The sequence below is a fragment of the Podarcis liolepis genome (assembly GCF_965112155.1).
Source record: "Podarcis liolepis genome assembly, chromosome: 2".
Lineage (NCBI taxonomy): Eukaryota > Metazoa > Chordata > Lepidosauria > Squamata > Lacertidae > Podarcis > Podarcis liolepis.
This window is the reverse complement of record NC_139555.1, coordinates 24,506,521-24,725,221: the sequence shown is the minus strand read 5'-3', so window position 1 is coordinate 24,725,221 and position 218,701 is coordinate 24,506,521. Positions and strand designations below refer to the sequence as shown.

The window sequence follows — 218,701 nt, the reverse complement described above, 5'->3', positions numbered from 1 at the left end:
AAAGACCTCTGCTTTCCCCTCTGCTTGCCTGGAGGGGAGGGGATTTGCCTGCTCTTTGTTCCGTTTGAGCAAACACAGTAACGAAACAGAGGAGGGTGGGCAGTAAGACCCTGAGGCAGAATGCAGGAAAGCTGCAACTTCCTCTTTTCAGGTTTCCCTCTCGGACACAACGCACGATTGATTTTTGCTGATTTTTGTTCCTGCGCTCCCCTAATCGGCTCCAGGGACCCCCCACATTCGCTCCATAACACGCACAGACATTTCCCCTTCCTTTTTAGAAGAAAAAATCTGCGTGTAATAGAGAGAAAAATACGGTAAAATGCATCTCTGGGTTATTTGTGGGGCATAGGAATTCGTTCATATATTTTTTCCAAAATATAGTCCGGCCCACCACATGATCTGAGGGACGGTGGACCAGCCCATGGCTGAAAAAGGTTGCTGACCCCTGTGCTTGAGCAACAGCTTAGTCGAATCCGGCCACAGGGCTTCAGATAATCCTCAAGATCACAGCATGCAGGATAGTGGCAGTACTGACATGCAAGATATAAGGGCAAAATGCACATTACAGCAGCGACATGAAGGAGCCACTACATGAGTATGCATATAAATTCTGCCATCCAGTCTGGGCAGGTACAGTCTAAGAACTGAGCAGATATATTGAAAAGTATCAACCCCTAGCCATGCTAACTTCTCCACACACCCCAACTGCATCAGAGCAGGGAAAGTACCTATATTTTACAGTGGGAGACTTCTAAGCAGCTATAAAACAATAGTGGCTTCCAAAACAAGTATAAAGATAGTCGAGATGCAGTGAACTCAACCTACAGCAATTTGAAATAGAAATGGCACCAATGAGACCTGCAACTGGAATTCCTACTAGCCACTGGGGGAATGTGTTCTCCGTGTTGATGGGCTCCAATTCCCATCAGCCTCAGTCAGCATGGTCATGGATAATGGGAGTTGTAGTCCAGCAAATACCTGGCTGGCCAGTTTCCCCACCCTTCTCTGTTGCCTCGCTCCCCAATCCAATCATCATGCTCAGTTCTCATTGGGCTATTAAGGTTTTTTTAAAAAAAAATTCCCTTGCCCACCCCACCTCCAGAGATTTCAGGGCAGAATGAAGGCGCATGTAGGGAGAGGACGACCCGTTGCACAGGTGGAAACCCTTGTACTATGATGACAGCTTCACTGGATACAACCCAATAGCTTCGACATTTAGGATTTCCAAAGTTCAGCTGCTAACTGATTTCCAACACCATGAATGCTAATACATTGAAGTAAACCTTATCTGTGCATTATGTAACTCCCAAAGTTACAGGGCAACACTTGCAGTCTGTAATGGTGCCTGTCTTAAGTATTTACACCTGGGTGAAAGGGCACAATTCAGCCCTATCAGCTGCTTTGGCCAAGTCGCAGGAAGACCTTTTATCAGCCACCCTGGAAAACAGCCCAACACAATTGTTAATCTTTCATTTGAATTTTGCCTGGTCAGTGTTTTCCATTAAACATGTGATCTTATTTTCCATTTCCATTTGACCTTTAGAATCGGAATGCCTTTTCTCTTACACGGACTATGAAGTGGTATTAAATGGGTTATATTTTGTTACTTACTTTGAAAATCTTGTTGTCGAGCTCCCTCTGCTGATAGCTTCCATGTATTAACAGTTTAAGGCAAAGATTTTCCCATTCCTGAGGATCCAAGGAAGAAGGGCACTAATGCAGTCACTTTGTGGCTGAGACAGTAGAAAAGACTAGTTTAATCAATGTACCTGATGTAGTCTCTATATCTTAACTAGGCTGGCATTTGGTCAGCCATTCTACTTTTCAGTTTTGGCCCCAAAGCCCAGTTTTTATGGTTGCTTACCAGCTGATCAGCGAGATGTGTGTATATTTTTCATACAATAAGAGAAACTGCAACACAAACTTACAGTTAGAAATTCCACTAACATGGATTCTATGTTGACATGGCTGCCACTTACAACAGGAGGCGACACTATTATTATTTATCTAATAATCTGCCCTTACATTGGGCTCCTATTTAACTCACGAGCCAGATAAGCGTGGGCTGAGCCTCAGTAACACTGTGACATCAGGCACTCCCAGACCATTCTCACCTGAGACTAAAGTCCACTGTTTGCTGAACAAGTTGGAAAGATGTCGAGTACAGGGACATTCTGGAATAAACTGCAGCAGAACTATTCAGAGTAAATTGCTGCATTTCTCTTTTGTCATGTACACATGGAGATACCTGCCAACACTGGCTAGTTGAGTAGAAAAGTAGAAAACGCGACCTAAGAGTTGATGCTGCTCACAGAGCCACAGCAAAGAATTCTACATAAACACCCACAAGTCTGGCACTTCGGAAAATAGCTCACACCTGTAGCCACCCATTAAGAAGACTGCATCCCATATCACATCTATTTAACCCACAAGTCATTCACATGAAAGGAAGGCATCTCATGTAGGAAGCAGTCTATGAAACTCACTTTCTGCCAAAGAAAGGCCTAGAGCTATTATGCAGCCCGTCCCTGCCTAGTCCGCACCAGCTTAGAAACTGCAGACCAGTATAATAAAAACGCTGATTACATTTAAGAATTTAAATCATTTTATTGCTTTACCTGCCATTAGGACAATCTATAACAAAAGGAATATATTAGCACATACAGTAAGTCAGACTTATAGTCAGGTAACGATACAAAAATGGTCCTCTGGTTGACTATAGCACTCTAGGGCAGTAGATTTTTTTGATTTTTTTATTTGCTAAGGTGTCCTAGCAAAAAAGATTACCTCTAAAGCCCTGAATGTTAGCTAAGGCAAACTATACCAACTGTGGATTCAAACATGTTTAAATTGCACACAAAGGTAAAGCTTTAACTGTGATTAATATTTAACTCAGACGTAGCTGGTTCATCTTAAAATCTTGTTGGTAAAACTACAAAAGGGAGTAAACAGCAAGCTAAAAAGACGCAGTAGTGAAACTTGATTAGAAAGCCTTATATAAAAAAATGTGCATTTTTGTGGCGCTCTAACTAGCTTACATAAGATTTAAAATCTTTTTGGTGCTTTAACAAGGATCAAATCAAGCTTCAAAAGTAAGAAAGGTATTGGGGGGGGGAGCAATCCCTGGATAGATTCAAACTGAATGAAGTTTTGGAGGAAAATAGCATTAATGGACTCCCGAAGAGAACACAGGTGGAAATTCCCAAAGGCATATCCTCATCAAAGTCTTCAGCACGGACAGAAAGAATTCACAATGTAGATTTTACATTTTATATGCATCTAGAAATGAGGACATGTCAATACCCCCTCCCCCTTTTATATATATATACTAAGGCTCCTATTCCCCAGACATTGCCAATCATATTTAATTAAGCATTCTTTCCAGCAGCCAACAAGTCAGAATGGTGCATACCAGGTCCAGTTTCTGGGGGGAAAGTAAGGAGGGAATGGCAGGGAGCTGGACTGGTAAGAAATAGTTGCACAACTAATGCAAAAAACTTGCTGTCACTCCCAAATAAAACCCTAGACTAGTTTTAGATAATTTACATGTTATAAGGAAACCAAATTGCCTACATTATCCACCTGCAACATTCCATATAGTAGGCAGCACAGGGTGCACACAAAATATTGTAACACAAACCTGGTAAATACTGAAACACATTTCAGACTTGACAACAGGGTCAACTTTCCCAAAAGCTATTCTGTCAGATCGGTATGAGAATCTGGGACAAACCAAAGAGAACAAAACTCGAGACTGAACATCTGCTCAGATTGAATATCTGAGAAAGGTTAGAAGTTACTAAAACTTCTGATTGGACAAAAGAGATTCAGTAACAAGAGTTTTACAGGACACTAATTTTCTGTTTCCACTCTTCCACATGAGCCAGATTCTTGTCATCTAACAAGGAGTGTGTAGTCCAGTCCTGCATTGAATGCCGACAGAACCATTCAATATCTGGTGCTGAAGTTAAGAGGGAAGGCAAAGCTTGAAAGGGTCAGACAGAAGACTGAACGCACAGGATGCACCCTTCAGTTTCCTGGTCTACATACACTGCATGTGGGGTATACTATTTGGCACTAGCTAAGGAGCAGTGCAATTGTTTTGCCAACACCACCACCAATATATAGGTGTCTAATCCATTGGCTGGGTATTGAGAAATTGCACAGGGGAAAAATAGAAGGGGCAAATATGAATATTCACAACTGAGAACAGGCAAAGGGGAAGGGTAACTGTGGCAAGAATATCAGCAACACTGGCAGCAGGTGCCAGAACAAAAGCTTGTACACAAAAACCTGACAAACGATAACCAAGCCCGTCGTGAACCAACTGAAATGGAAACTGATGCATCAAACTATCAAACTTCTAACTGTGGTTTTACTAAGGAGCTGATCTCAGTAAACCAAACCAAAGATAACCATATCCAGAACATTTATGCCAAGAAGTTGAGCTTAGAGGGTAAGTTCCTCTGCTAAGAGAAGTACTTACAGCAGAAAGTGACCACGCCCTGAAATAAATGTAGGAACTCACCAGTTGAGAAATGTGTGCCTCTTAATAATTTTCCACTGTTACATCCTTAACTCTATGGCAATAACCTTGGTACTAGGAAATTTTCCCAGCGAAAGGAATGGCAGTCACTGCCCGAGTTGGACACTGTACATTGCACAGAGAAAAGCAGTAACAGCAAAAAGACTCCATATAATTTTCTATTTATTTTAAATTGTATTGGGAGCACCAAAATAAATGCTCTAAAAATTAAAATGGTGCCATGAAAAGCAACTGATTTCTTTTTTTGTTTGTTTGTTTTCTTTTCCCCTCCCTCAGACAGACAGGAAGCTGCAATAGCCAGTGGCCATGTGGCTCTGCACAAGAGTAATGAAGCAGTCTGCATTTGTGAAGCATGTATTTGAAGAAGAAGGGAGACTTCAGACAGACAGAGACACAAAGCTGTTGTACTGCTGGATGTTCCGCTTGAGAATATCTGAGCATGGACCCAAGACACGCTCAAATCGGGGCCGGTCGAGCTTTACACATTTCAATGGGCCACGAGCAACGACCGTGGCAGCACGAGGACGGTTCATCAACAGGGCTATTTCACCTAAAAAACAAAATATTCATTTCAAATAGAACAGGGTAAGGGGAGGGGGGAGGTGATTTGAAACAGATCAACAGACTTCACCAAAATAGAGGACTGCTCTAAAATTATCCCAAAATATTGCATAGTGTAAGAGTGTTAAGAATTATAGACAGAGATGTGAAGGGCCAGAAAGATTGTGGGAGAAGTGTGCTTAGAGGGCTTATCCACACTTACACTTTGTCCTGCTCTTTCTGCCCTTTAAAGCTCCATATCTGAGCATGGTTTTGTTTTTTTGTCCTGGGGCTTTCCCTGTGAAAGCTTGCTCTTCAGTGCTCAATTGGAGCAAACATTAATTCAGAGTTTCTGTGGATTGTTGTTTGCTTCAATTGAGTGCTAAAGAGCTGTTCTCATGGAGAAACTCTGGAATAAAAAAGTGGGGGTGCTTGGACACAGAGCTTTAAAGCGCAGAGTGTGCTTGGAAAGAGCAGAGGAAAGGGAAGTGTCAAAGTCATTTGCTCAGTGCTTCCCAAGCAATCAGTAGCCAGCTGGTTGTCAAGACACTTGGAAATTACTGCGCAAGGGGCTTTTGCCAGCCCTATGCTTGGAAAAGCTGTTTTCTGCAGGGATTGGCTGTGCAATCTGATTCCAGTTCTAACACTAGGTATCCTTGCAATTATTGTTTAAATAATACTCAGGCATTTATACTTCTAATATTTCAAATAGTACAATTCTATGTGCTGAGTTATTCTTCATGTACTACATGATCTTCAAGAAGGAAGTAACATTTCCATAAATGTTACACTTAAAAGTATCTCCATAATTTGATGTAAGAGTCATGACAAGGTTCAATGTTCCTATGTCAGGTCTTTGGTAGTATTTTCTGTTCAGAGTAGTACTATACTTAATCTTACAGCAAGTAATAAAAATAAATCCCCAGCTTATTTAATTAATAGACGACGATAATGTTTCTATCATCCCAAACTCAAGTTTTCCATTACAGAAGTTGAATCCAAAGTTTTAGAAGCATGTTAAAGATGCAAAACTACTAAATGGCCCAATACATATGATCATATCCTCGACTGATGAGACAAGTTTTTGCATGAGCTTAATACACTCACGTGCAGCCTCTCTTCATGTAAATAGGGAAACAAACCAGGAAGCAGTCATAAACCACAGCTTCTGGTACATACGAACCAGGAGCTATAGTTCAACATCTCCAAACAAGCTAGGATGCAGATGCCAACCGTGGTTTAAAAACAGCTTCTGATCCCTAACCCATTGGTCTGGAAGCAATTAACAGTTGTTCCCAGATTGCATGACATGGGAACCTATGGTACGTATTTGCAACTTGTTTCTCTGGTCTCATGAAGGGAGGAACAAAGGATACAACTGTGGGTGTATGAAGTTCATGTATATCCTGGCTTATTAAGCCAGAATCTGATCGTGCAAGTACAGTCTATGTCCAAAAAAACAATTAAGCAACTGCAGAAGCCAGCATCCAACTTGAAAAATTTCCTCGAAGTTTGCTTTACTTGTTACTAAATTACAAACTATTTTTTCTTCTGTAGCTTCCCATGGGTTAAAATCATATCAAGCCGATTTCAATGTTTTCTTACTTTACAATATGATCTCGTGGCTTATTCTCCATTCCAGGAAGGGTGGTATTATAGGAGTCTACGTGTTTTTGTGAGCCTCATGAGATTGAAAGGAGCAAAGGGGAGGAGAGAAGCCAAGTCTCAGGGGACCAGGAAGGGGGCTGCTTTAAAAATATATACCATTATGTCATTTGCATTGGTCTTATGCCTTAAGTATTTAAACGACACTGTCAACTTAAAACAGCAAGAAAACTCACCAAAATAATCAGATGGTGCAAGCCTGCCCACTTCAACAAATTCTTCATGCTCTGACCTGCGCTGTAACACAGCAGCTGTACCCTTTAAATGAATTAAAGAGTTAATGACCAGATTTGTTTTAGTAATCCTATGCAAAAAGCAACAACTTCATGACTTAAAGCAGAAACATCCCCATTAAATTACTTGTCTTAACCTATCCCATTTAATCCTAATATCCTCAAAAGGGGAGTATGATAAAATATATTCAGAAGCACATTTCACAATTGAACTAAGCAATCCTACATGTATAATTCTGCCACCACAGGATTTGTTAAAGGGATTTATTGTCATCTATGATCAAATCTGTTATCACAGAAAATAATTTGCAAATACGCTTTATGTCCAAAGAACCAGTATTGATGCAAGCAGTCTGCAAATGACTTTTTAAAAACACAGAACCACCTTTCATCATATCCAGAAGAATTCCCCAAACAGGTGTCCTCCAGATGTTGAACCACAACCCTAGCCAGCATAGCCAACGGTCAGAGATGGTAAGAGCTGTCGCTCAAAACATCTGGAAAGCGCCTGGCTGGGGAAGGTTAATATAACCCAAGTAACTGAAATGTATCAGACAAATACAGCTGCTAGTAGCTAATTCCAAAACAACATTGTTATTAATACTCACCTCCAAAATAATGAAGAACTCGTCTCCTGGTTCTCCCTGCACCACAATCTTTTGTCCATCCTCAAATTGTACTGGCTCTAAAGCATCAGCTACTGTGAGACGCTCCCATTTGTCAAGGGATTCTAAATAAAAATAAAACAAGATGGTTTGCTGTATCCCAAAGATTTAGAATTAGATCCCCAGTTCATCTCACATAAGGATACGCTCCTCCAGTTTTTCTACAGCAAACCCTTCTACCACACTTCTTCCTACTGCCATAAACAAATTAATCATCCATTCACAATTTGTGATTTAGCAGCTGTAGCTTCAAGCACAGCACCTCAACATTATATGCTCCCTCTGCGATGTTCAGAGTAGGGCAAAACTCAAATATTCTATTAGCGATGCTAAGAAACTATTCACACTCACCCAGTATTGACACTTTACTAAGAAATTCTTCATACATCTTTCTCTTTCTCAATGTGCTACCCTGGAGGAGAAAAACACACACAAATGGATCTGAAAATTACTCGTTTAACAATTTAGAATACCAGGAAAAATGGAACAGGTCATAGAAATGTTTACAATGCAATCCTATTCATTTCTACTTATAAGTAAGTCCTCCTCAGTTAAGTGAAACTTACTCCCAGATAAGTGCATATAGGAGAGGTTTTCAACCTTTTTTAGTCCATGGCTCCCAAGACCAACTACATTCTTTTTGCCATGCTCAGAAGCCTAGTTATGTCACTCCTTTTTTGAAAACCATCCCTTGTGGAGTCTTCCCTCAGCCTCCTCTCCTCTCCTTGAGAGTCCTCTGGGCAGCTACTGCTGCCCCTGGTCTCTGAGCTGACCCCCACCCCACCCCAAACAGAGGTGCCTCCTCACACTGCCCCACAGAGGTCTGGGAAACACCGCCTAGCCAGCCCCAGAGGCACCATTCGCCTGGGGAGCTTGTACCCAGGGCTGCTGCAACAAACAGCAACGCAAGCCTTTGGGAGGAAGGGATGCAAGAAGGCATCAGAGGGAGGGAAAAAAAGAAAGAAAGAAAGAAAGAAAGAAAGAAAGAAAGAAAGAAAGAAAGAAAGAAAGAAAGAGGAACAAAGGCCAGTGTTGCCCGTGGCATTCCTGACTTTCATTCAAGGCACCCCAGGGTGCCACAGCACACTGGTTGAAAACCACTGGATATATGACGGCAAACTTAAATGGTTCAAGTCTTGTGTACACCATTCTAATATAAGCCCTAAGCTGCCTGTAAGCCCAGTTTTCCACCATAATTAGCTAATGATCATGAACCCTTAAATTAACTAATGATCATATCCCCTTAAAATTTACACTAAGGCTGGGTGGCTGGAGCAACCCAGTCAGATGTGCGGGGTATAAATTATTTTTTATCATCATCATCTTTATTATACACTCACTTATCTGAGAGTAAGCCACTTCTGAAGTGACTGAACTTAGGTCAAAGAATGGACCTATAGGCTTGCACTGTAAATAGTCAAATGGTGGACTGTATCCAATACTGTCAATGCACAAAGACAGGCACAGGCAAACTCAGCCCTGCAGATGTTTTGGGACTACAATTCCCATCATCCCTGACCGCTGGTCCTGTTAGCTAGGGATGATGGGAATTGCAATCCTAAAACATCTGGAGGGCCGTGTTTGCATATGCCTGCACAAAGAGAATGAACTTGGGCTCAAGAAATGGGATTTCCTTTCATGGTAGCAGCTTCGATGCCGTCGAAGTATCTCAGACAGTCCATAAATCCCACTCAGGTCTCTTTTGGCCTTTACAACAGAGTAAGCAGGAATATTCACTCTTACTGAAGTGTCCGTTTGCTCAACTTAATAGGCAAGACCTTTTGTCCATTAAAAGTTATTTAGTAAAAAAGAAAAGAAAAGCTTGGCTGGGATATAGTAAACTAGAAATCCACAGGTCCCATTATCAGTGTGTGAAGAAAAGATGTGTCTCACCTTCCCGTATTTAATACTCAATACAAACTCTCTGGCAGTAGTCTTCAGGAATCTAAGCCTTGGATATAAATATAGTTCTCTTGCGCTAATTTTAAATTCCAACACCCTTTCTCTGTCCTGAGTGTGTAAAAACCTCTTAGTAACCCCAGCAGAAGACTGGCTTTGTCTGGAAAAACAGCAGGTGTGGGTGTGGGTGTTAAAAAAAGAAGAATGCAAATAAGCTCAACTGAAAGCCCAGATTTACTGCTATTGAAAGTCTCAAGCTTCAAAATGCAATTGCATCCTGAAAATTGCATGCATGTAATTGCAAAATGCGTAACTACTTTTTGCTTCATTGCAAACACAAGTCTGCCGAGACATCCTCTCCTCTGCATGAAGATCAAGGCGGAGGAAGGAAATAAAACGGTACACTTTACATGAAAAGCCCCTCCCCCCCCAGCAGAGGATCAGATGAGTGGGTGCACCTAGAATCACAGAATTGTAGAGTTGGGATCGAACCCCCAACCCTGAGATTACTAAAAGTCTCATGCTCTACTGACTGTGCTATATTCAGGAGTTCTCCATCACTGCCGTACAACTTTCCTATATGCTCATGTTGATTTATACAAACTCAAGTCAGAATACCTCAACACCAAAAAAGCCACACTCTCTTTCAAATTCATTTATTTAAAAACATAAAAAATTACTTACCATAAGGATTCTTCTATAGCTGTCTCTATCAATGCCCCACAGTTTCACATTAGTTTTTGCTTTGACAGTTGCTGCTCGGGGTGTTCCATATATCAGTGCGAGTTCACCAAAGCTGCCCCCTTCTCCAACACTAGTGGCCCATTCATTGTTAACATATACCTAAGGATGCAACACACAAAGTTGGAGGAGGACAGGAATTTTGCTGCAAATGTATCCCCTGAAACAATATGGTTCAAAAAATATGATACGGAACATTTCAAAAGTGCTTAAATGTTCCAATTTGGATAATATTCTAATTCCTTTTCACAGTAATATTCCACAAAATACATGTGCCAAGAGGTTTTCTGTTTTTGTTTTGAGAAAAGCTTATCACTGGGCACCATTTGTTCGACCCTTGCATAATAATCAAATAAGAAGTGATTTCATTCTAGGAAGGAGTATTAGCTGAAATAAGTAATATTACAAATCACAATGTACTGTGTAATCCAAGTTTGGGTTTATTAACAATTTTTATGGTAGATCAACGAGCTTTATTATATAAGGATCTTAGTAGTTTCTTAATGCTGTGATTACTTACTTATGGCACAGAATTGGAAAGGGCTTGAACATTTGCATATGATGGAGACAGAATGCATGGACTACTGCCTTATCTGAAAAACTAGCCCAAAGGGTTCATGTATTGATGCAGACTATTTTATTGAAGTTTGGTACCCATTTGCAAACTATTCAAATGAATACCCTGATGATTGGCATCCACCAACCTTGCACATGGACTTATGGCATAATTTTGTACATTAATCTTCTGTTCCAGGGTGGGGAAAATTTCTTGTATTGCTATTACATTGTTGAAAAGTAAATTGTAAATAAGTGATTTATTTAACAGGATGTACTACCTAATATTAGGGACGCGGGTGGCGCTGTGGGTAAAACCTCAGTGCCTAGGACTTGCCGATCGCATGGTCGGCGGTTCGAATCCCCGCGGCGGGATGGCCTCCCATCGTTCAGTCCCAGCTCCTGCCCACCTAGCAGTTCGAAAGCACCCCTAAGTGCAAGTAGATAAATAGGGACCGCTTACCAGCGGGAAGGTAAACGGTGTTCCGTGTGCTGCGCTGGCTCGCCAGATGCAGCTTGTCACGCTGGCCACGTGACCCGGAAGTGTCTGCAGGCAGCGCTGGCTCCTGGCCTATTGAGTGAGATGAGCGCACAACCCTAGAGTCTGTCAAGACTGGCCCGTACGGGCAGGGGTACCTTTACCTTTACTACCTAATGTGCCAGCTACTTACAGCTTGATTTGTTATCATAAGGCATAATTTTTATACCCATTTACCTGGGAGTAAGCTTGACTGAAGGAATGCTGGTGGTGCTGTGGTCTAAACCACAGAGCCTAGGGCTTGCCGATCAGGTCGGCAGTTCGACCCCTGCGACGGGGTGAGCTCCCATTGTTCAGTCCCAGCTCCTGCCTACCTAGCAGTTTGAAAGCCCGTCAAAGTGCAAGTAGATAAATAGGTGGGAAGGTAAACAGCGTTTCCGTGCGCTGCTCTGGTTTGCCAGAAGCGGCTTAGTCATGCTGGCCCAATGACCCGGAAGCTGTCTACGGACAAACGCCGGCTCCCTTGGCCTATAGAGTGAGATGAGCGCCGCAACCCCAGAGTCGTCCGCAACTGGACCTCACGGTCAGGGGTATCTTTACCTTTTTAAGCTTGACTGAACTCTGAATAAACATGTATAGACTTACAATGTTTTTAATTGCTTCTCCACCACTTTGAGAATTAGAAAAGCAGGTTAAAAACTGTAAATAAAAATGCAACCTAAAAACTAGGGCTTTTCAGTTTAGTAGTTCTAAGACAGGCATCCCCAACCTGTGGCCCTCCAGATGTTTTGGCCTGCAACTCCCATGATCCCTAGCTAACAGGACCAGTGGTCAGAGATTATGGGAATTGTAGTACAAAAAATCTGGAGGTCCGAAGGTTGGGGGTGCCTGTTCTAAGACATTATATTTCAGAGTCTCGGTTTAGCCTGATTACTGGTACATTTTTGTTATTGAATGTTATTGTAATTGACTTATTTTTAAATGGCTGTTGCATTATGATTTATACTGTATGTTTTTTCTGTTAACAAAATTGTGTATCTGTTTTTAATATAAGCCATCTTGGGAAAACTAATAATAATAATAATAAATTTTATTTATATTCCGCCCTCCCCAGCCAAAACCGGGCTCAGAGCGGCTAACAACAGTAAAGTCTTGAAAGGCAGAAAAGAAATATATGACATGATGGGCTGCCACTCCTGCTTACCAACCCCTCCTCCTGTTACACCTAACCAAGCTGGTCTCTGAAGTACCTCCACCTGCTCCTTTAAATGCCCCTCTGGTGGTATTTAATTGGGGAGGCGCTTCAGAAAGCACCTCTCTGCCTCCTTTAAATAGCTTGGCTGGTCTGCCTGCCACCCATGCTGCTTGCTTGCTGGTCTGCCTGCTGTTCTGTCATCACACAAACGGCAGTAAGAAATAAGCTTCAGACAAGGCTAGAGGAAAGGGAAACTGTGGTGAGGGAAAGATGGACGTCCCTGATATTTATTTGTCTGAAATGCAAAAGCACGGACATAGACATGTTCCCATTATTGCCCATGTGATGCATTGTATGTGCTTAAAATATTCTGGAGCGCTGCAGTAATATATAGTTTAGAAAAGACTTACATCCATTTCTCCTTGATCAACAACATAGAAGTTATCCCCTTCATCACCTACAGAAAAAAATTGAAATATAAGTTTGAGAAACAATTATAAGTTTAGAAGAGGCAGTTATCAACCTCTTCCATTCTAGAACCATCCAGCACAAAATGACATCCATACAAAAGCTCACATATGCTTTTTTTTGCATTTGGAACAGCCATGCTTTCCTTTAGGCTTCACAGTCAAATATATTCATTATATTTATAATTCCCACTTCACCCCTACATGTAATTAAAATGAAGGAAGCTATTTGCCCAGCTATCAGTATGACAGGGTAGATAAGACTAGTAACTAGTCTAGGTAAAGTGCTCTTTGATCAATGCCCTATTGCAAAAGCCATTGCTGGCAGAGGATTTTCACCTGACCACAAAATTCAAATATAACACTGAAATGGTTACAATGTGGGAAAACAAGTCTAAGCTCAGTGACGGGGAACCTCTTTGCCTGCTGACCCTCCTCAGGCTATGCCCCCGCCTCAAAGGTATTTCCCTTATTAACCTGGGTGGGGAGATTTTAACCTCACCACCCAACACTGTGATGGGGATGAAAATGGCCCTTCCTGGCTTATCAACTGATTTGTTGGGAGGGTGCAGTTTTCATCCCCATTACAGTGTTCAGGGTTGTTCTTGCTTTGTTGGCATCCGTCTGTCTTGAGAGACAATGGAATGCGTGCCTGGGGGCGAAGTCAAACTGCTCCGTTAGCAGCACTGAAGTGACCTTCCTGGGATGCAAGCCTGGGCAGTGTGTATGGAGCTCCTGGGATATCCCAGACGATAAGACCCAGCCCCCACTCCTCTCATGGCCTTGCTGGTGTGGTCCAGCTTGGCTGTCAGCCAGAGTTGCCAGAAGGAGGTGTACAAGACGTCATCCAGCTGCCATTCCGCATTTCTGCAGGGTTTACTCCTTAGCTTTTTCTTCTCCTGAAAATATCCCGCAAGGCAGCAGAGGTGTAGGATCAGTTTTCCTTCTCATAGATGGACTACCTTCCCAGGTTGACAAGTCCCATCTGCCCCTCCACATGCAGAAACTGCCTTCTAGACCATTTAATGCACTATTGGTCTCATCCGCTCAATCTGCCAGAGCCCCTCTTTGCGTACAGAGGAAGTCCCTAACTCACTGAGGGTTTTGACCCATTGGTTGCCCTCGCCTGGTTTAGTCGGCCAGTAAAAGTCGTTTCCTGGGGTGTGGCTGTTGTTGCATGCAGACAGCTTCTAGGAGCCACAGGTGAGAGCTGAGTGCAGGGTGGGGACCAAAGGTGGACAAACTACCCCAGAACGAGCATAACATGTCCCCCAGCAAAGGTACTACCCCTCTCCTAACATCCCATAGACATGTTTAATCCTCCTCGCAGTGCATGCTACAGTGGGAATGAAAATGCCCCCTTCTCAGCTGATCTACATGGATCATATGAGAGGGGGAGTTGAGAAAGTGAAGAATATGTGCATGCCTGTGTTAAGAAGTGTGTGACTGTGTGCACATCTGGCGAGGCCCACCACTGGAATGCAAACCCAAACAGCTACCACTGGGGCCAGAACATAGGAAGCTGCCTGATAACCAGTTGGGACCATTGGTGCATCTAGTTCAGTACTGTTGACACTGACTGGCACCAGCTCTCAAGTGTTTCAGGGGACACTTCCAGCTCTAGCGAGAATTGAAAACACATGCCCTACCATTTAGCCTTGGTCCCTTCTGAAAGGTAAGTGACCAAAGTGTTTGCCCACCCACCTCTGAAAAACTAGCTGGAATTCTATACTTGGGATCTTTTTAGCAAACCTTGTGAATGAGATGAACAGAAAGCAATTGAACATCTTCAAAGGCTAAGTAATTTTTCCACCAACATCACAATCAACCACTTGCCTTGCTGTATCACAGTCTCGCCAGCAATATAGGTGACAGGGAACATGGCATCAAAAATATCACTGAAAAAGATTTCAGAATTACTCAACAAAAGATCTAACATATTGCATGTGTGTGCTAATACAGACAAGCTTAGCATGCAGTTATTAGGGAGACTGCATCTCTCAAAAGTCTAGACTAGAGTTGCTCAATGTGTTCTGGAGAGGGGACAAAACAGCAGTGCTCACACAAGCTTTGGTTAGTTAGTCAGTTAGTATACTGCCCTATACCCATAGATCTCAGGGCGGTTCACAGCATAAACATTAGGATTGGTGAATTAAACTTCAGGTTATTCTTATCTCTTCCCATATTGACAGACACAGGGGCAACATAAATAGGCTGACATCAGCATGAACATTCCCCTCTTCTCCTTGCCCCAAACCAGGGGTCTGCAACCTTTAAGACAAAAAGAGCCACTTGCACCCGTTTCCGCAGGAAAAAAAACTGGGAGCCGCAAAACTTGTCATTATAAAAATAACTTTTTTGTCACTTTTTTATTATTTCTTTGTTTGACCCCTCAGAATTACTCCTCCTCATAGAAATAAACGTTAAATTAACAAGTTACCTTGTGTGTGTGTGTGTGTGTGTGTGTGTGTGTGTGTTGTTCACTCCCCTTCAAAACAGTGACCAGCGTACATGCCCCTTACAATGTAGCAGGCAGGCGGGAAGGTGACGTCAGGACGGTGCGTGACTAACGCATGCACCGCCCCTATGCGATGTCACAGCCAGTACAGCGCCCGCCACAGTGGGGAGTGTTGGGGCGCACAATGCGCCTCCGCCCCGGAGCCACGGCAAAGGTGTAAAAGAGCCACATGCGGCTCCGGAGCCGCGGTTGCAGACCCCTGCCCCAAACTAATCCAAATAATTATATGAATGTAGAGCCCATTATATGGCATTTTGGCAATCTAAGCCACAACAATGTCTGAAAGTGGGGGCCCAAAAACCATTCGGTACAACTTAACTGGCCTGGCTAGGCAACTTATACTGCATTATTTTTATCTGTTAGCTAGCTGTTTTTTTGCCACCGTTCAAAGCAATTTACAATATTTTAAGCAAACACACACACAAACACATTAAAACCAGTATTTTTTTAAAAAAATCCAAAAGACAATCCTATTTTTTTAAAAAAAAACAAGATTAAAACAACCCTTCTATGCAAAAAGGACATAGGCATTTAAAAGCCAACGGTCTGACCGGAAACAAAAAAAGAATAGCTTTGCCTTGTTGTCTAAAGATATGTAGTGATGACGCCAGGCAAACATCCCTGGGGAGAGCATTGCAGAAGCAGGGATCCAACATTGAAACGGACCTCCCGTGGAGGGAGCACACAAAGAAGGGCTTCAGATGGCAAGTGGAGGATCTGGTGCAGTTCATATGGGGAGAGGTGGTCCTTGAGGTATTGTATTTATCGTTAACATTATGCATGGTTTCAAAACTTGGTTCACAGTCAGCCTATTTATTCTTTCTACATGTTGCTCAATTCTGTTTATTTAACTATCCGTGTTCACAGATTTCCTACCTTCTTTCATTGTCATCAAGATGAGCAAAAAGCACATTCTTCTCTATGGCTTTTGCCAAAGCAGCCATAGTCTTGTAATCTTTTGGAATAACCTGTGGAATGGAAACACACAAACAATACCAATTAAAGACCTCAGAGCAAATGTTCTTTAAGCAAACCCATTACCAACAATATTTGAGGAGTTCCTTTCTTGGAAGGGAGCTCTGTGCATCCTATGTGAAGAAGTCATTCAAGTGGTAAGGAAAGCTTCTCAAGACTTCTTTAAGAAGCATGTTCATGAAATTATGCCTACATTCTAGATGCCCAGAAAAGGGAAAGTGTCCAGAATGAGATGTATCTTTCCTGGGTAAGTGCTGATTCAATGGCCGATCTACAAGTGTCTTTTCAGATAAGACACAACTATCAGGAGCCTCAATATGTAGAAAATTATTTGTCCACTGCCTCTGATAAGTCTATAGACCAAATTGCTAGACACACCAGTACCTCAAATGGTCATTCAGAACTCAAAATAATCTTACTTGAAACTGATGCAGGTTTTAGGAGTCACATAACCTAATGGTGCTCTTACACAATGATTGGGAATCTTTAATAACTACCATCCTAGGATACTTCCCTCTTACTAACATCACACCTCTGAGGAGCTGTAATTGTGCTTACAGGTCCCCCAAGGGTCAACTCCCTAGTATCAGGCTTCCTGGAAACTACATAGAAGTCACAAGGATCACAAGAATGTCCTAGGAGACCTGGTTGCTCCTCTGGGAAAGTTATAGTCGATATTAATTGAGCAGACATTGCAGAGTCAGGTAGAAATGGTTTGTTTCCTCCAGCCAAGATTTTTCTAATAATTATTTCCTCCATATCTGTCAACTCAACTTATGTCAACCCAACCAAGCAGAAATCCAGGTTTATGTTAGAGAAATATAAAGTCAAGTTAGGAAGGCATTAGCACAACTTGTCTAGGGAAAGGCCTGATACAACCTTATTTGGGATAGGATAAGAAGGAAATTGTGCATACAAGACATAAAATATGCCTTGCAGGAAATAAGAACTGGATGCAGCACCTTTCTGACATAAGAGGCAGCATCTTCTTCTGTGTAAACCTCTGCACTGATGGCACCACGCCTTCTGCGGCCCTTTACCACCGGATTCATGGGTGGAGGGGGAGAAATCTCATCTTCACGCGAGTCTGAACGGGAGCTGGCTTTCTGCTGGCACATGATCTGTTTTGTTTCTTCCTGCAGTGAAATAAAACAGTTCAATGTTAATAATCCACAAGGGTAGAAAGTTCACATCCATGCATATGCTCCTGGGAGAACTTGTTTCCTCCCTTGCACTTATCCTCATTTAAACACTGGCCATCAAGTTGCACCGTGCAATTTCAGATTATAACTTCCAATCTAAAATGTTTGTGGCCTCCATAAGCTCGTGAAAGGTAACACAGGGGTAAGGAAAGGGGAGAAAGCCCCACTGTACAAGCAGAAGCCTGAAAGGTGTCTATTAGGAGACCTCTTTCGGGCTAAGGTTCCAATGGCTTTTGAGCAGATTTCAGAAATGGGAGAGGCTAAAGACAAAGACTCAAGCTAAAGGTCTCAAACACCCTTTATCTGTCCTGACTGTGCAGAAAGCAAAGAGAACTCAGTAATCCCAGAAGAATGCAAATAATGTCAATACAGAACTGAATGGCAAGTCCTGCCTTAAAGCTTTGCATAGTTTTAAACTTCGAAATACAATGGGAATTGCATGTATACAATTGCAAAAATGCATGGATTTTGCAAGGAACACACGTCTCCCTCTTTGCTGAGATTTTCACCTCTGCTGTGGTGTTGGAGAAAGGAGCTGCAATTATACACTTTGCACAACAGACCCCTTTCTCCCTCACCTGCTCCTCATTGAACAGCTGATGGATATGAAGGGACCCAGGGAGCTAGATGAAATCTGCATGTGGGCATATGGCTTATAAACCAGGGATTCCCTATCCCTGTCCTAAGGAGTTATAAGCAAGGAGGCAGAAAATATAGGCTTTATGCTTTAACATTTCACTAATTTTAATCCCATCTGGCTGGCCTTGTGTTGGGGAAGAGGAATTTGATGTATTTCAAACATTTGTAATTAACAGAATATATTTTTTAAATTGACACACTTTTAACAGCTACTTATACCTAGTACAAAAATCTGGATGAAGTTTCTAAACACTTCTGATGCTTTAGCTGTCATGTATTATACTAGTGTTGAGTCCAATACATGAAATTGAGGCCATTTGCTGGATATTTTGAATGTTAAATTATTGCATTCAAAGAAATGCACCAGGCATGAAATATATTTTTGTTGAGTCAGATGTTGCTCTGGCACATTGCTTTGCGGAGTGGTCTGTTATCATTAAGATGTTTATAAAATATGAGTCTTCAATGAAACTCAAAAAAGGATCCTATACCTCTAGTTTCTCATATAGATAGATAGATAGATAGATAGATAGATAGATGTTGTTTATATATAGAGAGAGAGACATAGTTCTTTACCATGTCAACTTTTGAATTTAATAGTTCATCTTTGCAATACAGCTCAGATACTGTTTACATAAATGATGACATTACAGCTGCTCTTTGAATTAAAAAACAGCGAGTTCCTTTACTCATAATGCCCTTGTATTTCATTCATTAATAAAAGGCATGAACATCTTTAAATTATATTTTAATATTTTAAACTATACACACTTTTTGCCCGCATTTCTACAACTCATCATTTTGTCAAGGTAACAAAATAAAATATAAAACACTTCTTTTTTTTTGAAAGCCAGGCAGCGCCCACGGGTTTCAAACTGCTGTGGGCGATTGCAGGATCTAAGCTACGTGTTGGTTGATGGAACCGCTGGGCTGAGCTGGCTCTATAAAACACATTTTGTCAAAAACCTGGTTTGTAAACAGTGGAGTCTTTTTTTCATATCCCAGAATGCAGACACAAAACAGTTAATAAAACTATATCCAGGAGAAAAATGTGAACTATTTTCAGCAGTCTAAAAACAAAAGGCAGTATGGATCCTGCCCCTTTCCTTCCTGCCCATGCCCTCTGCTATCCTAGATCTGTTCTAGATGGCTGGGGGAACTGCCAGAACAGATTTAGAGGGTATGGGGAGTGCATTCCAGTGAGCAAGGAGAAACCCTTGCATTAACAGAACGTTCACCTTAGCACTACACTGCATACAGCCAATTGTATTTTTTTCCAGATTAACACAGCAGAACATTGTTTTGTCTTTTTTATTCCTTCATACAGTTTACCTTACAGTTTTAAAGTACTGTGAGCTCCACAGAGCACTGAAGTTACACTGAAAGTGTGCAATATCAACTATCTTAAACAAAGCTCTTAAGCTTTGTTAGCCAACTTTCAATTAAATCAATAAAAGCTACCACTCATTATTCAAAGGAAATCATATTTAATATACATACTCAATAAAAGATGACCAAAATAGTCTTAAAGGTTACCATGCATGACCCTAACCTTTCTGCCCCTATTATTCAATAGACCTGCACTGGTCAACTAAAACAAAACTAGACTAAAACTGTAGCATTCTATCTAAAGGTGCAGTGGCGTAGATCCAGCTTTTCTTGCTCCTCTTCCCACTATAGTTCCCTACACTTTCCCTCCCCCAAAAAACTACCCCTAAGTGTCAAGGGACCCTCTAAATGGTGTGGGACTGGGCATTGGGAATTGCAGCAGAACAGTGGAATTGTCAGAATACATGGAAGCTTCTTTTCTGCTGGTGAAAAACACTTTTGGATCCAAGCCAATAACGTATAAACTCAGAAAAATCACTTGCCTAGTTTTAGGGATCTGTATAACTTGGCATTTAGATCAAGCCAAAATGCAAGTTGGACAGAACACTTGAATCTCTGTGCATTCTTATGAATTAAAAGTACTAGTGCATAATATACAAAAACTGGGGAGTTGAACAAAATTACTCTTCTATACAAAACAAAGTATGTTATTATCCCGACATTGTGCCTTAGGGAAAATATATGAATTAATTTGTAACAATTAGCAATGACTGCAGGAATCACTAAATATTGGTCTTATGATTTGCCTTTAAGTCGTCAGCTGCTATGGGATGAATGCTGCTGACCTTCTCTCTTTCCACAGAATGTTGACACAGTGATGGGAGAAGCTGTTAGTGACACAGCAGTCAAAGAACAAGAGGGGGAAATTGTTGGGTAGCTTTGCTGCACAGCCATCTAAATTTACTGGGTAGTCACATAGCTTGTAAAAAGTGCAAGACAATTAGTGGGCTACTCAGCTAAGGACTGGTTTGTGATTAGATTAATAAGAGTTTTATACAAAGTGTACTGAAAGCAAAATCAGATCTGGGATGATCCAACTAAGGGCACAATCCAAACCTTCTGCCATTGCAGCTCAAATCGGGGGAGTCCTGCGCCCTGTGTCAGCTCCAGGCTGGCGCAGCATTCAGATCCAGATCAGGCCTGATGGCAGCTGGCAGTAATTGGGAATCTGACTTGGGATCCAGTCCCATCACCTCCCTCAGAACACACAGTTTCAACTCTTCCTGCTCGGCTCCACCACTGGGGAGCCTACCAGTGGGCCATCTACCCACCAACAAGTGACATCTATATTACTCCACTGGCAGCAGCCCAGCAGGCAAAGTGGAGGGACATAATTGCTCCATCAACCTCCACTCCCAGCCATGCTCTAGTGTAAAGGCAGGTTGCACTGCTCTGCCAGTCACCGCAAAAGCAGAGCAAGTTCTGCTCAAACAACAGAGCCATCTTTCCTTGCCATCTCTTAACCCTCCTGAGTAAATCTGGGGCCAGTGCAGGGAGCAAAAACGGAGAATACCCGTTCACTATGTGACTGGAAGTTCTTCTGCTTGTGCAATGACTTATATGGGATGCTATGGGTTGAATCCAGCTAAGAAGACCACCATATTTAAATGGTAAAGTTTCATAAGAATGCCCAAGAGTTTATTTCTTGCAAAATATGTTCTATTCTAAAACCCTTTTTTTTTCCTTCCTAAAAGCAGAATTATCAGGTGTCTCTGTCTAGCTTCTGGATTTGCTGCTGCTTCCACTTCGACCAGAGAATTTTTTATGCCCAATTTGCATAACAGTGGCATTGTTTATCAGAGGGTTGTCCCATTTTATTGATATGAAATTCTACTTTGATTATATGTAAAACCTCTCAAAGATGCACAAGGGCAAAATTTGACCATTCATGAGTCAAGAGTCCAGTATCTCACAAAGTAACACAATCTGACCTTGTACCCCTCATGAGACCTATTTATTTTTCAAATAATTTTATGAAAGCATTGCACAGGTGCTTTTCTAGAAATCACATGGCAATAAACTCAAAAACACTGCTGCACTTTCCCCTTGGAACATTTAAACTGTTGATGTACTCTCGGCCAATATTCTAGAGAAGTTGCAAATGGTTTTCCTACTTGCACCCATTCCTGGAGTTTATTCTTACCTTCTCCAGTCTTTCAAAATATTCCCGGAGGAATGCCATGGGTCTCTCAGGTCGCACTGTACATAGCTGGACGATGCAATCCTTCAGGAGTTGTTGGATATTGTGTTTTTGGACATAGTGTTCACATTCACGGAGGCTGCGCTCCTCTTCACTGTTAGTGCTGCCAGTGGCCATTGCTGCTATCTGAAATTAAAACGTATTTTAAAAACCCCAAGAGATAGATGCCCTGCTATCACCATATTACATTAATGATATTCAATGATCATAGCTGCCAGCCACTCTTAATTGCAGAGATAGCTAATTAGCAGAAATCAAAACATTATATGCTTCTAAACTGAAATGGTGCTCAGTGTATTTGTCTGCATTCTGGATGAACAGAATGTTAACAACGGAATAAAACAGAGGTCTATGCTACCTCAGGAGTTATGTCAAGCTAAGTTGCTCCCAATAAAGTAAAAATAAAATACTGCAATTAATGCCAGCTCCCAGGCAAAATCTTACTGGATGCAAGATTTCCACAACTGGCAAACCAACATATCCAGAACTGTGTCTGTAATAGCATGTAAAAATAAAGTTTTGTGGAAATAAAATACATTATTTTCCAACTGCCCAACACTTACTTGAGATGCAGCTAGCTGCAACCACTACAGGTATGCACAGAATTTACAGGAAGGGGTCTGATCCCAGTATAGCCTTTCAAAAAGGAAGGAAGAAGAAAGTGAATAACTCCCAAGTGTTACTGTTCTATTAATACATACTTTTCTAGGTGAGATATTTAGATACATGACACAGATGGCAATATACTTGAGATAAACATATATAACCCTTCCCAACAGGAAACAGAGGCATGACAACAAAATATAATGTTGTGAAGTGCCCACACTACAAACACATGGCATCTGTGTCATCTGCAATGCTTGTAAAGAATCTAAAGATTACAATACACCTGTTCCATTTCAAAAAACATACACATACTTATCTGGCATTTACATTAAGCTGCCTTGAAGTTCTACAGTTACTTCTTTTGTTTTGACAACTTGCATAATGAAGGTCAGTAATAAATGCCTTAATTAACTGTCCAAGAGTTAATGCCATGGCTCTGTGACAGCCTGCAAATAAGCCTGTGGAAAAAGCATTCACACTGCTGATAGACAGCATCAGACACCAGTGCTCAAACACAACTGCAAAAGAAGTAGCAGACATGAAGCTTCTATTTCAAATAAATATTCTTAATTGTCTGAAGCATGTTAAAGTCTTCATCATACAGAGCTTTGAAGAGCATTCATTTTAATAGAAAGAAGACCAAACTAATTCTGTAGCTAGATACTCTCACCAACTGGCAATTAACAGCTGATAAAGGACTTTTATTTGCTATGGGTATTTGCAAAGTAGATATGTAGTAGCTTCAAGTAGCTTCCAGGTAAAATGCTTGGAATTTTAAGATCACTGCAGTAATTTTCAGGGGCTCCTTTTCTGGCCAAGAAAACTCACAGAGTGTTTAGAATTCCTCATATAACTATTTAACAGTCATCTTTAAACAGTGAATGGAAAACAGCAACCTGAAGATGGTAACCCAGGACATCAAAACAGCTCGTCAAAATTCTAAGTGGGGGTAGGGGTCCTCACATTTTATTGAAATATCGGGTGCAATTGATAGCACACATTTTCTAATCACAAAGAAGAGCCTGTCTATCACAAAAGGGCGTTTGTAATTTATAGCAGCCTTGAATAACCTACCCTGATCATCTTTCAAGTTATCTCCCTGTGGCTTCCATAAATAAAAGCAACAGGAAAGCCCTAAGATGCTTCCTTCCTGTGAGAAGGGAGCACAGTTCACTGGGAGCTCATTTCCCCAGGATAGGAATACCCAGAAATTCAAGTACTGTACACAGCAAATATGGGCTACTTCAAAGGCAGCACTTGCTTGTTTTGTTCCTTGACTATGGGGGAAATGACACTCTCCCTATCCTGCAAAAGGTTATTCACTACACTGTAATGACTACAAAGCCAAGAGAATGATATGGGTCCCTTTCCTCCCTCCCCTCCATACATAAGAAACTGCTTGTAAGATAAGCAGACCCAGCTAAACTCTGGCTTAGGCACTTTTCAGCAGTAACCTTTCCACTTCTTTAAAACAGATGCCCCACCCACCCCAAACCTATTATTCCCCCTTTAATCCTAACCTCCCCCCCAGGTCTAAAAGTTCTCCCCCAAGATCACAAATCTGGTTTCTTTGTAAAAGGATCCTCCCTCCAAAAATCTACAGGCCTCTCTCTCTTAAATCGTCTACCAGAAGTAACCCCACAAAAAAACCCATTTTCCTCATGGGCTTCTCCTTAAATAATAAAAAAAAACAAAGGCGGCTTTATTCTGCGCTCCTTCTCTGTGTCTACATGGCGTCATCTTCCACGGTGCACATTCCTCCTAATCTTAGCCCATCTACTTGCGTCTGGCCCCCTGGACCCTCTTCTGCCTCCCCCCCCCCCGGGATATAAACCTTGGAGCGTAAGCGCCCCCTTCCTGAAAAAAATAAAATAAAGCCACGCATGTGCTCCCCCCCCCCCAAGCTGTGCCCGTGGGCCCCGTCCAAGGCCCCCTTCGGGCAACCCGTCTCTCCCGCCAGGCTAAGGCTCTTCTCAGCAGGGCCGCCCTCACAACTCGGCGGAGGTTTATCCTCCTCCTCCTCTCCCATCCTCCGCCTCACCTGAGGAGAAGGAAGAGGCCTCTGCCGCCGCCGCCGCCTTCCGCAGCGCGCCTCAGGTAAGCGCGCCGCCCCTCGCTCTCCCGCCTCGCCGCCCCCGCGTCACTCCGCCGCCGCAGCTCCCGCTCTCGCCCCACCCGCCGGCGAGCGCCTTAGGCCCACCGGTTCCGACTTACCACAGGGTCCTCCTCCTCCTCCCTGCCTGGGCCTCTCCTCGCGAGCGGGCCCCCCTCCTCCTCCCGCTGTCCCGAGTTGCGGCGGCCTCCTCCACCTCCCTTCTTCTCCTCCTCCTCCTCTTTCGCCTCAGCGATCGCTCCCACCGGAAACCCAACTCCCTCCGCCAATCGCCGCCCGGCGTGACGTCAATGGGCCTCGCTCTCACTCGCCGAGCCGTCACCCGGGCAACCTTAAAGGGGACGACGCGCTTACTTTCCCGTCGACGCCCTCTCCTCCGAGGGGAGAGAACACGCGCGCGCGGGCGAGGGAGAAGACAAGGAGGGAGGGGGAAGGGGGAGAAGAGCAGGCGCGCGCCAATACGGAGCCTTCCCTCTACAGTACTTAAAACGTCCCCTGACGTCAGGACGCTCGTTGAGAAGGAGACGTGCCCTCCTCCTCCTCCCCCTCTTCTTTCTCTCTCTCTCTCTCTCCTATGCGCGAAGTCGGAGGGAGGGAGAGAGTGTAATAGATGAAACAGAGAAAGAAGAAGAGGTAGAGGTGCATAGCCTCCAATGTTTCCCGGATGAAAATCAGGACATCCTATTCCATCATCATCATAGAATCTTATAGAGTTGGAAGGGACCACGAGGGTCATCTAGCCCAACCCCCTGCAATGCAGAAATCTCAACTAAAGCATACGTGACAGAGGGCCATCCAACCTCTGCTTAAAAACCTCCAAGGAAGGGAGAGCCCACCGCCTCTCGTGGGAGTCTGTTACTGTTTTGTTTTGTTCCAGATGTAGGCCGCAGGCCGGGTCGTTCCCCACATCTGCTTACTTACATTCAGTAACTTGGGCTGGAATGTTATATAGACAGTGCTGGCATCCTACAAAGCAATAACCGAATGTACATATAAGACTCCAGCAAGCAAAATAAAAACCTTGTTCCACTCACCCACACGTTCGTATTCACACAGGGTTAGTGTTTACGACTGAGGAGCCAAGATCTCACCCTAGCCGTCAACAACCAGTTCCCAGCTCCCGCTTGTGAAGTGGTCAGACTCCCAACATGGGACGAGTGTTTGCTCCAGGCCCCAGGAATTGCTGCTACCAGGTATGCCTTCAGGAGCAGACCACATAGATTTTTGTAAGTGCAGACATGCAATATTTGTTCAGGTAAGGGAGTGCAGGGGTGGGGAACCTGTGGCCCTCCAGAAGCTGCTGAACTACAACTCCCACCAGCCCCAGCAAGCATGATCAATGGCTAGGGTTGATGGGAGTTGTAGTTCAGCAACCGCTGGCAGGCCACAAGTTCCCCTCACCTGCTGTATGGTATGACTAGACATTGCAAGAAGGGCTGTCTACACCTTTCTAAAGCCTTTATTTGTGGATAGAAGACTAAACTATGGATAGTGTTGGTAATCAATTTTGAAGAGTAACTGTGCGCTGTAAACATGAACTGCACAGAAGTGATGCATGGTAACTTTGGGATGAGGAGGGAAGCAAGCATTAATACAGAATTTACGACTATTGCTGTGTAAGCCTCTAAGCAATGACTTGTACCTCTCTGTTTTGTGTTTCTTTTTATGTTGTTTCCATTACTTCATGATACTGAAGAAAAAAAGAAACTATTAAAAAGTGGCATATTAAAACTGTTTTGGATCATGCTTTAAATAGAAAGCGTGGGAACTGTGAGGAAAATACCACAGTGATTCCCAGGAGGGATAGCGAGGAGGTATTTAAAGAACTCAGGATCTTTAAATTCTTCTTACTTCCACCGTGCCTATCTTTGCTGCTGAAACATCCAACATAGCAGTTGATTATACCAAGAACAAACTTAGTTGGTCTCTAAGATACTACTGGACATTTTTAATTTTTTAATATATATTTCGACTGCGTCAGACCAACACGGCTACCTACCTGAATCTAGAACCACAGTGTTGGACCGCATGTGACTCGGATACTTCTGGAGCACGGACTGGACACACATGCGGTCCAACAACAGCAGTTGATTGTTTGTCTCCACAAAGCCCATCTTTTCTGTGAAGCCTTAAGCTCTTACCTAGATGCAGGGTCAACCCAATACATTTTGGCACCTGAGGTGAATCCCCAAATTATGACCCCTCTCCCTGCCAGGGAAGAAAGGGTGAGTGAAGATCCACATCAGGAACAAGGGGGAAAGAAAGATCAACATCATGATCTGCTGCCCCTGGGGATCCTAACTGGACAACATGGCTGGGCTGGCTCTGCCTAGACTGATCCTAAACATGTTTACTGCATTCTTAGGCCTTTAAGCAACTATCAGTTCTAAGCACACTTCAGTATACATGCTTATGATTGCACTGCAAATATCTTTCAAATGTTTTATCTCAAAATATACAATATATCTTCAGACATACTTAAACAGACTATGTAATAGGGCACAGTTTCACAGCACCCCATGGAATGGCTTTCTCATTTCATTTGCCCAGTATAAAATGACTGAAACAAACGACAGCTATAAAGGGCTGTGGTAACCTTATGTATGGATCATTTCCCTAATTCTCAGTTTGTCCTAGTATGTCTCATATGATTTGAGTGAATATTATGAATCCCACCCTCTGTATATAGCTTTGATCTTATATTAGTACATTTTAAACATTGTCTTTCCTTACTAGCTTAGGCAATAGGTTCCCGAATGGTGGTCTTCAGCCATTAGTGCCTCACAAACACAATTCAGGTAGTCAGCATAAAGGTTATGGAACAGTTGGCAATAATCCACTTGATTTATTATTTCTGACAAATATTTTGACAAGGGATAGATTTACTCACAAATACCCATGGATCTCAAGTTTCTGGACTTGGAGCAAAACACACACACTCACACACATATAAACATAGCTGATGTTTTGTGTAAATCTGGTAGATTGAGAAACTTGTATTTAAAAAGCCCAGAAGGTGTAACAGGAAAGCCTGTGTCCCGGCAAGGCCTGCGTCCTTGCCAGGCCATAGCTCTCCTGACAAATGATTTGGTCTGGAGCCACAGTGTGGAAATAAAGGGTGAGATTGCCCGCCAGATACCAAGCACTCTACTATTAGACCCCAGTGTTTTTCTTACAATCCCCTTGGACACAGGCCTGGCCAGGACTGTCTTCCTGTTATATACTCTGGACTTTACAAGGCATCTCTGACCCTTACCTGAGCCTATTCCAGCTGAGGCATCACACACCTGCTTCCCAAGCTAACCAGCCCCACCTGGGCTATTTTGGGAGAGAGGAGACTGCCCACTGGGGAGTGGGTGGGTTGGCGAGGCCCCCTAGATTTAGAGGTCCTAGGCTTCAGCCTACTTAGCCTATACATAAGTCTGGCACTGATTTCCCCTTTTTAAAAGGGAAATTCCCTTATTCCGAATAGGATCCCTCGCAAGAAAAGGGAAAAGTTGACAGATATGCACTGACTGTTGCTGTGGCTGCTACAAACAGAGGGAAAGGGCAGATCCACACCATACATTTAAAGGACATACAGTGCACATTTACAGGCACGCGTCTTCCCCAATCATGAGAGCTGAAGTTTCTCTGTGACAGAGCTATACAGTAATTCTCAGCACCCTTAATAAACTGCAGTTCCCAAGATTCTTTGGGAGAAGCCACGTGGTTTGAACGTGTGTGATCTTCATTTTCAGAGACGATGGTTGTGAGGCCACGTTGTCACTAGATGGCAGCATTAATTACTTATTTTTAATGTAGCAACAGCTCTTTCTGATGGATCCACTGACAATTTATGATGCAAACTCAGATGAAATTTTCCACATTACACGTCTTTAGGTTTACCCCTAAGATTTTTAAGTATACAATGAAAAATATGAAGTGAGAATGTTACAAATGTGTAGAGCAGAGATTTTCAACCTTTTTGGGTCCACGGCTCCCTTGACCAACTACATTCTTTCTGCGGCACCCCTGTGGGGCTCAGGAGCCCAGTTACTTCACCCCTTGCCTGCAGAACTGGCAGCCTCTCACCCTTTTTCGAACACCCTCCTTTTGTGGAGTGTTCCTCAGTGTCCTCTCCTCTTCCCTCCCCTCTCCTCTCCTTGGAAGTCCTCTAGGCAGCCACTGCTGCCACCCGGTCTCTGAGCTGCCCACCCTGCCCCACAGAGAGGTGCCTCCTCACACAGCCCTACAAGGGCTTGGGAAGCACCCCCTGGCCAGTCCCAGAGGCACCATTTGCCTGGGAAGCTTGTAGCCAGGGTTGCTGCAGCAAACAACTGTGCAAGCCTTTGGGAGGCAGAGATGGGAGAGGACATCAGATGAAGGGAGGAAAGGAAAGAAGGAAAGAGGCCAGTGTTGCACCCCGGACTATAATTCAAGGCACCCTAGGGTGCCATGGAACACTAGTTGAAAACCACTGGTGTATTTGCTAGTGTTGGGATTGGTTTTAGCTCTCGAAGAAGTGTATGATTGGTGGAAAATCTGGATTTCCTGGCATTTTGGGTAGTATTCAACCAAGGTTTACTCATAGTAGACCCATTTCAATCCATGAACATGAGTAAGTTAAGGCCATTCACTTTGGTAGTGCAGCACCCTGCTTGTGGTTAACGCTTAGCTGGAATGAAATATTCAACGCAGCAATAGAGAAATTAAAATAATAATTTATTTGTCAGACAAATAAATGATAGGCACAGTGGTATATGGTTACCAAAGCTCTGCCCCCTCCAACCCTGATGGCCAGCACTTATATTTCCTCAGCCCAGCCCCCTTGCTCCTCCTTTGGCTGCCTCTGTCCAATCAGCCTGGTTGAAATTCCTATCGGCTGTTTGCTAGAACCAATCATAAAAGATACACCCATTTCCTATTACCTTTTATGGGAGACAAAGAGCTATATTTCCTTCTATCCATAAATGGCAGACAAGTAGCCATATATCTTACATTTGCCTCGACAAGGCACCTTAATTACCAGATCACCTTTTGCCCCTGTTGCCCCTGCATTCCAAAACAAATGGCTAAAACAAATGGCTCATGGTATTAAATTCTATCTAAACAGAGATCTTGGGTTCACATTCTCACACATCATCAATGAAATAAGAATCTAACATAAGAATCTGACATTTCTTACTTTCTAAATCCTTTGCATAATTACATTAAGCCAACAAATCTCATACATAACATAGATAGAAGAAAAGGCCTTTGCAAAGTAAAAAAGGAACTCAGTAAAAACAGCTTCAAAAGAAGCCTCTTCAGTTTACACCCCCCTTTCCCAGCCAGCTGCTTTTCCCATTAGCTCTTCCCAAAATTTATTGCCCTTTAACTCTCTCAGTATACCTTAAACCTTAGGAAAATATGGCTAGAGTCTGATGGGAGGCACATGGTATTATTTTCTGTTAAACAATAAATCTTACTATTTACCAACTCTTAATTAGTGTTTTTGCAGCTTGATCATATTCTGTAATATGTAGGGTCAGTGTAACATTTGCTCCCAGCCTGTAATTCCCTTTTACAACTTTGAGAAACTTGTTTCCTGCTACTGCTATAAATCAGGGAGGCCCTTGTTCGGGAGAGCAGGAAGATAAACAACTGCCAAAGTACTTATCCAGCTGGTTTCTGCCTGGCATGAAACATACAAACATTTGCAAATATATCTTTAAGCTCATTTTAAAATACAGGCCTTGATCAGATGCCTCATTAGGTCTATCTATTCCAAGTCAAACTTAGTTGAATACCACCTATAATGTACCCGAAGTTCATATCACAGAATGGACGTTGTGCTGGATCTTTGGTCAGAGGTTCCATAAATTAAACACAAAGATACTTTGGGAATCCAGAATCTTGCTTCAACAGTGGGTAGTGGTGTGAATCTGGGGTCACTCCGTAGTAGCCCCTCAAACCTGGTTGCAGCAAGAATGAGGCTTGACATTTGTTATGTCTGTTCAGGACTATACTACACCCCCATGTGGCAGCTGAGCGAATAAAATAAAAAACGACAACTCCTGTTTATTTTACAAATTCATGCTGCAGGAAGCTAAAATCAGGAGCAGGAAAGCAGGGGTGGTGATCCTGGGGAAACTCAGCCAGATGGATGGGCGGGGTATAAATAATATATTATTATTATTATTATTATTATTATTATTATTATTATTATTATTATTATATTAATATTATTATTATTATTATTATTATTATTATTATTATTATTAGCTCCTGATTTCATCCCTACCTGCTGCTTTCAGTTAAATTTAAAATATATGGAGGAGTGATGGAATACAGTATAACGAATTGGCAGTCTTAACCATGAAAATTAGAGGTCAAGGAGAGGCGGTTTTTAAGCAGGATTGGAAATCTTTTGTAGAATATATCTAAAGAGTTATTGTAAAACATGTAAAAATGCAAGTAGGATTTGAATGAATAACAGCAGCAAAGTATGTATCTGGGAACAAACAGAATAGATAGGGTATACTTATAATATGCAGCAATACTAGAAAATATGGGGAAACCATAGGGGGATGGAAGTCAAATGATAAATGAATCATAATTGGAAAATATATATTGTGTATTAAATCTGTAAACTTTTGAAATTATATATATATATATAGAGAGAGAGAGAGTGGTACCTCTGGTTACAAACCTAATTCGTTCCGGAGGTCCATTCTTAACCTGAAGTACCACTTTAGCTAATGGGGCCTCCCGCTGCCACCCCCGCGCAATTTCTGTTCTCATCCTGAGGTAAAGTTCTTAACCCAAATACTACTTCCGGGTTAGCGGCGTCCATAACCCAAAGTGTTTGTACCCCGAAGTGTTTGTAACCTGAGGTACCACTGTATATGGGGAGGAAAGCCACAATTGCCCATGGGGTGAGCACAAGACGATCTCCTCTAGGTCACTGCTTGCCAGCTCAGAGATGGCAAATGAACAATTTTCAACCGCAAGGTGGAGGAAGAGCCCAGCCCAGAGCCCAGTGGGGGATAAGCAGGTAGACCTCAGCAGGTGCCCAAGGATGCTACGCACTGGCACTGACCTTGAAACTGCACATCACATGTAGCATGGCCCCGGAGGTTGGCACAAAGGGCCTTATTTAGTTATTATGTAGAAGAAGGAATTTCTGCAGGTGTAGTTTGCATGGCTCCTTTGCAACCCATTGCCTCCTGAATCTAACACCAAGTTCTCACAGGCAGCAGATGAAGTGATGAAACCTGTCGTTTGTGCCACTCTAGTCTACAAATGAGGACACAGGAAGTTGCCTTATATGGAGCCAGGTGACCGGTCCATTGAGTTATAGGATATGAAAAAACATTCCCACATTTTGAAAATTAGCACATCAGGAATAAGGCTGGGCAACACCCCTTCTCCTTGATACTAGTTTTCTGTGTGCAGGGATATATTTTTTATGGAATAAAATACGAATACCTGCTTGCTACCTGAGATGGTAAAGCCCAGGCATAAATTTACCATCTGATCAGCTGCTTTTCAGAACTTGGCCCCAGTCTACCCTTGGTCTTTGCCAAGTTTATGGCCAAAGAACAATTAGGAAATGGATTTCAAATTTTCCTTCCTCTTCTGCTTCCCCACACATTCACTCTGCAAATTTTTGTAGTTAAGGCATAGTAAACACATTAAACATTATGCCAGTTTGCATAATTTATTCAGAATTATTTAAACAGCAGAGTTTGGTAGTTCACATTTCTTCGTCTTTACATGCTTCTACCTCTGATGTGGTCCGATTATGATAGCTAGATAGATGGATCTGTGGTCCTCTAGTTGTTGTTGAAGTCCATCTCCCTTCAGCCCCAGACAGGATTCACTGTGAATCACTTAACTTCACTCATAAACATAACTCATAGGGGGGGATCCCTGTTGCCAAAGCCAGGCTTTCAACCTCTGCTTTAATTCTCATTTACTATGTTTAGGTAGTGTGCAGTCTAAATTGATGCATGCTGGCTTAGAAGTTCTGCCAAGTTCAGTTGCTCTCAGATAAACACACACAAAATTGCAGCTGCAACCATGTTCACATTACCTGGAAGTAATCCCATCCTATGCACATTTGCCCTATGACTGCTCATTGGATGAACACAGACTCACTTTTTGTGAAGGTTAACAATGCAGTTCCATGTGTGTGTGTACTTGGAATCCATGTTCATTCCATGAGTGGGCCAGTCCACTTGAATCTCTGGCCACTGTTACTAAATAGCTGCTCTGAGCCTGGCTTTAGATGGGGAGGGCGGGATATAAATAAAATTTTGTTATTATTATTAAATTCATCTATGTGTGCTGTGAAGCAGTGTTCCCACCTATTTTGGCACCTGCTGAACAATGACTGTTGTTTCTGTAGACAGTAAAATGAATGTCCTTTTTCGTAATACTACATAGTACATAACTTTACCCCCAGATCAAGGCTGCAGTCTTAACAATAGCTGTGCCAGTGCAGTGCAATCACTCCAGCTGGAGTAGCAAATGTGCAGCAAGGCTTGGAGGAGTCGCTATATGTAAGCCTGACATGGGTGGCCCTGTGGTCTAAAACCACTGAGCCTCTTGGGCTTGCCGATCAGAAGGCCAGCAGTTCGAATCCGGAGTCGAGATGCAGGAAGATTACAATTTGTGCATCTTGATATCAATGAAAGCTTATGCCACTGTTGATGTATCTAAGGAGCCACAGGACTCTTTGCTTCACCATAACAGACCATTAATGCTAGCACCATTCTGTAATTTATCTATAGTGGTTTTATTTATGCCCACAACAGTAAGTAAGTAAAGGTAAAAGGTAAATGACCCCTGGACAGTTAAGTCCTGTCAAAGGAGACAATGAGGTGTGGCGCTCATCTTGCTTTTCAGGCCAAGGAAGCCTGCATTTGTCCACAGACAGCCTTCCGGGTCATGTGGCCAGCATGACTAAACCGCTTCTGGCGCAACGGAACACCGTGACGAGTGCCAGAGCATACGGAAACACCATTTACCTTTCAGTTGCAGCTTGCACTGGTATGCTTTCGAACTGCTAGGTTGGCAGAAGCTGGGACAAAGCAACGAGAGCTCACCCCATCACGCAGATTTGAACTGCCAACCTTCGGATCAGCAAAAGCCCAAGAGGCTCAGTGGCTTAGACCACAGTGCCACTACTGTAAGGAACACAGAGTTGAACTGGATGCACTCCTAGGTAAGGAGGTACTGGATTATAGCCTTTGGTTGCAATTAATTGTTTTTAATTGGTTTATTGACAACAACATAAGTTTTTAAAGTTTGTTGTCTCACTGTGTTTTGACTTGTTGGAAGCCGCCCAGAGCAACCGGATTAACCCAGTTAGTGGGCTGGCATATAAATAATAAATTATTTTTATTAATAATAAAAGTGCAAACGAAAGGAAGTGGGAGGAGAAAAAAGTAGAGAAACTAAAGCATAAAGCGTCATTAGGTTGTATAGTAATGGTTAAATGGTTTATTCTACAGTAGTCATTCCGCCCAAATCAAGGAGGTAACGGGCTGCCCGTTTACAAAAACCCAGAGCCGTAATTAGAAATAATCCCTTTAAAGCAGAAACAAAAGAATGCAGCGTGGAGAGCTGAAGCGGGCCCCAGGAAAAGGGCGGCGCCCCGGGGAGCCTGCAGCTGCAGCCGCCGCCAGCTCATCGCTCGGCGGATCACCTGCCGCCCACTTCTGACACCCTTCCAGGCTGATGCAACCACCACAACACAACCACGTGGCTACCGTCAGCTGTTTCCACCTCGCCGGCCAATCGCTGCCGGCCCTGTTGGCGTCATGGGCGGGGCCTCGGCTTGCGACCGAGGGCTTCCCAACCCGTCCGACTCGGGGGGCGGAGCTAAAGGCGGCCCTTCCGAACCTTCGCAGCCCAATAGGAAAGCTCGGCCTGGAAGATGGCGCCGCCCTCAGGCCGGCGGTCACTGCGAGGCTTGTTGTTGCTGCTGTCGCTTCTGCCGTGGAGCTGTGACTGCGGAGTGGGGGGCGGGAAGACTTAAGTCCGGCAGGGGAGATAGACGCCGAACCCCGGCGAGGGGCAGAAATCGAGGCCGGGGCTTCGGCGCGACCTCCGTCCATGGAGGCCGCCGGCGGAGAAGGGGAGCCGGAGGCGCTCAGCTGCTTCTCCTACAACCAGGATTGCACGTACGTGAGTGGGGAGAGGGCAGAGTGGGTCAGGCTCCCCTTCCCTGCCCGTCCCCTCGCTTCCACCCCGGGGAAAGAGGGAGCCCAGCCCAGGGAGCGAAGCCATCCTCTCCTCCAGGCTGCCCAAGGCGGGGAAGGGACGGCGGCCTTTGGGGAATGCGGGGACGCGGATAATAATAATAACAACAACAGAAGAAAGGAAGGGAAGAAGGGGCGGGGTCGTGGAAACGGTGCCTACAGAATTAATGGATACCCGGTTTAGTTTGGAGATCTTGTTAACAGCATCTTTGGATTATTCCCGCTCTCTGAGGTGCGCTAAAATTAGGGTAACGTGGGCAAAAAGTTAAGTCTGGTGTGTGATGGATAAGCTTTTCCCTATCGCCACACTTCCCCACGAGCTGTGTGGATCCCGACCTTTTTTAAAAGTCCCAACAAGTCGAAATTTACTGCGCATAGTGACCAGTTGATTTATTACTGCGTAAATTTTGGACTTTAGGTCTTCAGTACCCATCATTTTCATACGTGTTTAACTGCATGTTTGCCTGTGTTATAACCATGACTTGAGGCATCAAGCAAATATTAATGTGGAATTTGTGTGTGTGAGAGATACACAGACACACGCATACACACACAATACATACATATACATACATATATGTGTGTGTGTGTGTGTATTTATGCATATATATATATATATATATGTATATAAGTATATATATACCCCACATTTTCTATTATTTACAAAGTTATTAAGGTGTTTTTTTACTGGAGATGTAAGAACACCAATCATCTGATTGCAGGATATTGCTTCATAAGCTATTGCAAATTATTCTAAGAACATAGGGTTACACAAGCAGTGTTTAGATATAATCAGCTGTGAATTGCTTGAATCGTTTTGTTCATGTTATAGTGTATCAGTGGGATGGCTGAGCTTGCAGGTCATTGTGGAGTTTGATGGCTGTCAAATATGGTCTCAGGTCACTATTGACCTGATACAACTGTATTTCATCTTCATAGGCATAACTGCTGAAAAGCCTGTCTCGCAAAATTATGTACCATGAAATGGCATCAGCACTTGTATTGCTTCACCAGCAAGCTCAGGATACTTGGTAATAACAGAGTAATTTTGGTAGCATGAATCCAAAATTCAGATAACCTCACTTCCAAATATTTTTCCTTTGAGGTTCTTATCGCATGATAATTCAATGACGACTTTGTGATATCAGCTGCAAATGGGTTCCACACCCACTCAAACTTTTGTGTTTCTTCAGCAGAAAAGTAGTGGGAAAAGTTTAACTAAGCAAACTTAGTTATCCTTGGCTAAAAGATTAAGTCTCGTGACAGATTCTGTGACAGCTCTCCACAAGTGCCTCTCCATCAGAACTGAGCTGTAACACTCAGAATAACTCCCTATATAAGCATCTCTTGGCAAACTGTCACTGAATTTGCCACCAGAGAGTGGTTACCAAGTTCTAAAATGTATGGATTGAGCCTTTCTGACATTCGGTTACAAATGTAAACACAGCATTATAATATGCCAACAAAAGAAAAAGTTGTAATAGGTATCATCATACCAGTTTACAGGATTAAAAGCAATAATTATATTGGGTTTAGGTTTAAATCCACTTGCACAAGCTTTGTGACCCGCTTGCAGATCACAGTCTACAAGTTAGGAAACACTGCTCTGGGGTATGAAGTTGAATGTGGTTAGACTTTGGGTTGCTCAGCATTGTGAATCTATATAAGCTAGCTTTCCACCAGCTCAAGAATAGCTTAGTAATTCCAAAAGAACTGAAGCCAAGCCCCAAAGCCTGGCTTTCTCCTTTTATCACTCTCCAGCTCTTTGTGCAGTGGCTGTGATGATGCCTTTTCATTTTCTCCTCTTCTGTCCTGTACTTGCCTTTTGTAGCTTATCCCGTGGACCAAATGAAAAGGAAAGGCAATCTTGTTTAGCAGGAAGGGCAACAGGAAATGCCACAATGGTGTGTTCACAGTTTAAATCCCAAGTATGGTTTCAGTTGTCACACTTCTTAAAAATCTAACTGAAACGATGTGCACTGATGACAGACAGTAACGGACTCCTCCTTGATGAAGGATGCTTTAAACTGGAGATGGGGAAGCTGTGGCCCTCCTATAACTTCCTGAACTGCAACTACCATTGTACCTGACCATTGATGATACCGGCTGGGGCTGTTCGGCCCAATCGCCGTCTAAATCCGGCCTACCTTAGGTACGGGAATCAGCGTGTTTTTACATGAGTAGGATGTGCCCTTTTATTTAAAACGCATCTCTGGGTTATTTGTGGGGCATAGGAATTCGTTCATCCCCCCCCCCCAAAAAAAATATAGTCTGGCCCCCCACAAGGTCTGAGGGACAATGGACTGGCCCCCAGCTGAAAAAGTTTGCTGACCCCTGATATAGAGAGCCACAGGTCGTTCCCCCCCCCCCCCGGTTTTAAAGGAAAACTATTACAGTGGTACCTCGGGTTAAGTACTTAATTCGTTCCGGAGGTCCGTACTTAACCTGAAACTGTTCTTAACCTGAAGCACCACTTTAGCTAATGGGGCCTCCTGCTGCTGCCGCGCCGCTGGAGCACGATTTCTGTTCTCATCCTGAAGCAAAGTTCTTAACCTGAAGCACTATTTCCGGGTTAGCGGAGTCTGTAACCTGAAGCATATGTAACCTGAGGTACCACTGTATCCCTTTGGCAGGGCTTAAACTCTTGTGCCTGTTACTATTGGGGTATATAATCCTGTAGGACCACATATTGCAATGCATTAAACGTTTAGCATATCTTTCTTTTTACTCTAGAATGTGTGAGGCACTTGTCCATCTTTTTACTGCTTGTATGCTTTGGAAACAAGATGTAGGGAGCCATGGTTGGCCCAGATTTCTGAAGTGTGCATTGTGGAAGCTGGACGCTAACGAGTTAAGCTTTTCCCATAATGCCTCAGCATTCTGACGTCACTTTTAGAAGCTCGGGAGGAGCTTCGGCAAAATCTGCCAGTCCCACCTTTGTACTCTGTGGGGAAAAGACGCAGTCTTGGCATGGCTGAAAAAAGTCCTGGGAAATCCTGAGAAATGTCGGAATAAATGCTGTAAATAGACAAATCCTGGACTCTCTATGTGTTTTGTCTGGAACGTGACAGTTTACACCGCTGTGTGAAGCTCTGTTGAGCCGTGACTGAGTGGCACAGCTGATGGAAGCGCGCCGGACCGGTCAGTAATAAAACGCTAATCGAGGTTCGTAAATCAATTAGCGGGGGTCACGGCTAATGACCACAAGTCACAGGTTATGGACCCATAAATTATCGCTTGTAAATCTGTCACGGAAGCTTTGATCTGCGGTGTCGAGCAGGAAGCACGGTCGGAGGCAGAAGCAAACAGGCAGGCTGCAAGACGCAAAGAGTGCCTGTGTTGCTGGGAACTGCGAAAGAGCTGAGGGCAGCTGAAATATCGTTTCTCCACGAAGCTGAGGAGCCAGAGGAGCTGGTGTGTTTTTGTAAGTACAGCTTGGGGCCCCCTTGGGAGAACGGAAGGAGATGGCAGACGGCCATGAATCATTCTCCGTGCCTTTCAAAAAGTTAAACGGCCAAAATTGGGGAGAATGGAGCAGAAAGCTGAAGGCCTGGCTGGTAGCCAAGGGTCTGTGGGACGCGGTCTTAACGCCTCCACTGCCTCAGCCAGCTGCCGGAGCTGCAGCAGCAGCAATTGCAGAGGCGCATGCTTCGCAGAGGAAAAATCAGAAAGCCCTGGGAGCTATAGTGCTCAGTCTGGAGGGTTCACAGTTGCCCCATGTGGAGGGTTTGGACACTGCGCGTGAAGCTTATGCTGCTCTTGAAAGAGTGCACCACAGGACCACGGCTGGTGCTAAAATCCACACCACCAGGCGTTTGTTTGAAATGAAGCTGCGTCCAGGTGGGGACATAAGACAGCATGTTACAGAGATGCTCTCTGTGTTTAATGAACTGCGGCTGTTGCAGGTGAACTTTACTGATGAATTAAAAGTTTATATTTTGCTAAGCTCTCTGGACAAAAGTTATGACAATTTATGTCTAACTTTGGAATCTATGAGTCCGCAAGATCTGACTTTGGCTTACGTCACAGGGCGTTTGGCCGACGAACAGGAGAGACGGCTCAGGGAGAGCAAGTCTGGCGCAGCAAACTCCACCGGGAAAAAGGGGGGGGCGAGGCAAGATGAGAGCTTTGTTCAGGCTTTTGCAGCTCGTCGGTGTTACGTGTGTGGTTCTCACAGTCATTTGAAAAGAGACTGCCCACAGAAAGGGAGGGCAGCTGGACAGGAAAGCTTCAAGGACACATACCATGGAAATCAGTCGGGTTTCCATGGGAACCAGTCTGGGAGAACAGGCCAGCCTGGGAATGCAAGAGGAGGACGAGCAAAACAACGTGAGGAGTCGTATCAGATAGCAGCGAGCATGGCTTTGTTCGAAGACGGCTGTGTGGAAAATTCCGAGTTTCATTTTCTTATAGACTCAGCAGCTAATCGCAATTTGATTCCAGAGACACCTGCTGTCGAGAGGTGGAACTGCACGGCAATACCTGCCGGGAAATCTGTACTGTTTGCAAATGGACAGAAAGCAAATCTGACTAATATTGTAAATCTGCATTTTCGTATTTTGCAGGAAACGCTGGAGTGTTGTACCGTTCCTGGGATGCACCACTGTCTTTTATCTGTGCCGTATTTACTGAAAAAGGGATTCACGGTTTGTTTTCAGGGTGATGTGTGCACAATCTCCAAAGGAGGGAGGATGCTTGCCAAGGTTAAAAAGGGGCAGAATGATCTTTTCATTCTTAAAACGTCTCTGGAGGGTGATGGGAAGGTTGAGAAAGCACAAGCACTGTGTACTGAAATTCCCACTCATGTGCAATGTGCCCATATTTGGCATGCTAGGACGGCTCATAGTTCAGTAGAAGAACTACAGGTCCTGCCAGAAGTTTCAAAAGGGTGTAAGATTTTAGAATGTGGACATGATGTAAGTTGTGAAACGTGCAAGCTGGCAAAGATAAAAGGATGCGGTTATCCAAAGATTGAGAGGATAACCACTAGGCCTTTTGAGCAAATTCACATAGATTTGTGGGGTCCTGTAAAGGAACCAAGTCTGGGAGGGTCAAGGTTTCTGCTCTTGATGCAGGATAATTTTACCCAGAATTCCTGGACGCATGGTCTTAAATCCAAGGATGATGCAGCACAGCTGATCAAACGTTGGATTGAGGAGGTGGAAGGAATGTTTTCCACCAAAGTGCAAGCTGTCACAAGTGACAGGGGAGCTGAGTTTGCAGGTTCTGCTTTGCAGAAGTACTTTCGCAAGAAAGGAATACGTCACACAGTGACTGCACCCAATCAGGGGGGGAAGGCAGAGCAGATGAGTCAGGCTCTGGTTAAAACTGCACAGGTGTTGCTGAAAGATTCTGGGTTACCTCCAAGGTTTTGGTTGGAGGCAATCAAGTATGTGAGCTTCACCTGGAACCGCACCTACAATTCCATGGTAGGGGACACACCGTTTGGGCTGTTGCATGGCAGGAAACCCCAGATTCATTTTTTGCGCAGGTTTGGATCGCTTGCATCTGTGTCACTACCTGCTGGTTTGCAGGGGCCAGATGGATCCAGGTTCCGAAAAATGATCTTCTGTGGGTATGAGCCAACAGCGAATGCGTGGAAGTTTGCATTTCCATCAGGTGATCAGAGTAAGTTACTGATCAGCAAGCACGCTGAGTTCTATGAGCAGGATGAAAAGTCAAAAGCTGCTCACAAGCGTGATGTTCTTTCAGAATGTCTTTCTGATTCAGAACAGGAAGATTCTGAGGAAGAAAGGGAGGTAGAAGAAACTGAGTCTGATGATGACGATCAGGGAACTGACCAAAGTCAGGAACAGGAGGAGGTATCTGTAGTTTCTCCACAGGTTAAGAGAACACCCAAAAGCGAGCCCAGTTCTCCGGTAAGTGTAATGGAGAAGGTCCGAAAACGTTTTAAGTCTGAAGGGGAATCCCGTGAGAGTGAGGACACAGGTTCTGGTGGCAGTGAGTCAGAGGTAACATCTGAGTTTGTGCCCAGAAGATCTAGTCGCTCAACGAAGGGAATTCCGCCGGAAAGGTACCAGGCAACAAGTGCATGGGCCTGGTTCGCACAGTGTGATTCTGGGAGTGTTGAAGGGGTTCAACAGGTGCCTGGGAAAGATGCTGGGAAGGAGCACAAGGCAAAGAGGAAGGTGTTGAACTCAAAAGGGTCTCGTCAGAATGTGCTGATGCAAGGGGGGGTGTGGAAGCTGGACGCTAACGAGTTAAGCTTTTCCCATAATGCCTCAGCATTCTGACGTCACTTTTAGAAGCTCGGGAGGAGCTTCGGCAAAATCTGCCAGTCCCACCTTTGTACTCTGTGGGGAAAAGACGCAGTCTTGGCATGGCTGAAAAAAGTCCTGGGAAATCCTGAGAAATGTCGGAATAAATGCTGTAAATAGACAAATCCTGGACTCTCTATGTGTTTTGTCTGGAACGTGACAGTTTACACCGCTGTGTGAAGCTCTGTTGAGCCGTGACTGAGTGGCACAGCTGATGGAAGCGCGCCGGACCGGTCAGTAATAAAACGCTAATCGAGGTTCGTAAATCAATTAGCGGGGGTCACGGCTAATGACCACAAGTCACATGCATGCAGTGTAGAAGAAATGTAGCTACCTTTGTATGTTTTCAGGATAGAAAGTGGTACATCCCAAAGTACTAAGGCATGCCTGCATCTACTGTAATATATGAAGCAGTTCTTGGTGTTGTGGAAACGGGAATTGGCACAGATTGGTGTTTGTTTTTATACATTCCTCTGATGCAGGGTTTGGCATGGTACTCGCAGCAGCCTAGCTAGCCGCTCGGGCACCCGGGGCTGTGCACCCCAGACAGGGCTAGTTGCCTATGGGGGCGGGGCAAGCCACCCATTGGGCGAGGCGAGCTGGGGCAGGTGCTAGCCACCTCCCCTCTGCTGGAGGGTGGCTGTGGCCGGGAGAGAGGTGGCAACTGGGGCACCCCTGCAAGCCGCGCACCACACATATCTCATCCCGCATCCCACTGGAGGGCGCCCCACAGCCCTAGTGCTGCCCATGGACCCCCTCCGCTACTGGGTATTCCCCTTGTGGTCACAACAACCCCTGTGGTTCTATGAAAACAAGTTTCTGGTCTTCATGGTTGCAGAGAGAAGTTTGATTCTTGAATGTCAAATAGTGCTCAAGAATGCAAACGAATGAGAACAAAATATCCTCTTTCTCTTTCCCACACCAAATCCAACCCATCCATCTATCTATCTTTATATAAAAAAATTCTCTCTCTCTCCAGGGTCTTTCAAGGGTTGTAGCAGTTTCCAACTATGGAAGTTGTTGAACAGGCTCCAGCAACTGCCGTCTTGCATTAAACAAGTTACAATGTGATTTTTCCGGTCACATTAATCATGTGCAATTAAGGTGCAGGATGAGTCTCCTGTCTTCACTGTGCTTCCATTGTGGTGGTTAGTGCTGTGCAATAAATCCTGAGGAACTGGTCATTGCCTTAAACAGGATGTGGAGAAAGGTGAACTTGAGGTCTGACATCTTATCACTTTATAATTGGGGGGGGGGGAGGGGAGGGAAGCAACCTCTGAGCCAGAAATATATTACTGTGAACAGGAAATATCTTTGCTCTGAGCCAAAATGCAAGAAACAAAGGACATTGAAGGAAGTCATCAGGGAGCATGTTTCAAACAAACAAAAGGCAGAAGGCTTTCATACTGGTTGCTGCCTAATTGGTCTATGAAACACTTTGCCATAGGGCACAGTGAATGAAAGTCAAATTAGTTTAACACATGATGTGACACATTCTAGGTTCAGATGTTAGGTGGATTGGGGGTGTTTCCTGCTGTTTAGGGGATCTGGAAGTGAACACCAGTGGAGGGATCATTCCATACAATGCTAGAGATGGATTGACTATTAGTGTGAGCTGCTGTTGCAGTTATTTTGTTTTGATATTTAAACCATACTGAAAAGAATATAAACTGTGGGCAAATTAAAGGGAGCACAGATGGATTAGATTCTTAAGATGAGGAAGGGAACTCTAAGAAAAGGCATTGCCTTGTTGGATCAGATTAAAGGTCCATTAATTCAGCAGTCTGTCTTCAATACTGCCCAGATCAGTGTCTCTGGAAGTTCAAACTATGTCACAGAGAAGCTAGCTAACCCCTGTTTGTCTCCAGGCATTTGGTAATTAGAAGTTTATTTCCTGTGGTCACGGAGGGTCAGAAAAGCCAGTCATGTGACGTGGTATGTAAACCCTTTCTACAAACAAATCATAGGTTAAATAATTTTCGGGCAAAATGTGTAAAATCTTGGTGGAAGCACTGTCTTCTGAATGGGAAAGACTCCTTCTCTTTGGCATAGGGGCACCACAAATTAAAAGTCTCTTGTGTCTGCCCATCTGGCTTCCAGATGCGCCTGCTTCAGGACAAATTAAGGTTTCCAAGGTGAATTAGAGCCCAATAAACTAGGCTGGGCTTCTGCATGAGTACGCTCATCGTTAGATGGAACAACCCTCTGCAACATCTGCCACATTCGGACATCATGCTAAGCTTTCAGTCCTTCATGAGTCGGAATGTGTGCAAGTGGCTTTCACCTGCATGTTGTTGTTTAGTCATTTAGTCGTGTCCGACTCTTCGTGACCCCATGGACCAGAGCACGCCAGGCACTCCTGTCTTCCACTGCCTCCTGCAGTTTGGTCAGACGCATGTTAGTAGCTTCAAGAACACTGTCCAACCATCTTGTCCTTTGTTGTTCCCTTCTTTTTGTGCCCTCCATCTTTCCCAACATCAGGGTCTTTTCCAGGGAGTCTTCTCTTCTCATGAGGTGGCCAAAGTATTGGAGCCTCAGTTTCACGATCTGTCCTTCCAGTGAGCACTCAGGGCTGATTTCCTTAAGAATGGATACGTTTGATCTTCTTGCAGTCCATGGGACTCTCAAGTGTCTCCTCCAGCACCATAATTCAAAAGCATCAATTCTTTGGCGATCAGCCTTCTTTATGGTGCTCAGGATATACAGAGTGTTCACCTGCATGCAGCCCCTTTTTGCCACTTTACTCTTCCCCTTTGTGCGAGTAGCAAAAAAACCCCACCAGGATTCCAAACATAATAATAGATTATTGTTCAGTCTAAACCTGGAACTTATGATTAAGAGCTTCCAAATGAGCCAACTTCAAAGCCCTAGTTTAAATCTTGCTTTTAATCCTGGCTTGTATGGAAGCGCTCAACCATAGTTCCCAGTCTGGACAAATCAACAAACTATGGTTAAAAGAGTCGAATCCTGATATGTTTTGCAAAGCAGCAGGAGAGGGGCTGCATGCAGGTGTACACTCTGCATATCCTGAGCTATGACTGAAAGCTTAGTGTGATATCCAGGCATGACCAACCTTTATCTTCCTTTTGATTCAGTTTTCTGGGTTCACTATTGGAAGAGACAGCCTTAGTCCTTCATCATAGATGTGGGAATTTGTGTGCATGTGTGTAGTATAAATCCCATCTTGATTTTCATAGTGCTTCCTGTCTCAGCAGTAATATAACCTGGCTCACTTTCGTTCCCATTTTACAGATGGAGAACTGACTCTGACTTGACCAAAACCACCCAGTAAAGCCATAGCAAATGGGAGACTTAAAACCTAGACATAGCACACTCCAAAGCTATGCCACAGCATCAATGTTACTACTGCTATTTGAATCTTACTTTGCATCTGCTGAGTGCTGTATAGTAGTCGTTGTCTTCTTCTTTGGTGATCACTCCTAGCCGATTAAGATTGTCTTCCATAAACATGGTTTTAACAGTGAGTCCATAAGTGACAGTGGAGACCAATTCTGGATCCACATGTCCTTCCACAATGGGGAAATAGGTTTCCAGGCGGGAGTTGATCATAGTGAGGGTTTGCCAAATGTGCCTTAGCAAGTTTCCCCCTTTCGTCCTGGGTTCGAGTGTCTTCAAAGCCCATGATACTTTTGGTAAAGGCTGTTCTCCAACTGGAGCGCTTGCGGGCCAGTGTTTCCCAGTTGTCGGTGTTTATACTACATTTTTTTAGATTTGCCTTGAGAGAGTCTTTAAACCTCTTTTGTTGACCACCAGCATTATGCTTTTCATTTTTAAGTTCGGAATAGAATAGTTGCTTTGGAAGATGATAATCAGGCATCCATATAGTATTGGGGGAGGGGAGCAACACAACCCCTAACTAAAAGCTTTAAAGTCTACAATGGATGGAGAAGATAAAAGTATAGGAAGAAGAGGTCAGGACAGTTTACATTTTAGACGTGGGTGAGAAAGGAGAATCCGGTAACTGAAAAAGTGCATGTGAGGAAAGCCTAGAAGAGAGTCAAAAAAAGGCTTTGCTGAAGAAGTGGATTGTGAGGAGGAAATTAAAAGAAAAGAAGCAAGTGCTTCAAAAAATGTGAAGAAATTGTTCCAGGCATGAAATACCAGGGCAGAAGGTAAGAAGTTGCAAAATGAGACAGGGAGTGTCATCAGTAGCAGATGAATTTTGCTCTTGTCTAAACGTTGATGGTCCTGCTCCCATATTTGGAGCGTCAGTAAATGAACGTGAGGCATAGCTAGTCCCTACCTCCCACATAACTTTTTTAAACTAAGGACCCTTCTGTTACTGATTCCATTCTGTGCAGTACCTAAGATCTACAGCTTCTAATAATAGAAGTAAAGCTACCTCTGCAGCCCTTCATGTGAGCCGACGTTTTGGAGGAAATTTACATAAGATAAAATTATCCATCCTGGGCTGTGCCATTTTAGACTGCAAGACAAAGGCTGAATGTTTGAATGGTCCCAAACATAAAAATTCCTGTACCTAAGGGCAGTAGTATGAGGGGGATGGCTAGACTGGGTAGTTTGGGGGTCAGAAGGTTTCCCCCTGGCAGCTGGGTTTCCATGTGTAGCTTTTCTTGGATATTGGGGAAACATTCAGAAAAACAGCCCTCTCTACCTGCCTGGTGGAATGGTTGTATGAAATTAGGTTTTTTATAGGTTGTGTCTAATCTTAGTACTCTTTGCCCTAACAAATGCTAAATAACAGAATGGGGCTGATAAAGACCTGAACTCAGAATACGCTCTGACTTTCTGGGAAACAGAATGGTGGAACAACACCCCTTCCCTTCCTGCTCAGATAATTCTGAGTGATAGCTTTCACAATATACCCAATGTCATCAGTATCTGGCAGCCTCCCTTGTTATGCCATTCTAGAACTGTGTTTCTCTAGAACTACTTGAAAGGCCATTGCAGCATTTTAATTCTCTCTTGTGTCACATTTCCTGCTTTACAGGTTTGCTTCTCTTATTTATATCTGATTCATGCCTGCCAGGTTGCAAATTGCTATATAATGGTGCCATTCAGATCCCAATGGAATTGTTTGTCCGGGGTTTGGGTTGCTGGTGTGCTAAAGATCCAGTGCACATTTATTCTGAGAAGTGAAGTTGCATTTATTTTTGTGCCTACCTTTCACCCTATTGTGAGTGTAAAAAGGCTGAGGACTAGCATAGGTCAGTGGCAAGTCTTGAGTGGGGGCTTTGGGATTTGAATCTATGGCCAAGTGGGGAAATGAGGATTATGGAAAAGATCAGCAGTACCTGCGTGTCACTTTATATGCACGCACACAAAATCTCTATGTTTAGAAATGTAAAACCAGGTAGATAAAGAAGTATCAGCTAAATTATATTGGAAGTTAAATGTAGGTTATTTGGAAAGAGACAGAAAGATGTCTCTTAACTAATATACAAATGTAATGCCTGTGTTTTATAGTTTGGGGTAGGGGAAGTAACAAGGAAGCGAGCTGCCAAACATTAGAGGACAGCATTTTGCCTATTTTGCTTTCATTACCTACCTGCTTGGGTTGACTCTGAAGCCCAAATTTCGCCTTATTCCAGTAAGTATCTCTATCAGTTAAGGGAGCAATCTGACTCACACTGGCTAGCCAGCTGAGGTGCCTCAGGAAGCTAAGTCCTGCTCTGCCAGCAGAGATGGAAGTAGGCTAGCAGGTCAACATCCCACTAGATGTCCTCTGGCCCACATGTGGAAAGCTCTGCTGGAATAAGAGTTCCCATTGGTGGAGCAGGGAGAAACAGTATGCATCTGTGGTGGGAAAAGAGATGTCACATCCTAAGCCTCTTTGTTCCCTTGATATACCTCTGGAACTAAGGTGCTGGGGTAGTTAATTCCCTGCCCACAGTGAGGTGGCTGGGAGAGGATGTGGCAGTTACTCTGCCAGCAGATCTTCTCCTTTCAGCATAGTCGATGTAAGGTAGGATTTCTCTGTTCATTGGATCCCATTGCTATCACTACTGTGTATGACATCTTCAGCCCTGGGATGGGGAAAATCTTGGTGGGATTGTAACCATGTCTACTTTAAAGTAGGTGCTATTGAGTTCAGTGGGGCTTACTCCTAGTTAGGCATGCTTAGGATTGCCGTCATAGACTCTCTGTTGACAGATTAACAGTGTAATCCTATGCATGTTTAGTTGGAAGTATATCCCACTGTATTCATTGGGGTTTAGGATTGCACCTTCTTATGCATTTTGTTACGCCTCTCTTCCTCAGTCTCCTAATTGCCTACTCATTCACAACTTCAACCACTAGTCAGGAAAGGTAGGAAGATTAGCTTGCATATGTCAATATATCCGACAGGTGTGGGAGGCAAAGTAGAAAGTGTGCTAGTTAGCAAGTGTGTGTATATGTGTGAAAATTTGCTTGTTGAGCATTTGAACAAAGAGCGTTGGAAGAAAACTGATAGGGGCGCTTGTATGTTATACGCAAATGTGTCGTCTTCATTTTAGGTTATTTTAAGGTAATCACAAATGAAACATTGACATGTACAACTGCTTAGATCAAGCAAATCAGCATGACAGCAGTTAAATGTAATGCTTTGTACCTGCTGTGTGTACATTTGGCAGGGCAAGCCAACTGTTGCAGAACTGTCATCTGATAGTTTCATTGGTCACGTAACTACATAATGTGCAGGCACAGGGTTATTATGGTCTGATAGCACACAATTCTGCAAACTTTCTGAGGTTGAGCAGGCCACTGCCTTTTCAATTTCTGGATGGGATGCTGCCTATGAACGTAATATACTTGAGAGCTCTGTGTACACTTCCTTGAGCTCTGTGGAAGAAAGGTAGGATATAAATGTAATAAATACGTATATGTTGAGCAAACTAGCCTCCTTCTTCCAGTGGAGAACGGGCACAGGGGCTCACCACCTGTGGTCCTCCATTTGATGCTGCACTACATTACTGATGATTGGCCATGCTGTCTGGAACTTACGGGACCTATAACCCTACAGGTGCCACAGCTGTGCTTCAGGTTTTTAATCCACAGCTAAAGCAAAGTCTTAAGTACCATTTGCTGCATCTGGTTGCATTCAGTCTCATTATCATTGTCTCTTCCAGCTACCCACCTGCAGTTTTAATTTAGATTGTATGCTCCTTGGAGCAGGGACTTGTCGCTCCACTCTTTTACTGCTCCTTAAATTATGTATAGATGACTTACAAATCTATACAAATAATAATGGCTGTGATGTGTGTAATGTTTGCACATCTGCTTGCTACCCTGTATCATATTAAGTACAGATGTGCTTCTGCTTCCTCTCCCTAATACAAGCCCTTATTATCCCAGGTAAACTTCTAAAGTTTCTTAATTTTCAGCCTTCCAGTTGGTTCTGCATGCTCACGGGTTAGTCTCTCGTCATAGTATCCCCGCTCCCTGTTCTGAGTACTTCCACATCTGGGTCCCTGTTGGCTTCTTAGGGCTTGGGCAGTGTTGTTCCTTTCTCTAAGTCCTCCTTGGTTTTTGTGAGTAGCTTGTAACCTTTTAGCTGAGAGGTAAGATTTTTAGACTTGTAACCGTAGGCACCTTTCTGAATGAGTTCCTTAACCCATAGGTCTCTTCCCTAATCTTGCTGTCAAACCCATCAGATCCAATTTTCCTATTGCCAAACAATCCTTCTGGTTCAGAATGTGCCAAGCTTTGACGTAATCAGTGCTTATATTATCTTTTGCAGTTCCCTGGCTATTGGAACCAGAACTGGGTACAGGCTTTTTTCCTTGAGTTCTGTGGAGCAGCTGGATCAGGTCCACGAAAGCAGTAAGTCCATTCTGTTTTGATACAACAAAATATTGGCTGATGACAGGCATTATCCTGCATTACAGCACTTTAATCTGCCTCAATGGAGCAATTCCATTTTATCATTCCTGCTAGAAAACAGATGGCATATCTTGGCTGCAGCCTTGCTTGTGTTCAAACTGCACTAGATGCAGCTGCGTTAAAGGGACAGTTGCCCACAAAGACAGCATAAAACAGTGGTGGAGATTCTTCCTTGTTTTGGACACCAGTATGAATCTAAAGCAGTCTTGAGCCTATTTGCATTAGTAGTTCAGTCCCAATCATTCCGCTGTGAGTTGGAACAAATTAAATGCACAGCTGTGCAATCTTCACTGACTTGTGGGGATCGAGCAAACGTTTTCAAATATCCAGAGCTGTATCTCCAAAGTAAAAAGGCGTGATCACTACTGGGAAAACGCAGTTGTGTGTTGCAGTAAAGAGTCTGAGAATTTAGGGGGCGAAGCTTCGATGTGAAACAATGACCTTTTTATTCCTAAAGACAGTCCAGCTGGCCTGCAGTAACTTATGTGAAATCCGGATAGCTCAGTTGGTTAGACCATGGTGCTGATAATGCCAAGGTTGTGAGTTTGGTCCCCATATGGGACAGCTGCATATTCTTGCTATTGCAGGGGGTTAGAATAGATGATCCTCAGGGTCCCTTCCAACTCTACAATTCTATGATTCTATGTTACATACAGATCCAGAATGTGATCTTAGTGGGTCCCTTGAAATGCTTCCGTAGCCATGTGGGAGCTCTTCCATAAGTGATGCTGTTGAGCTGCTTTTTTAAAAAATGATCAGCTGTATGTGTGATTTGAACTAATATTTCAGTGACCAGATCAAAAGCACAGGGATCAATCACTGGGATATCCCACATGAAATATCCCCTGCTGCCGCCCCACAAGTAGAGTGCCATGGTCAGGATATCCAGGATTGACCTGCCCCTTCACCCATTTGGCTCATCATAGGCGACAGCAGAGAACTGGCTGCAAACATGCCATTGAAGCTCAAGACCTGCCTTTTGTCAGGCATCCTCTTCTTGAAAGCCTTCAAATAAAAGATGCTTGTTGTCACCTCAACTCTGCCTCCTCCCACCCAATGTTGAGCGATATAGATGGGACAGTTTCCTTCTTTTTAACCCAAGCCTATCATTCTGTAGTTTAAACCCATTGCCTTTTCTGTTGTCCTTTGGTGTATGGCTGGTTCCCCTATTGCTGATGGTAGGCATGATCAAATGGCTTTATCACTTTAATATCAATGGAAATTATATAAATGCTGAAATGAATGACTTAAACATGTTTACCCTTGGCTGGATCAGGTGTTTTCCTCCATATATTTCAAAATTGCCCACACGTTTTTGCTTAATCTCGCTGCCACACACCCCTGCCCCCCGCAACCTTCAAGCCTCCTTTGCTCACAGTTCAGTATTTCCATGAGGTCATCGCAGAGAGGAGTAAAGCTGTGTTTTCAGGCACTTGGAATATTATGTTCCCATTAACAGCCTAAAGTGGCCTTTGCTTTGTATGCCACAGAACCACATTCTTCTTGAAGAGCTCGTAGTCTCGGGCATGGTTCGGGTTGCAAACGGGGAGGGGAAATGATTTTATAAAGCGCACTTAGAAGTGCTTAAACAAGATTAGAAATTCAAAACAAAGGGGCAAAGATCAGCTTTCCATTTAAATGAAATACACATCCTGCGCTGTGGTTGCTGTCATTAGCGTTTCACTTTAAATACCTCTTTTAAAAAAGGCTTCCATTTGGCTGCATGCTGTCGTGCAACTTAGCAACACAAAGATATACATTTGTCAGCCAAGGTCTGCCCAGTTATTGCAGGTCAGTTTAAAACTATGCTGAACTGTGTCCTTGGGTAGCACTCTGTGGCCAGATTGTGACAATGTACTTCAGGGCAACCTGACCTGCCAGTTTTTTTTGTGTGTTTTTTGAGCCACAAGTAAATCATTCAGCTGCACCTTCCACAACACTGCTGAAATCCCACCTCGCCTGTCTTTTCCTGCAGTCACAAATACGGTTGATGATAATTTTTCTCTTCAGCTGTTTTTTTAAAAAAACTTTGCATATAGGAAGATCCATATTTCTACCACTTTGTTATAGCCTGACCTTTTGCATACTTAAAGGTAAAGGTAAAGGGACCCCTGACCATTAGGTCCAGTCGCGGACGACTCTGGGGTTGCGGCGCTCATCTCGCTCTATAGGCCGAGGGAGCTGGTGTTTGTCTGCAGACAGCTTCCAGGTCATGTGGCCAGCATGACTAAGCCGCTTCTGGCGAATCAGAGCAGCGCACGGAAACGCCGTATATCTTCCTGCCGGAGCGGTACCTATTTATCTACTTGCACTTTGATGTGCTTTTGAACTGCTAGGTGGGCAGGAGATGGGACTGAGCAATGGGAGCTCACCCCGTCACGGGGATTTGAACTACTGACCTTCTGATCGGCAAGTCCTAGGCCCTTATGCATACTTACACAGATGTAAATCTCACTGTGTTCAGTGGATCCTACTCTCAATTACATTATTTAGATAATTAAATGGGTATAGATTGCATACATGTATTGTATGTCTCCATAATGGCTGCCTTTGGATGCCAAAGTAAACCATGGTTTAATGTTTTGAGAAAAAGCCTGTGTGACTCTTGGGTTCATGTACAAACGCCTTCCCCTTCTCTGGTGTGACTGTAAAGTAAATTTTAGATTTACTTCAATTAAATGTGTTGTCTGTGATTAGACTGGGTAAACTTAATTACTGCTAGCAGAATCAAGCCAGCTTCATAAACTATGGTTTGACGTTGACTTGTTTCCATTAACAATAGTTAAGGTTAATCTGTTCATGTGTAGGTTTGGACCATATAGCAAGCTGCAGTTAATCTAAAATGGAAGCAAAAGGGTTGTGGCCTTGGTGGAGAAGGAGAAGGAAGCGCATGAGCCTGAAGCTCACTGCACTTCATTTTTGTAATGCTAAACCATGGTTTAGCACTATGTCCAAAGCAGCCTATTGTTATTCCAGTGGAAGTGTAGGCAGGGAGATCTACAGAAATATCTAAATTTCCTTTTAAGGCCATCCAGGCTTTAATACAATACAAAAAAATAAAGTAAACAGAATATTGTAAAAGGACAACATAAATTTCACACAAATAGAGCAGCAGCAATAAAAATCCAATTCAAAGTACCTCCCCCTTCCCCCAAAGCCTGAGCAGAGGCTACAAGTTGTGTGAAGATGTACTTTCTTTTATCTGTCCTGAATCTTCCATCATTCAGCTTCATTGCATTATCCCAAGTTCTATTATTATAAGGGATGGTGAAACCCCTCTATCTACTTCCTCCTTTCTGTCTAGTCTATCTCTGTATGGTGGGAAACTCCTGCTGCAAATACCTCAGACAACCCAAGTGGATTACATTAGGGTCCGTGGCTGGGATCCCATTGTTTAAAACTGGAGATCTTTTTGCATTCTGAAATTCTTTTATGGTGTCCTGCAACATTTCTGTTGCATTAGTTGGCAAGCAGACATTTGAACTCACACAGTCTGTCTAAGATTGTAAAAAAAACACCCTGCTTGTTTGGCTCATGCGACTAAACAGCTGTTAGCAAAGATAGCTTGGGTGCAGGTTGACTTTGGGACTGGGGCCAGGAAGAGAACTTTATAATCTGTGTCCACTGGCCTAGAAACTTCCCTTTTCTCTAGTTTCAGCCTTCCTTCAGGAAGGACGGGTCATCCCTTCCAACTGTGGCTGTCAAACAGGGAAGGGATGATATTATGCACATCTTGTCCCTTCTGTCTGGAAACCCATTTTGTTTCCTCCCACTCGACAGAGCCTTGTATCGCCAGGGAGGTTGTCTTATTTTGTCAGCTTGCCTTGGGCAATTCACCTTTCCCCTTTTTGTTGGGGTGCATGTCGCCTAAGCTAGGAGGGAGGAAAAAAAGTATTATTAGAGCTTATTATACCACACACCCCTCTCATAGCAGGAGAACTGGCTTCTCAAGTTAGCATCATACAGATACTGTAAAAGAAGCTGATTTTAAATTCCTTCTAGAGATGAGCCATTTTCCTCTGACTTCCCTATCCCTGAACGTGACCTATGCGAAGTTCCGAGAGCGGAGGCTAATCTTTGGGAAACAGTTGATGACTCAGCATTTTGCCCTTTTGCATATATGATTCTCCTCCCCTTAGCAAGAGCTTTTCCATCACTTTTCATTTCACCCCACAGATGAAATCCCGGATGTTTACATTGTAGAGCGCCTCTTCTCCAGCAGCCTGGTGGTGGTGGTGAGTCGCACAAAGCCTCGGCAGATGAACGTCTACCATTTCAAGAAAGGGACCGAAATCTGTAACTACAGTTACTCTAGTAATATCCTCTCTGTCCGGCTCAATCGGCAGGTAAGAGGTTAGGGACCTGGCTCGCTCTCAAGTCATAAAGATGCGTGATCTGAATTTTCTTGCTCATACTGTTTGTGTCTTAGTCTTGCTACATCCCTTTCAGAAGAACTATTCCTCTTGGATTGCAAGTAGTTATCCATCTCCCCCCCCAATAAAGTACTCCTTTTAACTCAGGGTCGGGGAACATTGCCGGACCCCAAGCCTCACCATCCCTTGCCATTTGCAGTCTACCCATCTTCTTTACATTGCAGCATCATTGCATGATTTAGGAAGCAGGAACTGCCTTAGCCCAGCCTGGCTCTGGTTCTTACTTTACGAAACCTTCATGAGAGCAAAGTTTGTTTCTCTGTGTGTGTGCTGTTATTTTTCTTGATTGGACTCCTTAGTGGAAAACCTTAGCTTTGAAAATGGAAGAATCGTTTTCAGTGGAGCTGCTGGGTTCCAGCACAGTTATTAGTTGCACATGTTGGCAAAACTATGCTTTGGTTTCCAAGTGGTGAGAGGTTTCAACTGGTGGGAAGAACTAACCACCCCCCACCCCTGAAATGTAAATATAGCAGATTCCTTTGGAGCAGAGGTTCTGCTACTAATCCTTGTTGGGTTGCATCTTGGCCACTGGTTGTCAGCAGTGTAGCTCCTGGCTTTTGAAAAAGTGTTCATGAGTCTGAGGGATTGAGGCTTCTCTATTGCCCTGGCTAGAAGTGCAGAGTGATTCAGCTTACACCCGTATGTGCTGACATTGCATTCAGTGGTGGTTATGCTGTAGAACATCAAGGAACTGTCTTGCTGTAAGGGACTGAAGGCCTGCTTAAAACCAGTGTTTCAACCAGTGGCTAACCAGAAGCCTCTAGGAAGTTCGCAAGCAGGGCATAAAGATGGTGGTCTTTCACTGTTTGTCCTGAACATCTGGTAACCTCAGGTATACTCTGAACATGGAGGTTCCATTTATCAATCAAGCTATTAATGGATCCAGCTTCAATGAGCTTTATCCTTTCTAAATCTAGCTTGTAGCCATCACCAAATCGGTTAATAATATGTTACATGTACTTCCTTCTGTCTGAATCTCCTGCCAAAGATGCTCACTCTGTGACTGTAAGAGGAAAATGTCTCTATTCACTCCCTCCATGCTACATTGAATTTTATGAATATTATGCCTTGCTCCCTCGGTTGTCTTCTCACCCACCCTGTCGGCCCTAAATTGAAAAGCCTCAAATTTATTTCCCTAACGGGAAAGGTACTCCACTCTGTTGATTCCTATTGTCCAAAACAAACTTAAACATGCATATGTATGTGCAGGTCACAGTTCTGAAGTAATGGCTGGTTTCTTGTGAATTTGAATCAGAGCCTTACTTGAACCTGTTAATTAGCATGCAGGTGTAAGAGCACCAGGGATCAGGGCCTCCTTCCACATCAGTGGTGTTGTGTCACCAGTAAAATAGATCCTGGGCTGGGTGTCAACACAGGAGATTTGTTTTGAACTCTTTGTGCTGTTCACAGCCCTCGGTGGTCACTGCACACTCTGTGCTGTGTACACTTGTGTGTACATGTTTGCTCAGCCCCCGCCCCCTTTAAAGATAGGTGCACTGCAATTGCAACAGGTGTGTGAAGGGTTCATGGCAGAGACAAAAAGAAAGGTTAAAGTGCTCATTCTGAAGAGGAAATGAATGTAAGATAAAGATTTGTTTTTAGGAGTTAACAGCAGGCTTTAAAAGACAAAACAGGTAGTTGAGGACTTTGCTTTTATAGGAAGTTGTGAAAGCTATGTAATTATAATTCCAAGTTAGAAAATTCAAAGCTGGCAGCTATCATTAAAGACGTCACGTTGGACTGCAGAAGAGGAAACTTTCCCAAAATGAAGGAGTTGGTGCAGAGGAAGCTGAAAGGGAAAGTCAAGAGTCAAATTTCTCCAAAACACTTGGGAGTGGTTTAAAAACTCAATGCTAGAAGCTCGACTACCATGTATGCCACAGTTCATGAAAGTCACCACCAGGTTTTCAGCTTCCATGGTCAGTAACAGTATGCACCTCTAAATAGCAGTTGTGCTCAGCTTCCGTTTGTGAGCTTTTCATGAGTATTTGGTTGGTCACTGTGAGAACAGAGTGCTGGACCGGATGGGCTTGATCCTGCAGGGCTCATCTTACAGTTGCCAGGGAATATCTTCAACTATAGGCATGGTGCAAACTCTTTTGTTTTCCTAGCATTAAGTATGAGGTGCATGGATTTTCTGTCTGGAAGGCATTACCAAAATGACTCAGTGTGACCACTTGGCAATGCTATGCTTGGGATTCTGTAGCTAGAAAGAGCAGAGCAGATTCTATATTCTCAAAAAGCAGAGAAGCCTTGGCTTCAAGTAGCAAAGGCTATTCCTCAAGTTAAAAAAAGAAAGAAATCAAAGTAAGTTTTTAATTCTAAAATCCTGGTTTCAAATAAATGATCAACACCTGTGATGAAGTTCTTATTAGAAATACCACTTTTTCAGTATCTGGGGCCTCGGAGCTTCTGGTCATACACTGGCATTATTTTGGGTGCTCAGTTTTCCCCTGTTTTTAAAATACCTTCTACATAAATAACCCCGTCAGAGCACAGGCACAGTTTTCATTGGCAAAAGCTGATTGGTCAGCAAGAGTCTAGACTCCCATCTTTAATCTTGGTTGATGCCAGATGCAGGAGCAACTTGTCAGAGATGAGGTCTTGCTCCTGTTTCCCAGGTCCAAGGCTGTTTCCTCAAAGAAACAAGACCTTTTTGTTTGCACTTTGGGAATATGTTATCATTGGCTTCTTCTCTCCTGTTCAGTGGCTGTGCGCTGCAATCTTATGCGTGGCCCATCAGATGTAGCTGCCATTGAATTCCCAAGTAAGTGTAGGATTTCAAACTTAGTATTGGTGGTCACCGCTGCAAGAGGTGTGGATGGGAGCATAACTTTCCAGCCAGTTAGATAATGGTTAATGCTGTGCACATTATCTTGACACCTGGAAGAATATGACAGCTAAAGCACTTTGTGTCTCTACAAAAGTAAACCCAATTGACTTACTCTTCGGTAAGTGAGCATAGGATTGCAGCCTGAACCATCATCATCATTGATAAATGCTAGGTGCTGTATCCGGGTTATCTCAAGCTCATGTTTTGAAATACCAAATGCTATCTTTCAGCTTGTAGGACACACACTAAAAATGTAACGTTTAAATAAGCTCTGGTACCCTTACTGAAGTTTTTTTCAAATTCCACCTTTTTGAGTGGATGTGATTTTAGGGGAATGGTATTTATTCCAGGTAGAGGGCCATTCAGGCAGATGTAATAGAGAGTTGTACCTTAGCTTCTGGAATACGCTACTGTTTTAGTGCTGGAAGATTTGGGAAAAAGAGGTGAAATGTAATCTGTTTTAAGCTGACAGATCTCCCTCTATCACTTTGCTTCTATATCTTCCTTTAGCGCAAACAGTAGTTTATCTTAGTAATTAAGATAATTTTTCTTGACCAAACCAAGTTCAGCAGAGATCATATCTCTTTCTGATTGTTGTGAACACCTGATGCCTTTTCTCCCAAGTAGATAGTCCGAGCCAGTCTGTGAACCTTCCCAGTGCAACTGCCACGTGCTGATGGAATGTTTTGAGGCCTATCTTATTCCTAAGCAACAACTTGTGCTTTTTTTTGTATTTGCAGAGACTAATTGTTTGCTTGGAGGAATCTATTTATATCCATAACATTAAGGACATGAAGCTTCTGAAAACGATCTTGGACACCCCTCCAAACACAACAGGTAAGGGAATAAGCCTGGCTTTCTGTGTAAGAGAGGGGGGTGGACTTAGCGCAGCGAGGCTTGAAGCTCATTGCAGGTATCCCTATGTCACTACTATGCTGTGTCAAAAAGCCCCGTGGGGTGCATTCATTCAATGGAAAGGCTTTCTCTCGCCAGTGTGGTGTAGTGGTTAAGAGCGGTAGTCACGTAATCTGGGAAACCGGGTTCGTGTCTCCACTCCTCCACATGCAGCTGCTGGGTGACCTTGGGCCAGTCACACTTCTGTGAAGTCTCTCAGCCCCACTCACCTCACAGAGTGTTTGTTGTGGGGGAGGAAGGGAAAGGAGAATGTTAGCCGCTTTGAGACTCCTGAAGGGGAGTGAAAGGCGGGATATCAAATCCAAACTCTTCTTCTTCTTCTTCTTCTAACACCCTAAGGAAAGTGCTTTTGTAGCTCTCTGCTTCTTGGGGGCAACTGTTGCTTCATTCAGCAGTAGTAACTGATAACCAGTTTAAATTGGGGCAAAATGACCTGTGGTTTTCCTTGTGCTGTGATGGTTGCAGGGTTAATAAAAAAACCAAGTACACATTTCTGGGCAATCTTGAAATTATCCTTTCAAGTGAATATGCCCTTCTTTAAGCAGCCAAATGGAGAGTGACACTTCCTTCACTCCTGAGGGATTATGTCGGAAGGTTGTAAGTGAGTTCTCAATTGGACTAAAACAGCCCTGGAGCCAGACCGGTGCCTGCCAGGTGATTTAGACTGCGGCTGCCATCGGTACTGGAGTTGTAGTCCAGACCTGGGCTGTGATTTTGTTGCAGCATCTGAAGGAGACTCTTGTTTACAGCATCTGGAGTTGCTGTGCATCAGGCTGCTTGGTTGACCTTGGGAAAGGAATATCTTGACAGTGTTCGGTTCTCAGTTGGAGGCATTAGTTAGATTTGCATTGATCTGAAAACATCAGGAGAGGGAGCTGGATGGGTTTAAGTGAACAAAATGTTTAGTTTGGTTTAGTCCATGCAGTGGTAAGAAGAGTGAAGTATCTCTGGCGGATGAGGTTAATGGGATTTTTCCTACTCATCTACTTGGGTGTCTTGTTAGAGAGGCATGTGACTGTTAAAAAGAAGTGGCAGAGGTTGTACATACACTGTGCCAAAAAATAAAAATAAAATCCAATTCCCCCCAATATGTTAATTTCCTGTGAAGAAAATCCAGCTACTGCAATTGGAATAAATGAAAAACAATTTGCATGGCATGCCTTTGCTTACCTTGGAGTATCTTGTTCCACTTTCAGTATGAAACTTTTCAAAGAACTTGAATTGGTTGTTTAGCAAGGGAGGGCGCTATGGAGAAGACTTGGGAAAACAGGACTGTTGGAGCAAGGGAAAAGTAACCAGTTGTAGAGAAGAAACTGCCTGATACCAGGTCAGGCTAATTGTCCCACAAGACCAGTATTGTCTACTCTGACTGGCAGCCCTGTGGTCTCGGGCAGATGTCTTTCCCATCATCTGATAAGTGTGGAAGCAAAGAGCTCTTGGGGACATTGAAACTAACTTCTAACCAGTGGAAGTCTTGCTGTTGGTTCCTCTTAATGCCACCAATTCCTGTGTAGTTGCTGAGATTTCATTATGCATTCCTCACTCGGCGTGTTTCCCCATACTCTTTCCTCACTCTCTTTGCACTGGGTAACAGAGCAGGAAACTTTGAATACTTAATTTGGCGGACATAATGCTGGTTCACACACTTGCCTAGCCATAGACTACATGAGACTCCATACAGAAAAGCTCCCTCCCCTGAGGCAATGTGTAATGCCTGCACAGTGCATATACAGTGGTACCTCAGGTTAAGAACTTTATTCGTTCTTGAGGTCCGTTCTTAACCTGAAACTGTTCTTAACCTGAAGCACTACTTTAGCTAATGGGGCCTCCCGCTGCTGCATGATTTCTGTTCTCATCCTGAGGTAAAGTTCCTAACCTGAGGTACTATTTCTGGGTTAGCGGAGTCTGTAACCTGAAGCGTCTGTAACCTGAAGCGTCTGTAACCCGAGGTACCACTGTACAGCCATATGGTACATTCCTAATTTGTGCTGTTTCACTTCACCGTTTGTGAAGTCCTGTATGAATTGGACACTGTGTGTAGTGCCACACTGCGTATTGTCTCACACCTATGGTGGTTGGTTGGGTGGGTGATGTGTACCTGCTTTTCCAGCATGTACACTGTATTTTCAGCTACCTGGCTGTGTGTGTGAACCAGGCCACGGGAAGCTGAGTTTTGCAGGAGATGGCGGCAGTATAACCGACGGCTATCACAATCACTGCTGGCCATTCTGTATTCTGTTGCGATGGTTGTAGTCATCAACAAGCTCCTGGGCCAGGGGTCTGCAACCCGCGGCTCCAGAGCCGCATGTGGCTCTTTTACACCTTTGCCGCGACTCCGGGGCGGATACTAGCGAGGGGAGGAGGCGCATTGTGCGCCCCAACACTCCCCACTGTGGCGGGCGCTGTACTGGCTGTGACATCGCATGGGGGCGGAGCGTGTGTTAGTCACGCACCGTCCCGACGTCACCTTCCCGCCCGCCCGCCCGCCCGCTACATTGTAAGGGGCATGTACGCTGGTCACTGCATTGAAAGGGGGCATGTACGCTGGTCACTGTTTTGAAGGGGAGTGAAGAACACACACACACACACACACACACACACACACAAAAAGGTAACTTGTTAATTTAACGTTTATTTCTATGAGGAGGAGTAATTCTCAGGGGTCAAACAAAGAAATAATAAAAAAGTGACAAAAAAGTTATTTTTATAATGACGAGTTTTGCGGCTCCCAGTTTTTTTTCCCTTCGGAAACGGGTCCAAGTGGCTCTTTTTGTCTTAAAGGTTGCAGACCCCTGTCCTGGGCCTTTCAAGGTTTGCCAGCCCTCAAATTGCTGCAAAGCCTTAGAGTTAGGAAATCTGCCATTTTGCTTCATCGCTTTAAGCAGCAGCCTTAGCCGGAACATTTCTGGAGAGGACTGACCACATTTTGAGCTGCAGCTGACTTTGACAAAAAGCCGCAAAGGAGAGGAAGTGGCAACATCACCGTCTCCTCCCCTCGACCTGCCACCGTGCCTTTTTGTTCCTGCTTTGCTTTTGGCAGGAAGCAGCTCTCGGGCAAGTTTGGCACTTGATCCCAGTGAATGACAATCTGTTTGACACCTTCCATGTACACAGCACACTTAAAGAACAAAAGAAGACTCTCATGGGAACTAGAATAGAAGATGGGTTATGCCCCTGCATCAAGTGCCAGCAAACTAGATTTTTTTGTATCTCCCCCCCCCCAAGGAATTCCATGGAGAATAGGTGGTTCTCTTCTGCCCCCCTCAGAATGAAGTTAGATTGCAAGAAGAGCCCTGCTATATCAAACCAAACCCTGAGACCCCTTTCCTGGTCTGTCCCTGCCAACTTTTACCCCATCAGTGTGCAGGTGAGGTTGGGGTTTTGTGCCCCAGAATAGATCCATTTGCATTTGCTTCCTATGAACCCTGTTTTCCATTTTAATGTCCATTTCCCCAGTTTGGAGGAATACTTTTTGAGCTCTGTGCTGTTCCTTGTTTTGATTTTTGATTTTGCTCCCCTAAATGTGTCATTAGCAAAGTTGACCAACTCACTGCTCACCCCTAAACTCCACATCATTTATGAACAAGTTATAAAGCACTGAAGTTGGTTAGGCTGAGGTATAGAGAAGGGGCCAAGGTCACCCAGGGGAACATCATGGATGAGAGTCCTACTGAAGAAACACTTGAGGAGGGAGTGTGCTTCCCCACTGGGCAACATTAGTAGAGGAAGGTCACGTTCTGGGTAACCCAGAATGAAGATGATGTGTTTTTTAGGGCCCTGCAAGGACAGCCAGACCAAGGTCATTTTGTTGGGCATCTGAGACGAGCTAGATAAAGTAGTGCCTTCCCCAATGCTTCCAGCCTTGACTCAGTGGGTTTCCCCACTATTTTAGGGTGGGATTCAGTTGCAAACTGGCAAATTCAGGTTGCATAATTAATTTTGATTTGGTGCTCTTGCACAGCAAGCCTGTGTCTCCAGACAGATTGGACTTCTGGTGGCCATGGGGAATTGTGGGATAACAATTTCTTGATGGAGTGTCGTATAACTTCCCTGCAGTCAAAGGGGAATGAATGTCCAGTGAATAACTGATGTTGCAGAACCTCCATCCATACATTGTGCAAACAAATCGGGATGAATGCTCAAGTGAACAGGTCCTCAGGAAGCAACCAATGATGTAGTTCACATGTAGCCAATAAATGCCTGGTTGGTTCCTTGGGAAGTCACTCTTGGACTCCAGATTGACCTCATTCTGGCTCTTAACAGATGGCCTCTCATGGAGATTAAACCCATTGAAAGCTTTGGATGTGATTATATTTTTAAAATCCTCCACTACAGCTCCCAAAGGCATAAACATCCACTGGCCTGGGGCTTTGAAACAAGACAGCAGTTCATTTAAGGTTCAAAATTATTGAAAGAAGTTAATTATGCTTGCCAAAGAGGCTCCAGCATGATCATGTCTGTTCTCATTGCTTTTTTTCTTTTACTGAAGCCTCTAACTAAAATCTATAGGCCTTACTCCCAAATGCCTCTGTATTAGTTGCCGCTGAAAGGCTCTGCAGACAGGGAGACAACTCTATTCCTTTTATCACTGATAGCGTTTTGACATTAAACCCATGGGCTGGCATTGTTGTGGATTTTTTTAAGCCTTATATAGATATGGAAGAGTGGTGAATTTAATTCACATGGGTGGAAGAATCGAAAGAGCAAAAGTGTGGGCTCCCAGAGACGATATAATGGCTCCTTTGCGACACCCTAGTGTTCTGTTGCTGCACTAACGCAAGCCTTTTTCGCTTTAGGATCTCTTCCAAACCTAGCCTTGTGCTAAATAATTTTAACAATAATTTAATAATAATAATTTTATTATTTATTATTTTATTACTTGGCTCCCTCTAGACAAATCACAAGCTGTAAACCATAGGACAAACCTTGGTTCTAGTTTATGGTTTGTTTGGAGGAAGCTAAACCACAAGCCTGGGTTTTGATTACACACTAAGCATAACCGCACCTTTGCTCAGCATAGCACAGCAGCAAAAGGATTGGGGCATAAATAGCAAAGTGGCTGCAGTTTCTCCAGGAGGCCACACATTATTGCCTTGTTCATGCCAGTCCTTGGCTTGACTTTGTGTTTCTTGCAAACCAGACCTCTATATGAGTTTTAGAAACACAATGAGGAAATTTGTTTACAGGACCTCTAACCTGTTTTTTTTGAGAGCCAGGCTGGAGGTTTTGAGATATGTGGAGGTTCACATTTGTTGTCTTTGCTCTGGAGCAAAAAAATGATAAATTCTAAGTTTCCCATCTCTTCCTGTGAGTAACTTTAATGGTGGTAAGGCTGAGTGTTTGATTCTGTTCTGCTTGTGCCCTGTTGACACACTAGCAAGCCAACTCTGCTCTTGCAAAGGCGACTCTTCCAGTGGGTCTGTTTTTGGAGTAAATTCCGGTCGCTTCCGGATGACCTGCTTAATGAGCATTCAGCCTGATTTGTTTGCGGAGAGATTAGCCAAAGTTGCGTCAAGCAAGTGTTACCCCAGTCTTATCAGTGCATTTTCTCATCCCTTTTCAGAAAAAGTCCAATATTTTGGGGAAGCGTGTTTGTTTTTGCCGGAGCTCTAAATCAGCTTACATGGTGCAGCCTGAATCTGTGGAGATGTGATTGAATTCCACCCCTAAATAGTGACCACCTGGAAGAATCTCCATGCCTTGTTGTTAGGACTTCTTTAGTTTCCTCTAACTGCGCACCTTATAAGAGCACCCTCTGGCAGTGTAGCTACTCTTTCTTGTTCTGTACAAGGCTCCATATGACAAATAATTTGCTTTCAAGCCTCCCACTAATGCCCTTTTCCAGTTTGCTGCTCCTAGGCCAACTGGGTTTGGTCCTGAAGCCTGTATCTCCCAGACTTTGGGGGCAGATTTGCAATCAGAATCTTCTGCTGTGACATGTTTGGCTGCTCCCTCTAGGGGAGAACATTCTGTATTTGTCCAAGTACATCCTTACCACTCACACATGGGGACAGGACCACTGTGACATTTATAAACATCGGCGAGGGTATGTTTGCCAATAGACCTGAAGCTCTGTTCCAGGAAGGTAAAGAATTGTGTTCTCTTTTTTTTTTTTTTAGTGGAGAAATTGTGCGGTGCTGGACTAAACAGATCCCTTTGGAAAGCCCCCCAGAGTAGTTTTAAGACAGTGTCTTTAGTGAGGAAGGATCATCAAACGGCTTCGGCCCAGTATACCTGAAGGAGCGTCTCCACCCCCATCGTTCTGCCCGGACACTGAGGTCCAGCGCCGAGGGCCTTCTGGTGGTTCCCTCATTGCGAGAAGCGAAGCTACAGGGAACCAGGCAGAGGGCCTTTTCGGTGGTGGCGCCCGCCCTGTGGAATGCCCTCCCATCGGTTGTCAAGGTGATGGACAACTACCTGACATTCAGAAAACATCTTAAGGCGGCCCTATTCAGGGAAGCTTTTAATGTATGATATTTTAGTGTTTCTTGGTTTCTTTGGAAGCCTCCCAGAGTGGCTGGGGAAACCCAGCCAGATGGGCGGGGTACAAATAATAAATTATTATTATTATTATTATTATTATCATCATGGTTCAGTGGTAGTATATCTCCTTTGTGTGCAGGAAGTTCCGGGTTCAATCCTCAACATCTCCAGATAGGACTGGGGAAATGTTCCTGTCTGAAACCCCGGAAAGCTTCTGCCAGTCCGTATAGACAATACTGTGTGACATGATACAAGGCAGTTTCCTAAGTTCCTGTGTTCTATTAATCCACCCGCTTTTGTCTACACAAAGTACAGCCCCTCCTCTGAGATCTCATGTACAGCAGGTCCTTTGTCTTAAACTGGGCTTGTTTTGCCTGGTGCAAAATCCCGCCACCCCCCATTAGCGGCTAGTGTGCAGAGATGACACCAGAATAGGCAGAGGGAGGCAACAGAAATGGGCTCCAAAATATGGAAAGTGGAAGAGCTTTAAAAAAGCAAAACAGAATGCTCATGTCTGCACCAAAAGGAAACTGAAAAACTATGCATATGCAGTGCAGGGACTTTGAGGGACGAGCCTTGAGAGCTGAGGGCAGGCTGAAGCAGTGTTCAAAACTCAAATTGTTCTAGGTGCATTTTGCGGCAGGGAATTTCATTAGTGCAAGCCGCTTCTGAGCTCCAGGCGCAGTACTGTAGTGTGCCTAATATTTCCGATTAAAACTGCAGAGTGGAAGCAAAAGAGGACCTTTTTCTGCCTCCTCACTTCCAGCTACTATCCAAAGACTGGAGAAGAGACCCTCTTAAGAATATTAGGGGGGTGGGCAGGGGAAGGACTAGACCAGGAGTAGCCAACCTAAGGCCTGGGGGCCGGATGTGGCCCAATCACCTTCTCAATCCGGCCCGCAGACAGTCCGGGAATCAGCCTGTTTTTACATGAGTAGAAGGTGCCCTTTTATTTAAAATGCATCTCTGTGTTATTTGTGGGGCCTGCCTGGTGTTTTTACATGAGTAGATTGTGTGCTTTTATTTAAAATGCATCTTTGGGATATTTGTGGGGCAGAGGAATCTGTTCATTTCCCCCCCTTCAAAATATAATCTGGTCCACCGCATGGTCTGAGGGATGGTGGACTGGCCCACGGCTGAAAAAGGTTGCTGACCCCTGGTCTAGACCATGTGGGAAACGGACACAATATTTTACCTGCAGTTCATTCATTTTCAGCTTTGTTGTATTGTTATAAAAAAGCGCCCAGACATTCCTTTGCTGTACCCACAGCCTAGGTTGAAGGTGCCATTTAGCTCCTAGCTTTCATATCTCAGCTTCTAACACTGGGCTGAAGGTGAAAAAAGAGCTGTCTGCGTTGCATGCTGGTGCCACTCTCATTTCTTCTTTCAGGCATGAGAGAGTCCTTGGCTTTTACTGTGCTGGTGTCTCCCCTTAGCAGGTCCCCTCTACAGTTTTAATCTTAAATCTTAGGCGCAGCACGTAGAGGATCACTGCTGTTGCTGCCGCCTACCCATTGCCAAATTGGCTTGGAGTGCCCATTGGATGGTGGTGGACCTGCAGTGATCCTCTACGTGTTGCTGTGGAGTGGTAGGAATAGGTGGTGCGAGTTGCAGATCAACAATATTAGAGGGCCCCACATTTGACTATCCCTGTCCCAGATGTAGCATCACTCCAGGACTGGAGCTTTGTCTGGAGCCCTGTAGGAAGTCAAGATGGCAACTGGCAGGCAGCCCATGCTCAGGCTACTAGAAAGCAATTTTTAAAAGTGGGGCAGGGCAGGTTTTCATGGTGGTGCCTGGCTTGCTTGTGGCCTCAACACACGAGTAAATCGTGTGGAAAGCTGCAGAGCATTCCTGACTCGCTTCTATGGCTGGCTAAGCAGAATCATAGAATCATAGAGTTGGAAGAGATCACAAGGGCCATCGAGTCCAACCCCCTGCCAAGCAGGAAACACCATCAGAGCACTCCTGACATATGGTTGTCAAGCCTCTGCTTAAAGACCTCCAAAGGAGGAGACTCCACCACACTCCTTGGCAGCAAATTCCACTGTCGAACAGCTCTTACTGTCAGGAAGTTCTTCCTAATGTTTAGGTGGAATCTTCTTTCTTGTAGTTTGGATCCATTGCTCCATGTCCGCTTCTCTGGAGCAGCAGAAAACAACCTTTCTCCCTCCTCTATGTGACATCCTTTTATATATTTGAACATGGCTATCATATCACGCCTTAACCTCCTCTTCTCCAGGCTAAACATGCCCAGCTCCCTTAGCTGTTCCTCATAAGGCATCGTTTCCAGGCCTTTGACCATTTTGGTTGCCCTCCTCTGGACACGTTCCAGTTTGTCAGTGTCCTTCTTGAATTGTGGTGCCCAGAACTGGACACAGTACTCCAGGTGAGGTCTGACCAGAGCAGAATACAGTGGCACTATTACTTCCCTTGATCTAGATGCTATACTCCTATTGATGCAGCCCAGAATTGCATTGGCTTTTTTAGAATGAATGCTCTGCTTGTTTCCTACGTAACCTATCCTCACACCGCCATGACTTGATATATACCGAGGCTGAGAAGAAAGTGAGCAGAGCAAGCATTCGAGCCCCAGGAATGGTAGGCTCAAAAGCCAATAGGCTTAGCAAATTAACAGGGGGGGGGTCGTTCTTACAACAGTCAACTGATTTTTTAAAAATTAATAATAATAAAAAAGTTGTAGTTGGGTGAATGAATGAAAAGGGAAGGGGAGTCAGGACTGTACATACACATATTCCCAAATATGCATAAAGGAATAAGTGAAGTTCTCAGCCCCCTACATATAAAAGTCATGGGCACAAAGAAAAACGGCAAGAAAAAGGTGGGTCAAGGGTTAACATATTGGGATAACAGTAGTAGGGTTGACAGGAGGGCAGATCTGAACACTGCCGCATAACTGAGCGCTGATGGAAAATTCAGTTAGAGGAAACAAGGGGAGATCTATATATCAGCACAGTAATGTGAAACAGATAAAAAGCAGTAGAGAAGAATTCCTTTGCCTGGTGTCAAGGGACACCCACTTTACCCTTGCAAAGCAGCCCAGCTCTTCAGAAAGACCCCATAACCTTTCTTGGTGGGGAGCAAGAGCAGGGAAGTGATCACGCGGTTGTGTGTCCTGCTCTCCACTCGCACAACCACTGACTATAACCCTCAAACTTTCAAGTTAATTTAGATTAGGGATGCACAAATACAGAATTCATGTTTGGGGTTTGCTGGCCTTTCAGGTGCTCATGGCCCGGCCAGGTGGAGGAGATGGGCAGGGTGGGGCGGGCATTCTTTCTTTAGCGTTTGGGGTGCAAGCTCATGGCCTCTTTAGGGCTGCACATGCAGTTGATGCTCCCTCTCTAGAACAGAACATCTGGCTTAGCCCTGGTTCGGGAGAAGGATGCTCATATGAGCTCGTCTCTCCTGTACTTATTCTGCACCTTTGAAATATTTTGCAAGGAAAGTCTGGAGTATTTTGTTTGTGCCTCTTGTGGAAACTAGTTCTTAGGACATCCTAGGAATAATAAAGAGGGCAGCCATTCATCTTTGAGAGAGCTTTCTTTTTTGCAGCCTTGCACTTGGTGCCTTCACGAAGTCAACTCTGTAGACCTGAGTTCTTTCCCAGGCCCTTCACAGCTTGTTTTCCTGCTCGGCTGTCCCGGACAAAACCTCTAGCTGGGCCTGCTGACTCACAGCGCTGCTGACTGAGTTTGTTTAGCTTCGGAATTCTCTCGATCCTCAGTCATCTCCAAAGGGCTTCAGGAAATAGGCTCCACTGAATGTTCTTTCTACAGACCACAAGCCCAGAGACTTCCTTTTCAAGATTTTTCCTGGCAGTTGTCTGGCTTGCATGCTACAAAAGCCAGTTTCTTTATGATGTGGCGCATCCAGCTCCCTTAAAATGCATGCCTTGCAAATGTGGCACTTATCTCAGATGTTCCTTGTTTGGTGTTGGAATTGTTCTTCGTGATCTTAGTCATATATACCGACAGATGCATTCACCTTAAGCTGCTGCAGTGAGGGATAGCCTACCTAGTGTTATCTACTCCTTGGAAACCTCTAGATTGGATTCCTGCAGTGTGTTGTACGTGGGGCTGCCCTTGAAAACCTGTTTGGAAAATGCAGAATTCTCACACTACTCTGTTGCATATAGCACCAATTTTGGCACAGCTGCACTGGCTACCAGTTAGTTTCTGGGATACAGTCATACCTCATGTTATGTGTGCTTCATGTTACGTTTTTTCAGGTTGCTTCCCGCGGCGACCTGGAAGTACCGGAAAGGGTTACCTCCGGGTTTCGCTTCTTGCACGTGCGCAGTAGCGCTAAATCACTTGGCACACCTGCGCAGATATGGCACTTCAGGTTGCGGGCTTTTCATGTTGCGAACGGGCCTCCAGAATGGATCCTGTTCGCAACCAGAGGTACCACTGTAAATTTAAAGTGCTGGTTTGGAACCTAGGAAGCCTAACGTGGCTCAGGACCCCAATACCTGTCTCTTTCTACGCGAACTAACCCAGACCCTGCATTTGTCTTCGGAGGCTCTGCTCCATGTGCCCCTGCAAGGGAGGAGTAGAGGGTGGAGGTTGTGAAACCAGGCCTTTTGCATGGTGGCTCCCCACTTGCAAAACACTGTCCCCCAGGAGACACACCTGGCATTGTCTGCTTTTAAGTGCCAGACAGAAGCTTTTTTGGAGAGTAATTAGGTGAGTTTTGAGCTTTTTTTGTGTGCTCCCCATTTTAGTGTGGGGGGGGGGATTTTTGCATCCATATTTATGGACAAGTGTTTCAGGTTCTTCTTTTACAGTGGTACCTTGGGTTACATACGCTTCAGGTTACATACGCTTCAGGTTACATACGCTTCAGGTTACAGACTCCGCTAACCCAGAAATAGTACTTCGGGTTAAGAACTTTACTTCAGGATAAGAACAGAAATCGTGCTCCGGTGGTGTGGCGGCAGCAGGAGGCCCCAATAGCTAAAGTGCTGCTTCAGGTTAAGAACAGTTTCAGGTTAAGAACGGACCTCCGGAACGAATTAAGTACTTAACCCGAGGTACCACTGTACTCTTGTTCCTCTGTTTGGTTTTAATGTTTCTCATTTCTCTTCTTTCATTAAATGCTGAGATAACTTGGTGTAAAACGCTGCAGGTAAACATAGCCTGAAATTCAGCGTTGTGTTCTTCCAGTTGTTTAATCTGCACAAGTATTCTAGCTTAGCAGACATAACGAGAATGCCTCTCCTTCTCTGTGCGCTGTTCTGAGGCTTCGTCCGAGCCAGTTTCAGCGGGAAGAGATGGGGGAGGGGGGTAGAGAAAGCTCCATTATACAAGTGGAAGTCTTTGTTCAGGCCTCCCTCTGACAGGGCTGGTTAGATGAATCCCACCCATAATAAATCATAAATATATGTCTGATGCAACTGTTACACTTTTGCTTGCTATTTCTCTGTCTGGGGAAAACATGGCAACTCTGAGTAATTCTAAACGTCAGGTAACAGCTCGGCTGCTCAACGATGCCTCCATTCCCCACTGACGAAACTCAAAACCAGGGCGGGTTAACCTTTGGCCCTCCAGATGTTTTCGGACCACAGCTTCTATCATTCCTGATCATTGGCCATGCAGCCTGGGGCATGATGGGAGTTGGAGTCTGAAAGGCTCCGGATTCCCAGTCCCTCTTCAAGATTTCCTCCGCCATTTCTTTTCTGCCTTGCATCCTTTTTCTTTCTTTTTTTGCAGCAGAAGAGAATCAGGTGGCTGGTGGATGACAAGGGCCAGATAAATATCGCTGTTAGGAGATGCTGCCAGAGCTCTCGGTGATGTCAGACAATAGCTGTGCCGAGCAGAGGCTTTGCTGCTCTTGGGGTCTTGCCAAGGCAGCCTAGCCTGGCACCAGTGTTTGTCTGAAAAACACACATGGTCCTGTTTCCTGTCCAAGAGTTGTACACACCATCTCTTTGGGATGCCTACAGCCTTTTTAATAACTCTGAAAAGGCCATCAAAGGAGGTTCCTGCCGTTTCTTGCATGTACCTGCTTACAGATCGTCTCTTCTTGTTGCTGTGATATGTCAACAGTGGCTGCAGCAGGCTTAATAAGGGGCTTCTTGGACCCAGTGATTCTCAGTGTTTTCATTACCACATAGAATCCTATTTTGGCATTGAGCTGTTTTGAATTAATAGATAATATTAGACTTCACATAACATTCATTTTAAAAAAGGAGTATTGTTCTTTGAAATGAAGAGCTGGTGGTAAGCTTACTCATGTCTCCTGACCTCATCTTTCCTTTGTTATTCCCAAAGTTTTTAGAGCACTTCGAAATCTCTGTGATGGAACAAGCAGTACATAATGTCATTGGGGCCTTGTTCTCACTGAGGTGTTAAATTGCACGTGGCCTGTACCATTGACTGCAAGATGAACTGTTTAATAACAATAATAATGACAACAACCATTTTATTTATAGGCCACCCATCCGACTGGGTTGCCCCAGCCACTCTGGGAGGCTCCCAGCAAAATATTAAAAACACAAGAAAGCATCAACCTTTAGAAACTTCCCTGAACAGGGCTGCTTTCAGATGTCTTCTGAAAGTCAAATGGTTGTTTATCTGCTCTCTGTGGGGAGGAAAAGAGACTCCTAAGAATAGCCAGCCTGAAGCACTACTCCCAGACACCCTAGCTAGTTAGATCTGTCTGCTGGGAAATTATTTTCTGTGATAGATCTTTCTATCCTGTGACACACACACACATAATACAGTTTGAAGTGGGACATTCATTCCAGATGGGGGCTTATTCACTTGAATGAGAGCCCGGCTTTTTGTCACTTGCCCTTTCCGAGGGGCTGCCCTTTCCGAATATCGTGACGTGGTGCCTGCCAAGGGGAGGAAGCGGGCTGTGCCACAAGAAAGAGGGCCAGTATTCCAAGGGGTCGCTTTCCTGACTTCCAGCTTTACATGTTGAGTTCACTCGAGGACTCCGGGAAGCAGTGCCTGTGGGCTTTTTCTCTCATCATTGTAGAGGAAATGTTTTATGCTGCGTATGCGTCTTTCTGCCCTTCTCTGAACCCATGCTTTCCCAAAGTGGAATCCCTGGCACCGCCATGGTGTGTGTGTGTGTGTGTGTCTCTGGTTTGGGATCCCTGCCCATTCCTTACAGGCATTTAAGACGGAAACTCTGTGCTGTTGGTTTTCCTCTACCAGCATAAAGTGGTTTGGATGAAAGAAAATCAGGGTCACCAATGCACATGCATGTGTCTGCAGAGGATGCAATTCCTGGTACCCTCAAAGTCACCCCCCTACTAAAAGAAGCATTCTCTTGCAGACTGTTGAATAAGGGTGTGTGTGTGTGATGGCCGCAACAGTTGATCAACCAATTTATGAAGGCACATTTGTCAGCCACTGAAGTATAATGTCTCCAGCTGGCCATTAGTGGTCAGTTTGTCTCCCCCTCTGGTTTTTCAGGGAGGGAAACCCCCAGGGGAACTTGTGAAAAGGGACTTGCATTGTGTCATCCCTAATCTGAACCCACTTTGGGTGGGAGAGAGCCAGTTTGTTTATTTGCAACCTTTCCCCAAATAATAATAATAATAAATGACTTGGCAGATTAAAAAATGCAGTGAAGATGCAATGATGATAGGAAAGACATTTTCTATTCTTCTTTAACAAGAAAATGGCAGCCCCTTGGAAAAGCTTGCTGGGGGATGACCAGGGCTGTACGGTGGTACCTCGGTTAAGAACTTAATTCATTCTGGAGGTCCGTTCTTAACCTGAAACTGTTCTTAACCTAACCTAAAGCACCACTTTAGCTAATGGGGCCTCCTGCTGCCACCACGCCACCGGCGCACGATTTCTGTTCTCATCCTGAAGCAAAGTTCTTAACCTGAGGTACTATTTCTGGGTTTGCGGAGTCTGTAACCTGAAGCGTCTGTAACCCGAGGTACCACTGTATAGAGAAGTGTCTGCCTGTCATCTCTAATGATGGGGGAGGTTTAGCATTGCTAGCCTCCATTCAGAAATCTGTGGAGGCAGGGGCAATAATGGCAAGGCTGTTCTCACTGTGTGTTAGGGGCAAGTTCTCCATGTCATTCCAGGTGCATGCAAGATGCTTAGAAGCGGCTGCCTTAGGGGTCTTGGTTATTCATTTCCACCTGCAAGAGTCAAAGGAAAACCACTTGCGTCTTCCCTGCACAGCAACAAACGTTCTCCCTGTCTTCCACATCCAAAGGAACTCATTGTTTTCCTATTTTGCACACCACACCATGAAAATCGCCCTTGCCAGCAGCTTTCCGAAGGATTCCGGGGCTATCTCTCTGGTGATCTCCAAAACAGAAAGGCTGCGCCATTTTAAAGGACATAATATGAAGCAAGGGGCTGGTTTGTGTTATAAAAAAAAAAAAGACAGGGAGCGATTGAGAATGGGCTATTTTATTGACAAAATAGTCTTTTTGTATTGTGCATGGAGCTGTGCGCTCGCTTGCCTGCAGGTGTCGCCAGAGTCAGAGAGATTTCCTGCTGCAGGTGAGGAGTCACCTCAGCCTGCATCTAGAACAGGGGTCAGCAAACCTTTTCAGCAGGGGGCCGGTGCACTGTCCCTCAGACCTTGTGGGGGGCCGGACTATATTTTTTTTTGGGGGGGGGGGAATGAACAAATTCCTATGCCCCACAAATAACCCAGAGATGAATTTTAAATAAAAGCACACATGTAACTCATCTAAAAACACGCTGATTCCTGGACCATTCGTAGGCCAGATCCAGCCCTCAGGCCTTAGTTTGCCTACCCATGTAGGCAAACTAAGGCCTGGGGGCCGGATCTGGCCCAATCGCCTTCTCAATCCGGCCCACGGACGGTCCGGGAATCAGCATGTTTTTACATGAGTAGAATGTGTCCTTTTATTTAAAATGCATCTCTGGGTTATTTGTGGGGCATAGGAATTCATTCATTTTTTTCTTCAAAATATAGTCCGGTCCCCCACAAGGTCTGAGGGACAGTGGACCAGTCACCTGCTGAAAGAGTTTGCTGACCCCTGATCTAGAAGTGCCAGCAATGGGACCAGTTGCATTTTCCCCAGCAGGAAGCTCTCTCCTTCTGCCGCTGTCCATAAAACACCCTGCCCATTCCGTGAGCTCAGCTTCTCTGCCTGACGATGCCATTTGCTTCCCTCCACCTCTAGGTTTGTGTGCACTTTCTATCAACCATTCCAATTCCTACTTGGCATACCCCGGCAGCACGACCGTCGGCGAGATTGTGCTGTACGACGGAAATAATTTGGTAGGTAGAAAGGAATCTCGCAATCTGAGCTCTGGGGGCCCATGTTCTCTGGAACTGTTTCACTTCAACAGGTCCTAAATATTCTTTTAAATCAGGCTCCTGGAGCATGGGGAACCTACCTTATACCAAGTCAGACCAAGGGTTTGTGCAGCTCAGGCTTGTCTGCAATAGCTGGCAGTGTCTTCCCTTTTTTGCCATTTTTTCCCCTTTTCAGTTTAAATTAACATCAAATTAATTCAGATTTAAAAGTTGACTTCCTGTCCCACCCTTATTTGCCACTCAATGTTACAAGTATTTCCAAATTGCATTTTAAAAAACCATATGTTTTTATTTTGAAATTCATTTGTAATTTTCACTTTTACAAATTTTTCAAATTCACCAAAAAAACTGCATTAATCATTGACTTCCCCTCCCCCTTTTCATGGTTTGTTCTAGTTATCCTCTGCTGCTGCGTATTCTAGTTACTCCGTATTATTTCTTTCCCATTTTATCTCAGCTTAATTTATACTGCTAGATTTACTCTAATCCTGCTAACGTTTTGTTTACAGTGATTCTTCAAATAGTCTACAAACAATTTCCAGTCTTCCTTAAATTCTCTTTCTTCCTGATCTCTTCTTCTGCTGGTTAGGCTTGCCGTTTCTACATATTCCATCAATTTTGTATGCCATTCCTTCTTCTTTGGTATCCTTCCCTCCCTCCATTTAAAAAATCTAACATATTGTAGCATTTACCCCCTCCTCTTCATTTCCCCATGGCTGCTCTTTTTCACTTCCTGCTAGACCTTTACTTAACTACAGCATACTCCCAAATACCAATAAGAGTTACTCTTCACTTTGTCAGCCCTCATAAATCCTTAGTTATCAATCAATAATTGCCCACTGTTTTTCATGTACAAACATCTGACTGGTTCCAAGGCAGTGCCTTCGTAGCGTTTCAGATGGGGCCCTTGGCCAGCTTTTCTTGGTGATTCTAGTGTTCAAACAATGCCCATGGTTGAACCTGCAACCTTCTGCATGCAGAGTAGATGTTCTGGTACTGAGCTCATCAGAGCTGCATGTATGTGCATAACTGAAGTAAAACAAGGGAGACTGACGTCTCGGAGGGCGCTGCCAGACTGATGCCATTCTCAGGTGGGGTTGAGTCTCATCCCAGCAAATCCAGGTCACACAGCTGTAATCGACTGGGAGTTCTTGCGCAACGAAGCCACTTCTGCCAAAGTCTGGACTTTTTGCAGTAAGGAAAGTGATGGGGAGATAGGTGTGACACTTGCTTTGATGCAACGCCATCTGACCTCCATGCAAACACATACGGATGAAAGCTCAACAAGCAGCTTGTCAGGGAGCACCCTGGTTCTCTGTGCCTTGACTATTCAAGTGCTATCATTGGGGGCATTCTGCGCCCTTAGCTGATGAAGCCTTAATTTTGCCATAGCTAAGGAAGGAGCGTGGAGCTGATGCTCATTGGGTAACCTTCCGTCAATCACCGGCTCTTAGGCTAGCCTACCTCACAGGGCTGTTGTAGGGATGAATTGAGGAGGGGGAGAACCAAATATGCAACATTGAGCTCCTTGGGAGGGAAGATGGGGATATAAATGCAATCAATTATGCAATTAATGCAATTAATAAAATACTTTTGCTTACAACACTACTAATCTGTCTACACATTTTTGAAGAAAAACTGGAAATCCTACCCTTCTCCCAGGCCTTTTTTTTTTTTTTTGGCTCACACTTAAACTGTTTACCTTCCCATTAACAGAGAGACGTCTGTTCAATTTCTGCCCACGATGGGCCCCTCGCTGCCCTGGCCTTCAACTCCACAGGGTCAAAACTAGCAAGTGCTTCTGAAAAGGTAAGTGAGCAAAATGTCTACCACTGGAGAGAATTACAATTGGCACTTGTGTTTTCCTTGAGGAGCAAAAACGAGTGTTGTGTTTACCATTTGAATCCTTTGGCAAATTAGTTACTCACCCTAGGCAAAAGTTTCTGGTATTTCACTTAGGGTTTTTTCCCCTCTTCCATTTTAAGCTTATGCCCACTTGCCTTGTCGTCAGCACAGAGAAATGTATTCAAAAGTTTGCATGTTTTATAAGTCTGTTTTGAGGAGGAGCCATTGGTGTTAAAATACTAATTTAAAGAGAAAGCTGGCAAAGGAGTAACCATCTTGCATGTGGCTACATGTACCAGAAGAACTGGCATTGAGTACTGTTCCTAGAAACTGCTGCAGACTAAGCCTGCTTGCTTTCAAGTAAGTTCCACTGAAATCATTGGGGCTTGCTTCTAGGTCATAATTGAGGTGTAAGCCCCCAAATTTAAGCAAACTTGTAAATTAATCCAAAGTATGTTTACTCGGATGTAAATCCTGCTGAGGTCAGTGGCGCTTGCTGCCAAGTCATTTGTGCTTAGAACTTCAGCCTTAGTTGTAAGTTCCAATGAAAGCAGTGGCTTCTATGTAGTCTTTCTTAGGAACACAGTACCTATCCTAATACTGTTTGTGAGTGCTAGGTAAAGGTAAAGGGACCCCTGACCATTAGGTCCAGTCGTGACCGACTCTGGTGTTGCGGCGCTCATCTCGCTTTATTGGCTGAGGGAGCGGGCGTACAGCTTCCGGGTCATGTGTCCAGCATGACTAAGCCGCTTCTGGCGAACCAGAGCAGCACACGGAAACGCCGTTTACCTTCCCGCCGGAGCGGTACTTATTTATCAGCTTGCACTTTGACGTGCTTTCGAACTGATAGGTTGGCAGGAGCTGGGACTGAGCAACGGGAGCTCACCCCGTCGCGGGGATTCAAACCGCCAACCTTCTGATCGGCAAGTCCTAGGCTCTGTGGTTTAACCCACAGCGCCACCTGCGTCCCCCGTTTGTGAGTGCTAGGAAATACTTAATTTATTCTCGTGTGTGTGTGTGTGTACATGTACTGAATGTCTATGCCGGAATAATTGTAGCATCTCTTCTGTGAAGGCAGCTGGTCCTTGCAACCTGATGGCTATGTGACTTTCATGTCTTACCTGTTTTCCTTCAGGGGACCGTCATTCGGGTGTTTTCCATCCCTGAGGGGCAAAAGGTCTATGAATTCAGAAGAGGAATGAAGAGGTCAGTGCTACACTCACCAGTGGCTCTTTTTCTTCTTCTTTTTTGACCCCATATGAAATGCACGTCCTGCTACCTAGGAGGCTTGAAGGAAATGAATTAATGGCCAAGCTGAGATTTTGAATTGAGGGCTACAGCCCATTCTCTTTTCCAGTGCTACATCACATTCGCTCATTGTTGGATCCCTAGCTGTAGGACACACAGACCAGCAGCAGGATATGATTTGATCATATCGTGTTCATTTCCTCCACCACCTCCAGCCTGCAGATCTCTCAGATCTGCTTATTTTGGCCACGGCCTAGCACGGCCTGACCTCCTTTTTGTTTTTGTGTCAGCTGCAGCAATCCTCTTTCCTTCCCTTGGGCTTAGGTACGTGAACATCAGCTCCCTGGTGTTCAGTATGGACTCGCAATTCTTGTGTGCTTCAAGCAACACCGAGACCGTGCACATCTTTAAGCTGGAACATCTCACAGACAGGTGGGTATCCAAACAGTGCCGCGTGGGCTGTGGGGAGTCTTAGCTGCAGTGAGATTCAGCACTGGCCCATCAAAGCTATGGGAAGAATGGGGAAACGTGGCTCATACATAGCCAAGCCATCACTGTCAGTTGGCCCCAGGGATTTGGGTATGTGCTTGTCGTTTCCAGCAAGTTACTGGCTGTCGTCTTTCTTTTTTAAAATGGGCCCATGTTGTTTAGACAAAGTTGTGATGCCACACAGTGGGATGAACCTGTGGCTGAGAAATGGGATTGTTAGGACAGGAGACAGGAATCAAGAGCATGCCTTGATTGTTGTGGCAGCACTCCAGGAGCCAGGAAGAGCAGAACTGAAGGAGCCTGGGACCAGAATTGAGGGTGAAGGTGGATCTGGGGTGTGCTAGACCCAGGAAACTGCTCCAGCATCCAGCCCAAGGTCCAGCTTCCAGGCCACAATATTTATTCCAGACATTTGTTGGAGAAAGGCAATGTCGTTGCAGCTCTGTGACCAGCACAAGTCTGCAAAGGGCTTGCGCCTGTTTCTGCCTTCAGTTGTTTCTGGGCCAAGTGTCTGTTTGCAAAACCAGTAACTTCAGTTCAAAAATTGCTGTTTGTAGCAGGGGCAGCTATCTTTTGCTGTATATGGACATTGTGCATCACCCAATGGTAGCCTGGGTGCAGTTTTGGTATCTGTGAAAAAGATAGCTGCCATCTTTGTCTCTGGATAACTTCAAGTCTGTTTTGAAGCAATGACTATTAGAGTAGCCATCCACAGCGCTGGTGTCTTCCACACATTTTGAACTACAGCTCCCATAATTCCTGACCATTGGCCATGCTGACTGAGGCTGATGGGAATGGAGTGCAAGGTCACCAGAGGGTGCTAGGTTGGGGGAGGCTAGGCCAAAGATTACTAGGGAGGAAAACTGGAATTGGCTTGGGTGGAACTGAGCCTCTTTAACATAATGCACATTATCCAGGATAAATGTTGAAAATAGATAATGTACGCAGAAGCCCTGAGAAATGATCGGCTGTCACTGATAACTGCTTCCCGTGGTAGATTTAAAGTTGAATCACAACCCTTTGCTTAGCACAGACTTGTTTTTAGCTATTCATTAGTGTTTGGGTAAGAAGGTACATTCATAATGGCTTTCTGTGAAATGGGGTTTAATTGTACAGGCTGTATCTTAACAGATCACTGCATTCCCTTCCCAGCATAGGAGTGTTTGGCCCAGTTATCATTGGGACACACAGTGGCTTATAGCATTGTTGCCTAAATATACTCATTCTTGTTGGAGCAGACAAGTTAGCTCAAGCAAGCACAGCTGTGCCGGCATTATATATGACGAAACTTCACACAGTTGGACAGCTGATACAATTTTAACTTGCATGTAGATTTCAGGTTTGACTTTATTGGCAATTATATCATGACACGTTGCACTTTAATAAGTTGTAGATTTGTGTATGCCCCAAGGTTCTTATACTCTTAAAATGCTGACACTGAGGGAAACTCCCAAGGGGGAAAAGAAGAATTAACAAAGGATGAATAGGAGCCAGGGAAGTTGCATGTATGTAGCCTTGAGGGGTTTAGAACCACGCTGTTGCATGGATGCTGCCTGGTCTAGATACTAGTCTAAGAATCTCAGTGCCTGCTGCTTTGTTTTTCTTAGCCGGCCGGAAGAACCCCCGTCCTGGAGCGGCTACATGGGCAAGATGTTCATGGCCGCCACCAACTACCTCCCTTCTCAAGTGTCAGGCATGATGAGCCAAGACCGGGCCTTTGCCACCGTGCGCTTGAACTTCTCTGGACAAAGGAACATCTGTGTGCTCTCCACGTACGTAAGCTGTGGCTATAGCAACCGAGCAGCAGCTCCTTCTGTGTATATATACATAGGCATCTCTCAGAGCAGCATATATATATGCGCGCGCACACACACCCCGAGTTGAGGCAAGCTGGAAGTTTGTTAGAAATGTCTTGACCGTGGCAAGATGCGACGTGTGGAAATGTTCTGTATCTTGCTTCTTCTGCACTGGACCACTGCCATCTGTATCTGCTCCAGGGAAGCTGCTGGGTGCAGAATACAGGTAGTTCAGAATTTTAATCTGTTTTGTGCCCCAGGTCTGAAAGAGAGTTGATTGCAATGGTCTCTTTAGGGGCTTTCTGCCTACCAGAATAAAGGCTGAGGATGTCTTTGGCCCAGGAGTAGTAAATGTGATGTTCTATGGACTACAACTCCCATTAGTCCTGACTGTCGGCCATGCTGGCTGGGGCTGATGGGACTTGTAGAGCATCATGTTGACTACCTCTGCTTGGCAGGAATCGGATTGATGGAAGGAATTATTATTTTTTGCCCTATTCCAAGTTGTGGTGAAGGCTCACAGTAGTGGTGGTGGTGCTCATAGTGACTGAATTTGGGAAGGTCTCATGTAGGAGAAGGTATCTCCACTGATGTGTTAAGCAGAACAAGGCATCTGTACATTTGTACCATCAGGGTGTGGTGCGTGTATCCACTTTTCCTCTACTTAATGAGAAAATAGCATAGTAATTGCACAAGAGGAGAACTTACTCATCCAGGAACAGGTAAAATTCACTGCTAAATACCACCTGATGTCCTGGCCAGCCTAGGGCAGGCAAATGGATGGAGAGACCTTTTGTGAGTTCCTTTCAACTCTCCTCTTGCACATTTTTTGTTAGAATCCAGAAGTTGCCTCGGCTCTTGGTTACAACGTCTGACGGACACCTTTACCTCTACAACCTGGACCCTCAAGATGGAGGAGAGTGTGTTCTAATCAAGAAACACAGGTAAATGATACAGCTGAGCTGTTTGAGCACTGCAAGGGGAAATGTCTGGAGGTGGTTTAGCGTATACAAAGGGAAGCCACAGGCTATAATAAAATCATGCCCTGTAGTGCTTTAATTCGTTGGTGGTTAAAATTATATGCATGACTTCCTGAACTATGTGAGGTATTCCAAAGCTGCCCCACCTTCTAGCAGAAATCCCAAATGTCTCCTGATTGATGAAGCACCCACACTCTGGCTGTATATACTAGTTTTCTGTAGGTAGGCATCTTCCCCCCCCCAAAGGGGAGCATCTCACAAAATTACACCAGATGGACAAGGACCTCTTGGGTGAAAACTATCAGACGGTTTGGCCTGAAGCACAAAATCTGAAGGCCCTTTTATCTCAGAAAGACAGAATTGTCTACACACAAAAGCCCCTACCAGATTGTGGAGACCTGGGGAGTAGGATGGATCCAGGGAGCACAACAAGGATGCATGTCACATGTGGAACTGATGTAGCAAAACGGATATGTGAGAAGAACTAAGCTCCCTTGTTGGAAGGGAAGAGTCATAAAGCAACACTTCAGAGGTTCTTGGAGGCAAGCAGACACAGAACTGGAGGGAGGTTTGCTCTGTGGCAAAGAGATGGAAGTCCTTATGGCAGTGGTAGCCAACCTGGTGCCCTCCGGATGCTGTTGGACTTCCCATCAGCCCCACCAGCCTGCTTGGGTAAGGGGAGTTGTAGTCCAACAGCATTTGAGGATGAACGCATTGGCTGCCTCTGCCATACGGTTTTCCCAAAAGGATGAGGTGATGCATGAGCAACCTGATTGCTTTTTAGAGAACTGTTTCAGGTGTTGTGGGTTGCTTGTGTACATTACCGTGGTACTTGATGTTTTGCAGTTTATAGATATTCTGGAAAGATAAGATTTGGAGGGCAAGTAACACAACCCAAGTAACTGAGGCACAAGGGAAGCATGTAGGTTTTATTCCTAGTTTGAGGTGCTTATATTTGCACTGGAAATAGCTGAAGATGACAGTGAAGGTGTTTCCCTCGTCCGGGTGTAGATAATGCCAGGCCTTTGTAGTTGGATCTAAACACCCACCTAGGTATTAATTTGGCTGTCAGCTTGTTAAGTGCTGTTCAGCTCACACACCAGCATGCTTCAGATGCAGAGGCTGTGACTAAAAGGCCCGCTACTCTGGGTCGCCCATCTCATTCAGGCATCGCCAGCACTCTCCTGCCTGTGTGTGTTCTGGGCACCTGTAAAACTTAGGTCACCTCAAGTGAGAGTTTTTTCCTTGGGTGTTGCCTGTGGCTCAGAATCATGGCTGTGTCCTCCTCCTCATCTGGACAGCTGCAGTGGAATTTCTCTACAAGCTCGTCTGTGCTGTCTAGCATAGCAAGCAGAATGACGGCCCGTCTCGTTGCAGAGAGAGAAGCGAGCACTTGTATGTAGCCTGGTGGAGTGTAACGTCTGTGCGTGCTACTGCCCAGCCCTTTGGGCTGGCAAGGGCAAGAGGACTGGGTGGCACCAGGGACTTGCAGGAGGTGCCCACAAGCAGCTGGTGGTGGGGTGGGGGGCTTGCTTGCAACTGGTCTATTCTGTGAATGAAAATCTGCAATGAGCGGGTGAACCCAGTAGCAGAGGGCCGCCATGAACTTCTGTGGTGGAGTACGATTACTGCCATAAGGGATACGCTTTAATATGATAGTTGTTGTTTAAATAGGGGTATCGCTTAATGTCTAAAGAACTGTCAGAGATACTATACTTCTGAATGCCAGTTGCTGGAAATTGCGCTCAGATCCTGCTTGTTGGCCACTGTGAGAGCAGGCTACTGGACTAGGAGGGCTGCTTATGTTAAATGAGAGCCCTTGCCGTCTTCTCTGTAAGGGAGAAGTGTGGGACGACACTGTGGTTGCTCGGTGGTGATGGAAAGGCAGTTGGGCTTGCTTTGAGGTCCTGCATAACATTGCGTTGCATGCATATGGGTATGCATATGTATGTCTACCAATTTGGATAAGTAGCTTGAGTAAAGATGGGGAAAAGGAGACCGATAGTTGAAAGGGCGGTGGTGCAAGATTAGGATAACAGTGCACGGGAGACTATTTCCCTTACCTGCTGCGCTACTGAAGAAAAGGGGTCTGAAGGATCTGGTGTGGTCCGAGGTCCCTTTCCCCACCTCCACAGCAACATTACACCTGCGTCCCAGCACTCTCCTCCCTTTCTTCCAAATGCCAACGTAGTCCTTTTTGGAGAGGTTGTGCTGTCTACATCTGCATAGAGAGGTTTTGCTGTTGTGCATTTGTGTTGGGAAACCAATGCAGAGATGGATGAGACCACGGCACAAGACCCACATGCACCAGCCGTCCAGCTTATACTTTGCTACCCATCACAGTGAAATATGGACATGCATTGTTGATGTTACTGGGTAGCTTGGGAGGTAGTAACTAATTTTATTCTCTTTTTTCCCTGCCTCAACATACAATCAGCTTGCTTGACCTGGGAAAGGCAGAAGAGAACAAAGAAAACGATCTCCGCCCCCCAGTACCTCAGACTTATGCTGCAACGGTAGCCCGGCAGAGTTCGGTGCCTTCACCTTCGATGGTGCCAGGTGAGTGTCAGGTTGTCATTTCAAGATCTTCAGGCTCTTGGTTTAGCCAGACCAGAACTGTTCATGGCTAAGTATCCCCAGATAATGACGTATCTATACACCCCCCTTGATGTTCTTAAGGAAACAAGGTTCTTTTTCTTATCTGTCACCTCTTCAGATGCCCTGTACCTGGGAGAAGGGGTCTGGCCATAGGCAGAAGGCCAGGCGTTTCCTCACGCTTTTAATTTCACATTGCCTCAGAACCAAACAAAAGAAACTGAAGCAGCTCAGCACCCTTTGCTCTTTGTCACAACATAAATCTACGTGGCCAGCGTTGCCAGGCCAAGCCACACGTGTTGTATGATATAAAACCATCAAGGCTGGGTGCATTATGTAGAAGTTTAGAAGAAGAATAAAGTCTGATAATGCGCACAGAATTCAACTTCCCAAGAATCTCAGCAACGATAAAGCAAAAAAAAAGAATAGATCACCCTGATGCAAATCTTTACCTCTCCTTTATTTTTGTAATGCAGAGAAACAGCCACAAATGTCTTCTGGACATCTTGTTTTGCTCTGTGTTGCTTATAACTGCAAAGTAAATATAATTATAGGAAACATACCCACTGTGCTGTCTAATAGACAACGCAGACTCCCTTGCTTGCATGTTGGTGATGCGCTTTGCTCATGTCATCCCAAGCAAAGCCACTAGAAATCTGAACCGACTCGCTTGACTACTCTCCTCTCCCCTAAGTAAGACTCTTTCCTCTATCCTGTCTGTGCAAACAAGTTAGAATGTGTTTCTGTCCGTCCTTTATGAAAAGCCTTGGGCGCCACTAATGCTTATTGAAGATCCCACATGAATCAAAACTCTGCATGTCTGATTCACAGTGGAAAGCCTGAGGCTTTCATTAGAATGGAAACTTCTCCCCGCCACAGTCTGGCAATTGCAGTATTGGTGCAGCTCTCACAAGTCCCTTCACTTCTCTCTGTTTTGCCAAACCTTGCAGAAGGAGGGGGGAAAGCACTCAGTAAAATCACCAAATGCCGCCCCTGTTTGCCTAGCCTTTGGGCTTTTCAGCTGTACTGATCTCCAGTATTTTGTTCCTTCTTAAATAGGTTACTCAGAAGATGGAGGAGCCCTTCGAGGAGAGGTTATACCGGAGCACGAATTCGCCACTGGGCCAGTGTGTCTGGATGATGAAAATGAGTTTCCACCTGTGAGCATTAGGAGTACTTAAGAGAGCACTATGGGCCTCATGCTGCGAAGAAAGCGTTTAACCTCTTCTTCCAGAAGGGCTGTCCCTTCCTCTCCTTTCTGTAGCCCGCGGCAACTAAATCAGTTATGCTCTTACAAAGGGGTAGATAAACTCCCACTGTGCTGGGAGAAGGGCTTGGGAACAAAATCTTATTTATAATCCTGATATCCTACTGTTGCATTGGTGTCCCGGGCCCAGGGAACTGACTGAGCAGGTCCATTCCTGCGGAGGTTCAGCAGTGCTACAGCTGCAGATGCTTCCAGACCATTTAATTGATTCCCACCCAAACCCTCTTGTCTTCCCAAGAGGAGGGCACGCTCAGAGTTCAAGTCTGGATTTCTGCATTCACAGCTTCAGCAACGCCTCCGAGATGGAAGAGGTGGGAGGAATCATTCAAATGTCAGAAAGAGGCATGTTTAAGGGCATCTGTTTGGTCCTTTGAATGTGTGTTTGGATTAAGTGACCAAAACAAAAATGATAAAACTGGCTTTGGCTTTTGTGGGTTCTGGGCAACTGCAGCCCGTGCCCCCATTCCTTCCCAACCCAGTCCTATTGCTGGTAGCTTTGCCATACCAGCAAGATGCTCAGCCCCCCAGCTTTGCTATTTGCATGTTGGGCTGGGGGGAGGAAAAGACCTGCAGGGCAGGCATCAGTATAAAATGGTGGTGCAGATAGAAGCATTACCTAAGGGGAAATGGGCAGGTGCAGTGAGCAAGTGCTGGCTGGGCAGCAGTCGTGCTAGTGATGAAGCTGCTCTTCCATCGCTGGGCTCTCGAGGTAGGACCAGCCTGTGGCGGGAGAGAAAAAAGAGAGAGCGATCAGCAGCCCAAGCCTACTGACTGCTGCATACACAGACCAAACCTGTCTTTAGCAAGGAAGGTTGGAAACTGGAAAACTTAAGGACATTTATTTGTGTTCCCGCTCTTTCTCCCCTCTCTGTAATAGAAGTCTGCTACCTTCCAGTGTCTCTTTAATCAATGCTATTTATTTTCTAAGAAGTAACAAGCGATGTTATTACGTTCCTTCTAAAGGGTCCCATCTCTCTTGCATGGTCTTGCATTCAAAAGGAGTTATGGGGAAGTGACTTCCATGCTGTGTCTTAACAGCGTCAAGTGATCCAAGCTTATTGCAGAGCTAAGCATCTACCTGCCCAACCGCTTGTCTGCCTTGCTCCTGTTGCCGCTTCTCACGCCTGATGCTTCCCCTTTCCTGCCGCTGCCAAAACTCTTGCCCCGGGCTGTTAAAGGTGAGAGGAACCGTCCCAGATAGCCTTACGCTGTTGTTTAGAGGCTGGAAGAGGACTGGCTTGGTCTAGGGCTAGGGAAGCCTTCCAGATGGTGTGGAACTACAACTCCCACAATCCCCAACTTCTGACCATGTTGCCTGGGGCTGATGGGAGTCCAGCAACACTGGAAGACTCACACGTCAGCCACCTGTTATCTATGGCACCTGCAAGCTCGCTCTCCCCTAACCTTCAAGGCTGCCTCTCATCTTCTCTTTGTGTCTGAGGGGGGATGAATGCCATGGTGGGTGTGAGAGACAGGATGGAGCTGGGGGTGTTACTTGCCATAGACAGCCAGGCAAGCGGCACAGTGCCCCTCTGACTGAGGATATAACGGGCTTAGTTTTGGCATTTGTTACTAGTTGTGTGGGCTGGTGAAAAAGCCAAGGCTGAGCAATCACAATGTTCCCTGCTTGCTAGGCCCCCGTAGGAGCTTTTGGGTTTGTTTGTTTTTGCGATAATTAAACTGTTCCCTCCACATATGGCCATGAACACTTAGGCAGTATCCAACCCACAAAGACTAGTGTTCTATTTTAAAAGTGTAAAGTGTTGGCAATTTGGATTAATGGTTGTGTTAGTTGTGCATGCATATGTACGATTATTGACCTTCTGGGGTTTGGTCACAACTCGGCTGCGCGCTGCGCTCAGCATTTAAGAGTTGTTTCTTTTTACCTTTGGCTGCCTTAATAGAGGAGGGTGGATGGCGATCTCTTAGTATTTCGTCATCTCTCTAGGATCAGAAACTTGGGATTATTTTTCTCTCTTTTGTACCAACCTCCCAGGTTGTTATGGGGGTTTCCACTTGCCATATTACTTTAGGAATCCTCCTCAGTGCTCTGTGAAACTCTTGGTGTGATGATGTGCCTTATTCATAGGGAAATTGCCTCTCCATGGATATTGTAGCAAGCATTTGGTTTCTTAACAGTGCAGGCAGGGATGGGGGCAGTTTGACTGCTGGGCTCAAGCTGGCAGGGCAGAATGTCATTTTTCCAGGGGGTCTGTGTGTAATGGACATACATATCCATCTGTTTTATCATCCCATTAGAAGCAATGGGAGGGGAGGTAGAGATTTAGTGATCTCTGTTTCAGGAGCTTGACTGAATAATTCTCTAGTATGGGGGGTGTCCAAGCCACTTCCCAGCATACCCTCTTTTTTTCTGGCCCTTCTGACAGTACTTTTAAGGTCAATTGGACCGGCCCTTTTTGGCGCTAGCAGAGGTGGGAAGGGAACCTCCAACACTGGACCTCCCTTTCTGATTTTGAAGCTGTATGTCTGACATAGAGGGTGGGTCCATTCTAGTCCATGGCTTGTAAGGGTGGCCCTCCTTGGCAAGGACGGTACCTTGAATTGCTAATATACTGGCATAAAAAGAGGTTTTTCAAAGGGTATGTCTACACTGTCTTCTGCACAGGAGGAAGTATCTACACACATCAGAAACTGCTAAATTAGCCCCGTTCCAATTTGGACAAAGTGGACTAGCTACACCAGACCCAAGTGCTAGAAGTTTTTTCCAATGTCTGGGTCATATTGCAACCTTCACATCGCTAAATTGGGCATTCCACTACCATTCCTCCATATTACTTACAGGAGGTAGAGGGGAGAGTTAGGAGGGGAAAGCTAGGAGATCTGATTTACAGCACCAAGACTACAAGCTCTCTTGTCCAGGCAAGCGTAAAAATGTAACTGCCACAATGTGAAATGAGCGTTCTGCATGCGTTGCAGGTGACGATGGTGTGCATACTTTCTCCTCCTTTAAGATGCTCTTCATGTGGAAAGCATCATTGTATGTGAAGCTGTGGATGGGTAAGCCTGTGGAATCCAAGCAGCTTGGGATCAAGTGCCACTAAAAACATGATTGCCGTGCGCCAGCTGCATCACTTATGCTCTTGGAAGAGCAATTTCCATACAGGAGCACAAGGAACTCCAGCTATTGTTAGGGTTGGGCGATACATTGCCGTGTTGAAAACCAGGTATCAGCAGCTAAATATCAGCACATGCTGATATATCACAATGGCTGAAATGTATATCAGCTGCTGCTTTCTCCCCTAAGTGGGGAGGAAGAAGCAGTAGGGATACATTGCCCAACCCCATACTGCTGTGGCTTCTGCAAGCAAGAGCAGTAGGAGGGTTTGATCAGCTATGTGGTGGGCAGCTTCCCACCCACCCTGCAGCTGATCAAACCCTTCCCTTCCAGCTCACATGAGCAAGCTCAAAGGCGCCGGCCTGCTTTGCCCGAGTGGGCAAGCTGCGACTTTCCTCTTGGGGTGGTTGGTCGCTCTGGGATGAAAGGCACAGCCCACCTTCCTGGGCGAAGGCAGGCAGGCAGGCAGGCAGCAACCAAGCACACAGAGCCTGAGAAGCATGTTCAGGCTCTGTGAATCTGTCTGCCTTTGCCTTCATCCAGTTGGGCAGCCTAATTCTTTCCTCCCAGAGCGACCAACCACCCCAAGAGGAAAGACGCAGCCCGCCCAGACGCCTTTGCCTTTTGCAGACAATTTGAGCTGCTGATTCACTGTGGCTCCCTGGTTGCCGCTTGCACAGCACAGGGGAGACAGGAGGTGCGCTGTGCTGGTGGTGGCTGGGGAACCACGATGTATCAGGTGACCCAGCACATGCTGTGTTTACAACCAAGACAAGGGGTCATTGTTTAAAGCAGAAAACACAATTCTGTCTTCAGTTCCTCCTAAGATGGGCATTGGGGTTGCCCAGATGATTCTTTTGAATTAAGGACACGCAAAAAAACTAAGTGACCCACAGATTTTGCGGAAAGCAAAACAGTTGCATGGCAGGCTGCCTCCCTGCTGCTTCCTCTGCATGTTCGCAAAGTCCGGCTACAGCACACTCCCTGCTCAACGGCACGCTGCTGGGAAAAGTAAGGCCCTTCTGTTTTGATTTTGGTAGATAAACTTGTGCCGTGGAAGCCAGACGAACAAGAGGTCATGAGGAGTGGCAAACAGCAGAGCACGGAGCGACGGATGGGAGGTAGTTTGGAGAAACAAAAAATGGGAAAGTGGAAGATCCCACAAGTGAGGGGGGAAGCCAGAGGTGCTCCAGTGCTTTTAACACAGTATGTTTCTTCTTAGCCCAACCCTTTCTGGCCCTTTGTGTGTATTCTCTTAAAAGTGCTGCGTGGGTTTGGTATCAATGTACTGTATATGCACATTGTTCTATACTCGAGTGTAAATGTAACCCCCCCCCTAAAAGAACCTGAATTTTATACACATGCCTGCCCTTTTCTAATTTATGTCGTGTATAAATGTACTTAACAGAAGTCTATTGATCTATGTCCTTTGTACAGTATATATACATAATATTTTACCCAGGCATAATATTTTTGCAGTGACCTATTAGGGAGACAGGGGGAAAAAGAGAACTCCAACTTACTGTGTTGGCGCTCTGTTTAAATACCTGTTAATAAAGTCACCATCGTGTCAGCAGCAGCAGCTGTCGCCTTGCGTTCTGTCTTGTTGTTTTGAATGGAGCCCTAAAGATGTCAGCCTTGATTAAGTTTTACCAGTGGAACTGCTGCATCTGCTTGCAAATAGAATCCCTTTTCCTTTCTACTGTACGCCATGCCTCAGTTGCTATTTTTAGAGAATCGTGTCAGGAGATCCACAATGAGAATTGCCTCCCTTATTTTCCTTCATATGTTGTGGACCATCCTGCCTGCAAAGAAAGAGAGATACTGTATTTTTCTGTGTATAAGACAATATTTCCCCCCAAATTTGTAAAGTTTAAAATTGGGGGTCGTCTTATACACGGAATGTTGGAATTAATTTTTACTTTTGGGCTCAAAAAATATAGGTTGTCTTATACATGGGGGTGTCTTATTCACAGAAAACTACGGTAATTATGTCTATAGCATAGTAAGGACCCGAGTCACTATTATTATTTAAATAATAATTCTTTAGATTTTCAGATCCTTGTAGTTGGCTCTACCCGATCTTGCAGTGACTCCATATGCCTAAGACCTACTTTAAAGACCCCCTCAAATGTCTTGGGCCATGGCTCCTACTTAAAATAAAAATGGCAACCGTCTGTCTGGTTCTCGTGTCCCTGTTTGTAACACCTTACGCAACTAACTCGTCTCATCCTGATGTCAAGATGCAGCAAGCCCTGCCAGTCCGTGATGCAGAGATGGAGACAGGGAAATGCATAATCCGGTCACAGGTAAGTGATGCCAGACATGATGGGGGCGAAATAGACGTGTTGCCATTTTGGGTGGCCGCCCCTCAAGTGTGACTGCTTCCAGCACTGGATTGAGGTGACTTTTGCAGAGAGCAGTAATTGCTTAAGGAGTTAAATGCCACCGATGCTGAGATGAAATGTCCCCATTTACAAAAAAAAGCGGTAAGTCTACAGTCTTATAAGTGGGAGGGTCCCCTAGAAAGTTGCATATACACTGCTCTTCTAACAGGATAGCATGTGCATCCGCAGAGGAGCTCCAAGTACACCTGCAGAAAGCTTTGTTTGTTTGCAGGGAGAGACGCATGTTGGGGTGGGCCTTGGACCCAGAAGCCCCCTTTTTCTCCAAAGCACCAAGAACTACACCAGCCTTCAGGGTGGCATATACAGTGGTACCTCGGGTTACATACGCTTCAGGTTACAGACTCCACTAACCCAGAAATAGTGCTTCAGGTTAAGAACCTTGCTTCAGGATGAGAACATAAATCGTGCTCCGGTGGCATGGCGGCGGCCCCATTAGCTAAAGTGGTGCTTCAGGTTAAGAACAGTTTCTGGTTAAGAACGGACCTCCGGAACGAATTAAGTACTTAACCTGAGGTACCACTGTAGTTTGTTTTCCCTCAAGTATTATGCATGAAATCAGCAGGGCTGAGGATGTGGCAATAGTTCTCTACCATGAATGCTTCTGTGTCCCACCTACTCCACCACCAATAGGATTGCTCTGGTTTAAACAAAATACAGTTATTGATCGTTACTTTACAGTCAAAGTCGAATGTAAAAAAAAACACATACAAATAAACATGCAACAGAACAAAAGTATAAACAAGGGCTAACAATAATTCCAAAGTTGTAAAAAGCAGATCTAAAATTAGGAATCCTGGCTTGTGTGCATAAAGACTTAGAGCCATGTTAGAAATCTAGTCAGATTATAAAACATCAGATGGAAGCTGCCCCAAACGGCACCGATTCAAAATATTTACATACCACCTTTCAACCAAAAATTATCAGAATCATTTAGGATGTAACAAAGCATCTTAGTTCTCAAGTTCCCCCTGCTATTCTAACCTTGAGTCTTGTAGGCTTCACTTTCCGTGTCGGCTCAGCATCTCTGGGATGAGTTGGAATAAGCCAACTGGCACCGGCAGACCAAATGCTGTGGGTTGCAGCAGGGTGTCACAGCTGGGTCATGAGAGTAGTCCGCTGTAGAGACATTGTCTGCTGCAATATTCCACAGAATGTCCAGGAGAGCCTTGTTTGCCACTGGCAGGACAGCACGGTACTCCGCAGTCTCAGTGTCCAGTGGTGCTGCCTCCTGGATGTCCTGCTGTATGTTAAAAATGAGAGGTGGCTGATGGCGCCGTTCCTTCCCAATGCTCCCATCACAGGCCTTGGCACCACCTGGAAACAGATGAGGCATGCAAGATGTTAGGGCTGCCATCTTTTAACAGGTATTCCTGTTGCAGAAGTCACGCAGTTAAAAGGAAAAACACCCAGAGCTCATTAGTGTAGGTTAAGCATGATACAATCTAGCCAACGGTAAGAACTTTTACCAATTGGAGGGGAACTAAGCACAGGCCCATTACAATAATGGACCGGTGGCAGGAGCAACGGGTGGTCCAATGTCTGAAATCCGTATCTGTGAAATGTTTGCAGTTGGGTGCTTTTCTGTTTATTGTTTAAATGCAAAACCTGGAAGTATGGAAGACGTTCCTTGGAAATAATGCAAGATGGGTTCAGGAGGACCCGATACCAGCATCACATGATGACGACGTTGGTTTCCCACTTTAAAAGTTTGTGAAATGCCATGAGAAAAATGGAATTCTGCTGTTACACAAAATACTACAGCCATCAAACAGGAACATCAAACAGAGGAACAGCCAAGGCGGGCAAGAGGGGGCTCCTATGTTCAACCCTTTGACAAGGACTTGTTTACTTTACTGGTCGTCTCACAACCAACAGATAACACAAGGAAAGCCTTGCTGGACCAAAGAATATGCCCATCTAGTCCAGCATCTTCTATCCCACAGTGGCCAGCTGGACGCGTACAGGAATTCCACAAGAAGAAGCTGAGAGCCCCTGCAGACTCCCTGCAACTGGTATTTTAAAGGGATAATGTCTCTCTTTAACAGTGGACGTAGAACACCATCATTGTGGTAAACCTACATCTGGGCTGTACCACTTGTTCTCCAGCTCCCTGCTCTGCTAGCACTCAAGGCAATGCCTGTTATTTATATATTTGGGTGTCACCAGTGCCAGATCCTCAAGCCCCCAAAATAAAAAGACAATTTAAAAATACCTAGGTACAAGGACACCTCATCTGAAACATCCTGCTCATTAACCACAGCTATACAGACCAAAACTTCCCCATACCAAAACGCAGATGGCAACACCAATGAACCACGTTAAAGCCATCGAGGAGAAGGAGATAGTTGGTACAACCCTTAAGAAGGTGCCCCTGTTGAAACCGATTAACTCCTTGGCTGCTTTCGCTTCAGCGTCTGAGGGGTTGGGCTCCTGCCCACACCACAGAGGAAGCAAACCTTCAGGTACACGGACTGTCCTTATTAACAGGAGGCAAACCTGACCTTGCTACCCAGGAGGAGCAGGAGCACAAAATGTTCTGCCCACACAAGAATGCACTTTTATTTGCCTGGTAATAATTAGCCCTGGCGAGACAGCAAAAGCATCCTCCTAATGATCCAGCAAACTAATTTAACAGTTGTTTACATCCCTTAAGGACAGGTTCCCTGCACCACGATTCTGCACTCTTGTTTTGCACTTGGCACTCAAGGCCAAGTATAGCCTGGCCTTGGGAGGCCTCTTCAGACCGGCTCACAGCCCTTTCCCTTTGCTCCCTAAAAGTGCCCTGTCCATCCTATGGCTGGAAACTTGTAGCATCATATACCTCCGATGGTTCAGCATGCCCACCTATTGTTTCAGGAACCCCTTCCTCCTCTAGAGGGACGCGGGTGGCGCTGTGGTCTAAACCACTGAGCCTTGGGCTTGCCGGTCGGAAAGTCGGCGGTTCGAATCCCCATGGCGGGGTGAGCTCCTGTTGCTCAGTCCCTGCTCCTGCCCACCTAGCAGTTTGAAAGCACATCAAAGTGCAAGTAGATAAAGAGGTACCGCTCCAGCGGGAAGGTAAATGGTATTTCTGTGCGCTGCTCTGGTTTCGCCAGAAGCGGCTTAGTCATGCTGGCCACATGACCCGGAAAAAACTGTCTGCAGACAAACATTGGCTCCCTCGGCCAGTAAAGCAAGATGAGCACCGCAACCCCAGAGTTGTTCACGACTGAACTTAACTGTCAGGGGTCCTTTACCTTTAACCTTTCTCCTCTAGCCTCAGCCTCAACGTCCCTCACCTTTTGTTCTTAGGTACCCTTTTCCCTCAGGAAACCCAATTTTGGGAGTGTGTTCCAAGACCTGTTACTTGGAGAGGACTTTGTGGGTGCAACCTAGAAGTGACTAGCTCAGTGAGGCAGCATGTGCCTTGAGGATGTCTGTAGCTCAGGGGAAGAGCACACACTTTGCATGCACATTTCCAGACACCTTGATGTAGGGCAAGATGTGAGGTGGAGAGATCAGCAGTACTGAGCTAGGTGGACACGTTGGTCCGACCTAGTATAAAAGCAGCTTCCTAAGTGATTCAAACCATGCATTATGGACCTTGATTACATTGTTTTAGTGGAGGGTAGGGCTGGGCGATAATCCGGTTTTCAACATCATGATAAATCAACAGCTAAACTTCATGATATACCGATATATCATGATGTCTGAAATAAGGATGGCGCTATGTAGAGGCATTGACTGGCTTCAGTTTTCCCCGCCAATAGCGCACCCCCAATATCATGACATGCAATATATTGCTAGGTCACAAAATTATGAAACCAGTATCACGACATGAACGTCAAATGTGTTTTGGACAATATATCGTCCAGCCCTCACACACATCACAATTTGCTATATAATTGCCAGGTTAAAAAGAATGATATGGATAGCATGATATGGACTTCAAAACCGGTTTCGAACTTTGTATCAATATATTGCTCAGCCCTATTTGTGGGATGAGGATAAAATGTACCCAGATTTTAACTGGAAGGCAGGGTGGAGAAAGAAGGGAATAACTAACTACTGATCTGATAAAAGGGCTCTTCCAATCCTTCACAGCTGCAAGTGCTGTATATGAGCAATTGCATCAGTGGAAGCTAAGATTGTGTGTGTGTATAAAAACTTGCAGGAGGACTAAATCAGGCAAGGAGTCTCTGGGAAGAACGACAACGGAGGAAAGGAAGGAGAAGGACACACATTACGTGCAGTGACAGCCCATGCTGCTTAGCAGAGATGATAAGAAAGCAGCCCTTTGGTAATTATAGCTCAAGAACCCTGAGTCGCAGCTGCCTCTGCAGGTTTCTGTAGGTCTGGCCCAAGCTTGACCCCATTCCAGAATGCCGGCTTGAAGGCCCAGGAAGGGTAAGCAAGCCAACACCAGTGTCTATTTTCATTTTGCTAGAAGAACGCGAAGATATAAAAATAGCTGCAAGGTCGCACGGTGTGGTATGAAAGCTGAAAAGGTAGATCTTGAAGAGGAATGCTAACAAGTGCCAGCAGTTTGAGGGCAGTGCTCCCCTCTTGCTGCTGACAGGTACACTTTTCTAATTAGGAAAGGGAGAAAGAAGTGCCTTAACACTGGGCCTTTCTCTCCGCTACTTGTGGGGAGAAAGAATGGAAGTGAGAAGGCTTTTGAAAGCAACAAGACTGGTCTGTAAACTACTAAAGTCAAGGCTGGGGAGAGGAGGGAAGAAGTGTGGGGAATGGGTACCCCACAAAACTGCCCAGTGGCTTCATCCACACTGCAGACAGAAGTGCATTCTGGTACAGTGGTACCTCAGGTTAAGAACTTAATTCGTTCTGGAGGTCTGTTCTTAACCTGAAACTTCTTAACCTGAGGTACCACTTTAGCTAATGGGGCCTCCCACTGCCCTGCTGCACGATTTCTGTTCTTATCCTGAAGCAAAGTTCTTAACCAGAGGTACTATTTCTGGGTTAGCGGAGTCTGACCTGAAGCGTATGTAACCTGAAGCGTATGTAACCCAAGGTACCACTGTATAGCAGAATGCAGGTGGGCTAAGAGTTGGTCTCTAGCTGAGTTTCCTCTCCTTTTATTCTTTTTTTAAAGTGCTCCCTCTTAGCCATACCTGCGCAAATGTATTTTGGCAAAGTGGGAAACTGAGGCAACTGCCTCAGGTGGTGGATGCAAGATGGTGGCCTCTCCTGTGCCTACTGCTTTCTTCCACTGGTCCTGCTGCTGCTACTACTTCTGCTCTCTGCCTCCTCCTTTTGCTTCCTCCCTAATTCCACATCCTTGGAAGGGCCGAGCAATTATGGGCAGGGTGTGTAGCTGCTGCCGCTAAATAATTTTTAAGTTTAGGCAGCATTTTTAGTCGCTGCTGCAAACTACAGGCATGTGCCCAGCACACCCAAAAGGCTTTGCTCTGCTAGTCAGATGCAGATGCAGAGAAGCACCAGCCTGGAAAGAGAGTCTGGGGACTCAGCCAACTGCAGGGGCTCTTAACCCCCTTCAAAATCTGCTTGGATCTCCTGGTGTTCCTCTAAACAAACCTAGGGGATGCAACAGCCACTCTAGAATATCTAAGTGGATTTTGGGTGGGTGGCTATTCTGTTCTCCCAGCCAGATTCTACTCAAGTGTCACGTAGTACCACAGCAAACCACGAAACACACATCCGCCAAGACATCTCTGCTCACTTGGCAAAGGACTGTTCCACCTTTGGGCCTAAATTCTCATTCTCTGTATGGGTGTCCATCTTTACAAAACTAGGGCTGCCATATGTCTGGATTTTCCCAGCCATGCCCGGGAATCGGGCAGCATTCTGGCGTCCAGGCGGATTTCCCCAAAATCAGCAAAATGTCCAGGAAAACCTAGACGTATGGCAAGGGGGGGGGGTAATTTTATTTTTTTAAATCCTCCCCAAAATGAAGAAAAAGCCCCATAACTGATTTTTGGGAGGGAGATGTTCCTCCCAGAAGCTGAACAGATTTTCAGTTTTGGGAACCCTAACAAAACAGAATGATTAAAAATTAAAAACAATCTATTCAGCTTGGGGTGGGTTTTGTTTTTGGTGGAGTGAAGGGGGATGGATAACTGTCTTAGAGATACAGCTAAATATTTGATTTGGTTCTGGGGGAAGATGACTGGTTTTATTCAGAAATGCGTCAGAAGGGGAGAGGGAACACCCCACAGGGGTTGTTTTTTTAAGCACCTCACAGATCCAAGTAAGCAACATACCTGTGAGATAAAATGCCTTGTATTGGTCCACCCGAAGAGCTTGTATCTCTCCATATTTTCCAGCGGCCCCACTGTTGGGATGGAACAACGTCTAGGGGAAAGAAAGCGCCAGAAGCTTAGAAAGTCAGCCCTTTTTAATGGAATACTGAATGATTTGGTTTACAGTGGTACCTCGGGTTACATACACTTTGGGTTACATATGCTTCAGGTTACAGACTCCGCTAACCGAGAAGTAGTACCTCGGGTAAAGAACTTTGTTTCAGGATGAGAACAGAAATTGTGCAGCAGCGGTGCAGCGGCAGCGGGAGGCCCCATTAGCTAAAGTGGTGCTTCAGGTTAAGAACAGTTTCAGGTTAAGAACGGACCTCCGGAACGAATTAAGTACGTAACCAGAGGCACCACTGTATATAAAATATGCAGGGATTTATGCTATGCAAAATGAACCATGGAAACATAAGAAGGGAAGTCATTGATATTTTAAGGTTGCATGAATGAGTATTCTAAATTGTAAAACAGAAAATTTAATGAACATTATAAAATGGGAGTAAAGAAAAAGGAAGTCAGCCCGTTTCACTTGGTAAAGCTTAGGGAAAAAATGCATGAATTCAACAGCATGAAAAATAGACACGTTTGTTGCTCAAAATAGCAGCTATGCATATAGCACACTTCTGTATCGCCTGATAACGAAACTGGATGTGCTGTTTAAATGCGTATTTGCATTTTACTTTTTTTAAAGTGTGAATAGCATCTGCTGAGCAGGTGGGCATAACTGAAAAGGTGCTTTGAAAGAGGGATACCGTATTTTTCGCCCTATAGGGCGCACTGGCCCATAGGGCGCACCTCGTTTTTTGCGGGGGAAATGAATAAAAAAAATCATTTCCGACCCCAGCCCCCAGAACAGCCTGCTATCTGCAAGCCTTACGAGCCCGGTGGCAACTCCTGCCGGGCTCGCAAGGCTTGCGGACACCTGCGCGAAGCACGGGGCATCCTCTGGAGGGCGTCCCATGCTTCGGGCTGCAGGCTGCTGCCAGCAAGCCTTGCAAGCCCGCGGGACATCCCGCCAGGCTTGCAAGGCTTGCGGATAGCTTCCTGAAGCCTGGAGAGCGAGAGGAGTTGGTGCGCACTGACCCCTCTCGTTCTCCAGGCTTCAGCGAAAGCCTGCATTCGCCCCATAGGACACACACACATTCCCCCTTCATTTTTGGAGGGGAAAAGTGCGTCCTATAGGGCGAAAAATACGGTAGTTGCTTTTCATCTACACTCTGGTAATCAGGTTTCGTAGGTAAGTGCATTGTGTTTAAATAAAACCTGCAAAACCTTGTTTCGCCAGAGCAGTAGTGAGACGATGGAAAGCCATGCGTCTGTCAAATATATCCAGCTCTCTTAAGTTGTTTTCCTGTACTCGTCTATCAGAGAAGGTGCACGCACCACACAGGAATTAGTTCTGGGTGGCTGTGTCTGAGGATCATGCTGTTAAGTATTACTGCTGGTCTCAGTGTCAGTGCAAGCCTTGAAGTGCCACTTACAGAAATCAGGCAGATTTACTCCTCTCCCCCCCCCCCCCCAAGTCTCTCTTGATGAAAGCCAACCAAGCAGGATCTGGTTCTTAGCGTCTATCTTCTTTGAGCGACAGCTTTGTAATGCTCACATGCATGAGTCAATACAAGACGGCCATGAATCTGTCTCTGCAGAATACAAATCCTTGATTCTCAATGACCTAATGAACAACAACAACAACAAAAAGGGTCTCCTTTTCCCTTTCGCAGAGGTGTGACCCAAGTCATTCATACATTTCTTCTCCCATACGAAAACCTGTTTGGTGACTACGCTTAATCCAAGTTTCTCTTTTGATCCCTCCTGGGCATTTAATCCCTCTGGGTCTCAATTTCCCACATGTACAATGACCGTAACAGCATTCCTAGTGCTCCACAAGACTTTAGTATGGAAAATAAATACATTCACATGGCCATTTCATACACTAATGAATGGGAGCCATGTGCTACATTCAAAGCAGGGGGGGAGGGGGGAATCTTGGGCAATAAGTAAGAACTGCAGGAACAAATTTATCCATATGTCTAAGTCCATGATTCTCCTTACCCAACACAGGCTGGGAAGAAGTTTGCAGTTATGTATTTATTTTTTGTCATGTTGTAAGCCACCTTTAGCATGGTTTGAACAATGGAAAGGCAGCATACAATAAAAGGATGTATGTATGCATTGTTCCACGACACTCCTGTCTCCAGGCGGCGTGAGATTCCCAAGGCATGCTTTGTAACCTTGTGTTTCACTTTGGACAATTCGGCATGGCAGAGACTGTGGTGTCTTTATGATCTATGGTTTCCACAACCTGAAGCCTCCTACGGAGGAAGTTCAGCACATCAATATTCCAAGAGGTTTCTATCCCTTTCCTAAGCACAGCACTGCTTGCAAGAAGAGACATCAGCATCTCTCTCTAGTACAGTTGTTTTGTCCCAGCCAGCCTACTTCCCATGGTCATCCTAAAACTCTGAACTGCAGCCCACATTGCTTCTTAACGCCTAAGTGCTATTCTAAACTCTGCCTTCAAAGCACTGGCACTGCCAGACGAAGGAGGGAGGAAACCCGCACCTTTGCAAATGAGAGTTGCCCTTTTCATCCCTTTGTTGTTGCCTAAATGGCTCATCCTAATGCCTCTCAAGGAAATTATTTGAGTTCATCAGCTTTTACACTTGTCTTAATTAATGGGACAAGTGGGTTAAACCACAGAGCCTAGGACTTGCAGATCAGAAGGTCGGGGGTTTGAATCCCTGCGACGGGGTGAGCTCCCGTTGCTGGGTCCCTGCTCCTGCTAACCTAGCAGATCGAAAGCACGTCAAAGTGCAAGTAGATAAATAGGTACCGCTCTGGCGGGAAGCTAAACGGCATTTCCGTGCACTGCTCTGGTTCAGCAGAAGCGGCTTAGTCATGCTGGCCACATGACAGGTGTTTTGCTGACCTACCCCTCAGAGTCAATTGCGGGGGGAGGCATGCCCCATTGCAATGGCAGAAGTCCCTTGGCCAGTAAAGCGAGATGAGTGCCGCAACCCCAGAGTCGGCCATGACTGGACCTAATGGTCAGGGGTCCCTTTACCTTTAATGCCTCTCAAGGAAATTATTTGAGTTCATCAGCTTTTACACTTGTCTTAATTAGAGGATAAACAAAGTCTGGCAGAGGCTTAAATAAACACTGACACTGGCTCGAATACACATGTGAGTCTAGCTCACGGTGTTTCAACACACAGCCTGGGAGGTCACAGGTGCTTGAAGCCCCCCACAACAGCCCTTGAGAGCTAGGCAAGTGAGGTGCTGGACTCTAGGAAAGGGGCGTGAGGGCTGGGGGCCATCAAATTGTAGCCTCAAGCTCTCTGCCCCCCATGCAACAAGGCAGTGCGTGGCCCACGGGTTCCGTGTCAAAGTACCCTTGTGGCACAGTTATGAAAAGTTGGACCATCCTGATTTCCTGGTTTCAGCACCCAAGCCTTAATTAAATTCTGGCACTAACTTGATCCGGAATTTAGGGTTTCTTGCACCCCCAGATTCATAACACTATATACATACATATACAATGTGTATATTGTCACAGAAAACACAGAGGTTGGGGGGGGTTGTTGGGGGGAGGTGCCTTCAAAAAAAATACGCTGTTGTTTCTTTCTCCTGGATTTTGTTTGTCTTCCCATTTCATAAGGCTGGGAGAGCTGCATATATTTATATGGAGACTAAACCCGAACACGACAGAGGAAAACTGCAAACCAGGAAGACAGGTGTAATACCCCTGAAATTCATTTACAGTTGTACCTCGGGTTACAGACGCTTCAGGTTACAGAGTCCACTAACCCAGAAATATTACCTCGGATTAAGAACTTTGCTTCAGGATGAGAACAGAAATCGTGCTCTGGCAGTGCAGCAGCAGCAGGACGCCCCATTAGCTAAAGTGGTGCTTCAGGTTAAGAACGGACCTCCAGAACGAATTAAGTTTTTAACCCAAGGTACCACTGTACAGCGAGTCTTATACACTCAGCCTCACACCACTGATACATCACTAAGGATGCAATCGTGTGTCTCCTGAGTGTTATCGCAGCAAACACAGGATAGACCAGTGCTCCAAATCAGAAAGGAAGATCTGATGTCAGATGCCCCATTCCTCACCCCACCACAGCAATTTCTGCAGCCCTGGCCCAACCAGTGTCAAAATCCTCAAGTCCAGAAAGGGGGTGCAGGAGTCAGGGTGGACTGGGAAGCAACTTAGATCTGGTGCCCCAACATGCCTCTAAATCAGGGACAGATTTATGCTGGCATCCTGGATAGCTCAGCTGGTTGAAGCATGGTGCTGACAAGGCCAAGGTCGCCGGTTCGATCCCTGTATGGGACAGCTGCGTTGCAAGGGGTTGGACTAGATGATCCTCAGGGTCCCTTCCAACTCTACAATTCCATGATTCTATGATCTTGCATCTTTCCCTCCCAATGTTTCAGATGGGAGGGACACAGTTTAAAAAATAGTAAAATAGTAAAAAATAGTAAAATGGCCAGAGGAGGGCAAGAGTGGTGCTCCCTTAGGATTGCACCCTAAATGATGTGTGACTATAATCCAACAGCATGAATGCACAGGGCTTTTTTTCAGTTGAAACTCACCAGAACTCATTTCCTCTCAGGTGGTCGCCATGGCCATTATGGAAGAACAAGAGAGGCACTTCTCCCCCTAGAACTATCAGCACTGCTGATGCATATGATGTAGAAGCTCTGCTCACATCTGTGAACAGGGGGAAGAGTGCCATTTTAAATGAGGGATGTGGTTAACGCTTTACACCACACTCCCTAATTTGTCCCGTCTGTGTCCTGCGGTACCACGAGGATGACAACAAGACAAGCTGTCCCCTCCTGCCGCAACGCCGCTCTGTCTAGCGGCGCCAACATCAGAGAGCCTAGGCTGGGTCAGCTGCCGAAGCAAAGGGGCTTGCACAATGGCTGTGCCTGTGAAGCATAAACTGGCTTTCTGCTCTTGTTTCCCGGAACAGCAGCGCAGCTCTCCTCTGCTGACTCAGTGTGGCACATTCAGCTTACTCTCTGGAGCTGGGAGTCCCAGATTCCCAAATTACAGCAACAAGGGATAGGAGCAGAGAGTCGGCAGCTCATGGAAGAAGTCCAAGCTTCTCAGTTTCCTGGCTACACACAAGAGATGCTCCTCTCCAGGTAAAAAGAAAATATAAAGGCTCATTGTCAAATATCCATTTCAAACAGCAATCTCGCCACAGGGGGAAGGTAAAAAGGAAATTTACCGTGAGTTCCTGTTCTCCAGGCTTCTCAGAGGGTACCCCCTGACCATTAGGTCCAGTCGTGACCGACTCTGAGGTTGCGGCGCTCATCTCGCTTTATTGGCCGAGGGAGCCAGCGTACAGCTTCCGGGTCATGCGGCCAACATGACTAAGCCACTGCTGGCGAACCAGAGCAGCCGAAGCGGTACCTATTTATCAACTTGCACTTTGACGTGCTTTTGAACTGCTAGGTTGGCAGAAGCTGGGACCGAGGAAGGGACTCTGCTTCCTGATGGAACAGGCCGCTCTCCCCTGTGCTGTTCCAGGTGTTTTGCTGACCTACCCCTCGGAGTCAATTGCAGGGGGAGGCATGCCCCATTGCAATGGCAGAAGTCCTTGTGCAGGCTTCCGCAGGCGGCGCTCTATTAGGTGAGTCCCACCCAATTTCTCTACTTTTTGTGAATTATAAAAATAAGCATAATGAAAGTGTTCAAAACACACAACACACACTCCTGCTTAAATCTGCATCCAGTAGGCTCTCAGCACTGGTCTGGGAAGCGGTGTGTACACGTTGGCCACAATCCTTACTTTCCCTATCCTGATGTTTCTTACAAAATACCATGTTTTCTCCCAAACCAGCTATTCTCCAAATAGAGAAAAGGGATGACCGAGCTGACCTAGCTGTGTTTCAAGTCGGCAATGTGTACACAGCTTTACTGGAACTGCTGTGTGTTGTGATGTATATCCTTTGTTTCATCATGCCTGCTACCCGCTCAGAGCAGCTTTTCACAATGTAAATGAGTTTGTTGCCCAACAGCTGTCATTATTCATTCCTTACCCAGCTTTAATTGGCCACGGAACTGGAGGCAGGAAATTGTTACCAAGGTATGTTGGTTTAGGGTTTAGAGAAACGAGCTGGGACTTCTGGCTTTCCCTTTTTGTGCTCATCCAGCTTCAGACATGCTTAGGGCTAAAGACACAGTGGCTTGGCTAGTGTTGCAGCACCAAGTCAGAAGCAGCCTAGAAGTTTGGGGATAGGCTCCACCTTGGATTCTTTGAAATGGCCTCTGATCCAAACAGGTAAGTACCATATTTTTCGCTCTATAACACGCACCCGACCATAACACGCACATAGTTTTTAGAGGAGGAAAATCCGTAGGCATGCCACCCGTAGGCATTTCCTCCATAACACTCACAGACATTTCCCCTTACTTTCTAGGAGGAAAAAAAGTGAGTGTTATGGTGCAAAAAATACGGTAAGTCTTGCACGCTGCTCGGGGCCGCCAACCAAGCTGAGCAATAAAGAAAGGCACGCCACATTTTGCTATTCTAAAATGTTATTTATCATAAGAAGTAAGTATACTTAACAAGAGTTCTTTCTAAGAACATTGTTTTGCATGCATGCTTTTAAGAAGCCTGCCTTGGCTGCTGGCAACTGACTTTCCCCGAAAGGGTTCTTTGCCTGGATAAGTAAATAGACAGGCTGAACTTAAGAACACTCCTTCCCCCAAGCTGGTCTTTGTTTGGGGCATCCAGAGTTCTGCAATTCTCTGTGGGTAGCAGTTTTGAAGGAAGCACCCTTCCAAAATGACAGGAGGCTCTTAGGCTATATTTAACATCTGAAACATGTCAAGGAAAAGGGCAACAAGGAACACAGCTAGATTTGGTTTTGCGATATACAGGTCTGCATCTAATACAGTGGTACCTCGGGTTACAGACGCTTCAGGTTACAGACTCCGCTAACCCAGAAATAGTACCTCGGGTTAAGAACTTTGCTTCGGGATGAGAACAGAAATCGCGTGGCGGTGGCACGGCAGCCCCATTAGCTAAAGTGGTACCTCAGGTTAAGAACAGTTTCAGGTTAAGAACGGACCTCCAGAACAAATTAAGTTATTAACCAGAGGTACCACTGTACTGTACGGGGGGGGGGGGAATCACAATTATTTTCCTCCCACCCAGCCATGTAGAGGTACAGCTAAACTCAAATCATCCATCAGTGGGAGACTCCCTTGCAAGAAACTGTCAGCTCTCCTAAATTGTTCTGGAATTAACCAATATTTTATTGGTCTTTGGTTTTGAAGGTTTGGGGTTTCTGTCATAGCAGTCCTCAACAGCTTCAGAGAACTGCTTGTTTTCAGGTCTGCTGTGAAACTGCTGCTCCAAATCCCCAGCTGGCACATGCCTCCTTGTAACTGTGGGAAGTTAGGGAAAGTGCCCTGGAATTTGGAGACACCAAAGCTAACAAGCAGGTTTTTCTGCCCAGCACAGAATCTAAGTGGAAAGCTTCCTTCGTTTCATCAGGTCATCCATTGGCTTCTCTCTTCTTAGCCAGAGACCTGATGGGTACAAGATGTTGAATATTTCTTACTGGGTGTGGGGACTGCGCATCTGTTACTCTCAATGAGCATCAAGGGATATCGAACATCATGACCATCTTCAACAACAATGCACACAGCTGTCTTTCTGTAGTCTCCTCGCATAGCAACAAAAAGCTACTGAAGCACTAGATAGGAAGAGGAACGGATATTAGACCCCTGCCTGAGCAGCCCCAGGGCAACTGCATAAAAGGAAGATGAAGAATACCATCTTCCCCCAGTTGCTCAAAAGGCTTCATATTCATGTTGTTAAGGAGGATACATACTGTACTTTTCTGTGTAGAAAACTAGGTTTTTTTAATTAGAAAATAATTTTTAAAATTGGGAGTCGTCTTATACACAGTTATATCATCCCCCCATTTTCTTAACTTTTGAGTCCCCCAAAATAGGGGGCGTCTTATACACAGGGGCATCTTATATACAGAAAAATACAGTACGTGCAACAACGAAAGAGAAGTCATTGTTAGTTTTTCCCATAGAGGTTCAGGAAACCATTGAGTTTGATATACCACTATAATAATGGATGGTTATATAATTTTTGCCATTGAAGTGTTCACTCTCATCTCATTCTATCCCTGGAGGCAGGAATATCTGAATTGTTGGGTTGAAACAAAAACAGACCAATGCTTTCAAGTTCTGGTCTCTCAAGTGGTCACTGACTGCCCAAATGTGAAACCATTGTAATGAATAATGTCCCCAAACTGGACATATTGCACTTGGGATAATTATCCAGAAGTTATGCCTAGCTGAAAATATCCTGGGGGGGGGGGGCAAACACTGATATTATAATCCAAGTGAAAGTAAATCTGAAAAGCTCCAATGCACAGCTTAGTATGATCATGACAATGCAGTGAAGGGATGTTCTGCCACTTTGATGTAAGGCAATAACAATAATAATCTGAAAATAAAAGCAAGCATTTTCTCTCAGATATTCATATTGTCTAAGCAGCCTCAAGATCCAGTGTTTACTTCCCTCTCCTGCTCTGGCTGATGCCATTGTGGTCTCCAGCCTGGGAAGGAACCCTCCAGAAATCTTTTCAAGTAGAAATACTTGGAACAAATTCTGACAGATGCTTACATTCATAGGGGCCTGGAACTCAGCTCCCTCCACTTGTGCTAATCACCCCCTGGGAATGTTGTTGCCAAGAGCATTTTAGGATTCAGATCTTGGAATGCAAATTTGTCCCGGGCCTTTTAACAGGCCACAACTTGTCTGGAAAATAAGAGTTCTGGGGAAGGGATAGGAGGGCAAAGGTAGAATTTAAAATAAAATCAATGCAGCTTTTAACAGTGTCTGGCTTATATGTATATTTTATCCTGCAATGAAAAAGTAATAAAAAATCTAATTTCCAAGAAAGGCTCCAAGTCAGATGTTGCTCCTCAAGGAAAGGAAGTTCACTGAAAGAAACATCTTGTTTTCCATCTAAGTTGTCTTGTTTTCCTAAAAACCTGTAATCCTCTTCTGTACTCCCACCACCTCTACCGCTGTGGGGAGGTACGGCAAGGCCCTCCACCACTGTGGGGAGGTACAATGGGACCTCTGCCACTGCAGGGAGGCCTGACAAGGCCCTCCGCCACTGTAGATATATATTGTGATATATCAAGATATTGTGATATTTAGCTGGTGATATATCTGTCAGGAGTTCAGCCTACACTCGAGTAGGACTCTGGCAGAGACACATGCCCCACTGGCATGTTCCCTCCCTCCTGGTCGATCGTTCGGGAACTTCATAAGCTTTCTTCAGCCCGAACATCACAGCGACCGATGCCAACCAACACTGGCACACTTAGGGATCTGCAGAGTTTGCGCAACTTACGTGACAGACCTCAGCAACTCAGCATTTTGGCTAATCTACTTTATTTACATATAAACACACATGGAGCACTGCAACATGGCTCCCTCTCTCTCTAGAATCAGACAGCAAAGAGAAAGGACAAAGGACAATAGTCCCACTTCACGGAACACAGTAACACAAACATCCTGTCTCCGTCACTTCACACTCTGTGGAGTCAAAACATATACCGTCATGTGATAGACAACAATCCTATGACTGCAATCATGGAGCAGGAATTCTAACAGTATTGTGATACTGAAAAATCAGATATCACCCAGCCCTAATGGCAACAAGTCTCACTGTGTTCTGTGGGGCTTGTTCCTTAGCAAATGTGTTTAGGAAAGCAGCCTTAGAAGAGGAGAATCACTTGTGTGTCACACAGTATCCTGCATTATCAGGTGGTGAGTTGCCATTGCCAGCTCTCAAATGCAATAAAGAAAGGGCCCAATTCACTAAGTGACCAGCCTGATGGAACACCACAGCATGCCACCCTCTCACGGAACGGGTGCATCAAGAGAGCGCTACCGAAAAGAACGAGACGGACTGGAACAGAATACATTGGGGGTAAGAGGTGTAGCTTCAAATCTGGAGTGCACCGGGCTGCTGCTGCTGCACATTGTGCCACCTCCATGTGTAACAATATGCTGGCACTAGTGCAATGTGAGTCTCCATCCTGCCCATTCTCTCACTTGTTTAGTTAAAACAGGCTTCCTCAACCTCGGCCCTCCAGATGTTTTGAGACTACAATTCCCATCATCCGTGACCACTGGTCCTGCTAGCTAGGGATCATGGGAGTTGTAGGCCAAAAACATCTGGAGGGCAGAGGTGGAGGAAGCCTGAGTTAAAATAACAGATGTTTTGCCTGTGTCGGGGGACTGGATAATAGAGGGCCTTCAATGCTAATCATTGCATGGAATGGCAGCTTCAGTTGCATATGCAGGAATTCAGTGTTGCGCTCTTCCAACTGTTTCGTCAGCTTGCCCGAGGGAATGATCCTCTCTGTGTGCAAGGTTCTGGGGGGTTCACCAGACCTCCCAGAGCTGATTTGGTGGGGGACGTGGGGGCATGAGAAGGCGGAGGCGTGCCATTGGAAATCTCAATGGGACTTAATCAATCACTTCCTTTTGAGGACCCATGCAGAGGATCGTACTACAATAGGATTGGTTTCAATAAACAGGTTACATTTTCAAATAATCATAGCATCTATGGCAAACGAAAGAGATCACTGATTGTGCAACTGACCAGGTAAAGGTAAAGGGACCCTTGACTGTTAGGTCCAGTCATGGATGACTCTGGGGCTGTGGTGTTCATCTCGCTTTATTGGCCGAGGGAGCAGGCGTACAGCTTCCGGGTCATGTGGCCAGCATGACTAAGCCGCTTCTGGCGAACCAAAGCAGCGCACGGAAATGCCGTTTATCTTCCTGCTGGAGCGGTACCTATTTATCTACTTGCAGTTTGTGCTTTCGACCTGCTAGGTTGGCAGGAGCAGGGACCGAGCAATGGGAGCTCACCCCGTCACGGGGATTCGAACCGCCGACCTTCTGATTGGCAAGCCTTAGGCTCTGTGGTTTAACCCACAGCGCCACCCGCATCCCTAAAGGACCAGGAGTAGCAATAATAGCACCCCAGATGTGCGAACAGCACATGTTGATCACCTGCATAAACAGAATAAAACCAGCAAGGTCGATACAATCTGGCCAATTGTGCACATGTGGCTCGACACATATTGGTGCTTTTGAAGTAAACATCAGCCAGCTTAATTCTAACCAAGGAACTCAATCATGTTGCACAAATCACACATAGATCTCATTAACAGCATGCATCATATGCAAGGCTTGAGAGGTAAAAAACGTAAAAGGTAAAGGACCCCGGACAGTTAAATCCAGTCAAAGGCGACTATGGGACCGCGGCACACATCTTGATTTCAGGTCGAGGGAGCCGGCATTTGTCCAGACAGCTTTCCGGGTCCTATGGCCAGCATGACTAAACGGCTTCTGGTGCAACGGGACACTGTGACGGAAACCAGAGTGCACAGAAACACCGTTTAGCTTCCTGCCACAACAGTACCTATTTATCTACTCATCCTGGTGTGCTTTCAAACTGCTAGGTTGGCAGCCGCTGGGACAGAGCAACGGGAGCTCACACCGTCACAGGGATTCAAATCACCGACCTTCAGATCGGCAAGCCCAAGAGGCTCAGTGGTTTAGACACAGCGCCACCCGTTAGGGCAACCAACATGTTCTGCACACTGTGTTAAAACTAGAAAAACAATCGTCTCTACTGCAAATGAACAAGAAGGTTTTCCCTGTCCTATCTGTGACAGAAATGGGAAGGGGAAACTGATAAAGGCACTAACGTTAAGCATCAAGTGGAGACTGTCGACTTAGCGAAAATGGCACCCTTCAGATGTTCCTGGACTCTTTCCCCAGCCAATATGGCCAATGCTAAGGGATGATGGGAGTTGTAGTTAGGCAGTATGTGGAGGATACAGCTTTGGTTACCCCTGGAGTAGAGGAACACAAAAGTTCACATTAAACTGTAATCAGCAAGTGAATTACAGCACAATCCTATGCATGTCTTCTCAGAAGTAAGTCCCATTGAATTCAAGGGGAGTTACTCTAATTGCCACTATCATTTGCACCAATATACACAGTGTGGCCATTGGAGGTGTGGCTGGCATTGGCACTGCAATGCTTTGGGCATCAGGTTATGCTAATAAAGGGTTAAAATTGCTAAATAAGTTTTTAAAAATGCTTTTTAAAAAATTACTCAAGCATAATATTATAATGGCTATCCTGTTAGTCTGCTCTGGTTTTATTAAACTGGTCCAAACCTGATTATTTTTTTACAATGTGATTGTATTTCCTATTGATACAATTGGTTTAGTCGTGCCCACTGGTATCCATAGGGATGAGGGGCAGTTTAAAATAATTTCAATTAATAAATGCAAATAATGATCCCAAATGCCTTAAAAATTCCTGCTGTAATGCCGACTCCAAACTAAGCCTACTTTCAAAAAGAAAAACGAAAGGAAAGAAACACAGTGATAGTTCATTAGGTGGTGTTGCCTTTGTTCAATTTGTGCCATATTTACAGAACACAAATAGGGGAAAGATTACAATAATGCACCTGTTTTCAAGTTGGCTCGCCTTGGCAAAATCTGTGCAGCTCACTGCATCAGGGTCACAATGAGCAAATCAAACTCTATGCATCTCAAAGGGAAACTAGCTGTGACCATTCCTCACCTCAGGGCCTAATTTGAAGGACAGCGTGTGCTCCCAATGTTCAAAAACAACACTGCGCAAGTTTTCAAGAAAGATTGTTAACAGAACTTTGGCACTGAAGCCCTTCATCTTGTTGACGCTGCTACAATAATGAGTCATGACATGCTGCTTATGAAGAATTATATTTCTAAGTGAATTAAACTACAACCCGCCCTATGAACCGACGCTTGTTCCATATTCCCCTTTCAGCCACTGGACGTACAATTTTGGAAAAAAAAACCATGTGCCATAAGAACATGATGTCCCTTGCCATTCAACACAGAGCGTTTCATAACTTATTTTATGCAACAGCTTGAATAACAGAAAAAGGACAGAGACACATAGCAACCAAAGGATGTTCATCATAGCAGAATTGGAAAGACACTAGTGGCAATAAAGCTAACCGTAAAAACAAACTTCACAAGTAGAATTATGAATGACCACGTGCTAATCAGTCACCACGTTGGCAGATCTCACTAAAATGCCTCTTCTATATATCACCAACACACAAGGTGCAGTTCATCTGTTTACAAAAAGGGATTTTGACAACCACAGCTGAGGTCCTTTAACTTATTCATTTCTACCCAAAATGTTGACTAAAAATTAGACCCAGGGTGACATTACAATGGCTTTAACACAAGTTAAGCAGCAGAACAGATAAATAAACCACTGACGAAAAACTTCAGTGGCAGCTAGAATGGTGACTGGGAGTGGCTGCTGAGACCATATAACACTGGTCCTGAAAGACCCACATTGGCTCCCAGTACGTTTCCGGGCACAATTCAAAGTGTTGGTGCTGACCTTTAAAGCCCTAAATGGCCTTGCCCAGTATACCTGAAGGAGCATCTCCACCCCCAGTTCAGCTCTGAGGGTCTTCTGGTGGTTCCCTCCCTGCAGGAAGTAAGGTTGCAGGGAACCAGGCAGAGGGCCTTCTCGGTAGTGGTGCCCGCCCTGTGGAACGCCCTCCCATCAAATGTCAAGGAAATAAACACCTGACTTTTAGAAGACATCTGAAGGCAGCCCTGTTTAGGGAAGTTTTTAATGTTTGATGTTTTGTTCTGTTTTTGATATTCTGTTGGGGGCCGCCCAGGGTGGCTGGGGAAACCCAGCCAGACAGATGGGGTATGTATGTATGTATGTATGTATGTATGTATGTATAAATAAATATTATTATTACTACTATTCAGCAGCAAGCATATAACAGTGGACACAGCAGTATCGACAGGGAAAACCCGGTGTATACTGCTGAATTGGAGGGCCCTATCATTTGCAGGACTTTGCAAGCAACTGAACTAAAGACTTGGCTGCGGACTTAAACACAGCAAGCACTTTGAAGGAAAAGACCCTCTCAGGGCTCAAACAGAGAGACTACTTGTAACATCTGTAAATAGTGTGTGCATGCAGAGTGGTGTTTGTTGTTGCTGGTCTAGTGAAGACAACTCTCCTAAATGGCTGTTTTCTGTGGTTGAGCTTCAGAGGCGCTACACCCAACAACACCCCAACAGTGATTAGGAGACAAAATCAGAAAATGTGGGTGCATCTGGGCCTATTACTGCCAAAGACACCCCAGCTTTCCATCAGGGCTCAGCACTCCTGTTGCGAGAACCCAGACCTTGCATATGCCCTCATCAAGGCAATTTTTTACCTTCTCTTTGAACTTGTCTCAAAACATTCATTCAATGCCATGAAGATGTCTCTTAAAATGGTTCATCTGAGACTTGCTGCCTACATACGGCACAACCTTTGCCAATCCAATCATTTCACCATGAACCCGTCATGTCATGCCCTGCCTTTACCATCATAATTGGACCATTGCAAAAGAGAACATTCTGTCTTATAGGGATGCTTCTCCTTCTTAACTGCTTGCCCCCAGGGTTAAGTTACAGCACCCACAATTTTTTTACTAAATTGAATACATAAAAGCCACAGTGAAATCTGAAATGCCCAGTGGGAACTAGTGTGCAGGAGCTTGCAGTAGGGGCAGGCTTTCAAAACAACATACAGGATTTCATCCTTAGGTTTCCAGTTTGCGGCTGGGAGAGGCAAGAGGGCAGCGTGTAGAAAATGTGCCCTCTGATAACTACCCTGCAAACTGCTGTTCTCATGCTTACGCTTGTAGCTCTCGCATTATCATGTGAACAGAAAATGACAGAGTGTAGACGGGTTGGGGTGGGGGTTTGCCCTACTTACAAATTGATAATGGACACAGATGCCGGAGCCAGGACTCCAGGCTGAATGAGAACTTAATGATGTCCCTGTTTGTTCAGGCAAAGACTAGCACCAAGCACCCTGGGACCCATTTTTGTTGTTTCTCTTGTTTGGTTTCAGAATCCAAAGCAATTAAGAAAAGAAATCTGTTGTGATGTAAGGGAACAAAAACCGGTTTTGCCTTGAAAAGCAAAGGAAATGGGAGTCACCTGGCCATCAACGAGAGAGAAAGAAAATGACAGGAGGCAAGCAAAGCTAAAGTGGGGAAAGGAGATTGCACCAGCCTACCGGCTCCAGCAAGACTTGAGGCAAAGACCTCCTATGCATACCAATTTTAATACAGTCGTACCTTGGAAGCTGAATGCCTTGGGAGTTGAACGTTTTGGCTCCCAAACGCCACAAACCCGGAAGTGAGTGTTCCAGTTTGCAAACATTCTTTGGAACCCAAACGTCCAACGCGGCTTCCGATTGGCTGCAGGAATTTCCTGCAGCTGATCGGAAGCCATGCCTTGGTTTTTGAATGTTTGGGAAGTTGAATGGACTTCCGGAACATGATTCCACTCGACTTCTGAGGTACCACTGTAATAATATTATTGGTCCATTACATATTTTGGATGCACATATGCTCCACACTCTGTGGGTGTGTTATTTCACTAGTAGTGAAAGAATAGCACCATACACAGCTCCAAATATTTCTGGAATTATACAACCTTTTCTACTAAATCTTTGAAGAAGAATATATTAAGTCAGTGCTACAACCTTTAATAATAATAATAATAATAATAATAATAATAATAATATCATGAATTAGATGACATTCTAATTTCTCTAATTTACAGCTCTGGCTGTTTACAGTAAATAATTCCCTACATGCATAGGACAGCCTGAATTCCCTGAATGCTCTCCCACTCCTCACTAGGTCTTATGCAGTTGTCGTCGCAAGTGGCTAATATTATATATGGCTTCTCAAAATTTAACATGCACATATTCACTTGGTGCATGTGATAAGTTCTGAGAAGCCAAACATGATGTCAAACTGATGCCTTGCTCAGGTTTTGGAGATTTCCCTCAGCAAAACAGCATCTTGTTCATGAAAAAAGAAAGTATTTTTCAATACTCCTTTGAGTTTGAGGCTAGTTTCAAACTCCAAGGGCCAAATTAGAAAAACTTCAGAGTGCACCGTGAGAGTTCAGAACTCCTCACTTCTTCCTCAACAAAGTCTTGTGAAATTATATAACCAAGGACTGTGCCCCTCCTGCTCAGGAAACCCAAGGTAAGCAAGCAAAAAATTATGTGCCCCACCCACCACACCCTCAATTAAAGGAACACTTTAAATAATAACACCATGGAGAGTGCTGCTTAGATTTTTCACTTCAGGCAACGAAATATCTCAGGCCATTCCATCTGGAATGTTGATAAATTAGGATGCAAAAAGCTGATTTGGACTACGGACTGCATCCCATTGTTGCCACCAAGGGCAAAAAGAAACACACCGTACCACTGTAATAAAGGCCACACTATTTCCACACAAAAATTCAGCTAAATATTAAGGTTAATTGCATACCTGGTGTCCTTTGTTTGACCGCCCGAAGAGGACCTCAGACACATCCATACCATCAAACTGTCTGTTGGGAGGGAGGCTTGCGTTTGCCAGAGACACCAAGGTAGGGAATATATCTAAAGTGCTGCAGGAGAGAAGAGACTGTGATCAGAAGAACACAGGACAGGAGCAGTGTACAAGAAGCAAGAGCTACTTCACCATGAAGGAGAGCTTTGGAGGAAATAAAATTAACACTTCCCCCCTCGGTCGTAACACATTCTACACCAAAAGTACAGAATTCAGATGAGTACCTCACTTACGCAAAAAAGCAACAACCCTATATCGACCAGACTGGGCCTCCTCTTTTTCAGGTTGGTACGTGTGTGTTTTAAGAAGAAAAGAAATTCAATTCCCAAACACAAATCCAACTACAAGATATAGCATTTGCACATACTGACTATTTTACCTTAAGGGTTGGATTCATTGTCAGGACTTTTCCTCAAGGATTAGATTGGGGGAAGGATGTGGGGGTGGGGGAAGGTCACAAAAATGGTGGGGAGAAGAAAGATATATTGATTTGAGATTGAGGGCAGCAATTGTACAGAAAAATGAGCTTTGTGCAAGACACTCAAACCCAATTTCTCAAATGCTAATCTGCCAAGTAATATGCTCCCAGGAACTTGAGCCAAAGCCTCGCATTAGACTGAAATTATTTACATCCATATTAATTAGCACATTTTAATGAGCGAGCACCCCCTTTTACAAATGTTAATTTGCTAGGAGGAAGCTGGCTATATCGCTGAGTCACTCAAGAGAAGGGTGATCCAGTGCTTGCAGTTCTTGATGGAAAATTAATGAATGCCTAGTGGACACAAATACCTTGTGGAAAATTTCTAATGCCTCAAGTGCAGAATGGGTTCCCAAATTACGGAGCAGCATTATGTTGTCATTTCCACTTATCGTCTCCAGCTCTCGATCATGAAGACACTGGCCTCACTAAGGTTTGTTCTGAGGTAAAAACGATGGGAGGGAAGCTAGTATATAATGAACGAGGCTTCCTTATGCTGTGTTAGACAGATGCCCAACTGGGTTATATCTGGGGAAGAACTGGGTCCAGGTGTTTGATGATGAGTGACATCCTTGTTCTGCTGGCTCCTCTCCTCTCTTTCCAAGGCCAGATGCCCAGAAAAAGGAGACACGTCCCTTATATATGCACCTGCCTCCCCCTTACCACTGGGCCTTCCTTTCCTGCTGCCCCCATGCCTTTGGAGTGCCAGAGGAAAGCTCAGTAAGGCCAGAGGGAGCTAGCAACTCCTTCAGAAAACACAGAAAGGTGGGCTTAGTTATGATGGTGCATAGTCTCTGAACTACTTGATGCACATGAGTTCCAGAAGAGACCCAAGCAACAATCAGACGTGTATGGAACCATACAAGCACCCACAGAAATACCAAGATTTGAGCTCCAAGTTCCATAAAACCTCAAGGCCACATAGCTTCCTGTCAAGACTTGCATACTGGTGGGGAGCCAGGGTGGGTCACTATAAACTTCTATTGTGTACTGCCGGGTCCAGCACAGAAACACTACCACGATGCAGTCTTTGGTGATAAAACCAGTGGCAGGATTAAATAAGCAGGGTAAATACATCAGAATGATGCCATGCTGAGCACACCAATTCACTTTCTAGGAAAATATGGTTTTACTTATGTACAGCACAGCAGCTTCCACAGGAAGCCAGGATGGAAAATGAGAGTGGCATTGGGTTCTGCAGTTGCCACCAACAACCCTGTCAACATTTCCACTGCAGTCTTCTTATTTCAGGGACTTAAACCTGAGCCACAAAACACATTATTCCATAATCATATACTTGATAACACAGCACATGGAGTGTGGTACTGAAATAATACACACACAAACACCGTCAGTTGGGTGATCTGACATCCAGCAACCAGCACAATACGGGAAATGGATTACTGAAGCAGCTCAACAGAAGATGGTCAAGCTTGTAATTGGCCCTAATCACCTGGAGATTGAACCAATTCAGCTCGTTTCTTCAAATTAGTATGCAAGTAGGCGAAACGCCTTATGCTTCTTGTATATCACAGACACAAGGGATGTCTTCAAGCAAGGGTTTTCCCCTGGATTCCTGGGAGAGGAAGAGCTAACACACTTCACATCTTCCATATCAGTCATGGTTTTATTAATATCATTTTATTTTCTTATGGTTGTCTTTTTAAATAAGCCAGGCAGTATTAGGGATGCTCGAGGAATTCATTCTTTGACCATTTTAATAAAAAGGGACTGGATTAATGTTTAGATCATAATGCAGTCATCCTTCAAATTTCACATCTCTTGAATGCTATGGTGTTGTTCTTGGCTCAAACAAACAAACAAGCAGAAATACCCATACAAATAGCTGTTTGTTTTTTTGATAAAACAAATTTAGAAATGCTTACTCTGAGACACAACACATTGAGAAATTCATATTTTGTGCAAAAATACGTATTTAAATGTATTATTTATATCTTAAAATTAATATACTACTCGACTATAAATAAAACCTTCAGAGCAGTTTGTGTTCTTGTGCTGCAATGTAATGCATTTTAAAAATCTTTGAATGTTACTTAACATTGTTTTGGTGGAACACAATATGGGAGAGTTCCCCTAAAAGGCAGATAATGTCCATTATGAGGAATCATAGACAAGATTGCAGAGTGAATATGGAATCCTGAGGTTCCAGGGACTTCCGCTTTGCTGGCTGTGCTGAGCAAACTAGTAAACTCATTTTCAAAAGCAATTTTCAGGCTTGGAAAACTTGGCACAACACACCTAACTTCTCGGATCTTGCCACTCCATTCCCTTCCTGGAACACCCAGATTTTGCAGTGGGAAGCGTGAATACGCAGGTTATAAGAGGCCTTTTTGAGAATGGCAAACCAATTAGCAGAGAAAACATTGTCACAATGATGCAGCGGTACAGAAGAAATTGGTTGCATGGGGTCCAAGTACAAAGAAAATGCCGTGAATTCACAAAAGTTTGAAAGTGTTTGTAAGTATGTGCCTCCAGCAAGCTTACCAGGAAAAAAGAGAACAGTTTCACTCATTAATAACCTATTTGATGAGGGGTTTTTGTTTGTTTTGTTTTTTTCAAACTATGGGATTAGAAATGGTGTGGGAGACAGGCCAGGGTCTGTTATTTGAGACTCAGCTTGGGAGGTTGTATAGAGAGGAACACCACCCTTCAAAACAGCTTCAACGTTAACAAGGAAGTTCTTAATTAAACTGATGCATCGGTGCATAGCTGTCAACCGTCCCTTATTTGGCGGGAAAGTCCCTTATCTCAGCGCATGTCCCGCTGATGTCCCTTAAATTTCCCGGGTTTCAAAGGAAGCAGCTCCTCTCCCTTCCTCCCTGCCGGCCAGGGAGGAGGGAGGCTCCAACTGTGTTGCTTGGCTGCGTTGCTCACCCAAAAAGGAGTCTAAGAACGACTGGGGTGGGGGAGATTGCATGCCTTGTGCCGATCAAATCGGTCGCGTTGCCTGGGGACTCGCCCTTGCTCAGCGTTTCCCAGCGGAGAGGTGATGGTGTTTTCCTTGCTGCATCCCCTTTGCCGGGTTGCTGCGCTGTGGGAACCACCGCTTGAGGCTTTGTTTGGCTGCTGGCTGGGCTTTCTGACTTTGGCTCGGAGGGGCTCAGAAGTTGAACATACTTGTGTTTGCAAAATCCCTTATTTTGGTTGCTGATCCCTTATTTTCGAGGCTGCTGGTCCCTTATTTTCAAATCTGTAAGTTGACAGCTATGCATCAGTGCCACCTTACCTTAGTTAAATTAATGCATTTTTTGCACAATCAACCAAGTGAAAGGGCAAGTGAAAGCCAGTATCTTGGATGACGCCTTGATAGTTAAAGCCTGCTTTCTGTTTCCCTTCTAGCTACATAACCTGATGATACACCTTCCCAAAAAGTCACATGCAGCGAACCTGAACTCTTAGATAACGGCACCTACGCACACAACAAAACAGCCCCCGCTCAATCTATAGAGCTCTGCCAAAGCACGTCGCCGCAAAACGATGGCACAATTTCTTCCTTATTCATTTGGGCGGCCTACTTTACTGACCTACTTTTTAATGAGCAGGAAAATCATAAAGTCACTGCGGGCACTCGTCATCAAACGAAGCCGTTAAGCGAAGCAGTTTGGCACGGCAGATTTTGGTGGAAAGGCAGCAGCTCCACCCCTTGAGGCATGGGAAATTCATAAGCATTTTCCGCTCAATGGAAGAGAAAATGAGCGCCTGCTCCCTAGCTAGAGGTCTAGGAAAAAGAGTTGGCTCTGCACAGGTTGAGAACCCAGGTGTGTAAATGCAGAGGAATCACAGGCAGAAAAAGAAGGATGAGTTTTAAGATTTGCAGTGACACAGAGAAGGAAAAGCATAGAAGCGAATGCTGGGAACATCAGCTTTCTCTATGAGTCTGCACTTGCCATATATATATATATATATATATATATATATATATATATATGCTTTCGTAGATTTTCACGGGTACAGGAATGCAGGTTTTGGTGTCTTCGGGTGTCTTCCCGTGTAAGAGTTGGGGTGTCTAGGCGACGTTTCGACGAGGTCTCACTCGTCATCTTCAGGCTGGTGCTTTCGGCTTCTTGTTACTGGAACAGAGCTCTGTTCCAGTAACAAGAAGCCGAAAGCACCAGCCTGAAGATGACGAGTGAGACCTCGTCGAAACGTCGCCTAGACACCCCAACTCTTACACGGGAAGACACCCGAAGACACCAAAACCTGCATATATATATATATATATATATATATATATATATATATATATATATAAAACGAGTAGAGACAAACAGAAATAAAACACCAATTAGGAAATCGAAAATACAAGAGACAACAAATGGACAGCTAAAAGCCTCAGGTGAGCCTCCTTGGGTAGGGAAAGGATTCCAAAATACAAGAGACAACAAATGGACAGCTAAAAGCCTCAGGTGAGCCTCCTTGGGTAGGGAAAGGATTCCAAAGGAACAGTCCTCTGCAACTTAACTCTCAATACGTGATCCTGAAAGTGGCTTTGAACCCTCAGTTGTGGGGGCAACCTTTGTTCACAGAGCAGCTTCTCAGCTAAGTCCATATATCCTGATTTCCGCCTGTTCATTACTCACCACTTCTAGTGGGTCCCATATTCTCAAAGGCAGTGCATGCAAAACCTCTGACGTCAACTATTCATGCACGGCAGTTCGTCATTTATCAATATGCTTCCTTCCTTCCTTTCTCAGACATCCAGGTGCACTGAAGGAGGCTCCCGCCCACAAGCGTTCGTGCCACAATGATTTTGCTAGCCGCTGGGGAGCCAAAGGATTCACCTCTCCTTCCTGTCCACCCTACCCAACCCTGCGGTTGCTGCTGGTCTTTAGAAGCACCAATTGCCCACGATTCCAAAGAAATAATTGGTCTCGTAGTGTTAAATATGCACAGTTGAGATAAAGTCTTTCCCAACAGATGCTTAGCGACTGTTCCATGAAAACGCTGGAGCCCAGCCAGCAATGCCACCCTTTTCACAATACAGCCAGCTGGGTTCTCCTCCTTTCCCCAGGGCAACTAGCTTCATGTGGGAGGTACATGCTGTCAGCCGAGATGATGGGAGCAAAAGATAGAAAGAATCTCTCCCACCCACCACCCCCATAAATCCTCCTATATCTTCACACTGGGATAATCATATATGTAACCAAGAGCTGCTACACACAGTACTGAAATTTAGCATCACCTCAGTGCAGTGAAGAAATATTCATCCTGCATGGAATATGGATCAGGAAAACCATTGGGTTTACTGGCAGGGAGGCAGTTGCTGCTAACCTAAGTTTAATGTAAATAATAATAATAATAATAATAATAATAATAATAATAATAATATACCCTGTCCATCTGGCTGGGTTTCCCCAACCACTCTGGGTGACTCACAACAGAGGACTTGGAGGTGAGTCTCTGCCTGTTTGTTTAAGTTTTAATTAATAAACATAACAGGAAAAAGGGGAGATAAATTAATAAAAATTAATTAAAATAGCAATAAAGCAAAATTAATTCAAAAACAAACAAAACCCATTACCTGCAATAAGATTATTCCATCAATCCTACTTAAACATATACATTAATATAGGCAGCCCAAACAGGTATCTAAATGAAACTGATGATTCTATGCTGTGTGTTCAAATACAGAATTGGCAAAGAGAACTTCAAACTACTCAAGTTTGAAGTAGAGGTTTGGCCATCCAACTAAGGGTCACCTTGTACAACCCTCTGCAATGCAGGAATCTCAACACATTTGAAACCATTCCGGACCCTGCTTAACTCTGCAAACGTGCTAACAGTTTTATTACTGTGCCACTTGCTTTAAGACTCTTCCTCACCGTAAACACTTACAGAAAACCTACTTTTGTTGTCCATCCATTAGTCCCTCATACTACAGGAGTGCTCCAAAATCCACAAATAACAAGTATTTCTCAGAAAGAAAGTAGATATAAATAAACATTTCTGAGCAGAAAGAAAATACCACAGGACTTGCCCTCACATTAGATACAAACGTCACATGTAACTTGGCCCCAAGTTTCCAACACACTGTGTGTACTAGGATTTCAGCAGCCCCAATTTGACATGGACAATCTCTGAGTTTCACACTAAGACTTAAAACGCATCCTAGAATTGCACCAAACGCTTAGAGAGGAAGGCATTTCATTTCTGGGGAAAGGCACCCGATTTCACTGGATAGTTCACCAGAACAATCCATTCTCAGAGCACCACGCTCTTGTCTGCATACTTGTTGATGGAAAAAATAGTCAAGAATGCTTTGTTCCAGTGAAACACTAGGCATGAGCTTTTGACACACAAATACCTTGGTTGCCATTTTACATTTTGGCTCTACCTCCCAACAGCTATCTTCTTAGCTATCAAAGACCTGTTACGATCACTAGATCATAACATGTCACTCATTATCATCTGTTTTATTGAGGCTTGGATTCTGTAATTATGGTTGGCTGATTGTAATAGATGTACTACTGCTGCTAAGTAAGCAACAACAACTGCCAATCTTTCCGTTGAATAATAACTCCAAAATATATAGCTTACGAACACCATACAGTATCCGTGACACACCAGCACTGATGCATAACTTCAGCATAAGGAGGCAGCGGAGAATGAAAGCATTCAGCTTCAAGGCTTCGCATAAGTGGTCAGATTGTGACAGCGTTCTGGGCTAACTCCTTAGAAACAGCCTGCAGAAGACTGAAATGTCACAGCAATTAATGGCATTAGTAATAACTTTTGTGGTGCGCGGAAAGACATTTCCGTGGCCAAAGGGGCTTACATAATGCCAATTAATAAGGAAATCACACCCAAGGAACTCATTTACAACTACTAATAAAAGCCAAATGATCACTGCTATTATTCCAGTGGATTTACCCTTGCAATCCCAAAGAGATTTATGTCCACTGTTGAAAACAACAACAAGAAGGATCTAGTGGTCCTTATTTACTCTAAGTATTTTTGGACTTGGGGTCCAAAAAGCTGGGATCAGGGATGTTGAAGTTTAGTCATGTCTGACTCTTTGTGACCCCATGGACCAGAGCACACCAGGCACTCCTGTCTTCCACTGCCTCCCGCAGTTTGGTCAAACTCATGTTTGTAGCTTCGAGAACGCTGTCCAACCATCTCGTCCTCTGTCGTCCCCTTATCCTTGTACCCTTCATCTTTCCCAACATCAGGGTCTTTTCCAGGGAGTCTTCTCTTCTCATAAGGTGGCCAAAGTATTGGAGCCTCAGCTTCAGGATCTGTCCTTCCAGTGAGAACTCAAGGCTGATTTCCTTCAGAATGGATAGGTTTGATCTTCTTGCAGTCCATGGGACTCTCAAGAGTCTCCTCCAGTATCATAATTCAAAAGCATCAATTCTTTGGTGATCAGCCTTCTTTATGGTCCAGCTCTCACTTCCATACATCACTACTGGGGAAACCATAGCTTTAACCATACGGAGCTTTGTCAGCAGAGATCAAGGATAGCAGGTCCTAAAATTGGAAAAGCCCACTCCCAATGGCAATAGCAATAGCCAGAGGCACCGTTAAGAGCATCATCACCACAAGTCTAAGCCAGGTACACAGTGGATGGTAAGCAAAGGTGATGTGCAGACAGGAGCCGAGAGAAGGGAAGTAGATAAGATGCATGCAGCATAAAGAGGTCAGAAGCAGCTTGGTCCTTCCCGGATGACTTAATATCCAGAGCAGAAGAAGGTGAAATCGTATTGGTTCCCTAGGCTCCTGGGTTCAAATCCCTACACAGCCAGGAAACACACACCAGTTGGCCTTGGGCAAATAATGGTCTCAGTTCACAGAGTTGTTTTGAGGATTCTGTCTTGAGCCTGCGAGATAAGCCAAGGAAAGAGCATAAATAACAAGAATTGATGTGGGCATGTTTCTACCAGCAGGTCGAGGCCAGATTACAATCCCAAAGCAAAGATCCTGGGGTTTCTCCTTCATCTCCCTTTCAGAGCATTCTGCAGTGTGCTATTGAGAAACATTCAGCAGGGCATATCCAGTCATTTCTATGGGATAGCAAGAGGGAGTGTACTACACCAAAACTACATTCCCACACGCTCTAATATTTCTCTGACGAAATTAGGGACATCATGTTATGTTACGTTGTTATGTTATGTTACGTGTTGTTACGTGTTGTTACGTGTTGTTACGTGTTGTTACGTGTTGTTATTTTTATCCTGCCCATCTGGGTCACCCCAGCCACTCTGTGTAGCTTCCAACATATGTATAAACCATAATAAAAAATTCAACATTAAAAAAGCTTCCCTGTACAGATGCTGTCTAAGGGTTGCATAGTTACTTTTCTCCTTGGCAGGGGTGTGTGTGTGTGTGTATGTGTGTGTGTGTGTGTGTGCATGTCACATAACTCCATACCATCCAACATTTCTCCAACAAAAATAGGGGACGTCTTAAGGAAAAGCAGGACATTTCAGGATCGAATCAGAAACCTTCTGTAAATCCAGGACTGTCCTGGAAAATAGGGACAATTGGAGAGTCCGTATTCCAAATCCAAGAGTAAAAATTCTGAAGCATCTGAGATGCATCAGTCTAAACTCCTGATCTGTATTTAAATCAATAATGGAAGAATTTCTAATGGATATGGGTAAATACTGCTAAAAGAGTGTAGTTCCGTTGAAACAGGGTAGAACTGTATCTTTAATACCGTGGTACCTTGGTTCCCGAATGGCTTAGTTGTCGAACAAACTGGCTCCCGAATGCTTCAAACCCAGAAGTAAGTGTTCTGGTTTGTGAACGTTTTTTGGAAGCCGAAGATCCGACGTGTCTTCTGCTTGAGTGCAGGAAGCTCCTGCAGCCAGTTGGAAGCCGTGCCTTGGTTTTCGAACAGTTTTGGGAGTCGAACGCATTAAGCTCGAGAACCAAGGTTCCACTGTACACACATTGTTCTGGTGGCCCAATTTGCCTTGGTCCTTGCCTTGCTAGACTCTTTCAACCTGTCTGGGGAGGGGGGGCAGCTGGCCATAACCCTTCTAACTGAATTTGTGGGTGCGATTAGACATAATAATAATAATAATAATAATAATAATAATAATAATAATAATAAATTTTATTTATACCCCACCCTCCCCAGCCAAGACCGGGCTCAGGGCAGCTAACACCAGGTATAAAACAATTGATTAAAATACAACTTAAAAACAGGATTAATATGCAGCCTCATTTCAGTAGAAACTCAAATCAAAAACTTTTGGGGGATGAAAACGTCAAATCTTCACCAAGGCCAACTATCCAGATTGGTCCTACGTGGGCCAGAAAAAAAGCCAACGAAGTCCCTAAATAGGAGTTCCATCACAGAAGGAAAAAGGATAGAGGGGAAGGGGATCAAGCTGATTCCAAGCCAAAGGCCAGGCGGAACAACTCTGTCTTACAAGCCCTACGGCAAGAAATCAGATCCTGCAGGGCCCTGGTCTCATGAGACAGAGCGTTGCACCAGGCCGGAGCCAGTGTTGAAAAGGCCCTGACACAATACACCTCTTTTTGCCCTTGCATGCCTGATTTTTTTCAAAAGAAATCACTGGTGCTGTCGGAGAAAGCAACGTTGGGGCAAGACAACCCCTGACTGTCACCTGCTGGAACCTGTAACACAAGCAGAATGGTTTTTAAACACCCACACTCACGCCTACTTCAGGCTGTGCTTTATCTTTTGGTTCTCAGGCAAGTGTTAGCTGCGCTGTAGCTTCCTGAGATCTTGTCTCCCAGGAGTGCTGCCAAGGAGATGACGCCCCAGGGAGCATCTCACACTGTTGCTATCTGGCCTTGGAAGCACCTGGTTCCCAAGCATAGACAGTGACAGCCTTGATTACTCCCTGGGTTGTTTTCGCCTCCTCATGGGAGATGCAGAACTATGTGCTCCTGGCTGCTGGTGACTTGGAGGAGAGGAACCACCAGGGGCTGTTTAGGGGAAGGGATAGTGGCCACGATCCCTTTTGAACACCTCACACGATGCACCTGCGCTAGGGTTGCCCCCGTCCCTTTGAAACTGGCCCTTTGAGAGCCAGTGTGGTGTAGTGGTTAAGAGCGGTAGTCTCGTAATCTGGGGAACCGGGTTCGCGTCTCCGCTCCTCCACATGCAGCTGCTGGGTGACCTTGGGCCAGTCACGCTTCTCTGAAGTCTCTCAGCCCCACTCACCTCACAGAGTGTTTGTTGTGGGGGAGGAAGGGAAAGGAGAATGTTAGCCACTTTGAGACTCCTTAAAGGGAGTGAAAGGCGGGATATCAAATAATAATAATAATAAAAACCCCACAGGATCGCCCTGTTTTGAATAGCAGCATCCCCTGTGCCGTTTGGGATGCCTTTTGCCCCATTTTCAAAGTCATGGAAAGTATAAAATGGGCATTAAAAGTTTCCTCCTTTGTGCGCTTACGCCAACATGCTTGTCTCATGCAGCCTAGCTTGCTAGACACCTCAGAAGTTAAGCTGGCTGATTGATGCTCCAGGTTAGCCAATAGAGCTCAGCAGCTTGCAGCAGACTCTTCTGGATTGGGCCGAGCTCTTGCCGATGGCTCTAAGAGGGACAAGCAAAACGTTCCCTGGAGCAGCAGCCTCAGTCCCTTGAAAGCTAAGAATTTGTCGTTATCTCTCCCCCTCGTTCTTTTTTTGGCTGGGTTTCTACATTTCTCATCTTTCTGGCAGGCAGAAATTCAGCAGGTGGGAAAGATTTCCTTTCCATATTGGATGGCTTGCAGTGACTGACAGATTCATTTGGTCATTGCAATGGATTGCTTTGAACTCATTTCTGCACCAGGTAAAAGTAAATTTTACACCCACAAATTCCCCTCTATTTTGCCTGACCTGTCCCATATTTTGCCCAAACAAAAGTGGCGACCTGCACCTGCACCCTCCCCTCTTTGCCCCATCTCCTACTCCTCTCTCTTGAAGGCACTCTGCAAAGCGTCGCCACCAACAGCAGGAAGCAAAATAGATCCCACAGCTCCCGTCGCCATTTGTGACTGCTTAGATGTTTGCCTATGAAAACAAAGCTCTGTACCACTTTAGGAAAACAAGAGGGCATGCCTGCACTCTCCACATCTACACTTAAGATCCAGTAATGAAAGTTTTCAGTGCTGAGGACTACATGCCAGGCTGTGGGTCGGAGGCAAAAGGAGGAGGAGCAATAGATAGCGTTTCTACCTTTGTACAGTGAGATAGAGTTTTACACTCACACACAGCCTTCAGGGGCATTATCAGACTATTCCAGCCAGGCAAACACACTCCGTAATCGTGTAAGTAAGTAAATAAATAAATAAATAAATAAATAAATAAATAAATAATAGTGTATTTTGTGTTTTTATAGTGTGATTTTATCTTGTGAGACCTGCAGGTATAGGGTGGTATACAAATTTCAACAACAACAACAATAATATTAATAATAATAACAACAATAACAATAGCAACAATAATAACGTTGTTGTTGAAATTTATATACTACCCTATACCCGCAGGTCTCAAGATAAAATCACAATATAAAAACACAAAATACAAAATAAGGATAAAAACAAAAGCAACCCAATCACCCCCTCCCAACACACTTTAAAGACATTGGATTATTTCATGTATTTTTTATTTTTTGTTGGAAGCCGCCCAGAGTGGCTGGGGAAACCCAGCCAGATGGGCGGGGTATAAATAATAAAGTGTTGTTGTTGTTGTTGTTGTTGTTGTTGTTGTTAGATGTCAATCAGTCAAAGGCTTGGATAAAGAGGAACGTTTTTGCCTGGCGCCTAAAGATGTATAATGAAGGCGCCAGGCAAAACTCGCTGGGGAGAGCATTCCACAGAAGGGGAGCCACTGCAGAGAAGGCCCGTTCTCGTGTTGCCACCCTCCGCACCTCTCGTGGAGGAAGTGGGGCACACGAAGAAGGGCCTCAGAAGTGATGATCTCAGGGTCTGGGTACTATCTTCCAGGACCATCTCAGCAGTCCCAACAACAGTACTGTAAGACAGACTCCACATTAAGAATCCTATCTTATGTATGGGGGAAACGGAGGATGAGAGGCAGCAGTTTGCCAAAAGCAAAGTTAATGACAGAGGTGAGATCTGAACAGTCAGCTTCCCACTCACAGCTTGTTAACACGTTTTGGCCAAGCTCATCCACGGAAATACCATGCAGGGTAACAATACAGAAGCAAGCATCCTTGACTCCTTCAAAGGAGTGTCCCCAGCAAGCCATCTGGATTAATGTGGGCGCTCTCTATAGGTTTTTGTCTGTGTGCGGTAAGCTGTTTTTGATTCATGATACCAATGCAGTTACCAATTACAACAAAAAGCATTGCATCGCCTTACAGCAGCTGTTCTCTGTCTTGAGTCCCTAGATGTTGTTGGACTACAATTCCCATCATTCCTAGCCAGCATGGCCAGTGGACAAGGATGATAGGAGTTGTAGTTCAGTAGCATCCGAGGACCCAAGTTTGAGAAAGGCTGCCTTAGGGACAATCACATTTATTATGGCACAAGCTTTCAGGAACCAGTTGAGTTGATCAGAAGCATGAAGTACTAGAGAGTTGGAAGCAATGAGGTCAGAAGGAAGTGAAGTTACGTAAGGTTATTAGTAGGGAATAATTTTTACTCCTGTTCTCATGAGACAGGGATTTTGAAATCTTTATCTGAGTAAACATCTCAAAAGTTAACTTTTGGCCACTTTCAAACCCAGGAGGAAAACAACCCCCTTGGAAGAACTCAGTTGTTGACTCAGTGGCCAGCATCTCTGAACCCCTTCACCCTAAACAGCCACATGGTTTTTTTGTCCCCTCCCCCCCCCCAAGCCTTCTTCTTAATCCTTATTAAGGTCTGAGAAAGGGGCTAAAGGGTGCAGAGGGTTGCATAAATCTGTGGGCGCTTAACAGAGTTTATTACTGGTTAACTCAGGACAACACCTCCATTTTTGTTGTTCTGTTTATCCCTCTGGAAATGGCAGGTTCCTCCACTTCCCAGGAATGTATGTTCTCAGCAGTTCCGGTTCATGCCAGAGCAGTTCAGCTGTTCCCCACATGAAGCCTGCGCCAGTTTTGGGTTTGGCCATCAACGCCCCTCTCCAGGCGGATCTTGAAAATGATCCCAGAAGAACAGCAGGCACTGTTACGTTCTCTTACCTCAACATCACAGGACTCGTGGCATTTGCCGGGATCTTCCCTGCCCAGTAGGCAAGCGTGGGAACCCGGTGACCCCCTTCCCAGGTCGTTTGCTTTGCTGAGCTCCCGCCTGCAAAATTTAAACAGAGAAAATGTATTTGCGGAGGCCTGTCTGCCAGGAGAGTTCCCAAAGAGCCAAGATCACAAAACAAAAGCTAAATAGTTAAGAGACAGGGGGACAAGTTCTCTCCTTTTTAAAAATGAGACAAAAAAATCCAATAACGGAGATGTGAAATTGTGCTAGCCCAAAACAGTGCATAACATAAATGACACAGCAGTCCTAATGATCTCATCAATTCCTTCCTCTACGCTGCTTCAGTTTATTCAGCAGTGGCAACAGCAGAATGCAAGGCCTATTCAAGGTTGAATCTGGGATATTTTTAGCTTTTTCAACATGCACAGGGCGGGGACGGGGGAGACACTCCTGAAGATTATAAATGTTTACAAAGTACTGGTGCAGCACATAGCATGCTATGCTTGAGCTCCATCCCAGCTGGATTGGCCAAATTTGGGTTAAGTCATCATGGTCTTGCAGCCACAGTAACCTTCCTTCAGGACTAGCTGTGAATGCGCACAAGGCAAAGACTTGGCATGGACAAAAAGTGTGATGTCAAATCATCTACATAAAAGCACAGTACAGTGGTACCTCAGGTTACATGCGCTTCAGGTTACATATGCTTCAGGTTACAGACTCCACTAAGCCAGAAATATTACCTCGGGTTAAGAACTTTGCTTCAGGATGAGAACAGAAATCGTGCAGTGGCGGCGCAACAGCAGCGGGAGGCCCCATTAGCTAAAGTGGTCTTCAGGTTAAGAACAGTTTCATGTTAAGAATGGACCTCCGGAATGAATTAAATTCTTAACCCGAGGTACCACTGTACAGTAGTACCTTGGAAGTCGAACGGAATCCGTTCCATAAGTCCGTTCTGACTTCCAAAACGTTCAGAACCCGAAGCACAGCTTCTGATTGGCTACAGGAAGCTCCTGCAGCCAATCAGAAGCTGCGGAAACCCTGTCAGACGTTCGGCTTCCAAAAATAGTTCGTAAACTGGAACACTCACTTCTGGGTTTGTGGCGTTCAGGAACCGAAACGTTTGAGAACTAAGCTGTTCAAAAACCAAGGAACGACTGATAGATGGGGGGTAGGGAATCAAGTGTAAATCCTGCTGTGGAGTCTGGAGTCACTGCCAGGACGGGGGGCAGAGCAGGGAGGGAATGACAGCTGTGGCTGAGAGGAGGAAGCGAAGACAGGCTTGTCGGGGAGTGGGCTTGGACCGCTCTGCCTTAACACAAAGGAACACAGGAAGCTGCCTTAGACCAAGTCAAAAGTTCATCTGGTTTTGCATTGTCCACCTTGGCATTTCAGCGGCTTTCCCAAGATTTCAGAGAGAAGTTTCTCCCAGTCCTACTTGGAGACGACGGGGGCTGCATCTGGGACTTTCTGCATGCAAGGAAGATGTTCTAACACTGAGCTATGGCCTCTAACACGTACACTTGCAGCAGCAGCAAAAACATGGCTTCAGAGACAGTGCAGCTGACAAAGGGTCAGGATGAAGAGAGGTGGGTGGGAAGGCTGAGCTCTGATCCAGGAGATGCAAAGGTTCTCCGCTGACAACAAAAAGAACTCATGAGAGCAGGTGCCCCACTTTAAAAACTTTTTATTCCACTTTCAAGATTTAGGAAGAACACCTTCGCCTTCCATTGCACTTTTTATAAATAGTTTCAAAAGTCGCACAGCTGTTTTCAACCACTGGAACATCCACATTTTTTCTCATTGCCTAAGTCAGATAGGAGGCATACAGGAAACACTTTAATTGATTCCGATTCAGTTCTGCTTGTACATCTAGTCCTGAGGGGCTAGACAGAGATGGGCTTGTCTGTGCTTTGTTTGCCCAACAATATTTGGAAATGTTTGGTACGTGGAGCTGTTACATCCAGAGTGCATAAACATTTATATAACCATGTCAGACCGTGCTGCTTTGTTTAAAAATGATCTCTCCTCCTCCTCCTGCTGATGGCAAATTGTTTTTATTTAACAAAATATATAAGTTGCTTGATTGCAGCAAAAATCTCTGAAACGGTTTACAAGAAGTTTCAAAATTACCTGTAGAGTTTTAAATATTGAAAAACAATTATTTTAGGACACATTAGCCCCTACACATTTGCACAAAAATGTTCTAAGCAGGCCCTGAAAACAGTACAGGGAAGGTGTCTGCCTCATGTCAACAGGCAGGTGCTGCCATACTAAAAGACTGATTTCTTAAAATTGTAAGCAACATCTGAAAGCAGCCCTGTTTAGGGAAGTTTTCAATGTTTGATCTTTTACTGTATTTTAAATATTCTGCTGGGAGCTGCCCAGAGTGGATGGGGAAACCCAGCCAGATGGGCGGAGTCTAATTAAATTTATTATGATGATTATGATGCTTAATTGTGGAAGGGGAATTATGTGGTCCCTGTAACGGTGCCAGTTCCGCAGATCAGAATAGTGGAATGGGCACAAAAGGGCTTCCGGTACCAACTATGACACCTTGAATTTGGCCTAGTAACAAGCGGGCAACCGGTGCCATTCCAGAAGCAGAGGTATTACATGCAGACAATCACTCACTCGTGTCAGCAACCGTGCTGCAGCATTCTGAATTAACTGCGGCTTCTGCATCGCAGACCTCTGACTTTGTTTGGGTTATGTAGGCTGCTTGACCAATGAAGGCTCTCCCTACCCCGATGTGGAACCCTGATTGTCACATGATAGGCTCCACTCTACAGATGTGCCACTCAATGCATGAATGGTGGGAGTATAGTATGGGAACCAGTCATATTAGAAAAACTAACCAATAAACTGAAACTGACAGGGGGACAAATGGAAGATGACGCCTCCACCCCGTTATGGCTCCCCTTTATCACATACACAGCCCAACAGGAGAATGACAAGTATCCACCAACAGCATATGAATCAATATGGCTAACCTGATTCAAAAACACCCACCCACCCCACTCACACATGAAAACGAAGCTCACCACAGCCAACCACAAACAAACAACCACACCCTAGGCCAGGCTTCCTCAACCCTGGCCCTCCAGATGTTTTGAGACTACAGTTCCCATCACCCCTGACCACTGGTCCTGCCAGCTAGGGGTCATGGGAATTGTAGTCCAAAAACATCTGGCGGGCCGAGGTGGAGGAAGCCTGTTCTAGGCCAACCCCAACCTCTCTCACCACCAAAGGAACACAAGCGAATAGTAAAAGAGAACCTGCACAAGCGACGCTGACACAAAACCCCACACATACATGAAGTAAAATAGAAACATGGCCACCCAACTCCACCCCCACTCACCATGGCCCCCTCCACCTCTTTCCCCCTTTTCTTTCTGATGTAACACTAATGTCTCAACAAATGAAACTGATGTGTAGAAAATGTAACTTGAAAAAAGAGGCATTGCACATACTTCTGTAAACCAAGAAATCTTAATAAAAATTACGTGGTGGGGGGGGGGAATGAATGGTGGAAGTAGGTAGAGCTGCCCCAAATGCAATCATGGTTGAGGCCCTGATCTCCACCTCACAAAACTGATAAGCTCTGGGGAAGGGAGAGAGGAGGTCAAATAGGATTAGAACACTTTCAACTCAATTTTTCCTCTGGACCCACTGTCTAACACAGTGTTTTCCAAACTTGGGTCTCCGGCAGTTGATGGACTACAACTCCCATCATCCCTGGCTAGCAGGACCAGTAGTGAGGGATCATGGGAATTGTAGTCCAGAAACAGCAGGCGACTCGAATTTGGGAAACTCTGGCAACACCCAGCCTCTATGTACAAGCTGGAAAACTACACCTTCCCGGCCTAGGTTTGGATATGGCTGCCTAAAACCCCAGCAACACTTCTCACATTCAAGCTGAAGAAAGAAAAAAGAGATCTTTGCTGCTTTCTGTTGTGGCTGCATTGGCTAATTGTTGTTGTTTTTTAATGGAAAGGCTCTGCTTTACAAATAGGCTAAATGAAACAAACTCAATTCAAGTGACTTCCTCCCCCTCCCCTTCCAAAATCAAAAACGACGAGTGCTTGTTGACAAGCGCATTCACCTCCCTTCCCCAAAGCACAGTGTCTGTAAACACAAAGGGTACAAATTGCACCGGCCCTAATAAGGGGCTTTTTCTGGACCAGCTCTGTGCTGAAGTGCCCATCCACGCAAAATAACACAGGCCTGTGGCATTTGTTTCAATAATCAAATGTTATGCAAGCATCCTGTTGCATTAAATTACAAAGGCCAAGGCTTCTGGGGGAAATCTGACGGAGGAGAGAAAACAGAATGTTTCCTTGTAAGGAAGAGGGGGTGGGGATGGACAAACCCAAAACACCCCCTGGAAAGGCCCAAAATGGAAAATTACCAGGGCATGGGATGCCACTTGATTTATTGCACGCATAACTTTTTGCCAGGGAACATATTGAGATGCTTTCTGGAGGACTTTAGGGCTTGTCTATAGCTCATGCAAACATTGTAAGAGCTCAAGTTCAGTCCTGCTGTTGGCAAGTTTGCCATTTTAGAGGGGTGGTTTTCAACCAATTCCAAACAGGGCTGCACTACTTCTGAAGGATGAGGTTCACAGGCTAGGGAAGGAGCCCTAGTGGTTTGGAGCAGAGCTTACTGCACCTGCTGTGGCCACTTATGGATACAGATCACCTGGCTATGTCTCTTATATTCTGGTAGCCTTCAGATTAGACCACTGCCACATGCAGTACATGCTGCTTCCTTTGAAGTCTGTGGTTAGTTCAAAATGCAGGTGGCGACACAGGTGCAGAAGACCAGGCGTTGGGATTATATTTATACTGCTGGTGTTGAAAACACTGTCTCCCAATCTGTTTCCAAGATCAAGTCAAAGTGGCGGGTTCACCACTTCGGCACCAGAGTACTAGCTGACCATCTTCGCCCTTAGCTAATCACCATGGCTGTCCTCAGATATTTTCTCCTCTGCTTCCAAAGGAAAGGCAGGTGATTATAACTCCCACCATCCCTGGCCATTTGCCACACTGGCTGGGGCTAATGGGATTTGCAGCCCAAAACACCTTTCCTCCACTCTCCAGAATTTCAGCTTTTCCCAATTTTACCTGGAGGTGTTAGGGATTGAACCTTGAGCATGCGAAGCAAGTGTTCTACCACTCAGCTATAGTCCTTCCCATGGTTCTGGGAAGCAAGACAGGAAGACTACAGACATCTCGTTGTTGGTTCCAGACTTCCAACATCAGGCTTTCAGTAGTATGCTTCCTTTGAATCTGGAGCCATTATGACTAACAACCATTAAAAGCATAATCCGCTGCAAATTTAATCTACTTCAAAGGCCTCTGAGCTCTTGGCCGTCACATCTTGTGGCAGCACATGCCTAATTTGAAGATGTGATTTGTTTTATACTGTGTAAACAAGGAATAACTAATGTTGCCGGACTACAACTCCCATCATTCCTTGGCCACTGTACAGCATGGGGTGGGGCTGATGGGAACTGGGATCCAATAACATGCAGAGGACCACAGGTTCTTCACCCTTGTGATATAGTGAGATGCTGGGTTGAAATATGGCTCTTAGAGATGCGAACTGGTTAACTAATTTCCAGAAATAAATGAGAAGTTAAGTCGCATGGTCAGAGAGGAAGTTTTAGAAGTAGGGAAGGGATTTTAAATGAAGACAGCAAAGCCCTGGGACTGTGAGTTCTGTGGCAGCTTTTTATTATAAATGTCAGACCATTCCTTTCTATATTTGGAAACGGACAGGAAACATATGTGGAAATAGCTGCTGCTTCTGCTCTCAAAGAGCAACTGGGGAAATATGACTTTACACACACACACAGAGAGAGAGAGAGAGAGAGAGAGAGAGAGAGAGAAAGAGAGAGAGAGAGAGTACTAGAAGCAGGAATCGGATACTTCACAGTGTGGCCTCCTGCCTACCTCAACATAAATAATCCCACCAATGCAAAAGAGACACACAGATGCAGATCTGATCTCATCTTTACAATGAGAGAGATGTTTTCAAAGGCATGAAAAACAAAGGGAGCCTCTTGGGTAACTTGGCACCTCTTAGAAAAAAACTAACGTTTCAGTGAAACCAAATACAGATAAATGGAACTAACAGGCAGAGTTATGCCAAAGTGAACACCTTGGAGTCTCTGTATTCTGTCAGAGAGCATAAATTCCACGAATCGGACTTGGTCAGCACTGCAGCTGCTAGTTTGTTTCGGGGCATTTTTGATGAGCTTACATCACAGTTGTAACGATCCCAGTAAAAACCCCCGTTTCCCAAAGCTGCTGTCGGAGGGAAATCACTACTGTTACTAATTAGAGATTTTTGGCCTATTAAGCAACGCATAAAAAAGCTTTTAAACAAATAAAGAAGGGCCAGATTCAACCAAGTTGTTGCACTTGCGAGAACCAGCACAATAAGACCTGCTAGGACAGCAAGGCTTTCATCCTCCTCTCACCCCCCATGCCTGTGCTCTCTGCATCCCTCTCTAATCGTTTTGGGAAGGGCAGGAGAAACACCAGAACAGTATATGGGGAAAGGAGAGGGGACATCACTCCAGTAAAGGTAAAGGGACCTCTGACCATTAGGTCCAGTCGTGGACTCTGGGGTTGCAGCACTCATCTCGCTTTACTGGCTGAGGGAGCCAGCGTACAGTTTCTGGGTCATGTGGCCAGCATGACTAAGCCGCTTCTGGCGAACCAGAGCAGCTCACGGAAACGCTGTTTACCTTCCCACCGGAGCGGTGCCTATTTATCTATTTGCACTTTGACATGCTTTCGAACTGCTAGGTTGGCAGGAGCAGGGACCGAGCGACGGGAGCTCACCCCGTCGCGGGGATTCAAACTGCCGGCTTTCTGATTGGCAAGCCCTAGGCTCTGTGGTTTAACCCACAGCGCCACCCATGTCCCATCACTCCAGTAGAAAGGAGAAATGCTTATGCTGATGGAGTGATCTGCTCAGCACGACACTGAATTCCAATTTGTAGGAATCCAATTTGTGTGTGCTCTCCTCTTCCAACCGGTCTCATAATTTCCAGAATAGGAACAACATGCCTACACTGATTCCCAGATGTTTCCAATATGGGTGACACAGGACAGAGGTATCTTGTATGTGCCTCATTCAGCACTGACTCATCGAAATCTCCTCCCTGGCGGAAAAGGCCATGGCACTGCATCGCTGTCATTTCAGGCAAAGCAAGACTTGGATCCTATTCTCCTGATGAAATCAAAATGATGGCAGGAGATCGCTTTTCATCAGCATTTCTTACATATAACAAGGAGGTCCCAATATTTGCCCACTACATGGCATCAAAGGGGTAAGGAAAGAAGGAAGGAAACCAAGCTCCACAATGCATTAACAAACTTTGAGCCCATGAGAAAAATCAGGCCACTTCAAAATACAACGGTACCTCAGGTTAAATACTTAATTCGTTCCGGAGGTCCGTTCTTAATCTGAAACTGTTCTTAATCTGAAGCACCACTTTAGCTAATGGGGCCTCCCGCTGCTTCTGCGCCACCGGAGCATGATTTCTGTTCTCATCCTGAAGCAAAGTTCTTAACCCGAGGTACTATTTCTGGGTTATTGGAGTCTGTATGCTGAAGCCTATGTAACCTGAAGCGTTTGTAACCCGAGGTACGACTGTAATCCAGATCACAACTCCAGCGCTTTGCGAGAAATGAGAGACAGTCTGTCAGTATCTCTCCTTGTGATTTACAGACCGATAATAAACATCTTTGGGTATTTATCTCTCTGTAAACATGTGGTGCTATTTTTAAGATAATCCCCACTAAGAGGGCACTGCCCATCAAAATTTGAACTTTGACTAGTACATCAAAGTTAAAACTGGGAACACTGAAATTATTATCGAGTCCAAGGACTCCCTCTCAAGTGGGAACTATCCCCAGTAACCACAGCGACAGTGAGAATACAAGAAAATTTCCTCTTCTATGAATCCACTGGCAAGCACTTGAAAAACTGTGTTCAATGTTGTATGAGCAAATCTGAAAGTCCAAGACAGCTAAAACACACATATAAGTATAAGACACTTTCTGATGTTCCAGTTGGTTGTTTAGGGTGGAGGAGCTCTTCGTTTTGTTTGGCTTTGGGTGTGTACATTTTGCTATTTGAGCATCATCAGCAGACCCTCCAAGTGCCCCTATTTTCCAGAGACAGTCCTGAATTTACAGATGCCATCCCAGTTTCTGATTTGATCCCAGAATGTCCCGCTTTTCCTTGGGACATCTCTATTTTCATCGGGGAAATATTGGAGGGTATGGAGTTATGCGACCCTAGAGCCAAGGACATGGGTAGGCAAACTAAGGCCCAGGGGCCAGATCTGGCCCAATCACCTTCTAAATCCGGCCTGCGGATGGTCCAGGAATCAGAGTGTTTTTACATGAGGAGAATGTGTCCTTTTATTTAAAGTGCATCTCTGGATTATTTGTGGGGCATAGGAATTCATTCATTATTATTTTTTTCAAAATATAGTCCAGCCCCCCACAAGGTTTGAGGGACCGGCCCATGGCTGAAAAACTTTGCTGACCCCTGGTCAAGGAGATAAATAACTATACACCCTTTAGAAGACATCTGAAGGCAGTCCTGTAAAGGGAAGTTTATAAATGTATAATGTTTTATTATGTTTTCATATATGTCGGAAGCCTCCCAGAGTGGCTGGGGCAACCCAGCCAGATGATAATATCACCATCACCATCACCATCACTACTACTACTACTACTACTACTACTACTACTATTGAATAAGGTAAAGGTAATGGGGCCCCTGACCATTAGGTCCAGTGATGACCGACTCGGGGGTTGCGGTGCTCATCTCTCTTTATTGGCTGAGGGAGCTGGCGTACAGCTTCCGGGTCATGTGGCCAGCATGACTAAGCCGCTTCTGGCGAACGAGAGCAGCACACGGAAACGGCGTTTACTTTCGCATCAGAGCGGTACCTATTTATCTACTTGCACTTTGGCGAGCTTTCGAACTGCTAGGTTGGCAGGTAGGACGTCTGTATTTTCATCAGATAAATGTCGGAGGGCATGCACCAGTTTGTATTCTGTGAAATGGGTACTTTATTTTTCCAACCCAAAAATGCCCCAACCCCAAAATGTTGGGCCTCCCTGATCTAAGTCTTCCATGGCAAGGGTGCTACCACCAGTGAAGGAGGAAGAGGTCAGTGCTATTGGACTGAAACAGAGGATACATCCTAACTTCCCTTCCAGCTTTTTGCCTGAATTTTGATAAGGGAGCTTATAGAAAACAAGATCCTGATTTCTGCACATGTGCTGCGAAAGAGCCAAACAAGCCCTAGAAATGAATGAGTGCCAGCAGTTACCTCTTCTTGTTTGCCATCTCCCCGTGTAGGGACCGACACTGCCCGCATAGTCACATTTCTCAGCCCAAGGCCCGTTATCTCCTAGGAGGGAAAGAAAACTCCTTGTTGAAAACAGAACGGGAAAGTCCTTTCAATTCAAAACAAGGAGAACTAGCAAGAAAGTTAATAGAGCATGCTTCTGTTCCCCATCAAACCCCTTTAAATGAACCTTAATACGTTAATAAAGCTACTTCCAACGAATGATTATGGGCAGTACCAAAAGCTTCCTTTTAATATTGTTACCAATATAATGGCTTAAAGGTAAAGGTCCATTAGGTCCAGTCGTGACCGACTTTGGCGCTCATCTCGCTCTATAGGCCGAGGGAGCCGGCGTTTCTCCGCAGCTTCCGGGTCATGTGGCCAGCATGACTAAGCTGCTACTGGCGAACCAGAGCAGCGCACAGAAACGCCGTTTACCTTCCCGCGGGAGCGGTCCCTATTTATCTACTTGCACTCTGACGTGCTTTCGAACTGCTAGGTTGGCAGGAGCTGGGACCGAACAACGGGAGCTCACCCCGTCGCGGGGATTCGAACCGCCGACCTTCTGATCAGCAAGTCCTAGGCTCTGTGGTTTAACCCACAGCGCCACCCACGTCCCTATATAATGGCTTACACCGAACTAAAAAATAACAATAAAAGCAAGAGTCACAAGAACATTCAGAAAACACCAGAGTTCAAGGGAGGCTTTATTTGCAGGCAAATGGCTTCTTTGTTTGCTTCTAAATGGGCTGGTACCCTGTCCTTTTTTTCCAGACAGAGCGCATTTCCGGCACCTCTGAGGTGGGTAACATTGTGAGCCGGTGCTCCCCCCCCTCCATGCTTTTACATATTTCCAAGAAGCCCAAAATAAACATTTAAGTCAAAACAGAAGCTGGCCTGCTTGTACGAGTCTACATTTTTTTGAGATCAATGACTCCACCTAGCTCCTAGCTGTTCCTAGCTGCCACTGGTCAAGCTACAGGGTGGGACCAATTTTGTATTTTCTTTTCTTTAATCCATCTCCCGTGTAGCGGCAACGGGCCTCTGGATTCTTTATTAAAAGGTTACAAAGGATACAGAACAATCAGCAAAATTGATAGTAAATAACGTATCGACTGAGACTTGTAAAATAACTAAAGGCACTAGACAAGGTTGTACGCTGTCACCTTTATATTAGTTTTAGAAGTTTTGGTGCAAAGAATAAGATGTAATCAATAAATTAAAGGAATAAGGGTGGGACAGAGACAATACAATATTTCTGGGTTAGCGGAGTCTGTAACCTGAAGCGTATGTAACCTGAAGCATATGTAACCTGAGGTACCACTGTAGTTAAGAGTGTTTTAAATGTATGCTGTGGATCCGACCTGAGTCACTACTCTCTCCAGGCACCAAAAGAAACTCAAGACATAAAAGTACCATATATATATTTATTGAGGAAGAAAACCAGCCTTCCAGTCTATGGGTTGCAAACATAAGGAAAGGAAACGAGTCAGGCTTGGATCTTAATGAGCCAAATGTGATCTCATTAAAAATGGATTTAGGGGCTGGAAATTCCGTTTCAATTAAGTGGGGATTTGTGCTTTGATTTTTAGACGTGGATGACAAGGTTTGTCCTTTTGACTGAAATGACACAGTCAAATGAAGATAACCCAACAATAACGGATGTGTTTCCAAGTTTCACAGTCTGGGAATGTGAAACAGAAGGAGTCCAGAATGAAGCACCGAGAGATGCAATGAGTCTTAGCTTGAAGGCTAAGCATATCGAGTCATACCCTCCAACGTTTCTTCGATGAAAATAGGGACGTCCCATTCCATAATGATAATTTTACTATTTATATCCCACACATATCTTACTGGGTTGCCCCAGCCACTCTGGGCAGTTTCCAACATGTATAAAAACATAATAAAACATTACACATCTTTTTTAAAAAAAACTTCCCTATACAATATTGCCTTCAGATGGCTGGGGGGGGGGGTCAGATAACTCCATACCTTTCAACATTTCTTCAGTTAAAATGGAAATATCCAACCTTACCTTCCAACATCTCTCCAATGAAAATAGGAATATCCTAAGGAAAAGCGGGACATTCTGGGATCAAATCAGAAACTGGGATGGCTTCTCTAAATCAGGGACGTCCCTGGAAAATATCGACACTTGGAGGGTCTGTTGAGTTAACTCTGCTATTGCACAAGTTCAAGAAAACAGGGACGTGGGTGAAAGGCTTTCAGCTGACTCAGAGAAGAGCGGATTTCAGTGCACTAAGCCCTCAGCTGTGTGAATCTATAGATCAACGTAAGGCACATGTCCTATTATGGATCACACAAATAGATTTGGGTTCAGTCCAGCTTGGGGGCAAGAAGGAGCTCCCTCAAAAGACTGTCATGTGCAGGGTGCAGTAGAGTGTGTGCTGAGCTACGTGTTCCTCTAGCGTTATTGAAGCTAAGCAGCTGCAGACCTGGCCAGGTCCTTGGATGGGAGACCATGGGTAGCCTCACACAAGAACGGGACACAGCACATGAAGAAATATTTTCAAGAACAGAATGTAATGTGCAGAGGCAGGATATTCCGACCAATTAATCAAACTGACAGTCCCTTCTCTGCAACCTGAGGCTAGCTGGGGCTGACGGGAGTTGTGGGTCAAAACATCTAGAGGGTACCAGGTTGGCCAAGCCTGATGTGAGCTGGAAGGGTCTCCAAGGGTCAGGTAGTCCCAAGCCCTGCAATGCAGGAAACGTGGGCCTTCCCTATTGCCTGAAAGGTCCCCTCCTTACCCCACCGATGAAATTAGGCTTGAAAGAAGCATTCCATTACAGGCAACAGATTATAGGGTTCAATCTGGTTTACAATTAGGCTTATGGGCCCCAAAACATTGGCAGCCCCTGATGGCGTGTTACACAGTTTCTAAAGACCATACAAGAGAGCACTGTTTATTCAAGTTTTTCAAAGCTCCCCTCAGATCAACTTGGAAATTACCCAGGTTCTTAGTGGGGGGTGGGGAGAGAGATATGAAGATGTCAGGTAGTTAATATTTTTAAACCAACTGAAGGATCCTTTTTCTTCCCCTACAGAAATGAATGGCAGCCATTGGCGGGTGGATGGGGGGAGGGAGGGGACAAAGGGTCCTCCCCAAAGAACAGATTTTCCCATCAGCCTATAGTTTTGCCCGCACACCTCTTGAAACCAGGCCTATGCAACACAGCGGTGTATGACGTAGCTCCTTTATGTTGCTCTAGGCCAATTTTAAAGAAGCTTGTGGGGGACTTTGGCAACAGAAACAATATCATCTGCAGCTGCCAAAAAACCCCTTCAAAATCCCTGGCTGACAAAGTCTTTACTCAGGGTAATGCCAAGCCTTTGCCAGTCAGGGAAGACAGCAAATCTTCATCCACTCCGATTTCAATTTGGGCAGAAGTTCTGTGCAGTAGAACTTGTCGCAGGGTGGAGGGGGCGAATACAGTGGTACCTCGGGTTACATACGCTTCAGGTTACAGACTCCGCTAACCCAGAAATAGTGCTTCAGGTTAAGAACTTTGCTTCAGGTTGAGAACAGAAATCGTGCGGCGGCAACGCAGCAGCAGCAGGAGGCCCCATTAGCTAAAGTGGTGCTTCGGGTTAAGAACAGTTTCAGGTTAAGTACGGACCTCCGGAACGAATTAAGTACTTAACCTGAGGTACTACTGTATTTAAAAGTCCGCCCCTCTTTTTACAAGACCCTGAAGTTCTTTTCCTGGGTTCCGAGAACTGCCTTGGCACCCTCACTGAAATCTGCCCTATCCAAATGTTGCTTTTCTTCTTTTTTAATGATTATTTTTTTGTCAGATTCTTTCCCCTCCCCCTGTTTTTCTGTAAGACTACTGTGTGAGGTAAATAAGGCTCAGGGATAATAACTAGCTCAAGGTCCCCTTTGAGCTTAACGGCTGAGGGAGGATTTGAATCCAAGGCCAACACGCCACAACTAAGCCATTTAACATTCTGCTGGAACAAGGCACTGTGTTGTACATTCGTATTTATTAAGTTATTCAGGCTGCTTTGTGTTAGCGCAGCTGAAGCCAAAGAAAGCCTTATAACAAACCCCATAAAACCAGCCGCCTAAGCAACCTTTGTTACAGTGACTGGGGTTGTATCGCTTCACCTGTGAACCAGAGGAGTGTGTTTTCATTCGCTGTGCTGTCAACTTCGTCTTTTATTCGTCCCACCAGGGCATCCATCTCCCTCAGGTTTGCTCCGTATGGATCTTGTCCAGGCAGGTCCCATGTTGGCTCAGCCAACGTCAAAGGCACATGCATATGAGCCAGGGCGATATATAGGAAGAATGGGTGTCCACTCTGGCTAGAGAGAAAACACAGAAATGCACACTGGTGAATTAAATGGAGGAAGGCATGGCTTGGTCAGAACGGAGGCCGCATGGCTGCCCAACAGTCTATTACTACGGCCATGATAATATAACATCTTTCCACTCAGCTGGCCTGAAATTGTAAGAGATTCTTTCTCCAAAATTGCAGTGGTTCTGCTTATTTAAGTCTGTGTTTTTCAAACCAAACAGGGGACCTCATCATGTCCACCACAGATGTCCCCAGACTGCTTGTTGCAGAGGAAGCTAAGCTACGTTCTAAGAACCACTGTCAGTTCATGCAGAACATTAGCTGGGCCTGTTGAGCCTCACCATTGTCCCCCAGTAAACGAAGAGTGCTGTTCAGAATGTAACCGATCCTTTTCTGTAACTGTGCATTGCAAGGGAAGTGCTGGTCAGGAAAACTTGTCAGCCACTACTGATATTCTCACTGAGGCATACTTCCGAGGAACCCAAACCACGAGTTTGAAAATCACCAATTTAGGCAACGCCTGCACTGTTGTCGGGCAAAAGAAGCTGAGGAGTAGGCAGTGTATCCCTTGATTCAGGAATCACAAAACACCAGAGATTAATGCAACAACACGGCTTCAGTAACAACACAAACAGCGATTCAGGTGGTGTCAGTACAGTGATACCTTGGTTTACGAACTTAATCCGTTCCAGAAATCCTTTCTTAAACCAAAGTTTTTTTAAACCAAGGCGTGCTTTCCCATAGCAGCGGGGGACTCAATTTACAAAGGGAACACACTCAACAGGAAGCAGTACATGTTCTGCTTCCAAGGCAAAGTTCACAAACCAAAACACCTACTTCCAGGTTTGCAGCATTCTTAATCCACGTTGTTCATAAACTAAGCTGCTCTTAAACCAAGGTACTACTGTATAATGAAGACGACTGCAACCTACATAGTGCAAATTCTTGGATGCACATTCAGTATACAGCTGCAAATCTGGAAACGAAAAGTATTCCTTCCTTCCTATTTCCCATATGGAGATTTATTTATTTTTTGCTAAATCAGATTTAACAGGAAGATGCTCCAAGGACAGGTCTGACATCAACACATGACGCTCTCAGGCAAATCATGCAGGCATCCTTTTCATTAAAAGAATAAGAATTACAGGCCTGGCACCACGTGGACACAGGCACTGGGTTGGAGAACTTAGACTCTCAGTGGCAGGATGCAGTGAAAGAAGCATTGGGTGGCTTGACCCTCCAGTGCCTGCGAAGTCCCTGGGAAGCGGCTCTTCCAGAGACCAGGGCTCCCTTAAACTGGCATAGGTTGGTGTTGCCAAAAAGCCTGGCCACTGAAGCACACTATCCACCCCCTCCCCTTTAAATTAAAACAGGACGCACAATTCACTCTCTAACAACAACAACAACACCTTTATTGTCATATACAACCTGTGTACAATGAAATTAAAGCTCTTGAAGTAGGCACACTCAGAGCAGGGACTCAGGCAGAGATGCAATGGGTGACCTCCTTTAAGGACAGGTCATTTTGGCATCACGTACGACGCCATCAATCACTCCCAGTGCCAAGGAACAGAAGAACTGCTTAGCAGCAGAGGTTAAATGAAAGGAGGCACTCCCAGAGCCTCTTGGGATCCTTTGTTCTATTAGGTAATTCTGCAAGACACTCTGGTGATTCTCTCTCTCTCTCTCCCCCACCCACCCACACCCTGGCAAGTGTACTCAGTTTGGGAATGACAGTTGCAGATGGCTCCATGGTTGAGAATAACAATGTCTGTTTTCACCCACAGAAACAGTTGCCGAGTGCCCCTTTATCATGCATAGCATATATCCTTAGCAAGGGGAAAAGGGATAGTAGTTATTCCTAGCAAGAAGTACAGGAGGAAGGAGATTAAGGTGAAAGGAGGAGAAATTACATCAGGAACTGGAGTCTGCTGTCTTCCGCCACCGGAAATAAACTGATGGACCTGGGAGTGGGGGGAGATGAAGAGAAGACACACCCCGCAACCAGGAAATTAGCCTGGAAGCATCATTGTGCAAGGGGTAAACCTGGAGCAGAAGAATAGCAATTCCATAAGAGGACAAATCATGTCGTATTAAGACTTGACTTTGTGCGACTTTGGTTTAAATGCTTACTTTTGTGGGTGAAAGGACAACATGGGAAAGTGATTCTTTGCAGACCAACCCAGGTCCAACCCTCACGCTGCAAAGAAACCAAACTGCACTGAACTGCCATAGATACTACAGGCAAAAGAGGTTTCCCTGTGTTTCACAGATGCAACCAAGGCTCATGCCTAGGGCTAGGCGATATATCAACATGTCGTTCAAAACCGGTTTGAAGTTCATATCATGATACAATATCGGTTTCATAGCTTCTGACCTGGCAATATATTGCAAATCATGATGTGTGTGTGCTATGCAAAAATCACAACGTGGGAACAAAAGTGAAGCCAGCCAATGACTCCACATAGCTTATTTAATAAATAATAATAAATAATAAATTTTATTTATACCCCGCCCTCTCCAGTCAAGACCAGGCTCAGGGCGGCTAACAACCGATATAAAAACAAATTGATTGAAATACAACTTTAAAAAACAAGATTAAAATACAACATTAAAATGCAGCCTCATTTCAATGCAAATTCAAATCAAAAGCTTTTTTGGGGATGAAAATGTCAAGTCTTCACAAAGGCTAACTATCCAGACTGGTCCTACATGGGCCAGAAAAAAGCCAGGGAAGTCTCCCATCACAGGAGGAGAATGGAAAAAAGAAAGAGGGGGAGGGAATCAAATTGATTCCAAGCCAAAGGCCAGGCGGAACAACTCTTGTTTTACAGGCCCTGAGGAATGAAATCAGATCCTGCAGGGCCCTGGTCTCATGAGACAGAGCATTCCACCAGGCCGGAGCCACTGTTGAAAAGGCCCTGGCTCTGGTTGAGGCTAATCTAACTTCCTTAGGGCCCAGGACCTCTAGGGTGTTGCTATTTATGGACCTTAAGGTTCTCCGTGGGGCATACCAGGAGAGGCGGTCCTGTAGGTACGAAGGTCCTAGGCCGTGAATTTCAGACATTGTGATATATCGGTATATTGTGATGTTTAGCTGGTGATATATCACAATGTTGAAAACCAGATAGCGCCCAGCCCTACTCTTGCGAGGTAGCAACTTCTTTCTGTAGCTACCTTGAGTATACTTCTGTGTAGAAAGGTAAGAGGTGTATCACAGGTTGAACAAGCAAACAAAAAGTTGAGTTGCACGACACACAAGCCCTCTCCAGGAGTTCTGCAAGCATGCTAAAAAATACGTCACACTTATCGCCCTCGGCAAGTTGGAGGGTGACCGTCAGAAGTAGGGAGCCTCCAAACTCATGTGGCTCCCTGCACATTTTAGAATCTTGGCATAAGTTCTAGAACCCTGATAAGGTTCTAGCTCCACAGCCTTCATCGTTCTCCAGGAGCTCAGAAGGCTCCCCATTTCAGAAAGTCGCCCTCCAACTTAACAGAGGGTAATGAGAACAAAGACCAGATCATGGATGTTTAGTTAACACACTTACGGAACACCTGAAGAGGGTTACATATCCTTGGCTTCTCCCTTTCCCTCTGGTCCAGGAGCCATTCTTTAAGGCACTTTTTATAAATAACAGGAGATGTTTGATCCCTTTAGTTTAACAGCCTCATAAACACGCCCAGGGCAGCTAATCAGAGCAAGTTTAAACATCAATAAAGATGCAAGTAAGTTGAAATTATGTGATAAGGATAAGGTGGAATGGGTTCAAAGAGAGGGTTCAAAGAGTCCAAATCAAGACTCCGTGAGCAGTAGATGCGTCCAAAGGAGCAAAAATCTAAGTGCGCCAGCTCTCAGCTCCTAAGAAAAGGTACTTAACGGCAAGGTATCTCTGGAAGAATCGCTGTACCTGCCTCAAGTACTGACCTTTGGAGCTATCTGTAGAAGCAAAGCTGTCTTTCGCTTTCGTACCTTAAGAATGGTTCTGTGGCGTATTAGTGCAGTCCACAAGGCAGGTGCACCCTGGACGTAAACCAGGAAAACAACTGGCCTGCACATTCTGTGCTGCAAACCATTTTTGCAACGCATCAATTTAGGATAGAAAAATATAAAATGATCATTAGCCCTTCTTCCTGCTGGAACCAAAAGGCCGTCAGTGTAGCAGTCCTTTTAGAACCATGCTCTTATTAGTGCAGGCGACACCCCACGAGGAAGTCTTAATGGTTTAAAATGGCCTGTATCTGGGTAATGGAGATGGCGGCGAGAGGGAGGTATAATGCCTCCATCTAAGCCAGTCAAATGAGAAAAAAAAAATTTGAGCTCAGCGATTCCCAAGCACCACATCAATGTGACCAAACTCCCACCCCAATCTCTCACCTAATTGTCCATTCTCAAACCCTCCAGTTTCTTTAAACAGCAGCCTCATCCACCATTTCAGTACGAATTTCTGAAGAGCGCAACGAATGTATGGTTGGCTTCTGCATTTGCAGACTAAGATATGGGATGCAAAGCAGCCAGTGAATTTACTCAAAAGGTGCCTCTGACCATCCCAACCACTGCACTTCGATTCTAGCATCTGCAGAAAATTGGGAGAGGGGGAAGAACCCCAAGCTTTGGCAGAGGCGTTGCTCTTTCCTGTTATGAGCAGATAATCAAATTTTCTGTTGACACATCCTAGGTTTCTTCTGTTTACTTTTTTCTCCCCTGTTGCTAAGTGCCTCTTTGGAGATTTGAGGCCTATGTGCACAGCACAAGGCTCCGCCCTGAGTGACTGGCTTCAAAAAAGCTGACAGCAGTCATTTCCTCTCCCACAACCTAGTTCCTAATTGCATTAGCTTTTTATTTCCCTGAAGTGATATGCAGACAACGGCTTCTCTCGACACCGCCAACTGTTTTGTTGCAACAGGATGAAGCAGAGCTTGGGCGCTATCCGCCTTCCGTTGCAATTTCCTTCTCAAAACGGCCTTGACCCCAACGCTGCATTGCTAATGAACTTCTTCACACATCACTTCTCAACAAACCTGTTCATACCATTTAAAGTATAGTCGATATTTTTAAACCCATACATGCATCTTTGCAGGTGCAAATCTCTCTCTTTTTCCAATGTGTTAAATTGGCTCTTCCAAATAATTGAAGTGTGTGTGGGTTTTTGGGGGGGGGTAATTATTGTGTAGGTGTAAACAATAGATGAGTTCAAACTTATGTCATGTGGTATGGCTTTTTTCCCCTCCTAAGTAAGATGTATGGAGTCAATCTTGTCTGGAAACAGGGTGGATAAAAGTCAAATTTATTTATCTTTTTTTAAAAAAATTAAAAATCAGATTTTTTTTATTTAAATAAGATTTTTAAAATAAAATGTTTTTGGAGGCAAATTCTTTCTAAAGATAGTTTTCTATTTAAGTTACATTATAGTCCAAAGGCTATTCATCAGGAAATAAGGATTTGTTTTCAGTTTTTCATGTGTGCTAAAACTCAGTCTAAGGTGTTTTTGGTTTTTTTAAGTTTAACCACATCAGTTAACAAACATGGATACATATGCTATAATGTTATTGCTTTAGTTAGAAAAATTGTTTAAATTGTTATTAAGGAAATGATTATTTTTCTCCTTCCAATAAAGAACAGCAGAAAAGTTGTCCAAATATAAACAGTTAACCTATTAAACTTTACAATCATTTCATAATTATCTATGTATTTCAGACTCAAAACGAGGTACCACTGTATAAGAACACAACGAGAAAAGTAACATTTAAAAGGAAAAGTCACATACAGGTGGAGGGAAGTCGTTTTTACTCTCTTTATGTCATCTTAATTTGTATTGATTATTCAGTCTGATATGTTGATATTTGAAACTTGTTTTTGCAAAAAAAAAAACCCTTAAAAACCCAGTGAGCTGGCGGGACACACTGGAGCCGATTCTGGGTATGCACGGATGCTGGATCCAGGCAAGTGTGTACAGGATTGCAGCTTTAACTACATAAAAGGAAATCACTTTGCAGATTCCAGGTGGCTTCAACATTCCCACGCAGAATTTGGGGGAAGCCTGGGCAATTCTAACCTAGGCTAGGTTATTTTTAAATTGCCAGAGAACATGTCCTGTTTTCTTGTTTACAGCTATATTTGTCTCCTCTAACAAGGCCTGCTCTTCCTCAGGGCCTTCCAAAGGGAAAAGGGCGGGATGACAAATGTTGAAGAGGAACAAGATTACGGCTAGTGCGTGTGCATTTGCGTATTTGTGCGTGTATAAACTCTTGGATGTTGGGAACAAACAAACTCACAGTTCCCAAACGGACTCGCGGTGCCCTGCATGAAATATATCTTTACCATCATTTCCATCTTGCATCGTATCAAGTCTTCCACCGCATATATGACAAATACATGCCATGAATATTTACAAGTCACGGCACATATTACAATTAAAAAAAATAAATAAATTGGCCATTTCCAAGCAGAGTCGTTTATACCCTGTAGCCTGAATTCCCTTCCATTTCCTATACACGAATTCAAAACTTAGTTGTTCCTAGCACAACCTACATTACTTCCCTGATTTCATGAACAAGGGAGACAAGCTGCCAGTCATGAGAGATCCACAGACTTCGCTTTGTTGCCATATTCCCCCAATGTGTAACTTAAAAAGAAACACTAATATTACCCCTGAAAAGTCAACGTTCATAAACAGCCTATCACCCTTTCCTTAAAAAATAATTCATTTTTCATTCAAAGGGACCCCACTTTAAAAAGAACAATAAATAAACAAACTGCAAGTTCCTCTCTTCAATCACAATGACCTGAAAAATGAAGGGGAAAGACTATTTATATATGTGAGCACGGCTGTGCGGATGTTATTGGCCCAGAGATGGAAAGAAGATAAAGTCCCTACAAGAGAAGAATGGCAGTTTAAGTTGATGGATTATGCCAAATTGGCAATGACTGGAAGAATCAGAAATCAGGAAGACCAGAATTTTAATAAGGAATGGGGAAAATTTTTAATTTACCTTAAAAACCATTGTTAACGGTTAAAACTGTTAGTAGGACTGGATAAAAAAAATCCTTCCAGTAGCACCTTTAAGACCAACTAAGTTAGTTCTTGGTATGAGCTTTCGTGTGCAAGCACACTTCTTCAGATACACTGAAACAGAAGTTGCCAGATCCTTCACTATATAGAAGGATCTGGCAACTTCTGTTTCAGTGTATCTGAAGAAGTGTGCTTGCACACGAAAGCTCATACCAAGAACTAACTTAGTTGGTCTTAAAGGTGCTACTGGATTTTTTTTATTTTGACTATGGCAGACCAACACGGCTACCTATCTGTAAGTAGGACTGGAATAACACTTGTAGTTTAATGGTGAACTGTGGACATAATGGAGATGTAAAAGATTTGGATTATCATAAAAGACGCAGGAGGAAATGATTCACAATAGGACCCACAAAGGGGAAGAGGGAAGTCCAGGAGATTCTTTAGAATCTTGTTTTTATGTTGCATATTGGATATGTGATTGCAAAACTTTGATCTGAAAACCAAATAAACAAATTTTTAAAAAAAGAAAAGAAAGAAAAAGGAAGGGGAAAGGAAAGCTGAACTGTTTTACTGCATCAGTTCCCAACCTTTGGGGCGATACGGACACATTTTCAAACTAGGGAAACTGTTGTGGTTACCACACACTAACTCTAACTCATTCTATTGCTACAACAGAATGCTTCTTTCCTGCCTAATTACAATGGAGAGAGAGGGAGAAGGGGATCCTTTGAAATACTTCAAACAAAATAATGATCGTAAAAACCAAGGTTGGCTCTCCTATACAAACAGACTAAGCAGCTGCCTGGTGTGGCATATAATTCAATGGGCTCAGCTGTTGTTAGGATCTGAAGAAACTGGTCCCTTCCTGTATTGCTGGACCATTATAGCCTGGAATTGTTTTATAATCAATCCCTCTTCAAAGGGAATTCTGGGAATTTAGAGCTCTGTGAGGCCTCCTAATAGCTCTCAGCACCTTTTAACAAACTACAGCTCCCAGAATTCCTTGGGGGAAGCCATGAGAGTTTGAAGTGGCATCATAGCACTTTAAATGTACTCACGGAACAATGTCTCTGAGAAAGCCAAGGTCACTTTCCCCAAGCAGTTGTGCTCCTGATGTTATTGGACTCCACCTCCCATCAGCCCAAGCAAGACCGGTGGTCAAGGCCAATGGGAGCTGTAGTGCAAAAACATCTGGAAGGCCAACAGGTTGGGAGGAGACTTTGCTGGGGCAACAATTACAGAGCCCTGCACAATGAAGCCCGTGATCATATTGGCTCACCGCAAGAAGAGAAACTGAACTATAGAGTAGCTATGGGCAGGTCTTCAGCATTTAGACATCAGGAGACTTGTGTCTTCTCTTTTCACTGGGCTGGGCTCAGAATCTACTCAAGGGAATAAGCTAACATGGATCAGAAAACCAGTTACTATAATCGTCAAGTTCATGCACAAACATGGGCAAGATTAGCAGCCCGGTGACTGCCAAATATCCCGAGGGCTGAATCCAACGCTAGTCCTACTCAAAATAAACCCACTGAAATTAAAGACCAGGATCAACTAAAGACTATTTAATTTAAATGGATCTATTCTGAGCAGGGCTAGCACCCTGAGGTTCCCGAGACATTCAAGAACCAGCGAGCAGTTTTAGACATATCAATTCAGTTTAAATTTTCTTCAGAGTGTAAGAACTTAAGAAGAGCTTGCTGAATCAGGCCAGTGGTCCATCTACTGCAGCGTTTTTCCCCCCTCACAATGGCCAACCAGATGCCTGTTCGAAACCCGCAAGCAGAACATGAGAGCAAGCGAACAACAGCTTTGTTTGGAATATTTGTGGAAGGACAGTCATTAGGGTTTGGCCCATTTATTTACAGTGCAGTAAGGACAAAGCTTCTCCTAGGTGGAGAGAAACCCTGACAGGATTCATTTCAGTTCCATCCAGCCCTGAGCCCTCTCGGTTCCTTGAAGGAACAACACACAGGGAAAAAGGAGGCAGGCAAATCCATAAATTTTGAAGATTTAGTAAATAATTCCAGCGTGGGGCACTCATGATAGCTGGCTTCACCTTCTTGCTGTCTCCGTCCCAGAACTGTCCGTTCTCCTGAGGATTAGGCTTGCTATCTATCATGAGGTAGTCATCAACTTATTTAATTATAAAGCACACGGGGGCAATTAACCCAGTTTTTACTTGGGAGTCTTAAGAACAAAACCGGATCAGGCAAGCTGAAAATTAATATTTAATAATATTAATTATTATTAACTGCTCAAGACAGCAAAAGGCCCAAGAGAACTGTTTCCTGGATCAGCTTCACTGACTTATGTAAGAGATTAACCGGATCTATCCGGTTCTTGATACCCAATTAAAGAGAATCCCTGCAATTAGTTAAAAAGCTTTTTCATTAACCCAACGCCCAGTAGCCTGTACCTTGATCTAAGTTGGGTACAAGTAGTTCTGAAATAGTAACAGCAAAATCAGCTATATCACTTCAGGTCACAAACATTTATCCCGGTGCTCAAAACCATGTAACAATGTTTTGATAAAAAAAAAAACCTAGTTAGATCCAGTTCAAGCATAGGTTTGTATGTGTGGCTTGACTTTTGCTTCTCGTGACAATTCAGATGCAGAACTTTGTCAATCACATCAACAACCCCCCAGGCAGGTAAGAGTTTTACAAGGCTACTTTGAAATCTCTGTGTGCCTACTCAGAAGTAAACCAAAATGAACTCAGTGGGTCTTGTTCCCAGGTAACTGAGTCTTAAGTATATTCACAGCCCAGAATTTCACATTTCAAAAATCAAAATATCTGATTCCATACAATGAGGGGAGGAACATTTAAAGAAGACAACAGAGTGCGCTAGGTGCACATTTTTTTTAAAATCTAATTAAACATTTATCAAGCTTAGGACAAAATCAAAGCAATCACTGCCGCTTCAGAAGTCACTGAATATTTTACAGCTTGCAAAATAAAACTTGCAACTGATTCAGTTACATAAGGTTAGAGCTAAACCTTAACATTTGCCTGCGCCAGTATCACACACCTTCGTTTCTACAAAGTAACAGTGCAAAGTCGGTGGCAAAATCTGCTGATTTGATCTTGATGGCATGGATATAGGAAGGCTCAATGCCACCAACATTGGTTCAGCCTTCATTGGTTCTGTTTACATAGCACACCCAGGGAACTGGAAGAGATCTCACTTTGTTTATGCTACTCTTTCGACAAACGCAAAATCATAAAGGATTACATCAGAATGAGGGTGAGCTATGCTTGCATCTGAAGGTGATATACAGTGGTACCTCGGGTTACATACGCTTCAGGTTACATACGCTTCAGGTTACAGACTCCGCTAACCCAGAAATAGTACCTCGGGTTAAGAACTTTGCTTTAGGATGAGAACAGAAATCGTGCTCCGGTGGCACGGCAGCAGTGGGAGGCCCCATTAGCTAAAGTGGTGCTTCAGGTTAAGAACAGTTTCAGGTTAAGAACGGACCTCCAGAACGAATTAAGTACGTAACCAGTGGTACCACGGTACAAGACACTATTGAGAGATAAGGACTGGGCTATTTGCCCAAAGTGATAATTAACGGAAGTCAATCAGAGGTGCTTAATTCTACAGAATTAAAGGAATAGTGAAAAAATAAGCAGAAGCCAGCATTTAACATGCACAGTAAGGCAATTATATTAGTCCTCCTTTACTGTTCCAGCCGATTGTTCAACTGGTGAATTATGGGTTAGTGCTTACAGAGGGACGCAGGTGGTGATGGGAAGGTCGGCAGTTCGAATCCCCATGATGGGGTAAGCTCCCGTTGCTCTGTCCCAGCTCCTGCCAACCTAGCAGTTCGAAAGCATGCCAGTGCGAGTAGATAAATAGGTACCGCTGTGGTGGGAAGGTAAACAGTGTTTCTGTGCGCTCTGGCTTCTGTCAAAGTGTTCCATTGCGCCAGAAGTGGTTTAGTCATACTGGCCACATGACCCGGAAAACCGTCTGTGGACAAATGTCGACTCCCTTGGCCTGAAAGTGAGATGAGCCCCGCAACCCCATAGTCGCTTTTGACTTGACTTAACGTCCAGGGGTCCTTTCCCTTTCCCTAGTACTTATAGATCATTGTGTAATACTTGGCCATACTTAGTGGATACAAGGGCTTTGTTTTATTCTTCTTGTCAACAATGAACTTTAAAAAGCCCATCTATTAGTGTTTTATATACCCTATATTGTTCTTGACTTATCTCACATTATCATACTGTAATTAATTGTGGAACATATCCTGTAATCTGTACTTCTTGCATGGTTTATTTCTATGGATGATGGCATCACTGCGGCTGCCGTAAGGTTAATATAAAATATTATGAATTATCTATGACCCTGATATAAGCTCCTATCTCAGATGTGATCTGTTAGGAATAATTAACATCCTGATCCTAATTGTTGCAGAAAAAAAATAAGCAAACCCTTGTGCTTCTCAGTAAAACTTAATTATCACCCTCCTGTAAGCAGGAACCAGACTCCACAGACTGCTGAATCTCTTTTAAGGTAAATTTATTATTCAGGAACTAAAGATAGAAAGATACAGTGTTCCCAAAATTAAGATCCTGTCCACTTCAAAACACAACAGTAAACGAGGAGGAACAAACACTTCTAGACTTTTGCTGCTTTGCGGGCAGGATTCAATTATCTACTGGCAAATTCAGGTTTGACAATTAAAGTAGATTTGGCACTCATGTGCAACCAACCTGCTGGTGGTAGAGTGGGGCAGGACCAGTCTTTTCGTAGTAAGGAAAGTATCCAGAAAAAGCACTAGAAACTGTGGGACAGTAACACAACATTACATAACCTCCTTGCAAACAAATAATAATGCATGATCAATTTCACAAACTTTGTGAAATCATGAACAGAAGAAGATTCACGAAACAGAGACTGAAATCCGGGTACCTTGTTGTCAGAGCTCTGTTGGGATTGCAACAGCACAAGTACACAAATAGAAAGTTGTTCTCATGGACATATTTCAGGAATATTTGGGCTGTTTGGCTTTGAGTTGCGCATGTCATTATTATTTTCGCATTGTATATATTAATTAAGATTTCATGAATTAGAAATTGTTGAAATGTCATACATTACTGCTAATGGTTTTTTGGTAAACTACAGAGTTGTTAAGTTAGTGAAATTAGACAGCATTAACCGTGGCTGGAAGGCTTGTTTCAGTCAGTCATAATGAGGCATAATGCAAAACTGCAGTTAGCAAAAGCTCCCAATCTCCTCCTCACTGCTGTACTGCATGAGGAGAAGAAAGTGTGCAAGCCTTAGGGTTAGGCAGGCCCATTCATGTAATGAAGCTAAGTCATAATTTAGTGTTACATCCAAATAAGATAATTGACTACTGAGATGTCCTCACCTTGCATACTGAATGAACTGAATCGCCTTCTCTGTGTATTTGGCAGCCAGGCTGGTTAGGTCCACGGGCTGTTGGACAATTGTGAGGTTTTCAAAAAGAGGTAGTGCTATTTCAGGATAACAGTCTTTCTGATGTTTCCTGGGTGGGGAAAGATTATTATTATTATTATTATTATTATTATTATTATTATTATTATTGGAAAGGTGTGGTTAAGCAATGATAGGGTACAAGAGAATCTATTTTTAAAATCTAGTTTTTCTTTCTTTGATATCTATTATGAAACAGAGGTTTATAAAATTATGAACAGAGGGGGAAGAGTAAATAAAGAGAATTCTCTCTCTCACCCACCCACCCACAGATACTACTAGAACTCAGGGTCATTCAACAAAGCTTAATGGCAGAAAATTCAGGGCAGGAAAAAGGAAGTACTTGTTCACTCAGCAAATAATTAATATATGAAAATCACTGTCACATGATGTGGTGAAGGTTGCTGCCTTAGATGGTGCTCTGCAAACCTCGTAGGACTACAACTCCCATCAGCCCCACTCATCATGGCCAATGGTCAGGGATGATGGGAGTTGTAGACTATCAAAACATGTGGCGGTCACCAGCTTGGGGAAAGCTGCTTACATATCCGACAGCAAACTCATTCTTCCAATGTGGGTTCTTACATGTCAGTTTGCATTTCTTAGTACTTAGATCTGATGTGTAGAGCTATTTCCTATTCTAATTAATTCAAGAAGGTTCTGCAAGCTTCTCTGTTTGAAAGAAACAAGCAGAAGGTTCCTGATGTTTGGGTTAGTCCTTCAGAGAAGCTGAGTACAGCTGGTTTTAAACTGGTTCTGTTACCTCTTTCTGACAAGGTTATGCTGTCTATGGTAATAGTTACAACATGACATTCCGGGGACCTTTCCTTAATCATTCAAGGACTGTATAACACAAGAATGTATTAAGAAGGAAGAAATATATCTGCGTTGGATTTAATTAAATAGGTTATATACCTTAAGGATCGTATATGGTGTACATCCTAGACTTGATTCACATGTTAGGATGTAACCAGTAAAGAAATTTGTTTCAAACATTATCATTCAGCCGGTTGTGCTCTATATGTTGCAACTATTGCATCTGCGTAACAAGGTATTGTATTTGTTTTGAGTCTATAATAATAGTCCAGAAGAAGCCTGGTTTTCACTTTCTTTTTCTACCTCTTTGTTCTGGTGCAGTGTTCTGCGTGCTTAGTGTTAAAGTTTAGTATTATAAGTTATTGTACGTTTAAGTTAAGTCTGCCGCAACTGGATTTCTTATGGACAGGGCCAATCCTGAATGCATTGGATTTGCGACCATTATGCTCATTTGCCTTCAGCAGCAGTAAAGCTCTGCTGGATGAAATACAACTGCCTCTGAGAATCCTGCAACGTGTATAAGTTTTTACTCTGCTAACTATACGTTGGAGTGCTGCTCCAGATCAATACTGAGTAGAATTTCATGACATGATTTGGCCAAAATGACCCTGTCCATACACAAAAGGCAGATTTACAAGAGCCTTTGGCAGGCACCTCTGATTACCTAACATGGGGGACAAACAAGAGGGGATGGCTCTCTGTCATGCCCCAGTTGTGAATTTCCCAGCAGAATCTGGCTCCTACTGAGTTCCGGAAGCCTGTCTGCAAGGACACCAGGAATCATACCTCATTGCTGCAGTGTGCCCGGGGCAAGCTGGGCAAGGAGGGAGGTTATAGCCCGGTGTGTCAGTGCAGCCCATATCATGGCTATAGGGTATCCCCAGGTAGTAATCAAAACCTGGAATTAAAGCCACAGTATTAGAATATGCAAGACCACTTTGTTGTGACCAGAAAACAATTTTGGGTTGTTTCTAAGGAAACAGGTTTATACTGTTGGTTGTATAAAGTCCATCTGCAACCACTGCAGTTATAAGAAGTGTTGCGACCAGCAAAACAGCTGTCCCAAGTTCCACTGCTGACAATTCAACCTATGCAGGCAAATATCTGAACTTCCCCCGGAAAAATCCGCTCTTTAAAGTTGAATCGGAACAAACATCAATTCGTGTTTTCCGTGTTTGGCGTTTGCTCCGACTGAGCTTTAAAGAGCAGGTTTTCACAGGGAAAGCTCTGGAGCGAAAAGAAAAAGGAATTTAAAAAGAAGGAAGGGGCCTATTAAGCCTTAACTGCAGATAGCATCAGTACAGAGAAGGGAGTTTGCTCCAGGAAGGGATCATGCAACCTAGTCTTGATGTCTTCACTGTGATTGGGAGATTAGACTCCAAGGGTTTGTTCTTACTGAGGCAGTAAATCTGAGTAATGATTTAAGGGCAGGGGCTGACCTAATCAAATGCTTCTCTATACAAAACCTCGCCCTAGCCATAGAAAACTAGCATTTCAAGAAGAGAGTTTTCATCTTGACACGTTATATAATAATACTTTATTATTTATACCCCGCCCATCTGGCTGGGTTTCCCCAGCCACTCTGGGCGGCTTCCAACCAAATATTAAAAACAATACAGCGTCAGACATTAAAAACTTCCCTAAACAGGGCCGCCTTCAGTTGTCTTTAAAAAGTAAAATAGTTGTTTATTGCCTTGACATCTGGTGGGAGGGCATTCCACAGGGCGGGCACCACTACCGAGAAGGCCCTCTGCCTGGTTCCCTGTAACCTCACTTCTCGCAGTGAGGGAACCGCCAGAAGGCCCTCAGCAAGGGACCTCAGTGTCCGGGCTGGATGAAATTTAATAATAATTTAGGAGGGCTTGACACTGAGGGCATGCACTGGTACAAAGAAACACCCAAGCATGTGAGCTCACATCTAAAGTTTCAAGTCTTGAGCAAGAACCAGGCCTAAATCTGCAGTGGACGTTCGGATTTCAAGATGGGGTAGGGGGGAACACTTACCACGAAAGTTGGGATGATAAAGGCCATTGTGTCCCAAGTGCCATTTCCCTGCAAGGAAGCAATTGCCAGAAGAACAATATTAGCAACTCATATGTACCAGTGACTAGAGAGAGTACTTAATGCTTTTTATCTGAGATGTGGTAAACAGGGCTGTGCAAAGAGGTGACCAGTGGGATTAGGCCATCAAACTCGAGGAGCCTTCAGGTAGCCCCTTCTATGAACACCAAGATGCAGACATAGCGAGCTCTTAAAAGCTATTTCTTTCTGGCCAATTAATAGCATCCCTCAAGGGAGAGGACACAAGGACCTAGTCAGGAAATTCCCAGCCATCATTCGTGAAGTAGAGGAGAATTTCCTGCACATTCAGTTGCCAGTGTATGACCCAGATCTGTGATTATTATGCCTCCCTTTCACGGAAGAGTGGAAAGCAAAAGGTATGTTTCTCTTCCACCAGTGATGCATGATTAATATGATAGCAGCAGCATCCCAGATGCTCCCCCATAGTCTCACGCAAGGGGTGCCTGAAATTCACATGCCATTATTTGTTCGTGGATTTTATATTTCACCTTCTCTTGCAAAGGGCCTCACTGCAGATTACCATAATCATCAAAACAAATGCAACGTAAAAGAAGTAAAAAAAAACTACCCTCAAACCAGCAATAAAACACAAAGATTAAAAGCAGAAAAAACAGCATTGTGTGGTATTCAACTAAATAAATGTGTGAGCCAAATGTCTTGCACATGGGCAACAGGACTTTCCCATGTCTTTCCCCCCATGTGTGCTGACCCCCAAAATCTGCTCTGAAGGATTGGGGGGGACACCCAGATTCAGGGCGTGGGGAGTCCCATTGTGCAAGTCTAAATTGTTCCACCCACGCAATAAACTACTTTGCGCTACTTTAAATAAAGCCCATTATGTGGCTTTTAAAATACCCATTAAAATAGAGAACAGATGGGGTTTGGCTGACATGCTCAAAAGGCAATAGAGATTTACCAGGCAAACATTTTTAACAAGCAAACGTTTTTAGATAGTTCCATAGGTTGGGTGTCCCCGCAGAAAAGGCCCTCTTTCTGGCAAAAGGTGGGGGAACCCAAAGAACAGCCTCTGAAGATCACAATTTCGCCCATGGTGAACCCTAACAATGTAACCAGAAATGCTGCTTTTATTGACAATGCAAGATACTATGCCAATGGTGTTTAGTATCAGCCGAATGTGGAATTGATGTGGCCAACAGACTGTGAGCAAGGAAATCCCTGGTTCACATCTCACCGCTGCCATGAACTTCAGAGGTAGCTTTGGACAACTCTCTCTCTCTCTCTCTCTTCTCTGCCTGAGTCTCACATCTACATTATGGATGTACTTCTGCTAATCTCTTTACAGGATTTTTGTACAGAGATGATTTGTGGGAAGGACTTTGAACACTCAAAAAGCATGGGGAAATATGCAGAGTTGTGCTATTTATAATATAATTTAGCAGAAATATAGGTATAGATACACAGATATGTAGATACGTATAAAAACAACAACCCTTTATACAAAACCAGGTTAATTTTCTATTGGAGGTCAGTTAAATTACCTATCGCAGCAGTGAGGTAGCCAGCTTCCTTCAGAACATCTCCCAAGGTTGTCTCGTTCAACGGGAGGCCGGCCACCGAGGTGACAGCAAAATTGTGGGTCACTCCATTGCGAAGGCCAAGGCGGCCTGTAAGCAGAGAAGCTCGTGATGGGGAACAGGTGGATGCTGCTGAATGGAAATCAATAAATCTAGAGGAGGCAAAAAAAGAAGAGAGGTTCCAACTATTATTTACCATTTATTGTGCTTCCTTTTTCTTGAAAGAATTCACTCTGATCGAGTCAAGTTTAATGCAGGTTTTCTTAATGGTGGCCTCAACGACACTCCAATCCTAATCTCTGTGCGTCCCCACCCCCTTCTTGGTCCGCTTTCCTCTTTATAAAACACTTTGAACTCTCAGATCCATTTGTGACACAGCAAATGCTAGTAAAAGTGTTCTTTCTGGTGGAAAGCAATGCCTCTCTCCCTGGCTACTCTGGTTAGAGTTACAGATAGGTAGCCAAAACAGAGAAACCAGTAGGAGAACACTTCAATCTCCCAGGACATTCTATACAAGATCTCAAAGTAGCTGTTTTACTACAAAGGAATTTCAGAAATAGACTGGAAAGAGAAGCTGCTGAATTGCAACTCATTACCAAACTTAAAACCATGGAGAGACCTGGTCTGAACAAAGACATTGGATTCTTATCTCATTATACATGACTAAGCCATTTTTCACCTTCTCACCCCTTGCCTTTTCCTGTAAGACCTATTGCAGTCGTTAAGAGTCGTCAACAGGCTCATCTCAGCTATCTGCCAATCACCCATTCCCACCACCCTTCTGAGTAATACCCCTCCCCACCTTCTCACTATATAGAAGGATCTGGCAACTTCTGTTTCAGTGTATCTGAAGAAGTGTGCATGCACACGAAAGCTTATACCAAGAACTAACTTAGTTGGTCTTTAAGGTGCTACTGGAAGGAATTTTTTTATTTTTACTCTGGTTAGAGGTTCAGGTCTCTGCGCCTCCAAGTCCATTGCTAAGAAGTCTGATCTTTATCCCCACATCCTTTGCCATGGTTACATTGTGGGGAAAATAAAGCCATTTCTGACTGCCTAGAAGCAACAAGCTCAGCTCCCAACCCCATCTTGGGTGTCCTCTATAGGTAAGGAAAAGGTCTAGCAGTTGTTACACACGCATGAAAGTATTTGTGCCCACAGAATTAGCAAAACTACTAACTTGGCAGGGAGGACACTAGAGAGCAAACAGAATTCGTTGATGATACGAATGCTGATGCTATCACAAAAGGAGAGATCTATAAAATTGTCCCAACGCTCTGACATCTCCAGCCAGGCTGGAGTTATCTAACCTCTCCCAGGAACATCATTCCCTAAGCAGGCTGGATCAAAATGTAGTTGCTTTTCTTTCGGAGCATCATGCTCTTAACTATGGACTGAGATGCGCACTGTCCAAAAACCAGCATACATGTCATGGGGGTTTAAGATTGGAGATGTGGCTTTTAATACAGCTAAGGCAGGGGTCAGCAACCTTTTTCAGCCGTGGGCCGGTCCACCGTCCCTCAGACCATGTGGGGGGCAAAATGAACAAATTCCTAAGCCCCACAAATAACCCAGAGATGCATTTTAAATAAAAGGACACATTCTACTTATGTAAAAACACGCTGATTCCTGGACCGTCCGCGGGCCAGATTGAGAAGGCAATTGGGCCGCATCCGGTTCACAGGCCTTAGGTTGCCTACCCCTGAGCTAAGGGGCAATTGATACCAGCTTTTGAAGAATTTGACAGTGTTAGAGGCCTGAGGAGTCTAAAAGGATCAAAAAAACATAGGCCTGATGTTCCTGGAGGCTAGAATCAACTCATGGGCAGTCAAGTCTTTGGCAACACCTGAAGATTTTGTGTTGTGTTCACGTTCAGCTCTGAGGCAAGAATTTATCAGCTGGTGTGGCGTTTTAAAAACCCAAACAGAAACAAGAGTGGTGTGAATCAATCACCTCCAAGATGGATGCCGTGGTATAAAAACGGAACAGCAAACAGAGGTTCTAATCACTGTTGTTATCTTAGCTCCCTGGACTGACAATTTGCCTGGGCAGGTTTTATAAGTCAGCGCTGACGTCTGTTGAGGAAGTTTTTATGAACTTTGCCCATCCCGAAGAAGACGCAACCTTTCATTATCAGGGAGAATCTTTGAACTAATCTTTGTTTTACAGGCCCTGAGGTTACAGAGGCACATTTTGAAAACGTGACAGGGAAAGGTAGAAATGAAAAGTGGGTTCTCTGGGTTTTGGAAAGCTTTCTGTGATTAGCGTTAATATCACAAGGACATTCCTCCAAGAAGCTCAAGATGGTATACATGGTTCTTCCCCCTTGTCATTTAATCCCCACAACAACCCCGTGAGGTAGGTTAGGCTGAGAGGCAGTGACTGAGCCCAAGGTCACTCGCTGAGCTTCATGGCTGAGAGGGGATTTGAACTCTGCTCTCCCAAATCCTAGTCTGACACTCAAACCACGATGCCATATAGACTGCGAGTTTACATAGACAACAGCATTGATAACCAAGGGTTCTGGGGAGGCTGGGGAAGCTAATACAATGTTGAAAGTCATCCACCGTACAGATGGACTGGAAAATGATAGTGATTATGCTGGCTGGCCTCACGGAAATAAACAGAAATGTTAATAGTGAACAGCACAGCCTGTCCCACCAAAACTGGTTGCTCCGTTTTACTTTATGTACCGTATATTTCCACGATGTTTTTTTGCAAAAACAAAAGGTCAAAAATTGGGGGTTGTCTTATACACAGATGGTCAATGCACAGGGGTTGGGGCTCTGGTGTGGGCGGCGCGGGCTTGGGTTCTGGTGTGAGTAGCCTGGGCTTGGGTTCAAGCTCTGGCATGGGCAGTCCAGGCTCGGGTTTGGGTTCTAGCAGGATTTCTTAATTTTGGGTTAAAAAAATAGGGGTTGTCTTATACATGGTGGCATCTTATACACGAAAAATATGGCAATTTGATTGTGTTGATATCTGAATTGGCTTGTTGTCCTCTTCCCTCACCATCCCTTTTCCATCACATTTTTAAAAGTGCAGGTCTGAGGACAGGGTCTGCATGACTTTTTAATCTTTGTGCAGTGCCTACGGTAGCTTCCACCCTTTTTACGAACAGCAACAATAGTGGATGCTAAGCGTTGGTTTGAACCTTACCGCATGCCTTCCATTGCTATCTTATCCAAGTGAGGCGTGTCTTTTCTCAGGTTCCAGTTGGCCCCAAGATCTCCCCATCCAATATCATCTGCTAAAATTATTATGAAATTGGGTTTTTTGTAGCCTGATCTTTCCCCACTCGCAGAGACAAGTGGGTGTTGATAGTAGAAGAGTCCCAGGAAGCAGCTGGCCAGCACCAAGAATAGCCCCTTCAGAAGCAGAACTTCCATTGTATCAGAAATGTTCCACTAGGAAATGTCTCATGGATGCTAGCAAGTTAGCTAAAAGTATGCTCTTATAACTCCGTTCGTGCTTTCTTCACAGGCGATGTAAGAATTTCACATCATCAGAAACATATGCACCATCTGCAAAAAAAAAGAGGAAATTATAAATAAAGATGAGAGGGAGGAAAACCCAGAGGCAATAGCAGCACACATAATATTTATATGGAGTGGGCCTCGGCCTATACCAAGCCTCTAGGTGATGGCCTGACTTGATGACGGTGGAAAACTCTGACAACATGGAGGGGAAGTTGCTGGAACCCACCAGAATTTTGCTAAAGCTTCCAGGGAAATCCAGCCCCACATCTATGGGAAGCAGAATCCCAAATTCATTAACAGACTCCAGTTTTCAGACAATTCTACAGCAAGCCTGCTTCAACAGTCTTTGCAAGGTAGAAAGAAGTATGAGTACTCTTTGGACACTGAAGTCCAACCCCAGAAAAAAGTTAAGGCATGCTGTATTTTTCCGTGTATAAGACTATACTTTCCCCTAGTTTTTTTAAAGTTTAAAATTGTGGCTCGTCTTATACACGGAATGTTTAAAATATTTATTTCTTAATTTTGGGCTCAAAAATAGGGGTTGTCTTATATATGGGGGCATCTTATACACAGAAAAATACAGTACTTAAGCCATATTGAAATCAACGGGTAGGTTGGTCACACAACTAACAAGTTCGCTCCTTCTATGAATGCTTCCTTGAAGAAAACTCTCTGTGTTCAAGGGGCATGTTCAGAAGCAAGTGTTCAGGATAGCACTCTGAAGGTCCCTAGATTCCACACAACTGAAGTACAACTGTCTCTAGAGCAGACCCAGCTGCCAAAACATTATTCACCTACTTATTTCCCCAATAGTCTCAGTAGATGAGGGTTCAGGTTTGGGTGAGGCGAGGGGCATCATTGGCACTCTTGACAGCTTCATGCAGAGCAGAGTTCAGGCCTCCACCACAAGAGCAGATCTCAAATTTTGCTTCAGGCATAATCATCCTCACACTGAGCCTTAACCAGAAGTTGCACCTCCTTCTGAGTAGCTAGCTCGGCTTTCCTTGAGCTAAGCCTCCTTGTTTAAAAGGAGCCCAGCTTGCTATATCAGTCATCAATTCTGAAGGAGGTGGTGGGGAGACGCTGGCACGATGGGGTCCTTCAGCCCAGGTATTTCTGGTTTAGTATAAATACCCTGATAGTTATTCTTTCTGTCACTCCAAACCTCCAGTGATATCCCTTTAAATCAGGCATAGGCAAACTTGGCCCTCCAAATGTTTTGAGACTACAATTCCCATCATCCCTGACCACTGGTCCTGTTAGCTAGGGATCATGGGAGTTGCAGGCCAAAAACAGCTGGAGGGCCGAGTTTGCCTATGCCTGCTTTAAATCCACAAAATTCTCACCTTGGCATCTTAAATTGATGTCTGTTTTTCTTCTGTGTATCTCAACCCGCATTAGATGACTTCTGAATTTGATCTGGAGAAGGGAGAACTTCTGACATACCTAGTTTGCCTGTACCAGAAGACAAAATTAAATAAAAACAAAATTTCCATTGGAGCGGGGGTGGGGGGGTGGAAGACACATTTTTGCTTTGGCAGAAATCGGAACTGTCATTTTCAAATGCACAGCTGAGTTAATTTTATGAGTGTTTTCACACATATGTAAGGCAAGGTTAAAAGAAGACAACAGTATGCTTGCACACAGAAACAAAAACACAAGAGCAGCAGCATCTGTTCTTCCTAACCACCACCATGCATAGATCTTTTTAAAATAAAAATAAAAATATAGTTTTATTAATTTCCAATATACAGACACCCCCCCCCCATTTATGCATTCAGTATGTACGCAACTGTGTGTATACGCATTGTGCCGAACCTGGAAGTGAATTAAGAATCGCTAAAACAGCCCCAGAAGAGGCGTAAAGCTGTCAGAAAACGCGCAAAAACAGAACTTTGCAATCCCACAGGCCTTCACAATTGCAATCCCAAGAGGCCTTGCACCAACCGTTGAGACCTGTGGAGAGTTGGAATTTGAAAGAGGAGTTTGAGAGAGAGGAATTGTGCTGGAGTTTGGAGGTTTTGGAGGTGTTTTTTGAGTCGTTCTTTGAGATGGCACCTAAATGCACAGCCTCTTTAACTTCCTCAGGTGATGACAAACCCAAGAGGCAGCGAGTGGTACCCACGCTGGAGGAGGAATTGGAAGTGCTAGACTGCTGACAGTATAGCTTGAGCATGTGTGCTGTGGCACACGTTTGGTAGGAATTGTCAGTACAGTGGTATCTCGGGTTATTTACTTAATTCATTCCGGAGGTCCGTTCTTAACTTGAAACTGTTCTTAACCTGAAGCACCACTTTAGCTAATGGGCCCTCCTGCTGCCGCTGCCGTGTGATTTCTGTTCTCATCCTGAAGCAAAGTTCTTAACCTGAGGTACTATTTCTGGATTAGTGGAGTCTGTAACCTGAAGCGTATGTAACCTGAAGCGTATGTAACCCGAGGTACCACTGTATATCAGTCCTCCATTGCTGGGTGTGTGATGGTTACATCACACGTCCATATTTACTTTCTAGGTTTGGAAAAGCCTGAGAATGGAAGGTAGCCTTATCTCTTCCGCTCTGTTGTGTTTTTGTACTTTTTACTTTCTATTCTCTCTCGGAGTTGAAGGGAGAGGACGCCATGATCGTTTGTCCTGTAAATATTGCTGAATAAAAGCTTAGAATGAGCACACAATTCTCCAATTCGTTTCTGCTGATCTCTGCTGAGTGTGTGTGCGCACAGGCATCTGCTATGTGAAGCTGGAGCGTCCCGGGACTGTTGATTTATGGACGTCCCAGAGCTGTGCAACACCAGGAAGACTCCCAGAGAGGTTTCGTCTCATCTTGGGGGCTGCAAGACCCCCCCCCCGGCGTATCCTGACAAGAATGAGTCCAGCATATGTGCCGTTAAAGTACAAGAGAAGAAAATCCGGGCATCGGAGGCAGCGAGTGCCTGTATACCCACAACTGCCAAGGTCCCCAGGCACGTGCAGGATGAGGCCCTGTTGAAGGCATGTGAGGCACTGAACCAATGACTAGAAGACATGAACCGCCAGCATATCCCCACTGATGGCAGCACCTTGCGCAAGAAGACACTCAGACTGTATGTGCACTTCAGGCAGCCTGAGAAGGAGTTCTGAGCTAGTTCTGGCTGGCTGACCCACTTCAAACAATGCTTCGGTTTGAAGAACATTGGCACCTGTGTTGAAACTGCATCTATGGACCATGAGGCTGCCCAAAAATGCCTTGACCAACTGAAGAGGCAGAAGCGCCAGCTGCCCATCATCATGTTCCTCCGCAAGACACCATCAGCTCCACCAAGTGAGTCTCACCCACAGCCAAGCACTTTGGGGGTACCGGTCCGCCCTGCTTGTCATTGTTTGCAAATTGTGCTTCAGCAATGAGGAAGGCTGAGTGCCTCCATTGCCACCATTCCTACCCATCCGGTAGGGCTGCTGGTTTGTAAAAGGGTCTTTTTTTCTGGGGTTCCCAGAGGTTTTAGTCTGCAGGGTTTTTCAACGGGTGCTTCAATTAAACACAATTTCACCTATGCGCACAGTGCCTCGGAAGGTAACCCCCACCTATATGGGTGGGTGATGCTGTAGAAGAGAAAAAGATACAAAAACAAAATCCTAATTTGCCACCCACGCGTAGAAATCCTTACTGTAAAAACACATTCATGCCTGAACTCTCAATTATACTTACTAGGTTTTGAAGGTTACCAGAGTAGCAATTTTGTCTAGATCTGCAATATGATCAAGATAGGACATGCAAAGGACACGTCATAAAGGAGTCAGGGTTCTCTGTGCAGACAAACGCAGAAGGCAGACAAGCGCAAGGATTTAAGAGGATTAAATGTACAAGGACATATTAAGGGGTCTTCGCTGCAAATAGTAGCTTGCTCCTGCTTGCTTGTGGGATCCCAACTTAACCATCGCTCGATTTAGGCAGGGTCTGAAGTGAGCTGCAATATATTACTGGTGCCATAAGGTATGGCAGCTGGCCTTTGCAGAGGTCAACTACAAAATGAAAGGCACACAAGCGCATTCGAAAAAGATTACTTTATCAGGGAGCATTATGATTTTACTATATGTGTTAATAAACAAAAACCTAACCTATCCTCTCCTTCCCACCATGTAAGACTTTGTAACTCATGATAATTCTATGCTGGTGTGCATTGTTCGGGCTACTTTCTTCTAATTTTGCTAACTTGAACAAAAATTATGAATGACCTGAAAGGAATTTTTTTTTGGTCATGATCTTTTCTCTTGTCCTGTCATAGCTCAGCAAATGATGTTCAGCTTTCGTTTGTCACATAAATGTATTGTGAAACTCGGGGAATATTGTTTGGATATGGACAGTCTTTCTTTTTCTCCTCTGTGCCTTTTTTGTTGTAATGCCTGTTTCATATGTATATGTATATGTGTTTGTGTGTGTGCACTGCAGTGAAAAAAAGAGTGTTAGAAATCGGGACAGAAGCGCTTGGATTGTAACCTGTAAAACTCGTTCAATAAACCAAGCATCTGAATGCAGCTTCTGTGCAGTATGGGCTGAAAAAGAACTTGCAGATTGTTTTAAGAATTTTAAGGTCTCAAGTGTAGAATAAATATTCATAAATGCACAAATATCTAAATATATGAACCATGCGTCTGAAATAGTATGTGAGAGCAATCCTGAAGCCATTTTGACTCTCCCAATGAACTCAAATATTCCTCTGCAGTAAGGGAGGCAAACAGGGAAAGCCTTCCCATTGTCTTTTTGCTTGAAAATCCTGTCTTAAGGGCATATTTGTGTATGAATAGGGTGAGCCAGTGACCTGGATTCAGGAACTAAAGTATTAACCATCACAAAAGAATGGCCAGACTGCCCAGGTAATGCAATCAGTGACCATTGCCAGGTATCCGGGCAGGCAGGATTTCTGCTGTAGACTGCCTTCTTTTGTGATGTATGTATGTATGTATGTTTTGAGATGGTGGTCTTGGGCTACAGGGTGGGCAATTTCAAAAGTCTATAAAAGGGCTTGTACACCATCGTTTAGGGTTCTCCCTCCTGAGTGTGGTGAGTGGGGACCATGTTGCAACAGTTCCTTTAATAAAGATCAGGCTTACTAGCCGTTTTGCTTCTCAATATTCAGTCATACCTCGGGTTAAACGTGCTTCAGGTTGAGTGTTTTCAGATTACACTCTGTGGTGACCTGGAAGTAATGAAGTGCGTTACTTCCGGGTTTCGCCACTCGCACAGATGCTCAAAATGACGTCATACACATGCGTGGAAGCGGCAAATTGCGAGCCACGCAGACGCGGGTTGTGTTTGCTTCAGGATGCGAACAGGGCTCCGGAACGGATCCCGTTCGCATCCAGAGGTACCACTGTACTCTGGTTGGCCTCTGTTATTTTCTCCTATTGCTAGGACTCTATACGGGCTCTGGAATACCCCATAAGGGAAAGGGAGCAGTTTCTCTTATAACACAGATCAAAAACAGTACCCACAGTTAGAACTGCCAAGAAGTATAAACAAAACAAAATAAAAATTCATTCCAGTAGCACCTTAGAGACCAACTAAGTTTGTTATTGGTATGAGCTTTCGTGTACATGAAGTGTGCATGCACACAAAACAAAAGCTCATACCAATAACAAACTTAGTTGGTCTCTAAAGGTGCTACTGGAAGGAATTTTTTTGTTTGTTTGTTTCAACTATGGCAGACCAACACAGCTACCTACCTGCGCCAAGAAGCATGCTACTTGTACCCCTGGCCATTTTGGCTTTTGTCACAAAGGGCTCTGCCATCCTATCAAAACCATGGAACAGTAAATTGTATCCCCGGGATGCAATCATAGAATCAAAGAATTGTAGAGCTGGAGGGGTCCCCCAAAGGTCATCCAGCCCAAGCCCCTGCACTGTGGGAAATTATATTGGGACCAGCAGATCAGCCAGTGTTATAACTAAATGAGCATACACAGGGCATGAAAAAGCTGACGACTACAAAGTCAGAGCTGAAATTTTACAAGATGCCAACCTTCTGATCTTCTGAGAAACTGGACAAAACTGACTCAGTTTCCAGGTCTGAAAGCTAGTTGTTCGCAGTCATCAGCACCAGCCTAATCTGAAATGGCAGAATGAATGTTATCAGGGGAGGGCACTTGAAAAGTAGAAAGAACCAGCTTGAATAGCAAGGAGTACGAGACATTGTCAGTATAAGCAGTCACTAGAGGTGGGTGGAATGGGCTGGTTGAGTCCTGCTAAGACCAGTATTATGACAGATGTTTCCAGTTGTGTATCAATGACCTTGGGGAAAGAATGTGCAGCTGAAGATACAAAATTGGTAGGTCATTCCATGCGACCAAGGGGTGGGGGGGCAGAAAAAGAGTGACCTAGTTAAATGAGGGGCATGAGTAAATACTTGAATAAACAAAACAAAACAAAGCCCTGTGATAGCAAGAGGGGGAAAGGAAGAAAAGCCAAGAAGCACCCGCTGCAAGCCAAGAATTCAGAGGCGGACTGTTCTCAAACCTCCCAGACTCAAGTTCACTGTCAAAGGCCAAACTTAATGAATGAATGTGTGTGTGTAACGATTGGAGATAACAACTGTGGTTAAATAAAAGACAGAAAGGGCATCTGTACATGAGATTCCCCCTGTCATTCAATATTTTAGTAAAACGCAATAACTGGTTATTCAATTTGATAATGGTTAATATATTAAACATATCTCCAAGCAGTGTCCGGAAAACTGAAGCAACAACAGACAAACAAAATATTACAAAAATACACAGGTTGCATATAAAAACGTTACATTAATACCAAGTTACACGCGTGCGTGTGCTCACACACACACACACACACACACACATATATAAAGTAATATCAGTTCATTTTCCTTCTGACACATCCTCAGCATTATCAAAAGGCCCCCAAAAAAGATTGCTTGGCAGGCTCTCCTCTCTTTGACTGATGAGCCTAAGTCAGTCTGAACTTCTGGCAAAGGGCTCTGTTTACTCTTAGAAAGCAAGCATTTCTCATGTGGCTTGCAAAACAGCAAACACTTCTCTCTCTTTTTGAAGGGGACACTGTGCTCTACCTATTTTAAAGGGCAAGAGAGACGCATGGCCTGAACTTCTGGTTTAATGTTTGAGAAAGCTAAAACAAAGGTTGTGACGTCTTTGGAAGTACCTTGGAACAGGTAGCCTGAGAGCCCTATCTGCATCAGAAATGATTACTGTAAAGCAGGGATCGGCAAACTTTTTCAGCAGGGGGCCGGACCACTGTCCCTCAGACCTTGTGGGGGGCTGGACTATATTTTGAAAAAAAGAAGAATGAATTCCTAGGCCCCACAAATAACCCAGAGATGCATTTTAAATAAAAGGATACATTCTACTCATGTAAAAGCACCAGGCAGGTCCCACAAATAACCCAGAGATGCATTTTAAATAAAAGGACACATTCTACACATGTAAAAACACGCTGATTCCCAGACCAGATTTAGAAGGTGATTGGGCCGGATCCGGCCCCCGGGCCTTAGTTTGCCTACCTATGCTTTAAAAGTCTTCCTCTCCTCCCATCCTGTCCAGGAATCATTGAATTGTAGAGTTGGAAGGGACCAATCTAGTCCAACTCCCTGCAATGTAGGAATCTCAGCTAAAGCATCCATGACAGATGGCCACCCAACCTTTGCTTAAAAACTTCCAGTGAAGGAGAGACCACGACGTTCCAAGGGAGTACATTCTGCTGTCAAATGAACAGCTTGACCCCCTTTTCACCAATCCTTTCTCTTCTTCTATTTTCCTTCATGTCTTTGGCTTAAAAAACAAAACAAAACCACGCTGTGTCTTACCAATTTACAAATTCTAGTTGGAAAAAATTCCAGTGTCCAGTCTACAATTGTATCCCAATCATTGCTGCCCTAGACAGGATCTTAAAAAGAAGCAGAGACATCACCTTGCCAACAAAAGTCTGTATAGTTAAAGCTATGGTGTTCCCAGTAGTGATGTACGGAAGTGAGAGCGGGACCATCAAGAAGGCTGATCACCGAAAAATTGATGTTTTTGAATTATGGTGCTGGAGGAGACTCTTGAGAGTCCCATGGACTGCAAGAAGATCAAACCTATCCATTCTGAAGGAAATCAGCCCTGAGTGCTCACTGGAAGGACAGATCCTGAAGCTGAGGCTCCAATACTTTGGCCACCTCATGAGAAGAGAAGACTCCCTGGAAAAGACCCTGATGTTGGGAAAGATGGAGGGCACAAGGAGAAGGGGATGACAGAGAACGAGATGGTTGGACAGTGTTCTCGAAGCTACCAGCATGAGTTTGACTAAACTGCAGGAGGCAGTGGAAGACAGGAGTGCCTGGCGTGCTCTGGTCCATGGGGTCACGAAGAGTCAGACACGACTAAACAACATTGCTGCCCCTAGTGGGCTATAAGGTAAAGGTACCCCTGCCCGTACGGGCCAGTCTTGACAGACTCTAGGGTTGTGCGCCCATCTCACTTAAGAGGCCAGGGGCCAGCGCTGCCCGCAGACATTTCCGGGTCACGTGGCCAGTGTTGACAAAGCTGCATCTGGAGAGCCAGCGCAGCACACGGAAACGCCGTTTACCTTCCCGCCAGTAAGCGGTCCCTATTTATCTACTTGCACCCGGGGGTGCTTTCGAACTGCTAGGTTGGCAGGCGCTGGGACCGAGCAACGGGAGCGCACCCCGCCGCGGGTATTCGAACCGCCGACCTTTCGAATGGCAAGCCCTAGGCGCTGAGGCTTTTACCCACAGTGCCACCCACGTCCCCTAGCGCATACGGCATCCTAAATCAACCTCTTCAATACTGACAGCAATACCTGGTTATAACCAGGATTAGACTTGGTATACTTATTTGTACAACATTACTCTTGTTTATAAAACCCAATAAAAAAATAAAAAATAACCAGGATTAGAATACTGCTGTGTTAAGAGAAGTATGCTTACGGCATTACCTTCAAAGGAAGACTGGTTGATGGAAATCATGGAAGACGCAGAGATGGCAAAACTGGCGGCACTGATAAGAGACACAAGTTTAGAATCTTTCAAGGAGGACTGGGAAACTCTTCTGGTAACTTTCCATAGGCTAAGTTCACAGCAGGGCTTGAAGTCTAAGAAGAAAAATAGCAGAACATAGTAAGAAATCTGTTAAAAAGAATGAAACCGGATAGGATGGAATTCTTAAAATATAACTGCGATTATAAACACTGGGTGTGAGTGAGTCATTAATATTGTAGAATAGGATTATAACCGTTGAGTGGCATGGTATAACTTTGAATATTGAAATAAAATAAAGTAATAAAAGGGAAAGAAAGGCAGCGAAGACTTAAAGAGTATGTGGGAAATGCTTGGTAAAATATCAAATGCTCAGTAGTTGGGGGAAAATAAGGAGCATGAGCAGTTTCCTGTAATCAGGGAAAGGGCTTCAGCGGAAGCAAGAGAACAGTAGCAGAGTGTTTACAGATCACAGAATTCCACTATTCAGGGCAATTTGTGTTTCTTTTGTGTAGGAGTTTGCTTTCCAGCCTTGACGCAGTATATACAGTATGGTCCTGTCCACAGCACTGGCAAGTGTCTCTCTTAAGACTGTATGAATGGATGGGTTGATTCATTAGGAAGTTGTGAATCAGTTTCCCCAGGAAAAGAAATATTTTAAAAGTAAAGAATGGGAATTAGCTCAGCACTGTAGAAATAAGGTGGTGATAAGTTTATCATCTTCTCTTCCATGAGCTTCCGTGGGTGAAAGCTACTTTCATGACTCATGAAGGGGGCAGATACTCTCTTTTTCAAACTAGTTCCCAGGCATGGATGCAAACCTTAACTTGCCGAGTAAGTGCTGAGTCATCATGTAATCCAATTTGCTTGGTATAGCTACGTGTATGAGTCACCGACCAGCCAAAACTGGGATTTCTTGGAATCGCAACACTAAAACAAACATGTAACACTGCTACGTTACCTTCTGATACACTTGATTTGTGCCTCTTACAGAAACACACACCCTCCCTCTGAAGGGCTTAGGAACTATGTGCCTCAGGTCATCTTTGGAGGAGGGTCTAGAGACAGACCTGCCAACTGCCAGACTTGTTCTCTGCAATTCACGGAGAACTCACGAGGACTTGCACATAAACTTTAACTCCTAGCCAATTGTATCAATGGTACACGGTACCACTTCTTAGGAAATTCTACCACAGCAGACTGGAAATGTCTACTGTAAATCAACTACATACAGTCATACCTCGGGTTACAGACACTTCAGGTTGTGTTTTATCGGGTTATGGACCCGCCGAAACCCAGAAGTACTGGAACAGGTTACTTCTGGGTTTCGGGGGTCGCACATGCGCAGAAGTGCTAAATTGCGCATGCGTAGAAGCACCAAATTGCAACCCGCGCATGCGCAGACGCACCGTTGCGGGTTGCCAACGTGCATCCCGCACGGATCACATTCGCAACCCGAGCATCCACTGTACAGTGGTACCTTGGGTTAAGAACTTAATTCGTTCCAGAGGTCTGTTCTTAACCTGAAACTGTTCTTAACCTGAGACACCACTTTAGCTAATGGGGCCTCCCGCTGCTGCCAGGGCGCTATTTCTGTTCTCATCATGAGGTAGAGTTCTTAATCTGAGGTACTATTTCTGGGTTAGCAGAGTCTGTAATCTGAAGCGTCTGTAACCCGAGGTACCACTGTATTGGAAATGTTGCAACATCACTCACACTGTCGCTTTCTGCAGAACTGAACTGTAAGGAGATAAAGTTGGAACTGCCCTGTTGTCTGGAAGAAAGTGGCGATATATGGACTTGCTGAACATTAACCAGCAGGGAACAGCTTTAGTTAAACAAAACAAAACAATAAAATTCAATTTCCTAACCTTTAATCCATTACAAGGGCAAACTGAACACTAGAAAACAGACACAAAGGGTAATAAAATGGCTTTTTATAGATCTGTGCTTTTTTTAACATTATTATTTATAGGGGAGGAGAACAGCCTTGAAAGCCAGCTGCAGAGATACCATATTTCTCTGTGTATAACACGACCCCATGTATAACACGACCCCTACTTTTGGGAGCCCCAAATTTAGAAATTGTTATTGTTGTTGAGCTTTTTGGGAGCGATCCCCTGCTCAATCCCTCATGTCTCAGCACAGCCTTGCCTCACCAGCCATCTCCTGGACCTGTGTGCCTTGCCAACTCACCCAATACTTACCATATAAATCTGTGTATAAGACGACCTCCAATCTTTGACTAAAAAATTGGGAGGAATTCATTGTCTTGTACACGGAAAGAATACGGTATTTAAAATCTTTGACGCTCTTGTAAATATCCAAGACAGCACTAGCACAGACTTCAATTGAACATAAAATTGGGAGAAGTCTGGATTACAGTGATTTGGTTGAGGACTTGACTTCCAAGAAGGAAGTTCATTTCATTGAATAGGATGGACTCTTGCCTATACTGTTATTTATCAGTAAACTGTCACCAATTTACCATATGTCATACAATTAGCTTTTTAAGGAGGGTTTCTTCTTTTCTGCTTCTGTTTACATAAGAGCATCACATATGAAGACAATGCCTTTTTTTCCCTTCTGCTATGATCTGTATTCATGTATTTACGGTGTGGTGTTGATAACGTGTATTAAGTAATATTCTTCGCTCCAGTTGTAACAAACATTGACCGCAATGATGCATTTATTCACACATTCATTGCAGCTTTATGTACAGAATTAAGTGAAAAAGTGAAATTGTATGTGCTTCCATACATTTAAGGGGCCCCAAGTGACTCTTTTGCCCAAGAGCCCCCAAACCCAACCCCCCCCAAAAAACCCTCTGCCTGGGCTATAAGGCAGGTCTATGTCTGGATCCTCCTTTTCTGGAAGTGGATATAAAGATAAAAGCCAAGAGAAAATTTATCATTATATGGATGCCCTGCTAAGACTAATTTAAAAAAAACAACAACTTTCAAATGTAAAAATAATAATAATAATAAAATTTTATTTACACCCTGCCCTTCCCGGTTCAGAAAACCGCGCTCAGGGTGGCTAACAACAAATTTAAAACACTTAACTGATGCAACAAAAACAGCATAAAATACAGTATAAAACGTGAATAACAATAAATTCAGAATTCAAAAATCAATTTAGGAGGAAAATCCATCCAATAAACATTAGATGATCACCAGGGCTAGTTAAATAGTTAAAATAAATAGTTAAAGGCCTGATTACAAGAACAGCAAAAGAAATGTGCCTGTTTCTAAAATCCTAACAGCTTCTCTTTGTTTTACAATTACTTCCTAATTATTTGCCCCCTGTGTATCATCAGAAAGAAGGCATGCTATGCTTAAGCACTACTTTTCATCCTGTACAATTATTGTATTTTACACTACATTTTTATTCCATGGGATCAAGGTTGAGAAAGATTTGCCGCCCAAGGAAAACCGAAATTTTCTGCTGCACTCCACCCCCAGTTTCTCACCCTGCCCTGAACTATACAACAAATGCACATTAAACCTTCACAATTGCCTGGAATACTTCCTTCCGCCTGTTGGTTCTGATATTATTTTCATCCTGCACTTTGCAACTGTGCCTATGCCCTGGGTGGGCAGCCAATGGGAGACCAAGGGCCCCACATTCTATCCCCAGGAATGCAAGGGATATCACCCAATGAACCGCCAAGCTGCTTCTGGGCTTCCCCTCGAAGAATTTGGGCAGCAGCTGTTTCACCAAGACATTTTTACATAGCTTGAAGGAAGCAGCCCGGATCTTTTTGGAAACCAGAGCGTTTCCCTACTTAGCCTCAATGGCCGGTGAAATCTAAGGTTATATACTGCAGCTTGGTAAAGTTAGTTATTAGCTTATGCTGGAAAAATATAAGACAGCACCTTAGCAGGGGGGATGAGCAACTTCTCCAAAGTTATTCCTCTGGGGGAGGAGTTTAAGCCCTTATAAATATCCAAGCTTATTTGCTTAAAAAGAGTTGGGTATAGAGGCATCTTCCTTGTTCTCCCCTCATCACCCTCCTTGAAACTGTGGAGCCGAAGAGCCATCCACTGTCATTGTCTCTGTAGAGGCATTTAGCTGGTCCTCCAGCCCTGAGGACAGCGGTTTCTGCAACACTGGCAACGGGGTAAGTATACTCTCATTTTGCTTTTCATTTAAAAGCCAAGGGAGAAATCTGGTTTGTACAGAGTATTTCAAGGAGGACGTGTCTCCCAGAGTGAAGCTCTGCATGATTCTCCTTGGATTCTGGTCGGATCTGTTTTAAAACAAGAGACCTAAGAAACTCAGCTTCCATTAGAAGAACAACAGCAGGTACCTATCTGTGCACAGATAAATATATATGGAGATAAGGTGGCAATTTTAGGATTCGTATCTACAAAAGGGAGATATAGAACTGGGAGAATTCAACTGCTGTTCCAGTTCCTCTTTGGGGACATTTCAGCGGCAAACAATGCACTTTTGGTCTCGCCAGAGTGGCGCATGTTCTAGTTATCTCCCGCTTGGATTACTGCAATGCGCTATACTTGGGCCTATCTTTGAAGGTGACTCAGAAACGACAACTAATCCAGAATGCGGCAGCTAGACTGGTGACTGGGAGTGGCCTCCAAGACCATATAACACCAGTCCTAAAGGATCTCCACTGGTTCCCCGTACGTTTCCAAGCACATTTCAAAGTGTTGGTGCTGACCTTTAAAGGCCTCGAGATATGGTTCAACTTCAACTCTGACCGCTGGCCATGTTGGCTGGGGGCTGATGGGAGTTGGGATTGTGATAACGTTTGGTGCGTCAAGATTCTGAGATAACTGAGCAAGTAAGAGAGGGATGGCTGCATTCTACCTCCCCGCTCCTCTCTCCACTTTGGTCGTTTGGTGCTAGGAACCCCTGTGAGCAGCTGGATCAAATAACAGAACTTAGACGAGTTGGAAGGGATTGAGGACTGAGGAACACTCCCAAGCTCCCTACACCAGCCTTCCTGTTGAGAGTTGAAATAAGTAGTGAAGTGCTATCCTTCCCAACAGACTGCCGTGCCAATATTTGAGAGGTAGAAGCCAAAGACAAAGGAAGTAAGACCAAAATACAGCTTCAAAATGAACCAGGAAGTCTCACCTACATTGCTATGAGAAGGGATTACTTGGGCCATTTTGGGGTACTGATGCCCATGTAACTCTTAAAGTTCTCTATAGCTGGGGTGGGGAACCTCAGACCCTTGGGTCAGGCTACCAACCAAAGTTAAATGGAGTTTCTTGCAAGGTGAAATTAGTAGTAGGCTTATCTCATGTCCTGTGAAATCATAATTCCTACACCTCAGTAGGGCTTCCGGGACAGATCTTAAGAGTACAGGCAGATTAGTAAGGATGCAGGCAGTTCTTCAAGTAACATAGCAGAATCATAGACCACAGTATTGCTTGTGTGATATTTGCACAATTTATTCTGCTCTTAGCAAACTTGGTGAGAATGAAATTTTCTGGGCTGCAGAAGTTTCCTCGTCAAAGGCGTCCTTACAATTTTTTTTTTTTAAGTTCTCCCTTGATTAAGCAAAGCAAAAATTTGCTTTGCAATGTGTTTGATCAGCATGGCAGCGTGTCAAGTTTCCACCAAGTTTCCACCAATAGGGTTTAATTTTACCATTCAAGGATGAATGAAGTTATTACCCCTTACTACAGGAGGGCACAAAGTCAAGAGTTCAAATACAAAAAAGCAGCAATGATAAAAACTACAGGGCTCAGGAATCCAGTGCTTTAAATGGCAATGGGATTATGTTCACGCATATGAGCATGTACATTTGCGTGTGTTTGGGAGAGCAGAAACTGGTAAAATAAAAACAAGCCTGACCAGAGCTTGCTCTTCAAGCAGCCCAGCTGCACATGCTTCAGAGAAGGACGTTAAGAAATTCAGTGAGTGAACGCAGGAACAAAAAAACATATACAGCGTCATCCTTTTTGTTTGAAATGTAAATAAGTTATCAGGCCAAAAGGTGTTCTCTTCCAGAGGCTGAATAAACATCAGAAATCAGCCTTTGATTTTTTTTTTTTTAATGTAGCCCTGAGAGAGCCAGGAGTTGAGGAAATGAAATCAATTTTCTGTACCGCCAGAGTCTCCATTGTGACAGGTCATAGCCTTTCAAAAGCTGGCATCTTGCAGACGCATATTACTCACAACACTATTTCTCAGTGAGGCTGCAGGCAAGGTAGGAAAGCACCAATATCAGCATCTCTTAGGAGCCAGGTCAAAACATTTTGCCCCCACTAGGATTTTTAATTAGGAGTGCAATTTAACTGATTAATTGTGCACTAGTGGGACTTGTGTTGGCTCCAGCTAGTGCAACGATTTAGTTGACTCAAGTTCTAAGTTTATCGTCTTCAGAGGTCCCTTCTCTATATTGTCCTCTACATCTGAGTAGTAGACAGGCAAGCAGTGACCAAACAAAGCCTTTTTAGTAATTGTGGCACACCCACTAAAAACAACAACAAAAAACACCTCCCACAACCATGGAGGCTTGCCTGAAGCCAAGTTTGTGGGCATTTTATAACTTTTAATCACTTTGTTTTTATGGTAACTGCTGCTGCCCTGCTGTGTTTTAAATGTATATTATACTGATAGTTTTATTCTTTTAGCATATTTATAAGCAACTCTGGAAGGGCAATGCCTATTTATTGTTAAGTTTGTTTTGTTTTGGTATTGGTAAGGTTTTCAGCTGTGCGAGAACAGAGCATAGATATTCTGGCTGACCACCTTGCTTTTTTAAGCTAAGGATGGTCCAGAATGGTTATTAGTTCCTTTCAATTACTTAATAGTTAAAAGGCATTTGTAACAATTGGAAATACAGTTTTAACACCGAAAACAAGCTAATCCTCCAGAGCTGCGACCCCTACTCACATCCTATTGCAAGCCCCACTGAGTTACTCCAGTCTGTGGAAATATAACTGCAGCCTTATGTTTTGCTACAGAAATTGCAATGAAAATACTGGTTTGCTGTTTAACATCCCAATAGGTACAGTGTAACTATTGATTTCAATTGAATATTTCACAGACCTTTAGCCTTCTGTGTTTCACTGCAAGTAAGCCCCTTTGATATAAGAAGGATTTGCTTCCAAAGGGCCCTTGAACAAACATATCAGAGCTCATTTCATAGAACTATGCTACCTTTGTTTTTTAATGTGCAGCTAACAGAACGTCATTATGAATATTGCTTTGTTTTCTGCATGGGATTTTACATACTGGTGTAAAAAAAATAATTCAGTATAAACCAAATTATGGGGGTGGGGTGGGGGGAAAACCTTAACAAAAATCACTCCAGCAATCACCTTTTTAAAATCCACTGAAAAAATGTCACTTTTTAAAAACAGAGCTGAGATCTATGGGCCATTGAAAAAAACCACACTAATCATTTGAATGTTTCTTGCTCTAAAGAAACCCCTGAAATTATTTTAAACAAAGGCAGATTTACCTGCACACTGCTTTTTAAAAAGGGGCTAGTTTTCAACTGGATTTAACATAACGCTAAAGAAAAGTTAACCCTCTCCTGCTGCAGTTCTACATCCATTACAAAAATAAGAAAAATCAATACTGTGATTAATCTGGGCCATTAGTCTAGTTTTGACTTACATCTTAACCCTTTCCACAGTAAAGACACGTAAGTTAGGAGCTGGTATTAGGAATTTAACTTCATTTAAAAAAAACACCACAAAAACCTCACAGGGGTCATTCATGAGCAGAGATGGCAAATATTTCTGAAAATCCTGCTAAAGCTTTATTTGTTCCAAAGCCATAAAAGAAAATGAATTAAAAACAAAACAAAAACATTCCTACATTCAAAAGACTTTGCTGGCAGAACCGAAGGTTCAAAGTGAAGACTGCAAAACTGCTGACTCCAAGGGGGTAGGCGCACACACGCAAAGGACACTGCCAGGAAGGATGCCCCCCGGCATTGCACAGAGCGCTTTGCAAAGCACCGCCAGCCAGCCCAACTGAGTCACCAGCATTCCCCAATGCAACAAGGAGAGCTCAGCTTCCGGGAGATTACGAGTCTCTAGTGTGTGCACACACAGCAACAGCCAGACACACACCCAAACTGGCAGAAACCTGTTCTGCCCGGATCGGCTCGAGCAGCAGCAGCTGCAGCGGCACGAGCTCGAACCTGGGAAAGTGGAACGCGCTCGCGCCGCCGCCGCCAAAGCAGGGCGCCCGCGCTCGTGCCCGACAGAGCGCCGCCGGGCAATGCAGCCGCTAGGAGGCGCTCGCCGGGTCCCGCGCGTAATACAGTTGTCATTGATGGGGGCAGATTTTTTTTAATAAAAAAACAAAACAAAAAATTGCTGGGAGAAAGGGGGGGCGCGCGCGCGCACAAAAAGTTCATTATGCACTACATAAGTCCTGTAGCCCCTTAGGGTAGCAATCTAGCAATTGGTTTCCTTTGAAGCCCCACCCCAAGGAAGCTGTGGGTTTGCAATTCCTTTATACCGGACTTGCTCGGCACTGGAGTCGGAAACGTCTTGCGGAGCTGCAAGAAAGCCCATTATGAAATTCTCCCCATAGATTTGAAACTGCGGGGGATCAGAACTGCGTTTTGTTGTCACTTAAGCAGCGAGCGACTCCGCATTAATTCCTTAGGGAAGCGCTCACGTCGGGGCTGCGGCACGGGCAGCATCCGTCGAGGATGCTCGGCGGATCTAACTCTCATCCAGGGCTTGCTCTCAATAGGAAAGCATAGGGATGAACAAGAAGCCCATCCTTGCTCTCCCTAGTGCCAATAAGGAGCGCACGGAGCGGCTCCCAAGTCCCGACCCTCCAGATACAAGATGTACACGCGCGCACATTCTTAGGGAAATGCAGAACACGCGGTGGGGGGGGGGGGAGAGAGAGAGCAAGAAATCCGTGCAGATAACGGGGAAGAAGACGATTCCAGGCGGCTTGCAGCGAGCAGAAAGCTGCTTGCCTGCGGCGCAGTTCACCTTAAGGGACCTTACAGTGCAGACTTGGCCAACCGGGCGCGCTCCTCTTGGCTGAAGGAGTGGCTCTCCTTCCTGCCTTAAGCACACCGATCCCTGCAATACTCGAACTGGACACCTCACTCCAGAGACCCAGCAGGGCGAAGTTAGGGAGCGGAATCCCCCCCCCCAAAAAAAAGGCTCCAATAAGGGAGGACGTTAACAGGAAAGCATCCTTTACAGGGCACAGTAAAGGGGGCGAATGAGGAGGCGACACATGATGAAGTCCATTCCCCAGAGGGTGGCAGGGATGCCGAGTCTCACGAACTTCGAGAAAGGACATAAAGGTGGCTCTAGCGAGGGACTCTGGCTAGGAGAGCTCTCCAGCCGTTGCCCCCAACCTTCTCCAGGGTACTCGGCTGAAGAGGCGGCCGCTTTTGGGGGGAAGAGGGAATAGAGGCAATGGCAGGAAAAGCCTTCATTCAGGCAGCGGCATTGCCTCGTGGAGAGGGGCTACTTGGACGAGGAGCCTCAAACGCCCGCGGCGCAAATTAAAAATAAGATTATTCCGCCGGGTCTGAGGGAAAGCGGCGAGACATAAAAGCGGACGTGGCAGAGGCCCGCGCGCTATCTGAAGCCCCCTTGCCGCCGCCCGGCGCGCGCCCCTGCCTCTGCGCCGCCCCGCCTTCCCCTCGGAGCACGCGGGAGCAGCAGCCCGCCCCTCCTCCGCTGCAATTGCAAAGCCGGGCCCGGCGCGCACATGGCGCTGCTGAGCTGTTGCTGCCGCGCGCGCCGGGTCCGCCGGCGGAGACCGGCTCGAGCCGGTATAAAAAGCTTAAGCTCGAGCACAGCGGCAGCACTGCCGCAGTTGCGAGAGGGACCGGGCGGAGGAGAGTCAGGTGGGGGGTGCGAAGAGAGAGCCCGCCTGGCTAGCTGGCAGGCAGGCAGGCGAGGAGCGGCGCCCCACAGGGACCCCCCTTCTCGAAAAGCTAGGCGCTGACGGTGCACCCCGCTGGGCATGGGGCAGCCTTGGCACCGGCGGAGAGAGCCTTGCGTCGGGTAACGGGGGCTGGGGGAGCAGCGACCTGCTCCTCTCTTCCCCGCCGAAGCGAAGAGGCACAGGCTCCACCCTCTCCAAAAGGGGTCTCGAAACTGAGGCGTGTTCCCAGGCCACTTCAGCATGTTACTGACCGGGTCATAGGCCAAAGCTGCACTTCTCTGCAGCTCGGGGAGGAATCTTTTTTTTCCTTTCTCCGTTTCCTCTGCCCAAGTTGCAGCTGCAGCATCTACCGACTCGGTAAGTGGCTTTTCTTCTGGACACTGAAGTTTGGTTGTCTTGCTGCTGTAGCTATTTTTTTTTAAAAAAAACGTTATTTGCTGCCACATACTCTTTTTTTTATGGGGGGGGGGGGGAACTATGGCCCATTCTGAAGGAGCCGGCTAAATTGTGATGTGCAAAGTGATGCAGACATATGGAGGGCTTAGCCTTCCTGCATCACAAGGAAAGTAGATGGGCTCTTTTCTCATCCATATCCCTTCAGGTTGGAGGGGGCTGGGTTTTTTTTCTCCCTTCAGAAGAAAGCATTTCCCCCTCTCCCAGAGGAACCTCTTTGCACACAATAGTATGGTCTCTTGTCATTGGCCACCCCTCCTTAAGGAAACTTAGCTTGGGGTCGTTTATGCAATGCTATAGACCTGGACATCTCTGCATTCCAACAAGGTATCAAGGCGCTTTAAACCGGATTAAGGATAACCGCATGGCGCAACGTGGGCGCCAAAAGTGTCTCCCTCGCTTCTCTCTCTGACTGCAAATTCTGCAGGCATCATCCTATCCTGATTCAGCCTGGCATGCTGCTTAAGTTCTGTTACCCAGGCTGTAGTCGGGTCTTTCCTTGAGCAGCAGCAGGAGGCTGTAATGCCCTCAATGGGACTCACAGCATGGTACTCATCAGAAGCGGATCAAACTGGTATCTAAGCGTGTCCTGCACAGCAGAGATGAGAGAGTGTATTTTCTCAAAAACAGACCTGCCTTGCAGATGCACCGGAGTGTATTGCCTTTAACTTCTGTATAGCCAAGCACGTTACACAGTCACAGCGAAAATGCAGTCCATGAATGTATTTTTCCTTCTGCCCCACAGGATGAAAAATTCATCTGCAAGTCAGTATTTCAGAGGATTTGTTGCAATGCTAACATGACTTGATATGGTTTATCAGACTGATATTTTTAGCCAGTTTGCATCAAGACTGCAATTTGAAAAGAGTTCTTGCTCTTATTTTACACAGAGTGGTTGAAAAAATAGGCTTCAGATTCCTTCAAGCACGAGATCATTGGGGCATAGACTGTCCTGTCCTGTGATTTCATAAGCACCTGTGCACTGCAGGCACTACTAGAGATAGCAACTGCTGTTCCTAGCTAGTTAATTCTTTGCATATTACTAAGCATTCTCTACATTTATTGGCTTGCATCTAATGATGTACTACAGGGTGGCATTGAAATATATTTAGATTTGATGAATGGATAAAAGATAATCTTCCTTTAATTTGGTTCTTGCAAACTCAAGTTCAAAAACTGCCTCCAATCTACAGCCCAGTTATAGTCTCCAGGTGAAAGAAGTACAATGTCAGTGGGATTCATTTAAAGGCTAATATTATTCATTCTTAAGTTACTAGAAAATAACCTTTCAGATAGTTGCTGACCATGTTTTAATGCATTTAAAATTCTCTCCATAAGCAATTCTGAAAATAACCTACTAGATATTTCAGTACTACCACTAAAAGAATCAACAGAGCCCAATCCTAGGCAAATGAAGGTATGTCTAACTAAACCCACTGAAGATACTCTCAATGGTTTAGACACACTGTACTCTGCATACATTACAATTAGACGAACTAGAAGATAAAATATATATAAACAATTACATATTATATACAGTTAAACCTGAAACAGTTATAATTGTGTAGCAGAACTTGCCACACAATGGGAGCATTTGGATATTGTTTTCAGAACTCATGTACAGACTTTTCTAAGTAATTAAAATGAGTAAAACTGATAAGAACAAAAATGCTAGCTGTTGAGGTGAGGCAAGATGAAGGTTTGCTGAAGGACATCTTCCACCCTCCTCCCCAATATTTCATAACACAAACCAGTCCTTGCCTCTAGGAAACTACAGCTTAAGGACATTCAGAGGAAAGGTAAATTACTGAAGAATCCCAAATCAGTGAATTATGACTACCTGGTCAGATGCAGAAAGTTAATTGTAGGGTTGTTTGTTCTATGGTGAGTGTCTCTGCAGAGCATTCTGAAAATATATTTACTACCCTGAAAACAAATTTGGTTGCATTATATCCTGGGAGCAAGATGATCACAAAACTGGCCCAGAATCACCCACTGAGCTTCATGACTGAGTGGGGATTTGAAAACTGATCTCCCAGGTCCTAGTCGGACGTTCTAACCACTATAGCACACTGGCTTCCTAGAGTACTTCTGCTATGGGGCAGCTATATAAATTAAGAAGGTAAATAAATATGGGGGAAAGCAAAGTGCTACTTAAGATTCTTCTCTTAACTGCTTTGAGATTATTTCTTTAAAATATAAAGTCATATAGAAATGAAATTATTAATAATAAAGAACCCCATTGGAGGAAAATGGCGCCTAGACATTCTGTTGTGGCGACCGCAACCTAGGTTTAAGGTGCCCTTTGGAGATTTACTCATATATCTGAGTTTCTAACACGAACGAAGGAGATTTGCCAAGTGTGTCTGAATTCCCTAGCTTGTGGGTGCATGTGATGCAGAATAGTGGCATAGTTATTTTTGTTTTTTAAAAAATAGTTACCTCAAAAGTTTTAGCAATATGTAGAAAACCTAGATGGCAATGAGGAAGTCCCTAGCTGGATCCAAATAAACCTGAGTTATATAAAGCAGCAGCACAAGAAACAAGTTGGCTTGATTTTGTTGTCTTGGAGTCAACACCAAGCAGCTCAATGTAGGTCCTTTATCAACATCATCCAGAAACCTTAGCATGTGCAACTGCTGACTAGAATCATAGATAGGCTTGGGCTGCGACAGAACTCAAGTCTGGAAGGAAGGATGGAATGCAGAGTCCCTTCTAGGGGTTGCCATCTGCCTGCTTATGCAATGCAAAACTGCAAGTTTGGGAGAACCCTTTCACAGCATTTGTGAAATTTCACAGGGCCTTTGGGTCTGTCATGGGTTTTTCACTAAATTACCTCCTTTCCACTGTATTTAAGTCAGATGACTGCTTCTTAATTGCTTGTTCTTAAATGGAACCAGCTGGTCCTTACGATGAAACATATTTTTCTGATTCTTGATTCAACTAGTTCGATCTTATCCTAAAAGGGAAATGTTTCCATTAGGATACGGTCCCAAAGCAGCAGAAAATCTCTGTGTGATGGAAAAGACAAGTTACCTTTTGTAACAAGGTCTGTGATCCCAAGCATGCTTAGGAGGAAGTAAGCCCCACTGAATTGAGTAAGCCCACTTCCAAGCAGACATATGAGATGTTCTTAGAAAATGTGCTGATGTCGCTCTGTTTCTGTCTCTCCCTGTCATTCCAGGTTAAAAATGACTGTCAAAGCAACAAGAATGTCATGCCTTGCTCCCAATGTTTATACTAAAGTGCCTGATGGAGGATGGGGCTGGATTGTGGCTTTTGCTTTCTTCTTTGTGGAAGCCCTGACATACGGCATTATCAAGTCTTTTGGAGTCTTCTTTATAGACCTAATGGAAAGTTTTGATGAAACCAACAGCAGGATATCATGGATTATCTCAATATGCGTTTTTGTACTAACATTTACAGGTGAGCATGCAGCACATCTTGTGTTTAAACTGAGAGCCTGGTCCCTATGCAAAGAGAAGCATGCCTACCTATTATTTCATAGAAGCACAGAATTGTAGAGCTAGAAGGGACCATGAGAGTCATCTAGTCCAACCCCCTGCAATGCAGGAATCTTTCACCCAACCTGGGGCTCACAACCCTGAGATTAAGAATCTCATGCTCTACTGACTGAGCTATCCCTTTTCACACTGTAGAAGTCTGGGCTCTTAGGATCGTGTGGTTGTACGGCTGTAATTTTGCACATATATCACAGTCCTACATAAGTACCAAGAAACTGTATGTATGGTATCCACGTACTATGTTAATTGTTGCCAAACACTGACAAGCAAAATGCACACAGAGGTTCACTGGACACCCTGTTTACATACACAGACAGAGTACTTTTAAAAGCCTCCGTTTCTCAGACTCCCCTCATTTATAGGGCTGGCTTAACAACTAGAGCCGATGCATAAAAACACAATTTTGCTTAAGTTTCAAGCTCAGTTGTGACACTTCCAAGGATTTAGAAGTGCTTCTGTAAGAGCAGAAAAGGAAAGAAATGTTAAAGAGAGTGAAGGGACCAAGAGGGCAAGATAATCAGAGAGAAGATGTAGAAAGTAGTGTTAAGAGTTGGGCACAATATACTTTTGCTCCACCTCCACCATTGTAATGTATGGAGAGTTAAAGCGAAGGACAAAGCTGGTTTCAGTGTGGCTAGAATAGAGGAATCTCCTCCCAGCAGACACTGCTCCTTAGTGTTTATCCCAAGAAGGCAACTCAATCAAACCAGTTCTTTGGTTAGGGGAAGATAAGTCTGAAAAAAGGGACCAGAACAATGAAGGCTTGTTTCTGACATTAACAGTTGTTTTTTCGAGTTAATTAAATCACATTAGTTAACCTTCTGGGAAACAGTCTCCCTTCAATTTATGTGTGTCAGCATCTGCTCTGTATGGTAGTTTAATTCAAGTTTACTGACAGAAGGCAAATTTCACTTGAGCCCTTGTCTACTGGTCCTCTGGAAAAGCAAAGAAAAGCAAATATGGAACTGAAACTGAATCACTGGAACATTGACCTACATGGTGTCAGCTATTTCATACTTAATACAAAGGTCTGCCCGGGGGGGGGGGTTAATTGGGGCTCTGCCAACCTGGAATTTGCCTAAAACTAAAGCACTTTTTTTTTTACAAAGGAAATAGCAGCTAGGCCCTTTGTTTTTAAATTAACACCAACCCATGGTTTATGCAAGAGAAATACTACAGTGCCACTTGTAATATAATAAAAAGCCAGCAAAGCTTATTATTGCATATGATGAGAGTCGCTATTGTAATTTGAAAGAGGTACATGTTGGAAAAAAATTGTTTCCCTCTTTTGCAGCTCCTCTTTCTACAGTACTGACTAATCGTTTTGGTCATCGCCTGGTGGTGGTGATTGGAGGTTTACTGATCAGTACTGGGATGGTCACAGGCTCCTTTGCACGCACAGTTGTCGAAATGTACATCTCCATTGGCATAGTCTCAGGTAAGTTAACATGGTCCATCGTCTAGTGCAATTGCCAGTTATCTCCCCCCCCCCCCCCAAAGATAAATGTTTTATATTCAGGGCTGGAAGCCCTCCAGGTTCATAATGGCCAAGAAATCTTGCAAAAACCACTTCCTAATACTAATTCTTGGTGGGTGTTGGGTTCGTGGAGTTATTGGGCTTTATAGAAACTTCCCTGGGTTGTTATTAACAGTATCCTAGATGGGTAGAACTAAACAGATAACCTCACTCAGAAGCCTGGTATGATGCATTCAAATAGCTTGAAAAATTACGCTTGCTGTTAATAAGAAATGGCCAACTTTGCAAATATTTAGCAAGCAACATCACTAATTGTGGGTGGTATGTCTAGAGCAGGGGTTGGCAAGGTTTACCTCGCCTGGGCCAGTTCACTCCAGCGGAAATACCTCCATGGGCCAGATCGCGTGTGCGCAGATGCGATTTCCGGGGTCTGCGCAGACGCAATTTTTGGTGTCTGCACATTCACAGACACAATTTCTGGTGCTGTGGAAGCAAGTCCCTGCACGGTTTAGCACAGCGCAGGGACTCGCTGACCAGGCAGCTTGGCTCAGGGTGGCTCGTGGGCCGGTTAAACAACCCCTGTGGGCTGCTTGTGGCCCATAGGCCTTAGGTTGCTGACCCCTGGTCTAGAGTGAGTGGTTTTAAAAAACCTCACACTAAAGAAATGGTCTCATCCAATGTCTGCAATTCCACTATTGCCATGCACTAATAGCATTTGTTTGGCTTTTATTTATAGGCTTAGGATACTGCCTTGCTTTTCTGCCTACAGTCACCATTCTGTCACAGTACTTTGACAAGAAGCGTTCATTAGTCACAGCGGTAGCTTCCACAGGAGAATGCTTTGCTGTCTTCTCTTTTGCACCAGGTACTGAAACACCCTTCTGAGATTTTCCCATGATCACAATGTTAACTTGAATCTTAAATACATGTTAAAACAGCTCAGTTGGCTTAATGGTGTGACCTTACTCCCACCAAATGTTTGATTAAGGGCCATCTAATCTAGGGATTGGGCATGGTGGTGTAGAGGAAATTGGACCTCTTCAGCTAGTTCCAGCACACAAATTCTGAGCTGGTTGTGGAGGCTCCCCAAAGTTCAGATTATAATGGTTCAGTGGGTCATTTTGCTCCTTGCCAGGAATCCAGAGAACTCTTATCTGAAGCCAAAATGCCTTCTGCAGTTAGTCTCAGAATATCAAGTCACCAAAGCACAGATCATTAATATCCTTGTACCTCCATTAAAGAACTGTTACATCTTTGGGAGGAAATCGGTCAAGAGAAGATATATGTCAGGCCTTCAGAATGCATGGTCCTTTGCTAGAGCCAAATCATCTTTCCACTCTTATGTGGACTCCCAGGAACAGTCAGTTGGAAAGTCACAGGTGTGGAGGTGCAAAAATACATTGTTGGGAACAGAGAATGGGGGATAAATATAACCACAGCACCTTTATATCTTGAAAGCATGTAGAAGAGAAAATGCAAAGTTCCCATCTTTGTAATTATGTTCTATCCTGCTGGTTGTTAGATTTGAATTCAGACTATTCCCGCCCCCCACCACTGGCAAACCTACGCCCCCATTCTCAGCCTAGCACTATTTTTACAAACTTTAAAGGGCATAGCAACCCGATGACATACAATCTGGTGGGTTCCCAGTACAGTTTTTTCCAAGCTAAAATTAGCGCTAAGCGCTAACCCCAGCTACCTTGGAATAATGCAGAGCCTATATGAAACGTTATTTGATATGGAAACCAGAGGGTTCCTCACTTGAGAAATCCCAAACCTGAGATCTCAAAAAGCTGGATTACATCAAGCCTTCTCAAACGTGCTAAGATAAGTTGTGCTTTCTCCTAGTCTTTTTGCCATTTTAAAAACTCCCTTTTGCTTTTAAACTGCGTCATCTCCAGCTGTGTTGCAGAATAAGGGAGAACCTGCCTTCTATCTTGATGCGGTTGAGAAAGATACCTTCCCTATCTATTTCTCCAGAGGGTGTAGGTTAACATACCTGGGAAAGTAAGACCTCTGCACTAGATTACCCCCTAACAAGCAGACAGTGTCTGTGCCTAGTTTGAGCTGATATGTACTGTCACCATCCCTGCTTTCCTGCATAGCATATGTGAGAAATGGCTTGTTATATGGAGGCCAGGCGGTGCATGAAACCTCGTTCCTTGTTAACATCTTCTTATATCTTAGATCCTGCTTCATATACTGCCAAAGCTGGTCCCAAATATTTGAGTCAAGTGTGTAGGAGACACCATGAACAAGTTTGGACATAACTTGACCCTAAAAACTTGAGCCTCAGGGTTACCTTTGTAAATCAGAGCTTCCTGTTCCATCAGTGAAAGATGTGTTTTACTTTTTCTTATCTGTAGCTATCACTGCTTTGAAGGAGCACATTGGCTGGAGGCATAGCCTCCTGTTTGTTGGCCTACTGCAGCTTGGAATTGTGGCCTGTGGATTCTTGCTGCGGCCCATCATAATCAAAGTGCAGGAAGAAGTGAGAGTGTCGGCAGCAGAAGAGCAGAGAGAGACAAAATACATGCTTGAAAATGAACAGACACGCACCTCCATAGATTCCATTGACTCAGGAGTAGAAGTAACTACCTCACCTCGCAACACGCCTGGAGATGCCAAATCAGAACTGAAAAGCGAGGGACCACCAAAGGAAATCACAGAGGTGCTCATAGAAGCTAGTAGCATCCCTGCCAAGGAACCAAAACCTCAACTCCTAGACTTCTCTGTGATGAAAGACCATGGCTTTATTTGTTATGCACTTTTTGGTTTATTTGCTACTCTGGGATTCTTTGCTCCTTCCCTATACATCATTCCACTTAGCAGGAGCCTTGGAATAAACAAGGACCACTCCGCATACATACTCTCAGCGATGGCAATTGCCGAGGTCTTTGGCAGAATCAGCGCCGGCTGGGTCCTCAACAAAAAGCCTATCCGAAAAATTTACATTGAACTCATCTGTGTCATTCTGCTGGATATTGCCCTCTTTGCCTTCCCCTTTGCATACAATTTTTGGGGACTAATGATATGTAGCATTTACTTCGGGTTCATGCTTGGGACAGTGGCAGGCACACACATCCCTATGTTGGCTGAAGATGACGTCGTCGGCATAGAGAAGATGTCCTCTGCTGCGGGAGTTTACGTATTTATTCAAAGTTTATCAGGGTTGGCTGGACCACCCCTTGCAGGTAAAAATGAGATGCACCCAACTGTTCTTAACTTCTGTTCTAGCTAGGTAACAACTGGGAAAGGGAACAAATGCTTTCAAACAACTAGAAGTGAGCTAAGGGTGAGATCAATAGAAAGATGTGGGAGCATTCATGGAAAACAGTGACTAGCACGTTAGCAATCGGAAATGGCTGCATCTTGGAAGAAGACACTACACAACAGCACATGCACATTTTCCAGAAAAGCAAGTTACCATCAGCTCCCTTAAATAAATTAGCCTGATTACTGTCATCCAGGTTATCTTTCGCTGGAGACTAAGTAGCTCACACCTAAGCGAAAAGAAAACCCTTCCCCGCAACACATTTCAGCCATCTCCAAGGATAGACAAAAGACAACTTGACTGCTGGCACTGTTGTTGTTAGTACAGTGGTACCTCTGGTTGCGAACGGGATCCGTTCCGGAGGCCCGTTCGCAACATGAAAGGAACACAACCTGCACATGCACGGGTCGCAATTCACCACTTCTGTGGATGTGTGGGACGTCATTTTGCGCATCTGCGCATGCGGCAAAACCCGGAAGTAACCCTTTCTGGTACTTCCGGGTCGCCATGGGACACAACATGAAAACACATAACCTGAAGCAAACGTAACAAGAGGTATGACTGTATAGTACTTTTAATTTACAACGTGTTTCAGGATCTCTATTGTGAGTTACTCCTCAGAAGAATTATGGTAGGAATTGACAATCAGGTGAGAAGGTGACTGCCCAAGGCCATTCTTGTTTTCAATTCAAGTGCAAGTAAGCAAAGAACAAAGAGGAGATAGGTCTAGGGGGGGCCCTTCAATCTCCTTGAAGGGGAAAGGTCCAAATAATGCAAAAGGCTTATGAGAAGGGCATCAGCTAACACATTTGATTGAAAGACACAGATGCTATCAACAACACAAAGACAGGAAGGGGTCGTTTTACTTATTCAAGTAGACATTAAGGGGGGGTGTCTCTCTTCCTTTAGTAGTTGCTTAATAAAACCTGTCTATCCTAGACAGCTGTGATTCTATGTGGTTGTTAATAGCTACCACAACATGCATGGAAAGCCTTGCACTGGTGGGGTAATACTCTTTTTAAGAATGACTTTTAATTACCTTGCTCGCAAAAGGCTCGCTTGACAACTGCAGTTCAGGAACTGCAACAACATTCCGAAAACTGTTTACAAGCATGAGGTCATAGGAAATCATGGGCAGAAATCCAGAGTACACTTACTGGGAAGTCCTTTAGTCAAAAGGGTCATTCTTTCCAGTGATTTTTGCGAGCCCATCTTCTAAGTAATTTGGGGGAGGTAGTGGCTGCAATAAACATCTTTTGTAGCTTCAAAACCGCCCCCCAGCAACTCTAACCCTGCAAATGAAGGGATATGGCATGAGAGAAGTGTAAAGTCTTAAGATGCTTTTAAATATGTTGGATGCTGCCTAGAGTCAGATGGGCAGGGTACAATTTATTATCATTATCATTATTGTTAATGATGTGTGCAAGTGGGGGGGGGAGATGTTGTTTATGCACAAGTGGCACTTCTCCCTCAGCGTTTTCCTCTAGTATCTTCCTCTAGTATAGTAAATAATAATATCTAGTATCTCCCTTTAAATTACTCTCACATAAAATCATCAAACTTCATTTGGGCAGCTACAGCTCTGGACTACTTTGCAAAATGTTTAAATGAACTTGTACAAAGAGATTTTTATAGGCTTGTACAAAATGCAGCTTTTGACATGATGTTGCAATATATATTCCCCCCCCCCTCTCACCCTTACAGGTATGTTAGTGGATACCACAAAGAACTATAGCTCTGCATTCTATTCTTGTGCGGCTGGGATGCTGCTGGCTGCCGTGTTCCTTTCTTTGGTGAGGCCTTGCAAGAAGGTACGTCAAAGGAAGAAGGACCCACTAGAAGAGAATGTGTCAAAGCCTTTGCAGGATGTACCAGAAGACTTTATAGAGCCTGATCTTGGGAAAAACGAGGATTCTTCAAGAAGCAGTGATAGCGTGGCCTGAGTATTTTTTTACACACACAGAGTTTAGATTGGGGGGGCAAAGCACGTCAGCCCTGATCCACCTTCTCAAATCTACACATTAAAGGGAATGCAAAATCATAAATGTGAACAGATGCTATCAACCCTTTCAGAAAGATTTATTGTTAGATAGGTTTTTTTTGTATAAACACCTCAAATTCTGATTCTCGCCCCCCCCCCATTGACCTCCATTAAGCGCACTCCTATCTAGCATGAAGTTGTGGTTCAAGCTATCGTATTCCCAATTCCAAAATCACGGGGAAGAAACCAACTATTGCATTAGACAAAGAGCAAGGATGTGTCTTGTAACAAAACAAGTTATTTTGAACTTTTTAGTTGTTTTAAAATCAGGTTAAAGAGTAGATACTAATTTCAGAGAATGGGGGGTGGGGTAAAGGGGGTTGAGCTAAATGATATATCGAAGAGAATTGACAGGGTTTTGTTTTTAAAACTTGTTTGAACTTCATATAGGTTGGGAAGTTGGAGGTTACTATTTTTATGGCCAGTTATTGTGGATATTTCATGGGACCATTATCTTTCCAGATTTATCACTGATACAGTCCAACCCTATGTATGTTTATTCAAAACTTTTCAGTGCTTTCAATAGGGCATATTTAAAAGTGGGCATACAAACTGCAACCTTAGGGCTGGAATCCTGTGCTCGCTCATAGTTTGGACAGGGTCCCTTTGGGGTAGAACTGGGCCAGACATGGATCTACTGGATTCTAAATTGGCCTGTTTTGCAGAGAGGGACTCGAGCTGGACCGCTCTGGAGTTTGCATACCCAAAAAGACCCTCCCCCAAAATGGTCCTCTTCTTCTACCCCCAAACTGGCAGGGCAAAAGACCACTGCTCCAGCCCTTCCTGGTCCCTCATTAAGATTTCCCATCTCGTTGAAATTTAGTGGGGATTCCCTCTGAGCACTGCTGAAGTCATGTTCTCTTTTGGTAGTTAGATAAACCAACTTGATTGCATTTTTTAAAATATAAAATAAAATTACCTATTTATTTTAAGACTATTAGACAATGTCTGTATGGGCAAGTGTGGGGGGGGGTAGGGGGTTAACACTTTTCACAGGTATTTTAAATGCATTGATATTTTGTAAAACTTTATTGATATGGGTTTTTTTAAGGTGTAGGTAGCAGTGTTATCTGTTCTTTTCGAGACAAACTATTTTAAAACACAAGGCACGCAAACATGCTGTTCTTGAATTCAGTCCTGAACAGGAATCATAGTTCCAGCTGTTGAGTAAAACTGAACCCAGTGGTTAAACGATTTGCTGAATCTAGTGAGAGAATTTTCAAGTCAATACCTTCTTTTTACTGTATGTTGTTTTTCCTTTCCTTTTCTTTTTTTTGGTATGTTGTGAAGCAGACCTTCAGCTTTCACAGTGAGTCTCCCTACGCCTGTAGGCTTGAGCCAGGCTTGCACCAAAGTATATAGGTTTCACATTCTCAGGTGGTGCAAGACATGCTCAAGCCTACAGACACTGCCTTGTATGGGGCCTTGAGCTGCATGGAAGCACTGACTGTGTGTGTGTGTGTCATATAGCCCAAAGTTCTGCCATTTGCAAGACTGAAAGCGGTCCCTGTATTGAGCAGTCATGACTACACACATGGCAATCACCAACTCCATGCAACTCACACTGGGCTATGAGCCCCTAAGCAGGCACACCGGGGATCACGTGGAGCCAAACGTTATGAACTGGGCCTTGGCGTCTCATGTGTTTGTGAATGCTCACAACAGCTAAATTCTGCACACGGATCACTAGAGAGAACCTAAAGCAAAAAGAAACTTGCAGTGTAATTCTTACTTTAAATTTAACAAGTGTACTCAGCAGCTGCCACAGGCATCAAATAACTGGTCCTAAAAATGATTATGCCACCACCCTGGATGCTCAATTGGCTGCAGAGTTGGGTTTGCTTCCCATTAACAGTCAGTTATGTGTAAAGAAAGGGAATGATTAAACAAGGCAACATGTCAGCTATTCACTTACACTCAATAGATAACTATCAGTGGTAACACAAGCTTGCTTGTCCCACTTTTACGCAATTTTTTTTTGTCAATGAGACAACTCAGGGGGACAAAATGAGAAAATAAAAATGTTTCTTTTGGTCCTGGATACACACAGTACAGATTCAAATGCGTTTCAGTATTTCAGTAAAGTGGCATTGTATGCTGACTGCTCCGCTAAGATGCTTATGCATTGTCAGCATAAGAAATGAGGGACAATCCGATTTTAAAAGAGAGCAACCACTGGCACCTGAATACATTTTTTTGAGGTCCTTGCACTTTCAATGTGTTTAAGGTTCAAACCCATTTACGAAGATGCTGGTTGGTTCTTTAGAGTGGAACATACTTGCAAGCTAAGTGTCCTTAACACTGAAATACAGTTGTACCTCCCTTTACGTAACCGTCTGGTTACGTAAACTTCGGGATGCACATGCGGCAAACCCGGAAGTATTTTACCAGGTTTCGCCACATGAGCAGAAGGGGGTCCTCAGGTTGTGGAAACCTTGGGATCCGACCGGACCTCCAGAACAGATCCCATCTGCAACCGGATATACCACTGTACCAGTCTGAAACCTAAGCATACTTATTTGGAAGTATGTTCCACTCGAGTCATTTCAATTCAGGATGTTAAGCTGCCCCCCCCCCAAAAAAAATTAAACAACACGGGGAAGGGTGCTCTATCATTAGGAGTGGCTTTTGCAATCCACCCTCCTCCCTCACTGCATGAAAACTGCATGAAAACAACTGCAGTTTAGTGTGCTTTGAATAACTTCAGCACTTTATAATGTACAGCAGAACCTTGATAAATTGCAGCCGCAAGTGGGAGACGTGCACCATCCCCAATTGGGGAGGTGGGTCACTTTTCTGGAACTAGCAAGTAAATGAACAAAACATGAAACTTGTGTTTGCAAAATGTGTTATTTATTTATTTATTTAGCAAGCGTACCTTATGAATTATTTGTCACTATACCTCTAGAAAAGTTAACATACTAAATTAATTGGCTAAATCAATGACATCTCCGTAATAAAAGACCTCAGTACAGTACTTTTTGCTGTTACAACTTTGCTGAAGATAAAACGGTTAAGGAGCACATTCTGTGTTTGTGGGGAAAACCTAGCTGGTCCTGCAGTTTAACAAGGTTCTACTGTATCTTCTTCTTTATACAAGGATTTCCATTACTAAATAATATGTGTATAACAGACCACATCGTAAGTTATTGTTCCAAGTACATACTATATTAGCATGACTAAGAGCATATTTGTGTGCACAAAAGATCCAAAATCAGGCTATAATATGGATTGCTGGTTTGTTCTGTACTGTAATTAGTGAACTCTGGAAGTGCTACCAAACACTGAATTTTGCAATAAACTTTTTTTTAAAGAAATCAACCTCCATGTTTCAGTTTAATAATTCCTCTTTACTCCTCCGTCTTCCCACGTGCCTTTCAGCCAAGCAAGTTTTATTCATTAAAAACCTACGGCAATCTCACAAACACTAAAACACACTAACGGCCCGAGCTCTGGTATCTCTGGAAATCTGATCTGCCGTGAACACAACGTAGTATCTAAACTGAGGGAGACCAAGATGATAAATGGTGGAAACCAAGATTTACAAGGCATGGCTGAGGAAGTTGGGTATGTTTAGCCTGGATAAGAGGGGACTGAGGGGAGATATGATAGCCATCTTCAAATATAACAAGGGCTGTCACGTGGAGGATGGAACAATCTTGGTTTCTCCTCCAGAGGCTAGGACCCAAACGAATGGATTCAAGTTACAAGAGATTGCATCTAAACACCAGCAAGAACTTTCTGGCAGTAAGAGCTGTTCAACAGTGGAACAGGCTCCCATAAAAGGTGGTGGACTCTTTTTCCTTGGAGGTTTTTAAGCAAAGGTTAGATGGCCATCTGTCATGCATCATCCGGTCAAAAAGTATTGTACTGGAAGAAATAGATACATATGCAGAGCATCTCTACATGAGGCAGGTTACGGATTGGTTCGGGATCCTTCGTCACATGGAAAATGATCCATGTACACTGTAACGCATGCTTCTGACACACTCTGAACATGTAGGCAGTGGGGGTGTGGTTCTTAGACTTGACTCCAGCAGGGTGTGCAGCTGGAGAAACCCCCCACAAATACATTCTTTCAACATGTGTACGTTGGCAGGGGAAGTTGCCTAAAACCACCTCATCTAACAAAGTTAAGCCGAAGTTGCTACCACAATGAGACAACTTCTATTCTCACCGTCCCACACCTTGGTCTCCGCCACGTATCAGCTAGCCATCAGGCTCAGCCGTCACAACCACCTTTCACAGGAGCGGTCACTCCAAGCAGGGAAACAGCTCGGCTACTTTTTCTGGCCAAAAGTGAATCCAATGGCCCCACCAGCGTACAGAACTTCTAGCAGACGCACACCCCTCTCCCACCCACAAAGACACTCGCATTCACTTCACTTAAGTGGACAACTCTGCACAGGCAGAGTTTAAGTGAATGGGGAAATCCACTTGCGCATGAGTTCTGTATGCCTGTTAACAACATGAAACTCTAGATTGGTTGTACAAGCGTAAAACTTCTTTCCCCCATACTATAAAGCTGTAACATTAATAACGGCATTACAAAGTAGAAACAGTTTCTGATTGGAGTAAAATAGGTGTACAGCATATGCATGGAACTGCCAAATGTTTGGCCATTAAACAAAATGCTTCTCCCCCAACCCCCAAAATCCTTTGGGGGGAAAGATTTGTTTTCCAAGTATCCTTTTGTTGATCATCTATTGCTAGCCACTTGATTGAAGCACCCGCTTTTGATGGCCTCACTAGCTCATCTTCAGCAAGTCACAAGCTGCCACCCTCAGTTTCTTATCTTTATAGTAAGAATGATTGCTATCTTCATTATTGGTAATATTTCCATCCTTCCCTTCCTTCCAAAGGACCTGCTTCACTGAATTGAGATGATGAAGAGGATTACTGCCCCATGGCTTCTTCTATGTTAGAAGCACTACATAATCAAGTGTGATGGTCTTTATTAATACAGAGAAGTCCTTATTAAGCTGTCTGCATTCTTATTAGTTACAGCAGACTAATTCACAGTCCCCATATGCTCAACGGTATCGTGGAGATCTGAAAATAAGGAGAAGCATTTTTCCAGGCTTTGAGGGGCTTTCACACACACACATGGATTGGAAGATGTTCTCATTCGTTCAAAAAGGAGGGAACAAATCTATATTAAGGGGGAGGGGGAACCGATGTGCAAACATGGTTGATGGGTAGCTTTATCTGTCTAGTGGCGCTCCCATCCCAAGACCAAATTGCTGTATTTATACATAACTGTAAGGAACGTTCAATGCTTATTCACATCTCTAAAAAAAAGAAGAAAAATGTATCCTGTCCAATTTTTTAATTCCTTAAAATGTTGTTCCTTTAAAGCCATAACAAAATATTCATTTCACTTGAAGCATTCTTTTTAAAACTTTAAATGTGCGGCAGATTTTAGTATTCAGGTGTGAATTTTAGGAAGGAAGGGGGAAAGAACACATTTCATTTTAATTACAAAAAGATCTTCAAACATATTTGCTTTGCAGAAATTCTCATTAAATACAAGTAGGGTGTAAGGCTAGAGAGCGCAGACTTTGCTTTAAAGAGGCTAGAGAGTTCCCTCTAGTGTGCTGTTCTAGAAAAGATTTACCGTACTTATATTAAGACATGTTGTGAGCATCACAAATACAAACAATATTCTTTAGGCTGTAAGAAGTTACACACACACCCTTGGTGGAATTTAACTTTTACTCAGAGTTTGGTCCATTAATTTAAACAGGTCTACTCTGAGTAAAACTTGGTTGACTATCACATCTAAGTTCATCTGTCCCATCAAGCTTTCAGTTTTCCTTGGGGGACTGGCTGCCAATTCACTCCAAACTAAGCAGGATTTTACTGACTTCACTGGTCCCTCCAGAGACCCCACATCTAGCAGATCAAGACCAGTAGGCCCATAAGCTATGGCTGGCCTCCAAAAGCCAGACTCCGTAATGAGAGGGTTCAATAACACATCTTCACATTTCATGCTGCATTGTAGCAGACCAGGCTATTTGCCCCATTAGCCCAGCAGTGGCAAACTTTCGGCTCTCAAAGTTCAGCAGCGACACTAAAATTTGGTACCCCCACTTGCACCGTTCTACTGCATTGTTCTGGCACCCTTGCAGTGAGGCACTCAAGCTGTACCAGTCACGTTACCCTAAAACCACCTCTGAGCCCAGACCGCCAGGGTATTTTTGTATCATCTGCTACCTGGTCCTTTTAAACTAGAGATGTCACTGATCTGCATGCAATGTACGTGCTCTGCTACTGAGATACATAATCTCCCCCCAATGCCAAGCAAGCCCACCAAGACAGAATTGAAGCTGGATTACTTTAAAACCTGCTTTTTTTGTTTGTTTCGTGGAGCTTCCCAGGATCTGGCCATATTAGCAGGTCTCAATAAAATCCAATGTTGCATTTGCTTTTCCTTTGTGGCAAGCAATACCTCGTTTTAACATTTTCCTCTTGAATTCACCTTTTCTTCAGGAACAAGGCCGGCAAGCATTTGCAGCGGAATAAAAACAGAGCTAGGTTTTTTGGGGGAAACACTTCATCCAATTCAGCAACATGTTAGTCCATACTGTAGGCTATAATGACAATACAATACATTGTGGAAGGCCATAACGAGCAGTGCATACTAGCTCATGCCAGGAATTAGGCAGGAAAAGCCTAAATTTCACGGGTCCCTCAAACGAAACAGCCCTGGGCTGAGTTAAATATACAGATGAATGCTTTCTTTGTACAAGCAAATTAAACTGGCCCCGTCAGCTGTCACTTTTCACTTCCTGGTTGCAATGTAGAAAAAAAGTTACCAAATATTGATCTCAAACAGAGATCAGTTACACCATAGTTCTTTACCATTTTAGTATGTTCACATGTATATATATCCTAGGCCAGAACCTGAATATTAGGGAGTGAGGTTTCAGGTGGGAAGACACCAGCAGCATCTCCTATTCTCCAAGAGGTCATTGTAGAGGCATTGGGAGGGGTGCTGTTGAGGCGGCGGCGGCAGATCTGTCATGCAAGGTGTGCGCCGCAGCTGCAGAAGCAGGTGATGCGTTCCTTGGAGGCTGGGTCTGCTGCCCTTGTGGATCTCGCCATCCGAGGTGGTCCTTTCACCTCGCATCGTGGGTGGGCTGGCCCTGTTCCTAGGAGCAGATTTAGGGGAACGCAACCGGTTTGGTCGCACCAGGTGTGTAGCCTCGTGGGGCGCTGCAGGGTGCACCACAGCTATGGTGCAGAATGGAAGGCGAGTGGCACTAGATTGTGGCTTCCACACACATGAAACTTTGACTTGCTGCTCCCAAAGTAGTTGCTCTGTAACTGACCCACGGCCCTACCATATCTATCTACAGTGGTACCTCAGGTTACAGACGCTTCAGGTTGCAGACGCTTCAGGTTACAGACTTCGCTAACCCAGAAATAGTACCACAGGTTAAGAACTTTGCTTCAGGATGAGAACAGAAATCATGCAGCAGGCCCCATTAGCTAAAGTGGTACCTCAGGTTAAGAACAGTTTCAGGTTAAGAACGGACCTCCAAAACGAATTAAGTTCTTAAACCGAGGTACCACTGTATCCAGATCTATGTATGTGAAAAGAAAGAAAACCAGGTTAATGCATCAGTTGGCAGAGAGTATATTTGGGGCTGACTCTGCTCCAACCTGAGCACGACAACAGGAGAGGGGCTTCAACGCGACGTTTCCTGTTTTTCCTTGTCAGAGGCGGACGGGAGAGGAAACACCCCCTAAAACCACGCGGGGAAAGTAGGGGGCGGTAAGGGAACCCTCCTATTGCGCTAGCGCGCTACGTACCGCGAGCTGCGCCCCGCCCTCCACGCGCCGGGCATCGGGGCCAGCTGGGCGGGCAGAGAGAAGCATGGCTTCCCAGGCAGGCTGCGCAGCGGCGGAAATTTCCAGTGCGCCGCCCTGCACCGGAAGCGCCCCACTCCGCCTTCCATTGGCTCCCATCCCCAGCGACGATTTTGAAGCGATTGCGGACACGAAACCTCCACGCCCCCCAGTTGGAGTTGGCGAAGCTTGCTTAAGAGTATGCGGGAGATCTGGCTGCACACTGCCACCCCAATCTTATTGAACCCCCCCACCCCCTCCCCAGAACATCATGATCCCCTGGATTGCCACAAAAACCCACAAGAGCTTTGTTTGGGGGTAGATATCTCGATGCATCCCTTCCTCAGGCTGGCCCCATACTAAAGAGGCAAGGGCACCGACTCCTTCAACAGCTGCGTGCAGGTGTAGGAGCAGGTGTAGCCTGCAGCACACGGCAACGCTAGCTGAAATTCCCTTCCCCTGCACCCAAAGGTGCGGGAGCCCCCGGCCTCTTTTGCATCCGGTGACCGGACCCTTCCTTCTGCATCCCTCCCCGATTGTATACGAGACACTTCCAAAACCGCCCTCTCCCTCGGAAAGGGGTGGCAGCTGCTAAATTGCTCGTACCACTCAGGATCGGTCCCACCCATCACCCGGCTTGCCCCCGTGCAAAATCTGCAAGTCCCCGCTCGCACCCCCAGCAAAGACAGCCTGCCCCAAAGGGGCAATTCACTCACAGGTCTGCGCCGATGATTACCCCACCGCTGCTGCTGCTGCTGGCGCCGCTCGCTCCCACGTTGCACGGTTCGCGGCCCGTGTGAGCGCGGGCTTTGCGCCGCCCCTTTCCCCGATCCTGGACCAATGGGGACCTTCCCTCTAAACTCCCGAGCTCGGCGTATCCGCATTGCTCGGCGTAACGCAACCCCTTTGGGCAAGGCGAGTTGCAAGTGGTCGTTGTCTCCCTGCGCAGGCAAGATTTTGCGAGGCCGGCGATGCAGCGAGCAGCAGGGACGCCCGTTGGCGCTTTGCAGGAGAGATCTCCGAAAGCCGTGGCCTGCGCAACGCCGCTGCCCTCATGCTCCAGGAGCTTGCTTCCGGCACGAAAGCTGAGCCGGGGCACTGCGACCGGCTATCCGCGAACCTATTTGTCGCACCAGGCTGCAGCCGGGGCGAGATCCGAGTGCCTCAGCGCACGTGCAGCCTGCACTTCCTGGATCAGCCGCTTGCGGCGCAGTGCACAAAAAGCAGCCACGCCCACCCGCACTTTAATACGCACCACCTGCTTACAGCGCGCCTCATGTTTGTTTTACAAACTGTGGCACGGTCCTGTGCACGTTTACCCAGGAGTAAGTCATCGACAGAAGGTTACATCCGTACAAGCATGCATACGATTGGGCTGTACACTGTTACTAAATAACCAGTGCCTCCTAGGATAGCGTAAGTGCAACATCCTCTATTGATCATTGATCAAAGTAGTGCAGCCTGAGACACTTTGATCTGTTATAAAGGTAAAGGGACCCCTGACAATTAGGTCCAGTCGTGACCGACTCTGGGGTTGCGGCGCTCATCTCGCTTTATTGGCCGAGGGAGCCGATGTACAGGCTCCGGGTCATGTGGCCAGCATGACTAAGCCGCTTCTAGCAAACCAGAGCAGCGCACGGAAACGCCATTTACCTTCCCGCCGGAGCGGTACCTATTTATCTACATGCACTGGCGTGCTTTCGAACTGCGAGGTTGGCAGGAGCAGGGACCGAGCAACGGGAGCTCACCCCATCACGGGGATTCGAACCGCCGACCTTCTGATCGGCAAGCCCTACGCTCTGTGGTTTAACCCACAGCGTCACCCACGTCCCTTTTTTGATCTGTTATAGCTGAGCCCTATCTGATAAGGGAATGCCTTGCCCATATAGTGGTACCCCAGGTTACATACGCTTCAGGTTATGGACTCTGCTAACCCAGAAATAGTACCTTGGCTTAAGAACTTTGCTTCAGGATGAGAACAGAAATAGCACGGCGGCGGCAGGAGACCCCATTAGCTAAAGTGGTACCCCAGGTTAAGAACAGTTTCAGGTTAAGAACAGACCTCCGGAACAAATTAAGTTCTTAACCCAAGGTACCACTGTATATCCCTATTGGGTGCTGCTCAGATAAGCCACTGCAGAGAGCACTACATGCCCCAGAAGTGTGCTACTTTGTACTAGAAATAAGGCTTTTAATGTTGCTGCTCCAGCCCTTTGGAATTGGTTACCAGCTGAGATCAGACAGATGCAGTGTCTTGATACTTATGCAGCTGTTGAGGATCTTTTTGTTCAAGAAGGCTTTCCCTGAATTGTGACCCAATCTAATTATGGAATACTATTTGTAAAATTAATAGAAATGGTTTAATGCTTTTTAAAAAAGAATTTTTATAGAGTTTGTATTATAGAGCACAAATCAAACAGGGAACCAGGCAGAGGGCCTTCTCTATAATGGCACCCGCCCTGTGGAATGCCCTCTGATCAGATGTCAAAGAAATAGACAACTCTCTGACGTTAGAAGACATCTGAAGGCAGCCCTGTTTAGGGAAGTTCTTAATGACTGGTGTTTTAATGTATTTTTAATATTTGTTGGAAGCCACCCAAAGTAGCTGTGGAAACCCAGCCAGATGGGTGGGGTAAAACAAACAAACAAACAAATAATATTAACAATGAAGGGTGGGCTATGAATCTTTCATATAAGTAAAAATAATCCTTAACTCTCTGAACAACTCCAACTATTAGAGAATTTAAATTGATTGCATAGCTAAAAACTATTGTATGTTTTAGTTTAACGGATTCAAGATAGGCAGTGTTGTCTGTTCAGTCTACTCATCTTAAGGAAAATTCCCACTACCTTCAGATAATGGACACATCAATCCTCATAAACATTCATTTGAAACTAAATGCTGATTTCAATGGATATTGCTGCTGAAACCTCACTGTTCCTTACTTTTAGCTTTATAATAGGTAACTCACAGAATTGAGGCAATGAAAAGCTTAGGTTTACTTGATCCATCTATATTATATGAATGTTCTCTGATTAAAAAAAAAATTGTGTACATCACTCTGTGCCAAAGAGCCATTGCTTGTTTTAGAATTCCAGGTTTTCAAGGTATGTAAATGTTACACAACTGTCCTGCAGGTAGATAATGGTAAGACTGCCAATCAAAAGGGGGACAAGTATGAATCTCTGGTGTTAGTTCTTTGGATTCCAACGTAGCTGAAGTATTTTGAAATGTTTTATATGATAGCTCAGAACAAAAAATTAAAGTAAGTAGCAAGGGGAAACCTTGCTCACAAAATAAACTTACTAAACTTTTAAGGACAAGTTGTTTAGTTTCTAACGAAAGAACTAAACAAATCATTCATTCATTCATCATCATCTCATATTTTAGCAGCTGCCCACCACTGAAATAAGAGTGTTCACTTTAACGTTACCTACACCCCAAAGGGTTTTACTTCTGTAGAACTTCTAGGCATTTGGAAATCCAGTCATAGCTTTCTTTAAATGCTTCCAATGGTTTCTGCAAACTTGGCCTTGCTTCACTGCTAAGCCCTTCTTCTGTTCCAGTAGCTTCTTCCTCCATCCACTTCTGCAGTGCCTAGGAGAAATCCAAACACTAACTAAAAGTCTTATATAAAATGGTCGTGTCAAATAAAATAAACAGTTAAGATAAACCAATTGGTTTGGCATGGAACCACAATTATGCACCAACAATGACTTCTTTTGTGCATTTTTTTAGACCACAGCTTTCTCCGGGGCCTTTCAGTTTATTTGTGCCTTTATTTGTTGAAGATAAGGAGACAAAGAGAAGCAAAGAAACAAACCGTAGCAGAAGAAACACAAAGAAATATTTCTTCAGGCTATGTGTGGCAGATCTGTGGATTTATCTCCTCATAAAGAAAATAGTGTGTTAAAATATAACCAGTTCTTAAGCAGTTCAGTGGCTTATTGACATTCACTTCTCAAAATCTAGGGTGGATCTGGGTTGAGGACTGAGAATCCTCAACAATCTAATCTCACAATCTGTACAGGGTTGTTTGTACAAGGAGGCAGCATGGGATGGGGGTCACAGAGGAGAAAGTGATAACTCGTCTCTTAAGTTACCGTATTTTTTGCTCTATAGGATGCACCGGACCATAGGACGCACCCTGTTTTAGAGGGGGAGAACAAGAAAAAAATTATCCCCCTCTCTGCTCAGTGCCCCTTCAGCGAAGCGGCAGGAGAAACGGAGCCGCTTCCATTTCTCCTCCCGCTTAGCTGAAGGGGCACTGCACAGCTCTCCCTCTCTGCTGAAGCCCGACCCCTCTTGCTCTCCAGGCTTCAGCAGAAGCAACGCAAAGCCTCCGGAGTGCGGAGGGAGCGCTCCCTCTGCGCTTCGGAGGCTTCGCGTTGCTATCGCTGAAGCCAAGGAGCCTGCATTCGCTCCACAGGACGCACACACATTTCCCCTTAATTTTTGGAGGCAAAAAAGTGTGTCCTATAGAGCAAAAAATACGGTATTTCATTTTCAACCTTGTTATGCTGTCCCATAACAAAGTTCTTTGTGTGGTGTACAATAAATAAGCAAAAAATATTCTATCTGTTAAATACAAAATGAGACGTAAAATCAAAAGCTACATTAATGCACCCCCCTAAAAAACTCGTAAGTTGAAAACAGCCTGCAGTAGTTCCTACACTGCTGGGGTAACACTTGCCCATGTTTAGTTTTAGAGTAAGAGGCAAAAAAGATGGATGTCTCCAACCTGAATGGCAATCTTTTTGTACCTTGTATCTTTCCAGAATGTTGAAGCCAAGGGCGGACTGTAGCTTGCGCAGACAAATGGGGCAAAGATCCAATGGGCGTCGGTCCGATTCCTCCAAATGGTTGGAGCCCTGCATGACACATTCTAACCACTGGCAGTGATGCAGTCCAAAGATGTGCCCAATCTCGTGAGTCAGGGTCTGAAACACAGGACCAAATGAAACAAGGAACAATTGGAGCGTGTGTTCTAAGGACCTGACATTCCCCACGGCACTACATATAGGGAAGCTTTTTAATGTATGATGTTTCTCTATATATTGGAAGCTGCCCAGAGTGGCTGGAGCGAACCAGTCAGGTGGGAGAGGCAGAATCAATCAATAATAAGTACTGTATTGTTAGCTCTTTTCCAAGATAAGGTATACACTTAACGGTGATAAAATTCTTGCTCTTTCAGGAAACTTGAACTTGCTGTTACACAGAGCATTACGCAATAAACCCTCCCAAAACAAAACTTGATATTTTCACTTCCCCAACAAAAACTAACTGTTTATGTATTCTGTGCACAGTGGCTTCCACAGGAAAGGCTTGCTTATGCAGAGCTCCAGCCACATCTGCTTCCCAGTTAAACCAAAACGGTTAACTGTGAGCTGACTATAGGTTCGTCCGTGCTTCCGTTTATCCCACAATTTCTAGGCATGGGTCCGAGCAGTTCTTCATTTGCCCCACCGCTTTCCCCGAGAAAACCCACAGTATACTGCTGAATTGGAACAAACACCAATCTGCAGGGGGGAAAGCCCAACCCAATTCAGTGGTAAACAATGGGTTTTCTTGAGGGAAAGCAGGGTGGATGAGCCTCATTGCCTTAAGAGGGAGGTGAATTGAGTGGCCTATTCTGAGAGGTTTCATGTAGCCAAAGTAAAGCAGCACATCCAAGCAACATGAGCCTCCCAAACACCACACACAAGACAAAAATGTCGAACTCCTAATAAGACTAAATAAATCATGTATTTTTCTGGAGATCTGCTAAACATCCAGTTTGTTATTCTAGACCCAAATACTCCCTTGCTACGGCTAGGCCATCAAGCCATAGTGATGTGACAAAACTGGGATTATATCATTTTGGTTTACTGCCAGCAAAAAAGTATTGCGTGTTTTTGTGGTTGTATGCCTTTTAGACACTTTTTTTTTTTTTAAAAAAAAAAGGAGTATAGAAATGGCCTTAAAGAAGTAAAATATATAAACAGTGTTAAGTCCACTTACTTTAACAGAATTAAAGTATTACAGGAAATTAATCAAAGAATTAAAGGAAATGTGGCAACTAAAACACAGATTTGATTTAGATGTGGAAATGTAGTGCCAGAAATCTGAAGCACACCCACTTTGCAGGACCTCAGGAGCAGCTTGCTTGTGATCTCAGGGGTATAGTAGCCATCAAACACAGAATAGTCAGATGGAGGAAGCTTCTTTGTAGTCTTCAGTGTGCCTTTGTAGTTTGCACTGTAAAAGTCACTGTCATACCTGGCAAAGCTGAAGATCCCCATTCCTTAACAATGCAAAGAGGAAATCAAATTAAGGCTCCCACAAAGGGCAGACGGCTGTGGTGACAGGATAATAGCGCCAAAATGCTGAATATACTACTGGAAAAGCAAGTACAGTACTTCTAGAAAGTCAGAAATGAGGCTTTTCCCCCTCTTCCACCTAGAAGTGACATGGGGGAAACTTACCCATAAGCCCCAGTTGAGATCAGTCCAGCTACAAAAATGTTCTTGCTCAGATACATGAGCTTCATAAGGTCCCAAGGTCTCCCTAGAACTCCTGGGGCCAGCTGTGGCTTCACAGCAGTCATCTCTAAAAAGAATTCCAAGTTTGCTGTGGGAATGGAACATGTACGACTAAGGTCAGGCTGAGAAAGCATGGGTGGGGCTGGGAGTAGCCACAGAACTGCAGCCCCACTGCAGCACCCACCTTTAGCTGCAACTTGCTTCAAGCAAGTTGATGAATAGCATTTTTATTTTATTTTTACATTTGAATCCTAAAGGTAAAGGTACCCCTGCCCGTACGGGCCAGTCTTGCCAGACTCTAGGGTTGTGCGCTCATCTCACTCTAGAGGCCGGTAGCCAGCGCTGTCCGCAGACACTTCCGGGTCACGTGGCCAGCGTGACAAGCTGCATCTGGCGAGCCAGCGCAGCACACACGGAAACGCCGTTTACCTTCCTGCTGGTAAGCGGTCCCTATTTATCTACTTGCACCCGGGGGTGCTTTCAAACTGCTAGGTTGGCAGGCGCTGGGACCGAACGACGGGAGCGCACCCCGCCGCGGGGATTCGAACCGCCGACCATGTGATCGGCAAGTCCTAGGCACTGAGGCTTTTACCCACAGCGCCACCCGCGTCCCATTTGAATCCTACCCCTACCCTTTCTCTAAGGAGCTCATTACTGTCCTGTAAGAGTTAAGGGAGTCAGGTGAAGGGAGGACAGGCCTCCTGCACTTTTAATAGTTTGTGTAGAGATGGGAGTTTTAGCAAGTGTACTTGCATTACTGAATTTCCTCTGAAATGGTCTCTCATGTGTGACTAATAAAGTTGCAGGAGTCCAGCCCTCTTTTGAATCTGGCCAATCTCCTCTTACCTTAGGGAAATGACTTGCTCAAAACTCGAGCCACTTCATCGCACTCAAAGAAAATTTCTATTTTCCATAGATTTGTATGGCCTTCCTCTAAACTTGGTAAGCGCTGTTGTTCATTAGCACACCTCAAGGTGGTGTGTTGCAAAGGTCAGAGTTTCAGGAAGGGGGTGGTAGGTTTTATCATGAAAATGATACAGGAGGAAATGGATATCCCTGACTTCTATATCTATATCTGAGTGTTGTTGTCCCCCGAGTTGCTTTTTGCAAAAATGAGAAGAGACCCAATCTCGCCTAGTTTTATCCTCATGGTCCAGAATGCCCTACTGTCCTAGGCAGCACAGGAGACTTCATTATAAAACTGTTTTATATGTGCTATTGCCACCCCTCTGTGGTCAAGAGATGTACTGCAACCCTCTTGCAAATCCTCCCTCCCTCTGCACTGTTTATTGGACCTTTATTGAATCGAAAGAACCCAGCAGAACCTTTTCAAAAGAATAATTCATTTTCACAACATCAAGCTGGAAATTCTGCAGAAACACCTACCATCTCCGGTATGAAATCTACTGTCCTGATGGGGCAGGAAGGAAAAGCCCAGTTGCTCTAGTGCAGGGACAAACCATGTTCTATCTCAGCAGAAATTTCACAACAATCTGCACAGCCATATTCATTGCAGGTTCATACTAGCATGGGGCCTTAAAAGTTTCTGTTCAGCTTACTTATAGTTATTGCCAGTGCCTTAAATGTGAAGAGGCTGGCTCCGCCATTCAAAGGCTGGGAAGGTAGGGAATGATGTACACCAGGAGTGGAGAAACTCAACCCCCAACAGCCCCAGCCAATGGTCAGGGATGATGGCTGGAGAGCCACAGGTTCCTAACCCCTCATCTACATAGTCAGAGCCATGGCGGATCTGCACAAAGGCTTCTGGGATCCTGTGTGAGTAAATAATGCCATTAATCTATGCCAGAAGGCTCTGTGCTGTGTGGAGGATATTCTTCATTCTCACAAGCTGAGCTCTGCTATCATGGCCATGCAGTCATGCATCACACCCTGTCCTCAAGTGGGATGCCTGCAGCTTCAGAGTTGGACTTCAGCTTGCCAGAAGGGAAGATGCCAATCTGAATTCCATCTGTGGCAAAGTTTAACACTGACTACACAGGGTTGGCGGCGGAACAGGATGTGCAGCACAGCTCCCTCAGAAGCAGCCTCAATTTTCAAAGCTTTCTTTCTTCCTCATCATGTGCACTGATAAATAAGAAATGCTTTCTCCTCAATGTGTGTTGTATTTTTATATATAAATACATATACCAAAATAAAAAGTGCACTTTTGGAGCAGCCCCACTGCTCAAAAAATAGTTGGCTTGTAGTCAGTTTTACAGTGGTACCTCTGGTTACGAACTTAATTTGTTCCGGAGGTCTGTTCTTACCTGAAACTGTTCTTAACCTGAGGTACTACTTTAGCTAATGGGGCTTCCCGCTGCCACCGCCGCACAATTTCTGTTCTCATCCTGAGGTAAAGTTCTTAACCTGAGGTACTACTTCCGGGTCAGCGGAGTCTGTAACCCGAGGTGTTTGTAACCCGAGGTACCACTGTACTGATGTTTTGTGCAAAGATAGAAGAAGCTCATTATCAAATTAAAGTCATAAATAGTCTTGATGACTTGATAAAGCAATAAACAATGTATATACCTTCCGTCAAGGAGGCTTGGCCAAAGACAAAATTCCAGGAGTCCTTTGGGTAAAGATCTATCATGGTTACTCCCACAATACAAAAAGCATCCTTTGGCTTTTTTTTCTTTAGGTAACTCAAGAGGTGACCTGTATGAACAACAGACGTAGGTCTCTCTCAGCAGAAGCAAAAGGACAGGAGATTGTAAATGCTCTAAAACAGTGATAGCATAACCCAGAATTCCAGATGGCTTTTGGAGCTATCTAGTTCTATTAAAATTAATGTGACATTTGCAATGATAATAAGTAGAGATATACAGGGGGGGGGGAACCTATGAGAGAGAGCAGGGCAAAGAGATTTCCTTTATTGTGCCCTCCAGTATGTCTCCTCGCTTTTGGGAGTTTTTTTTTTTTTTGCTTGATGGAAGACGGCCCAGGATCTGAAAGCTCTCAAGTCCCTGTGATGGCTTACAATCATAGGGCTGTAGAGTTGGAAGGGACCCTGAGGATCATCTAGTCCAACCCCCTGCAATGCAGGAATAGGCAGCTGTCCCATATGGGGATGGAGCCTGCGACCCTGGTGTTATCAACACCACGCTCTAACCACTGAGCCTACCACATTTAGAATGCTTCTGACCCAAGGGAGGCAAATTCTGCTCATCCCTTTGGAAGTGCTGAAGTCATCGTGCAAATTTGTCTTGGGTTCCAGCCCAGGCTCCATGAAACGTTCAGGACTGAAGGGCAACAGGATGAGCCTGCCTCCTCCTTGGGCTTGTGCTGGGCTGGAGGGAAGCAAGAAGTGAGTGTCATGGTTTCCTTTCAGCCGCCCACTTCGAGCACCAGCCAGCTGAGAGTTTATGCCTACACACTTGCTTTCCACTACAAAAGGCCTGTGCCTACACATCGCCATGTACACACATTGCCCAGAGACTGCTTTTGCTGAAGGGGAGGGGTGTTCCCAAACCCACTACAGTGGTACCTCGCAAGACGAATGCCTCACAAGACGAAAAACGCGCAAGACGAAAGAGTTTTCCGTTTTTTGGGCCATTCCGCAAGACGAATTTCCCTATGGGCTTGCTTCGCAAGATGAAACGTCTTGCGAGTTCTTGCAAGTTTGTTTCCTTTTTCTTAAAGCCGCTAAGCCGCTAATAGCCGTGCTTCGAAAAAAGGAAAAACCGCAAGACGAAGAGACTCGCGGAACGGATTAATTTCGTCTTGCGAGGCACCACTGTATTTTCCAGCAGCTTTGAAGGGTCTTAATGCTAAGCCATGCTATACAAAAGGAATACCAGATACCTATGTCCTTTACCTACCATTCTCCACAGAGAAAAGCAGCAGTTTACCACTAAGCAAATGAAACTGCAGTTTTGTACTCTCCCATTTTGTTTCCGCACAGGCCTCTATCTATAGCGCCAGGGGAAAGACACAGCCAGAATTTCCCTCCAGATATAAATAATTTTCAGTTGAAAAGGAATCTAGCTGTCATAACTCTTGCCTACTATCAAGAGTCTACACAACAGATTTTAAGACAGTTATAGTTAGTGTGAATAAGATCCATCCAAATACAGTCACTGTAACAATAAGTAATGGTTTGTTGTTATGTGAATAAGCCAGGGAGAGTCACAGAACTGTGCACCCTTCTTCATTTCATTTCCTTATGTGGCATGGAGAACATTGGGAAGTTTTTGCTTCTGCTTGTAACGAAGTAGAGTTTACTACTATGTCAGAACTGAGACAAACTGTGGATTGCCTTAGCTATGGTTAACTGAAACAAGCATTCTGTAGACCAAGCTGGAAGAGGTGCTGAGGGGCCTGTCATTTAATCTTCTACGCTTTATTTTTCAAGTTGAAAGCAGCTACAGCAAGATGGAGTGGCTCTTGGGGAGAGGGTATTTAACGCTCTCAACCTCCAGTGTTGTTTTCCTGCTTTAAGGCAGCAAACCTATACAGCCAGTTGACTCAGTATGGCTTATTCTTAAGTATGCATGTACTGAATAGGACTGTAAATCACAAACACAACCTCCCAAAGCTGTTGTTTGTCCCACAGGTGACAAAACCATACAAAAACTGAACAGGAGCACTAGTACTGGGAGGAGCCATAACTCAGCGGGAAAACACATGCAGAAGGTTCCTGGTTCAACCCCAGGCAACTTCAGTTAAAAAGATCACTTAGCAAGACCCTGAAGAGCAGCTGCCAGTCAGAGTAGGCTAGAATGGGATGGACAGAGAAATACTCTCAAATCTGAAGAAGCTTCCTAGGTTTTATATTTCTAAGCGTTGCTCTTTGCAGCTGGTGTGAACCGCCGGTCACCCTTCTTGCCTTCATGGTTAAGAACTGCACAGAAGAATGACAGGCTCACACGGAAGAATCTCAAAGGCTCAATGCATGAAGCTGACATAAAACCCACAAGAGTTTGAAGACTTTTGAAGTACCTTCTCATTTGCTTTCTGATTACAGCCAGTCATTCAGGAGTAAGAATTCTCAGTGTTCTTACTTGCTAAAAGTGTATCTGTGTATCTGAAGAAGTGTGCTTGCACACGAAAGCTCATACCAAGAACTAACTTAGTTGGTCTTTAAGGTGCTACTGGAAGGAATTTTTTTGTTTTTGCTAAAAAGAGTGCCATAATGCTATTTTAACACAGCTGAGATTTATAAACTAGCCCACAGAACTGGCAAAATTGATTTAACGTCATGAGAAAGTCCCAATCCAAAAGTGTTCCATCTGTTCCTCATACCCAGTGCTTTTTTTTCTGGGGGGCAGGGACGCATACCCCTAAACATTTTGTGAATCTAAGTTTGGCCTCATTGAGGGGCAGTATTTCAATGAGAGTAGGAAAATGAGGGTACCCTTAAACATTTTTTTAAAGAAAAAAAAAAGCACTGCTCATACCTGCATGAATCTGCAGATTGTGTGTGTTTTCATTGATCCGAAAAGGGCAACCTGTGTGTGAAACTGGCACTGGTCCTAGGATTCGTACAATCAAGCCATAGTAAAAGGCTTCACAGTAATCCTTCAGCCATTTCATGTAGACATCTGGGCTAACTCTGGAATCTCCAAAAGAACCTACCAAAAAATAGTGAAGAAAAGCAGTGTGTTATAGTTTCAGCTGTATAGTTCTCCCCCCCTCCCACCTTAAACTACATGAAGAGCTATTGTATACATAGTACTATTTTAAAATATGAGATATGGGTTTGCATTCAATATAGTGCTAAAGAAATCATTCCACCAGTACAAACATTTAGGCTTGCAAAAGAACAGTCTTCCCTCTCCTCCCTCCCCGATGTGCTGTCTTGGAAGTTCTCGCAAAACTTTTGAGCAGATTTGGGGAGGGCACTGGGGGGAGTCATCTTGTGCTAGCGAGAATCATTGTGCTGGCTTCAGTTACTACATTAATTTAGTTGAATACATCCCATGATTTGTAGTATTTATCTTGTCTGGCTTTAGAATAAGACTCTGAGATGTGCACCATTAGTCTTGTTTTAAAAATGAGGAACAAAGGCAGAGAGATAATGGTTTGCCAAAGACCATCTAATGCAGGAGTGGCCAACATGGTGCCCTCTAGATTTTGTTGGACTACAACCCCCATAAACCCAAGTAAGCATGGCAAAAGACCAGAGATAATGGAAGTTGTAGTCTAACATTTGGATGGCACCACGTTGGCTATCTCTCATTTAATAAGTCATAGGGCAGAAGGTTCACAATGCAGAGAAATGTAGACTTACTTATTGGGCAGCAAGCCCCACTGAATTTAATTAGACTTACTTCTGAGTAAACATGTACACGGTTTATCTGTCTGTTTATATCCCACTGGGCATGATATTTATCTCCTGCATATTTTGGTAGGGAGAGCCACATTGTCTTGGCTGTCATTCCAAATAGTAAGCCAGGGGTGGGGGGCTGAGATAAAAGTGAAAAGGGGTGTGTTGGCAAAACTATCCAGCACAGTCACAACTGGCTATCAAAGCCAGGAAACATTATCTGAGGGTCAAATTTACATTTTCCATTTTTAATGGCATACAAAAAGCAAAAACTCTACAAAGGCAAGCACTCAAAAAGTAGCGAAGGTTAAAATTATGGTTGTATATATGATGCAAGAACACAGCAGACATGCTTAAATTCAATTTATTGCAATGGGATATACCTGTACACTTAAGTCTGTTGATATCAGTGGGACTTTTAAACAAAGTAAACAAAAGTTTGAACTACACTTATATAACTAGGACACCCTTTTTAAAATTCTTTTGCTCAGCAGCAGAGTGCATACTCCTCTCTGAAATCTTGGAGAACTGCTACCACTCAGTGCAAACTAGAGATGGGAAGACTTTAGGCTTGTGGCCCACCTTGTTTTTTACTAGAACATCAACAACCAAAGCCATGTGCAAAATACATACATTAGTTTGAATAAATGAGGGTGACTATAAGCAAACTCTGAGTTTAGGAATTTGTGTTCAATTCTAGAATTCAATTTTGCTCACAGTCCTTTCACACAAATGACCTCTCCTGTTAAAAAGGTAAAGGTAGAGGACCCCTGACAGTTAAGTCCAGTCGCGAACAACTCTGGGGTTGCAGTGCTCATCTCGCTTTACTGGCCAAGGGAGCTGACGTTTGTCCGCAGAAAGTTTTTCCGGGTCATGTGGCCAGCATGACTAAGCCGCTTCTGGCGAAACCAGAGAAACGCACGGAAATGCTGTTTACCTTCCCGTCAGAGCAGTACCTATTTATCTACTTGCACTTTGATGTGCTTTCGAACTGCTAGGTTGGCAGGAGCAGGGACTGAGCAACAGGAGCTCACCCTGTTGCGGGGATTTGAACCGCCAACCTTCCGATCGGCAGGCCCCAGGCTCAGTGGTTTAGACCAGTGTTTCCCAACCTTGGGCCTCCAGCTGTTTTTGGACTACAACTCCCATCATCCCTAGCTAGCAAGACCAGTGGTCAGGGATGATGGGAATTGTAGTTCAAAAACAGCTGGAGACCCAAGGTTGGGAAACACTGGTTTAGACCACAGCACCACCTGCATCACAAATACCCACTCCTGTTTAGCTTTCTTTATTTCAGCAGTCTAATTTAGGTATAATAAACCGCTTTGTTGTTGCTACTGCTAGACAACTGAAAGTCAGACTAGGCATAACTTGCAAACCACCCAGAGATCTACCAGCAGATCCTGATCTACCGTATTTTTCGCTCTATAACACGCAGATTTTTTCTCCTAAAAAGGAAGGGGAAATGTCTGTGCGTGTTATGCAGCGAATGTGTGGTCCCTGTAGCCGAAAAATAAGGCAAAAATCAAACCGCGCTTCAGGGAGAAGGGAAGCCTGAAGAGAGGAAGTGGCAGCTTCCCTGCATTCTGCCTCAGGGTCTTACTGCCCACCCTGCTCTGTTTCGTTGCTGTGTTTGCTCAAACGGAACAAAGAGCAGGGAAAGCCCCTCCCCTCCAGGCAAGTAGAGAGGAAAGCAGAGCGTCGCTCTATCCTGTCCCTGCTCCGGAGGGAACAATGTTTGTGAAGGGAAGAGAGATTACAGGTTCGGCTTAAAATTCTGATTTGACTTCCTGCTTTTTGTTTTTGGAGACACACAGCATTCAAATATGCTTTCTTCCATTTAAAAGGATGAAATCCTTAAACAGTGGCTGGCTTGTGTGGGTGGGTGGGGGAAAACTTTTGCCTTCCTTTCCTCACGTTATAGCCCTCTCCTGCATTCTTAGCCTTCTGTGTTTTTCCTTCCCTCCCCACTTAAAATGTGGTTACAAAGCATGGATCCACATGGATCCTCAGGATCTTTGCATTGGGTCACCCCAAATTCACCATCAGAGCACACAGCATGTCCATGGCTACAGCCTGTCCCCCCCCAAAAAAATCACACACCCATTGTTGCCTGGGGCTGCAATGGTGCAAAAACGTGGTTACAAAGCATGGATCCACAGGGATCCTCAGGATCTTTGCATTGGGTCAGCCAAAATTCACCATCAGAGCACATAGCATGTCCATGGCTACAGCCTGTCCCCCCCAAAAAAAATCACGCACCCACTGTTGCCTGGGGCTGCAATGGTGCAAAAACGTGGTTACAAAGCATGGATCCACAGGGATTCTCAGGATTTTTGCATTGGGTCACCCCAAATTCACCATCAGATCACATGTCTGTGGCCACAGCATGAATCACAAAAATGATACGTCCACTGTTTCATTCAGAATATTTTTTCCCTTGTTTTCCTCCTCTAAAAACGATGTGCGTGTTATGGTCAGGTGCGTGTTATAGAGCGAAAAATACGGTACTTTCTGCCCACCTCTGAGCAAGACGTTCCCCAGGACTCTATGTAAAGAAGGTTTCTATGCTTCTCATGTACCTCATCCTGATTTACCAATTCCTATGTGTCATGAAACACTTTCTAGACTTCAAAGGACTGGATATACAATAAGGCACATGGTGAGGCTTCACAGGTGTCCAGTGTCAACCAAGTGCACCCCAAAATATGAGTGATATCTGCTGCAATGTCCAAGGGCTCTGTGGTATATGGGCACAGACCGTTCAAAGTGAAAAGGCTTCCCTGAAGGTGGAAAGCTTGAAAAACACCAGCTTAATTAGTTCCTATTTAATGACTCATTAAAGAACCTGCCTAGCTTGGTTAGCATACTTTATTGGCCATAAGGTTCTGTAGGCAGCATTACCAATGGGCTGAACATAAATCCGATTTTTCTGGGGAGTTGGTGTCTTTCTGCAAGGGTCATGATAAAACTGTGCAAAATCCTGGGTGGGTTCTGGGTGTGAGGAGATCCAATCCGACTCAGAATGCAGCGTGATGGGCTTGAAAAGAACACTGCCTGGCCGAAATGCTTCATTTAGCAAACCCTTCTCCTTAGGGTTAAACTTCTCATAAAGTTTTGCAAGCTGTGTGTCCTTGGAAACCAGGGCTGCCTTCAGCACCTCCTCAGAATGTTTAATAACCTTCATCTAATGAAAGAGAAAGACGAAAAGTGTTACAACATCTGCATTTCCCATGCACACATTTTTATTTTATTTTAAACTGTTCCCTTTCTTCCACCACTCCTCACAAGCTCCTATTATTCCTTTCGCGATTAGTAACTAGCCACCCACCAGCCATATTTTGCAGCTTGCTGCTTACTCAGCAACCATCAAGTCCTACATGTGCAACATTCAGCTTCCTCATTCCTGTCCTATTTCCATACCCAACCATCATTTCACAATCAGCTTCTGCTTTTGGACAAGACGAGCATGTGAAAGGCTTGCTACAAACTCAGTCGTCAGCCTAGTTCCATACAATGTTCACTGGGTCACTACATCCCAACTTTCACCCAAAAAAAATATCCAGCCACATTTACATCAGTCTGAAACCCACATTGTAACAAGATCTAGGTGGTTCTTAAATCCAGTTACAATTCATGACGTCTGTCCTAATGAAATCGAAGCAGTGGTTTATTAGACTCGTCACTCTGTCTTCAACCACAGCCCATTCTGAACATCTGAGAAACATTAAACAGCACAGGAAACCCATTCTATCATGAATGGCCTTTTAAAATCACATATTAATGATCAGCAGTGCCATCAGTACAGGATGTTGTGGTATGTTCTTATCTTCCTCTTCTGACATGCGTGTGTTTGGGGCAGGAGGAGGGGAGAGGTGGAGTTAGAGAAGAAGTCCCAGACCCTGAATCTTCCCTAATGAGAACAGCAAGACACACATGGCTTTGAAAACTATCTGTATGATTTAACAATTTGCTCATTTAGGTAGGCATTTCTGGATCTGCGTTTTCAGACTATGGCCTCAGAATATTTAGAGGGACACTATAGGAAAATCCCAGTAGAAAAGTGACTTTGTATATGTGGCAGTTGAAGATCTATACCATTATGTACTATATTGTCCTTTGTATTCTGAACTGAGAGCTAAGTATATTCTTGAATTGTTATGTAAGATGACTGAAGCAGACTACTGAGTGAAGATCACGTGTTTGTTGTCTGACTTGATAAGTTTGTGATAAACAACATGGCAAGATTTGCAGTTGCTGCCCAAAAACTAAGAAGAATGTTCATCAAGGATAATATGGTGGACTGCAAAGATCTGATCATCAATGAAATATAGAAACTCGTGCTTTGGTTTGCATTTTAAGATATATATGTATAGCATGGATAGGATGTACAGTGGTAAAAAAGGTAAAGGTACCCCTGACAGTTAGGTTTAGTCGCGGACGACTGCATCTCGCTCTATAGGCCGAGGGAGCCGGAGTTTGTCCACAGACAGCTTCCAGGTCATGTGGCCAGCATGACTAAGCTGCTTCTGGTGAGCCAGAGCAGTGCACGGAAATGCCATTTACCTTCCCGCCAGAGCGGTAGCTATTTATCTACTTGCACTTTGACATGCATTCAAACTGCTAGGTTGGCAGGAGCAGGGACCGAGCTTCTGATCGGCAAGCCCTAGGCTCTGTGGTTTAGACCACAGTGCCACCCGTGTCCCATGTATACAGTGGTACCTTGGTTTAAGAACAGCTTAGTTTATGAACAACTTGGATTAAGAATGCTGTAAACCTGGAAGTAGGTGTTTTGGTTTGTGAACTTTGCCTTGGAAGCAGAACATGTTTCGTTTCCTGTTGAGTGTGTTCCATTTGTAAATTGAGTCCCCTGCTGCTATGGGACAGCACGCCTTGGTTTCAGAATGCTTTGGTTTAAGAGCAGACTTCCGGAACGGATTAAGTTCATAAACCAAGGTACCACTGTATTGATTTGTAGTGATGGTTTGACCATGATGATCGCAAATGACCAGGATGGCCGCAACAACAAATAAATTCTATTCTGATTTGTATTTTACATGAATGTGTCTGTTGTAGGTGCCATTAAAAACTCCAGGAAACACCAAAAGATTACTTTAGGTCTGTTCAAGAGCTTGGGCCTGCCCAGTGGCAGTTTAAAGGAAGAAAAGGAGGAAAAAAACCATTGACATCTTAACATATCCCAAACTTCTTTCAAAAGTTCCCTCAGTTTCAAAAACAAATTGCTACTTGACTTGGGTGGTGAAGAAAAGCTGCTCTTTTACGCACATATGCCAAAAGCTACCTTGCATGCATGAAGCTAAGGGTCCCAGACTGGGTGTCATGGGAGCACTTCTTAAGGTACACTAGCTTCAACAATTTTTTCAGAGCTTGTTTCCCGAAACAATTTTCTTGAATTTATTGTTTGTTTGCTTATTTAATACATGTTTCCCTTGCCCTTCCTGCTATCAGAGCTCAGGACACCTTGGCAATGAAAAGCCATAGAAGTCATCATATGAACATAACCTTAAAAACAGTAACTACTCATCATGCTCAATACAGTAGAAAGAAATAATAGGCTGTCATTCCCAATCACCTTTCCCCAAAGGCTTAGCCAAGTATTTATTTATTTTTACTGTTAGCAAAAAGGAGACAATTATATAGATCAGCCACAGTTCCGTGAAGAAGGTTCTGACAGAACAATGAAGCTGCTTAGCAAACGTCTTCATCATCTAGCCTATAAAATATAATTTTGTGCCTATATGCATTGGACAGTGTGTTACCCAGACCCCTTGCTATTTTATTCTGAGCAAATCAGCTGCCATTGCCATACACTTACAAACACATGGCAGGACCAGCTTCAGGGGCTCCTAGGGCAAGATGCACCAAATGGGCCCCTTTTCAGAATGGATTTAATGGATTTACCTCCTCCTTCCTTCACCCCTCTGCTGACCTCAGTCTTGTTCCCTCAGAGCAGCCTTTCTCAATCTGTGGGTCCCCAGATGTTGTTAGACTACAACTCCCATCACCCCTAGCTAGCAAGGCCAGAGCTCAGGGATGATGGGAGTTGTAGTCCAACAACATCTGGGGACCCACAGGTTGAGAAAGGCTGCCCCAGAGGGAAGGCACAAGGCAAGTGAAGGAAGCTGCTCTGTCTTCTCTCTTGTATGCTCAAAGGGGACAGGTGAGCAGGATGTGACAGTAAGGAGGAACAGGGCCAGGAGGCGGGGGCAGATGTGTTAGCAGTGGACCGACCCGCAGAGATGGGGCCCTCAACAATGCTGCTTTTTGTTGAGATTCCTGCATTGCACAAGAGGACTAGAGGAAATTTAAGGACTATTTGAATAAATATTGTAATATAAAAAATTAGAAATTACTTGAAAGAAACAAATAGGCCTAGGATTAAACTAAGTTATAATTAAATAAATGGGATTTAGAATGTTAACCAAGTCAACCAAGATGTTTAAAAGGTTAGATTTGTGAAGAATTAAGTTTGTTGTTATTGTTTATCTGTTTATTGTTCCTTCCCCCTCCCCCTTCCCCCGTTTTTGTGTATCATTTTGCTTTGTGGTTTGTGTTATCATTGTGGAAAAATCTAATAAAAAAATTATTTTAAAAAAGAAAAAAAAGAGATTCCTGCATTGCAGGGGGTTGGACTAGATGACCCTTGGGGTCCCTTCCAACTCAACAATTCTGTGATTCTCTAAGAGACTGCATTTAATATTTCAGTTTCCGGCTAAGTGCGTGTGCTTTATATTTGACTTGGTTTTGTAATGTTTGGGTTGTTTTATTTGATGTTTTAATATAGGTTATAAACTGCTTTGAGATTTCCCCCCTTTAAAAATATAGAGAATCTCTCTCTCTCTCTCTGTGTGTGTGTGTGTGTGTGTGTGTGTGTGCGTGTGTGTGTGTGTGCGTGTGTGTGCGTGTGTGTGTGTCTGTCTGTCTGTCTGTCTGTCTGTCCCTGGGAAATGGGGACTCTTGGGAGGGCCTGAGCAGTTTGCACCCCTGACCCAGTACAATACACCACCCCCCTGCCCTGACTGTGACACTTCCATCCTTACCGGAACTCATGGGTGTAGCCAAGGGGGGCAGCTGCCCCCCAAATCAATCAAAATCAATACATGAGGTTCTGCCCCCCCTCCCCCGTAACAAAAGCCTGTTCCCTCCTTAACAAAAATCCTGGCTATGCCCATGCTAAAAGGCCCCCTCCGTCCCTCCCTCAAGCGTCGTCCTCGGGGCCCTCTGCTTTGACACCCACACCCAAGCACCTCTCCCCTCACAGCTGAACCCCCAAAAGCAAAGCGCCGCTTCCGCGGGCCGCCACGCCCAGGCGAGGCCTACCTCCTCAGGCACGCCCCTCTCTCATAGCCGCGGCCCACACGGCCCGGCTCGGCCTGCTCCGCCCTTCCGCGTCGGCCGCGAAGCCCGGCTCGGTTCCAGCCGTTGCCAGGCGGACTGAGAGGGCGGGGGCCGGGCTCGGGTCTTCTCTGCTCCCGGATTCGTAGCCCGGCCGGCCGTGAGGGGAGCAGCAGGCCGGCTGGTCTGCCTTCCTGCCTCAGAATATGCAGGGCCTGGTCGACGGGAGAGATGCTGCCATCCCCGCTTCGGAATATATATATATTTACGCCTACGCTAAGGCACAGTCATGGGAGCGAACTCCTAGGGTTCGAGGTCCCTTCGCCCCCCCCCCCGCTACAAAAAAATAAAATATTTGAGGGGGTCTGCCCCCTCCCCTAAAAAAGTTTGATGGGCATTGCCGCCCAAAGTGGCTGGGGAAACTCAGCCGGATGGGCGGGGTATAAATAATAATAATAATATATTATTATTATTATTATTATTATTATTATTATTATTATTATTATTATGTTGTGGGTGCGCCCCATCATGTGATCGATTATGCAGGCTTAACTGGGCCTCCCCCCCAGAATATATTATTCAAGTTGGCATCCCAGGGCACAGTGCAGTCGCACACAGGTAGTGAGTGTCTACCTGCATGTCTAAGCATGTGCCGAGTGCATTTCTCTCAACGCTGTTTTAAGGGGGCTGCCGCCATGGGCGTATCCAGGGATTTATGTTGGGACACCCACCTGTCATCCTCCTCTGTCTGGCTCTGTCTAGCAAGATTTGGAATGAAATGTCTCCACAACAGCTCTTTTCAATTACTTTCTTTTGACCCCAAGCGCTCAGGAAAATCTGTCCAAATCTTCAGTCGTTTGCAAACTAGGAAGTTAAATAAAAAAAACTGCATCAGGGAGAACCTTTCATGAGGTTAACAAGTGTATTTTGCAAAATTACAAAGAACATGCCTTTTTCCATTTTATTTTTAAATCTGTAAACTAAAACAAGCTTTCTTGGATTTGCTGAAAACCTTTTCAGCACTTCTCAAATTCCTCCTTTCCCCGCCATAGTTTTTCTGTGCACGCTCAGTAAGCATAGCCGATTGAGATGCTCCCGTCGTCTTCAACCTTAGCCAGGTCTTTATTCTCTGCAAGAATGACTGCTCTGTGGTAGAAGTGACCACAATGAGCATTTTCATTTCAAATATTATTTCAACTTTTAATTATTTTTATTTATTTGATTTAGGGGCAGCTTTACCCTCCAGCTACTCCCATGGCTCTTGCTGCCAACCTGGTCATAGGGCAACCAGGCAGGTTACTGTGCAGGATCTCTTGAAAATAAGCACTGGAATACACAGTAGGGCAAAGTAATATGTATATTATGCAATGAGTCCAGCCCAGAACATCACGTGAGGAGACGTGATGCCTTTAGTGTAAAACTAAGGTTTCAGACTGGTTTTCATTTTGAACAGGAGCCTTTTCTAACTTGATGTGAGTTTTAGGAGATTAGTATATCAAGTATAGATTTTCCCTCTGCATATGCAGAAATTTAGTTTTTAGATTTCTCTATTATGTTACTTTTATTGCAGAACCAAACAATGACAAGTATCCTGATTTCATTAGTGCAATATGAACAATAGGGCAATGCTGGGGAAGGGTGTGTACTAAATGAAAAATAGCTATTTCCTGTTGTCCCAGCTGCAAGATTGTACAGAATAAGAGTGTGTGAATGAATTGATGCTCTGGGATGGGTCTTACCTTATTCAGGAAGAATAAAGTTACACTTTATCATCGGTCAAGAAAAAAGCACTCTACCTTTCAATGTCATTTCCACTTTATTATACAGTATATATTCCTGTTGCATCCTAGCTTTGTTCTCCACTGTATACACGTTGCAGCATGTGCAGTTCCCACATATATGAACCAATTCATCAAATTTGGGATTTAGCTTTTCTTCTATT

The 218,701-nt window shown here is 44.5% G+C and overlaps 5 protein-coding genes and 1 long non-coding RNA gene across 26 annotated transcripts; 2 read left to right on the top strand and 4 right to left on the bottom strand.

Moving 5' to 3' along the window:
- Positions 1–2,587: 2,587 nt before the first annotated feature.
- Positions 2,588–25,104, bottom strand: PRKAR1A (protein kinase cAMP-dependent type I regulatory subunit alpha). Of its 4 annotated transcripts, none has more exons than XM_083490348.1 (12): positions 24,728–25,104; positions 22,471–22,543; positions 21,851–22,033; positions 17,440–17,613; positions 16,379–16,470; positions 14,821–14,882; positions 12,928–12,974; positions 10,233–10,391; positions 8,001–8,061; positions 7,593–7,714; positions 6,928–7,009; positions 2,588–5,096 (listed from the first exon to the last, which is right to left on the bottom strand). In XM_083490348.1, exons 3-12 carry the CDS (start codon positions 22,022–22,024, stop codon positions 4,924–4,926), a joined length of 1,146 nt encoding a protein of 381 aa, XP_083346474.1. In that variant the 5' UTR covers positions 22,025–22,033; positions 22,471–22,543; positions 24,728–25,104; the 3' UTR covers positions 2,588–4,923. The 4 variants fall into 4 exon arrangements, with proteins under 4 accessions (XP_083346474.1, XP_083346475.1, XP_083346476.1 ...); XM_083490349.1 differs by having other exon boundaries at positions 24,731–24,867; XM_083490350.1 differs by having other exon boundaries at positions 24,555–24,729.
- LOC310700729 lies at positions 10,774–12,918 on the bottom strand. The gene is made up of 2 exons (XR_014522766.1): positions 11,496–12,918; positions 10,774–11,125 (listed from the first exon to the last, which is right to left on the bottom strand). It is a non-coding gene; the product is annotated as an uncharacterized lncRNA (long non-coding RNA).
- Positions 25,105–34,471: 9,367 nt separating the features above from the next.
- WIPI1 (WD repeat domain, phosphoinositide interacting 1) lies at positions 34,472–87,820 on the top strand. Of its 4 annotated transcripts, none has more exons than XR_014522648.1 (13): positions 34,472–34,780; positions 48,839–48,921; positions 53,158–53,327; positions 56,988–57,084; positions 72,806–72,903; positions 74,659–74,751; positions 75,923–75,993; positions 76,360–76,467; positions 78,132–78,296; positions 79,157–79,264; positions 81,738–81,859; positions 82,955–84,340; positions 87,279–87,820. XR_014522648.1 is itself a non-coding variant. In XM_083490287.1 (13 exons), the coding sequence occupies exons 1-13, from the start codon at positions 34,713–34,715 to the stop codon at positions 87,318–87,320; spliced, it is 1,326 nt and encodes a 441-aa protein (XP_083346413.1). In that variant the 5' UTR covers positions 34,472–34,712; the 3' UTR covers positions 87,321–87,820. The 4 variants fall into 4 exon arrangements, 3 of the variants coding, with proteins under 3 accessions (XP_083346413.1, XP_083346415.1, XP_083346414.1); XM_083490287.1 differs by having other exon boundaries at positions 82,955–83,055; XM_083490288.1 differs by lacking the exon at positions 34,472–34,780 and adding an exon at positions 35,804–35,889 and having other exon boundaries at positions 82,955–83,055.
- Positions 82,335–197,865, bottom strand: ARSG (arylsulfatase G). Of its 13 annotated transcripts, XR_014522605.1 has the most exons (18): positions 181,280–181,566; positions 168,087–168,242; positions 165,145–165,231; positions 162,328–162,727; positions 160,500–160,608; positions 158,834–159,198; positions 155,642–155,829; positions 154,065–154,112; positions 152,847–152,958; positions 151,159–151,296; positions 138,573–138,769; positions 134,422–134,502; positions 125,042–125,150; positions 111,380–111,500; positions 94,868–94,958; positions 89,628–89,960; positions 87,786–88,043; positions 82,335–83,882 (listed from the first exon to the last, which is right to left on the bottom strand). XR_014522605.1 is itself a non-coding variant. In XM_083490136.1 (17 exons), the coding sequence occupies exons 6-16, from the start codon at positions 159,061–159,063 to the stop codon at positions 89,662–89,664; spliced, it is 1,614 nt and encodes a 537-aa protein (XP_083346262.1). In that variant the 5' UTR covers positions 159,064–159,198; positions 160,500–160,608; positions 162,328–162,727; positions 165,145–165,231; positions 168,087–168,242; positions 181,280–181,567; the 3' UTR covers positions 82,335–88,043; positions 89,628–89,661. The 13 variants fall into 13 exon arrangements, 7 of the variants coding, with proteins under 7 accessions (XP_083346262.1, XP_083346261.1, XP_083346259.1 ...); XR_014522604.1 differs by lacking the exons at positions 162,328–162,727; positions 181,280–181,566 and adding an exon at positions 197,330–197,854; XM_083490136.1 differs by having other exon boundaries at positions 82,335–88,043; positions 181,280–181,567.
- On the top strand, positions 177,198–192,080 carry SLC16A6 (solute carrier family 16 member 6). Its single transcript, XM_083490158.1, has 6 exons — positions 177,198–178,347; positions 181,628–181,869; positions 183,262–183,405; positions 184,181–184,309; positions 185,811–186,638; positions 188,423–192,080. Exons 2-6 carry the CDS (start codon positions 181,635–181,637, stop codon positions 188,659–188,661), a joined length of 1,575 nt encoding a protein of 524 aa, XP_083346284.1. The 5' UTR covers positions 177,198–178,347; positions 181,628–181,634; the 3' UTR covers positions 188,662–192,080.
- Positions 197,866–200,056: 2,191 nt separating the features above from the next.
- AMZ2 (archaelysin family metallopeptidase 2) lies at positions 200,057–217,092 on the bottom strand. 3 transcript variants are annotated; one of them, XM_083490388.1, is made up of 7 exons: positions 216,745–217,092; positions 212,308–212,590; positions 208,535–208,708; positions 205,665–205,793; positions 202,734–202,897; positions 201,378–201,554; positions 200,057–200,211 (listed from the first exon to the last, which is right to left on the bottom strand). In XM_083490388.1, exons 2-7 carry the CDS (start codon positions 212,588–212,590, stop codon positions 200,065–200,067), a joined length of 1,074 nt encoding a protein of 357 aa, XP_083346514.1. In that variant the 5' UTR covers positions 216,745–217,092; the 3' UTR covers positions 200,057–200,064. The 3 variants fall into 3 exon arrangements, with proteins under 3 accessions (XP_083346514.1, XP_083346515.1, XP_083346516.1); XM_083490389.1 differs by lacking the exon at positions 216,745–217,092 and adding an exon at positions 216,465–216,742; XM_083490390.1 differs by lacking the exon at positions 205,665–205,793 and having other exon boundaries at positions 216,745–216,898.
- Between the last annotated feature and the right edge of the window lie 1,609 nt (positions 217,093–218,701).

Bases quoted from the DNA above. Each gene is read 5' to 3' on its own strand.
- PRKAR1A (XM_083490348.1), bottom strand. From the start codon at position 22,024: ATGGCCACTGGCAGCACTAACAGTGAAGAGGAGCGCAGCCTCCGTGAA. The intron at 16,471-17,439 runs GTGCTGCATCCA...TCCATTCCACAG, and splicing joins CTGCCTCTTATGTCAGAAAG to GTTATTCCAAAAGATTACAA. The intron at 12,975-14,820 runs GCAAGTGGTTGA...TTTTTTCTGTAG, and splicing joins CGAGACTGTGATACAGCAAG to GTGATGAAGGGGATAACTTC.
- WIPI1 (XM_083490287.1), top strand. From the start codon at position 34,713: ATGGAGGCCGCCGGCGGAGAAGGGGAGCCGGAGGCGCTCAGCTGCTTC. The intron at 76,468-78,131 runs GTGGGTATCCAA...TGTTTTTCTTAG, and splicing joins CTGGAACATCTCACAGACAG to CCGGCCGGAAGAACCCCCGT. The intron at 81,860-82,954 runs GTGAGTGTCAGG...CTTCTTAAATAG, and splicing joins TTCACCTTCGATGGTGCCAG to GTTACTCAGAAGATGGAGGA.
- ARSG (XM_083490135.1), bottom strand. From the start codon at position 159,063: ATGGAAGTTCTGCTTCTGAAGGGGCTATTCTTGGTGCTGGCCAGCTGC. The intron at 155,830-158,833 runs GTAAGGTTCAAA...TGCCTCCTCTAG, and splicing joins ATAGCAATGGAAGGCATGCG to ATTTATTGATTTCCATTCAG. The intron at 138,770-151,158 runs GTGAGGACATCT...TTTTCTCTCTAG, and splicing joins CAGTTCATTCAGTATGCAAG to CCAGAGTGGACACCCATTCT.
- SLC16A6 (XM_083490158.1), top strand. From the start codon at position 181,635: ATGACTGTCAAAGCAACAAGAATGTCATGCCTTGCTCCCAATGTTTAT. The intron at 183,406-184,180 runs GTAAGTTAACAT...TTTTATTTATAG, and splicing joins CTCCATTGGCATAGTCTCAG to GCTTAGGATACTGCCTTGCT. The intron at 184,310-185,810 runs GTACTGAAACAC...TCTTATCTGTAG, and splicing joins TGTCTTCTCTTTTGCACCAG to CTATCACTGCTTTGAAGGAG.
- AMZ2 (XM_083490388.1), bottom strand. From the start codon at position 212,590: ATGAAGGTTATTAAACATTCTGAGGAGGTGCTGAAGGCAGCCCTGGTT. The intron at 205,794-208,534 runs GTATGAGCAGTG...TTGTTCATACAG, and splicing joins CAATCTGCAGATTCATGCAG to GTCACCTCTTGAGTTACCTA. The intron at 201,555-202,733 runs GTGGGTGTGCTT...CCTGTGTTTCAG, and splicing joins TGCTCCTGAGGTCCTGCAAA to ACCCTGACTCACGAGATTGG.